Below are 273,315 nucleotides of genomic sequence, written 5' to 3'. Positions count from 1 at the left end.
AAAGCCCCTTTTGCTGCTTTATCCGCCTTCTCATTTCCATCGACTCCCAACATGGGCCGGGATCCACGGTGTAGCGTCTTTACGCATGCGCTCAGTTTAACCAATACAACTTCCTTTTCCGCCGATTGGGCATCTTTGTACTATTATTTTGTATATTTGCTGTCGCACTCATACAATACTTAAGAACTCATTCGCTTCCACAACTACATTATTCTTTCTTTTTTTTATAAAACAATTTGGTTGGATTGCATCAGACTGGTCACACAGTGGCGCTAAAGGTACGAGCAGTACCAACTCAATCACGGGCCAAAGACAGTCGACTAAGAAGATGATTCACTCTGGAGGGAAAACATTATGCTGTTTATCTAAAATGGTTGTTAAGTAGGCTATTCCATATAATGCAGTAAATCGCAACATAAAGTATGATACGGTACTGCTGTATGTTTCTTGTTTAAATTAACTAAGCATTTATTCGACAATATTTTTACCACTGCACAAATCATTGGAGTTTGGAAGGCTATATTGGAGAACAAGCAAGTTGGAGGACAAACCATGATATATTCAAGCAACTATATATATATATATATATATATATATATATATATATATAAACTTCTTATAATTAGATAATATAAGAGTGTGTTCACGTAATTCAAATTTTTCATATCATCACTTACTATACTACATTACATTACATTGCATGTCATTTAGCTGACGCTTTTATCCAAAGCGACTTACAATAAGTGCATTCAACCATGAGTCCAAACTCAGAACAACAAGAATCGAGAAAGTACAATTTCTTCAATAAAGTTAAACTACAAAGTGCTATCAGTGAGAGCAATTTAAGTGCTACTAAAGTGTTACTACGGCGCTACCTTCCCTTTTCAAGGTATAGTAAAAAAAGATGTGTTTTTTAGTTTGCGACGGAATGTGTAGAGACTTTCTGCTGTCCTGATGTCAATGGGGAGCTCGTTCCACCACTGAGGAGCCAGGACAGCAAACAGTTGTGATATATAGATAGCCTACTACATATAATCATTTATTTAAATGACATGTAATGTAATTTAATGCGACATACATACAATGAATTGTTAGTGTCAACCAATCACACCTAGAGGCCCATTACATCTCAAGACACACATGGCTTTGTCATCCAGAGCCCTATGGCACGCAACTCTGGATATTATGGTCTATGTCTTGTGTGGGTGTTGCCAGTTACATACAAGGCTTGCCTTAGATTATTTTATAATTCTCATTAAAATGCAAATGCATCCATTTTAAATGTAAACTATGGCTTTATTCTCTTATTGAGTTTCTTATACATTTTACGCCAAGAGGAGCTAGTGGCAGAACCCACATATCTTTTTAAAATTCCATCTGCCTATAATAAAGTATTATACTCATCATTAGTATAGTTAGCCAGTGAAGCTGTTGTGTAATGTCTATTGTGGCTAAACGTCTGAGAAAATACCATTTATTAGGGATGATCTAATGAAAATTGAGTAGTTTCTTGGGAAATTTCTTTAGGCCTATCAAGCGTTTTTTGGGGCTTGACTTAAGGACTACAAGTCAGAACATTTTAGCTGCATCAACTTCAACCATTTAAACCATTTTAATGTCTTTTAATCAGTCTCTCTCAACTATTGCAACTGAATGCAAGTGCAGTGACACAGCAATGGATTCGGCCTATCCCTTCAAATCTCTGGGTAAAAATGATGGAGCCTTGGGTTTTCACATGACCCAATTTCTCATGCAAGGCGACCAGTCTGGTTCAGACCTGAGACAAAATAGCCTAGATATGCTCTGTTTATAGGCTACACGTCAACATAAATCATCTCATGCAACAAGCCGCAGCTTCAACTGTCTGTGCTCCACCTGAAACTGAAATGTTTAATGGTTAAAAGTGACTCTTTTTTTCCCGTCCAGGCCAGTATAGTTGTGGTTGCGGGAATAAAAAGCAGAGTTGGAGCTCCTCTCCTTGGTCCTCGGCCCCTCTGGTCAGTGGTGCTGATGAGGGAGGCTTTGGAGCCGCTCCTTTACCACGCCCCGCCCCCACTGAGAGTCACTGGCATGACAGCGATGCATGGCATGCCTCTGAGCAGCCACTGCCGCCCGGACCAGCTTGGACTACACTCACCGTTTACAACTCTCCATCTGTTCTCCGCCACTCAACTGGACCCGAGTTGTGTTGAGGATATTTTAAACAGGAAACTCTCTCAAACGGATTCTTTCTTTACGTTTCTTTAATGAATTCGGCTTTAGTCTCCCCCAAAAAACTCGCAGTTCATTCATCTCCAAATGTTTCGCTTGCCGGTCTCGCTTTGCATGTGGGTATAGCCGGTGGTTTCAGCCTGCGTCCAGGTGGTTTACGGGAAAAGGTTGCACGGGGAATATTTGGTCTTTAATTTAAAATTCCTCGTTGTCTTTTGGAAGCGCGTCTACTATTTTTTTTCCCCCACTACGATGGCAGATGCTAACGCAGAATGCAATATCAAGGTTTTGTGTCGGTTTCGTCCTTTGAACAAGTCGGAAATTACCCGCAGAGATAAGTTCATCCCAATATTTCAAGGTGAAGACACTGTCGTCCTCGGGGTAAGTTATCTTTTAACGATCTCCTTCCTCGTTGTCGCCGCATGCAGTCGGCGTGCGCTAACGCTAGGGGTTACACTTCTCATCTCACACATCACATATTGACCAGACAACACTGAAGGCTCAGGCTTCGGAACGGGATCAAACTAAGTATAGCCCCTATCAATATTCTGATCAGCATCATGCATCATTCAGATGCAGTCCAGTGCAACAAGGTGGACTAAACCTTGCAGGAAATAAAGCTATAGATCAAATTGATGAATAGCCTCTTAAGTCATGTCCTCAGATGAGCTTCCCAAACCATCCCATTTCTTGTTGAAATAAAGCCAAGATAAATAAATGACACAAGCCTGAGCTTTACTAGCGTTGAGAAGATCTTAAAAACTCATCATTTTTTTGGCCCCACCTCTGTGATCCCACACTGTCTCATTATTTGCTTCTTTTGTGGCATTGATTTGCCGGATTCGGTGTGTTAATTTCCTGTATCAGAAGATTATAAAGGATGGGTTGATTGTTGTTGGTGTATCTTTGCAGTCAGCTTCAAAAGAATTGTTGCGGTATCAGGTACTGCAAATCTGATGACAATCGACCATAATTAGGCTCTGCAGGGTGTTTCTGTCCAGTCAATAGATTTAAATTGCTGCTGATGATTACTGTCACTGCCATTGTAGCAGCGTGTGAAGATGAACCGAGTTGTACCCGAGGCTGAGGTTCACAGCGGGAGATCAAGAGTGCTCTAAATGCAAATGTTCTCATTTTTTAGATGTAAAGTACATCAGGGCCCACACTAACAGACACACACACACACACACACACACACACACACACACACGTATGGCTTGAGAGTTGAGTTGATGAAGACAGCGGTAAATCCCTAGCAGCTTACAAATGTTGTCACATACACACGCACACACACACACACACACACACACTCACACACCTATTGTAATTCCAGACATGGTTTTTGTCTATGGTGTAAGGAGCACGATATCTTCCTCCAGCAGATTGAATGACCGAATTACATCATTCTGATGCTATTTGGGAGTGGCAGGTTGGCAATCCGACTTGAAATCATTCCCGCTTCAGTCTTGGAAACTGTATTTAAATATATTCTGTGTGCGTTTGAAGGCAGCAGATAATGGAAAATCCATACAGATGTTCTTTCTTGTATATTATGAGTTTATTTATAACTGTCAGTTTTAAATTCCAAAGAGTATCTTGAATCGTTGTCTTTCAGCCACGTGTTTGATGTCAGTGCTTCTGTTTCATTGAGGCTGCAGTGTTTTAGTGTGTACTAGTAGTCTGCAGATGATGACAGCTTAAAACAGTGTACAGGAATTGAAATCCTGTTAACCAATTAAGGGAACTGTGATCTGTCGTTATGCCAAGAAAACGTACACACTGCACGGCTGTTGTTGCCTACCAAGAAGTATGGCAGCAGGGGTCTTCAAAACTGATAATGTCTGAAAACAGAAGCTTGCAGCTCTCTTCTTATATTTCCAGTCACTGAAATTTCCTTCCACTCAGATGCCTATATATGATCACAGATGCATGCACAGTTTTCATATGTCTGAATGTAATTGTTTGGGAGGTGTAATGCGTAGGATTGTTAGTTGTGTAACTGCTATCAGAGTGAGTGTTTTCCTACTATAGCATCTCTCTAGAAGTTGTAGAAAAATATGTCTTCTGAGAGTTGAAATGCTTCGGCCGTCAGGTTGGATGACGATTTAAAATATTAGGCTGGGAGGCGAACAGGCATGCTGCAGGGATCCCGTAGTGACAACTAAGCGCTCGCATTCTGACGGTTGGTAAAAACAATTTGCATCTGGACAGCCGTGATGGCCCCACATTTGTCTGCCTGAGATGAAGGATCTTTCCAGAACTTGTTAACTGACAGAGCACATGATTTCAGGTCTTGAGTGATGGTTTGACGGCAACTGGGTGGCAGACAGGAAGGAGGAGACTTGGAAAGATTAAATATCTGGGAAGATGGCGTGGTGGTGTGCTCTGAATTGATGAAGGAACGTCTCTGGGGGCCTCAACACATTGGGGACGGGGGGGACGGGGGGGACGGGGAGTCTGACTGATGTGCAGCGATTTCATTGAAGAGTCAAAAAGCACACTGAAACAAGTTGGATATGAATTTTGAAAACTTGAACTCAGACTTGCACTACTCAAACAGGGATTACTTCAAGCAAGGTTACACAACTGTTAAATTGACAACACTGAAATCCCTGCATTTGCTCAAATTATTTTCAATTGCTGCCAAAAAAAACGTTGACATAGTTTATTTGGCTCAAATGCCTGTCACTCAAGGAGAGAAGTCGTAAAGATAGCAAAGAAATATTACTCACACAGCAATATCTATCTTTATATTTCTGACATAAGCCTCCATAAGCTGCTCATACCAGACAAAGTAGGCGCGCAGAAGCAAGAGTATAACAATTGACTAAGGATGCATTTTATTCAAGTTTACATTTCTTGGAGAAAGATTGTGTTTTTTCTCAAATCGAACATTTACACAACCTGGCTTAAAAAAAAGAGAAGATTTAGACTATATGTTGTTCTCCATTAACTCTTGAGTGAATTTCTGGCTCTTTAGCTACTAAACGCTGCCATATGTTCACCGGCTACACACCAAAGGTTGTCTGTCTAATGGTTGCTGCTGGGCAGGTGCAGTGAGTCTATACCAGTTATGATTAGAGCGGTGAGACGGAATCAAAAGTTCCAGACTTTAAATATTGAGCTGAAAGATGCTAAAACGCGCAATAGAGCTGACGATAACTTGAGAGTCTGGTGCCAGTTTGAGATGAGCAACCCCTGTCATACTATACAGTCAACTGATCCATTGTCAATGTAGACATATTATTTGTGTAGCTTTAGAGTATTAAAAACTCAACTCAGTTGGTCTAGACTCGACTCAGACGTCACCTCAGTGACTTGGACTTGAATTTCAACCTTACGGGCTTGAGACTTGACTTGAACTTCAGGTTTTGTTACTTCACTGCCATAGAACAAGAAGTACTATTCAGCATTCACTCGGCATCAGTGGTGAGGAATCAGTGCCGTTTCTCGGAGGTGCGGAGCATCAGTGCAACACGATGCAGCACGAACACAACTGAGCAGAATCACTCATTCAGGTCTGAAACAGCAGCGAATGTTGAATCTTCAGAGAAACACATCACATTTATAGAAGACATGTAAAACAGGTAAACTTGCATCCCTAAGTTAGACATTCAGGTTCCTGACGAGTTCCTTAGAAGCACTTTCAGACATTGCGACACCATTTTCCCCACAAGTCGTTTAAATGACTACGTCACCGACAACAATGAATGTGTTAATTCGTATTGGTTTGTTCCTTTCGTCTTTCTTCCTCTCGCATGCCACCTGTGGAGCCTCGCAGCGCTCACTGGCTGTGTGACAGTAATGACCGTACTCAGTCTGTACTGTCCAGACCTCGGCCTTTGTATTTGCTCCACAGTGGAGTGACACAGCTGTCTCTGCTTTTTCACTGTCTGGAACAATGTGGCGTCACAGGGGCCAGATTGTCCCTCCTAATCTCCTGGCAGGCGAAAACGACAACCACGATGAATTACCCTTTTGGATTCAGTTCTATGAATAATAAATAATCACGGTCGCCTCCGAAGCAGCAAGATATGGAATTTCCTTTGTCTTGCTCCGAGGCAGTGACATATAGATATCTCAAGCTCGAGCCATACGAGCGAGCTGTACACATGCTAGGCTTATTAAAGATACATTGTATGCATATATGCATCATACCAGTGGCAGTATATGATGCTAAGATATGAGTTAACAGTCTATGTGAAACAACTGCGCTATTCCCCCTGTGGTGGTTTGTTGTCATATCTCCTGAAGATGTGAGAGCTTATGGAGCCTCAGTAGTACTGAAGAGGGGAAACAGCATCGTTTCCATTCCTTTTGTCCAAAATGAAATAACGATATGGTTAATTTGGCTGTTGTTATTGTAAACCTTTGTGAATATTCTTAGCTGCACACTTAGTCTGAGTTTAGCTTCGGGGGGGTAACTTGTAAACACAGATTGTTAGATCCCTCTCCATATCTAACTATTTTAAATGAGCAAGAGGAAATGCTTAACAGTGGATTTTACTCTGCAGTGCCTCTTCAACTATAGGTCATTGTGTCTCTGAACCGAGAAGTCCCTTTAATCATGGACCATTACTTTCCAATATTAGAGGTACACATTTAATGAGCCTGCATCCTGGAGCAGTGCCAGACTGTTTACGTTTTGCACCAAAACACAAAACCAACAAGAAAAGCCTCCTTCCCCTTTGTGTTGGTTTCCAAAAACTGCCAGTCTCAGGATGATTCCTGTCAGACTCGACCTTGGGGCGTGAGCACGTTCCTCTGCATGTGTGTATGTTACTGTAGCTATAAATTAAAACTTTCATCAAGTCCTTAACCTTTACACCAACCTCATTGTCATTGTCTTCTGGAGCCGTTTGATCTTTTGTTTTTGTTGACCATGATAGATCTCGAGGTAGATGAACTTTGCGGTGAAATGAGTCCCTCCTCGCTCCACCTGTGTTAGCGAGTCAAATTGAAATGTGCACATTAAAGAACTATTGATTCTCTATTTTCTGCACCCCATTTATAATTCTATGGATTACCTCTCCTTGGTAGCTGTTCCCTTGCTTGCTTACAAGCCAACCATATAAACTCTCTGGTGTTAAAGGCTGCTGTATAAACTGCTGCAAAAAACACCTTTCTTACATTTTTAGGAAGAATAGAGGATTAAAAAAAATCTATTCAAAAAGGTTCACATGAGATGGAGTTTATTCTGCACCAGAGCTCACCCTTTTTATCCAGGCGTTGCTACTTCCTCACAAGAAAGCATTTATTTCCCTCTGAAAGATTGTTCGGAGATTTATAACAATGAGTTAGGATTTGTGCTACTGTTGCAGAAAATAATGTTGTATTTTTTTAAATGAAGCGATTATTCATGAGCGGCCAATCTAAGATGTTTGTCTGAATTGGGATGAAGCTGCGGCTCTTTCCCTGTCGGGCTCGTGGGGCTAATTCTCTTTTCTTCCCCTGCCCGTTTCTTGACGAGGCGCCAAGTGGGGAAAACAGCTGCGGTTGGAACAAACTGTTGATAGTGCATGCATGGCGGGCGCAGAGTAAAGTCATCTACCTGCCTCGTACCTTTGGTTATTTATAGAGCCACTCGAGCTGTTTTCTCCTCAAGGATATTTGTTTGCGGTGGCTTTAACTGCCTGCCGACCAAACAGTCACAAATTGAGGTCCAAAGGGCTCCCCTCATCCCCACCCTGCACCCTTTAGTGTTCTATTTCTATCAATGCAGTGCACACACCCTATCCAATTAGGCTGTGTAATGGGATTGCTGTGTAGGGTCAAGATCTGCACTCATTTCTCCCGTTGAATGGCGTCATCGCAACAGCGACCATCAGACCTCCGGGGAGTCAGACCTCCCTCTCTCGCTCTCTCTTCCTAAATACACACTTCACTGTATTTCTCTCTGTCTAGTTGTTTTTTTTATGGTATAATGATTCTGCGGCTCATTTTCCTCATGACTCAGCAGCAGTTTTGGGAAGAAGTGTGAGGAGAAGCTCAGCATCGTCTGTCATCTCATTAAGTTAGGCTGAGTTTAGTGGGTTTTTAATGGTGTCAATATGGACGCGCCTGTCAGTCCGGAGTCATTGGAATTTTAAAGGATCTTTGGTTCTTTGGTGAGGGTTATAGCACTCTAGTCGGTCCAGATATGTGAGAGTTTCCTAAATATACTCGCTGAGATTCATTTAACTGTATTTCAAGAGAAAAATCTATGTTCTAACCACCACTACTTTATGGCTACCGTGTACTACTTTGAACTGTAAAGTGCTTAATCTAGCCACAACCCATACTAACATGCAATGCCACCTCCCCCTTCTCATCTTTCCCCCAACATTAACATTATACTGACTCCAATTTAGTCATCAGCCACACTCAACTGCATATTAGCTGCCAGTTCCTTCAGCTCATCTTTATTTTTACTCAGTTTGGACACATGCCAGGGTTAGATAAGCTTGTGCCAGTTCATCAACGCGTTTCCTGCCCATCTCTCTCCCTTCATGACGGAAGTGGGCTGTGACTAGCAGGCTTGTCGCTCCGGGGAGCGTTAATGGAGCATCCTGTCCTCATTAACCACGGCCCTGCCCAGGATGCTGCCTGGTCGTCATGTCTGCCCTCGGCGTCTGTGGGCAGTACAGCGTAACCGGCTGCACACGTGTGTGCTCGCACACGTGTGTGTGCACGTGCCATGGCTCCATGGGCAGTTGGCGCTGTATTAGCCTGGAAGTAGATCAAGAAGGAAATCCCAAGGCGACGAGAGGAGCATCCCTGCACTTTGCATGCCCAGGACTATGTTTCCTTCAACTAATCACAGTTCAGTTTATCGATCTGACACTATAGCACATTGATATCTACCCTGGGTCACCGATTTGCTCCTTTCTCAGGGGAGCCATGCTTTAAAGAAGATTTGCCTTCATTGCTTTTAATCGTAAATCTAATTTGTGATTTTTATACTACAATACATGAACAGAGACTTGGAAAATCTTGGCAATCGTTTGAATTATTGCATGGCTCTCGATTTAAAAAAACACCTCTCTGGCATACAGTATCAGCTGTTTTCTTTGTGGCTCTAGGTAAGTACATATATAATCACGACATACTGATTATTTTTGCTCTTTTACGCTCCCTCTTCTATTTCCCTGTGTTTCTAATTAACGCCATTTTATGCAAACTCCCAATACCATTCAAATTTTTTTCTGGAGGCCTTTTATTATCCAAATTACCTCGGTGCACAGCTCGGTCGTTAGTTGTAACTGAACAAAATCCTCTTAACCGCGTTGTTGATTTTTACAGCAAATTCAAATCATTGCTCACTACTATTTCTTGGATCGCTTCGTTTTCCATTCAGCTGTTCCCCCAGTTCCACTAGCTTTAATAATTGCCCACAGCGTACACAAGATGATAGAAATGTGTGCTTATGTGCCATATTTTCACGTCTTCCATCCTACCCTAATTTATAATTCATTCAGTGCCACATGTAGTCATTAACCGGGCTCATTGTCGTCGATGGCATAGTTGGTGGATTACTGCCTGTGTCTTCCTCGGGCTGCTTCTGAGGATCAGTCACAGTGTCGAGGGTCTGGTTTCAGATTTAATTAGGACTGTGGACCAAGACAACAGAACACCTCTATTTCAATTTGGCACAGAGTGTAGAGATGTCTGCATTAAAAGTTGCCTGCATTATCATATTATTTTATTGGAGCATAACTTCTCGCCTAAATTCAGTTGTCTCGTGGGTATACTGTATGTACTAGTTTAATTACTGGTATAGAGGAATCAAGGGCTTCTTGAGAGGTTTAGTGAAGAGAGGGGCATTAGTTTTTGTTATTCCGTCTCACAAATGGTACAATAGGCCTCCTTTTTTTACAAGAACACATTGAGGTAAAATTATACTTGTGATAAATGAATGCAATGACTATTCCCGCAAGTGTTGATTAGATTATTTCACACATTCAGTGCTGCTTTAGCACTTGGGCATGATGCTTTAAGGTAAGCTTGCTGCCTGAAAAAAAAGATTTCCTCCGTATTAAATGCTAAATGTGTTTGGCTTTTTCTGTGTTGTGCCGAAGCAGCGCAGACAGAGACGAAGCTGCTGTCAGGATGTGTAAATTTATTTGGACTGGATTTGCTTATACGCAGGTGAAGCTCAATGCAGGTGGCTGCTGGCTGAAATAGAGGGAGTGACTTTGAGTCCACGAGACCTCAGATATTTTCTTTGACATTAAATATTCCCTTTAAGAGTTCACATAGCTCGAAACTCTTTGCTCCAGGCTGAGGTCGCTGATCCCAATTCATGTTAATCTACTTATCTCTATCACAAAGTTCTTTTCTATTTTCTGTACAATTTCTATAAATCTATAATGTTGAGAGGCCAAAGGCTGGAGGCCAAATCAAACGTGACATTGGAACGTGTCACCATGAGGCATCTTTTTCATCCCAGAAAAGTGTTTTCTGCTCTTCCTGCTCTTTCCTTTACTCTTTCACTCGTTCAATTATTTTGTTTTCTCAGTATCTGCAGTTTCTTCATTGAAAGTCTATTTGAACTCTGTATCATTTTCAGTGTGCTTTGCTTTTATAAGGTGTTCTGGGCTTTAGCTCTTTCCCACGCAATACACAGTAGGTAGAGCTGGGCAACAAAAATCTGAATACAATGTATGTAACTGCATTATGATCTCAAAATCATGCTATTGATATTATATCAATATATTGTCCAGTCCTAACAATAGTAATGCATCAATTTAAAAAAATTTAAAATTGTGGAACCCTCGTAGAGCGTAACAATTATATAATACCTGGTTTTCAAGTCTGATATGAGAAAATATTTTATTCGATGCCTTGCTTTGAGAAGTATAAACATGTATTTCTATAAAAGCCTCTCCTCTCTTTTTACAGTATTAGCCAGAGCTCTCAAATGTTACATGTTTTAAAACATAAACTGCTGTACAAGAACTTTGTCCAAGTAACACTGTTTAGTTGTTAAAATAATCTCACCTCTGAATCCATTTCGTAGATGCTTTTCTTATTACATGATCTTAATCTGCAGATAGAACTTGTTCAGTTATCATGGTATTGTAAATGCCTTTTTCTATTTATTAATACTTTGTCTTACATTCTGCCTCTATGTCCCTCAATCAGGCGATAGCCCTACTTCATCAATCCCATTCTTGCCATTCTCCACCTGTCCACAAGATGCCCCCTGTCTTAGTCACCTCCCTCCCACCTGAACTGTATCAGTCTGCCTACATTTGGCTCTTGATTAGTGGTTTTTGGTTAGTTTCAGCAATCCGGCTGCAACGTTACTGTTTTGGTTCACTCACACCACTGGTGTTGTTTCTCTTGAGATCTGTCCACACTAACAGACACATATAGTTAGCAACTAATTGTTTAGTCAAGCATTTAGCAGCTACAAAGACAGATATTTCACTCTAGTTATATTTGGTATAGAGTGTGAGATGTCTGCATGATAAGTTGCCTGCATTAGGATTTCATTGGAGTATCAATTCAAGCATAAATTCAGTCAATACAGGTGGCTCACAGATGTACTAATACACTTAGAGGTATAGAGGATTTGATGCCTCTGTTAAGACAAACAAACCAGTTTGCGATATCAACTTAGAGGTGATTATATGTCAGTGTTGTGTTCAATGAAAGGCTATTTCACGGGCCCTGAGGTGAGATTGTTTTGTCAATTCTTGTGTCAAAGGTCAAGAAACAAAATTTAAAACTCAACTGTCAACATTTGGATTTAATTTAGGAACTACCTGATTCAATACAAGTTAACAAGGTTATGAACAAGCCAGCTTTCAATACTTGACTGTCTCTGATACTCTGCAGACACTCTTCGGTGTGTACTGAAGATGCGTTGAGTCTTAATGTTCAGCCTTAACAGAGTGGCAGGTAGAGCTGCGATGGCACTTCTGGAGTGGATGTCATTTTCCAGACCTATTCAGAATGGAATAAAAGAATATTCATCAGCATGTTTATGGTCTTCTCTCTATCTTTGTCTGTCTTTTCTGTATTTTTCTGTCCGTCATCTCAGTTCATCTGTCGTTTGAATTATTTCACACTGGATGTTGATGTTTCTCACTCCACTAATGTCCCTAGGGAGATTGATGTTGCTCCTATTTTTCTGGTCTGAAACTCCGTGAACAAAGCCCAATCTTCCTCCACTCCTCTGTCTCCTGTTTCTCTCACTCATCCTGATAAATTATGCAGAGTTTGATGGAGGACTAATTGCTCCACTTGTGTGGATCGTTAATAAACAACTTGATGCAGGGAAGTTAATGTAATTATTAGAATGTTAATAATGTGATGTTGGATGGTACCGTTGTGTTCCCTAAGCTAAAGGTTGAGCAAAATGGCAAAAATAAAATTGCTTTGATGACTACAATATAGCTGCAAGACATCTCAAAAATAATACCACCAGCATCGCAACTCGGCAATCAGTCGACACCACTTTGCCCTCGAGGCAGTGTGTGCCAGTTGACTCTGCCTAGACTTGTCAGCAGAGTGAATTAGAAAATGCAGTTATGTTTGGTAATATTGTGTGACTGGAGCTTTTGCAGCTGAAAGGGGTTTTCTGTTGTCGAGAGAATCACTAATGATGCTGTTATCTGGGGCTTGAAGCCTGATTAGCTTGACGGATGGAGCAGACATTGGCAGCATGAACTCTGCTTGTATGTGCATTTATGTGTGAGGAGAGAGACGGGGAGTTGATGAGTTTGTAGGGGCAGGGGGGGAGACTGATACAAAGACACACACAGAGTCTGATGAGAAAAAATACGACCCCTCCTGCTTTTCCTCCTCTACCCTCAGTCGAGCTCACATGCCAACACCAAACCACTGCAAAGGAGCCATGGAGCAAAAAAGTGAACAGCCGTCGAAAGCCTGCCTGTCAGGCCCCCTATGTGTAGGAGGAGGAGGAACACATGCCTAATCTTCTTATCTCATCCAGCTCTGCATTTTAAAATATTGAGTTATATGTCTCTAGTTGGTGGGGGGGGAGGCTTTGGTGTGCAACAAGACTGAGGAAGAATATGACAAGAAGTAAACCTGTCTGAATGAGATAAAAAAGTATCGTTTCCTTGCCACAAGTATTGGCAGTCACCAATCATTCCCCATATGCAGGGGGAGTTGTTTTGTGCTTTTGCCTTTTCTTGTGTGTGTGTTACTACCTTGAAGCCTGTCCTCACCAGATGCATGAAGGCATTGGTCAATCAATCAACTTAAAATGAGCCAAGTTGACATTTTCCTGACAAGTGACCTTTTGTTCCCGTGTGAATAAAACCTTTTGTCTGTCAGAAGCAATGGTGAATGTAGCTTGAGGTCATTATAGTGCCACAAAACCTCAGGAGGTTGGCGTGGATGGTGGAAATAACGCGACAAAGTGTGACTTTATATCAGAGAGTGTTGTTTGCATCAAGGTTGATCTTGTAACCACGACTGATTTGTTTAACCGTTATGATGATTATGAGCTCTTTAAAAGTTGCCCTGTGGGGTTTTTACATGACATTACATTACATGTCATTTAGCTGACGCTTTTATCCAAAGCGACTTACAATAAGTAAGTTTTCTTGCAAAAAGTTAGGTTCACATTCACTCTTTCTCATCAAAACACATCAAATATATCCCTGTTGCCTAAAAAACCTGCATTGTTTACATCCATGTTTGCAATCTACTGTAGCAGTCTTCTTCTTTCTTACCTTTACTGGCGCAGTGCTGTGTTTCTTTGCACAATAGCGCCAACTGTCAATCGTTGAAACAGCATGAAACTGTCAGCAGTAATGTGTATCTTGTCACCCGGGCACAAGATAGAAACTAAATGCTTAACCGCACATCAAAACAATTTAATATTGCAGCAACTATTTGTTATGTAAAGATATATTGGAGTAATCAGCAGAGAATACAATTACTTTCCCACTGTGTGTGTGTTGTAATCCGAGCCTCCCTGTTCTTTGTTTTGGTAGCCAGCCTGGCCAGGCGTGCATGTTGGTGCATATGAGTCCCTCACTTTGAAACAGTTGGAGACTAAGAGTGTGACCTCCAAACACAGTAACGTAAAAGCGAGATGGCTGAGTGCGGTTTGAAGTGTTCAGCTGAAGGCGACGTGAGAGGGCTAGCATTACCAGGAGAGCTAGCAAGCTAATGATCACGCTGCATGGGTTTAATTCACTCAGCAGAGTGACCTAAATCCAAGAAAAAGCTCCTTACTAAGCTGAGTTATTAAAATAACTATACTGTAAAAATCAATATTCCAACCAACGAAAAAATTTCCAGGGGGGGGGGGGGAGGGGGATTTTGTTTCTGACTGCACTGACAAGCAAATTGTTTTGTTGTTCAGCTCATAAATACTACTTTTATGGCAAACCATTGTTTGCAGACATAAGTACACGATTTCGATGTGCACACGTTGTATGTTTCTATTAGAGGTCTATCCATGCCAAGCCCTCTGGTTAGAGAGGGGCCTTTGTGATCCAGAGGGTATTACGCCCTGTGTACCAGAGGACCTCTATCTAAATTCAACAGCTGTTCCTGAAACCTTTCATCCCTTTTTTTCTTCCTTTCTTTCACTGCCTTTTGTGAACTCATTTTCTTGCCTTCAGTCGGCATCCTCTCTTTCCTTTCTGTCAGCCTTGATCCTGATTGTATTTCATTCATATTATCTTTTTTTTGTTTCTGTTTATTCTGATTAATTCGTAGGCTTGTTTTTCACTGCCAATAATTCTCATAGTTTATGGTATTTTTAAATTCTCTCTCGGTTTCTCTGAGTATTTGTCTCTCTCTCTCGCTCTTTGCCTGCAACCCACCACCTCTTTTGTCTCCTGGCAGACAGCAACAAATTGCAGGCTGGACAGGGCATGTGGGTGTTTGACATCACACACAAAGCTTAGGGCCATGTACAATGTCTGCATATACAAGCATCATTTAATATATTATTTGCACATGTTCACAAACTCACACACACACACACACACACACACTAACATATGCACAAACAAAATGTGCTTCCTATTCCAGCTTTCGACATCAGCGTGCATGCAAATAATTGAAAAGACATCCGTTAAATTACATAATCAAACAAACAAGTGTTTGTTTGACAAGTGTTCCTATACCTGCTCAAACCGACAGGGCCGAGAGATGGACATGCATATAGAGAGCTTACATGTATGCTTTTATTATTTTCATGCAGCACAGGATCAGATTAGTGTTGTAACGGTGGAGCCAGAAGAAAAAATGATTGGCAAAGGGCTGTTTTTATCCAGCTTATATAACCGACTCATTTTATTCACCCAAATGAAGACCACGTCATGATTTCTTCCCCCTCGTTGTTGTTTGGTGTGGTTTGTACATACTGTGTTGCATTACAAATTAATCATTGGAAGCAGATTCAGCTCTAATCAGTTCTGATGAGAAGCTTGTTTGTCCCTGCTGTTGTGATCACAGCCCTTGAAAACAACAGCTAATCAGTTCAGTTTATTAAGAAATGGAAGAGAAATAATATATTAAAATGAAGCTTGGATTCTGCCAAAACTGTCCCCGCTGTCATAAACAAATTAGTGTATGCACTGTAGAGAGGGCTGCCCTTGTGGACATGTTCTCGAGCAATGTCTTATATTGCAGTATTACTGCCAGATATTTTAGCTACAGCTTTTGGGAGTGGCTCAAATTGCCTTTTCTCTTAAAATAGGTTGAACACATGGGATGTCTCATCTACTATATTAATATCAATATATCAACTTAATATATCTTTATCATAATATTTACTTTAGAAAGCGTGGAAAAAGGTTGAACTATTGACATTTTTTAAAATTTTTGTTATGTGTAATTTGAAAATATTAAACAGCAAAACAGAGGTAACACCAAACAGCGGGCTGGACTGTGGTTAGGTGAAGCTAACTGCAAAGAGAGCCACAGCTTGCCTTAGCCAAAGCAAATTGACCACTACCTTTGTACTTGTTCCATAATTTTAAATTAATTCCTCAGTAAATGAGGTTATTATACCACATTAATATATAATTAAAAATTAATAGCAGAAAAACAAGTCCCGATAACTAGCCTCAAATTGTTTAGCGGTCAACTGACAGTTGAATTAGCGTTCATTCATATTTTTGTATTTATTAATTTACTATACGTAACATTAGTTAATTTGTTAAAATAAACTCCACAGAACACAATTGGTTTTCAGAACGCTGTAAATATTAGCTGCAGGTTGAACTGTCGCCATGTTGAGAGCCGTGTGGCAGCAATTCCAGCCAACACTGACTGAATCATAGATATGCTCTGAATTCCATTTACATCTTATTTAATAGCGAAGATATTAAGTCTATAGATGGTAAAACTATTAATGCCACAATACCACTTAGTAAAAGTCCAGCATTCAAATTAGTATTTTCAAGTGGAGAGTCAAATAGAGGCGTTAACCACACAATGTAGTAAATTATTCGGTTACTGAGTGTCGTTTTAGGTGGAGCTTTCAATTCTAATATAATGCTGAATAGATTATTGAATAATAATACATTACATATTAATTGTTATATTTCGCAAATCAATCTGAATCTACAATGTACCAGTAACATTTATCTGTCAGTTAATTGTTGTAGGGGCACTCCCATGCTTTCTTGTAGAAGTACACACTAAGTAAATTTAGTGTACAATTAAGTTGCCAATTATTTAGGGGCTTGCCTTGGTACGTTTTTTTGAGGGGTAACATTACAAAGAGTTAGACTAGTAACATAATTCAATATTTTTCATGGAAACATCATAATAAATCTATAGCTGTTTGGGGCCCTTTTAGTTGGGTTAGTTGACTACTTTGACACTAAAGTCTGCCTGTGAGAATTTTCTTCCCGTGACCCACACTGTATTTCACAGGTGTATCTGAATGTGAGTAGCTACAACTTTGGTATGTGCAGCAACTATGTCATGACAGGTGCATTGACCAAAGGAAGCACAGTGTTGGGCGGGCAGTTGTTTCTAAGAGCTGCTCTTGAGAAGGCTGCTAGAATTGTACTAGTATAAATAATAAAACCTTTACTGTGACACATTATTACCCCCTAAAATGGTGACATCTTGTGCACAAATTAACAGGAAGCCTACAAAGCGTTAACATTTTATGTGACTAGAAAACCAGTGGATGCGCTGATGGAGTGCTAAAGGAACATAATAAACTGCGATGACAGAAGAATACATCCTTTAATACCAGACAGAGAGCTTATTATTCAAGCCACTGATATAGTTGTGTGCACTGGGATTTTGTGTCAAGCTTGTTGTTGAATGTGTCATTTAAAAGACTCAGCAGCCGGGCCCATATGTAATACTTGGAGGTGCAGGGGATTATGGATGTATTATTTCCCAGACCGCTGGTGCAAACATAATCACAGAGCATCCCCCGGAGTTGTATGGCTTTTCAGTAAAGGGCAGAATAATGTAATTTTCTTTATTGTAGATTATGTAACAGTGAAAAGCTTTTGCATGGACATTTGTGAGCATAGTAAGACCAATGAAAATATATAACGGGCAGCATTGTGCAGGACTCATGGAGCTTGTATGGATTTAATGACTTAATTATGTAACGTGATGCTCCCACTTTCTACTCACCATACAACCCTCTCAACAATAAGGATAGATAATAAAATTGTTGGTTTGTGGCCAATATAAATCCTGCCCAATACACAGTATATCCACGTTACATAAAAAAACCTTTATTGTCATTTCAAAAGGGAAGTACCATTTGAGAAGTCTGCAGCCTTTCTTTAGACGTGACGGAGACATAGCTGAGTCACTTTTATTTGGTTCATTATAGGTCAAGAGCAAAAATGAGCTCCAAGTCTGCTTGCGTTATGTGAAATGATGCAATTTGATGCAATACACATTCGTGATGATTAAGCAAATAAATCGGGGCGTCTGCATTGTTTACGCGGTTTTGACCGTCTCGGTTTGGCTGGGAACCTTTTGTTGCACGTCATTGACGGATCTCTCATGTTATTTTCTCTGTCTCTCTTGACTGTCATCTCAGTTAAATTCAGTTCACAGACTTGCATGTAAAAATAAAAAACGTGATGTTACATCATCAAAGTCAGCATATACCTACGAGTCAATATATACTCAAAGTGTTCGCAATGCAACCAATGCAACACAAAGAGCAGAGTGAACAACATGTAAAGGTTAGATAGCCTCCTCTACAGTTGATGTCTGCAGGGTTTGTGGGCGGTGCAGCTTCTGTGAATTCTATACACATACTGTATGCATCCCTCTAGAAGTCAGGCATGTTTTATTTAGGAGACTGCTCTCAGTCACTATATTCATCATCAGGTTTTGGCTGAGTGGTTGACTGAATATCTGAGTGAACTGTTTTTTGAGTGGAATGATGCATGCTGGTTAATTAATTGGTTGAGTGGAAACTCAAGTCTGTGTGGGTTTAATTAGTCTATCTCATTGGCTGTGTAACTTGTTTAATGGCTGATAGTCAGCTGGTTCGCAACTGTTGACTAACTGGCTGCATTGCTGTCTGACACAATGATAATCTGTCTTTGTGTGTTATTATTCTCTTTCTTTTTGACAGTATTGAGTAGGAACTTGTAAAAAAAAATATAAAAACTAAATCAAACTTATTTTTTTTGAGAGTATTGAGTAGAATATAAATTCTGAAAGGATAGGAAAGATTTCATGTTTTGCTATGTGAGAAAATATCTTTCACACATGCCATCGCTGGTTTCAGGTCATGTAGTTTCTTCTGCACTCTGCATTTCCACCCCTCTGCTCTCCTCCTCCACTCGACTGCATCACTTTACTCTTCAAGTCCTTGAACACTGCCTCTAATGGCTTCACCTCAGATGTGATCTCTTTCCTCTGTCTCTCTTGGGGTCGCACAGCCTTTTGCACGACGCTTCACGCTGCACTGCGCTCATTTAAAACACCCACTGTCTCTCAATACCACAAAATACACATAAATCGGACACAAAAACAGGAGAAGTTTCCACTCAAATAAGACGGATGGGCCTCTTAATGTGATATGCGCTGCTATTCAAGGCAAAGACACACAGATGGACACAGCGTCCATGAAATAAATATTGATGTGGCACTTTTTTATAGTGGCAATATAATGTTTTAGTGATAAGCATGATGTATGAAGACTCCTTTGCTCTCTCTAACACACCCATGCTTCACAAACTTCACAAGGGAGATTTAAAAGGGAGTCACAGGGGATGATGAGGTGTAAAACAGTCTCTAAACTGTCTGTGTTGTCGTGTAGCTGACTGCGTTTGTGTTGCTGTTCACAGGGGAAGTCCTTTGTGTTCGACCAGGTGTTCCCCACTAACACCACACAGATACAGGTCTACAACACCTGCGCCAAGCAGATTGTCAAAGGTGAGTTACATAAACGGGGTGAGTGACTTAAAAGCTGAAAGAGAAAGCCAATACACCTTGAATGAATATATCCTTGGGTTCCCCTACTTGCTTTGTCAGTTTACGCTCAATCCACTGACTGCATGCCTTAACAGCTTCTTACAAGAAGTGTGAAAAACAATTTCTATGACATGATGTGGTCACACGACCTACAGGTATGAGCATCGGCATGCACAGATTAACAACAGTAACAGCGGGACCAGCGTATCCAGAAGTCCCGAGATCAAAGGAAACCAAGCCAGAGTTGAATCTTATTTATTTCACCCTTCCCATCCGTCTACCTCTTTTCTACCCCTATTAAGATCTCGGTTTTGTGCCACCTTCAAAGCGAGTGTGGTATTTCATTCAACAACTCCAGATGGAGAATAAAAAACAAGATTGATTTGGTGGGAGAGATTACTTACAGACGGGGAGATTACCAAGTAGGCCAAGGAAAGACCAAATAAAAAGGCGAGATGAATCGCAGTGCATGGTTGAACGAATCCGAGGTTAGGGATGTAGCAAAATGAGGGAATGGGATTTGAAATGTGTCAGGGGAAAAGTGTAACAGAGCAAGGCCAGAGAAAGTTGGTTTGCAGACACATCAATGTTTACACTTTCTCTCCTTTGTGGTCTTTCTGGCTGTCAGTCTCTCTTCTCACCGTCTTCTTCTCGCACTCACGCTGTCTTTCCTCGCTTTCTCTTCTCTTCTTTTCTGGGGTTCCCTGTCTCTGATCTTATTTTTGGCTGTCTTTATTTCCAGACAGAATCTTAATTCTTTGTTATGTGTCACGCTTTGTTTCACTATGACCGCTGTGGACGCAGTGGAAGATATGTTGCTGAGCTGAGAGTTGTAGTAGAGAAGTGCTTTAAGTAGTAGTCTAGCGTAAAGGCAACACAGGACAGGGGGGAGGAGTGTGTTTTAGCTCAGCGCCTTTGTGATTAGTGTTTGGTCAGCTGACCTTTGGCAGCCAGACTTTCAGGGTGAAGTGTTTTTCTTTAATCCATGTTTGACTTTTACCTTAGGGGTTTTATTAGACTGTGTCAGCAATATCATGTATAGCAGTGAGCTCCTTTATAACCTCAACTTGTGGGTTGTCCTCTCAGATGAGTGGAGAGAGAAATAAATATCTCTGTATTTGATTGGTACATCACTGAGTGTCTCCTGGTGACTTTAACAGCAGCAGGTGTGATGTGTTTATACACAGAGACTAACCAAGCTTGAATACCATGTACCTCTTAGTGCCGAAACGCTTTATGTGGCACAGTCTGATCTGTCTTTAAAACAAAGGTCAAAGATATCTGTCTTTGTGTAGGTGCTTCTCTGCCTTCCTGTCTTACTGGTTTCATACCTGGCTGGCTGAAATTCTGTCAGATTTTCCTTTTCTTTTTTACTGCCTTATTTTAAATGTTCATATTGTTTTCTCATTTCTTTAAAATGCTCTTTGTGTTTTGCTTTTATTAATTATAGATGTACTGGGTGGATATAATGGGACTATCTTTGCCTATGGGCAGACTTCTTCTGGAAAAACGCACACCATGGAGGTACAATATCATTAAATTATTCGAAAGATATACCTCTTGCTGTGGTGCACACACACGACACACACACACATTCTTTAGGAGTATATCCTCATTTGCTCTCCTCTGACAGTACATCTCTCTCCATCACTGTCATCGCTCACTATCTCTCTTTCCAGCCTTTCGTGGGCACTAACCTCGTTTACAACTCTCTCTGGGAAACAACCCTGTTCCCTTTTAAGTCAAAAGTCTCTCTGCTCTCCTTTCTTTTACTATTCTCTGCACCTAATTCATCCCACACATGTTCTTATCTCCTCTCTTTCTTCTCCTAGGGGAACCTTCATGATCCCCAGGGAATGGGAATCATTCCCCGGATCGCAGAGGACATCTTTGAACATATATTTGCAATGGATGAGAACCTAGAATTCCACATAAAGGTTGGTTTGAATGTATATGTGTGCCTGGTAATGTATGCATTGGCATAACTTTTTACTGTATGATACATTCAGTGGGAATTTAACTTGGGCCTATGACGTAATCCTTACAAGGATGGGCTGAGTGGAAGCAGCCAAGCATCAATAAATCATGATGTATATATATAAATCATGATGTATATATATATATACATCATGATTTATAACAACTGTAGTAGGATTATCATGTATAACATATATATATATATATATATATATATATATATATATATATATATATATATATATATTTTATACATGATAATCCTACTACAGTTGTTGGGCTTTTTGCCTTTTACAGAGCATTCTTCTAATAGTGGATAATTTCTCACAGGATGACAGATTACTGCAACATAATTTTGCATATTTGCACAATGATCTCAATGATTTGTCACATGCCATGTTTTTTGGTTTTGCTGCAGGTCTCCTACTTTGAGATCTACATGGATAAAATCCGGGACCTGCTGGATGGTGTGTTAATGCGCTGAACACGTGGTTTTGAAACAGTGAAAACACAACTTACTTTTGTTAATACTGTACGTTTCCTTGAAAATTCAAACTCTACACCTAGATGCATATGGATAAACGGTAATGTTGTCATGAAGGGTGTCAAAATCATATTGTCCTCTTACTGTCTTGTTGCCAAAAACATTCTGAAAAAAGGCTGAAAAAACATTACCATGCTGTATTAAGTGATGGACTTCTTTTGCACTATATTTAGTCCCTTAGGTTACATACAGTCCTAACTTATTAATGGAGGGTGTTGGCGCTGTATGCAGCTTGAGAGGAAGACTGCAGACATAACTCAGGGCTGTACTTGAACATGGTCTGTGTGTTTTGGGGGTGAACACTTTTTCTTTTAATTTACAGCAAAAGTTATATTGTCCTTAAAATAGGCTAGAATTGAACATGAATTAAAAGTAAGTCAGTAAAGCTAAGCGGTCTGTGTACTCACCAAGCAGCTGTATTTCATTAACAATACTGAGTTTACATCTTATGGTTTTTATTATGGAAAGCACAATATTTATACTGCATGCGTTTTTTCTTCAGACCATAAAGCTTTGTGGTTTTAAGAGTTATACACCCAGAAGCACCACAACATTGTAGTTCATAGTCTTATCACTGAGATACATAACAGCTTTAAAATGATGGAGGGGCCCGGACAAGGAGCTGTAGGCAGCATCCTAGAGATTTCATCTTTAATCGAGCTAGAGACAGTGGTGAAAGTCCACATTTGTATGCAGGGGAGTCAAAGCTATCATCACAGAAAGAGTCAACGACATGCGCGATGGATCGAGGCACAGAGAACAACACCCTGTGGAGGTATTGCAAAGAGAAAAAGTGTCTGTAGGGTGATAAAACACACACACACGGACACTCAAAAGCCCTCCACAATACTGTAAAATGTAATCATCATCAACAAGACAGGACTTTCCAATGTGAAAAGGTGAATGCACAAATGTGGGTCAGTGAATGGCTCTGCAAAGAAAATAGTATTTTACTGACAGGCATCTGCTTAACCTCTCAGTGACTTTGGCAAAAACAGTTCAGGTTCATAAAAAAAAATACATTGATAGCTAGACATGCGTTTTTTTCACACCGCATTAGCAGATTCTGACTCACAAAGGTTGGATTGTAGTTGTGCCGAGAGTAAAAACACATATTCCCATGCAAATGCTCATTTGTGTGCACACAGAGATTATGCTTTGGGTAACACAATGACCTCTTTCCCTCACACCCTAGTGACAAAAACCAACCTGGCGGTGCATGAAGACAAATACAGAGTTCCTTATGTGAAGGTGAGTCATCAGCAGTTTGACGTGATTCAGTTTGGATGTATGTTGGCATAACGACAATATGAGAAATGTGCTTATTTTAATCTGTACATATTTCCAAAATAAGTGTTGTATAACTGACAGGATGAGCTTGATGTGGGAAGTCATTTGGGTTGCTGTATGACAGCAGTGTGATTGAATAATTTTTTTAGCATTTCTTTTCTGCATTGCACTCTTTAGACGGTCCCTGTGCAATTGTCTCACAGCCGGCTGCACATAAGAGACCATTTTTTTAATGTGTGTAGCTCGAGGAAGGCTCGTTTTGTAGTAGCTCGTCGTCTACTTTACTATGGTTAGAAAGAGCCGTCGTTTGTGTTTTAACAATATGCCGTCTATTTATTTATTGATCCAGGAAGTATACATCTGTGAATATCTTTACAACCCACTGCAAAATGGTGAACTATTTTTGTATAGAGTATAAATATAATCTGCTGCGAGGTTTAGAGTTTGAGGGTTCTGAAATGTCAAACTTGTGTCGCTTTTGTTAGACTTATGTGTCTTTTTTATTGCAGACGTAAACGTGGGCGTTTGTTTGTGCAGTATAAAATGGGTTTTGCATGTGGGATACAGTGTGTGTTTTTTTTGCATGTAGCGTATGTATAGATGGTTAATTTAGTTCTTCACAGCACAAGTGAATGTCTGTTCTTTCACTCAGGGCTGCACAGAGCGCTTCGTCACGAGTCCCGAGGAAGTGATGGATGTGATAGATGAAGGAAAGGCCAACCGACATGTTGCTGTCACCAGTGAGTCCCACTGTTGATCTTTGCTATGCTCGTGCACTCACTCTGTCAGACGTTTCATGTCGTACTTTTTTTTCCCACACAGTTTCAAAGGTGCAAAGGTGAGAAAGGTATAATCAGTTGCTAAGAGAACATCTATTAACAAGTCTGTCTCGGGGAAATAAGGAATCAAATGTCATTTTATACAAGGAGTCTGAATAAGAGTCTTCCTCCCGTCTCCTCACTTAATTCTTTAGACATGAATGAGCACAGTTCCCGCAGTCACAGTATCTTCCTGATAAACATCAAACAAGAAAATGTGGAGACGGAGCAGAAGCTGTGTGGGAAGTTGTACCTGGTCGACCTCGCTGGAAGTGAGAAGGTAGGACAACTGGGGAATTTTCTCTTAACACATTAAAGTACAACAGGGTTGTGCACTGCTATTAATTCTCAACATTCAGTCAGCAGTAGTTCTGTAACACTGGGACCAGACATATTTCTCTGTCTGTTTTCAGACATCAAAGAATCAGGTAATCAATGCAGTAAAGCTCTGAACTTAACCCTTAAAGCATTTTAATTAAAGCACTCACTTTATGGCATTGCACAGAATTTGTATTCAATTCTTCATGAAAGGATCTGTCTTAGAGGGTTTTGTCTGTCACTGATGCAATACCAGGGTTAGAGTTGGCTCACTTTGAGGAATCCAATTGGTTCTCCTGATGGAGACAAAAAATAGTTTTCTGAGTAATAAAGTATTTTCATCTGTAAATGGGGGTTTCAGCCGAGATAGAGGTCAAATTGAGGAGAGCCACAAACAACTGTCTCCTAGTTTCAAGGCCTTTTAGGTGAAACTCTGTGGTGAGTCAGCTCGCATCATCGCACCATCTATAAACCAAATGGATCTGCAGGTCTGCAGGTTTAATCATGCTCTAAAAGACAGAAGATAGAAAGGCAGAAAATACATGGAGAGACAGGGCTGAACATGCTCCTGGAGGTAGTCTATTTTTAATAGTATTGATACAAAATATAGAATACTGTGCGTTTATAGTAGTAGAAGGCCAAATTGTCAACATAGATGGGGAAGGCAGTCGTTTGTAGCTAATAAGTGCTGATGCTGCATCTGTAAGTTGTCTTGATCATCCCATGGGGTGAGAAACTTCTTGACTGAGACACAATATTATTGACTGAGCAGGACGCTGGTGTGTGCTCCACAGAACTCTCTCTCTCTCCTTTATGATTATTAAGGCCCTCATTATCTTGCTGTGAATAATTGTATCCCATGACAATTATGACAATTATTATGTGGTGTGACTTTCCTATTAAAGTATGTCTGGCATATGCCTCCTCAAACACCTTCTCATCTGTTTTTAAAATGGTCCACTACAATGCATAAATGGATTTTCTCTGTAATGACTTCTAATTTACATAGTTATTACCACGAACCGTCTTACGAATTCATAGTTACAAATCATTTGGTTTACAGAACCTGTAAAATATATTGTTGCAAACAATAAATGTGGTTTTCCCACTGACTTTTTTTTATGCTGATAATGTACTTTATAAACCAATTCCTCCTTTGTGTGTGTGTGTGTGTGTGTGTGTGTGTGTGTGTGTGTGTGTGTGTGTGTGTGTGTGTGTGTGTGCGTGTATCAGGTCAGTAAGACAGGTGCAGAGGGAGCAGTGCTGGATGAGGCCAAGAACATCAACAAGTCTCTGTCGGCTCTGGGAAACGTCATCTCAGCCTTGGCCGAAGGAACGGTACGTTGGAGAAATTATTTGCAGTCTTTCTTATCTGTCGGTCACATGCCTATACCTAAAAGGTATAGTGCGAATTCTTTTGGTTTGGTTTTATTTTCTTTCTTGCCGAGAGCTAGATGAGAAGATCGAAACTGCCTAATCTTCTCATCTAATGTCGACAAGTTCCTTTAACTATATTTTATTTGCAATAACAACAATCTTTTCATCACATTTGCACTATACTGCCATAGTTGCCATGCACATATATAATAGAAAGCTAACATTTTACAAAAGGTAAAAACAAGTTTGTTCCTAAACATGATTCTGGCTTTTGCAGAATCCTCCCATATTGTAATTATTGTCTTGCAGTTGGATTGGATAAAAGTTGCGTTGACATGTTAGGTATAGTCTGTCCCCCTCTTCCATAAACCATAATGCTGTTAACCTATTTCCATATTTCAACACATTTTAACCAGAAAATTCAACCACTCGATGCTCTCTGCCCACTCCATACTGCTTTAAAGCTCCATCATCATAATTAAAATACTCAGCATCCCTTATTATATAACTCGGAAGGCTTAGGGAATTCCTCATGAACCTAATGGAAAAGCTCACAGACTGTAAATGCCTCACAAATCTTTCATAAAGCAACCGGCATTCATTCTTTATTCATCGAGCACGGACAGACAGTCTTTTTGAAGGCATTCCAAAGGTTAAAACAGTAATACTGTGAATGATGCAGCAGATGGAGAAAAAAAACTCTTCTTTCTTTGTTCTGCTGATGCTCACAACACATATATTTAGCTTGTATAAAGAAAGGCATGTGGATGGTGATGTACAGTTATTCAGAAGTTCTATCAGTCTTTTTTATGCCTTTCTTCCTTCCCGTCTTTATGTCTTTGTAGAAATCTCACGTGCCGTACCGTGACAGCAAAATGACGCGCATCCTACAGGACTCACTGGGCGGGAACTGTCGCACCACCATGTTCATTTGTTGCTCCCCTTCCAGCTACAATGATGCAGAAACCAAATCCACCTTGATGTTTGGCCAACGGTAACATGCTTCCATGCTAAGTAGCCATGGGCTGCTGCACTGTGCATGTCTGTCTTGCTCAGCTGCAGCTGTTGGGGGATGTTTTTCTGCTGAAATGTGTATAACTCAGATATGCTGTTCACATGTTACCGCCTCCAACTTTGCTTTTTGGAGGAAGGGTTTGTGCGTGGTTCCTGATCGTGCTGGGAATGCTTAAAGAGTCTTTTTTTTCTTTTTTTTATCTTAAGGGTAAACTGCACTTGTAGAAGCAGAGATTTAATGTGCTTGCCAGCTATCGATAGAAAGATCCCCAAAAAGCCTCCTCATCCATCTCCAGCATTTTTCCTTCTCCAAATAAATTCTTTGAATAGTGACTGACACAAGGGTATTGTCGGTTAAAATAAATAATGCATGACCGAGCAAACAGAGTAACGGAATCCACAGCAGATATTTGACTTTAATGAAGAGACGGCTCGGTCTATTATCTTCCAGCCGCAGTAGCTATTTAACACCATGATTGATCTCTTTCCTACAATCAATATATTACAGATACTATAACAATTATATGAAAGAGCTATTTGACAATCTGTATCAAGGGACAATGTTTTTTTATAAAAAGGTCCACAGATGGACAGGTTTGTGTGGAATATGCAGGTCTATGGTCTGACTGTAAGTTTGGATATATAGTGTATAAATGTGCCATTACTGCTTTGTTCAACATTAACTTTATTGCCACCTGATGTTTGAGAATCAGTATTTCACTATCTAAGTAACTCAATTCTGATGTGATGAAACAACTTTAGGGCTGTTTGTTGCACTAATATAAAGGAATAAATTAACATGGACAAGAGTGTTTTCTCACTGGAGTGTGAAATTAAGTGATAGCCACTGATGTGAAATTCACAGCCGGAGCTGTAGCATCATGAATATTTTAACTCTGTGACGCCACTTATTTGTGTCATAATTGAGGAATGATTTATACTACCCATAGATGTTTAACTGTATCTGTGCTATATGTCGATGTGGTGAATATGTCTAAGCGGTCTGAAGGGTATTTTACATTTTTAATTCTTGCTTCAGTTTACCTTCCTCTTCCTACGTGCATCATTACACACAGTTGTCTGATACCCAATTTGCATACCAATTAATGAGACGCAAGCCCATTTTGATTGAGCAGCCACGGCTAGAATACATTTGTTGACAGTTCTTCTGTTCTCTGCCGTTCTCTCACACACTTTCTATTCCCCCCCCCCCCCCCCCCCCCCCCCCTCTTTTCTGTATCTTTTCCTCTTTCTCTGTTTCGTCCTGCATCTCTACAATTAGAGCCAAGACCATTAGAAATACCATATCGGTGAACCTAGAGCTCACAGCAGAGCAGTGGAAGAAGAAGTACGAAAAAGAGAAGGAGAAGAACAGGTCATTGAAGGAGACTGTTCAAAGACTGGATACTGAGCTGAATCGCTGGAGGAACGGTAATAAGCTTATTGATATTACGCTGGCAGCTCACAAAAACATGGAATATCTTAAGTCTTCTACCAGAGAAGAACTCGGAAACTTGTTGACCAGGCATTTACTACACATTATCTGTACCTTGTGTAAAGTTGACATTTTTAGCCACACAATCAGAGTGGTGGTTGGTTGGTCCACCACTTTGGTCCAGACTCAAATATCTCAACTACTGCCGTACAATTTGGTACAAATATTCATTTAACTCAAAGCAAATCTGGGCTTAAGTCCAGTTTCTCAGCTGCGAGAGTGACTGTGGTCTTAATCATAATTAAATAATAGTTAATAACACAAAAGGTAATTGATTTAATGTATGGTGAAAAAGATCAGCTTCCTGTATAGTGAAACGACAAAGTGTAGTAGTCCCCTACAGAAAGATATACACATACTTCTTGTCCCCTTTTCATCCATGGAAGAGCGCTCACTAAGGAATACAAAATTACCAGCCAGCTAGCCTGCAGACATAATTTTTCAGTCCATTATTTAATTTGATATAATCTGTGGATGGATGAATACATGGCAGTGGAACTATGGGAGGATAGCAGCCAAACAGACTTGCTGGATTTGTGCCCAAACACTTAAAAAATCCTTTTTGGCCACTTCGACTGGCTACTAATATTCAGACTTTTTCACTTTGTATAATTGGATTCCCCTCTCGTTGTGCCGAAGGCACGAAGTGCTGGAGGGTTTATTTTTTAGGAATCCTTAGGCAACAAGAGCTAATAACTTCTACAGAGAAGTCATAACTTCTTCCATGTCAGCACACATACCTGTGTAAGTTCACACACAAAAAAGCAACACACAAAGCACTCAACACAAACACATTCTCTTTAATTTCACACACACACACACACACACACGCACACACGCACACACTTCTAGGCATCCTTTCCTGCTGAGCTGTATGTCAATTCAAATATTAGTGCAATCAATGGTGTTGATTGGCTGACATTCAAGCCGAGTAATGAATCCTGTCCGATGCCTATTTTGGATAGCATTCTCCCGGAATTTTAAAAATGGCTATCAATGAAAATTATTCCTTTGTCTTCTTCATCCCTCTTAGTTACTCTCCTTCTCTCTCTCTCTCTCTCTCTCTCTCTCTCTCTCTCTCTCTCTCTCTCTCTCTATGTCTCTCTCTCACACACACACACACACACACACACACACACACACACACACACACACACACACACACGCACACACACAACCTCTCTCCATCCACTATCTTCTTTTAATTTCCTAATGTATCATTTTGACAACATCGTTGCCCCCATCCCCCCAGCTCTGCTCCCTAAATTGTTTCCCACCTCGCGCCAGGAACTCCAGGAGACGAACACTGTTGAACTCTTAAGTCAGGGATGAACTTGTGCACCATTAGCATACTGAATTTTCTCACTTTTTTCGCATTTGGCGGCCCCCTTCCATTTCTTCTGAGAAAAAGCCAGACACAAGACAACTTGTATTTTATTTTAATAAAGGTCTGGTATGTTATACTGCAGTTTAAAAGGAAGCTTCTTTATGGCACAGAAATATCTCAATACTGAGATACAAATGTATTAAGGACCTACGGTGAAGATAAATCCACTAATCCCTTTTTTATGCATTATTCAAAAGTGGAGGATTTACCAGAGATAAGAACATTGCATTTCCAAAATAAATCCAATATTGTGTCACTCATCTTTAGGTGAGGATGTTACTGTCTTAGAGCATCTGAGCACAGAATTGGAGGACGTCCCCCTGGTGCCTCCTGAATCTGAGGAGCTGCTTCTCAACATCTGCAGTCCCTGCAGCCCTTGCTCCATTGCCTCCTCGATTGTGGTTCACATCTCTGAGGAGGAGCGGCAGAAGTATGAGGAGGAGATCCGCAAACTTTACAAACAGCTGGACGATAAGGTGAATGAATGGATGCCGCATCAGGAGCCTTTCTGTTTATGAATGTAGAGCTGTTTACACGCAAATGATGTAATGGTATGCACACATGAACACAAAGAACATATCATACCATTATTGTTCATATTAATGAATTCAGGATCAGACACATAGTGATTAATGTTTTAACTCTTGGGAATAGAAGTCATTGGGGAAATAGTAATGTTCTTCACTGAATCGCATTTAAGCTTTGATTTATTTAACACATAATCTATGCACATGTATGCCGTGCTCCATGGTACTGCAGAGTGTAATTTTATTGCTTTTATGAACAGATATTCCATTTAATATGCAGAACCAGTGGTGTATCGATTCGTTTGTACTTCCTTTATGAGGGCTTTATGAGTCACATAAAAAGATTTGACATTTTCACTCATGGAGGTCAAGCCATTAGGATAGATACTTTTTTTTTTTTAGCGTTGTTTAACATATATAATAATAAACTATGCTTTTGTCTATGGTTCTACTCTACTCGTGTTTTTCCCCCTACTCCATATCTCCCATTTACGCAGTTAATGCAAGCTCAAAACGTATGGACAATTATTGGACATGGAAACCAAAATACACACAATGGCAATGTACAACGTATCTGTAATATACAAGTTTGTGTCATACGTAACACTTTAAATGTACTGTTTCTATTCTGTTTGCCTCTGAAGGATGATGAGATCAACCACCAGAGCCAGATGGTGGAAAAACTGAAGGAGCAGATGCTTGACCAGGAGGAGGTAAAAGACTTTGGTTTTACATCCGTTTCTCAGTGTGGTTAATCAGCTCACAGTTGGCTGCGTGAGGTAATCTAGACTACCCTTTGAATAGAAGTCAGCCGACAGAGGTTTATTCCTTCGCCCTTGAGACGGACGAGGAAAAACTTTTCAGGTGCCAGAAAGCACTTAAAGAAAAGAACGCATTATTGTGTAATTGTAAGTGTATTTGCATGTTAACAGCAGCTTAGAATAGAATGGGTTTGTCGAACCTCAGATTCAAGAGGAGCAGTGCGGATTCCGTCCCGGTTGTGGACCAGTGGACCAGCTCTTTACCCTCGCAAGACTACTGGAGGGGTCCTGGGAGTTCGGCCAACCAGTCTACATGTGCTTTGTGGACTTGGAGAAGGCTTTCAACCGGTTTCCTCTGTGGTTTTTGTGGGGGGTGCTGCAGGGGAGTCCTTTATCACCGGTCCTGTTTGGGACTTTCATAGACAGGATATCTAGGCGCAGCCGGGGGGGGTGGAGAACGTCAGGTTCGGGGGAACTCGTGATTGCTTCTCTGCTGTTCACAGAGGATTTGGTCCTGTTGGCCTCCTCGGAGCGTGACCTCCAGCATTCACTGGGGTGTTTTGCAGCCGAGTGTGAAGTGATGGGGATGAGAGTTAGCACCTCCAAATCTGAGGCCATGGTTTTCTGCCAAAAAACGGTGGATTGCTCCCCCCAGGTGGGGACGGAGTGCCTACCGCAAGGGAGTTCAAGTATCTCAGGGTCTTGTTCACGAGTGAGGGTATGATTGAGCGAGAGATAGATAGGCGGATTGTTGCGGCTACAGCAGTAAAACAGGCGCTGCAGTAGTCTACGTTCCGACCCTATGGTCATGAACTCTGGGTCGTAAGAACGAGGTCTCGGATACAAGCGGAGGAAATTAGTTTCCTCTGTAGGGTGGGTGGGCTCAGCCTTCGAGAGAGGGTAAGGAGTAGAGGCGCTACTCCTTTGTGTCGAAAAGAGTCAGCTGAGGTGGTTCGAGCATCTAATCAAGATGCCCGAACCACAAGGAGGGCTAGCACCGTGGTTCAGAGTTCAGTAAGGTGACAGCTGAGGGGAAGAAGCTGTTCCAGCCTGCTGGTCCTGGAACAGAGATATCTCCCAGCTGGCCTGGGAACACCTCGGGATCCCCCAGACTGAGCTGGAAAATGTTGCGAGTGAGAGGGAGGCCTGGGTCAGCCTGCTGGTCCTGCTGCCACTGCGACCCGACCCAGGATAAGCGGATGAAAATGGATGGATGGATGGTTTTAGACATGAATGAGTAGCGGAAAGGATAAGATACAAAGATTGATAACGGATTGAAGCATGACGTGCGTGAAGGGAAAGACCATTATTGTCTATTTTAGTCGGCATGGCTAAAAAGCTCTCTAATGAATGAATTAATATGTGATGTAGAATGCTGTGGATGAGCATGACTCCACCATCTTTGTGAATTTAGAGACCTTTTAATTAATAGAAAATGTGTTACAGCCATTTATAAAGCTACAGTAAAAAGGTTTGTCTATCTGTATATGCTTGTGGGAGGAACAGCAATTAAAGGACTCTATTAAAATGCAATTACGAACAGTATTTACAGTGGGGCTAAACGGCCTGAAACAAGCTTTGGCATATAGTGCACTGCCAAATAAAAGACTCCACATTTGCAAAATTGGTTCATTCATATCCCAAAATGAGCCTGCTGTGGGTTGAGCTGACATGATGGTAACTACCCAACCTTAACTTTGTGTGCAGTAATATGATTTTACATTTATTTGGCCAAACAGAAGCTGTATGCTACAGTTCAAACATACAGGCACCCTGGGAAGAGCAATATCTACATGTAATGACATCCATCAGTAAAATGGTCTACAGTGCTGCAGCAATGCACAAGCAAAAAAGCATCACAATGGCAAAATGATGTCAGCTCTTACAGTTGTGATTAAAATTAATATTTAAAATATTTACTTTTACTTTTTTAGTAACAGGGTGTTTACACAGGCGTATCTGTTATTACCAAGAGAACAAGATAAATTCCACAATTATGTTTTATTTAAACCCAGCATCCCTGCCTTGTGAATAATAAATGCTTTTGGAAAAAATCAAATCTTTCTTTATTTACTGTTTATATGAAGTTGTTAAACCTCTATGTCCCCCAGCTGCTTGCATCATCCAGGGGTGACAGCGAGAGGGTGCAGTCGGAGCTTGGCAGGCTGCAGAGAGAGAATGGATCTGCTAAGGCCGAGGTGAAGGAGGTCCTTCAGGCCCTGGAGGAGCTGGCAGTCAACTACGACCAGAAGAGTCTGGAGGCCGAGGAGAAGAGCGTGCAGAACAAACTGCTGGCTGAAGAGCTTGCAAGGAAAATGGTGGGTGTGGCTCTTTGGAGGCTCAGATTCTTGACATACAGGTGAAAAAAACATTTATGCTATTGTAAAAATGGCCGATCAGGGAAGAAGAGGAAGAATGACAAAGAGAAAAATAAAAGAGGCTGCGACAGAGAAGGATTAGGCTTGGAAATAATGTGCTGGGGTATATATGTATAGTCGGAAATCATTTTAGAAAAGAAAAGAAAAAGAAGCATTCAGGCATGACATAATCTATTCATCTATCCATTTAAGTCCCTGGTTTTCGAGAATATGTGGAACTATTGGCTCAAAATGCAATTTGAGAGATAATGAGAAATCAGAGCGCTGTGTGAAAGGAAAGATATGAGAGAAAATTCTGATTAATTGTGCAGCCAGCAGACATGAAAAGAGGCATCTAAGAAAAACTAAAAGCATTAGAAAGAAATATATCCGTATGTAAAGGGTGGAAAGAGGGAAACTCACTCCAGATATTAATCAACAACTTTACATAAATTCACCAATATTGTAAATTACAGCAAGCACTGGCATTTCTATAGCTCAATCCTGAATTTTCTCTCAAACTCAGTCAATTGTATAAGATGTGGCTGTTTGTTTCGCACTATGGCCATAAATAATCAGTTAAGAGTCTGACTTTTGAATTGATTACGGTCAGTTTTCAAAGCAATTTCATGAAGTTACTCTAAAGCCGGGATTTTCACTGAATAGCTTGTTCACAGTAGGACAGCATTCAATGTTGACAAAGAATATCTGACATTGTTTATCTGCAAAAGCCTGAAATCAGTCATTAATGATATTCCACTTTAATAAAGCAATCCTTTCAGTGACTAAAGAACCAGACATATTCATGTCAGTTTTTGAGGCTTTGAAAAGTCCTAAAAACTGAGTTTTAAATTATTGATGGTCCGAAGATTTTGAAGTGTAGAGAACTTAAATGGGCGGGACTCAGTTGTATGTACAGTACTTCGGTGCACCATTCAGAGTTCAGTACCATTTAAATCAAAGTCTGTTCAACTTCTTAAACTTTGAGTTTTGCTTACTTCGTCATGAATAGTACATGGTATTGAGAAAACCCAGTTTTTAGGGGCTTTAAAATGTGGAAAGAGTTCATCAGAGAAGCAGTTTTGAAATAGTACAAATCTACTTCCAGTGTTTTTTGATCATTTCAAAGGTTTGTATTCGACTGGACCGTTTGAATGTAAAAAATAAAAAGAGACTATAGTGTCAGAGCTGGCCAGTTGTTAATGAAGTCATTGTGACTAAGCCTTGTCCTCTGACTACTGGGGTCCCTCAGGGTTCAGTCCTTGGTCCTCTTCTCTTCTCTCTGTACACCAACTCTCTTGGCTCTGTCATTCGCTCGCATGGCTTCACCTACCACAGCTATGCTGACGACACCCAACTGATCCTCTCGTTTCCCCAATCCGAAACACAGGTAGCAGCACGAATCTCTGCCTGTCTGACCGACATCTCTCAGTGGATGTCCGCTCACCACCTGAAAATTAACCCGGACAAGACTGAACTTCTCCTCCTTCCAGGAAAAGGCTCTCCCACCCACGACCTAACTATTAACTTCAACAACTCAGTGCTGGCTCCGACTCTGACTGCCAGGAACCTCGGTGTGACACTCGACAGTCAACTCTCCCTGACTGCCAACATTACCGCAATAACACGCTCCTGTAGGTACATGCTGTACAACATCAGGAGAATACGACCCCTTCTCACTCAGAAGGCGGCACAGGTTCTGGTCCAGGCTCTGGTCATCTTACAGCTAGACTATTGCAACTCCCTCTTGGCAGGTCTACCTGCTAATGCCATTCGACCTCTACAGCTCATCCAGAATGCAGCTGCTCGACTGGTCTTCAACCTACCGAAATTTACCCACACTACTCCGCTCCTCCGCGACCTTCACTGGTTACCGGTGACCGCCCGCATCCGCTTCAAAACATTGGTACTTGCGTACCGTGCTGCGAACAGATCGGGTCCGGTCTACATCCAGGACATGGTCAAACCGTACACCCCAGCTCGTTCACTTCGCTCGGCTTGTGCCAATTGGCTTGTAGCTCCTTCACTTCGAGCTAAACACTCAACAAAATCACGACTGTTTGCTGTGCTGGCTCCTCATTGGTGGAATGAGCTCCCCATTGACATCAGGACAGCAGAAAGTCTCTACATCTTCCGTCGCAAAGTAAAAACACATCTTTTTCGACTATACCTTGAATAGGGAAGGTAGAGCCGTAGTAGCACTTAAATGTCCCTTACCAATAGCACTTTGTTGTTTAGCACTTTAGTAGCACTTAAATGGCACGTACGGATAGTACTCTGTAGTTTAACGTTATTGAAGAAATTGTACTTATTGTAAGTCGCTTTGGATAAAAGCGTCTGCTAAATTACATGTAATGTAATGTAATGTAATGTAATGACTGACTCAGTGGACAGAGAGGACCATAGTTCACCTTCTTGAGACATCTTCAATATTTCATGCACCATTTTACACGTCACAGTGTCCTCTTGTCTTCTCCTCCCTCTCTGTCTCTCTCTAAAGCTGGTCCAGAAATTGAAAAGGAGCTGACAGTGTAACTACTCACTGCCCAGTTTAGTCTGCTAAAGTTTAGTCTGAAACCTCCTTCTTTCTTCAGTCATATTACTTTGTACGCCTTCTCTATAGCTGTGTTAGTCTGTTCCTCTGACCTCACACGATGTTTTCTCAGAGACGCCGCCTGGCACTCTGACAAAATGTGAAACTGAATACAAGAAAGCATCCAGACTTCCCCTCATCCCAGCCTCACATGGCCTTTTCCAGCTCCATTCCCCCGGACTCTTTATTACAAATTCTCTATTTTCTGCATCCCAGCTGTTATGCTAATGTACAGCGTTGTCGATTAAAATTGTTGTACATATCTACAGTAGAGTTGGAGCGGCATTGACCTAGAAAAATGGTGCAATGGAGTAGATTCATCACTGTCTTTACCCCACTTTCTCCTCAGCTGCCTTCATCTTGCTTTCAGTGGAGGCTCCTCTCTTCTTCTGCAGGAGGCCATGCCATGCCATTCATTTGGTCCTTTTAAGCATCTTCTTTCATCCATCCGTCCACTTATCTTTCAACAAATCATCTCTTCCAAATCTCTTCATCAGTGTTTCTTCAACTAAAATGATACAGAAATTAAAAAAGGAATATCATCAGAAGGTAATGAAGTGATCGAAGTATTGACAGGTGCCTACAAACAAACCCCCTCAAAGTTGGTCTCCAAACTGAACAGTAGTTTACAAAAACGAATCAGAAGTAACACACTATATGTAAAACTGAAATGGGAAGTAGAACTGAACATTAAATTGTCGAATAGTGATTGGCATTCCATGTGTACAACGCAACAGACTTCCACTAGTTCTAGAAAATGGAGGGAATTTGGGTGGAAGAACCTAATCCGCTTTTTTATTACACCATACACAAAATATAAACAATTAGGTATAGAGCGACCATGTTGGAGAGAGTGTGGGCAGATGAATGCCAACCACTCACACATTTTTTGGTCATGCTCAAAACTCCAAACATACTGGGACCAAGTCATTCAGACTCTGGAGGAGATCTTAAGCTATAAGATCCCCAGGGACCCACGGATCGTTTATCTGCGACTAATACATGGTGATCTAATTCATAAGAAAGACAATTATCTATATAAAATCTTGATACTAGCAGCTAAAAAGGCCATCACAAGGAACTGGATTAAAAGTGACCCCCCAAGCCAAGGACAGTGGCTGGACATCGTGGAGGAAATACATTAAATGGAAAAAATTACTCATTTACTAAGGTTAAAATCAGGGACCCATGAGCAGCGCTGGGAGAAGTGGATAGCATTCAAGGTATTAAGTGACCAGAAATGAATGATCCCAAATAGTGTAAAGAGTGATTGTTGACCCCCTATTGTTTTTCATGTTCTTCTTTTTTCTATTTATTTATTTTAATCTTATTTTTTGTCATTTACAATGTTTTGTCGCGTTCTTTGTTACTCGAAAAAAAATCTCTAAATAAAAAGTTAAAAAAAAAAAAAAAAACACCTCGTTGGCTTTTACGTACTCATAAATGGATTGATTTCCGTTAATTACTTACTACCTTTTGGTCTGAGTTAATGTTTTGACATGGGAAGTGAACCGGAAAATAATCACATGGCTTGAAGTTAATGAGGGAGATGAAGATGGAGAGGCTAATGAAGGAGTTAATGTTACTGTATTTAGGAAGGTGGTAAATGGTTAACTATTCTTTCACTTTATTTTCAAATGTAAAGTTGTTGATTGAACTCGAATGGTTTCATCATGTTCGAGCCATTGGGCCTCCAATGGTACAGCTGCATGCTGCACAAAACGGAGCTCCATCATTCACTCTCCTAGATCCTTTCCTCCAGGGCCGATGCCATCAGCCCCTATCTCAGTAGTTTATTGATTTGTAATTTAGTGGCTGTTCGGTTTTTGCTACTCGGAATTCACAGATGAGAATAAGTTCAGGGGTTAAAGGGGGTCTCGCAGCTGTGTGTGTGTTTGCAGGTTTAAATACTCTCAAGGCCCCTTTGTCGCAATCTTCTCCTACAAAATGTTCTGCACTGTTTCATTAACTCCTCTCTCGTTGTTCACTCCCTCATTGCATTCCTCTCCTCCAACAGGCTCAGCTCAAGGCTTTAGAGGCGGAACTGTTTCGTATTAAGGAAGTGAGCAGCCACCAAAGGAAACGCATCTCTGAGATCCTTAGCAGTCTGATGAGGGACCTGAGTGAGTTCAGCACCATCATTGGAAACAGGGACATCAAGTTGGTGAGTGAGATGCAAAATGCGGACTTGGAGACATTGTATCCACTTCCCACAGATGTCTAAAAGGAAACAGATAAAGTCTGACAAAAGATGAGACATTTGAACAAGTGAATGTCATACTGTTTTAAACTTCTCTACCCAAACATTTGAATCCCAATCAACTAGAAAAGCAATCGCACCCTCCTCATCTTAGAGTACATATTTAGTGCATATATGTCATACACAGATTTTTTTAAATCATATTTAAAAAGGTGTTACTCATTCATCCAGATCCTATCACATTTACATACACAATATTTCCATGCCAAAGTATTATATTAGACTAAAAAGTGCAGCCCACAGCTAACTGACTGACTCCATAGAGGTCTTATCCGGACCTTGAGTCTGACATAAAGTTTGATTGATTTATTGTATTTAGTATAATTTAGTTTTGCAAAAAAACATATATTTTCAATTTGTCCGTAACCTCTCATTCTTTCTCGTAAAATGTGTACAAAACACCTTCCCAACCAAGGTGACTTGTACTCAGGAGGTTGGACAAATCACTTAAAACCAATTGAAAATGATTTTCTTTCAACATGTATAGGTCCACTCGCATATCAAATTATGAATAGCAATGTTAATTAAATATGTATATGGAATGTTTTATCAAACACGCTCTGTGTGAAACATTAAAACCTCAGACAGAATGGAACATTTTAAATGTCTCGTGCATAATTCTATACATGTTTCTCTCTAATTCAACATGTTAGGCATCTGTGGGAATTTGAGATCTTGATGAGCATTTAAAACCAATAGTTGCTGTGTGTGTTGCAGCTGCAGGCTCATGCATTATGCATTATAGTCAGTATTTGCATTTCCCTTGCCTATGAAGATGTTAATATTACACCTAGGGATAGGTAATGGGCATATCCACTGGTATATCTTTGCTGTTAATTTCAGAGCATCTGAGTCACGGTATCTGCTAAATGATACTATAAACCTAATGGATGTTCCCGGCAAATGTCAGAAAGAGTCTCTAAGACTCCCAGCTATCTTCCCAGATAGCTTCCCAGCCATCTTTAAATCGTCCTCGCGCAATCTTAACTGAAAGTCTCTCTATTAACGGTCTCTCCTCTCTCCCTCATTTGTCTGCAGTCCATGGAGATCACCGGTGCGATAGAGGAGGAGTTCACAGTGGCCCGCCTCTACATCAGTAAGATAAAGTCAGAGGTTAGGTCCATGGTGAAGCGCTGCCGCCACCTGGAGAACCTTCAGATGGAGTGTCACCGCAAGATGGAGGAGACGGGTAGAGAGCTGTCCTCGTGCCACCTCCTCGTTTCCCAGGTGAGGGTGAAGGAACTAGCTGAAAACATCTGGTCAAAGAAAAAAGTTGGTAAATCTGTCAATCCCGCAGGACATGTTGGTGTTGTTGTGGAACAATCTGAACACTATACACTGAAACTTCCCAGTAAAAAATATTTATTAAAATCACAAATGAGAGTTCCATTCACAAATTCCATTCATCATCAGACTAATTAACATCACATATACCTACATGGGCCTCTGTTTGATATGAATCACTCTGATGAAGTACAGTGTGCTTGAAATGACACTCAACTGCAGCACATCAGAACATTTTAGTGTACAAGCTGTCCTGATTCTTAAAGGATTGCATGTTTTGTATTCTTTTATTTTTTTGTGGCTGATTGAAAGCATCATGTTGTGAGTTTAACTATTATTAGCCGAGGATGAAATTAACACCTTCCAAATACAGGGTTCATGTTGGCAGGTAACAATTACAGTTCATCTTAAAAAAACATCTTAAGGAAGACCTATGTTAAAAATAGTTAAATATCAAGGTACATGATATATTTAATATTTCTACTGTCTTGCACCACGTACTCAGCCGAATATATTATGAAGGCCAGTATATATTAAATGTAGATTATATCCATTTCACAGTGAGTAAAATGTCAATTTCATCCTCGGTGTAAAGCGAGGTCCTTTGTACATCACCAGCATAACGAGACGCTGTCTTCTGACTTTCAGCACGAGGCAAAGATCCGCTCTCTCACGGACTACATGCAGAATGTGGAGCTGAAGAAGAGGAACCTTGAGGACAGCTACGACTCTCTGAACGAGGAGCTGGCCAAACTCCAAGCTCAAGGTAGACGAATGTTATATATATTATTATAGAAGGAAAAAAAAGAAAAAGAAATGTACACTTTTATTTATCCCCGTGGGGAAATTAATTTAGCACACGCTTTGAGTTGAATGCTGATTTGTAAGCATGCTGACATGCCTACAATGACAGTGCTAACATGCTGATGTTTAGCAGGTAAACCATGTTCACCATCCTAGACAGTCTGTTAGCATGCTAGCATTTGCTAATATTCAATAACCACACATTAGCCTATACCTGATGGTGATGGGGATGGCTACGCTGTTGGTTTTGCTGGTATTTGGTCACAAATTAAAGAACTGGACAAATTAAAATGTTGACCTGGTGGTGAAGCTAGACGCAAAGGGAAGGCATCTGGATTTACTCTGAGGGGAAATGGATGGCAATCCATCCAATATTTTGACATTTCATTTTGGACCAAAGCGATGGACTAAATAATTGACTCTGCAATCCACAGAGCCATGTCGCAAGTGTTACTAAAGTGGTTATTGATGTACTGTAAAAAATCTCAAAGTACTGAAATACTTAGAGATGTTAAAATACACAGGTTGGGGATGCAGCATATTTGTAAGAGAACATGAACCAAACGTTTGAGGTGAAATCTAACAATCCAGCCAAGCTTGGGGTTCAAGGATCAATATTGAATAAACACAGTCAGTGCAGCACAAATAAAATGTACGAGTACGGATTTGTTATAAAAATGTATTTGCCTCCAGGCTCATGTTGAGATGTTTTATCTACGTGATCGAAATAACAAACCATGAAATGTCAACTCCAAGGTGAAGTAGAAAAATATTAATATGGTCAGACAAGCAAAACAACAGATTTATGGTTGATAAATCAGGCATAGTGCGAGGTTCAAGGTGCAAATCCCCTCAAAACTGCTTAATACATCCCAAAATACTGCAGGTTTAAAGTAGAACATGTATCCCGTAGCTGCACAGGGTTTTAGATTGACATTGTTCTAAAGGGATTGAAGTGATAAATAATGAAGTGCTTCTTGCTCACAGCACAGTGAAAGACAATACGTAGATTGAGCTACATTGTTAATCTCGCTTAATTGCTAACTTGAGATGCCAAAGTCGAATAAAAGTGTAATGTTCTGAGACAAAATCATGTCTAGACAAAGTGAAACATGAAAAAGACAGCAGATGTGTCACTGCGTTTAGGCTCCACTGAACCAGTCCCTTGAGGAAGTGCTGATTAAAATAATTGTATTGGCTTCAGTGGAGAGTTTTGGCCTGTGCCAGGAGCCCTTTTGTCCTGTCAGGAAAAAAGCAAGAGTAAACACTGATGAACAGCTTCTGCTCCAACACCGTTCGTAGCACCAGCTCGAATAGATTAATCGTACATTTGGAATTTGTGCTAAATCCATCTAACTGCAGATATTCCCAGTACCCTGATGCGATTCACAAATCAGCCCAAAGGCAATGTAAGTCGTTGTTCTTGAGGAGTTGCTCGTGGATTTATTGGCAGGTAAATCAATTCTGGCCCTAATCCACGCTTGAGCCATGAGGTGTTTGAGTCACGGCAGAAGTAGATGAATACAAAGTGCTGCAGGTCGTGTTGATCACCCAGCTCGATGTGAAGTGTCATCACCAAAAACAGCAATGAGTTAGCATCCGATCATATTTCTATAATATATATATTATTACACACGTGAAGCAGCGGTGCTGCTGTGCTGTCACCTCGTTCATCTTCATCACTGTCTTTTATCTGCCTGCTTTTCTCTTCATTATATTTTCTATTTCTCTGTCTTGGTTTCTCTCACTGTCGTTCTCTTAAATGTGTTTCTTTTGTTGCAGAGAAAATGGCAAAGGTGACCAGCGGGGAGAATCAATCGTCTGCCCAGGATTCCTGTGATATAAAGGTAACCATGACGACAGTGAGAACAACGTGGTGTAATGACCTGTTCTCAGTACTCCGCTAACTGCAGATGTGATGCGTTTGTCTGCCTCCATGAGTACGCATGCGTGCGCATACTGTGTCTGTGCTGGGACATCAAATCATGAATGTATTATGAATTGATCCACTTTTCTTTTTTTTTTAAGAAATAGTTTAACAGTTTGGGAAATCATTTTATTTCGTCTTCTTCCTGACTACTATGCCCCATGTTTTTTTGTATGTAGGCATTTAAATGAAACACAACTTTATTTGGGAAAATGCACCATGTGAGCACAATATAATCTGAAATAATAATATGATTTGCGTTTACAGCTGCTGGACTTCATCTGTATGGTTGTCAGTATTTGTTTGGAATTATCTGCCTGTGCTGTATTTGTGCACATGTTCAAAAGTTTGTTTAAGCATATCAGAGAGAGAGAGAGAGAGAGAGAGAGAGTATGTGTGCGTGTGTGTGTGTGTGTGTGTGTGAGAGAGAGAGAGAGAGAGAGAGAGAGAGAGAGTGAGAGAGAGAGAGAGAAGGAGAGTAACTAAGAGGGATGAAGAAGTTAAAGGAATAATTTTCACTGATAGCAGTTCAATAAAGACGTGTGTGTGGAACACCTGTTTCATTAGCCTCGTCTCACTTCATACCATACACTGTATATAAAGATGGACAACACTGCTCTCCAAAAGTGAAGCCAAAACATCTTGACCGTCTCGGCTGGTTGCAGTAAAGGTCATAAATCCTGCCCCTCCATGTTAGCGGTCGGCACGAAGGGACAAACTAAATAAATTAAAGTACACATCCAATAGCTATTTCCAAAGATGGTTTCTGTCGTTTTAGGTAGTACTTATCATGCTGATGTATGTTCAAGTTCTCATTTTTCAGACAAGTTTGGCTTCAATTTAGTTATTTGATTCTATAAAAAAGGGGTTCACTTCATGATTGTCAGCCGTGATTCTCTCACTAACGAGCTGTGGCCGTGCTCGGCTTGCGGTTGGTTCGAGTGGATGTATGGGCGGGGCCTCGATACCACGGCTCCAACCCTCCAATCGCTGCGCAGACTCCAGTGGAATATTTCGGCTTCACCTCTGTTCAGTGGAAGGAAGTGGGGTAGCGTCGTCCATCTTCAGTCTATGCTTCAAACTCAGTGGCAGTGTGTGACACTAACGAGCGTGTGTGTGTGTGTGTGTATGTGTGTGTGTGAAATGCCCATGTGGCCTTTGTGTGTGTAATTCTATCCCCTCTTGTCATTTATTCATTGAGATTTCCATTGGTTCCCACCTCTACTCTCTCTACATGTATGTCTCTCACACACTCTTGTTGCCTGTACCTCAGAGGGCTCTGGAGCAGCAGATGGAGTCACACCGTGAGTCGCACAGCAAACAGCTTGGGCTCCTGCGAGACGAGATCAATGAGAAGCAGGAGATCATCGACGACTTAACTGAGTCAGTGCTTTGTGATTCTTCACCTTCTCTGATATACTAAAGCAGGCGTTCTCAATTAGGGATAAACTTTAGAAAAACCTTTTAGCCATATATGGGCATTTTTACTTACTTACTATCTTTGAGACCGGACTGTTTGGCTCTATATAATGCAGTTTGTATATGGTTCAGTTTGTATATGATTCCACAGACAGCTCACAAATCTGAAATTCAATTCTACCATTATAAGCAGGGTGAAAATGCCAAAAGTTGGGATACATGGTCTCAGTAGGCTCTACTTCTCTAAGCCCTACCCAGGCTGCAAGAGGGACTGCATTCAATATGTGTGGGTGGTCACATTAGGAAATTGCAGCTTGTGAGGACTTTAGAGTCAAGCTGCTGCAGAACCACAATGTCAGGAGCCACTAGGCTGTTTGGGCTCCTTGAAAACATGCCCTTTCCAGTGCCTCCTTGTGAAGATGTTCTGTACCAGGCGTGACCGTAAAGGAGCATCCTGCCGGGCAGACCCTCTTCTTAAAGGACTAAAGTATGTTTCCCAGCTGATCAGGGAGTGTCTGGTAACACCCAAGGAGTAGCCCCAAATGTTGTTTCTGAATGAAAAGACATTTGGGGCTACTCTGCTTGTCCTGCTACCATGGCCTGATTTGGATAAGCAGCTTGGAAAATGGATGGCTGGAGGGATGTCATTGGGTCAGTGGAGTTGGGCAGAAATCATCTGTAGCGGGAGCAGCGCCAGAAAAGCTGATGTACAATAAATGTTCTTCTAAGAGTCAAGAATCAGCAAAGAAGGGTAAAATCAAAAATGGTTCAAATTGATATGACATGCAGTGGCATGTATAGGTGTGTAAAGTCTTAAACGTCCTTCTAGTATAGTTATATTTTTAAACTATCCATTGAACTGAGTGAGCCATTATTTACCTTTTCAGTTGTAACCAGAAGCAACAGCTGGAGTTGGAGCAACTGCACTGTGACTTTGAACATCTCAGGAGCCAAGAGCATCACAAGAGCCGGCAGCTGGAGGAACTGACGTGAGTCTCTGCTTTACTGTCCTGGCCTGCTTTCAAACACTTCACCATATGGAGGCCCCAGGACGAGCTGCCTCTTTTGATTCACATCTTCATTTGTGTTCCCTGAGTCTGTTTATTTTCCTCTCACTCTGCAGCTCTGTCATTCTATTTTCAGTGTGCGTCTCTCCCTGTGGCGTTATACAGTCAATGGGTTTGTGGTTAAAATGATATGGAGGCTTACCCTTTTAACCCTCTCTTTGTCTCTTTCTGTCTTAGTTTCTGTCTTGCGTCAATCTCTTTGCATCTCCATTATGGAGTTTAAGGATAAGGTAGCAGCTGGTGGCTAATAGGCCTCTTTCTGCACTGACCTTTGCAGCATATTGCATCAGATGGCAGATGGGAAACCGCCCACGAGTGGGACAGACAGTCTATGATTAAGTTTTTTCTTTATTTATGAATTATTCTTGCAATAAAGTGGTAGTCATTTGAGATAAAGAAAAGTTAATTTCGAATTTTCTAAAACCCTTTCTATGCCTATTTCTGAAATGCATTATAAACAGCTAACATGTATTAAATCATTTTATAATGACTTATAAAGTTAAGTATCGTAATGTTTCATAATTGCTTGTCACTCACTGACAAATGTCTCTTTTTTTGCAGCGGTCATAGTGTATTATAATTCCCATAGTTTTAATACATTATAATCTTATTACGATGCATTATCATCACTGTTATATTGCATTATAATGTGGGTCCAAGATAAGTTCAAAGTAAAAATGATTTTTACAATGTTTCCTGTGAATGCTTTATAGACATTGGCATCATAGAAAGTGTTTTTGATCTGTTTGACCATAGATTTCTCAATGAGCGACATGTGCAGTCAAAGACGGACCTCAAAGGGCTGGAAGAGACTGTTGTAAGTCATTATTTACTGTCACAATTAACTTGGCTCCCTCAGTGGCCACTGAGCCACTAAATACTCTAACTGCTCTGACTGCACTATTTCCTTTCTCCCTTTATACTAAAGGCTCGTGAACTCTACACCCTGCACAACCTTCGCAAGCTTTTCGTTCAAGACCTCACGACTCGAGTGAGAAAAGTAAGCCAGACACTTAAACTTAAATGCATTTAAATGCACAACACACTTAAATATGTAGGCTACAGTTCATGTGGCTTCACATGGACTGAATGTAATTATTTTATTTTGGAACTATAGTATTTCCTATGGAGGTGTTTTTTCAAAGCTAAAAGATCTGTACTGTTTCTGTCGACAGAGTGCACAGATGGAGCTTGATGACAGTGGGGGTTATATCACCCAGAAACAGAAGATTTCCTTTCTTGAAAACAACCTCGACCAGCTTACAAAAGTTCACAAACAGGTAAACAATGAGCAGCTGATGTACAACTACAAGTGAAGAAATACAATTTTACCCGTCCACCAGTTCGACAGTTTTCCTCAGCCGGGAAGTCTGATTTTGACTGTGCCGTGACACAGCTGTGAGCCAGAAACGCCTTCTTTTATAAAATATGAGAGGAGGACAATATGAACCAGCCAAATTCAAATGCAGAGCAGTTAACGATGTGCGTCATCTCCTATGGGCAAAAATAGTGCGAGCTCCATCAATCATCTTATTCACATGAAAGTCTCCTTGAAAACCGAGCAGGGGGTGTTAAACCACACTGCCTTCGGGAAAAGGAAGCCACGCAGCATAAAGTAGTTACTCAGATTTGATAAACACCAATTAATTAATCATATTGGTGCACACAAACACGCTCAGTCTTCCTTCTATCTCTACGTGTTACGCACAAACTCTCAAAGGCAACCTTGTGCTCAAAATGATGAGACATAAACACAAACACTTCCCATCTTTCTTTAATATTACTAAATGGACTACAGCAATGGACTGAGTGTTAATGTGCAAAACGTTCCGCAGACTGGCACATCTATTCCTGCTGGCAGATTGGTGAGAGCTGCAGTGCAGCAGTGTCAGGCAGAAAACCAATCCTAAAGTGGCTGCTGGGAATCCCAGCCACCACCTGCGGATACTGTGGGAACAGAAGATGAAAGTCATGGTCATAAATCAGAGAAAACTCCCAGTGGGAAGTGATGAGACACTCAAAGACAGGCAGCGGAGTGTGCTGGAGCTATGGATGAGTTTCTCTGCCTGTCTATCTATCTGCAAATACTAACAACTGACATGATTTCGCTCATCACTTTCCTCCGGTAAAAATCTCGCCTCCATTTTTTTTTTGTTTTTTTTCCTTTTAGAATGACTCACCACCAAACGATAAACTAGTACCGCCAAACCTCCTGCTGTGCTATTGAACTGACAAATCTTTCGCCTGTTAGATAACTTCACCTGTTTGGTCTTGTCCTCAGTTTCTCTGAAGGATGCCCGATCACGTAGCAGCAGACTCTGTGTTTGAGGTGCTCAGTCAATGTTTTTTGTCCCCACTGCTGTGAGCAGCAATTGTAACATCAACAAATAAAATGATTTTGCTTCATGAATAAAACCATAAACCTAGAATCTAGAAGCAACCATGTTGTGCTTTACATCATGTGCCACAAGACCAATTGCATTTAAAGCATAGCCTACCTTTTACTCTTTTTTATTTTGCAGGAGTGTAGTCAGTTTAAAAAATCCAACTTTGTCTGTGGTTTGTTGGTGAAATTGTAATTTAAGAAACAATCAAGCATTACGTCTTATATACCAATACCAATAATGTCTTTTTTACTACTACATTGGTGTTTTTCTGTTAATTGACTGAAGTATATTAGCAGCCCTAATAATCTCTTATGGTTGAGCTCTGCTCGGCTGCAGTCAGACCCGTCTAGAAGGCAGTTTTTCCAGTGAGCCATAAATTTGAGATCGTCAACCTTTACCGAAAAGGCAGCCTAGTCTTTTTCATAGACAATTTCCCATAAGGTCACACTTGACAATCCTCTGTCTCACCCCGCTGCACCTATTTGGCTTTAACTGTCAAAACATTTCCGGTTCAAGGCTTCTGATCACTTTGCTACTTCCATTGTTGTGTTGCTATACTCATTGGCCACAGCTGTATCGTGCCTTTAAAGCAGTGTTCTCGGCACGACAGGTTGAATCCCTCACACAGCAAAACAGGAGGATGGAAGCGGTCAAACAATCAATATCAGATATATATCTTCCTCTTCAAAGCAACACAAGTTCTTCATGAATTGTATTAAACGAATTATAATCCCTGACAGAAAGAACATTCTTTTTAGAGAAAACATTACCAATATTGTATATCATTGATATATCTTTTTTATTTGAAGGGATATATTTCATGGTCACTGACATATACAGTTAATCCCTGTCTGTGTGTGTGTGTCAGCTGGTACGTGACAATGCAGATCTTCGCTGTGAGCTTCCAAAACTGGAGAAACGGCTTCGGTCTACAGCAGAGAGAGTTAAGGCACTGGAGGGTGCGCTGAAGGAGGCGAAGGAAGGAGCCATGAAGGACCGCCACCAGTACCAGCAGGAGGTGGAGCGTATCAAAGATGTGATGAGGACTCGCAATCCCTTCCGAAGACATCATGCTGCACACATAGGTAACACACCTCATTCACAGATTCATCAACGGCCATCGGCAGCGATCGACATACATTACATGTTGCTGCATTTGTTATTTCAGTAAAATGCAATCTGATGAAAGTATCCTATAATCTGTTGGTAGGTAGTGATCCATTGAATCACAGTATGAATGTTATTCTAATAGTAATGTTAAATGGAAAAAGTAAAATGGAGACAAATGTCTCTATAAACTGGTAGGATTAATTTAAATTACTATAGAAACTATTGCAGAAGTCAAACAAATGTCAAACCACTCCACCAACGTACTGCTGAGGTTGCACATGTCAACACTCTGACTGCATCACTTCATCTTATTCTTTAACTTTGTACTACACCTTGATAAAAAATCTTTCATGTCTCCGCTGCGTGATTTTCTCCACAGGCAACATTCATAGTTGGATTTGCATCATCTGTCATCTCTTTCCTTCCCCTCAACCAGAACGCCACATATTCACCTCCTCATGCATGAGCGAGATGTGGGATGAGTTTTCAGCACCAGTCATGTTCTATATTCAGGAACTGAAAGTACCAGAGACCACTGTGGAACACATTAATATGTTTGATAGCTAATGATTATATACCTAATGATTATATATTAAAATATTTGCAGTTATAGTTGTTATGGTTGGCTGGAATATGTTGCAGTATTTACGCAGTGAGCTCCTCTGAGAGAAAAATACAATTTATTAGAAAAGCAATGTAATCCATTTTAATCACGAAGACTTACTCCATCCAAATGCACTCATACGTTTGAATTCTGTGCGAAATAATTGAGAGACGACCGTGCTGCTGTGAGAAAATTAGCTATTGATTCGAGTGTTTTTAGAATAAGGATTTTTACTTGAGGACTAAAGCAACTGTGCATAACTGTGATATTACATTTTGCCATTTCTTTTTGTGAAATTATTCAGTTTTTTAATGTATTGTTCAGAGTTTTCTTCATTATTCAAAGGAAGAATTCAGCTGGTGAGGTGTGTCGGGTTTGATTGACAGCAGCTGGCAGGCTGCCAGAGTGCCGCTGTTAAATCGCAGTGAGCGAGAGACAATACACACACTTGTGCTGCAGCCTGCATGTCATGGACAGCGGGTCTTTAGTGGTGTAGGACAAGACGTGTGTTCATGTGTGACAGTTTTATCAGAGGGAGACTTGTGTTGATAGAAAGGGGACGTTACTGCTTTATGCAAGCTTTGATTGGCTGGATACCGGAATGCTATTCTCTCAAATCAATGGAAGACTAAACCCAAAAAATACAGAGCAAATATATATGCTGTAGCAGCAAAATAAAAGTTTTTAAAGTTTCACTTTGATATATTCTCGTGACATCAGTCACATTTATATGTATTATTTGTTTGCTACAGAGGACTGTGTAGCAATATTCCTTGTGGGCAGTATACCGACAAATATGATGTTTTTGTCTTTTCTGGATGAATGGATCAGTCATTAGATCAATTCTGTTTTATCGCTAACAGCCAAGCCTGTGCGTGCTGGCCACTACCCACCGTGCTCTCCCAACAACCCCTTCTTCGTCCGAGGCCACAGCGATCACCCCGTTGCCTTCTGCAAAGCTGATTTCCACAACATCAACAACCAACAAGCAGCTGCTCCTGCTGCTCCTGCAGCACCAGAGAGTGAGCCCAGGTTACCCGAGGCCAGCTCCAACCAGAACAGCCCCACCAAGCACCTTGACTCCCAAAACAATGATTCACAAGACAACGACGCTCAGGACAATATGTGAGTAAACTCATGGAGTAATACACAATCCTTGTACATAACGGTTTGGAAGACTAAACTTGAAGTCCACTTACTAGTTTTTCAGAAGTTTTAACATCAGCGGAGTTGTCATAACAACAATCCGCTGATGTGGACTGTGAAATGCAGTGAAGGCTCCAGTATAAAATGGAGTAAAGATTATTTTGTCAAATGTTTTTCAAGCCTTTGACATTCTGTCGTTTTACAGTTCGGTGTGTCTTTGTCTCTGTTTTGTCGTTGATTAATCATTTAGTGGCTGAGTGAACACTATATTTTACAGTTTGTATGACTATTTTATTTTATTTGTATCTAGAGATCAAGATTTGGATGCATAAATCCCACTGTTACATTAACATGAATGCCTCTTGCTCCTGTTTGTAGGCTTCGAGCTGAACCACCGAGCCAAGCAGACAAGAGCACCGCGGAGATGCTCGATTCAGAGAATGGTGAGCCCTGTTCAGATGATGGCAGTTAAAATAATGAGATGTTATATTTTTAGTGGTTGCCATTATGCCATCACACCAGCCTTCATGTTTGAATGTTGTTTTATACTCTTATAAAGTGGTGGCTGTTTACAGTAATTGCCTTGCTGCTATGATAACAATTCAGCCCGCTGTGTCTCTTTTTTCTTTCGGCTTTCATCTACTTGTAATGGGCGTGTGGGGGAAATGGATTTGGGATAGGTTAACTGTCTTTGGATAAAATGTCCAATCATTTTCAGGAATTCACTAAGGATAGGAGGATTCTGCTGCTGCCTCCTGAGGCTTTTCTGCACCCCCATGTTTTTGTGTGTGTGTGTGTGTGTGTGTGTGTGTGTGTGTGTGTGTGTGTGTGTGTGTGTGTGTGTGTGTGTGTGTGTGTGTGCTCTCATCAGAAGCAGACTCTTGAGGAGATAGATTAGGCTTGCAGTGTCATTACTCAGCCAGACAGATAGCCAGACAGGCTGAGTGCCCACCTCAGACTCTGACCCAGTGATGGCAGTTGTGGAGTTGTGTAACAACACCACGCCTTTTGGATTCTCAAGTAATATCAATACAAGTTGCAAACTGGGTCAGAGCCAATACATCGATCTGCTGCGATAGTACCGACCTCTTATTAAATAACAGTTATTAGAGATGTTATCCGGAGAACCCTTCAAGAATTTAATCAGGCTGGTTTTAGTTATTGCTTCCCATGATGCTGCTTCAGAGGGTTTTCATCGCTGCCAACAAGGACATGCTGAGAAAACACTAGACATTTGTCTCTTTTTGGCATAAAAATACTCAACACTGACAGCTGTTCAGAAGCTTTCTTTATTATTATTCTTTATTTTATTATGTTTATATTTCATTTTCAATGTTTTATTTAGTATTCTTAGCCATATTGGATATATGGCATTTTTTTTGGAAAGGATGTGCTTTAATGTATTTTGAAGGCAATTTCCTTCTGGTCCCTCACTGGTAATTTTCCCTCTGGGATATGATTCTACTCTGTGTTATGCATTTCAATAAGAGCTTATGAGAAAGTGTGACACTCCAAGCCAAATAGCTCTGCTAGGCATGTACCCCAAATGTCTTTTTCTGTATTTTGAGTCTGTTGAGGTGTCGCCTTGACAGTTCCTGTTAGGATAAGCTTTCTATTAGCCGAAGAGATTAAACTGAGCAGGCTTACAATCTAGTCATGCAAGGCTCCTTGATTATAGCCAGCTCATTAAAGTTATAGCACATACATTAAGTAAGCTTTCTCCCATGAATAACAATGAATTTCTGGAGATTGATCAACAGTTGAAACAGTTTGATACGTCATATATAAAAAGCCCAAGTGCATATTTTGTATCAGGGTAGTTTCGAGGAAAGCCAGTCCTCATAGAGTTGTAGTTCTACAGTAGCTGCACGAGGAGCAGGACTTTTGATATTGCACATCAAAACACCTTGAAAATGTATTCAGATAATCCACAGAATGTATGAAAGGGATCCATTGTTCTTTAATGCAACAAAGCTCTCTTGGTGGGAGGACTTCTTTAAAACTCGTTTACATTTTCCTGACAAGCAAGCTCTGGCAGTCAGGCAAATAAAAACCTCTCCAGAATAACAACAGCATTGTTCATTGGTTCAAACAGCATGAAATGATTGTTTACCTTTCAATGCATATGTTCTTATACCACTGAGTACACTTTCTGTTGCATCTTCTCTGAGCTGATTGAGTCAAAAGATCAGTATAATGCACTCTGTCTTTTTAAAATGACAGACAAACACTTTATTCAGTCATTTGTGTTTGAGGACTTCTCGTTTGGGAACCAACACAATCTGCAGCTGCTAGTTTCCAAGCCATCTATCTCCAATGGCGTTGGGCTGTTTCAGTGAAACCCACCTGTGTCTGTGATAAACACACTTCTTCCCTAAGTTACACACCACCGACCCTCTCACGAGCACCTGCCTGCCTCCTTATGCACCTCTTTCTGTCCGCAGGAAACACCACAGATATAAATGACAACAGGTAAGACTACTGCCCCCTCTTTGAGGAATGTAAAACACACACTGATGGTTGTTGTTGTCTTACTGCATGCTTCCATGTTGTCAGTCATGAGCAGAATGAACCTCTAAAATGTAACCTGTGTCGAATTTTGTATGTCATTTGGGACTCTTTGATGATGGGCTAACAACAGCTTGGCTTCAACTGAAGGTCCTGAAAAATGTACTTAAAATAGGAGATAATTCGCTGTCAATTTCAGAATGAATGGCAGAAATAGAGCTGGATGAATAAATAGAGCCAGATGAATAAATGTAATACTCTAGCATGTTTGATAAAAGTCAATTAAGGGCAAAGAACAGGTTTAAGTATGTCATTGCCACCCTCACATTGCATGCAGCGTTCCCCCCAGTATTTTAAGACTAATTACTGTAACATTACTGATTTGCTTCCCTCACTGCTGTGTCTCTCTGCTCCATCGCTGCCCCGTTGTCATCGCTCCTCCTGCTCCTGCTGCTCCTGCTGCTGCTGCTGCTGCTGTTGCTGCTGCTGCTGCTGCTGCTGCGGCTGCTGCGGCTGTATCTGGTGATGGTTCTGCGGCCGCCTTTGATTCTGGTGCGTTGAATAGCACGTGTCTGAATGTAAATTCTGTGTCCAGAACTGACGTCTGTGACAATCAGGACCCGGTCAAACTCTACAGCCTGCAGCCAGAGGCCTCAGCCAGCTAATTAATAGTCCTGGGCAGGTAAGAACACAGGAAAACAACTCTTCTATGTTTGTGTCACAGAACACAGGTTAACGAATCATGTGTCAAAGAGCAGTCCATTATAGCCGTGACATAACATCTGAAAAATCCACCTGATCTGTTCAATACATATTATACACTTAACATAAAGAATAGATGAGGTCTTGAAGGTACGACGTCAGTTTTCCTCCATCAATTGTTAGTTTTAATTGTTCTATTTGTACTGAAAGTAAGGACTCAAATAAATAACAACATTTTTTTTAAAAAACTGAAGGCTTTTGTAATATAGAGTAAACTTGTGCTCCTTACAACAAGGGTTTTTATGCTTTTTCAATTCAAATATCATACAGTATGCTTTTAAAGACGTGCTTCTATACTAAATTTGTACGCATATTTTGTCCGAAAAGCTCGCCTCAAATGGCAACATTAAATGTCAGTGATTGCATACATACATACTTTAAATTCATCTGAAGGTTTTTCTCGAGAAAGCACTGCTGTGAGTGTGAGGACAATTGTGGCTCGCAAACTGCAGTTACATTTGTGAGACCTACCGAGCTCTTGCATGCTCAATTGCAAGTATGACGTTTGTTTTGATTATTGAAACAATTAAACATGAACTGGAAAGGAAATAATCATGATGTTGCAACTTTTCCCTGCTGCTTATCAAACATTACCTGAATAAATGCCATTTGAAACAGAATATTTACATGGAATAATAGAGACGATAGATAGATAATAATAGGGATTTTCTTATCCAAACATATCCAGCAGTTAATTTATCTTAAGTATATTAAAACTCTATTACACTCTTGAATATATTGGTTTGGGAGCAGACCTTTTCTTATGAAACATCACGATGACTTTAAAGCTTTTTGGGTCTCAGCCCTCAGGTGCTGTGCAGAGATTACAACACTGCCAGCTGCCAGGGACAGCTTTGTTTCCTTATTTCCCAACACTAAAAATACCCGAACTCACAGAGTACACTGTGAAACACTTTGCACAGAAATATCCAACAAACGGCATCTGCTTCGGATCAGCGCCACACACTCTTTTAACTCACTCTCTCATAAATCCCAGTGAGGGTCAACGATTATACAATAGTATAACAAATATTCCTCTGGGAAATACATATAGGGAAAAGAGGAATTAAATGATCAGTGCCTCTGGGCTTTTACTTCATCCCACTAATTTTGCTGTCGCACGCTTCATTCAGTTGCCTTTTTCATGTATTCAAGTGAATATTATTCAGCACCACTTATCAAAGGGACCACAGTAAATTAATTTGGAAATCGTAGTCCTAAGTTTTGCACAGCACTGGTGGATTTGACACGCTATGTAGTATAAATGTATCTCTAGACTACTACATGCCATTCCAGCTCTGAGTGAAGACAGCAGAAATCAAATGATTTGAGACATGTTCCTTCTGGCAATGTTGCCATGACTCACTGGCTGCTCTTTCGTTCTCCGTTACTCACAAATGTATTTGACTGTTGCTTTCTCTCTCTCTCTCTCTCTCTCTCTCTCTCTCTCTCTCTCTCTCTCTCTCTCTCTCTCTCTCTCTCTCTCTCTCTCTCTCTCTCTCCCTCTGTCTCTCCAGGCAGAAGTTTTTTTCCTGAGGCCTCCTCTGTAAATCTGCATGCAGTTGATCACTGTCCTCCCTGCCTCTCCTTCCTCTCTCATCCTCTCTCATCCTCACCTGCTGTAAACAGACCCCGATCTCTCCAGTGTCCCCTTCCCTTCCCTGCTCGCTCCTCTTCAATCTTGTCTCCTTGCTTTACACTGATGTGGGGTGTATGTTGGTATCAGTAAGATCCATGGCATGCACTGCATCTCAAATGTCAGACTTGGCAGCTTACACCTGTATTGCTGCACACTCTCCCATGAAGGGGTGGAAGAGAAGGTACAGTGCTGAAGGTAACCACTAGGGTGTGCTGTTTGTCTCAGTGAGGGTGTCACAGTAAACAAAAACGCAACAGTACAATTAACAAATAAGTCTTAATCACTATTACTATCATTAAACATGCGTATGGATCTGAAAACTCAACAATGAACCTCAAGATCACTTAGCTAATATTTATACTTTATGACTGTGCATGTTCATTTTTAATGTTGGTCTTCAACACATACAATATTAAGGGATCAAGTGAGTCCAGATTACCATGAAATGTTTTAGTCTGAAATAAAAGTAAATGTAAATGGAGAATTCAGTCTTTAAATAATAGTTGTGTTTAATGGATAAGGCTGGTATTATTGTTATCTGTTTGTTGTCAACAAAACTCATGAAATACCAAAACTAATAAGGTATTACTGTGTCTCAGTACTTCCCCAGCCTGCCTGTGGTTCTCAGTCTCAAGCAAACTTAAAATGTAAAGGTTTAAAAACAGGCCTTGGATATATTGTTTATATTTTTACCAAACGGCTCTGTAATTTCCTTTAAAGAAATAAGGCTTTTCTTTTTCAAACAGGAGTAAATAGTGAATTTATTGGGGACCATTTTCAGCTGTGGATTAATACACATTTGGTGTTCTAGTGAGTTTTTACAGCAGCAGGATAGTGTAAGTGGGACTGTCTACAAATATACTGCAGTGCCATCAGGCTTATTACAATACTGTATGATGATTTTTTTTTTTTTTAGAAGCAGTGTCAGTAGTCATAGTAACAATATAGTCCATCATGTTTTTTCACATATAGACTACAGTTGCCACGCAGGTAGACCAACCCACAGAACACACACTAAACTAAAATACAGATACACACACCTGCCATAGTTGAAACTTGGCCGAACCTTAACGTAGACACGAGACAATTTCTCACATTTGACCTTTTCTTAAAATAAATAAATGAAATTAAGTTTATATATAGTATTCAGTAAAGTCTTTAACTCCTCAAGTCACATCAGTTTTGTATTTTGGTACCCTTTAAGGATATCTTTCAAATACATACATTAGATAAATAGTCACCCAATTAACTGTGATATCCATATATAGCCCAAGAAGTTATAGATCACACTTTTGGTAAAGACCGTGTCAATTTTAGACCTTCAGATGACTCCGATAATGGCACTTTCTCACCAAGCTCATGAGGAAACATTGTGCTAAGTTGATCAAAATATTGTTCACTCAAATATTCAGTCGCCTCTGTTTGTCTGACGGTTGGTCCACTGCACTGGTTACAACTAGTCTGAAAGGCAACTTCATCTGAACCACCAGGAGAGTCAAAAACACATGATTTTATTGTTTTTAAAAGACTGATTCTGTCGTAGTAGAGAGACTCTTAAACTGTAAATCATCCATACAAAAAACGGCCTGTCAGGGATCGTCTCTGAGATATTCAGTCTTTGTCATGACAACCAAAAGCATGGCAAAGTGGAAAAAAAGAATTGTGTAGCAACTATTTTTATACTGCTAGTTCTAGTTTAAAAGAAATATTCGCTATTTAAACTTTTTTTTTCATTTGCTATTGATCAATATAGCTATTCATAGTTTATAGCATTTGCTGAATGTGAAGCATTTGTTTTGATGTGTGCTTTGAATGCAGATGTCCAGTGTTTTTGTCATGAAAATGCATGTAGCTGTGCAGCTGCCATTTCAATATGTATGACAAATCCTACGGTTCTCCATGAATCACCTCAGATTGAAACCAAAGCCCTGATTGTCGTGATTCATACTCTACATATGCTCTGACAGAGACATAAACCAAAGGTTACTGTAGGTTATCAGCTGATGTAGCCCTGTCTTATTCCTCTGACTCACACACAGATCGCTTCATCAGACAATAAGGTGTTTGACCTTTGACCCCAAATTACAGCGGTGTCAGATAGGTAGGTACCGTGTTCCTGGGTGCATTCTAAGTTATCTGAGCAGATAAGTTCATTGACTGTCTGCACACACACGCCGATGGTCACGCCGCCCTTCAAACTCTCCCGTTGAGCTCCTGATCAGCCAGTCAGGATGAGAGAGTCAAGGGTGACGGACGGACGGTGTGTGTGTGTGTGTGTGTGTGTGTGTGTGTGTATTTTGGGAGACATGGAGCTGTATCTTCCTCGCAGAGTCTTTCACTCTTTGACTTCATGCGATTCTTTTAACAAAGCAAATCAGTAACGCTTTAGTTTACAGCTTGCAAAGTACAGTGTAGATATTTTGTGGTACTAATGGTGTACTTACTGGGGAAGCACAAGGGAAGAAGTACAAAAGAAAGTTATACATTTGTATTTCAGGGAGGGGAGCTAGTCATTAATCGTACTTAAAGTACTTCTTTAATTAACTAGAGACAGGGGACCAACAGACTTGAGGCCTTTAGACACCGGGAGCGTGCACACACTTGAAAAGAGGAAATAGCTTCACAACTGTGTCTGTTCTTCTTTAACATCAATTTTGATTTTCAGTTAGATTCAAAAACTATATTACTGTTCTTCAGTATCTTATCATAGTATTACAAATATATATATATATATATATATATATATATATATATATATATATATATATATATAGCTACAGCTGTAAAGGCTGTAAAGCCCAATGTTTTGTTTCTTAGAGATATTAAATGTACACCATATTAATCATTTATAAGTTCTCTGCATTTGAATTGTTCATTTGAATAATTCCCTCCCCAGATTTGTCCCGTGTACCTTTAGTGATACCGTTGACATACTAAATCATTACGTTATTTTACATTTGTGGGCTGTGCCACCTCTCCTTCTATTTATATTGAGGCTAATCAGACATGCATTATTTTCTTTATGCTTACTCTCTGTGTTCCTCTTCACAAGACTTTACACTGAGTGTTTTCAGCAGCTGTTAAGTTTGTCTTCAAAGGGTCAAAAAGGACATTGAGAAACGGTACACTATCATAAAAGCGTGTGTTTGCATAACCTAAAGAAACCTTTCGTTGAATGTGAACGGCCTTCTTTTTTTTTGTTATCAATTTGCTGTTAATGAATGAAAACCACAGAGAAAAACAACTATTCCTCTGACATGCCCTGTGGTTGTATACTGAGCTCTAAATGTGTGGGTGAGTGGAGAGTTTACTTTCAGTCATTGTAACCAAACTGAAAATGTTCTGGCAAGGTAAATAATATGTGAAACCGTAGCCGAAATATGCAGAAATATATGCCAAGAGTGGTAGGGTGGTAAAAAAAAAAAAACAGATGCAAAAATGTCTATGTTTGTTTGTACACGTGTGCGTGCGTTGGTTGGTTTGTTTATAGCGTGGGATTTAGTGCATGCAGTACTTCTGTAGCTGCTGAGAAACAGTACTGTTATCTCCTTTCAATAAAGATGATCCTATGTCATACCATTATTACACTGTCTTGTTCTTATTCTGCAACTTTAGTCATGTGAGGTGTTTACCCCAAAGCATTGAGCAGATGTAGACGATCCTATGTTCTGGAAAAATAAATGCAGGAATTATTATTTGCTTTTCTGGGAGACACCCCTGACAAAAACATTGCTTATCATGTGCTAATCAATTTTGAGAATTTACGCTATTTTGTGTTCATACCAAGTCTTCTTTGAGATTGGCAGAAAGAAAAGATACAAAATACACATTTAGGTTATTTTGCTACAGTTCTTCTGAATTCACCAATGTTTAGCATTAAATAGTGGCTCATTTGCATATTTAAATATGTTTCAGAAAACCTCCAATACGAAAAGGAATTTGAGGTAATAATGTAACTAATCATTTTGGAAAATTATATTCTCATGGTTCCCCTTTAGAGAAATACGAGTGTATGTATTTGCACCACTTTATGTAGCCATAAATATAAAGACTTAAGAAATTGGGAGTTACGGGATGGGTACTAGTTTCTTCAAGGTTGAGGGGAAGGTCCAATAAAAGAAGGTACATTATGTTTTCAATAAATCCAGATTCACGAACAGGTTGATCCAGAACCAGGAGAGTTAAAGCAGCTGTAAAACGGTTGCAACAGTCCAGAAACTGTTAAAAGTTAAGCATGTATTTTCTGTACGAGTATAGGCTAAGAAAAAAAAGACATTTTGTGCTAGAACTTTTTTTCCTTTTGTGTTCTTCAATGATGATATTAATTATATCATCATTATATCATTAGAATCATTGCCAGAATGAGAATAAAACAGGTATGCCAACAGTGAGTCAGTCACATTCAATCCCAAAACATCCACAGAGTACTCAGAGAGGGGGGTGCTGTCAGTCTGCACTCTGACATGTGAATTTGTTTATCTTTGTTACTTTGCTTATTACTATGGCTTTGATTTCATAAATCAGTCACATAATAGGTCTATAACACTTGATGTGATGGTGTATTTTCTGTGTGAGCCCACCCTCTCACTAAACCGATCATTTTCTTTCTTGTGTGCATGTAAGATGCTCATAAGTTAACCAGCTGTTCTCTTGAACACACCACTTATTGTAAAAATGAATACTTTCAACAGAAATTATTTTCGAAGCACTGTGTGAACTGCAATTTGGAAAACTATTAGCTTTTAGTTCGTTCCGAAAACTGTCCAAGTTAAACACATTGAGAAAGGACTTAATACAAACTTGTGCAGCCTGTTTGTTTGGGTCCAACTGCTACAAACAAACACACTTTTTTTAAGTTGTGTTGACACAGAACAGCTATGAACAAGTGCTTTATTTAACACTGTATTTTCTCCTGAAATTATACCACTAAGCTTTTGAGACATGTTTCCAACAAGAGGACAGTTTATGAATATGTGTATTCCCTCTGACCTTAATGATCCCTTATGCACATCTGTTAAGATATACGGAATAAAAATACTCTGTTTCAAATAATAATGTGTGTTAAACATTCTTACAATCACATATTTTCCTTCTTCCACATTTAATAATCCAGAATCTATGAGAAACACAAGATGTCTCTTCTCGCATCATCTCGTCTTAAATGGAAATTTAAGGTGAGCGCGGAAACAAGTTTCTCTTTCAGCAGATGAATTAGTCGTCTAACTCTGAGTGAATGTCAAATGTCCATGTAACAAAAATGCATATTTCAAGTGCTTCGTCAAAGCAGCTATTCCTTCAGTGCTTGTTGAAAACCTTTGACCTTTGTCGGAGAACCTTTACAGACATATTCAGCGATGGCAAGTAGAAAGGGCATAACATAAAAAAATGAAAAATCTATACTGCTCTGAATACATTTTGCAACAAGTCATTCTCTGTGAATAGACGACACTTCAGGACAAACTCCACTGCTCTACTGCATGACCACATATATTAAGTAGAGGAGAAGGTTTGGCCTGACCTGCCCGGGACCAAGAGCCAAAAGGGGCAAAGTGCAAAATAGCAGCCGAGGAAAGGAGAGGACACAGATCACAAGAACTGTGACACAGACGTACTTAAAAACACACTCTCTCAGCAGGGATCATCAATTGAAACGCTGCGTCTCAGCCGGTAGACCGCTGACTGAGCGCCCAGGCTGGAAGTCTGTGTGAGTACAACTCTGACACAATGACAACTGTTTCTCGTGGATGTTTGCCTGAGTTATGCATCTGTCATATGTCAGTTTTAGGGTTTTAATTCCACAGTTTCTTTGATCTACAATTGTGGAGAAGTCATTTTTTAAATGACAAAATACAGAATAGTGAGGACTCAGTGACTGCTGGACATTCTTAGTCGTTTACTCGTTGTTTGACGGTCGAATTTAGACGACCGTCAAATAAAAGTTCATCCATCAGCATTTAACGAAACATGATCATGAGCAGGTTTTTAGTTGACTTTTAAAGTATTTGTGAAGGACGTTATGATTGAATTAACTGTTTTTCAAACAATATACAATAATGCAAAACATAAATTTTACAGTCATTTAATTTCAGAGATTATAAACCACCCAACTAAAAGTAAAGCACCAGGGAGCAATTTGAAAGGTTTGTGTTTAAAATTTGACCTCAAATGTTTGTTTTTATTCCTTGTTTCAACAAACCTTGAGAATGTGTTTCACAGCCAATCCTCAGCTGAGCTCAAGATGACTCAATCCTTAATATGGCTCTGACATTTAATTAGCATAACATCAATAAATAACCTTTTCTATGATCATCTTACAGTTGGAAATCCCTCTGAAATAGTGATGATATTCATCATTAATTTATCAACCTTAATTTAACTGTGGTTATGGAGACACTAATTATGGCAAGTCAATGATCATCAGTGAAAACATAACGACATGTTTTAAGACTCCCTGAAGCTACCATACCCCTAATCCGTGCTATTACCACACTCGTCCTCCACTTTGTCTCACTCTGGACCTTCTTGCACTTTTATCTGCCAGTGGAGTTGAGCCATAAACTTAAATCCAGTTTCATCTGGATGATGACACCAGGTTTTTCTAAAATGTCCAATGAGATTTATTTAATAATATTAGAGACATTAACAACGTGTATTGAAAGGGCAATCTGGTGGAATTATTATTTGGAATCAGTGGATTTATATTTCCATTCATTCTCATCACAAACAGCAACTATGTGTAAATAAAAACTTTTATTTAATGATGACGTCAGTCATTCATTATCAACAAATGAGAGGAAAATAAAGCAGGCTGCAAGTGAGTAAGAAGAAAAGAGGACAAGCCAATGAATATGTTTGATTTCTTAAGCAAGATCCCCCGTCCTCCAAATGTATATTGATGGCATTAAGTCTGATCTGCTCAAAAACATGTTTATCTTCATCTCTTTCTCATCATCTACAGCCAAATAATGTATAATCTGTGTATCTGTGGAGAGCTTATCTGCTGTGTAGAGCTATCTCATAAGTATGATCAAATAGCTTGGATTATAAAATGAGGTCACTCTGTGTCGTTTACTTCTCTGTCATTCCTCTGTGTATCTTATCTATAGTGCGTGAACTTCCACTGGGGACATGTGGACCAGCTTTATCATTTGTTTACATTGTTTAACTTGAGCTCAAGGGACTCTTGCTATGGAGAAGCTGTGTAGGGTAACTACCGTTCAAAAACCTTTGACCCTGATATTTTTCGGCATTCAGATCAGGCACATTTTCAGTTTAGGATTCAAACGAGAAAGCTCACCTCTTCGTGACTGAGGCTCATCAGGAATATTAATGTGTTGTTTTTGCATGAGGCAACCGACCAGCAACGGGCCTGTGACCTCATTTAATCTCTCGATTCATAATTTAATATTCTCGACTTCACATCGACGAGCCTCGACAAAGGGTAAATTCACAGTGAATAACTTACTCCCCTGCCCTCCAGGAATTGAACGTTACAAGCATGTTACTCCTCTGTACTGTGATGTCACGGCTCTTTAGCGGGTGAAAACACCTGGTTTGACATCACTTACTGGGTAGCTCAGTCCACTGAGGGGAATGCTGTAATAACCAGGAACAGAGCAATGTGTGGATCAAAACTGTGATGAGAAAGGTCAAAGATATATTTAAATATATAAATAAACTTTACTTACTTACTATTTACTTACTTTGGGATATGCCACTGATTATTTCTGACAGGTTTACATTTGCCAAATATTTGTGTTGGTCCGATGAGGATTGGAGAACATACTGTATATAACGTCAGGTTTTTAAAAAAAAGAAATAAAGAGGAAATAGTACTCTTTGTACATTTGTTTTACTGACTATTCTCCAGAAATGTATACCAATAAAAGAACAATTCACAGGGGAAAGCTTGTGTTGACAGGCTACCAGGTGAGGAAATACGGAGTGGGGTAGTCAAAGAGGTGTGTGACCGTGTCAATTGTTCCTATCAAGGTGTCGTCTCAACATGTCTTATCCCGTCGCGTGGTATCCTGTGGTGTTCTGTAATCAAGCATGTAAGATTAATTTGATACAAGCATCATTAGGTGCAATAACCAGAACCTCTGTCTTATTATCATTCAGTTCTAAACAATGTACATTGTTTGATTTCCATCATTTATCTTCAGGGAAGCAAGACAATGTGTGTGAGACTAACCTAGAACTTGTATATGCACAGGATTATCCACCAGTGTCCCAGTAGACGAGTGTTGTGGTGTGGTCATTTGGTTACCATGACGACTGCAGAGCCACCTAACGGACTGTGTCACCGAAACATCAAGTCCCGTCAGCCAGATGAGATCTCTGGTCATGGTATGGCCAATACTATATTTTCATGCTCATCTATTTATAGAAAACATTATTAATTGGTTTTATTGGGTTGTATTGTGAAAATCATTGCATATCTGGTTGATCTGTTCAAAGCTAAAATAACACATTTTATGACACGTAGACTCAAAGTGCTTTACATTTAAAGATAAAATCTTTCTAGGCATGAGCATGAGAACAAAGGTAGCAGAAACAACATACACACACATATATATATATATATATATATATATATATATATATATATATACACTTAAGCATACATCAAACCACACAGCAATAATAACCCCATTTTTAATATTTAAACTAGTAATTATATTAGTTGGATTAATTCATTCAGGTCCAATATGTACAGTATATTGTGCCAGTTAATATTATTCAAGTTATGTTTTTCTCCCTGCAGTTGAAGACCATAATAATGTACAAGAGGAAGATCTAAGACGGTGGCAGAAACATGCACAGGTAACTTGCCCAACAGTCCCTCAATTGTGCTGTTTCTCTCTGTCAAAACTGATAGCTACCACTCACTCTGGTTTATTCAGCAACAAACCTGTACTCATGTGTAGCTTTTACATGTCATGTTTTTAACAGTTATATTAAAAAAATTGAAAAAGCTCTTTCTCCTGTGTGTCTTGTAGAAGGTGAAGGTGAAAGTCCTGCAGCAGGTCCAGGATCAGCTCAGTGATTTACTTGACAAAGCTCTGACTGAGTCCGTCCAGCCTTTAACCCAATTACAGCCAGCGATTAACGGAAAGACGTCCAAAAGATTCTCCTCCAGGTAAAGAGGAGGACGAGGCAACTTCTACTGGCGCACATTTTTCCTCATTGATGTGCGAGTTGTGTTTATCCTCGTTTTTGTTTAAGTTTTCAGAGAATGGATGACGGCAAAGTGTTTATGGACCGGCCTTCGCTGTTGGAGTAAGTGTGAAAGACAAGTCTTCTCCAATATACCATGACCACATATTGTTTTATTTATCAAGCTTTCATTGGAGTAGTATCTTTATAAAATCTGCAATATCTAAATGTAACTCCTATTGTAAGTTCTTATTTATTGTAATTCAGATATATTTTTTACAGTCATTAAACGACAGATAAAGAAACTGCAAACAACTTTATATACATACAGCACTACAGACATTCACATTAATACAACATCAAACTAATTTAACGACAGCACTCCTCCTCTTCATCAGTGAACTATTTGAGATCAACCACATCAGGACCATCTACCACATGTTCATCGCCGTACTCCTCATCTTCTGCCTGAGCACGCTGGCTGTCGACTACATCGACCAGGGCAGGTCAGTGTGACACAGTGTGTGTGTGTGTGTGTGTGTGTGTGTGTGTGTGCGTGTGTGTGTGTGTGTGTGTGTTTACGACAATGACATGTCTCCAGTCCTGTGACCCTGAACTAATAGAAACTCAATTACCCCAAAGCCTTTAAAAACGTATTATCCTTTTCCCTTGTTGCATCCCTTCCTCCCTCCTTCTCTCCCTGCCTGTCCGCTCATCTGGCAGCAGGAAGATAGAGCAATCAATCCCTCTGAGTATTTCTGCTGTTGCTTTGGGCAGCTCTGTAATGATTTGGTTGCTGTTGGCAGTCACGCAGGACTGTGAGCTTAATTCTTATGTTTCTCCAATTCGGGAAACTCGACTGTGTGCAAATTATTCGATACATCCACCCACAGTTGACAGAAAATTGATGATTGGTTGTATTGAATTACACAACCCCTTGGACATGCTGCAGTGAGTGGGTATATTAAATCTATTACTGTTATCACCAGAGGGGTCTCTTCAGATAAATGAATGGGTAAAACATTCAATGCATGTTGACTGGCATTTATTAAAGCCAGTCATGCTGTAATATGATTAAAATGGTTATTCAAAACCCTGTTCAAAGCTAAAACAGACCACAGTGGCAAATAGAGTGCATCCTCTAAATGTCCTTACTAAAGTTGAGTCTTTAAATCTCATTTTAATGCAAATGGGCCCATTGCCTTCCTGATTATAATGCATTTCTTTTATGCAATCTCAGGCTGGTCTTGGAGTTTGACCTGCTGTCCTTCGCCTTCGGGAGGCTGGGGACGGTCACCTGGGCCTGGGTTGTGATGTTTGTCTACACCCTGCTCGTCCCCTACTTCACTCTGGTGTTTTGGGGATCTTTGTACCACAGCTTTCCCTCTAAGCTGGGGCTGTCTCTCGGCACGGGCCTGGTCCTGTTTGCAGTGCAGACCTGTGTACTGGGACTGTTCCCCATCTACGTGGCTGTACACTACCAGCTCCCACCAGCCTCACGCTTAATTGTGATACTGGAGCAGGTGAGTGTTTGTTTGAGGAATACATGCTGTCACATTTGTTGGTTGCAAAGTTGCACAAGTCTTACTGAGTGGAAATGCCATCCACAATAAAGCCTTACTGATACATCAGCATGTATCACAGATGAAACATACTGTTTGCTGATTCGTAACTGCAGTACAGAAATGCCAACAAAATTGTAATGTATAAACCATGACTCTATTACTTTGGTCCATTAGCGTGCATTGAGCATTTTTTAACTGTCTCAATAACCTGCTGAAGACATGTCTTGGTCACAATATTTAATGACGAAATTAAAGAGATGTTTGTTTATGTTATGTGTGAATATTGTGTGATTGATCTAATTACTCCTGCTATTTAGTAGTTGTTTTTCTTAGTTCAGACTCAATTCCACACAGCTGGCAGCAAACAATTAACCAAGCAAAATGGAAAAAAAAAATCTTTAAATATCTACTTCTATTATAACAAAGATGTGATATGTTGTTTCGATGAATAATACAAATGGCTTTTATTGGGGCTATATTTAGCTTACATATTGGATGTAGCAAAGCTTATGAGCCAGTTCAGGCAGCTTCATTCACCTGGCACTCTTTTGCTCTGCTGCTACTGCTGCAGCCGTTACTTCTGTCCATAGGGGATTTCAAAAGCCCCGCCTCCACCTGCAGTCAATCTCTGAGTGTACCCCCTCCCATATAGCAATGAGGTCAGACTCTAGCTGTTGAATTGGAGAATTGACAAAGAATCAGAGCAGCATTGAGGATTCTTCTCGTATAACTAATCCCCCTTTTACACATACAGTAAAGGTACGGTAAGAGCCTTCTGGTGCACTAGTGTGAATGTGATTGGATGTTGCTGCCACCGAACAGCTGACATGAGCACTTCATTGTTGTTCAGTGATTTCAGATAACCAAGTCAGTTTTTATAATTCTAGCAGCTTTCTCCAAGAAAATGTAGGTTGTTACACAGTTTAAAGGTTGTTTAAAGCTAAACAAAGTGTCACATTTCTTTGACTAACACCTGCAGTGTGATTTAAATTTCAGGAACACCCTGTGAAAACACCCTGGCCTGTCGATAAATTATAGTCAATAGAAGTCCAAATTCCAAACACAGCCCTTTATTGTCAGCAACAAGAACATTTCGATAAGAAATGCTTGCTGGCCAGAGATGTGAGTCTTCCAGCTGGAAAGGCACCAAGCGAGAAAGTAGATCTCAGTGTAGCCCATGTTTGAACATCACAGATGTACACTGTAATACCTCCTCATCCTCTTTATCACACCAGCCTCGGTCTCCCAAACCCGTCTTAGTACTATGATCATTTTAGCTCCGTTGGATGAAGTAAGATAATCTTCATCTGAGCTCTCAGTCTAATTATACATTAGACATTTTTACAGTTCCCTGTTGTTGTACTTCCTCCTGATTAATTACAGAAGTGAGCTAAATAATGCATCATTTGGTCGATATACACAGAAACAGAAACATGAGAATGAGGCAACACAAGATGTGGGCTGTTCATTTCACTTTGTCAATTCATGCAATAAAGACAGACAATGAAATTGATACATTGTCTCTCTCCACTGATAACTGTATCACTTTTCCCCAGATTCGATTCCTGATGAAGAGCTACTCGTTTATGAGAGAAACCGCTCCTGTTATCATGAAGAATACACCAAAGGAAGGTACTGTGCTCAATTGTATTGATGTCAGGTGTATTTACTCCTCAGGCAGTATCATTACTCAAAGTGACACTCCCCGACACCAGAGAAAAATGACCTCAGCAGGTTACCTACTGCCTAATAATTCATTCTAAAGTAAAAACTAATAATGAATATACCCATGCAATCAATAACCTCAAGTGTATGCAGCCCCATGATATCCTATCCTCCATGAGAAAACTGTATAGTCATGATTTAAAATGGTAAAATCAGGCAGAGAATAGCTTCAAGTGGTTTTGGAAAGAGATTGAAAATACCTTCCTTTTTTAACACAGAATTTCACAAGCTCTGTTAAATACAATGTGTACTATTTTTAAATTCCATTAAGTAAAGTTGGAGCAAAAACGATTAGAAGCTTTATGACAGACAATTTCACATAATGGCTTAATGATTTTGTGATAAACCCACTATAAAGGCACACAAAATAGTTATTGTTCACAGATGGAGCTGTTAATTGCTGCTATTATGTCACATAATGAAACAAGAGAAATGTCTGAATCATAGACCTTAAATTATAACTATAACAACCAAAACCTTTGAAGAAAACTCTTTTTTTGTAATCATTCAAAGCAACATGAGACTGCTAAAAGATATTTAACTGCCAGCTTTGAGGACTAAAAACTGGACACTCCATTTGTTAGTCAAACTTACTGAATTGTCTTTGCTTTTCAGGAGAAAGTCCAAGATCCCCAACATTTTCCAGCTATCTGTACTTCCTCTTCTGTCCAACACTCATCTACAGGGAATCATATCCTAGGTAAGACATATTGTCCCTTTGACCTGGATTCATTTTGCTTATCTTTCATTATTTTATTTTAATTAGTGATAATACAGTCATGTTAGTGCAAATGATGTTGCCACACACTATCAGGCCTTTTTCAAGTAAGACATTTTGGCATGTCGCAGTTGAAAAAGCACAGATACGTAAAACAATAAAGGCGCTCAATGCAAAATTCAGATCTTATCTCACAGCTTTCAACATGGAGAGAAGCCTGAGCTACCAGCTTGCAGCTTACAGTGCTACTGCTAACACCATGAACAGTGCTAACACCATGTACAGTGCTAACACCATGTACAGTGCTAACACCATGAACAGTGCTAACACCATGAACAGTGCAAACACCTTGTAGCCTACAGTGCTAACACCATGAACAGTGCTAACACCATGTACAGTGCTAACACCATGAACAGTGCTAACACCATGAACAGTGCAAACACCATGTAGCCTACAGTGCTAACATGAGCTAGCCAGCGTGGCACGCTCACGTGCACTAACATTGACTTAACAAGATTTGGGCCAATCATAAGGACTAATAGGCTACCATATATAAGAAAAACAATACAGTAAATATGTGTGTAGTAGTGACTTCCTGTCTGCTTTCTGCAGGAATACCCACATACGATGGAAGTATGTTGCCGTCACACTTGGTATGGTAAGATGAAACTTTATTTGGGCTTTTGAGAGTTCAAGTCATTTTCCCACTTCGGCCTATCACTTTTCAGTCGGATTGTGTAAGAAAAGTTCTTTGTGGGGTCAATGACCTACAAAGGATCTGACCTAGAAGTGCTCAGAGCACTTGTGTATTGTGTGATAACCTGAAGCGATCATAAACTACAGGTGCTTCATAGCTTTAATCTCTTGTATATCAGATCAAACTACAATCTCCAGTTTGTTTGTGCTGATTCTCGAATGTGCTCTATATTTCATTTCCTTTTCCTTTCAACGCTGAATTTGCAGATCTTAGGATGCCTGTTTTACGCCTACTTCATCCTGGTCCGCCTCTGTGTGCCCCTCTTCGGACCTGAGACCAACCAGCCTTTTAGTAAACGAACCATGGTTCTGTCTGTGTTCAACTCAATATTACCAGGTACTGTTCTTTCTACTCTCCACCGATGAGGAACGGGTTCTGGAAGATTATAGGGAAGTCACATTTAAAATAAATGTAAATTAAAGTCATTTGTCAGTTCTGCTTATAACCTCTATTGTCTCTTATCTATGTGAGTCAGCACTGGTTAATATTTCACTTAATATGGAAATAGAGGAAACAAGTCTCTCGTGTTTTGAAGTCAGTGATAATTGATTAAAGATGCTATTATGCATTCAGATATAGGTCTTAAAGCATGGCATGTTTATCACTATAAGTGAATAGCTTTTTGAAGTGGTGACATAAGAGCAGTGTCATGTTACAATTCTTATGAGAAAGCTGGGAGCAGAATAAAAGTGATCCTCATGAACTTCCTCCCTCTCCCTCTCTCTCTCTCTCTCTTTCTCTCTCTCTCTCTCTCTCTCTCTCTCTCTCTGTCTCAGGTATAATGATCCTTCTGCTGTGTTTTTTTGCCTTCCTGCACTGCTGGCTCAACCTCTTTGGGGAGCTGCTGCGTTTTGCTGACAGAATGTTTTACAAGGTGTGTGTCATGGCAGATTTTATGTGGCATCATCTCTCCTGTGAAGACATTATTTTTCAGATGTGCTTGCTTTTCCAGATGGGGGAATTTTGATTGATAACGAGTGAGTTTGCTGCAGGGTGGCCCGATGGTCCCTAAACAGTTAACAACTGTAACTCTTCCATCATTATATTCTATTGAGACAGTTTGCTCCTGAACAAGCCCTGACTTAGTGTTGCGCTCATGTGCTTTGACTGATGTGTTGCTGCAAGTTGTGAATCCAACTGGAAGGTTGATTTATGTATAATAACAGTGAGGTGGAGACAGTGAAGCTCTTCTTTGCTGTATATATATAAATATTTGACGATAATATGGCCACATAGTTTCCTTGACATCTGCTGGCCTATCTCTATGATAGCGCTTTATTTAAATAATAATGATGTGCACCTGACACCACTTATCTGTTTAAATGAGGTTGGACTGTGACAATCACTTTAGATGGAGGATTTGTGTTTTTTACATTACAAACAAAAAACTATACAGCAAATGAGCTCTAGAAACTCTCAAACTCATGATGAGATTTATGCTCATATTAAAAAACAAAACAAACATCAGGCTTGGCTCTTACCAGTATAACTTAGAATTAACAGTATAGTTTGTTTGACAGCAGTCGTCTAAGTGTTTTTTAGACGCCAAAATTGAAGTGATCCATCTCTATTCTGTGTTTTACTTTGAACCACACACTCATTTTACTACCCTGTGTTGATTTTCCAGGACTGGTGGAACTCAACTTCTTTCGCCAACTATTACCGTACCTGGAATGTAGTGGTTCACGACTGGCTCTTTTACTACGGATACAGAGACTTCCTCTGGGTGAGCAGAGTGCCAAACACAGAAAAACTACGATTACATACAATCGATCAAATCGAACAAAACAATAATGTAATCATCAGCATGTCACACGATGAAGTGTGTATCGTAGTCCTGTAATTCCCCGCTGAACCCGCCTGACCTCTGAACTTTGAAACCCTTTCCTTTCTCTGATCACTGCAGCTTTCAAAAAAGAAATTCCGAACAGCTGCCATGCTCTCCGTGTTCATCGTCTCTGCTGTAGTCCATGAATACGCCTTGGGCATGGGATTTGGCTTCTTCTATCCCGTCATGTTCTGTCTCTTTGCCTGCTTTGGAGGTGAGAGTCACATTCATTATTCAGGGAAGAATCTTCACAACGATATCAACAAAAATGATTGGTATTCGGTGCTGCTGGGGGAAAGCTTTTGATCGCATGCATGCCTTTTAAATAAAGGAAGAAAATAAGATGGAGAGAGAAAAAGAGAACGATAAATGTTGCTTGTCTACCTGATTATCGTTGCTGAAATTATAATACTGTCTCTGAATACAATGGCTTGTTAACAATATTTAAATGTTGCCTTCTACATTCTGGACTTCACCTTCAAAGTAAAAACCAGGGATTATTTACTCCTGCACACAATTAATAGCTGTTCTATTACCTCTTCTTCTAGGTATCAATAAGTCGTCATCTGACAAAATTGCATTGCATGCTCGCACTATTTTTCCCAGTCCTTACAAGCATACATCTCAGGCAGATAAACTGTGGCTACAGATAGCCTTCACACAGACAAAACAATCATCAACAACAGCTTTCCTTATGTCGCCCTTTCACAGTGGTGTTTAACTTCACCATGAACGACAAGCGACAGAGCCCCGTGTTCAACGTCATCATGTGGGCGTGTCTTTTCCTGGGTCAAGGTGTTCAGGTGTGTCTGTACTGCCAGGAGTGGTACGCTCAGATACACTGCCCTCGGACAGGGGTATGTACTCCACCTACATGTATACTGCTGGTATAATATATATATATAAGCTTGTTTCATTCATTTGTTTTATATCTGGATGATGCTGATTCCACTCTTTAAGGATAGCTTTACGTTTTATGATACCAGACTTGCTTCTTTCAAATTCAAATCTGACAGGAAGTGCGATTTATGACCCTTTTTTCTGCAGAAGACATAAAGACATTATGTTACGATACTGTGAAATTCATCTGAGAGATGTATTATGTTGTTTGAAGGCTTGAACAACTATCCCTCTATTGAAACACATCAACATCCTTTAAATAAACAGAGCTGGAGATAAATAAACAGACACTGTGTGACAGCGTGAACGAGGATTGTAGCTGCACTACAATGATGTCATCAGACAGCACTTTGACCCCTGTTTCTGAGATACTTATATGGAAAGTAGGCCAGCATGGGAATGAACTTCAAATACAAATAAATAGACTAAAATACTTGGAAAAAAAAGTGACATGTGCTAAATGAAAAAACAAACATGCTATACATAAGTACATCACATGACTTTGTAATTGGACATCGGACAGATATCTGGTGAATCTGACTAACGCCATGCATGAGTATCTGTTACTAAGCCTACGTGTCCACACACATATAAAGTGCATAAACCTGACGACACACCCAACTTACACACATACTTACTGGAAAGACACACGTTGAGTAACAGTAGGTTTGTAAGACTCTGACACGTAAATAACGTTTGATGAAGTCACAGATGTGAAGGATTTGTCTGACAGATGGACACAGATGTACTTAACATACTTATTGCGCATCAATCAGGCATCCTCTAAAGCCAGTGGCGTCATTCACACACACACACACACACACAATGGTTTAATACACATAACTAAAAATAGAAATGACATCCGTTGAATGGGATTATTAAGTGATGATGAATGGATGTTTATGTTTAATCATGCAGATGAGATGTATGAAAGGATTATCGATGATTCCACCATACTTAGACCAATTCTTCGACTCCGTCTCAACAGAATAGCTTCTGGGAGTTGGTGACACCTCGATCCTGGTCCTGCAGCTACCGGAGTTGATGCTGCCTTTTTCCTGGGCTGGATGGATGAATGATGAAAATAATGGAGGTCTGAAAATCATGATGGACTGAACACAGGAGAGAGCAAGGAACTAGAAAGACTTGTAAATATACATTTTATGTATGATTTTCTGCTTTTATTGTGTAAAGATTTCTTTTTTTACTTTTATCTTTATGTTGTTTTTTTAGATGTGCCATGATCTGTATGTTGCTGATCACTCACCTCTGAATTCTTATATAATTTTTAAAACTTATGTTTTATTATTATAATATATTTGTAGTTATAGGTAATACATATTCAGAATGCTTTATAACAATAATCATATCAATAATTACAATAATAACATTTTATAATGACTTATACGGTCTTTATTTCATATTTGCTGGTCATATATAATGCATTTTGTTTCATAATGCCTTTTTAAGTCACTAAGTGATCATTGTTTGCTTTAAGTGAAGTAAAACATTATAATGAATCATTTGTGTGTTCTTGCATAGAATTAATGATATGTAATGCTTAAAGCAAAACATGACCACTTTGAGTAACTTATGACATTATATTGCATCATAACAGTGCTTAAAAGGCATTATAAAAATATTGTAATCTATTAAAACTATGGGAATTATAATACTATAATACTATTATACTTGCAAAACAAATGAAGTAATTATGACAATTGATCTTGTTCATTGTTGTGATTATTTTCATAAAGCATTATTAATATTCATGAGTGACTATATAAATTACTATATTTCTAGAGTGCTATAATAAGTATTTTCTTTATGCATGAGTATTAAAGAAAGGGTTGCCAAACTTTCTTTAAAAGGTATTAAAGGAATATACTGATTTATTTGTATTTGTATCAAGTGTTCATAGAACATCACACTGTAAGCAAACTGTTGCACATTAATTAAAAAGTAGCTTGTTTATTAACAAAGTTTAGAGAACTTGTGTAAATGTTCTGTGTACGGGTTAAACAAGCCGGCTACAACATGTACAAGAGTGAGCTTTAGAAGAGCTTGTTGACCGGTTCAGTCAGACGAGCTGTTCCCCGTTACCAGTCGTAATTTTAAGCTTGGCTAATTGCCTCCCAGCTCAATCTTCATAATTAATACACATGTACAACATGTCATATACACAATAATTAACAGGGGGATAATGGTTACTGTGTATTTTTTAAGTTATAAGCTATCTTAGTTTCTTAACCTTCCTGGATCCAATTATTTGAATGAGTAAATGTATCTAAATGGCATTGATAAGCCCTCAGAACCTCTAACTTGTATTCCCACTATATTTATAATAAATCTGGACATGATTGTGGAAAACGTTTCACAGAAGAATGGTGAGATCAGTGACAACTTTGAACAGGCTCTGCAACAGAGAGCGCACTCAGCCTGCAGTGCGCTGCATGTTTAATCCGGGCCTTGGTTGACATTCAGATGGCAGGGATTGGTTGGGAGAGCAGGTGTAGTAACCAACCAACCACAGGCAGTGCAGCGTCTTATCAGTCTGCCACAAAGCCTCTGTTTGTCTGCCTGCCACATCCCTCTGAAGTCATACAGGAAGAAGAGGATTACCATTGGTACAGTGTTTGCATTAGTGATGTAATGCGCTGTAAACTCATACACTTTAATACCATGGCAGCTCAGAGAGGAACAGCAGGACAGGTGGTTTTGAGAAGCAGTGGCAATAGTAGAACTGAATAGATTTGTGTCTACGTTTGACTTAATTCATCAAATGTTATACTTGGAAAAAAATAAATCATCTAGGTGTTATTTTCTTTTTAATTTGACATTTTGTTTGACATCTTTTTTTATCACTGGCCTTCTTTTAACGTTTACATGAAAGGGACTGTCACACATTTGATCTGTCTTGTCTTCAGTGTGTCAGCCATCAATGAGCCACCATCCTGGTTCAATTTGAAATGTTCTCTTTTTGCTGCATGAATACAATGGGGGAGAAATATTTGCAGAAATAAAAATGTGCCTTACTGTCCATGATTACAGCCGAATTTGGCCACTTTAGTGGGTGAAAGGTCAACAATGAAAAATCAACACACAATGAAGTTGTTTTAGAAAACGTTTGTCTTTTTAAACCTCCAGCAGAAATTAAACCACATTATAAATCATTTAGAGTTGTGTTTCTGACCATCTGACAAACAAAGTATTCACTCATCTTTTAGTGCTGGTCTGAAATATTTAGCTTTTTAGCTGCCAAATGCTTTGTTATCAGCAGCTAGCTGTTTGGTGAGGGGCAGGAAGCACACAACTGCCTCTTTGCTGAAAACAGCTGTTACTGTACAGACCCTTAAACCCAAACAATGAGCTTGTAACACGCTAAATCACTGTAGAGCTAAGAAACTGCAGTCAGGTGATAATTATCTGTGGTATATCTGTTGCCACTAAGAGTCATGCCTGTCATTTGATACATTGTGAAATTGAAAATATGCATTGTTGCAGCGTTAATTTAGCTTTGCAAATGGAATTGAATCTTACAGGAACATATTTAAAAATGTTTAGTCAGCATACGGATGGTAGAGAGGGAGATATTTTCATTTGTTAGCTGTGATGCACTCTAAAATCTAAATGACCTGATAAATGGTTAAATTACACAATACATTTTTTGAAATTAAAGCTGTTATGAGATATTGAGCATGTAATGCAGCCAGTACAAAGGTTCAACAATCAGGCTTTTACAGCTTATTCTTTCCCAGTCTACAATTTTCAATTCAATTCAGTTTATTTTATATAGCCCAATATCACAAATTAGCCTCAGAGGGCTTTACAATCTGTACACATACGACATCCCTGTCCCAGGACCTCACATCGGATCAGGAAAAACTTCCAAGAAACAGAAAAAAACATTTCACGGGGAAAAAAGGGAAGAAACCTTCAAGAGAGCAACAGAGGAGGATCCCTCTCCCCGGATGGACAGACGCAATATATGTCATGTGTACAGAATGAACAGCATTTAAAAAGTTATATAAACACATTCAATGAATATGACAATGTATGAATGGACCTTCACAATCCAGAAGGAGGTAGAGAGGAGGGGGGTCAGGAGGCATCAGACACAGCCTGGTCCAATGGACCCTATGAGACGTGAAGTCACAAAGACTCCAAGGCTGCATCTGAGTGAAAGACCAGTGGTTTTGTCTGGGATGAGACGTTCTTTTTGTGTTTTATTTCATCAGGAATCTATCAACCTAGCAAGAGCAAGAACCCAAAATTAAAGACTAAGTAATTCCATTCAATTCAATAACTGTGCTATTATTTGGATTGCCTGAGCAAATCTTATTCTGTCACAATATAAGACAAATGTTCTGCCCAATTACCTCTAAAGACTTGAACTGAAATTCAAACCTCTGCTTGGCTGGTCTGAACATGGAAACTACAGCAACCGCAAGATATGTTTTGTATTTTTCCTACCGAATAGATGGAAAGTATGCTTAAAGCACACAAACACTTTTTGTTTTCAGACAGATTGTAATATTTCCTTGCAGGCAGAATATGAAGTAGGAAATAAAGAAATAAAACCAAAGAGATGTTATAAATACAGAGTGGTTTTATTGGTTTTACAACTGGCAGGTTCGCCAAAGCACCATAAGAAACTGTGTATAGTTCAATGGCAGCAAGATGCATTCAGGAACAGTGGTCTTAAAGCACGAGTAAACGGTCCAAACAAAACATGACCCCTTCATGAAAGGGTTTTATACATCCTCAAACAAAAGCACAACTTAGACAGCCGCTTTGCACGCTATGTGCTACACTTTCTACAGCCGGCTGTATTTCTCAGGAAATAGAGATTGAAATGAATCAAAATGAGTGCCAAATTGACTCTGTAACACAGAAAGAGAGAGCGAGGGGGAGGGCAGCAGGACAAAAACTGCAGCCATAAATAGAGATTAGAGATGAACACGCAGTTACTCACTATCTTGCATCTGAAATGCCAGCCATAAATACTGCTGCTGCCGCTGCTGTGTGCGTGCTGGTGCATCTGTCCGTGTATGTGTGCAACTATGTTATCATGTGTGGGCAATATGTGGGGGAACAAATCAGCTTTAAGGAGTAGATCTGAAAAAAAAAAAAAAAAATGGAAAAAAAAGTACTGTGATTTTATTCCCTAATGTTCGTGAACAACATTTATAATCAGGGGTTTATGGCGCACAGGTTAAAGAGGACAGGCAGATTTAGAGGGACTCTCACATTGACCATCCACCAGGAGACAGACTGAGACAGCAAAGTATAGCCAAGTGGAAACTAATTACTAAAAATGAACTGCCCACAAGCTGGTTCACGACATATTTTACTTTCTTCCTCCTTTCATCAACCATGTATCTAACTTTAAGTGGTCAAAGAACTTTTAAGTGTTACTTTGGACAGGAAGAGGAGGATGGATTTCCCTCATAAGTGTGCAGACACAGTGAATCTGTCCAACAGATTTCTGGAGACTAGCAGTCATAAGTTGGCTGCATAAATGTGTGGCCTAAACCCCATGACGACTATGATGACGACGATAGCGAGACTCCACTGAACGATCAGGCCATATGACTGAGCTGCTAAGGAGATGTTAACCTTGGGGACAAGTTAGCTAATCAGTGTGAAACAACACCGGTTCTGTTTGTCGGTGTCGTGAATAGGACTCTTTTCTGTTTGTACTGTTTTCCTGTCTCAGTCACAAGAGCACAGGAACCAATTAATTGCACACACAAAAAAAGAAAAGAAAAACACTCAAAAGTATTCACTCAAATAGAGCAAAGAAGTGACTTTTCAGCTGGAAGAAAACCAAGTGAAAGAAGCACACCGAGGGGCTTTGGTCCCATTCCCATATGTGTCCAAGTGCTTCACAGGAGCAGACTACTGCAGAATGTTAAACACAGGTGCTTTGTCAAAGACAGCACAGTCTTACTCACATTGTGAAAAATAAAACAGCTAAACTCCATACAATATTTACATATTTTAGCTCAGTGCATAATGGATCTCTCTTCCATTTCTCTTTGTCAAATCTATACAAGTCCTTATAGAAAACTCACTTCAGCATGAAGTGTCACAGGCGAAGAATGCTTGCGTTTAGAATTGATACTCAAATGGTCTTGGCATCAGAAAGGCCCCAGCCAGCGCCTTCCTTATATGAGTAACAGACGAAGACCTTGTTTACATGCAGAGTGCTGCTGGGCTGCAGGCGGTGGAAGGTCTCTGCTCATTTTAAGTTTGTGGAGGCTGAACTGCTCACATCAGCATTCATGTGACTGTCAGTGCTAGAGGCCTAACCATACGCAGACATTTTTTTGAAAAAGAAAAATAGATGCAGTTTGAGGGAAGGAACAACTGGAACAGAATCAACCCTTTGTAAAAACAATGAATATTCTTTATGTGAAAATAGAGCCATTACAGGCGGAAAACCGTTTGGTCTCTTTATACTGTAACAATCGAACTATGACAGCTGAGAGGGCCGTTTGCTTGGCTTTTTCTGTAGACAAAATTCACATTGTACATCATCTACGAGGTACCTGACATATGAGAGACTCAAAATAAACCTGCTGTACTTATATATACTTTTGAGCTTGGGTATTTGTACCCTTTTCCATTTTAAACAATGCTAAGCTTGGACAAAGGAATCATCAAAAAGGTGGGTTAAGCTAACATAAAGAAAAAGTATTTACACCATAGGATGGTGGCTTCAAAAATCTATATTAATACTCCTACTGGTGTGAGACGCAGCAAAAACTAAAACACGCTCAGATATAAAAATACAAGAGAATATAAAACACAATATTTTGGCATTCATTATTAAACAGCTTGGTCAAAACAAAAGAAATAATACATCAAACAGGGCGAGTCACTTTTCATTTTAGTTTTATCCTGAAAGTGGTTTCTTTGCCGATTCATTCATTATGTTCAGTGCATCACCTCTTTTGTGCCTCTTTGCGAACATTCAGATTTCAGACAGGCGGAGACTGGACATCTATTTTTGAGCGGGCTGCCTGGCTAGTCGCTTCATGAAGCAGCAGGTTACCGTTGCGATGATGACGATGCCCACGAACAAGGCAGAGGACACTCCGATAACCAAGGGGATGAGGACGAGGTCAGCCGCTGCAATGTAATAGAAGGGAGAAGGATCCTGTGATGTCAATTACATTATTTACATTATATCCATCCACTTTCAGATGGGAAAATGTAATAAATAAAATGCTTTTGACTTTCAGGCAGCACACATATTAAAGTATTTAAAAGTAAAGCATAATTCTCTCTGCTGATTCAGTCATCTAGTGCTCGATGACTGAATCTGAAAAGATCATCATGTTGCTTCTGAGAAATAGTATGCACCAATTTTAGATTAATTACATTATGGATATTTTTGACTGAAACTGGATGTGATAAAAAAAATTTAAAAAAAGCATAAAGATACAAATCTACCATACAAAAAATACGTAAAAATGGTCCTCTTGGTCCGTGAGTTCAAAGTCCCACTGTATTAAATTACAGGAATGTGCTTATGTGACATAAAGTGCATATATACATATTTATGATGTAAATACAGGGGAACCTTGTCCCGTTATCTGCTACTTAAAATGTACAGACACTTATCAAGGTCAAGAATACACATTTGAAATTTACACTAGAGGTTTACACTTAAACTACCGAAGGTCAGTGGTAGAATAAACGGTGTGTGTGTGTGTGTGTGTGTGTGTGTGTGTGTGTGTGTGTGTGTGTGTGTGTGTGTGTGTGTGTGTGTGTGTGTGTGTGTGTGTGTGTGTGTGTGTGTGTCTGTTTCTCTGGCAGAATGATGTCAGAAAACAACTTACAAAATAATTTTTAAAAAACTGCATCTGCTTGTAACTCGTTACATGTACCCACGATCACTTGGATTATTAATTTTTGTTAAATCCTGGGAGACTCTTACCTCTGGCATACAGGTAAACAGTCACTGCATTTGACTCGGCTTCGGCCCCCGTGTTGTACCAGCCTCCATGCGGGTCCTGACACCACGCCTGGGCATGACACGCATACATGCCCTGATCCTCCATTGTTGCCGTGTGGACCCTCAGTCTGTAACTGCCAGCTGACAGGCGGTCGACGCTAACCTCACTACCGTTGACATAGATCTTTGAAACGCCGTCGTACATGATGGCAGCTACCAGTCTGGGATTAGTCTCCACAGCGGGGTCTGGTACAGTAACATCAGACACTGGGCTCTGCACCTTCTTGATAACTCGTTCAGGGATCGGCCACCGCAGCCACTGCACCTGTGCCTGGGCGGGACCTGTGGTCGTCACGGTGGCGTTGCAGATCAGGGTGATGGTGCTGCCTCTTTTTAAAAGAGGGCCGCGACGGAGCTGAGCCACAGCTGCAACAAGCACATCTGTGGAGGGACAAAGTTTGACAAAAAGGACAGTTTAGCTAACCATTAAGCATCAGAATGCTACACTAACTTATTGTATTTCCCTGATTTTAAAATAAAACAAATGCAGAGGTCCTCGACCAAAAATGTAATCAACAGTGGAAAGAAATGGGAATCCCTGTTATAGATGGAGCCTGTGTGCCACTGGGAATGGGAGGAGCAGCTCTCACCTTTGCTCTTGAGGTTGACGGTGACTCCCTCAGACCTCTGGGTAAGTGTTGCAGGAGTTGACACGCTGGGGTTTCTTCTTCCAGCAAACACACTCACCACACACCGATACACCCCAGAGTCTAAGGGCTGGGCTGAGAACAGTTTCAGAGAGTACCTCCCCTCTGCCACTTTCTCCATAGAGCCCCCGCTAGCTCGGCTGAGGTCGTCCCCCCAGCTCACAACACCGCCTGAGCTCATCCGGGCCACCTCCACCTCCTCCTTAATAACGTAAAATACAATGGATTAAAAACTGAAATGTTATTTATTGGAGACTATGTACTTGAAGCAGTGAATACTGGATGATGTCGATCAAATGCTTAAATCATGAAAAACACGTCAACTTGTGAGTGCCGCTGCTGTCTGAAAGACAACTCTCAAGTGTCACTTATCAAAAATGTTGCCTCAATCACTTGAATGCACCACACCTGAAAATATTTAAAAATCTAGAAAAAAGTTCAAACATGCGTGGGACAAAGTACATTCTTTGCTTATTGTTGTAAACGTGGCATGATATTACTATCTTGAATGTTTCATCTTGCCGTTTGTTCAAGAACTCATGCATTCGCTTAAGAATAAGGTAGAATACTGATATCCCAGTAATACACGGCAACTTGCTCGACTATATGCAATCGCACACACCGAGCAATAAACTATCGTACAAACGAGTCAGCAGAATGAGAATCAGTACCTCGACTCCACCGCTCCCAGATACATCGCGGCTCACTGATCCCTTCATCCACTGAACCAGCAGGCCCGAGTTTACTTCAGCTGGCAGCCCCAACACCTCACAGGTCAGAATGAGAGGGGAACCGACCTGCAGGGTCACCTCCCCCTTGGGCGAGGACGTTATACTCAGAGACTCCGCTGGGGAATGGAAGAGGTAGAGTGAGACAGCTTAGTAATAATGAATGTACAGGAAACCCTCCTCGGTGGAAAACCTCAAACAAGCACTCAGACTGACAGTAAAAACCTTCACAGGAAGCGACATACTGTGGGTTTCATTTCTGTGGGGAAGTTAGAGTGGCCACTCTAGTATGTAATGGCCAGGATAACATGAATAACCATTTTTTAATTTTCTATCATTGCTGAATAAAAGAAAACTTGAGCATGTTAACAAAATGACTGCGTTGTATTCTGAGATGCATTTTAAAGCACTACAGTAGAAGACGCAGCACAAATGAGAAGAGCAACTTTGTTTAATGAATTGAAAATGTTACCAATGGCCTGGTATAAATGGAAGATATCAACACTGATCCATTGTATGAGCGAAGCCTCATTTAACCACAACACAGATCTGCTCAATAATAGGCACATTTATGGAAACAAAAGGAGACGCATCGGACTATTGTATTAGTCAGACAGCAGGGGCCAGAAAATACAGAGCTCGTCAGAAAAACAATGGCCGCATTGATTAGATTAAATGCTTCAACTTCGGCTCCAATTTTAGAGCCGAAGAAAAAAGATTTGACCTAAATAACCTTTAGCTCCAATAAGTGGTGACTAAGTACTAAGAAGCTGTGTGCGCCTCTCATCAGCAACACAAGTTAATCAAAAGAACATTTATAGAAATGTGGTTAGACTAATTCAATATTAAACTTAAAATGCATTTTAATAGAAGCAAACATAAAGACTATAGACTATGTAACCGTATGTTAACTAACCTATCTAAAATATTAAAGAAGTTTTAAGAAGGACAGAGCTGTTCTCTGACAGTAATGCACACATCAGTCTGACAGAGAGATAGTCATCTTCTTTGTGGGCCACGGTGGTAATAAAGATTGCTTAATCCTTCAGACCTACACAGGCTCTTTCAAATTTAAATTGAGCCGAGCAGCGAGGCAGCAGGCAGTTATTCTGCTGCTCTGCCAGCCAACTATCGACCCATCAGATCCAGATGGATAATCATTGAGAGCGGAGCATAAAGTTCAACAGTCAGACAGTTTGACAGCTCACACATTGTAAGTCGAATGTATCTGCTGCTTGTTGTAGCCTGACATTAAAGTGAATAGTAAAGTAGAGTATAACAAGACATTTGATACAACTCAGAGTCTTAAGTTATTGTGATGGGCATCGATCACGAGAATAATAAGATATAGTAGTACAATAGTAAGATGTCCATCCATCCACCCAGTAAGGAAGGAAAAACCCAGCCATCCAGGCAATTAATCAGATGGCTCAATAAGTGTTGAGCTAACAAGCTGATTACAGATGTGTATCCAGCGACATGTTTAATCAGCCTCCCAATCTATCTAGTCAGTAAAATGCTCAGTCGGCCAGCCAGCAAGCTAGACATTCAGTTAAGCTGTAAGTAACACAAACATCCAGCCTGAAACCTGGAAAGAGTCCAATGTACTCAACAGCACAAAGTCCATGCCGACTGACGCCAGGAGAAAGAAGAACTGACTGGTAGAAACCCAACTTCAGCTGTTTTGCTTTTATTGTCTCGGGTTTTTTTGTAACTGGAGCAGCGAAGTGTAGTTTATGATTGTATTTTCTCAGTGTTTTGTAAGATTGCATTACCAACTCCATTAAATGTTATTTGACCGACGATCAGCAAACTAAATAATTGCGCCATAGCTTGTTGCAGTATGATCATGGCACTCGCCACAAGTGGTCATCGCTTTAGCAAATGTCAGCACAAACACTGGCCCAGTTTCCCAGTTACACTGACCCAGTTTCCCAGTTACACTGACCCAGTTTCCCAGTTACACTGACCCAGTTGCTGAACGGTCAAGTTGCCAATATGCAGCATCCTTTGTGCTATCTTCTGCCACGATCGATCCGGGTCTCGAATCCACTGGGAGGCCTCACAGAAGTACGAGCCGGAGTCTTGTGGCTGCAGCGCTCTCATCTTCATCACGTACACGTCCACTCCGGCCTCCCCGTTCCTCTTCTCCAGCGTGATCTCTCCATCGTCGTAGCGCTCCTTGTACAAATGTCCGGGGACAACCCCCAGCAGCTTGTCGATGGAGATAATCTCTGTAACGGTGCCGACCTCTCCTCCTGCTTCGCTCTCCAAACCCTCTCCGGCACGACGCTTCCCAAACATGATGGACAGATGGGTGAGCTGCTCCGATTGGATGCCGGCTGAGCATGTCAGCGTTAATTCGGCCCCCTCTGGCACGGGCTGGCCGGTGAGTGAGCGGGAAAAACTGATCTGCAGTGTGTCAGGGATCACTGCAGGTGTATAAAGAGACATACAGATAATTACATTACATCAACAGGAGCCAGGTGGGAGGGCAAAACAAATGTACTTTCTATTGCCATTTGGGGTTACTAAGAGTGACTGCAAGCCCTTTACCAAACTTCAGCTTTGGGCACAAGCTTTGCCAAAGCAAGATTAGCTGGCTATTATGAAGATAAAACACTTAGTTGCAAAACAAACAACCAGCATCCTACGAACATAAACTGAGCGGTGCACAAAGAATAGAAACCGGATTGGTAACCATGTCCATGGTCTAAAGTCGCCAAAATATTGTGGCTAGCTTGAGCAGATGGATCTTTGTCAAAAGAAAGGCAAACTCCAGATGGCAAGTGTAAATAGGAGCTTAGACATGGGGAATGTCATCGAGCACCACGTAAGACACATAGTATGATTAATAAATGTCATCCATCTGGCTGATGGAGAGCAGAGATGCAATAACCCCCGTGACAAAAATACAGCGTGCTGGTTTCCTCTAAACTATGATTGTCATCGTGTTGGGACTGGGAATGGGTATCGCTTGAAGTTGGTGATACAATTCAAGGATTTTGGTAACAATTGTTCAATGTTTTACTGAAAGAAATATTTACATGTTTTCTAAGAAGAAAGTAAGAAAAGAAGCCAGTGTTCTCAGACGTTGTCATCAAGCACAAGTTGCTGAAAGAACAAAACAGGAAGAAGCTGGAGGCTGACCTAGCTGTGGTTTAGATCATTTTGTTGCACTCATCAGGTTTATGTTTTATTCATCCATTTTACTAATTTAGTTCATGGATTGTAATATGTTTATTGCACCTCTGTTTTCCTATTTTTCTGATGGCTACAAGTAATGTGTTAATATTCTATAAAAGGTACTTCATCCCTCTGATCTCATCTGTAATATTGATCCCTGATTACTTTTGTTATCGGTTTTATGTTCCCAGACCAGTGATATTCTCCAAATCGCATGAAAGTACCAAAACCCAAAATAAATAGATTTTACAAAATAGTATGATGCATTGTATTACTCTGCACTATTGAACTCCATTGTTCTTCCAGAAACCAATAAGATATTTCTTACCTTTAACCGGCACTGTGGCGCTGTAGTTCCCCTGGTAGGTGGTGTCCGTGCTGGGCGTGTAGCATTCATACTTCCCCTGATCGTCAGCTCGCAGCCTCTGGATCACCAGCCGGACTTTGTCCCCCATGTCCCTCTCCACCCTCACCTCCCCATTCCTCACCCGGGTCTTGAAAGGGGTGTAAGGGAAGCCCTGGTCCCTGGTGGACACTACTCCCATCTGTCTCCCACCAGCATCGTCCCTGATCAGGAACCACTCAAAGTCCTGCGTACGTGAGCCTTCGTATCCTGATACAGAGCATGGCAGGGAGAGGGGGAACCCTGCCACACGGTAGAGGGTCCCAGGAGGAAGAAATACTTCGCGACACACAGCGTACTGGAGCCCTGTGAAAGAATAAGGGAGAGAGAGCAAAGAGTGAGAAGGACGGAGACAAAACGGGCAGGACAGGGTGGAAATGGTAACTATGTCAACTTCTGTGGGCCGCAGCTTCGCCTCGCAGCCTGTTTGCAACGTGGACTCACAGATCAATATCCTGAGCTGATGACTGGCTACCGGGATCGATACATTAAATAGCGTAGGAGAAAAAAAGACTCGGGCTGGGGCAGGGCAATGACAGATTTAATAAATAAATACAATACTTGATGTCCCTTTGCTCATATTGGAGCTGCACAATTTAATCAAGATTATATTAAAATCTCTTCAATTTGCCAATCTCAGGAGGCGCATTATTTGATAAAAGAGTAATGAGTGTCAAAATACCATTTTGAATTAAATATTGACCTGGCCCACCCATCATATTCTACAAACATAAGAAAACATCTTTGTTTGGTACATATCCCCACATAAATGCCACCATAACGTTTTTCTATAAAAATGAGAATAGTGATGTTGTGATAATTCCCTCTAATATCGCAAATCACACCTCGCGATTGCAATATCAGTCAAAATAATCGCAATTAGATCTTTTTTTCTAAATTGTCCAACCCTAGCTCATATCTTGGGTATTTTTTTAATTAATTTAATTTAATTAAAGTAGTTTGTTCTCACATAGCACTACAGTGAGCTAGTTTCAGTAAGATTAGATTAAACTGGTTCTCCAACACAGTGTTCCAGAAAAGTGGCATTCAAAAAGTTCAATGCTTTGAACTCAGCAGAAACTGGTGGTTATTGAGAACAATGTTTTGGAAGGAGCTCAACATGAAACAAAAAATCCCACAGAAAAGGGAAAGAAATTAATTAACTCTCTCCCGCATGTCTTTACTTGTTTAATAGAAACCATTTTATGAGTATGAATATTCAGAGCGAGTGCCTCTGGGGTTTTCAAGCTTCCAGGTTCAATGATATTTCTTATCTTATTGTCTTGGCTGGTGGCTTCATAACCAACTTCCCCAGAAACCCTTCTGAAATAGTCTAAAGGCTCGACCGAGCTATTTATAAATACTAAAACCCTCTTTTGAAACTTCTCACTCTATTGCTATTCTCTCATGATAAGGGTACATATGCAAAGTAATGATTTCCTCTTTTAAAAGAAGGAAACAGACATTATGAAGCACGTTTTTGGAGCGATTTGTATTATGTTTTATTACACAAATTAGTTTCAATTAGATGACAATGTAATTTAACAAGAAAGTATAACAAACTATAAGTATAACAAACTATAAAATTTGTATACAGTAAAACCTAGCAATACAATTCAGATGCTTAATCTCAGGTTGTTTGCCAAAACCAAGTAGTGCTGTCTTTTTCCCCAAAGCTGAGAAATAAAATAAACAATGCTAATAAGATGTGATCATCCCAACATAAGTCAATAACTGACACTGAACAAAGGATCAGGATCAACACACACACACACACACACACACACACGACAAAACTACCTGAACAACTAGAAATACTAGATTGGCACACCCTGCACACCTCTCTGTGTGTGCGTCAGACCTAAAACAACTAGAGTTTTCTCACAGGCGAGCCACGGCCCGACAACAACACGCCCCTCCATAATGACATGGAGACGAGTGGGAGGCTTAAGCGGATCAAGTCCTAATTAACGTTGGGCTAGGACTGATAGGCTGGGGGACAACACAGCTCATGACAATGCTCGATACTGTCTGGAGTTGATCCTGTGCGACACGGAGGAGCGGGGCCCCAACTGCCATACTAAGAACCCACAAAGAGATGCATGTTGGACCACAGGACTGATACAAGGAGCCCTGTCTACTTGGTTATTAGATAAGATTATGTGATTATTAATACCGTGAGCAGGGCGATTAAAAGAATTATAAAACATTTGATTCAATCTGATATGTTCTACTTATGGTCATACTGTAAGGTCAAACATGAAGAAATATCTTAGACGTGAGGTACAAAGTTAAAAACAGAAAACATATTAATGCATTCGGCTTTATCTGCTCTGCGTGTTTGGGTTGTGTGCCCTATTCTCAATCCAATATAAACTCTGAAGCACTTTTGATTGACTTGTTGATGTCAGCTGATTCTCCATCTGCAAAAGGGAAGTAACAAACACACCGAGGAGATAAAACAGGTGATGAAAGCATACAATGACTGTAGTCAAACAATAAACCCCTGAATAGTAGGGTTGTTATCACTACCTTAGAACGACTGTGATATTTACCATTACATAAAAAACTATTAAGACCGTTATATTGATCTGGATACTTTTGCTGGAGACTTCTTGGAGCCCTTTTTTGTTTGTCCAAAAACACCAAGTTTCCCTAACACAACCATCACACTGTGGTCCTGAGAGATGTGCGTCTGATGGTGCACTGTCCTATCTGCCACTTCTGCATTTGGATTGTAGGCAATACACTTCAGACCACAGGAATGTGATCAAGTGCACTACAGAAGCGTTAACAGGCAAACAAAAAAGAGGGTTAGGGTAAGAAAAGGGGCCAAATAAATCTAAATGGATAGTGGGATTGGTCGGCATGAAGAAACAATCATGCAAATGCATTTCCATGTGACAGATGGCTGTTTGCTATTGTGTGCAGATCAAACAGGTCCAGCGCAGACCGCACGGCTGGCTTTACTCACCCCAGAGTAGAAGTGCGAATAATGTTGTTTTCAGCGAAGCCATCGCGGTCCTCATCTTCCCCACAAATGTTCAGAAGGATTATTAATGACTCAGATTTCTCTCTGCGCGTTTATCGTCGCGCGTACTTCATTCATCCCGACGCGGAGGCGAAAACTGTATCAAGAAAAGGAAACGAAAGACACGATTATTTTTCCACCCCGATGAAATGAACGCTAACATTAGTTTAATGTGCAACCATATCAATGCGCGGACTGCGGAGGATAGTTCCGAGTTAGCGCAAATAAAGCTAACTGCAAGGCGGCGGATCAATATGCAATACGTTAGAGGTGTAAACGTGCAACGCTGCAAGTTCAATTACCTTTTTCATGCACCTCCGTCAACACGTCGTCTGCTCCATTATAGATTCCCCGGTCTGGTTTTTAGATTATATCGCCTCGGCAGACATGCCGCTGTCCAGCAATGGAGGGGTTGGCATCCCAGGAGGGTTAGTGTGTGTGCGCGTGTGTGTGTGTGTGTGTGTGTGTGTGTGTGTGTGTGTGTGTGTGTGTGTGTGTGTGTGTGTGTGTGCGTGTGGTGGAGCGGTTGGAGGGAGGAGCACGGATACAAAAAAAAGACACCGAGAAGAAGTCAGACTGGTGCCATTGGTGAAGAAACGACGGTGACATTTTGAACCAATGATAACAGAGTTGTAAAGAGGTTGAAACAGCGACGTCAGACCGCAAGGGGGAGCCACCTAAACACACACGTGTATGTGTGTGTGTATATATATATATATATATATATATATATATATATATATATATATATATATATATATATATATATATATATATATATATATATATACACATATATATATATACATACACACACACACACACACACACAGTATGTATATAAACATATGATATTACAGTATGCCATAGAAGGGTTTCCTAAAGTATTGTCATAGTGTATGCCAAATACATGTCCAAAAGAATAATAGTGTACTTTGCCATAAAAAAAGTAATACAATGTCACACAATAGTATGAGGTCCTTAATATACCAGCAACAAAAAGTATTTCAACTGTTAAACACTACTGGAGAACTTTAAACAATATATTAAAACCAACACAGCATTACAAATGTTACCAAGCTAAAATAAATTAGAGACAGACACTTTCCAAAAGTAATACAATGTGATAAATAACAAAGGACAGTAATTAAAATGGGAGGATTTTATTCCAAACTTTTCTATTTTGATTTACTTAAATGCCACAAAATCAAAAGATGCTATTAATTTGCATATTTTCTACCTAATACAGATTTACAATCTATATGACTTACAAATACATTAAAGTCTAGAAGAGGGACAATCCAGAATCAATAAACTGGGAAATAAATATGCAGACATTCTGCCAAAAAAAAAAAATGGTGAGTATGGACAAGACCAAAATAGATGACAAAAACATTATGGAATTAGATGACATCATGTCCTTTTATATCTTTGTAGAAAAACCTTGTAGAGATAAAAAGGCATTCATAATCCTGCTTAAAAGCACAGTAATATTATCATCAAATATACTAACAATACATTATAATATGAATATCAATATACATAATTAAGTAATTTTTTCTGCAAAAAAAGAGGCAACTAGAATCAGCTCGTATTAATTTGCTGTTTTTTGGCACTTCTCTTTGCTCCAGATAATGAAAAACAAAAGCTCGAAGCTGCAACCTTTTATTCAGCATTTAAATAAAAACTAACACATTCAAGTTTCTTTTTCATGTTTAAAAATGCATCATTGCTGCCCAAATGGAAGATGTAAATAGAGCCTATTCGAATTAGACAATAGAGGTCTCCGAGGTCCATTCCATAATTGCAATGGGAAATTGAGTTGCATTTTCAAATTGGCAGATAATAATAACCAACCTAAAAATTGTAAACTTAGCTTTTTCTATTTTAATGATAATGATTTTAGCATATTGTAAAAAAAAAAAATTGTTCAAGAGATGCAAGATGATGCAGACTTTATGGAACATTCATTTGGCAGAAGTGAAAGGATCTAATTGATCCATGATCATGGTTGCTACTGTCAACATGTGAGACATGCCTGTGAAACCAGCAGTGTTTTATTTCTAGAATTAAGAAAATATTCAAGCTTTTTAGCACATGCTTGGCCTTACTGAGTGTGTGTTACACATGTATATGTGTTTGCATGTGTGTGCATTTATGCTTGCATATTAGGTCTTTTTCGCTGAAGACATTTTGATATACAGTTAAAAGCACAGGTGTTGATAATAAAATGAATGATGGCTGAATTCCATTGAGATGCTGAAGTGGTATGATTCATGCTGGTTTACTGTCACACTCTACTGGTTTACTGGAGCACTTCTAACAAAGCCATCGTTAATGTCAATAGTAACAAATGTGCTTCAGTCAAAATGTCTGCAGAGAAGAATACCTTCCAGTATTTCCCACATTTAGCTCTATGTGTTCGTGCAGATATGTATTATTGTTCTATGGTTAATATTATTTCAGGTTTTTTTGTGTGTATATGCCATGCAAATTCTCAAGTGTGCATTTGTATATATTTCTTCTATTTGTGAGCATTATTCACATGCCTTATGTGTCGTCATGTATTTGAATGAGTTTGTGTAAGAAATTGACATAAATATATTAGCTTTATTCAGCCACAAGATGGCGACAAACCATTGCCATACTGAGAGTTCAAACCATCTGCATCAAGGGCATATACTGTGTATCAATTAATGAAGATGCAAATATATACAAAGAGTCAGAGATTTGTTGTCTTGCAGTGTTACTATTAGAATGTTAACATATACATATGCTGATACTTCCTTTTGTGAAGGTATATGCTCCCATATATTGATTTCCAATTTCCATTATGTGTAGTTCTTAGTCCCTAAACTCTGAATCTTCCGTATGTGAGGTTTTTTCAACAACAATGTTCACGAGCTGACAGTGATGTAAAACAGCGATAAAACCCAACTAACATTTCTGTGGCCTGCAAAGGCAGCGCTGCTTCAATCCCGCCTTCTCTGTATTACCCTGAAAGGAAAGGCAATAAATGAGTCTAATCAGTTATTTAACTATTTTTCCATTATTGAAGTAGAGCCTGGAGAAATATTAAAGCTTAGAGTAAAAAAAAAAAAAAAAGGAGCAACATTGAGTGGTGCAGGATATGCGCCTAAATGTGGTCATGAGTAGATTATAATATACGTTCATTGGGGGATAACCTCTCAGATTGTGCTTACTCTAAAGAGGATTTATGCCATCAGAGCACACCTCATTAGTGGTACCAGTTGTCCTCCATCCCGTCTAGTTTCCTTTCCTCTCCTCTTCTCACTTTAGGCTACATGGAAACATGGATGACTTCACAGTGTGGCTCGGCAGCGAGAGGGGGAAGTCATTAGGGTATTCTGGGTTAACAAGGCGGCGAGGGGGATATGCAGACTTCAGCAGGAGCCTACACCAGCAATGAGGGATGGCTCTCATGCAGAGTAAACTTCCTCAGTCTCTCTGGCTTCCAAAGCATCGTACTTTTTTTAACCGAGTTGGACAGTTGGAGCATGATGCAGTCAGATCCACTTCCAGGGAAATAAACCTCTCAAAGCTCCACTCTGTTTCTTGTGCACATGTCTGTGTATTACTTATGACAGGCAATCTTAAAATCCAAGAATCTTCGCTGTTAAAGTTTATATTCTCTGGTTGTTTAAATTTAAACATTAACTTATTTGAATGCTCATCGAATATCAAGAAAGTAAATACTGTAACGTTATACCATACTTAAGAACAATTTTGAGGTTTGTGTTCTTTACTCTAGTATTTTCTTTTTCTGCTACTTCATACTTCTTCTCCCCCGAGTATTGTTATTTAAAATTGTACTTTTAACGCCACATTTACTTGGCAGTTATAGTTAATAATTACTTTACAGATGGCAGTTTTTAAAACCTTCTGTTTGTGTGTAAAATATGATGCATTTCTCCGGTATATTTGATACTTTTACTTTGTAGTATCAATAGTTTTACTCAAGGCTGTTATATTTGATTTTCAGCGACTTGAGGGCAGCAGCAGCACCTAAAATCACAATATTTGACATGTTACCACCATATGACAAACATTCGATCAAATAATTGACCCTTCGCTACTTTATTTATCAGCTTTCTTTTGCTGAAAACAGGAAATGAAGTTGAGTTGTGCAGAATTGAGAAACTGTAAAGTCAGTAACTCTCATTAGGTTCTCACAATGTATCAAGTAATTTTCTCCATTGTTTATGGACATATATTAATTAGTGCAGCTTAAAAAGAAAGAAAGTTAATTCCACCATTGAATCAAGAACACAGTGTTGCACTATATAATGAATGAACTTGTATTACATCTTCCTTCCAGTTTACATGCTTGTTATTCTTGCTCACCTTCTTCGTGCGCTACTCCCACTCTTTTAAGGCCACTACAGACTAAACTGTGACCTATACTGGAGACAGTCTCTAATTACTCTGTACTATAGTCACTAGTCAGGCAAGCGCCCCTGTCATCGGTGGGACCTCCCCATGACTGTCAAGAAGATCCCTTCACTGTGTGTGGCATCGGTTGATGTTGTAGGTACAGACACAGATTGGCACCTTTTGTTCATTCATCTTGCTCTGAAATTATTTTCATTGGCTCATGTCAGCCATGGTTTTTGAGAAAGACTTGGTCTGAATGCTTTTTGGTTTATTTCCCCTCACATGTAGATACAGTACATTCAAACAAATCCTGGTACAGACTATAGCTCATCCTTCCACAAGTCAAACACATGTACTCACTCTATTTGAGCTCCATTTGTTGTATCGCCATGCTTCAGGGGACACACACTCAGCCAGTGGTGCTGATGGAAGGATGACTGCTAGACAAAACAAAGAGAAGGAGCAGGGACATGTACACGTACGGCTAATTTACTGCTGGCATTATATTAATAACTTTCTCTCAGAGGGCCTTTGGTTTTGTAGGTTTCCTCTCTTTATTACAGAATGCAACAACGATGTTTAGCTAAGCACTTGACCGCAACGTTTTACTTCTTTTTGTCACTGTCTGGGACTGGAAATGTGTGAGGTTGATCAGTCACTTTTTATGGGAAGAGAGGACTTTTCCCTTTAAAACAATGTTTCAAAAGCAATGAGAACATATTTAGAACATACTGTATATGAGGGTAAAACCAGATGTCATGTCTACCCTCAAGAACTATGTTTTAACAGTTTTATGTTCAGCACATGATGAACACAAAACCGGACAGATGAGGTTTAGCTTTAGCTTTATTGTCCAAGAATGTAAATGACTTCTGTCCAAATCAACTATAGTCATTTACATGTATTCCTTAAACATAACCAAACATAGAAAAAAAACATGTCTGGTAAATAGATACTATCTATATGTGGGTGCCACAAAAATGCAAAAGCAATGTATGATCACAATAAACACTTTCTTTGTGTGTGTGCGTGTGTAAGTCTAATGGGAAATTTGGTGGACATGGAGAGGGGAGGGGGGGGGGGGAGAATTGGAAACATATGTAGTAGTCTGACTGCTGGTCTTCCTCCCTCCGTCTCATGCAGACAACCACACACAACAAAGACAGGCGATGGGCCAGAAATGGTGTGAGGTTGAGTGCAAAGGTGATGATACATGAGCAGAGTTTTGAAGCAGACTGGCAGTATTTTATGGAAGAAAGATGCAACTAGCAATCGCTAAACTAATGCAGATGACAGAATGGACCATAAGTATTATATGAAAGTAATTACCTGGGGTTTCGTATTGCGTATTGTATAGACTTCAAGTGTGGTATGCATGTATTGTTTAGTGACAGAATGGAACAAAACTAAATAACAATCAGATGGGGGAGAAAAAGGGTTGATGGCAATTGCTGTACAAAAACCGGGAGTCCGAACGTATATGTAACAACTGTTCATGTAGTAACTACACCTCTACGGTTTAATGTGCATTTCCATATAAGCAACTAATTAATTTTTTTTAACCAATTAAAATTCTGACTGGCTGTCACTTGAGTAAACATTCACGGTGGGTCTTATCCAATTAGCAAAATCCTTTGTCTTGTTTGTGTCTGCTTTTGCTGTTTTGTAACAAGGTAGGAACTATAAACCAAACTGTTCCAAAACCCCAGGCCGGAGTTGATGGCCAGAAAACAACAAAAAACATTATGGGAAAAGAAATAACAAAAGAAAAGGAAGTTATTTATATATATATATATATATATATATATATATATATATATATATATATATATATATATATACATACATACATACACACACAATAATTTGTAGCCCTGTTAGAAAGCAACTATTATAATATAAATCTGAAATCTTTATTATAAACAACAAAATATATTTTTAACAAAGTGTCACGATTACTTGAGCAAGGATTGAACCCAAACACACACGTCTAAGGCAGCAGCATTCATTCAGTGGTTTATTTAGGTACTTACAGGCTGCAAGAGTCCAAATAGGCAGCAGGAAACAGCAATGTAACTACAATCTGACGAGGAACAAAAGGAAGGTGAACTGGAGTGGTTGTCGAGGGAATGAGATGCACGTGAGGGTGTGAGCAGAGAAGGCCAGACAGAGCTGATGAGGGAAATGGAAACAGGTGTGTAGTGGGAGGGGCTGTCAGGTGAGGAGGGCCGAGTCTGAGGGCATCTGGTGGCCGGTTAGAGGATGGCAGGTCCGGGGAGTAAGAGGAGGATTTGTCTTTGTCTCCAAACATCTTGGAAGCTTGAAATCTACATATTTGTGAACTATAATATTTACTGATGCAAAAAAAAAAATATAGATTTCATTGTAAGAGCAATTTGGAGATAAATGTAAACATGTCACAGTTGTGTATTGTTGTATTTTCTTAAGCAATTATCTTAAAGTTTTATTATATATTATGAGCAGTTGTGGTAGCTCTTCTAATATCGTTCGGATTGTGTGTCAACGTCTTGCATATAAAGCTGGGATTTACACAAACAGTGAAAAACCATGAATGTATTTGATCTTGGAAACTGTAGTTGACTCGTTAACTAGCTTTAAATAACTCGCTCACTGTGACATGTTATATAGTTAAATATTCATGCAGCACAACTGTGTGGCTCATTACAGTAATTAAAAAGCTTGCTGGGCTAAATTATTCCTCTGAATTATAATATTTTGCATCATGTTTGATGCTTGATCTCTTTATGCTCAAACATTATCTCTTATTATTCACTAATAAAGGTTGTCCTACTTCTCCACCAGAATGTGTAATAATGTCATATTTTGTCAATATGGACCATCTTTACCAACCCAGTCACCATCTGGAATAGAATTTTAAAGTGGTTACTTTGTACCACTGACTTACTGCATTCATGTACATTATTGTGGCCTTTTTCTTGATTCACAACAGTAAAACAGAACTAAAGGCGGAAATTATAAATTATTCATGTATGCTTAAGCAAAATGATGCCAGCGTGCGTTTACAAACCATGTGTGCGTAAATGTAGCAGCTTGCAAGTTGCCCACCTGTGTAAAGCTTTCGCGTATGCGTGTGCACACTGTGCACTTGCACAAGTGTGCGGCTGGAGTGCGTGCAATGATTAAAGGCACGTCTGCAGCGGGAGAGTGAGAGAGAATATGTATCATCAGTGCGGTGATGGTGGTGGTGGTTAGAGGAGGAGGAGGAGGGGGAGGAGGAGGAGGAGGAGGGGATCGGACACAGCGAGACAGACGCCAGCCTTGGTTTGGAGCTGTGCCTGAGGGACTGTGGCTGATGGAGAGTGCAGGGACAGGGGAACGAGGGAGAGAGGGAGAAGAGGAAAGGCGGAGAAAATTTGGGGACTGAAATGCTGAAACACAGATGAATGATGAGAGGAAACGGTATTAGCGATGAATGAGATGAAAGAGTGGAGAGAGGCAGCAGCAAAGACGAGCCATGTGAAAAAACTGAAGTGTGGAGAGGCTGAGGGTGAGGAGGAAAGAAAGAAAGAAAGAAAGAAAGAAGGGGGGAGGATGTGTCGTATGAGCTTTCCGCTGGAGGGATGCCGGGGCTGGGGGAGTGAGGAAGAAGAGGAGGAAGGAGGGAGAGGGGGCTCATTAACCAGTGCGAGATTGGAGCCTCAGTGGCTTGCTCGCATTCAACCACACTCTGCCTTTGATGAGGGCTAGATCCTCAAGCTCAATCAGTCCCACATGAGTCCAACTGAGAGGGAGAGGGAGACAGCGGCCAGAAAGACTGGGAGAGGGAGACAGAGGGGGGAGATAGAGAGACTGAAGGAGGGATGGATGACAGGAAAGGAGTATAGAGACAGGAAACGGTAGATGGTATAGAACAGGAGGAGCTGAGGGGGAGTGACAGCCCAAGGGGAAGAAAAGAGCAATAAAAGAAGCAAACGTCAGGATATGGCTAAACGGGTGCTCACAAAGAGCCACAGAGAACTGGTTTGGGGACTTTTCCTTTTGAAAAACAAACTACTGTCCGGAATAAAATTGTTTTCATAATGCAAAAATATTGTAGTGGAAAGGAAAACATTGAGAAGTGTGGGACTGTGCATATATTTGCATCACTCAGAACAGCATTTTGTGTCTTTTCCTGCGAGTTCAACGCAGTAAAAGTTCAACTCTTTTATTTGATCGAATCTGTGTATGGAAAATCTTCCTTGAGTCTGTCTCTTGTTGTGTTTTAGTGTGCATTAATGCGCAGAAATACATGTGTATTGAGACAGCTCAATGCGCAGCCACTTAAGAAAACAAGGTGAACAACAGTTACAACACAAACCATGTTGACAACACATGTATGTGTTGTCAACATGGTAGAAAATACAGAAACGTTGCCGTCTTACACAAACAATTAGAACAGATGACCAAATAACTAGCCCATATCTCAACAAGTCGTCCACATTAAACTACCAAGTACGACATTTAGAACGACACAAGTGCTTTCTGATCTGAAGATACCATCTCCATGACAACATAATAAAACATACATCAAGTCAAAGTTGTAAAACATATCTGTTTAATGATGTGACACAATGGTTAAGGTTTGGTTCGGTTCAGGCAGAAAAACAAATTGTTATTTAAGGGGAACAATTAATGTTTTGGGTTAAAGGAGACATATAATGTTAATTTTCAGTTTCATACATTCATTTTCAGTTTCATACTTCATAATTTTCAGTTTCTACTATCAAAAACACTTCAAGAAACCTTCCCAAAAAGAGCCCAGTCTGCAGTCTGCCGTGTTTTATTGACCCATCCATCGACCCTGATCTCCTCCCTACGAGGACTCCGTCACTGTATGATAACACCGCCTTCCCTATTTGCTCCAATCATTATTATTACAGTGACGTGGTAATTATGAATTATGATTAGTCTCCTCTGGTGCTGAACACCATGTGATACGGTTGACAAAGTAAGTGGACCTTGCGTAGAGATTCTTTTGTAAAACGTCTATTGTTTTGTAAATGTTTTTATATTTGCCTGCTAACATTTTATTTGTTCAAATGGGGAACATGTTTTATTTATTTTCTTGTCTATTAATTGAGCTCTTTCAGCCATCATGGGTGTTTATAGGCTACTGTGCACGCTTTATAGAAGGAGAAAGAGAGAGATTGTGTGTGTGTGCGTGTGTGTGAGTATGCGTGTGTGAGTGTGTGCGTGTGTGAGTGTGTGCGTGTGTGCGTGTGTGCGTGTGTGCGTGGCTGATGGTGGGGCTGGCGTGTGGCATGGCGTCACTGCCGTGGATGAATGTGGCAGCATTTAGTGGTTCTCCTGAAGCTCAGGTCTCTCTCTCTTTTCCTTTCTCCTTTGCTCTCTCAACACCACATCAGCACCAGAGGGCCACAGAATCATTACCCAATTACTGTGTCTCTTCCAGAGGCCGGATTAAACTTACTGCCTCATCTGCCTCCTTCCCTCTCCTCTCTTATACACAGCGTTCCGCAGGAACCAATTTATTGCAGCTGCCATGAGGGTCACAATTAGTAAGTGTTTAACTAAATCAAAACATGTTCCTCTCCCTGATCCACTGTTAGTTAGCTGGATGTAAACATTGACTTACCTAATGAAAGGCTATTATAGCTCTCTAAATTATATTGTCTTGCTGAGAAACACTGATATAATATATCAACATGGAACAAGCTCATCCCAAGTGGTAAGTGACCCATTTTATGCAATATCCTGCTTCTGTAATGGCAGAGGCAAGAGGGACGTATACAACTGGATGATGTTATCTGGATGATAACCTAAAGGCTGGATGCAACTCTATACTCTCCAGTTGAATCCCCTCTACCACTTGGCAGACTTATGGAACTGAGGTTACTTTATTGGTTTCCCTAATTGGTGCCAGTTTCCATTTTCATTTCCAAAAATTACAGTGGTATAGCATTCTGTTCATTCTGAGTGCATCCATGCTGTGTGTGTGTGCGCGTGTGTGTGTATGTGTGTGTGTGTGTGTGTGTGTTTGAGAGAGACAGAGAGAGAGAAATATAAAGAGAAAGAGAAATAAAGACGGGGCGGGGGGTTATGGGGAGCAAAAAACACTGCAGTGCTGCATTTGTAAACGTTTGCAGTAATTCTGTGATGACTGTTTGTGCTTTGTTCTGTTTATGTGTGTATAATGAGTCATCAGTGATTGGCCAAGTAGATGTGGTCAGCGATGGAGGCAGAGGGAACACTTTACAGTAAGTGCATCAATGGAAAAGATCCTCTCTGGGAGGGGAGAGGGAGGGGGGAGGCCGGGCAGAGCACAAGAGCACATCATTCGTCCAATTGTAGGAGTACATTACACAAAAATACACAAAACTCACCACAGCTGAGCACAAAAAGCCACCGTGACGGAGGAGCAGAAAAAAGAGAATACTTTAGATTTGGATAAACACACGTGCAGGGGCTGCCGGAAAAGTAAACAAGGCAAAGACATTTTTGGCTGGGACTAATGCATCGCTGGAGACGGTCGAGGTAAAAAAAAACTGTGTTGAACTATGTTTTGTGATCCACAAGGTCACAGAATCAATATGTGATTTGGTTTTCGTGCAACGTGTAATTCCTGCTCGCTAATCAAAAGTTAGCTCATTGTGTGATTTGATATCTTAGCCCTGACTGTTGATCAAATGTCCCCAGGTTTGTCTCTCTCTCTCTCTCGCACACACACACACACCTACACACACACACACACACACACTGGGAGGGGCCGATCAGGGAGGATACACTGCCCTTCTGCTGCACCCACTGTGACCCACTATTCAGCAGCTCTTCCCTGTAAATGTGATAATTATATGCTTGCCCATTCAGAGTACAGACCAAATATACAAACCATTCTGCTTCTGTTTATTCTCCCTGTAATTCCTCTTTTATTTCCTCCAACACAGAGTTAATTCATTTTAAACCAACATTGTTACACCGTTAAGCTCTTTCCTATGTGCACTATTATACGGTGGCTTGTGAGCGAGAACTACTTCTACTTTTTTTCAAAAAGCAAAAGACAGGAGATTAAAGAATGTAATTAAAAAATGTGAATTTTAACAAAAACACTTAGTTTGGGTACACATGTATGTGCATCTGGTTTTGCGTCCGATCGTATTCAAGTACGCATGGCGCGCTTGTGTGAGTGTGTAGGTACGTCCATGTGTGTCTCAATGTGTGTGTTTGTGTGTGTGTGTGCTGGCAAGCCAACGCACCATTGTGCAGCGGCAACCACAGGGCCTCCTTCTCCCCCAAGCCGCCACAACAAAGAGCAATTAAACGCCGCTGCCTTGCCAGCTGAGGAGCTGACCGCCAGCCACACTTCCACAAACAGGCAGATCTGTTTAAAACCAAAGGAGAGAAGCAATAAAAGCCAACCTACCGAGAGCAACCCCCTCCGATCCCCTTCCCACTGATTCAAACCAGAAGGTGACTGGCTGGCTTCACCCTATCACTCACTATCACAGTTCAGGCAGCATTACCATCAGATGTGCAGTTTTACATGCAAAACTCGACCCGCGCAATGATGTATTACACATGGTTAGTGCATATCAACTGTACAGGCCAGGGCGTTAAAAATCAACATAAGCGGCATCTGAGAAACATGTGATGTGTTAAAACAAAGTAAGAAAGGCCGAAGCTTCATTCATAACTTGACTTTTCTTCATATTACAGGGCTTTAGGATGTGAAAAAGGAGCTGATGGACCGTGTATGTTTCTTTCAATGACAGGCTACTGCTCTACAGGATGCATACATGGAATTGCACTGTGTTTGTTTGACCTGCCAGAGATCCTTTTAAGGATTAAAGCCTTTTCTTCACCACATTAAAACAGTGGAAATGGTAGCACATAGCGTACCAGCTCATTTCATGCTCTCATTTTTTGGCGTCAGTCTTTGCTGGGCACCTACTACTGACTGCACATACTGTCTGTGTTTGTTTTTACTTTAAACGTTGCATTGGCTGAAGAAGTATTCAGATATTGTTGCTAAAAGTAGCGACACCACACTGTAAAAATAATCAAATAAGTAAAAGTCCTGCTTCCAGTCCAAAAAAAAGAGGGTTTTACTCTGGTAAAAGTATGATCAGAAAAATGCAGTGTTGATAATAAAGGGTTTCGTTATACTATATTAGACTATCATTACTGATACATGTGTAAACAGTTTTTTAATGTTGGCAGTGTTTGAGCTAATTCATTTACTGTCAATTTAAACTCTAGCAATTCATGATATTATACATACACCAATCAAATGTGTTGTATGTAAGTAACTGGTAAAATGATAAAATGGAAATACTCAAGTAAAGTAAAAGTACCTCAAAATTATACTTAGTATACACCACTACAGGAGAAATGTAGTTAGTAACATTTCACTACATTGCAATTGTACAATCAACTGGCATCAATAAGGTTTCACAACAAGTAAAACCTTTAAAAAAATGTATGAAGTATTACAATGCTTTTAATTTTGTACATCCTTATTCCTTTTTCATCTTTATGGAGATAAGAACATCACTATTTCATGAATATGAATAAATATAAATAGATAAATACTACAAACACACAAGACGCACGCGGCTGTGTTTGTCAGGTTTTCGTAAAGCTTCAGTCAATCAGAAATACAAATGTTTTTGGGCTATTCTCGTTTTGTCCGCATTCTCTCTCTTGATGTCTTATTTCTCTGTGACCCCAGCAGAGGGCAGGAGTGCAGGAACCTGCCGTGAAGCAGCTGTGGAGCTTGTCCTGGCCCTGGCCTGGCCCTGCCCATCCTAGCCCGGCTCGGCCTGGGTTCAGCGTGGGCCGCATCGCGGTGTCTCTGGTCAGGCAGCCTGGAGCCCTTGGGCGCTGGCAAGGGGTGCGGGCGTTCGGGAGGGGCCCCCTCAAAAGCCATCCATGAGGGGCCACACCCACACGGCCATTACGGTGGAGGCTGTTCTGGGCTTCTCCCGAGGCCGCCCGCCTGCCATTTTTAGAGCAGCAACAGAGTAGACCACATGCTGTGGCTTCAAGCTAGTGGGGGGAAGGAAGGTTTCTTCTTTATTTTCAGTCAAAGCACCATGGGCTTTGGAAGAATTCCTACATTTGTACTCCAGTAGACTCAGTTGGGGTGAAGGAATTGTTCATCTCTTCAATTGAATATCCCATCTTGCTTCCTGATTAAAGTGTTGCCCTTGAACTTTTTGTTCAGGACACTTCTCATTCAAGAGAAGTAAAGTTACACAACCCCAGTACCTTTAATCCATCTGTTTTTAGTTGTGTGGTTTGGTCTCCCGAGCATGAAAGAATAGATGAACTGAAAAATTAAACGTAGTTCCAAGACCTTGTGAAATATGTGAAGTTTGGTAGATTTAGTCCTGCACAGTCTCACTGTGTTTTTCAGGAGTGTGTGTGGGTGAAGCGCTGGGTGGTCTAAAGGAGAGAAGACATGAGCTTCCTCTTGCACACATATGGTGCGGCTTGGCCTTTTTGTTTTGATTTTAGGGGTTTTAGGTTATAAGTAATAAAGTCCCCTTTAGGTACGGCCTGCTTATTTTACCTACCTATAATGTCCTTCTATTTCGGTATTGCACGCCCTGCCCACTCCTCTCACCGTTTCTATGAGTTCTTACAGCCTTTTTCCAGCTCCAGCCTGCTGCATCCACTCTGAACCTTTTGCATCTATCAAGCACCACTTTTAAACCGTTTTGAACCCTGCTTTAATCGACAAGCCCTCTGTTTCTAACCCTGTTTTGATCCCCCTCTCTTCTTGATCAGCATCACCAGGAAGTCCCCACATCAGTCTCCTCTCCAGAGGAGGAAACACAAATCAAGAACACTTCACTTCTGTTCCACACAATCACTCAATAGACGGGGACATCCGATACTCTTGGTCACCCGTCTCGAACATAGAGACGAACGCACTCCTTTGACCCACTTGAAGATATTATCCCTTTTGCAGTGCAAAATGTCTCTCATAAATAAACAGTCCTCCAGACCACATCGTTATGACACTAAGTCGTCAAATGTATAGCTTTGAACGATTCCCTGTTAGAAGTAAAAAGGATGGAAAGATGGAGTCTTTGTCTTGTAAGTCGCAGACAATGGAATCATAGTTGTGCCATATATCCTCACAGTATTTGAACTTGGTACGATTCCTTAAGTAAAAGTATGAGCTGTGGTAGAGGATCCTTTACTTTATTCAATAATCTGAATTATCAATTAAAAGTCAAAGTCCTGCATTTAAATACCACATAAATAAAAGTACATACATGTTACAAAATGTACACAAAAAGTGTCCCCTATGACTGCTCTATTATAATATATAATAGTCAATTGTTAATACTGATGCAACAAGCAGCATTATACTGTTGGAGATGATTGATGTGAAGCTGTTTTAACTACTCAACATACAGTTCGGTAGTTTGTTTTTCAAATTGTTTCAAATAAATAAATATAAATAAAAAAAAGTTAATTAAGAGGGAAAATGTCACTTTGGTGGAACTGCTAACAAACTATAAATATCTGAAACAGCCCAATTCTTTTGTAAGGGTTAAAAAGTTTAAATTATCTGTTTAATCTGTTTTTTATGTACAACGTTTTCCTTCGAAAAGCAATTAGTAATTGTAAAATACACATTTTATAGAATAAAAAGTACAATATTGCCTCTGAAATGTCATGAAGTAGGAGTACAAAGTAGCAAAATATGAACATAATCAAGTAAAGTTTAAGTACCTCACAAGTATACTTAAGTGCAGTGAATCAGCAAATATTAGAGTATGGATTATTATTCGATTTAAGTTATATTAAAGTTTTATATAAGACTATTGGCTGACATAATTGTAGTAAATCATAAACAATTTCTCCATAAAACTAAAGAAATTGTAATGTCTGAGGTTGTTAAGCCTCAGTAGACTGTCAATAGAAAGAAATCGGAATAGGAAATACTGGGTAATTTCATTGAAATAAGCACATCTAAGAGGGGAGTTCATTAAACCTAGGAAGTTAGACGGAAGTTATTTCCAGGGCGAGGAGAGATGATGACTGCTGGTGGCACACACACGACACATGGAACAGATCACACGACGCATGGATGGAGTCGGATTTGCCCGTACGAAATAAAGTAACCCAAAAAAAAGAAAACCTCAATTTACTCCCTTTAAAAAGAAAAACCCTCCCCTCCTTTTGGCAGGGCTCCACCAAGGAGTAATGAGCTCCCACCCAAACCTCAGCACCAGCTGCTGTCAGGGTCTGGGGGCAATGACTAAATATGTATAAACCAGTGGGGGGAGAGGGGGAGATGGTGGGCTGCAGCTCTGTACCTTCCGATACAACAGCGTTCAAAGAAATCCATCAGAATTAACATGTGATGGCAAAGAGCCGCTAATTGATTAATCACAACAAGGAAACAGGCTTAACTGCACATGTGACGCAACATGTGAAAGCTTATGTATATTAACATTGACTTTTAACTCACATACAAGTTATTTATGCATCCCTATCAACCACACACAACTACAATGAGTATTTGGTGTTTGTATCTTATGTGACTTGGTTTGCCTATGTAGCCCACCATGCTGAATAATCTTTACAAGGGGTTGTGATCATTTTGTTCATCTTAAATGTAGGCACCGCTTAAAGCATTCAGATAAAGTCTCAAGTCAAGTGGCCGTCTGAAATTCTTCAGTCTTTATATGTGTTCCAAATATTCACACTTTAAGTAGGGACTTAAACATTTCTGCCAGGAGTTAAACGCCATTTGTCTGTCTTCTTTATTCCTTTAAAAAACAAATGATGTAAATGTAGATCACGGAGAAACTCCTGACACAACCTAAATAAACAAATATCCATTTCATTAGCTTCTTCGTCTTCTTGGCAAACCAGATAGAGGTGCATACTCTACCAACTGGAGTGGAGTGTGGAATGAAACGGGAGTAGCACGCTTGCTATATGTGTAAAGTCCACGTGGTTACAAATGCTGGGCTGCACATAATCCACTAGAGTCCACCCGGATACTCGCAGACATGGGCAGATGCAACATTTATGTCACACAGAGGACCCCTCATATGACACAGTTACAAACAGAAAGGTAATGTAAACATGTTATTTCTCTATAATGTTGCCAGACACTTAAAATAACAAGCCAGTCAGAGGCAAAAACATCTTTAGTGGACGTAAATTGAAAATTGTCCGATGTGATTCCAGTACAGTCTGTTGAGTGGGCTTCCTGCTGTAGTGTACTCCCTCAATACTGGACCAATTAAAAAAATGTTAGGCATTTAGGCACAAAACAATTGGAAAACACGGTCAAAAATGACTAAAATTAGCATTTAAGTCTGAGTTTGAGTGTCATGTCTACAGCCCTGCCATAAAATACTTTATTTCACATTTTCCACACGTCAATCAACAATCTGTTTAATAGAAATCCAAGTGTGGATAGTGCGTAAAAGGGGTTTTCTAAGGTGCTGTATAGATATTAAGGATCAATGTCCAACCATGAAACACTATATGTATGTTTCTCCCCAGACAACCTGCAGTGTCCAGTAAAAAGGGTAGTACTCCTCTAAGTCCCTCTCATTTCACAAAGTATGTATAAAGAGATATTGAAAGAGACTGTCATTGCACCATCCTGAGCAATTGTGTGCATGACGCCCGTTGGGGTCATTAGGTGGCCACAGGTCTCCTCGACAGACGAGGAGATTACAGGCCAGATGTCGGCTTGTATACAGCAAGAAGGCGGTGGACTGGGATTTGTTTGGGAGTCGATGGACTTCTGTGTTTCTAGAGCTGATACTTGCATGTAATACTCTGTACAGCAACATTTGTAATTCCAAAGTGGGATGATAACTCTGTCATTCTGCGAACAGTGAAAAATATCTGTCTCCCCAGTATCATGTGGGATTATTTCTGACGTGTTGTCACTGAGACATCGCAGCGAGGCGGGAATGTATTTTGCTGGGGGTGGAAATGATGTAGCTCTTTCAAAACAATATTCAAAGTACTAGCAGCAGTACTTTTATGTTTGCATTGATATCGGGATAGGATTACTTTCTCCTCATTGCTACATGTGATTACCATCATGTCTGCTGACTGAATATGTTCGGTCCACTGGTTGAAATGCAGCCTGTTGGTCGTTGAATTACTCAAAACCACCAACATGCCCCAAAGTAGAGTCAGACCACTCCAGCCGGGCAGGTCATTTTTATTAAAAGCATGTTGTCGCTTCGTATGTCTGCCTCAAAAAGGCATAAGTGACATAATCAGAAGCATCAACAGCAGCGCAAATGAACAGGATATTCACTGACAGTGTTGTATAACCCACCACCCTGTCCCCCCGCCCCATCTCTCCCAGTCTTTCTGTCTATACGTCTCCCTCTTTCTCTCCTCTCCCCCACTTCTTTTGCTCTCTCATTTTCCGTTGACAAGCTCTCTGAATCTTTGACCACACAGCCTGGAAAAATAGCACAGAGTCATGCTGCAAGGCAAGTCTATCCCTGACCCTGATTCCCTTTCACCACATTTCCATCAGCATCGAAGTAAAACACATCTAATCATTTCAATTTTCCCCCTCCGTCGCAGTATTATTAACATTGTTAATTTTCTGAGGGTTGCAGCCCAGAGGGGAATGAAAAGGGAAATGCATTATGGCGAGATATTCCATTGATCCACCATTATACACACTTACTGGGTTGCTGTAATGGCCTAATGATACTGAGAGGCCAATTTAATACCAATGTAGAAAACAGAAGGCTATTCACCCCCAAAAGAAGGATGCCTTAAAAAACAAGCATGTGAAGTCGATGTAAAGACGCAGCCTAACATCTAGGGAGTCACACCTTTGTGTGTTACCTCCGAGACAAACTAGCATAGCAAACCTCTCAGTACTATTTCAAAAAAAGGGTCCTGCTGAATGAACTTGCATGTACTGAAGCATGAAGAAGCTGAAGAAGACGACTGTAATTTCCTCAAGGTAGTAGTCTGATATTTAATTTACTTTATAAGTCGAAAACAGAGTAGTCATAATTTTGACCTTTATTTAACCAGGTAAAATCAATTGAGAACCAATTCTCATTTTCAATATAATCTTCACCAGCATATGAGTAGATATCTAAAATAACTCTAACACACCACGACACCATGATTTGGGAGGTTGAGAGGAAAGGGTTCCAACTAATGTGTTACGTGAGACCATCTGAAATTTAAAAACACTAACACTAAAATTATACTTTTTTTAAAGAACAATTTGAAGATTCTAAATATGTTCTATTTCTACTTTAATTTAACCAAATACGTAACAACTACTTAAAAGCAGCAGTGTTTAATGTTGTCTGAACACAAAGCAGCCTCTCAGTAATTAATGTAATCAGGCTGTTCTCATACACTGTTTGTACCAATAGCTCCGGAGAGTAGAGCACATTTGTGTATAACTCATGTATTCCTGAGCCAAGACAGGTACCTCTACAAAGGAAGGAGGTCGAGGTAGATGGGTGAGACAAACAAACACAGGACCTTCACCCAGAAGACTGTTGTTTGTCTCGAGTGACATCCTGTGTCAAATATAACTTGTTTGATACATAACTAAAGTAAGGCCACATTACCCATTTAAACCCAAACCACGATCTTTCCCGAAATCTAACCAAGTAGTTTTGTTGCCTGAACACCGCAAGGGCTTGCAATAGAAATAACAAAATATGTTTAGTAAGATCATACGAACCACCGTATGATGGCACGTTGATTTAAAGTAGCAACATTTATCAGGAAATGTCTGATGAAAGTGCAACTTAACAAGACCAATCCTTCATCACCAGGGTTGGTATCAGACAGTTATCAATACCAGGTTCTACAGACTCATTTAGTGTGTAACTCAAAAGTTAAATACGATTCGATATCCAGCCCTAAGAGTGTTAGGCTTCATCACCTCTGTCTTCGTATTCACACACTTGAGGGTCATTGGCACGAAAGACAAACAACTTATGCCATTTAAACTCACCACCAAGTCTTTATTTCTCGTGGTGCCAACAGCAAAAGGTAAACTGACATGGAGTAGAAGTCTATCTTCTCTGTGGGAAAAAACAAACTGCGCTCTCACATCACTTCAATCAAACATGCAACTGGGAGTGGTTTCATTTTCTATAGAGCTGAGCAACCAAAAGAGGATTTTTTGCCAGCGTGAAACGGCTCGACCAGAAGGTTTGCATGGAAATGTTGACCACTGGTGAACATAGTGGAGACAGTCTTATTGCGTCCTGCTCTTTACCGAAGTGAAATCTTTTTTGAACACAAAAAAAAGGCAAAAAATTTGCTTTCGAATACTTTATCATTTATATCCAACAACCATAAAATACAGCAATTAGAAAACTATGTCTGTTCTTGATGGTTGTGAAACATTTTGACAGTCTGGTATATGGAAGTCAGCCTACACGCAGCAAAATGACTACAACTTTGGTAAAGGAGGGATTATTGTTTTAAGATTTGCTTATTCATATTGCTAATGGTGAATGGAGGTTTATACTTTTGAATCCAGGCTTCTGGAAAAGTGGTGTCGGGTCTAACCAAGGGTAAAAGATCCCATATCAGAGACATTTTTGGTAAATGTGCAGTCATTGAAGATTATTCAGAAGCTGAATGCAACAATACAAGTTTGATGTTATCCATCAAGATCACTCACTAACTATCAAGCACTAAAACTCTGAGGTATTTACCCGGAATCCTTTGCGGGCATCTAGCAACATGAAAGAAAAAAGGTCCAACATGCTTCCTTGGGTTATATGTATGTCATCAATTGCCGAGATGGACCAGAATTAAATAGAAAGCTTAGAAAACCACTAAGAAGTTGAACAAATATATATTTTTGTTAAGTCAACAATCATATGCCACTTGTTGCTCAAACTGGCTCGGGCTAATGAGCTAGAAGCAACTCTACAAAAACCTGGAGCTTCTAATACAACTGATAGCTGTCATATGGACAATAACTACAAAACATATAATCAGGCCCGGGGAACATAATGGTGCCCACCCAACGCCCTGGGGTTCATCAAGCCTGCAGTGCCTACTGTAGGTAAACAACATATCTAAACCACACAGAGCAGAAAATAGAGAATAGAGCAGAGAAAGCTTTTTGAAGAGGCTGTTAAGAGCTTAACGCATTCTCTAATTATAGATCTCACTTGCTCTCTTTTGAAGAGAACTGTAAATGGGAACACGCCAAAGTTTTAGATTACTACAAGTCTTATAAAAATGAGGAAAAGTGGTCCATTGCGGCCCACTTTTGAGGCAGTATAGTAGCTTTTATTCCTCCTCTCTCATTTCACTTAAGTGTAAAACATAAAGCATTAATGAACGCTAAGAAGAAAAGGAACACTTCACTTAAAGATTTACACCAGTAACACACCATGTGTGAAATGAGAGGGCAGGGAAATGCCTAAAAAAGTGTGAAAAGACTGCCACGTATAGAACACACGTATCTGGATGGAGACCGATAGATAGACAGACAGGAAAGATAGACAGACAGATGAAATAGATAGCAGGTGTTGTAATATTTGACCTTGTGTGACACTTTTCCTTCATTTTGAGGCGAGGTTTATAGGTGTATATGACTGCAAACACAATCCTGTCAGTGTGTGACATTGTATACTGCTGCATGTAGCAGCCTTTGTTCTTCTACTCACACCACTTCTGGAATAAGAAAATAAAGGGATGAAGGTCAGTCGGAGAGCAGACTGCCAAATATAGCTGCTGTGTTCATGTGAGGGCCAGACTCTCCAGAACGACAAGCCCAGCTCTGACCATGCCCTGTAATTGAGGGGAAAATAAGGACAGAAATTATATGTTTATTTTTGACAACAATTTTAATCTTCTGTGCTCTCCTTCAGAAAACTAGACGCCCACAAAAAAAGGCGCTGAGAATCTGTCTCACCCGAGACTGAGAGTTGACTTTTTGACTTTTTCAACCAATACATGAAATTTTAAAAACTGACAGACTAAATATATTTTATCTGTTGAAATATAGTGTATCTTCAGTTCATAAACATCACACCGTTTAATAATAGCATATTAAACAAGATAAATAAGATAACTTTTTAACTTTAAGAGCATATTTTTACTCAGTACTTACAGATATATTTTCTTTTTTAAATAATATTATTTCTGTCAAAATATTGTTTTACTCTACTTTGTTTGTTCATTGTGACAAAGATGTTATACTACATAGAAATAAAGTTGTTTTAGATGAATGCATTTAATGACTACATTTTACACATGTTTGCTTGTTTCTACTGTGTATGAATATTTGATATATGTACATTTATGCAACAGCAAAATGTGTTTAAAAAGGCTTTGTGTAAATATTTTCCTCTAAAACATTTCTAAACAAGACTTGAAAATGGATGAAATTATTTGGATAATAAAACGGTACCTCTTGCAGCTGTCTTGGCTAGATGTTTTATTTTTTTACATTTTTCAACTATGTCAGCTTTCCTTTTTTTCTTCATCTTTTCATCAAACGTCTAACTGGAGAAAACAATCTTTTCCCTCCTCTTAATTTTGCCTTTGAATTCATTTTATTTGACGTGATAATCTCTTCTTTATTTTATGTAATGACTTGATCCTTTCCTGCTTTGCTTGTCTATGTAGTTCAGTCTAACCCTAACCATTACAGTTAATGTCTATAAAGGCAGTTAACTGCGCTCAAGAATATTGGAAACAGAGGGAGAGTTGAAGCCAGAATAATAAAATCTCAGATGGAAACCACAGACTCGGTCAGCTTAATTTTTATATTTTTGTGGCACAGGCTGAGGCTACTTGTTCTTTTGTTATTCTTCCTATCGCAGGAGGACAACAGAAGAGACCTTTGGTCTTTCACTTCTTATTTGCAGTGCTCCTGAAATAATGTGTCTAGCAGCATGGACACAATTTACAGCATGTCTAAATCTGTCATCCGGCAATATAATTCTCTGTGAGATGATGTTAAACTGGACTCTTTCCCCTCAGACTCCACTGGACTAATCCCAGTGGAAAAAATGAAATAATGTCCAAATGGTGATTGATGAGTAAACCCATTCATGCATTTATCTTGAAAAATGATTTGACACTCTCTGTTTGGGGAGGTGGGCTGTCCTCTTTCTATCCACCAATCTCCTTCCAGCTTCCGCTATCTCTGGGTTTGTATTGCCTCTTAGCGGTCTTCAAAGAGCCCAGAGCCTATAATTAGGGGGCGGGCTTCCCGGGCCTCAAAACACTTCCCCGCGTGAGTGCCCAACTTCTTCCAAACTGTCCTGGGACTCCGAGCAGTGCTTCACTCCCCTCAGCTTCCTTAGGATTTTGTTTCTCAGGGATGGCTGCATCTATTCTGGAGGTAGGGAATGCAATTGTAAGTAGATCTTTTTTCCTTCTTTATTCCTTAAATACAAACTCAACTTTTATGCTGTTGAAATTCCAGCTAGACTTTATATTAAAGTCTGTAAGTTGAAGTGAGGAAAACCTTTAGGTTTGGTTTAGTTTGAAGGTATTTAACGTCTGAAGAATAATATATCACTGCTAATTAATATGTGACATAACAAGATAATGAACATCCTAATGTGCATTAATGAAGAAAGCTCTTAGGTCTTAATGTGTGATTTAAAGCACTTTAAAAGGAGAGATGCTCACAGAGTTTGATTACCATGAAACTTTACAACTCACATTTAACTATAATTATCTTTGCATCAGCCTGGGGATTTACATTTCCTCTGGGCATATGGTTCCTATATCCATGAGCAAATAGAAAAGTACAAAGATTGACTATTTAAGAGTAATCTCACATGGCAAATGAGAAGTGCAAATGTCAGTGGATGGAGCAAGAAGTTAAGAGAACCGCAGGGATTGTAGGAGCAGTAAAAGACCTACAAGTCTGTGATGAAACATGATCAACCTGAAAGCTAGGCTGACCCTAGGGCTGTTTGGAAGAGAAGGAGATGACCACTAATCACCTCTGGATCAAGAGAGTCTGTATAGAAAGACCGTGATTGTGTCTTAAAAACATGATAATATTCTATTCACACTTAATTAAAGTTATAGACTAGGAGTAAAAAGAGATGTAGTGCGCCTGAACTGAAAACAACAATAGTACAACCTATTTATTCCACATAGGAATAACAGTCTATATATTCATACCGCAGCTGGAAACATGTCATTTAAAGTACATTAACATCAGTAAACTAACCATTACAAAATGAAGTTCTATTGAAATATAAGCTATATCCTCGTGTGCACAGTGTGTGGTAGCAAGGACAGACACAGCGCCTCTGATATATTGTGCTATGGTGTTTAGTTACCTGCACATGGAAAAAGAAAATACAAAAAAAATAAGTATGCAAAGTGAAATTCCTATGTTAGTGAAAAGTGGAAAATGATTTGATACATACACTGCTATAAATTGCTCTGACCACTTTGAAAACGTAGCGAGCAGGAAAAATCCAGCGGTGGCCGTCTGATATAGGTTTTTTATTAGAGTTGACACTGACAGAAGCGGAACCAGCATGCAGCCATTTCCTGTCTCATTTTCTCCCTTGTCTCCTCCTCTGCAGGAAGACACACGCTATGGCTCCAGTCCTCTGGCTATGTTAACTGCTACCTGTAACAAGTTTGGCAGCACAAGCCCCATCAGGGATTCGGCTACACCCGGTAAGATTGGCAGCGCTATTCCAGTAAAGAAGCTCTACACCATGACCTCTGACCTTCAGACAGCTAAGAACGGACGGACCGCAGACGGCAGTGGCCTGGCAGACTCCTACACTGGCTCCTTCACCACAGCTGGAGGAGGAGGAGGTGGCGGGCTGCTTACCCCCAATGGAAGCCCCCCTCCTTCAGCCGGAGGCTACACCACAGAATATAACCCTTTCTCCCACTCCTTCCAAACCTCTATCTCCCAGGACCCATCTCTTTTAGTGTCCAAGGCCCATGCTACAGCTGACTGCCTCACCAGTGTCTACACCTCGCTGGATATGACACACCCCTATGGCTCCTGGTATAAAGCCGGTATCCACCCTGGCATTACTGCTGCCCCGGCTAATGCCACATCCTCCTGGTGGGATGTCCACCCCAACTCAAACTGGCTGTCATCAACCCAGCCCCAGGCGGACGGAGGTCTCCAAGCCTCCCTGCAGCCGGTGGCACCACAGGCCTCCCTGAGCCCACAGTTGCCATACAGCACCGACTTTACACCACTCAACACGGCTCCTTACCCTTCTGTGGGGCTGGGCTCCTCCTCACACCTCCTCCAGCCCTCTCAGCACATGCTGCCCCAGGACATGTACAAGCCCAAGCCAAATGCAGGGCTGATTGAGAGTCCCATGGGCCTCAAGCCTGCTCGGGGATCAGGGGGCTACAGCGGAGGGGGTGCGCCCACCAGGTCCTCATGTGACTGCCCCAACTGCCAGGAGCTGGAGAGGCTGGGGGCCTCGGCTGCATCCCTGAGGAAGAAGCCAGTCCACAGCTGCCACATCCCAGGCTGTGGGAAAGTCTACGGCAAGGCCTCCCACCTCAAAGCCCACCTGCGCTGGCACACTGGCGAGCGACCCTTTGTTTGCAACTGGCTGTTCTGCGGGAAGCGTTTCACCCGCTCGGACGAACTGGAGAGGCACGTGCGCACCCACACGCGGGAGAAGAAGTTCACCTGTCTACTGTGCAACAAGCGTTTCACACGCAGCGACCACCTCTCCAAGCACCAGAAGACCCACGCAGATTCTGCAATGCAGGGCAAAGCTGTAGCTGTGGAGGGAGAGACAGATCCTCGGAGTGAGGAGAACACAGAGCTCAACGTCAGCGCTGTACCCACCAATCCTGTCGCTGACCAAATCACCAACGGAGATGAGAAGACTGGCGCACCTAATGGAGTGGAGAACAGCAGTGGGCTGTTGGAGATCTGACTTCAATAAGTCTTCTGTCTAGTACCTTTTGAGACATGATGGGTTTGTTTTTTATGGTGGAAAAAGAATTCACCTTTACAATAAAAAAAAAAAAGACCGTTTTAAGTTTCAAGACATACAAAGGATATCAGCTCATGTTTGAAAAGACTTGATATGATAAATGACTGAGCATGTTGCAGGTAGCGATCACTTCATTCTCTCTGGACCACACACACAAATATGAACCAATGCACAAATGTATGCAGGCAGACACAAATACACACATACATATGAAAACAAATATAACACGCATATATGCAAATACAAAAGCACAGATATAATATGTGCAAATTTGTAAGCATATATAATGCATATATACATACATACATACATATATACATATACACACACACACCCAAACACACATCCATACAAATAAACACAGTCATGCAAACATTTTCGGCCTTTAAAATGAGGCAAACCACTGGGGAAATTTAATCTGCAAAAGCAGAAGGAAAAGAGCTCTGAAGCCGCAAAAGGAAAGTAGTTCTAGAAGGAGACTTATGGTTTGGATGATGGAGTTGATGGAGCATTGCATGCCTAAAGAAAAATCAGATTTACAGCCGTACTTTGATACTTATGCATTATTCTTGAAACAATTAAAAAGGACAGTCTTACTTACTGCTTCTTGTTTCCAAAGACTTTTTGATGTAAAGGGTTTTGCATTTCACTTTTGTTTGCTGTTTGCTTCTTACGATGTCTAATTTAATTTCATATTTACATAAATAATCTAATTTATGTCTTAAATTATACACATGGGAGATTATTTTGCACCCTGCAGGAAATATAATGCCTGAATAAACGCAAGATGGTTAAAGTTGGCCAACAAGAAAGTAAAATGCATTAAATTAAGACTTTTTTCTTATTTATTAGTTATAACGTGGAGTTTGGGACTATGTTTTTAAAGATTTATTTATAGATCTTGACGTTAGATGTGCGTCTTAACTATTTCTATATAATCTTTTAATTGTGAAATCTTCCACACCTTGCGAAATAATGATTAATAAGGGCTTCTCCTTGTTTGTACATACTATATATTTTCAATATATAGATATTGTAAGGTGTGTTATTTTTCTACTTTTTATCATGTATTTTCTATATTTTATGTAACTTTCCACAATGAAAAAGATCACTATGTTGCATCAGTATAAAGAAACATAAGGGCATACATTGTTGTTCATAATTGTGCTCATAGAAATTCAACTATCACTGTTTGCTGACTTGTTGTGAATTGAGTGTATAAGATACTGTAAATAATGATAACGCATTACACCTCATAAAGGTAAACATGTTGTAAAAGTTGTGGTGTGAAATCATGACAATGTTGGTGCTTTCAAAAGTAAAGACATTTCAAAAGCATGATCTCCACTGGTGTTATTCATATTTGTAAAGGTGTTTTAAAAAGGCATAAAATGAGAAGCTCTCTGAGAATAAAGCTCACCCCTCCACGCCTCATCCTCTCCCCACTCACTGTCGTTCTTTTCATATCTTACTATATTTCCAACTCACCATGGCCAACCAAATACTTGCATTATCTTTTGCAGCACAAACAAAGCCGTCCACTGAAGTGAAGTCTTAACTCCACACAATGACCCCCTTTCAGAGAGCCACTGTAGTTACACTCAAGACAATTACTCCACTCTCAAGCTCGAGAGAGGTAATTACTGAGAGCGATGCTCCGGCAGAGTCAGGGGAGAGGAGAAGGGGATTAGGACAGGGGAGTTGTGGTTGTATTGTTTATTGAGGGAGGCGGTTAAACAAAGGACCCCAATTAAGGCAGGATGCAGGACGAAAGACGTGATGTGGAGATACAAATGCACAGGAGAAGCTGAGCTGACCATTAAGTACACTTTAGTCCGTCAAAAATCTACACTTTGAGGCTGTGCTACCACTGTAGCTAACAAGTTAAAGTCCCGACAAGTGAAACGCATGTGTCTTTATGTCCAGTCAGGTTATATTGTGAAATAATAAAAATGCTTGAGCTGGGTGGACTACCCACTCTGCATTAAAAGAGCGGTAGCCTCAGGAAAAGACTAAATGAAGTCGACAACACATATGCTAGCACCAGATAAAGAATTACTCAAAGAGGGATTATTTATTATATGTTAATCGCAGACGGACAGGGGATGGTTGAAATAAATGATTAGCAGGTAAAACAATTTCAGCAATATGTCAACATCCTTCGATGATTTTTACTAGTTCTTAAAAAAATGAAGAAAAAACTAACAAGATAACATTTATTCCTCAATATAAAAGTAAAGCGTTGTTACATCATATGAGTGAGGACCTGTACAGCTGGAACCCCCCTGAAGCTACTGACTCTCCTGATGTAACATTTACACTTCCCAAGCTGCATGGTTCCAATTTAGGGCTTCTAATGAGCTGTAGTTGAGGTCAATTGATATAAAAGGTCCCGGGGCCGACTCTGTCATCAGGGACCGACATGTTTATGGTGGTCTGAAGTGGGCGCACGGTCGAGTCCACAACATAAAAGGCAAACAGGGGGAATGGGGTATGAGTAGGGTGTGTCAGGCCTGCAACTGAGGGTGGGGAGGGGGGGGGGGGGTTAAGAAGATGGTCAGTGGCTTTTAAAACCTCTGCTGCTACTGGTATTTTCTGCCTTTTTTAAAATACCCTCTTAGCAGTGGTGGTGGTGGCAAACTGTAGCCGTAACTTTATTTTTACTTCTTTTATTTAGAAAGCCAGGAAACATTAAGTGTCGCTTCAAATAAGGCCATAAAAAGAAAAATATACATGCAGTGACACATAGCGGCAAAAGAAGAAGAAGCTGGACAATCTGTTCCATATGGTTTGCCCACTCGTGCCCCTGTACTCATTTTACAAAAATCACTGCAATACACAGACTTGTTGGGACTAAAAAGATTATTCCAGAGGATCCCAGACGCACAAGTTAAATCCATCACACAGACCATTTCCGACCTAACAAAGCAATTTTAAAACATTCACTCAAGCAATGTTTAGTTTTGCCATAAGACTTAACGAGGGCCATAAACTTGCGCTTAATGAATTACTCCAGTTTCAACTCTGAGGTTGCAGCTGTTTTAAATGAGAGCACAACTCATCATGACGTGTTGAAGAAAATGCTAATGAATCTCCTTTTCCTGTTATTATCTGGTCTTAAATGAATAGTCAAGTGAAACAATGGGACTGCTCTGAAATGGCCACAGGCGCGGGGAGTGCAGGGCGGGGATTTGTGGGAGGCATGAGGCAGGACAAAAGCACAGGTGTCTACAGGTGTGACTGGGACTCTGTGGCAGAGCGGGGGAAGAAATGGAAAAGAATGTCAGCCCGCCCAGAGGCTCCACAGTCAGCCCATGAGTAAAAACAAGATAAGGCTTTTTTTGCAAAGGGGAAAGGTAAACTGACCTGAGTGAACCACAACGTGACCTAAAGAGAAGGAGAGGTCGGGCTAAATAAAACTGAACAATTAAGAGAGGGCAAGAGGTAAAAAGGTCAGGCTTTGATGCAAATTATGTATTGTATTTGTAAGGAAACAGCACCGTGTCACAGAAAAAAAATTCAACAGATGTGCCTCGCTGATTAAATGATTAGATTTTCTTCATATATGCAGTGAACTCAGTCGATATTGTGACCCAGCTGATGCAACTATCTTGTATCTTGCAGCACTGCTTCCTATCTCTGGTCGCTGAGTCATTATTACATCGGGGATGGAGGTTAGACCGCCCGCTCACTTTTGACGGAACATACAGAAGTCTGTGTGGCTTGCATCATCAAACTTGGAGTGCTTTTCATATTTCCCACTTTAATCATACAATGTCGCATCCCTTTCCAGCCCAGAACTGCCTTTAAAGTTTAAAGGGAGTCCTCCCTCACTGCCCAGTGCTCCCAATGCAGCACTAAACAAGGCCATTTTGTTTATAGGAACTGTGGGAGGGTTGTGGGCAACTCTGTGCCCCTTAAAAAAGATAATATGCTTCCCATTTAATGGCCTCCGGATGACAAATTGCTTCCAGGGGAAAATTAAGTTAAGAAAATTGCATGTGTGACACGTAAAGACATTGCCACTCTACTCAAGATGTTTGACATCCATAATTCAATTACACAGCAGTCGGTGCAGTTTTTTGATAACCACATGTGCCCATAAGGCATGAATAAAGTGCAGGCTCAGGCTCTTTATCAGGGATATTTATCATCATGTAAGAGTAGTGTACTTTTACTAATCGTTACAAATTATTTATTTTTCACATTATTTACAGTTGGCACAGCTTGCATTGTTCACCTTCATTTTGACCACAATGGAAGGTTTTCCTGTTTTCATTGAGAACAACAATAGCCTTATACCTCTTGGAGATGGTTGGAGACATACTTGATGGCCAATTATAGCCTAATACCCTTATACATATCTAGAGCACCCGTAAACTGCTCTTTCCTTTTGAAAATGCTTACTATCTTGATGGTATTCTGACATGCAGCCCAAACCATTCCTGTTTGCGTTTTTCAACCCACTAAATACTTCCATGGAACATTTTTAAGTGAAGGGATTTAAGAGAGACAATGCAGAAAGGGGCTGGAGGATTTGTGAAAACACACAACACTCAGAAGAAAAGGTAGAGAAAACACAATCAGATAGACCCGCCACTTATAATGCAGCTGGAAGTGAGAAAAGAGGACGCGGCCGAATAGCAAATTAATCTGGATTTGGATCAACTGAATGAGGAAACTGAAGAAGGAAAAAGAGTCAGGGAGGAAGGAGGGGAAAGAGCGAGAGAGAGAGACAGACAGACAGAGAGAGAGAGTCAAAATGCAAAAAGAGAACTGAGTGATTTGGGTTGGAAGCCGGAGCAGGGAGCCTGGGTTGGCAGGGTTTTGGTGGAGGAGTGTGGTGGTTCAGAAGTCCTCCAGCGCGAGGCGCCAGTGTGTCCGGCGGGGGCCCTGACCATGAGCTGCCTCACCCCCCCAGAGCCACGGCCACAAACCCCTTCTCCCCCTTCACCACCAGCACCGCCACCCATCCAACCCAAAGCCCACTGGCAGGCAGCGCTTCACTGAAGCTGCTGCTGCATGTTTATTTAATATTCTGAAGAAATTGAAATATCTTTGTGGGTTAACACACATACATACGCAATTACACATCACTCACCCGCGCACACATGCACGCACGCATATATTACCACCACGATATATAAATAAAAAATGTCAAGCAATAACGTTCTCTTGATCTGTGGCCAATAACAGAGTTGGAGAAAATCTTTTTCAAATGGTGTTTTCAGAAGCGGAGCGGGAGGAGCGTGGATGTCTGACACTGCATGATGCCTAAGCAGGCGGCATGTCTCGGACTGACTCCCACAGAGAAGAGAGAGCGTTGCCAAAGGGGTTGACAAACAAGAAAGAGTTCCCATGTGACAGGAACTGGGTAACTGTGACCAATAAATAAGGCCAAACATTGAAATGTGCTGGTAAATTCAAAGGCCGGCTCCATCAAACATGGATTTTTTTTTTTTAAACTAAGCATTTCCTATGTTAAGCAGTTTAGCAACAATGACTGTGTGGTCTGTAAATGAGAACACGTATATGAGGTGCTTGTGAAGTGCTAAATGAACAAATGTGCATTACAGTCTTTTTCTGTGTGCGTGTATTCAGGGGTGCACACACACACAAATCCATAATGAGTTTCTGATCATTACAAAACAATTCCTTCAGACAAAAATCCCTTAAACAGCCTTGGGTTTTAGGCCTCATGCTATCCCCCTCCTGTCTCAACAGCCACCAACCACTGCTACTGCCAAAAATAACACAGGAGCGCCACTCGAACCCGCGCCTCACCACAGCACAGCTTGGTTGCAAAAGAAGGATCAAAACACACACAAAAAAGGAAACACATCATATTGTGGAAGGAGGGAAAAAGAGCATTCATACAGCTCCATGCTTCAAGATATCTACTGATGATTTTGGCAACCAAAGAACCACACATACTAATGCACGAGGCCAAGACAGGGAAAAGGAAAGTGTGTTTGTGAATGTGTGTGTGTGTGTGTGTGTGTGTGTGTGTGTGTGTGTCAATATGTGCATACATTTTGGATGTGCTGCTAAAATGGTATTAATTTCTGATCTCATTCAGTCAGTGATTCAACCACAAGCTCAATAAAAAAACACTTTAAGACCCGCCGAACAAGAGTTTAACGCTGAAAGAATGAATAATGAATACGAGGGGTACATTCTGGTCACGGCTAAATCATGTTTGTTTTTTATTGTAGTTTTGAGAGTTCAATTGGGAGACAACTTTACTCATTGTCAGGGCCAGTTCACTTTGTGTTGCACTTGGCACAATGTGCTTATCCACACTGACACACTGATGCCAGTGGATGAAGCCATCAGGATCCAAGCTCTATTTCAACGGTGCCAGCAAGGGTTTACGAGCAAACCATCATGGGATTAATTGTCGAGCCACGGATATATAAAGGAAGTGACGGAAAGGTGGAAAATTTACTGAAATGTGTTATGGAAGTGCTGCTGTATTAGTTAGGAAGGAGTTTCTGAACTTGTGGATCCAACAGAGTTTAAGGGTCTGTACGACTGCTCGGAGTATTCACCAAGGCACCAAACTAAGACACTCCACCAAAATGAAAGTTGTCAGCCCTTAATCTTTTTTTATTTATACTATAAAAAATTGCAACATTACAACCAATCCACACACACAACACACACAAAAGGGTCACTTTTGGTCATGCCACATAGACTATAGAGGGCTGTTGTCTTCTCAGCTGATTCTTAGTTGTATATTATTTCATTGTGTTTTTTATTTAGTTTTTACACAGCTGATTGTTGATTAGACCTGCAGCTTTCTATTTGATTTATTGATTTGCCTGATTTTATTTGCATAATCTTAATCTTGATTATGTCCCCTAATGTAAAACGTTGTACCTTTGTTTTGAAAGGTGCCGTATACATTAAGTGTGTTGTTAATATAAAGATGATACTCTTTGTACGTTTTTTTGAGTAGACACACACCAGTTAGTCTGGGTCCAAAACCCTCGTTTCAAGCTTCGGCACGATCAGTCTATCAAAACCAGTGTAACTTCCCGTGTTTCCCTGTTGGCCCATGGTGGAGATGACAGGTGGCAGGCAACCCTGGAGCCCCCGTTAAAGAGGCTGGTCAGAGGGGTAGTTCAGTGACTGACTGTCGCCCTCTTCTGGTTCCTTTCAGTCACAACACGTGAGTGCACCGAGAGCCAGGAATGCGACAGAAGTTGCAACAATTGCTCGCTCATTGCTGTCGCGTCTAATTAAGAGAACCGTCCAGTTCAACTCGCTGTTCACGCAGACAACATGACGCATTCCAGGAGGATGACTTGCTCACGCGCAGATCAAAGCGACGCAGAAACAACTAACATTTACCACGGTACGGTTGACACTTACTTGAATACTTCCATTTCCTGGTACTTTTCCATCCGAATGCAGTCGTATTGACCGCTACATTAGCTACGTCCATAAAGTGTTTACGTTAATTTAGCGATTCCTGTGATGTATGAAACCGTATGATTTGCCAAAATAAGTTTCCATATAGTAAGTTAGTGCCTTTTGGGTTAATTAAATTAATTAGTTACGTGCATTAAACCATTACGTAGTTCTACTTTATGCACACTTTAAAATGGACGACTTTCATGTTTGATTAAATGTTTTAGATGTGTTTCTACACCTGCATGTGAATGTGATGAACCCTGGATATTGTACTTTTCGCCCTCGTGCCTCGCACGCTGTCGGTGAGAGACTCGTTACCACAACCTTGTACGGATGTTTGCAACAATGTCGGCGTTTCCCGGTGTGTAAAACGAACCAACCTAAAACGCCCACGGACCAATTAGAAGGCGAGTACGGCGGAACTCCGTCACACGTCATATCTGTGCTCCAACAACAGGACCCCGCTGCATCCTGTCGGCGCGGAGTGGTCGTCTGCTCTTCACATGTCGTTTGCTGGTTATCTGTTCGGGAAACTACCGTCTAATGAAAACGAGTGCCTGTTTTGGGTGGGGAGGGGGGGATCAAGCATCCGATACCGATCGGCTCTGTCTGCGTGAAATAGGGAATGAACGACGAGACAGCATCGGACAGCTGGAAGAGAAACTCCGGGTGCTCCAGGTGTGAAGCCTCACAGAAGCTAAGCTAGTCTAGCACATTGGCTAGCGAAGGGGACAGGCTGATGAGTCACAACAAACTTTACTTAGCTTATCTTGATAATAAGGTGCCAGATGTGGGTTTACAAGAGATCCGGTGTCATTGATTCCTCTTCAATCGAGACATGAATGGCCTATGTGTGGTCTTTAAATCACTGTTGATATATGGGTACTACTGATTTGCTGGTTAAATCCAGAAACCGTGCATGCATCCCAAGTGACAGCAACCAGAATACACTTTATTGACACTATACAACACTGTAAATAGTGTGCACAGTCCCCTCGAGAACGAGCACAACCTTTTTAAGTAGTAAGCTGTCCTGATTAGTATTTATTTGGTTCACCTAGCTAAAGCTTCTGTTATTTACCCTACCTTCGTTGATAAAACTAATAGAAACATATGCAGCATCACAAACTGCAGCCTCTAAAATGACTGTACAGTTAAATCAACACTTCCCAGGTTCAACAAAAACTGAACATTGTAACCTTTTTGAAGGTAATAATTATGGCAGGACTGCCCATTTTGTTCTAATATGATTGTTTTCCCTATATGTTCTTATTTACTTAAGCTTTTTGTATAAATGATATAATCATGCATGAAAAATTATAATTAGTGTGATATCACCTAAAATCTGTACTCATTTATTTGCCTAAGATTTTGGAGTTGAGCTGCTGAGATTTCCGTTGCCACAATATGAAGGAGGTAAAGGACATTTTTAGTTCATGGTTTAGTTTATGTAATGGTTACTTTCTAAATTAGTTTTATAGATTTGAATAAGCTGGACATTGTTTCTGGATAGACTGTTAATGCATTTGGAAATGCGATTGTCTTATATTGGGCTGGTGTATTAGATCTCAAAACCTTTTGTAATGTTGGTGAAGGGATTTTTAGTTAGACTAGCCTCAGTTCGGTGCACTAATGAAAGTATTCAATAGACACTGTAAAAAAAAAAAATCCCCTTGTAAATGAGTTGGCAGTTCTTCTAATGCTGGGTCTTTTCTTTTCATTTAGTATTGAGCAAATGCTGGCTGTGAGTCCCGGAAAGACGCCCATCAGTCTGCTGCAGGAGTATGGAACGCGGATAGGCAAGACCCCAGTGTATGACCTGCTGAAGGCCGAGGGACAGGCCCACCAGCCCAACTTCACGTTCCGCGTCTCCGTCGGAGAGATCAGCTGCACCGGCCAAGGGCCCAGCAAGAAGGCAGCCAAGCACAAAGCAGCCGAGGCTGCTCTGAAGATGCTCAAGGAAGGTCTCGGAGGTCCTGTTGGAGTTGGTGTTGGAGTAGACGGGTTTATTGGGGTCGACGTGTCTACTGATGGGGACAGGTCAGTTTTTCTTTAGTTTCTTTTTCTTCATGTCTCAAAAGCTAAAATTATACATAGACAACTACATTGGGGAAAGATTGTGGTAACATCAGCCAATATAACATCTCCGTATTCAATGTACATCTAAGCACTAAATACATGTGAGATAAGAGGTCTGTGTGGTTTCATTTCCTCCTCTGAGTTTGCTCTTTCTCATCTTCTATACAGCTCCCAGTCAGAGATGAAGACCTCAGGCAGTTCTCAGCAGTCCGAATGTAACCCTGTTGGGGCTCTGCAGGTGAATATACAAGATAACGCATGTCATTTAAGGCTTTATTTTGCTGCTTGAAAATCTGCCTGGTTTATAGTTGTATGCCTTTTTACAAGTTGCTGTAAGTATTTGTCTGCGTACTTCTCCTAGGAATTGGTGGTGCAGAAAGGATGGCGTTTGCCAGAGTACACAGTCACCCAGGAGTCTGGTCCAGCACACCGCAAGGAGTTCACCATGACCTGCAGAGTGGAGAGATTTGTGGAAATCGGTAAATGCATAATGTTTAATTCTTTGAGATTGTTCTTTGTGTATTTAAAAGTGTTGTCATAGATCAAATCTACTTTCTGCAATATTTAGATTTTTGTAAACATGCCACACCTACTCTGTCCTAATAAATACCTTAACGTTTGGTCGTTGGTGATTGAACATTTAGGCACTAAAGAAATAAAGCCGATAGAAATCAGCTGAAATTGAAGAAAATCATATATGCTGTCTTTTATGGGGGTGCAGAGTAATTGCTGACCTTTAGTGACATTTACTCGCAACACATGAATTACAAAAGCATTGACTGGTCTCTGATGCCGCTTTCAGCTGCTTCTAAAATGGAAATTAAAGAGCAAGACATAGATTGGACGAGCTAAAATGGAGCCGATATCAGCGGACTCTGTGGTTGCTTAGCTTATCACTTTCTAACTGAATGAATATCAGTCTCATCAACAATCAACGCTCATAACTTTAGCAACATAACTCGACATTTCTCAACCTGTTCTTCTCCAGGAAGCGGAACCTCTAAGAAGCTAGCCAAGAGAAACGCAGCAGCTAAGATGTTATCGCGTATACACGATGTCCCAGTCGACCTGAGGACCAACAACGACGTTGACGTGGAAGAAGACACGTTCAACATGGTGAGAAACATGCGGAAATAAACTCACTCTGTGCACAAAGCTGATAAAGATCCTGCATGTTGCGTTACTCGACACATCACAGGAAAGGATGCACAGCACTGAATAACCTGCAGGTTTGGTTTCTGCATTGCATAGTGCTTAATAATGTCTGACAATGTTCTTCAAATGTCATCCAGAATACCATAAGCTATACACGGACTCTCCCCTATTCTTACTCATCAATTTTAATAGTGTTTATTAACTGCTATGAACTTCACCTTGCCTGCACACACAGCACATGGGGAGCAAAGCTGAGACAGGCAAAAGTAAAGGCTTCAGTTGCACCTGGGACTCACTGCGTAACTCTGCTGGAGAGAAGATCCTGCAGCTCCGCAGCCACCCTCTGGGCATGCCCACGGACTCCAACTGCTCTTTGCTGAATGACCTGTCCACCGAGCAGCGCTTTGACGTCAGTTACCTGGATCTGGGTGAGTTCACACTCACAAACAGTAGCTTTAGAATAAATTACAATTGCATTCCCTTCTGCTGAGCATCAAAGTGGGACTACGGTGGAGTTTAAAACTGCTAAATGAAAAAGGGCATAAAACACATGATGTGTCTTTACTATTACTGGCATCAGATATGAGGAAGTAGCCCGCAGCTGCATGTTGTCACAGACAAACTATTTAATCTGTGGACGGCACATCACAGAATGATGAGAATATTATTGTTGTTTTTGCTGGATTTAGTTAACAAGCCAGCAGTCAGTGAATTTTAGATTAACACACTTGTGTTCATATAATTTGTCAAACAAACATGGATCAATACATTCTTATTGTACTGAGTGGTACTACCAAACATTCACTAGTTTTTCTTAGTTTTATAGCATTAAAACGTGTAATGGGTAACTCATTAAACTACCATACCTTCTACAGAGAATATAATGTTTTATTTTATAGCTGGTATCTAAGTTACATTACAATTATATCATAAATGTAGTCACTGACACATTTATGGCAAGTGGAAGTATAAAAAAGGACTCATAACTGGGAAATCCCTAATCAAATTTGTTTTGGTTATAAAGCTGTCGGGCTGTCCTCGATAGAAGAGACTCTTACATCTAGAGATGACAGATCTGTAAAATTAGTTTCTCCACAAAGAATCACCAAAAAGCACCAATCATGCGTTTACCATGATACGTTTATACGTTTCCTGGAAATAAGTCTTCAGCATGAAAACAGCATAAAGACGACTAATTGACGAAGGTGATCTCAGTGGGCTAAGTGGGGCAGCCCTATACAAATCTGCTGTAGTGCTCTTGCAGAGCATGAAAATGGTGTCTTATAACTTCCAGAGACATTTCCAAAGCAGCAATGATGGTGGAAATATAGTTCCAAAATCCATGTTAAAAAAAGACTCTTCTTTTTGTTTCAGAGGAGCGCAGTCTGAGTGGCCTGTGCCAGTGTCTAGTGGAGCTGTCCACACAGCCAATCACAGTGTGCCATGGCTTTGCTCCGAACATAGACGCCGCTCGAGCCAATGCAGCCCACAATGCACTGCAGTACCTCAAAATCATGGCTGGGGGGAAGTGATGTAATCTTCCTCCTTGTCAGGATAAGAGGTCCTCTTCGGACAATGGAGGCACTTTTTTTGATGAGTTCAAATAACGCAAATTACCTCAAATGTGGAAATAGAGACTTTTTCTGTCCCCAAATTGAACCCCGGAGCCACTTGGATTTTTTATTGATGCCAATGAAGATTTAGTTGCCCAGAAACTCATGAACCCCTCCTTCTTGGCATTTTGCATTTTTGTCACAAATTATTTTTATTTGTTTGCTAGGAACCCAATACGCAGCACTGTATTTTTCTCAAAAATCTCAATTCTTTATTTCAAATGCTGACAAATTGTGATGCAACAAAAGGTCAAAGGAGTTTGTAGGAATTGGGCTATGGAATCGACAATTATTGGTGCTTTGTTTAATCCCAGATCGATGAAGGATGAAGGGAAGAAAAAAGTTCCAGCCATGTGCAACAACATGGAGAGAAAAGGACTCTGCTGAATAGATATCAGAGGATAATTATTTTAAAGACTACCATGTTTTCAGATGAACTTGTATGAGAAAATGTGGCTTTTGTTGTATATTAATCTGGACCCTAAACAATTTGGGAATAAAGTAAGTAATAAACATGTTACTCTTTGGTGTTCCCAATGTAGAAATATAAAGGATAAGTAGACTCAGATGACTGCACATTATTGTTTGATGAATTGTGTGCAATTTTCCCCTTTTTATAAACTTCTTTGTTAGAGTTGGGCTCATGTTGATTGCTTACAAACCAGTAATAGAGAACATGCTCACACTGCGTGTCTTTTTAATTGTGAGGATAGTTACAAAATACTCCACAACATTACAATTCAATTAAAAATCCCAATTACTCTGGAATTTGCAAAAAATAAATTAGCAGTTTCAAAAACTCTGCTTTTAGCACAGTTTTTGCACAAAGTAAATTAATTTCAGTGTAAGACAAAGATAAGTTAACAATTAGGGTGAAAGGGGAAGAAAGAGTACTGTGAATCTGCATATTTTGTTACTTTTGACCAAACAAAGAACCTACCACATATTATTATGTGGAGTTAAATGTGTTTTGTGTCCATTGTTTCATTTATAATCTAAACCCTTGTGAATTTTTTTTCTGTCAATGTGTCTATGATTCCTGTAATTAAATTTGATGATGGTGAATTTACAGATTATTTTCTCCAACTACTTGCTGTGTCTTGGTGTAAGGATTAATTTCCCGCCCACCTTGCACTCAGCTGGAATATGTATTGAAAATAGACAGTTTGCACTACTTGAAAAGATAAGTTTGCAACATGCAGGCTGACCAAGTTGTTGTACATCTCTCACCGGTGTGTTTGATGTTGACCTCATTCTCTGAAAAGGCAGATCTGCTTTTTGTTTTTCGAATCAGGTGTTGTTTTAGTTGCTGACACCATTGACGTCTATGCTGACATCAATACATTTGAGATAGACTTCTTTGTTGTCGTAATATAAACTGTTTTTAGAGAACGGATGAACTCAAATGTGAGCTCTTGAATTTGTTTCCAATAAAACATTTTTGTACATTTTACTGCTGTTGTAATAACTTGAACGTGTTTGACTCACCAATTGAATTTCCATTTAAATAAAATATGGTCCACACAGTATTTCATCAAGACATTTTAACAGTTTTACTATATTATTACTCATTTACAATGTTCTATATTCAGTATGAACGCTCGGGGTACCACTGCTTTTTAATGTTTACATGGTTTTCAGTCATCTACTGTTCAGTGAGGAGCTGACTTCTTCGTCTGCGTAGCCGCTGCTGTCTGACTGCATGCTGTCGCCCCGGACAACCTCACCTACACAAGGACACAAACAGTCAGGCAACAACTCCATGCACTGTAAACACGTGCTCACGCATTCATCCTATGACGAGTAAACGTGCTCACGCACATCCTATGACGAGTAAACACGTGCTCACGCATTCATCCTATGACGAGTAAACACGTGCTCACGCATTCATCCTATGACGAGTAAACACATGCTCACGCATTTATTTAATGTTGTGTAAACGGGTGCTCACACGCACATCCTACGACGAGTAAACACGTGCTCATGCATTCATCCTATGACACGTAAACACGTGCTCATGCATTCATCCTATGACGAGTAAACACGTGCTCATGCATTCATCCTATGACGAGTAAACACGTGTTCACGCATTCATCCTATGACGAGTAAACACGTGCTCACGCACATCCTATGACGAGTAAACACGTGCTCATGCACATCCTATGATGCGTAAACACGTGCTCATGCATTCATCCTATGACACGTAAACACGTGCTCATGCATTCATCCTATGACACGTAAACACGTGCTCATGCATTCATCCTATGACGAGTAAACACGTGCTCATGCATTCATCCTATGACGAGTAAACACGTGCTCATGCATTCATCCTATGACGAGTAAACACGTGCTCACGCACATCCTATGACGAGTAAACACGTGCTCATGCATTCATCCTATGACACGTAAACACGTGCTCATGCATTCATCCTATGACACGTAAACACGTGCTCATGCATTCATCCTATGACGAGTAAACACGTGCTCATGCATTCATCCTATGACGAGTAAACACGTGCTCATGCATTCATCCTATGACGCGTAAACACGTGCTCACGCACATCCTATGACGAGTAAACACGTGCTCATGCACATCCTATGATGCGTAAACACGTGCTCATGCATTCATCCTATGACACGTAAACACGTGCTCATGCATTCATCCTATGACGAGTAAACACGTGCTCACGCATTCATCCTATGACGAGTAAACACGTGCTCATGCATTCATCCTATGACGAGTAAACACGTGCTCATGCATTCATCCTATGACGAGTAAACACAGTGCTCATGCATTCATCCTATGACGAGTAAACACGTGTTCACGCATTCATCCTATGACGAGTAAACATGTGCTCACGCATTCATCCTATGACACGTAAACACGTGCTCACGCATTTATTTCATTTTGTGTAAAATAAACATACATCCTATGATGTGTACACAGGTGCTCACGCATGCATCCTTTTCTATATACATTTGTCTAAACTATTTAGGTCCACACATCATTTCTGACCTGGTTACGAGAGCTACAGTGGGCCTGAATTAAAATACTCAAGTTTAACAATACATTTTGTATACAAATTTCTGCAAACATCCGTGTATAAACTGTTAACGGTGTTGACTGTTAACACCCTTTTCTTCACACATTTAGAACTTTGTGAATGCTGTTTTTGTTGTGACTAGGGCTGTCATGAGATCACATTTCCACCACACGATTAAAAGATTACACAATAACAATATTAACGCGCCATCTATGACAAATTAGAGAAAAATAATGCTATTAGTCAAATTCATCTTTAACTTTGTCCCTTGTATGTTTACACAGCTGATTCTAATTCTGGTCTGATTCTAAAAACTGTATGACTCGTCTAAAAAGACGAGTCATACAGTTGTAACTATCATATATGACCTGTGATCATATAACATTGAATTCACAGAAATAATAATAAAATATAAATGTACCTTTATATTGATGTTCTTTGGACAACTGGCAGGTTGTTGTTTTTATAGTCTCTAATTGTCCAAAATCGTCCTCACCTGCACTGTGCACCTGTATAGACAACAGATATGGATATATTATATAACCTTTGTACACCATCAAAAATGGTGAACTATAAGGGCTGAACAATGTTTGTAAGTATTGTTTCATCATTCAAATCACAATGTATGCTTTTAAACATTTACATTTTCGGATAGAATACCAGTGATTCAGTTGTTCTTTTTTCCCCTTTTTGTCCGTTTTTTTGGAAAATTCTTTCTAAGCTTGTAATTAGTGATGTTCGTGGAGTTTAACCTGGACTGATAGGTGAGTATTTCATTAAATTAACACCAGAAAATGTTTGTCCTATTTTCTGCTAAATCAACCTATTCATGGCTTGCCTGATGAATTATCCTCAAAGGGAACAACAGAGGTAAAATACTACTTTATCTGGATAAATACTTTCTCTAATATTGCATTGTATTCTGTAAAAAAGTATATAAAATACAATTACTGCATTACCTCCTCCAGCTCAAAGGAGTTAACCTGTTGCAGGTTCTTTGAGTTGTGCCCGAGGCCCTGGTGCGTCTGTGGATTCAGGTACCGGCTTTTCCCCCCGTTGAACGACTGGACAGGTGGGACAGTAGAAGAGACGTCGTCCCCTTCCCAACCAGTCACAGTGATGCAGCACCGGGCATTGCTACCATTGAATGCCAGGACAGGAAGTGACCTGGATCCACCCAGCTGTCTGGCATCAGACTCAGAGAAAGCGGTTTGTACATCGGGTTTATGTGATCCAAGACATGATCTATCGATGCTCCAAGTCTCAGAGGAGATAGGAGGTGAGGTGTTTGTTTTGGCACCATGTGTGTCTCGACAGCAGAAAAGCGCTTGGTGTACACGCTCCACTATCTGCGGGCAGATTAGATCATACGTAAGCTTGGCAACTGGTTTCAGATCAGCAGTCATTGTGTCACTTTGAGTTGAAATGAACTGATGATCTGTTTCTATCACAGTTTCTCCTGACAATGATGACGCTAGAGATGTTCCTTCACGCCGAGTCCTTCTGGCAAGCTCTCCTGGTTTGACGCCATTTTCATCGCCATCAGCTTTATCTGTTTGTTTAGTGCCCTGCATCTCCTTATGAAGGATCGTATTTCCATTTTGAAGAAGGTCTGTGTCCGCCGCGGTCCGCTGTGTTTGCTCCTCTTTACCACTGTGCCAAGATTCATCATCATCCGTGACCAGCCTCACATCCACAGCTGATTTACTATCATTTACCCCTAAATCCAGTTTCTTGGTGGCCCCAGTCTTGACTTTCTCCAGGACTATAGACACAACATCAGGGAGGCTGGGCCTTTTTCCGGGCGAGGGCTGTGGAGAGGTGGAGTCTGACCCCCGAAGAGAACCCGTGTAGAGACACATCTTGGAGACAGTGTCCTTCAGCCTCTCCACAGGAGAACGTGGCTCGCTGCGGATGTTGCTCCTGAAGCGTTCGATCCTCTCCACGGAAGACGAGGAGAAGGTACACTCTGGTGGGGCCAGTTTCTGAAGAGGAGTGCGGGACACATGAGAGTAGAGGGAGTAGAAAGCGTTGGCCATTGCTGTGAGCACTTGCACTTGTCTAAAACGACCTGTGGAAAGAATACAATGTAAATTAGATCAAGTAATATAGATCTCATAAGCAACATCCAAGCAACACCCACCAGACAATAATGTGTAATTAAAAAAACATCTCCTTACTAGCAAGAGTGAGGCTGTGGTCTTCCTCTCGTATCCGCCGTAGCTGTGAGTCAAGGAAGAGGCGGAAGTTGATGCCCTGAGACAAAGACGGGAAGGTGAAGAAGCGCGGCGGGATGCGAACGGTGACCTGCGGCTCATCACGGCCGAAACCCAGCTCGTACAGCGTCTCCTCAGCATCCTCCGAGCACAACTGCAGGATCTCCGATACACTAGTATGCATGTGGGGGGGAGAAAGGAAGATATGGTATATTTTTGGAAAGCCTTGTTTTATAAATACAATGCTTATTAAGACAGTTGCAAAGTGCTTTACAAAATAATCAAAACAATAAATGAAGAAGGAAAAAAAGGATGGAAGAATTTCAAATATAAATAATATATAAATATATATTATTCAGGTATAAAGTAAGAACAAAAGATAAAAGGAGGAAACTGAAACCTGTACATCGTCAAGCCGGTCCTTCAAGATCAAAGAGCCTTGTTCCAAAATAATAAAGATGTCGAAAGTTTTGAAGCTTTACCTTGATGTACTTGTACTGGTGGAGGAGGAGAGGCAGCTGGAGGCCATGCTATGGCCCAAGTTCAGCGATGGTGGACATAGTTGCTGACGAGGGGTACTGTGAACAAGACAGGTGAGAAGTTGAAGAAACATACAGTGATCTCAAGTTCCTCTTAGGTAACATAATAATAATGCAAACCTATAGTTTAGTTAGAGTGGTTCATTTCCTGAAGTGAAACGTGTTGTTTTGTTGTTTCTTCTATTGTATTTCTTTGAGCTGAGGGAAAAGAAGTTGTCCGCTGACCTGGTGAGTCTGCTGGGACCTTTTTTGGGGGAAGGATGCTGTCCGATGCTTCATGAGAAGAAGAAAAAACAGAACAGCCCATTCTTTAGTATTGATTTAGTAAAGTCAGAAACTCACATCCTCAAATAGTCTTTCAAATAAATAAAGACTATGTTATTTTGCGTAACAAAGGAAATTGAGTTAAAAACACAGTCAATGGTAAAAAAAAAAGTGACATGGATTCATATGAACTAATATTCACTAATTCAATAGAAGGACATGCCTTGTTTCCCGTTGTTTTATTTTTAATGCAACTATAGGAGTGCAGTTGCTACTCACCGAGCTTCAGATGTACTCTCTCCAACGTTTATCAAAGTAGCTGAAACAAGAAAGAAATGATTCCCGAATAAAAAGCAAGTTGATGTGCAGCCGAATGTGATTTCATCAGTTATTTGCAATGTGTCGGTTGGGTGAGTTACGGCCAGCAGGTTGAAACACAAAGGTAACAATGTTGACCACTGCACCACGGTGACGCCCACACACACTGTAGGGCGCCACATTACGTTAATGTGTTTGAAAAGGCATTATGGAATTCTTTACCCTGCTTTTATTTGATACGTCTAGATATTAGACGTACTACTTAACTTGTGAAATGATATGATGTGTTGACCTTGAAATACTAATTATATACCGGTATATATATGTTCTAATGTAAATACTGTACAGTATGTGTATATATAAGTGTGTTTACATTTCATATAACTGTGTGTGCGTGTGTGTGTGTGTGTGTGCGTGTGTGTGTGTGTGTGTGTGTGTGTTTGTGTGTGTGTGTGTGTGCATGTGGATATGTACTTACCATCAGCACCAAGACTGAGCTCATCGTCAAAGTTGCTGGGTTTCACAGACTCTGCAGGAAGAATTCACATTGAAGTAATTTCACACATGGTTCCGCATTATCCTAATTTTCTAAACTGAAGAACGGACAAATTCCTATTTTGAAATCTTACGTGTACTGTCTGTGTCATTAGTGGAAAAGTACGTATTTACTGAAGTATTAATTTGAGGTATTTCCATTTCATGCTACTTTATTCTACTCTAAAACAATTCACAGGAAATGTTGTACTTTTTACCCCACTATAGTTATATGACAGCTTAATTTACAGATTAAGATTGAATTTACAATGAGTTTATTGAATATGACGCACTGTTATAAGTACTCAACAGTATACAAATAAATGTGCTCCATCTTGACTAGCTACCACAGTAAAATGCTACTCCAATGATACAATGTACAATAGCATAACAATAACAATATTGTATTTTTACTTTTGATACTTTAAGTACACTGCTGATAATACTTACATACTTTTACGTAAGTGACATTTTTTTTATTCAGGACTTTTACTTTGATACAAACATGCAACACTAAGTTTGGATTCATGCGTCACATATTTGGTACAGTCATGACTTTGTTTCAGTACATACTCACCAAAACTCAGCTGACCGTTCTTCTTTGACCTGTAAGATATATGACAACATTTAATGCATGAATACACACACACACACACACACACACACACAGTGTTATTTTGCATGCTTCTTCTGTCAAATAACCAAGTCATTTCGTTTGCATTAGCCTCATATGATAGCATGGCTACAAAGCAAGCTTGTGAGATCGACTCCCTAATCAGCTCTCAACGGGATGTGGATGTTTGTCTACTTCCTCTTGTGTAAATGTGCATTTGTTAAGAAACATCAAGGTCAACACCCCCAAACCCATCTGGTCATTTTCATGTTGAGTTCTCAGAATGCATAAACCATCACGCCACTCATTAGATGCTGACACTCAGTATTTAGCACATCACTGACTATCAGTCTCCTTCTCAGTGACTGAAATAAGAGACATTAAACTATCCGTTTCATAACAGGAACTGTTATTTCCTTCTAGTTACATAGTAATATTCACTCTAAAACACAGGGTCATATAAAATGAAAAGTCTTAAGTTGTTTGCTTAAGTCTCGAGATTAAAGAATTTGTTTGAAATGTCTGCGTATATCTTGACCTTCTTTTTTTTTAACCAGTCAACATTGCCTTGAAATGTTGTCCTCGAAAGACATCTGACTTGTCATTTAACACTGGCTGGTCTCACTTCAGAGCACTTTTAACATTATGGTTTTAAAGAACTAAAATACGCTTGTTTTTTCCAAACTTAACTTTAAAAATACCTCATCTAACCTCATTGTGGTGAAAACAATACTGTTGCAATCTTAATGCGCCATCTTCCTGGAACACCTGACCTCAGAGTTTCCACTGTTCTACTTGTTTGTTAAACCTGTTTCCAACAACTGACACCTTTTATCAAAAAAAGTATCATCTTACAGAAAAGGAAAAAGTAGTAAAGCGATTTGACTCACCCACAACCCAGGAGCCAGTTCTCAATCTTTCCTGTGAAGCATCCTGTGGAAATCACACGTAAAAACACGTTACACGTAATCCTCATTGAATAAACAACTCTTTAAGTTAGTTTACTCTGTTTCACATTTGCCTTCCTTTAAAAACAAACAAACATGTAAATAGTAACTTTGGACATGTTCTGTTATGAAGAAGTAGAACCGGTGATTGCATTGCATTAATATTGTATCTATTTCTAAAAGAAGAAGTAATCCATGTTTGATAGATGTACCACTTTTCAGTAACATCACCCACTATACTTCCCCTTCAAATTTATGCTTGATCATGGGCATCTTTAAGATCAATTCACCTGTTGTTACATCAACGGTGGACGCTGGATGGATCCCTCACAATCTCCTAAATTTGGACCTACCGTCAGAAAAGACATCGTCGTCTGCTATCGAGGCCGAGGGGAGGTTGCAGAGCGGTCCGTCAGGGTCCAACTCCTCCAGAGTGGTCTGCTGTCGGCTGCTGTTGATCCAGGCTCGCCGCCTCACTGTGGACGACGGGCTCTCCATCTCCTCAGTTCACAGACAGCCTGGTGGGGTTGAAGCTACAGAGGCACAAGGACAGGACAATATAATTATTGTATTGTATTTCTTTTACTGATATTTGGTTTGAAAGGCTGAACACATTTTTACAATGAAGTCTGTCATATTCACTGTTTTGTGCTGGAATCCTTTATCGGTAAAGTTGAACTTATCAACAGGATGCTGTCTCATAACATGTATTCTATGGCACGTTGGACAAGCCTCTGATACAGCCGACTCTGGTGTCACACGAACACTCTGACAGATTAATATATATTATTTCACATGGATTAGTAGCCACCACCACTATGGTTGAAGAATTACCCCATTACTGCTTTTAAATGAATATACACATGAAAACACATTACTAAACTATTAATCAGATTAAGGTTCAAAGTCAAGTTTTAGTTTTAAGAAATAGGTCAAATCCATTTATATCAACATTTGCAACGGATAAAAATTAAATAATTTCAAATCCAATAATAAGCTCAACCAGCCAGTTAGTTTCATATGGTGAATAGATCAAAACTATGAGACATGGATATTATTTTTTTACACAGATACATGTTTGAAAATAGGGATGTTTCACACTTTGTGGTGATCATAAGAGTTTTTTTTATTGGCCTTACTGTCATCAACGGAATGATATTTTGCTCCATAACCAGCGAGGTAAATGTGGCTGGTTATTAGTTGAACTGAAAAGTCCTGCTAAGAGTTTTCCAAACACACATTTTAAACAAAACAGCGAGTGAACTTGAGAGAAGAAGCGCAGCTTTACCTTCATGGACGCAGGTTTCAGTTCAGTCAGCGTCGCCCTTTCTCTCGTTTCCTGTTGTCGAAGGCTGAGATCTCTGAAAGTGATCTGCAATCTTTAGCAAACTCTCAAACTGCATCCATCCTGTTGTAGTTTCCACTGATTGCCTTGCGGGGACGAGCATCTGGTCGCTTCTTCGGAGTCGTGTCAGCTGTCCTGCACGCGCGGTGCGGATCATTACAGGCTGATGGAGTCTGAGTCTGAGCAGGCTGACTGGAGGAAGTGATCGGGTTCATCAGCGCGGGACGCAGCTGCAGCAACAAAAAAGCAGACACACTAGGTTTTTGGAAATGCCAGAGGTGCATAACACTACATCATTAATCATAATCATTATTAATCTTTAATATTATAATCTCGAGACATTATTATTCATTTGTTAAGTTTGTATCTGATATCATGTGTTGGACACAGTCTCGTCTATTTGCTTTATTTATGTTAATCTTTTAATGAAAGGTATTATGCAAATAGAAGATGGATGAAGAATGTAGACTTCCTACTGGCCCAAAGGAATTTACAGGAGAAAAGTAGAGGAATACATTAAACGACAGCGGTGGGAATCAACGATGCGTTTACTCAAGTACAGTAGCTTATTTTGGTAAAATTGTGAGGTACTTTTATTTACTTTACTTGTTTTATTTCTATTCCATGATACTTTATACTTCTACTTCCCTATTAGACTTTTTATGCCACCATTTATTTGACAGTTGAGCTTACTCGGATACAGGGTTTTAGACATTTTGACATGTCATAGTTGCCTCAGTTTCAGGGTCCTGGTATATTGTGCATGCTGCCTCACTGTCATGACATATTGGGGCCTTTTAATACAACACATGTTAATGTTATTAACACCTGTGCTTCCAAATATCTGCTGTTAAAAAGCTTTGCTGTACATACAAAACTATGATAAGTACCCTACAAGAGTATGCTGGTGTCATCAGTAATAATGAATATATAACGCAGTGTGCATTCTTACTGACTCTCTGCATTATCACATTTAATTAATTTATGATTTTAAATAATAAATGTTCTTATTTATCTGTACTTATTTCTGTCTGTGGCAACACACACTTCTGATACTTAAATTACGCTGATAATAACATACTTAAATGTCAGTAAAGTTTGCACAGTTTCCCTGCAGGGAAGTATTTAAATTGTGATATTCCTATTCTTATTTTTCCTTAAGTGGCTAAAACTCTTCCACTGCTGAAGAGTATTAATGGATAGTGCACTGCAGCCAGATGTTGTAGGCCATTTTGTGTGCGCGTGTTTGTCTGTGTGTGTGTGTGTGTGTGTGTGTGTGTGTGTGTGTGTGTGTGTGTGTGCGCGTGTGTGTGTGAGTGTGCGCGCGCGTATTGGAAACTAGTGTTGGACATAAATAATAGAGAAATATACATATCTATGATTAACTGTAATAACACCAAGCCTGGCCTGCGGATGGACTCCACCCTCTGTCCTGTTTACATGGGCACATGTGCTGCTTCACTGACAGCCCACTCGCACATCCCAATAATAAAAACCCTCCTCCAAGCGAGCCATTCTCCACCCAGCGCGGTTACAGCCAGTGTTTGCGTGTGATAGGGTCTCTGCTCCTCCACCCTGGCGGACTCCTCCCGCCTCCTTGCTGTTTCCCAGCCCACAGGGCGCCACCAGGGAGTGGCCAGTGGCCACGGAGGCAAGACTTAAATACCCAATCGGCCTTCCTCCTTCCCCACCTCCGTGTTCAAAGCAAGACATGAGCCATTACATCTTTACACTGTGGTATGATGAGACAATATCACAGAATGCGTAAAGAGAAATACCAACAAATACCAGAATATGATTACTCATGGCGCCATTTAAGCGGAAAACAGATAACCCAACGTCAATCATACTCAGGGAGCCAACCTACCATGCTTGGTCCCACCCAATTCTCCGCCTTTGAGCCAATTACATTGGCTCGTTGATGCCCGTTGGCAGAAATGACCTTCTCCATTGGACGAAAGCAGCGATCCTTCGCAAGTAGGTCCCAGAAGGGTGCGCTTCTTTTGTGTAAAGGGACAGTGCGATAGTACAGTAAACAGGTGCCAAAATACATTTATATTGAGTCTTTTTACATTATTACTAAATAATAAGGTTTGGACATGTGGTTTGCTATTATGACAAGCATTTGTTGCTATTGTTGTCCGTCATTAGCTCGTTATCTACTGGAAATAGGTATAACAAAAATAATCGTTAGGACAGCAAATAATGTTGAATGTGGACATTTTTAAATGCGATTTTACTTTATAGACTCAACAGAAGTTAGCGCGTCTTAGCATTTGGGGCTTAATACTTTGTGCCAATTGTTGGTTTTAACTCCAGTTGGAAATTACCTTGAATCACGCTAAATTAAGTGCTACATCTAAGCCACATGACGCGATGCTGATGAATTTGCGCTGACGTAGTCACTGTTAGAGGCCTAATAACAAACTACAGTCATTGATGAGGAGTGTGTGATGTGGTTGAAAGCTCGGAAAATCTAGTCAATGGACCGTGGGTCCATATTATTTTGTAAAACTATAACACCAATGTTTAAAATAAGCGTAAAAGCTATATTTTTGCTGGTCAATGTTCGAAGGAGCCAGGCTACAATGGTTCATAAATCGAGCGCACCTGTCTGTCTCCTTCATAGGGGGAAGCCTGTCAAGTTTGTGTGAAGTTGTGAAAAGTTGTCAACCCGAAAAAAGAGCAGAGAAACTCCTCCCGTCTTCAAATTATGAGCAGTAAGTGAACTTTTCCAACTCACTGGCATGTTGCGAACGAAGCATTAGGTTCACAATAACAAGTATAATTAAAGTACGTATTATAAGTGTGTTCACCGACGTAAGTATGACATCGGAGTATTTTCTCGCTCGCGCCTCGAGCAGTTTAAATGTGACCAACTCGCGTTACTTAACTGCTAATTGTCGATACTCGGCTAACAATATCTAGCCAACTAAGTTAAGTAGAGCTAGCCTGCTGTGCAACAGCAACGTAAGTTCTGCTCTTAATTGAAACTACATGCTTACACAATGATGTAACTTCAGTAATTCACTTGTGCTCGCTAAGTTGTATTTTGTAGCCCAGTTGAAACCATGAATGTCTCTTTAATACGTAACGTGAGCAGTTTTACTGGACATTTCTTGTTGTGTAGAGTTCATGATAGCTTAGCTGAAAAGCTAGCTGGCCCTTGCGATCACTTGTGGCAGGGATTTTCCTGCTTTTCTGTATTTGTTTTACGTTGGACTCTTCATTAAAGTTTCATTTTTTTTCTCTTGAGTTCGACCATTCGTACAACGTCGGTGTGTTTTCTCCTCTTCGTTGAACGCAGCGTTAATAGTTTGATCAACTCGTTTCAAATGTTGCAACTTTTAATAGAAGTGATCTTACAAACTCGTCTTCCGCAGATCAGCAGCAGGGTGAAATGGCCGCTGTGGAGAGCGGCGGAGGCTACAGTCAAAAGCGAAACACGAATTCACAAGTAGGTTTACCCAGACGTTCACTGTGAGCCGAATCCGATGATTTGTCAACGGATACAGATTAAGTATACTCCCCTACTCATACACACTGTCCGTGTTGTTTATGTCATATTGACGTTGATTCTGTCATTCATCTCTGTCGGAACTACGGGTTGTTGATTTTCTCTCTCGAGCACATGTCACTGGGGTGGGGAATGGGCAGGTAAATTTCGCCCACACGGGGTGTTCCCGTCAAACCCCGGCACTTGATGTGCATTTCGCTCGGCCCATTTGGCTGGCCTTGGAGGGGGTGGCTAGAGGAGTGTGTCAGTTTATAGGGCAAAATATAGTGTGGGAGGGAGATGGGTGGGTTTGGGGGAAGGGGAAGCCGAGCCCGCCACTGCTCTGGAAAACATGTGGTCCCTCCCATACTCTCCCCACCCTGCTTCCCCTCGGACTTCTTGCTACAGCCCCTCTCTGTGTGAACTGTAATGTTATGAATGGCGTTTGGTGTGTGTGTGTGTGTGTGTGGCACTATAGCATGATTAGATTGGTATTTACAGAGCCGAGCACATGATTTGTATTTGTTGTATTTCCAATTTATATCTAAACTACATCATTTGTAAGAAATTGAATTAAATGTTAATTTTAAATCTAAATTGTCCTGTGGTCATTAAAGTTTAGGCCCAACAATCCTAATGTTTTAAATTAATTGTGGAATCATCCTGCTTGGTCTTTTCTAGTTTAACGTTGTTTATAAAAGTGCTCTAAAAATATTGTTAGCGTGACTATATTGGTATTAATGTTTCCTTTTAATATACTAATTTGAACTGCGTCATTGAGTGAGCCTTTTTACACCCATGTATATACTTTGTCTCACTGCTGCAGCATTAACATGTTTGAGATATTAAGGTGTATTTATACTCTCATGTATTCTCTTTTCAGGACTCACAGCAGCCATCTCCGCTTGCCTTGTTGGCAGCCACATGTAGTCGAATTGACACCCCAGGAGAGAACGATTCACCTGCAGACCAACAACAACAAAACCAGCAGCAACAGCTGGACCTAAACCAGGGTGTTTTCACCTCCAGTGCCAACAGCTGGCAGGTTATCCCTCTTAGTGTTCAAGCAACCTCAGGCACTAACACCATCACCACCGACTCCTTAGGGGTGATGACAGCAGACATGGGCAAGAGCAGACAGGTGCTGTCATCTTCAGCAGCTGTTGTGAATACTCAGGGACAGCAGCAGCCACAGCAATACGTAGTAGCTCAGGCTCCATCGATGCAGGGTCAGCAGATGCTTACCACCATATCAGGTATGATGCCCAACATTCAGTACCAGGTTATTCCCCAGTTTCAGACGGTAGATGGCCAGCCACTGCAGTTGGCACATACTCAGCAGGATTCTGCAGGAGCAGGCCAGCAGTTTCAGCTAGTGTCATCTGCGAATGGCCAGCAGATCATAGCTGCAACCAACAGAGCTGGTGCTGGAGGAAACATCATAACGATGCCCAGTCTCCTTCAGGGAGCCATCCCCATACAAAATATAAGCTTAGGCAATGGCATGTTACAAAACCAGCCCCAGTTCCTGGCAAATATGCCTGTGTCACTAAATGGAAACATCACGTTTTTGCCCGTCAGCACTGGAACAAGCGGAGGGGGGGATCCAAATGGTGGAGGGGATACAGGGGGAAACCAACTTATACAGCAACATCCAGTGTCCAGTGGGGCAGGTTACATGACAACTGCGTCCACTGTCACTACACAGGCCGCCTCTGTATATGGAATGACTCAAACTCATAACAGCAATGGAGTGGTGACAGGGACATTCCAGCAGAACACAGCATCTTCTCTGGGTGTCCCGATACAGCCAGACAACAGAGACGGGCAGCAGCCACAACAAATCCTTATCCAGCCTCAGCAGATTATCCAAGGTGGAACATCCCTCCAGACCATCCAGGCTGGTACTGTTTCAACCGCTGGGGGTCAGGTATTTGCAACTCCGACACTCAGCCAGGAAGGGCTTCAAAATCTTCAAATTATGCCGAATACAGGCCCCATCCTCCTACGCACTGTAGGCCCCAATGGCCAGGTGAGCTGGCAGACCATTCAGATCCAGAGTCCGGCAGGACCACAGATCACGCTGGCCCAAATGCAATCACTTCCCCAACTTGGCCAGAGTGCTGCTGCAGCCGGAGGAGTATCTGTCAACACAGTGCAGATCCCAGGCATCCAGACCATAAATCTTAACACACTCGGAGGCTCTGGGCTGCAGATGCACCAGCTGCAGACTGTTCCAATCACCATTGCTAGCTCGACAGGTCAGTGAGTAGTTTGTTTTCTCGGAATAATTGATGTTCAGTGTAAAATAATGTATAAATACTATTTTGACAACTTTTGCATTTATATTTTGAAAAAGTGTCCTTTATTTATAGTAGGACTGTGTAATAAACTATGCAATCCTCTTGCATGACTACACATGTTTCTAAATCAAATCGGTCTATGTTATTTTGACTTTTTCCTCATTTATTTGAATCAAAATAACATAGCTTTTTAATTATGTCTGCTATTATTCTTATTATTCTTATTTTATTATAGTTATTTTTGGCAAAACTAATAACCAACAACTATTATAATGCACAAAAATGGTTCACCTTTACACTAACTCAGAGTTGAGTAAATATATTAAATGGTCTTGAAAATGTTTCTTTATGAACCTTGTTTCCCCAGGACTAAAATGCAAAGTATCTATCACTGGATGTTATCTCTTTTGTGTGTGCGCACTATACTGGTATTACCAGTTCAGCTGGCCCAGTGTTTTTCCAAGCTCTTTGCTGCACTGAATGAGTTTGTGTTCTTGACACTGCATCTCCCCAGAACATGGCCACATTACAGTGGCTATGGGCTACAATTTCTGTGACATGGTAAGGGTGTAACTTGACCCCTCCCATCTTGTAGCAACCGTTATCATGTCTATATCCTTCTCTATTTGGTTATTGGCCCCTCGCATTATCTTCATTTGTTTGCTAGTCTACATTTGTGCTGTTTTTGAGGAATCCTTTGGTCTGTTTTTAGTGAATGTGATTTGCTCTATTATCCTTATTATGAAATTATTTCCACCAGCTTCATACTGAAAGGTGGATATAACTTCACATCAGTGTCTGTGATGACATTACAAACATTTAATTATATAATCGTTATGGCCTGAAGGGTTTAAGCTATTTGTTGTTTGACTATTTAATCTAAAGCTACTCATATTAGTAGTCATATTCATATAGTATGTCTTACTACTACTTGCACTGCTAGAACAAACATTTATTTATTTACACCCATGGTTCAGTATTGTTCTTTGGTTCTTCAACAATGTTGAATATAGCCATTGTAAATGCCCAACTCTTCTAGAGCGGTGTCAAGCGCCGGTGCTTGCACCCTGCTCCACACAGTTACGTGCAACATTTCAATTACCGTAACTCCTCGACCTTTTGCGCTATCAGCGTAATTCATTACGGTAATGTTAAAAACCAGTGGCGCGATTGCCTCTGGGGGAGGAGTGGAAGTGAGGAGAGCAGGGGAGCAGCAGGCGAGAGTGTTTGAGTGGCATTTTATTTGTAGATAATACTTTTGATGTTGTAAATAATAGTATTAGTATTGTTTCATTCTCAATGGCCGGGACAGGAACTGCTTCAGGGAGCTAAACAAATCTCAAATGCCTGGACATGGACAAATATAACAACCTGTAACATGGACACTGAAAGCTCTAGGCAAAAATAACTGTTTGAGAAGATGTAAAATAGGTTAAATTTAATTCATTTTGTGTTATTACACACTGTTAATAATGACAAATACTTGCCATATTTGGAAAGATACAGCTTCTCCTTAAAAAAAGAGCAAAACAATGTACACAAAGGGCATTTCCTGACACATTTACTGATTTTTTAAAAAAGAGAAAAAGAACAATGTGCCCTGTCACAATTACAGCTCTAAAAGTAAATATCCAAAATTCTTGACTGTCATTGAAAATTACTGGCAGTAGATCTTATCAGAAAATACATAGATCTCTTAGTTGAAGCCAGCAAGCACACATTTTAAGATGCATATATTTATCTGGTTTACTCTTGGTGCACCTGGCATTTAAAAAGAAAAAGAAAAAAAAAAGCGGTAACATTAATGCATGGTAGCTTTAATCTCTTAAATGGAATAGATTGTTTTGCAAGAAAGAAACGCTTGATGTCTGGTAAGATAGTTGTTTTTTTCTTAACTTGATTAGTGAAATGTCTCATACCCTTGTTATAAATGATCTCACGTGAGTTTGTTTCTATTCCATCACTACATCACTACAGGAGATCAGGCGTTGCATACAGGCGGAGAAAGTTTGGATGACGGCACAACTATGGATGATGGAGATATTAGCCCACCACCTCAAGGACGACGTAACCGCAGGGAAGCCTGTACCTGCCCCTTCTGCAAGGATGGAGAGGGACGGTATGTCTAATGTAATCCAATACAACAGCTGTAAAGTATACTCCTATGATCCATAATATGTCCAGATTTTGTAACCATGACTTTTGTTTTAATTAAAATTATAACGTTTTAATTTAGTTAGTGAATTGCATTTCTGGATTGCATTAGATTTAGGTTTGTATAATATAATAATATATTAGGCTGGCAGAGAGAAATTAAGCTGATCATACTGGGACACAGGATAACAGGATAGTAATATGAAAAACAAAGAAGCAGAAACACTAGGAATATCTATTGAGTTGGACTTCCAAGGGTAGCTAACACTAAGGTTGAAACAACAATCTGGCAAGAAATGGTTGAAGAGCCAGGGGAGATATACTTTAAGCTTATGAGCTGATTACAGACAGGTGTGCATGAGGAGCAGAGTTCGGAGCAGACCACAATAAAGCCATTAGACAGACAAAACAAACATATTATTGATATTATTATTATTAATATGACTGTCATTTGTAACTCGTTGGTGCAAGTTTACTTTGTCATTAAAGGGATTTGTGATTCAATGTTAAGAAAACTACAGTATATCAGAACTGTAATTGTAATAAAACATCGGTTTTCTAAAGAGTATCTCAGAGAAACAGTTATTATTCATCTTATTGTACTTCACCTTCTAACTCTGATTCTTTTCTTTTTCTTTTTGCATCAAACAGGGACCCAACTAAAAAGAAGCAGCACATTTGTCACATCTCTGGCTGTGGGAAGATCTACGGCAAGACATCCCACCTGAGGGCCCACTTGCGTTGGCACACAGGAGAACGACCCTTCGTCTGCGGCTGGTCCTTTTGTGGGAAACGATTTACCCGTTCAGATGAGCTTCAGCGCCATAAGAGGACGCACACAGGTGAGGATTTAGTTTAGTTATTTTGACATTAATGGAAGGATAATACATCTCACACAACTATAAAACTTAAAATATGGTAAAGTCCAAAGGCGTGCTTCTTTGATGTAGAAATGGTAAAGGATTTCCTGGAAAACTATGTTTTCCAGGAAATCCCTTTTTTGTCCAAGGATTAAATACTTTATCAACAGAAAGCTAATCTTTCTTGATAGTCGATTTTATTTTTTTAGGTTAAATGTTTGATGCTTTTTGTTTTGTCTTTAATCATATTAAATAAATGGCTTTGTGTTTGAATATGTCTATTTAGGGCTTCAGGAAATTGCTATTTTCTGAAATTTTCTGGGCCAAATGATTGATCAAGATAAGAATCGACAGATTAATTGATAATAAAAATTGTCTTTGCCGCTATAGGATTACTTATCCAATTGAATCTCCCATATGATCTATAATTTCCCCCCGAAATATAAAAGAAATATTCTACAGTGCATTAAATCTTCATACATGTCATCAAAACCAGGTGCAGCTGTTTTTTATAGTTTCTTTTTAATTTCCCCCTCCTTTTCAGGTGAAAAAAGATTTGTTTGCCCCGAGTGCCCTAAACGCTTCATGCGCAGCGATCACCTCTCCAAGCACATCAAAACCCACTTGAACAAGAAAGCAGTTGCCACCAGCAGCATCGCAGTCTCAACTGACCCTGCCTCCCCAACAGCAGGAACAAAAGTCGGCACAGCCAGTGACCAGCACACCATTGTCACCATGGAAACCTTATCTCCAGAGAGCATAGCTCGGTTAGCCAACAGTGGGATCAACATGATGCAAGTGGACCTTCACCAAATTAACGGTAACAGCTACTAAGGGCGGTGGAGGATCAGGGAGACGGGCTTTGGTGGTTGTCGCTTTCGGACACTTGGGGTTAAAAAGGGCACCGACTGCAGACACAGAACCTCGCAAAAGCTTCAGACAGGAGGGACGCTCGCAGATGCAACACAACGGACACTATTGTATTTAAGAACTGAGGCAGCAATATGGATCTCCAACTTATATTTAGATATCTGTGGTGTTGAACGGTCAGAGTTGGAGGAAAATGTTGGACGAGGGACATCATCATGAAATCTAATTTCCTCTGAATGGAAATGTCACAGCACCAACATCTGTCCCATACAGAGACTCAATCTTCCCTGATGGTGCGTTTGAAATAACACACCCACAGACCACCCACACCGTCTATGCTGAATTGGTAACTAGTAATATCCTGTATACAAGCTTCTTTAGTAAAGAGATGACACTAAGTCAGACTCACCCTTCTTCCCAAGGCTGTTCGCTCCTTGTCCTTCTTCACCTCCAGGTATTTCTGGCCTTCCTAGACTGGGCTGCTGTATCAGCCTTGCCCCTCAGGCTAAGTTGCCTATAATGCTAAATTCACCCCTAAAATAAAAAGTATAACAATCTTGTGCAGAAAATATTTTGTATCCTTTCTCACATTTCAGTCTAACAATCCCAGTATCATAGGAATAATATGAAGTGTTTTAGGGTGAACCGTTTCAAGGAGGGCAGGAATACAAAAGGTCACGACCGGGTTAGAGCCAAAAGCACTAATCAGCGTGAGGATGTAGGTGTGTCAGGGCACTGAAATCCTGAGAATAACTCTTTAACCTCTTAAGTAGGTACACACACTCAAGCCATCATGCTTTGATACGTTTATCATAGCAGAATATTTAGATTTTTTTTTTTTTTTGTGTATATATATATATATTGTTTTTTTTTTGGTAAAGGCTACATCAATTCTTAGCTTAGGCAGGAGCATCTTACACGATTGCAAGAGATTGCCTTTCAGTTGTATGAACCTCTCATGCACAATCAATCTTAATCTTATGTTATTACTTTTATATATATACATATATATATGTAGATTAAAGGTTTACATTTAAGAGCCTTTCTGTTATAGAATAATGTATTCTATACAGTCCAGATCTTCCCAGTAACCCCCCCCCCCAATACTTATATTTGCCTTTTCAGTTACCGTTCTCTTTTGGTGGAACCTTTTTTTTTTTTTCTCAGTTAAATCGGGTCAGACAAGTATCTTGTAATATGTCCAGACAGCATAAATATGCAAGCTCAAAACCAAATGTTCATATTCCATTTTATAAGAAAAACTAGGAAGTCTTTCTTTGGTCCATGAACTTTCTATTAATTTTTACTTGTATAATGCATATGTTAAAAGTTCTAACTGGAAACGATCCAGCTTGAGGCAAGCACCGGACACACATCCCTTTGTTGTCCAAATAAATAAGTTGCTAAATGTATTGGTCAATGTTTTTTTCTGAAAGACTCTTCTCAATGTTGAAATGTTTCTTTGCTTCAGAATTCTACTTTCTAACTTGTGTGACAGAAATGTATGTTTAAAAGATCTCCTTTTGAAAATCTATCGGCTAAGTTCATCAGACAACAAGTGCTCTTATTTTTTTCTGCCCCATTTTAAATAAGGGATTTTATAGTGTGTGTGTGTGTGTGTATATATATATATATATATATATATACACACACACACACACAACTACTGCAAATGCCAACAGCTGGATTAAAATTCTGAATATACTTGTCTCTTGTAATTTGTCTCAATCTCACAAAACCATCAGATTTTTGGAAAATACTTTATTCAGATAAAAACCACAGGTTGTGGATGTTTTATTAAAAAAAACTCAAAACAATTGCTGCACAGTGTTAATATCACATCCCTACATTGTTGTCCTCACTTTTCAGTTTGTTGCGGAGGCTGTAAGGAGGAGAAAAATAAATAAAAAATAATCTCAGATGTTTTGTTAGTCCCAACACTTACATTCACATGAGAACACCATTTTATGGCATTAAATCAGGCGATGTAGTTCCCCACCTGCTGAGGTAGGAGTGGACGTCAGAGAAGCCGTGGTACTGAGCGAGAGGGAACAGGATGCCAGTCGGGCAACGGCCTTCACGCTGGCGGCAGAAGCTGCAGTTGCAAATACCACGACAGGAAGGACACTTCCACTCCTGAGGAGACAACCAAAAGATTAAACACAAACGACTTGGATCAGAGACAAAATTACACAAGCAAAACATTTAACTACATTGAGATTTATGACTGGCGGGTTTCTTTTTCAAAGATAAAAACGTAAAACGGCACCGAGAGAAGATAATGTGCAAAGTTGTAGCCAAGTTAATCAAGCAACCAATGAAAGATGATTTAGAGGGAAAGCATGAACAAGTTATGCTTCCACTGATGAAAATAAATAAAATGACAGGAAATGCATTTCTAGGAGATATATATATATATTGTAGTGTCACGGGCTGTCGCTAGGACAGGCTAGCCTGGGGCGGTGCCAAGAGAGAGATGAACACAGGCACGTCCGAGGGTATTTAACAAAAGTCCAGGTTTATTTCCCATCCCACCAGCAAGGTAACATTCAAAAACAACAAAGTATCAAAAAAAAAGGTCCAGTTAGATAACGCAAAACATCCCGGAGGAGAAAGTGGTTAATTAACCAAACAAAAACTCAATCCTGGTGAATCCAGGCTACGAGGTCCTCTCCCTTTTTGTCCTCTTCCAGGTGCTCGTGGGTTCACCTTCCGCTCTCCCTTCTCCTTCCCAGGTGCTCTCCCTTAAGTCTCCCAGCCCTGCCTCAATCAGGTGCCTTAAGCAGCTGCAGCTGGGTGAGCGGTGAGGCAGGCTGGGAGATGTAGTTTTTGCACTGGTGGCCACTCTGTAGCGCCCATCCACTACCTGTCCCCTTGTGATGCCACAATATATATATATATATATACACACATTATATAGTTGTGACCCATCTCTGAACATCCACTGACAGTAAATAGTGACACAACGTGTGCAAAGTGTATATTTGTGCATCTACACAGGTGTAGTGTCAGCAGTCTGACCGGATCAAGCAGCGCCTTCTTGACATCCTCTCCATATCGGTTCCTCAAACACGGCCCACAGAACTGACCCATAATCCCCCGACAGTCCTCACTGCGGCAGCACGTCTTTGTGTCGACCGTTTTCTGACGGCACTGATGGCATGTGGAGCCCTAAAAAGTACAAAAAGAAACCTCAACAACAGATGGTGGACGGGCACACTATCATTGTATGACTTTTCATATTCTGTCATGCAGAGGTTGAGGACCATCTATTCGCTTCAGTGATGGAGAGACTGCCACCTGGTCATGACCCCATAGCGTCATTGGTTTTTCCCACAAATTTTCAGAACTGGCTACAAAACTAACCAGATGTTGGCCCACATCTTTCAATATTTAGCATCCTTCACATATATATCTCACTGAAAAAAAAAAAAAGAATTGCAGGTGAAAGTCCAGCTGAGAACTCACTGTAAGGCTGTTATAGACTTTCTCCGTCATGTTGTCTGCCACCAGCTGAATCTCATCCTCTGTGATGTCCTCCACGGGACGGACACAATGAGGTTTGCACAGCTTGGGCCGCGGGGTGCCACGGCGCTGTGGGGATCTGCGTACCTGGAGCACAAAGACAACACTGATGAGAATATAAAATAGACTCATCATTCATCCCACTCAGTATTTGAAAATGCTTGAATACTGTTCCTCAGGGACAATACGACAGCCAGAGAGTAGTCACAATCCGACTGCATGTTAGACACAGAATGCTTTTCTAAACATTTTTAACTAGTCCTTAAGTAACACAGCCGACCTCCAGCAGTTCCTCGAAGTTGAGCTCCAGTTCTTCCTCCTTTGGGGCTGAGGGACCACCTCCTCCCCCCATTGAGCGGGTTTGTCTGCGAGACGCCCTTTCCGGGTTCTTCCTGGACTCTCCTTCGGCTGCACCAGAGCGGGGTGGACGCTGCATGCAATGTGGGATAAAAATCACCTCAGTTCATGCGCCTATTTAGAAATACTATTCGTCAGAACTCAACTGAATATAGACGATAGGGTGGTAGTCCCTCGACTTCTTCGTAAAGTGTTGGGATCTCCATATATGTCCACCATCCCTCATATTGAATATTAACAACTGCAACATCTCACGTGTGTGTGAGAGACTTTGATCATTTTCAAACTCACAGAACTTCTGTCTTTTGTCTTCTCTTTGCCTGCTTGTTTTTTCCAAATCCCTGCACCTCCTGGCATTTTCTGCAGGTCTGCCATTAACTGAGCCAACTGTTAATCAGGGAGGATAAAAAAGGATTAGAGACACGGCAAATGACTTGAAACTAAAAGCATTTTTGCATTACAACAATATCACAAAGTCCAATCTTAAGTTATGTGTCCGGCACCAACATCCCTGACTGTGAATCGCCACTATATACGAAAAAGGAGTATACGTAGAATAGATTTGTTATAATATTAACTATGGCTTTCTCTCTGGGGTTACATGCAATTAATATAAAAGGGTGTGAACTTTAATTTGTGTCAGGCACACTGGGTATTCTTAGGCACCGTTTTGGGAGCCACAACTTTAAATACATTCTCACGTCTGTCAGTTTCCAAATAGTACACTACTGTAAATGGTTCTGTGTTTCCTACCATCGCTTTGTTGGCCTTGATGTTCCGTTCTCTCTTCACCTGAAAAGAAACAGAAACATCTTCTGCTGAATCGGATCCACACTCTTTGGAAGGAGATGGCCGGGCCACTGCCATCTCTTCATCTTCAGATTTAACACGTCTCTTCTTCTTTGCCTGACTGGTCTTTCCTGCCCACTTCACGACTCTCTTGTTCCTCCTCTTTTCTTCTTCTTCCTCCTGCTCCTCATCAGAAGACTTCTGGGTAGAGGGAGTGGAGCGGAGAACCACCCTCAGCCTAAAGGTTGTGGCACTGGAAGATAGTTTAGACGTTGCTTCCGGCTCCCTGGTACAAAGGTCGTGCTGCATGGCTTCATCTTCATCTTCATCTTTTTCTTCTAAATTTGAATTCTGATTAACACAAGAACGTGATTTCTCGTTCTTACACATTAGTTTCCAAAGTACAGTCAAATCTATCCATTTTAGTAAATAAAATAAAATTATTATAGCAAAATATGACAAGCACAAGTCAGCTGCATTCAAGTATGACACATCAGTAGGCTACAGGGCAAAACAACCCAAACAAGTGCTTCATCCACATCGTAGGTTTATGTTTATTTTTCCAATCCGAGGCTGGATCTGGACAAAAAACAGGCCTGCATTCAAACCAAATCACTCACCTTATCGCAGTGGTCGCTGATCTCACTGTCAGAAAAGCCATAAAATGTGCGCTCGTTTTCAGAGTCATCCACAAAAACATCGGCTAACGTTAGCCTTGTTGCGACGGCGTCCATTCCTAAAACCCCTGCCTAAAAGAGAGCCACAACGACACGCTTATCCTAAAAAATATTTTTTTTAAATCATGTGTTGGACGCTTTGAACGTGATTATTGCGTGTTGTTATTTTGTACCATTTTATTCTTGGTGACAGGGACACACTAGCTAGACCCCTCCGCGCGGAGGAAACGTTACCTGTCCAATTAATCTGATTGAAAATTCAGTGTGTGTGTTTTGTAGTTCAGGGCAGCACGAGTGCACAGAACGAGCCTCGAACCATGTTAAGTATAAACTCCGCCCTCAAGGGGTTTGCTGGATGACAAAAACATGCAGCCTTTCAAGACACAAAAATAGTCCCACAGTTATCGGTCACTTTTAAATGTAGTTTAACGTGAGCTTTAACTTTCACCATTTTAGTGTCGTGCGTCAAGATGGCGCTCTCCAAGCACCTTTAGGGCTAATATGAAGCAATGTTGCATTAGCCTACAACGTTACTTAACGTTTCTCTTGAAGTCTGGAAATAATTATTTGGGAAGTAAATCATTATTTGGGAAGTGAATGAAGGATTTGTTTTCCGAGACGGCTGGAAGAGTCTACATTAATGTCTAAATACTTTTCCTACACATCAGCAGTGAACCAAAGTATTGTACATTAAAAAAAAGATTGACTGTACAATTTTGACAGTTACTTTTTATTGGACAAAGTCACATCTGATGTCTCATAATTTTGATTATATAAAAATCGATATTTTGGCATATAATGTCTTTTCTTTTTTCCCCTTCTTTTTACACACAGTGAGTATTGCTATTATTGTCTTCCTAATATTCAAGTTATCCAGTTCTATTTCACTTTATAACTGGGTACATATTTTTTGGGCGCCATAAAAAAGTAACAACACAATCACCGGCTGGTGTTACCAAGTTAAAGTGCCTCCTTCTGTGGCCACTGTGGATTTGTGGGACACAGAACTGAGGGGGCTGAAGGACAACACCCCACTGGAGAGAGCAGGTGATATTTTTTTAACAATGGGAGATAATCATGTTGACAATTGTCCTGTATTTCCACAGCCCCATTGTATGGCAGGCTCATTGTACATGCATATGTGTGGCAGTGGGAGTGATGTGGGAAACTCCTCACATTCCCAGGACTGATAAATACTTCCTCCCTGCTTGGCCGGTCCTGGCTCAAAGTGACGATGATCATGCAGCAGAGGTGGCTGACTTTGGCTGTGGGTGAGTAAACTTGCGATGAATAAAGCAGAGAAATTGTATTTCTGAATGTTTACCTCTTTTGAGTCTTGTTTTTGCCTATACTCAATGCTGCAGATGCCCAAACAGGCTCCACGTGTATGCCTTGTAACACAGTGCAGATAAAATGATCCTAGAAAAAGCTTCTCTTTCGTGGGTCATATCACCTGCATCAAATACCATTTAGGATACGCTTAAGGAGAATGGATGATGTGATCAGCAGCTATTTTTTATTTCTTTCTCCTCCCAGCATGCATCTGTATTTGCATCTCCGACCAGTCTTTTCCTCAGAAGAGACGATGTGCATTCCAAGTGACTGCCCAGAACCAAGAATACACAGCTGTTGGTAATGTGAGTGGGTCGGTGCAGCTATGTGAGAAAACCCAATGCTGCGTGGGCTATTTTCTAAATGTTGATGGCCGGCCGGTGGTGGACGTTCTCGGTAAGAAACCATGGCAAAACGCAAGATATCTGGACCAGTACCTTTGCACTAGTCTGCATGGTCTAGACTCTGGTCTGTACTATTATGAGAGTCATGCACATTTTTGCTCTGAAAAGTAATGTTGACTAGTTATTTGCTGTAATGTATATATGTCTGATGGCTTAGTTTGGTTTTCATGTATTTTTAGTTCTATTTTTCTGTTGCAGCTTGTGATATAGCTGAAAAGTCTTGCCCAGATGCCACCTGCAAGACACAAACACGCTTCAATGGTCAGGTCCTTGTGTGTGTGTGCAACACAGACCTCTGCAATAGCAATAGCAACATCACTTGGACCCTAGAGTTGGAAGATCCTCAACCCTCGTATTTTGTAGGTATGACCATGATAAGATAACTAATCCTTGAATATCATTTGCAACCAACATAGTGATAAAACTATATCCTGACGTGATGACAGAGTGAGGTATTATTTTATTTTCCTTACAGGAAATGTTATAAATGATTCAAAACACACTCTACTCTCCTTTAATTAGAAATTAGACATTTTGGAAAATTGCTTCAGTTAATATCTTGTGTTTTTCAAATTTTTTCATTATGTTATATTCACTTAATAATGGAACATGTTGAGTAATAAATACAATTGATTGATTAAAAAGTCATGTTGTCATTATTCACAGATAACATTAACAATGTTCTCTTTCATTTTTCTTTTTAGATCAAAAGAAAGCTACTGCAATAAGTCTGGCTTTACTAGTCCTGAGCATCCTGCTGATCATTGCAGCCAAATGGAGATGCCTATTTAAGAAGAAAAGTAAGATCCTTTTTAGTTTCAACATCAAGATAGAAATGCGAAAATGTGTTGTTGTTTTGATTTAATAAACAGAAAGTGGCAGAAAGTGGTAGTTAAACTACAGTAACCCAAATGCCTTTAGAGTGAATTATCTGTTGATGTTTGCAGGTGTCGACTAAGCGCATACACACAAGAGGAGTGTATTGTCTTGATCCATCAGATTTAGATAAACTTCAGTTCATTTTAAATCGCACACATTACATTACAGCTCATTATTATTAAAGATTACAGCTCCTGAATTATCACTTTCTGTGGCTTAGAATGTTGACATCAAGGTAAAACGTGTTGTTTCTATGTCAAGTACCCTCTCTGCTTCTCATAGGATTAGAGAAAACATTCTTGAGCCATGTTTCCACTAAACTCGGATTCAGTTCTCATGATGTCTTTGTTTGACCTTGTAACTGTTTCATTCTCTCTGCTAGTCTGACCTTGGTGTTTATCTCTGCTCTAACACTCCCTTTTACCTCTGTCCTTTTGTTTGTCACTATTCAGTCAGATTTCTGTGGCTATTCAGTCAGGCTAGTTAAAAATGAATTCTGACTTTATTGTTAGATTACCATCAATGACTATGTGTTAATTACATGACCTGTCAACTTTCATTATTTTAGAGGATAAACCTAAACTGTGTTCCTGCCAAACAACTGAACCCTCTGAGTTTCACATTGATGACATTGAACTACAGCAGGTAAGCCAAGCTATCACATGGATTTACAATATATGGTGAGCAGTGTTCAAAATCCAGTTATAATGATAACTTTTCTAGTCACTCAAAGACGCTTTACATAAGGCATAGACAAACAGAACACAACTAAATAGAAAGACAAGGAGCAAACAAAACAAACAAACAGAACATTTCAGGTAAAAAGGGAAAAAAACTGGAGGAGCTATGTGGAATGAGACGTGTAGTAGAGGGTAGGGAGCAGCGGTTAGTAGGAGAAGGCGAGTTTGAAGAGGTGGGCTTTGAGGGCTTGCTTGAATGATGATAGGGTGGGAGCCTGACGGATGGGGATGGGGAGGGCATTCCAGAGGAGGGGTGCAGCAGCTGAGAAGGCCCCGTCACCCCAGGTCCGGCACTTGGTCCTGATGGTCTTCAGAGTGTTTGCACTGGCGGACCTGAGGCAACGGGTTGGGGCTTGGAGGGTGAGGAGGTCTGAAAGGTATAGGGCCAGGTTGTTTAGGTCTTTGTAGGTGGTGAGTAAAATCTTAAAGTCCATCCTGAATTTGACCGGGAGCCAGTGAAGGTTGCGTAGGACCGGGGTGATGTGTTCATAGTGGCGGGTGGAGGTGAGCAGTCAAGCTGTTTATTGAGGATTTTGTTGGGAGAGCCATAAAAAATGCTGTTGCAGTAGTCAAGGCTGGAGGTCATGAGGGCATGGATGAGAATTTCAGTGGTGGCAGAGGACAGGGAGGGCCGGAGGTGTGCAATGTTCCTGAGGTGAAAGAAGGCGGAGGTGATGTGCCGTGGGGTAGGAAAGAGAGGGTGGGGTCGAGGATGATACAGAGGTTGCAGACCTGTGTGGAGGGGGTGACGATGGAGCCATCAATATTGAAAGAGAAGGTATGGGCTGAGCGGGTGAGGGAGTTAGGGCCAATGATGAGTATGTCAGATTTATTGCACTTGAGTTTGAGAAAGTTCTGTTGCATCTATGATTTTATATCAGTGAGACAGGTGGTGAGAGTGGAGTAGGTGACTGAGGTGATGGTCCTGGAGGAGAAGTAGTTGGGTGTCGTCAGCGTAGCAGTGTTAAGTCGAGACCATGACGACGAATGATTTGTCCAAGGGTAAGAATGTAAATGATGAAGAGGAGGGGACCAAGCACAGAACCTTGGGGGACACCGTGGGTGACTGGAGAGGTTGAGGAGTTACAGTTGTTTATGGCAATGAATTGATGTTGGTCTGAGAGATATGAGGTGGTCCAGGAAAGGGCAGTGCCAGTTATGCCAAGGGAGTACTGGAGACGTGAGAGGAGGATGGAGTGGTTGATAGTGTCGAAGGCGGCACTGAGGTCAAGGAGGATGAGGATGGTGAGGAAGCCAGAGTCAGCAGCGAGAAGTATGTCATTTGTGATTTTCAGTAGGGCGGTTTCTGTTTTGAACGGAAGCCGGATTGGAAGGGTTCGTAGAGATTATGGAGATTGAGGTGGGACTTGAGTTGTGATGCAACCGCTCTCTCAAGGACTTTGGGCAGGAAGGGGAGGTTGGAGATGGGCCGGTAGTTGTTGGGGATGTCAGGGTCAAGACCAGGTTTTTTCAGCACGGGGGTGACAGCAGCGAGCTTGAATGGGTGGGTATGAGACCAGAGGACAGTGTGGAGTTAATGATGTTTGTGATGAGAGGGGAGAGTGAGGTGAGGCAGGCCTTGACTAAGGAAGAGGGGAGGGGGTCAAGGGCACAGGTGGAGATCTTCATGCTGGAGACTATGGAGGAGAGGTCCGTTTCAGCGATAGAAAACATAAATGATATATTTGACCATGTCCCGGTAATTTACCTGTATGTTCTTATCATTGCAGATTGTGGGCCATGGGCATTTTGCAACTGTTTGGCAGGGGAAATACAAAGGATCCACTGTGGCAGTCAAAGTTTTCCCTGTAGGCTGGAAACAGAAATTTACTGCAGAGAAGGAGGTCTATGAGCTACCACTGATGAATCATGCTGGGATTGTCCGCTTTCTGGGCTCTGGGAGTAAACCGGATGGACGCAGTTGCCTCATTGTCCTGCAATTTGCTGAATGTGTGAGTGGCAATCAGTCATTTTAATTTAGAAATAATGTGTGCATTTCTACATTTTCTCAGAGATCAAAAGTTACTTGAGGAAAAAGAACAAGCAACAGAAGAAATAATCAGGGGAGGGAAGCAAAGAAAGGCATTATGATTTCATTCCTATAAGCAACTGAATTATGACTATGGAACCACGACTGAATCCCTAAAATGGCTATAATCAATATTTTTATTTAACAATGAAATCATAGGTGAAGACAATGTGAAAGTGGTCGGTCGTATTGATGAACCTCCAGAGACTTAGCACCTGAATCTGCAGCTCCCCTAAGCAGGCAGTTGTTTTCAGTGAAACAGCTCTAAGGAATCCACTGTACACGCTCAGCATCAAACAGCAGACACACACAATTGGTAAACCAGCTGGTAAAAATAGTGGAGCATTGAGTTGCTAAAGAGCCAAACATTCCCCTCAGAAGTCGGGTGAATATTGGACTTCCATTCATCAGGTGGATACAAACACAGCGCCAAATTACATTACATGTCATTTAGCTGACGCTTTTATCCAAAGCGACTTACAATTATGTTATATTCATACACTGTAGACACAGCTACAGGGAGCAATTCAGGGTTAAGTGTCTTGCTCAAGGACACATCGACTAGGGCGGGGATTGAACCGCCAACCCCCTGATTGAAAGGCAGAGCAGCTAACCACTGACCCACAGTCGCCTCAAATGAATAATAATGTTGCTTAAGTTTGTCATATCAACCGAAAAGATGAGATGAGGATGATATATGATCAGACTCATATCTTTATTTTACACAATGTGGCCAAATGCTTTAAACTCTTAAATGTTCACATTCTTTGACATAAATAGCTGGTGTCCCTTTGATTTCAGGGTTCTCTCCACTCCTATCTGTGTAAACACACCACCAACTGGATGTTGACACTAAAGTTGTGTCAGTCTTTATCACAGGGACTCTCCTATCTGCACTCTGACCTTAAAAAACATGGTATTGGTCCGAATATTACTGTGAACAAATCATGATCTTTAAAGTCCACTGCAGTTAAATATCCAAACCAATCAGAATCTTATTTTCCTTGCAGGTGTGCATAAACCTCCTGTGGCCCACAGAGATTTCAGCAGCTCCAACGTGCTTGTGAGAGCCGATGGTACCTGTGTGCTGTGTGATTTTGGATGCTCAACCATCCTGCGTTCGTGTTCGGGAAATCACAGCTGGCAGAGCCACATAACAAACATGGAGGTGAGACTCAGGCGGACCCACAACTTACTATTCTCAATTCACAGTACATTGAAATCATAAGAAAAGTGAACGGTCATTTTGGTGTTCTCGAAGAAGGAAATGAATACATGCAGAGCGGCGGCATCTAAATAAAAACAACCTATTCACATTACCGTTCCTCTGCAGGGTCATGCTCAGTTGGGCACACTGCGCTACATGCCCCCTGAGATCCTGGAAGGCTCTGTAAACCTGAGCAGCAGCAGGTGTCTCATGCAGGGAGACATCTATGCTCTGGGACTGCTGCTGTGGGAGATCTGGATGCGCTGCTCTGATTTATTTGAAGGTAAACTTCCTTGATCTAAAAATCTGTCTGTAATTGAGTTGGGAGTCCAATTCTCTCCACCCTTAAAATTGTACTCATTGTACTTTTGAGAGAGCGATATTGAATGAGTTTTATTTTTCAGCTGAAGAAGGCCACCCATCATCATGATGAATCAAAACTAGTAAATGTTGCATCAACCAATATTGTCAGAGTGTCCCAATTTTTGCTTTTACTTCCCTTTTGAGGTCGATCTGTGTATTCAACTTGATCTGTGTGCTCTGCTTAAATAATCTATGTTGTGGTCCTGAATGGATGTTCAAATTCATGCAAATGTCTCCATCTGCAGGCGGTGTTGCTCCACAACATCTGTTGCCTTATGAATCTGAGCTGGGAGCCAATGCAACACGGGACAGCCTCATCCAGTACGTGTTTCAGTTGGAAAAGAGACCCGCCATACCTAAACACTGGGAACTGCTCCCACAGGTATTCTTGCTCAGGTGCTTCTTGCATGAACCTATTTTTTTTTTTATTGGCTAGGCAGCAATTAAGATAAACGTACTGGATAGCTCAGGAAAATATTCATGATATTTAATTAAGTTTGTCAATGTATAGTCAATTGTCACATCTCAACTTTCAGGGATCTGTGCTGCAGGAGCTCCTGACAGATTGTTGGGACTGTGATGCGGATGCTCGACTGACTGTTGAGTGTGCTGTGGACAGATTATTGTCTTTTCAGTCTTGTTACTTTCCATAACATTTATTTCCTTTAGAGGGGGGGACTGGTAATCTACATATCAAATAGTTGCACTATTCTCTTTGTGTCACCACTGTTTAGCTTTTCAGTATATTTTCATACATTTTAAAATAGCCCCATTAAAGAATGCCTGCCTCTTCTTCTTCTTCATATTCTTGATTTGGACGTGTTCCCATTACTCTTTCTTTCTATTAGATCCTTTTAAAATGATGATGATATGGAAATTTTGTTTTTTAAATGATAAAAAAATAAATGTTGTTCCTGTAATCTCAGCAATAGGTTAGTTTGTTTGGCTAATTAGTAATAGTAGTAGTAGTTATGTAACTATGATATATATAATCTCAGGTGTAGCTAATACTGTACATTTAAGTACACCAGTATATAGGCCCTTTCTTTTTTTTACTGAAAACGTTGTTGAAAAAAAAAATCTAATTAATGAGTGCTTAATTCCTTTTAGCTGTTTAGATTTCCTGGTATTGTCCATGCTGCCTCACTGTCACACTGACATGGGATAGTTGAATTGAACAGAACCATTGGAGTTATTAGAAATACTTTTATTAAATTAAAATGGTCTGTTGTGAAAAAGGCCTTTACCTCGACCCCTGAAGTGAATCTAAATCGAACATAGCCGTTATTGTTGTTATTTATTGCAGCTTGGTTTTCCTGCCATGACATGTCAAAATACCTGCTGTCAAAAGTCTGTTGGTAGGCTACTTGTAAAAAACAAGTTGCACATTGATTTCTTTGGTTGGGGAGATGAGCCACAGGGAGAGTTATGTCATATATGTCATATGTCAATATCTTTGTTTTGGTTTTTTTACAATCGGATTCGTTCAAATTAAACTTGTTATAGCTGTAGAAAGCCCTGTGTTGTATGTAGCTGCTGTGGTGTGTGTGTGTGTGCGCGTGTGCATACGTGTGTGTCATGACCAAACCCAAGTCTGGCTCCTCCCTCCTCCCTATGGAATATATCACTCACAATGGGAGGACACTATAATCAGGTATCTTTTGTATCACAGAAACACGTAGATCAACCTCTTTTTTTCTTTGCCGTGACGTAAATAACAATGGGCGTGGCTTCCTGGTGCATTTGTATTCCTGCCTCCGTGCAGCTCAATGCGGAAGACAAACAGGGAACAAGATTTCTGATAAACTGAGATACCAGACGTGAAGAAAGTTTCCAAGGTAAATCCATGACATTCTTGATTATAAATAGCATGTATAGAAGAAAACAACCAGAAACTACAGAAATCGGTTCAGGAAGAGCATTATAATTTATGTCATGTCACACATGTAATCTTGAGTTAAATGAAGAAAGTCTAACGTAGTTGTCGAGGCATTAATAAGACCACACTGGCCAATGTTTTACACGGCATGAGTTGTTGATGGGTTAATAATGTAATGTGTCTGAAAAATAATGACATCATCTGTACACCGGGTATAGTTTATTGCTCAAGTATTTTGTTAGTTGTTGTAATAAAGTTTTCAAACAAAACTCAGCTCCCATGAAGGTAACGTTCATCGCGTGACTTGTATTGACTGCTTTAGTTTTCCCATTTCCAGGAAATCTAAAACGCATGGCACAATAGAAAAGTTGAAAATTCATCAGCTGATTGACTTACAATATTTATGTTGAAAATCCATCAGGTGTTTGCTGCTCGATTTGAACTCTTTGTAGAACAAAACAAGAAATACGAGGGTTTCTGCTTGGCAAGTGATACTGTAAGATACAGTACAGAAGTACATTACACTAAGTATAGAATATGTACATCCATGTGCACATACGGTATTGGAAACACTTTCAAACTGATTTAAATATTTTGAGTTGCTTTAAAAAAAATGTATACAGCATGGAAAGCAGATCTATCAACCAGATGTGGTGACAGATACAAATTATATCATCTCAGATCAGAAACTACATTGTTTCGTAAAGAATTTGTGGAGACTTATTTGATTTGGATTGAATCAACACCTATACTAAATGATATGATAATGTAGTTTCACTTGCAATAATAGTTGCTTTTTGCTTGTAATGTAATTTTACATAATCGAATATTCATTGGATTTACTTTCTCATTGTTCCTTAGGAGTTTGATTGAGCCCTGAAGTGTTTGACTTGTCAAGTCAAAAATCCTAACCATGTGGCCAAATCAAGGTGGGATATCATATTATACATAACCAGCATATCATTATTTCGTCTTAAGCCTTTTGATCTAGGTGCTCGGAAAAATAATGTGTCTATGTGTGTTTTTATCTTTATCAGGTCCTGCCCCTCCAATTGGCCAACCAAACCCTGCCTACCCTCCTGGCTACAACCCTGCATATCATGTTGCACCTCCATCAGGACTCTTCCCCCAACCTCCACATGGGCAATACCCGGCTGGGCAATACCCGGCGGGGCAATACCCCGCTGGACAACACCCCTCTGGGCAATACCCTGCTGGGCAATACCCCACTGGCATGAACCCAGCCATGGGACCACATGTTCCTCCAGGGGCCATGCCTTATAGTGCTTCGGGACCTCATCCTTATCCTATGGCTCCAGGTGGATATCCACTAGTCCCTTCTGCCGGTGCTCACCCAGGTCCATACCCACACTCTCCAAAAGGGTGTCACCAAAAAGGCCATAAAGACTACAAGGGCCATAAAGACCACAAGGGCCACAAAGGGCACCACAAAGATCATCATCATGGAGGGTTAAATCCCATGGCTGGTGCATGCGCCGGAGGATTGGCTGGAATAGGAATGGGGTTGGTTGGACATAAAGCCCACAAAAAGATGAAAAAGGTGAAAAAGATGAAAGCGCACAAGGGAAACAAACATGGCAAGGTGAGATACGGTTTAAAGATACGCCACGTTGTTTTAAATGTAAGGTGAAATGTATGCTGATACTAAATAACAAGATGAAACATTAACCTGCCTACGCCCCTCAATCCAACTTCATGTGTTGCAAACATAAATATAAATGCACTCATAACTCAAGTGCAAAGTGCAGCACAGCGGCAGAGATATGGTTTGGTACTTAAAGAGGAATATAGATAAATTATCATTAAGATTGTCATGGCACACAAAACAAACAATAACCACTAGTCACTAGATTGTATTATGAAAGATGTTAATAATAATAATAATAATAATAATAATAATGCATTTAATTTATATAGCGCTTTTCATAATACTCAAAGACACTTCACATAATTAAAACATCCTAAAAGCTAAAAATAAATAAATAAGATATGTTGCTGGCTTGTATGAGCACAGACAAAACACTCAATTATAATTATGGAAAGTAAAGCTATATGTTCTCTACAAAATGTGTGGTAAATAATCTGCAACTGCAGATTCATTTTATTGTTGTTTAATCTGTGGACAAGTTTGTTAAATATTCAATTAATTGTTAGAAAATACTTTTAAAATGCCCATCACAGGTTCAATTTGCCAACATCTTGAAAATGCTTCTTCAACAATTGCTGTTTGTGTTTTAAACTACATTAATGTGTATAATATAAACTATTTCTCTTTTTCTTCACAGTCCTCCAGCAGCAGTAGCAGCAGCAGCAGCAGCAGCAGCAGCAGCAGTGACTGAGACGAAGGCCACCAGGCTTTTTCAGAAATGTTGCATTACAAAAGTGCAACCTTACTAATAAAAATAAACACACTAAAGTCATACTTATCACTTTAAACCGGACATAAGAATTGAAAATTAAATTAAATAAAGGTAGAAAAAACGTTTCTATCATATCTCGCTAGAAATGCATGCATACGGTGCTGTAAACATTTTCACAGCATTTTGCTGTTTGCATTCCATCATGTCTGCAGTTTGTTGTGTTTTTGAAAAATGTTCACCTTCAAGTACATTAGTGTCCAAACCTATTGAAATTATTTGAAGAGGGGCTGCAGCATTGATTTATGAGAATATCTAATATTGTGATTTAGTAAAAGAAAATATGTATATTTTGCTTTTTAACCTTGAGATGAAGAATGCTACAGATATTGAGTGTCTTTATTTAGGCCAACTTTATGCTAAATTGTGTTCACTGCTACACATGACTGCATTATTCAGCATTGCTTTGTATTTGCATTAATTCTTATTACATATAGAGGGTCTTAAATTAAACATTTAAGAAATAAATAAAAAGACTAACACAATTGGTTCTTGCCAGGAAGGTGAATATTTGAGTTGCAATACACTTTACGCCCACCAGTGTGCCGATTATTAAGTATATTATTGAAGTTTGTTAATATGAACATATTAGAAACATCCGTAAATCATTCACCTATTTGTTAATTACTTTTTTAATACATAAAAAAACACGTGGGCCATCAGTTATTTTGAACAACAGGGCTCCCTGTTGTGACAGTTCAAACAAATAGAACAATGTTTATTATTCGCGTAAAACTTTTTTAATGAAATTCTATCATTTTACTTTCATGTTGTTGCATAACGTCCCAAAACAAGTCTGCAACTATAACTTATTTTTATAGACGAGATTTTTGGGCATCTGTGGGTCAAACCAAAACTCAGGATGGGGGGTTCGGTTTGGGTGAAAGGCAAAAGTTCAGAGGTTATAATTGTGTTGTCTTTGTGTAAAGGAGTGGAGCTCGATCTCACATCACTCTTCCCTCTTCCCCGAGTCCTTTCTCAACTCTCCCCCGGGTTTCTACCCTCCCGAACCTCTCCTCTCCCCTTCTACCCTTACAACCCCAACCCTCCCCCCGATCTCTTACCAGCACACTAATCAGGTGAGTTGTATTCTGATATATGGTGTTTTTTGTATATATATATATATATATATATGATTTGTTATGATCAGAAGTAGCGGAAAGAAAACGCGCCCAGCAGCTAGCGGCTTGTCGTCCAGCATGCTAACAGGCCGCACGATGATGAGCACGCAGTCTCTAGCTTTGCTGAGCGAGAAGTTTGATTTCAATGTGGCTTTAAAACACGGCAGTCTACTGTGTGCCGCCTGGGTTTTATCAAACCAGGACTAACATACACGGCTGTGAAAGCTGTCGATATTCGGTCGGCTGTTAATAACGTTGACTAATTAAGCTAACTAGCTAGCTTAGCTAAGTAGCGCATGCTCCATTCATTTTTCCGGCACGGTGAGCGACCAACGTGCTAAGCGGCTAACAGACTTACAAAAAGCGTGAATAGTTAATGGTCTTACTTTGAACTGACCCACGCGCGCAAAGTACGCATTTAAATGTCCACATTTCGTTTTGCACATACATTTGTATGTATTCTAGGAAATGTGCGGCCGATAATTGGGGAGTAATAGCCCGTACATGTGTTGATAAGCTTGATTTATCGCTATGTCTTTCAGTTAGCATGGATTCAATGCTGGTTTTCTTGTTTGGAGTCGGATAACTTGGGTCAGGTGTTTGAAAATAAATGCACCAAACTAGCGCCGTGTTGTTGTCAAAGCTATTCCTTAGGATTCATCATCATTTTTCATAATCAATAACGTTAGCATGAGCTGTGACACGGTTTTATCATGTTCTCTTTTGAATAGGTTCATCAAGACATTTGTCTAATGGAAAACCAGGTATTACCATCATATATTTGCAACATTACACGTTTAGCTAAAGTATGTTACATGGTTTGGTGTGATTTAACTGAATGTTTGAACAAAATAAGGTAACTGCTAAACTATGAACGGGCCTTTTATATACTTTATGTATGCTGCCATTTAAACATGTGGCCATATAGTAACGCAAAACCTATATGCAGCTGAGGACAGATGTCTTTCAGATCTAAATGCAATTCCTAAGCATTGTGAAATCTAAATAGGTCAAATATTTGTGTATTGTCTAGTGCTAGAATGTAAACACTAGTGTACTTCTAACTCACTGTAGGTGGGATTGTTCCTGTAATTTTACTCTAAAGAGAGATTTTGTATTTGCCACATGTAAATCAGTGTTAGCAGGCCACTTGTTATACATTGAATAAAAAGCACACCACATGTCTGTCTTTTGTTAAACCTAAACTACATCCATGCTGTGTTTTTTTTTCTATTCTCTTTACTGAGTTGCAGTCCCATGACATCCTCATCCTTGGTGTATCATTTCTCTTCTGCTATGTCCTTTTAGAGCCATCTCGGTGACCAAAGACCCCAGTTCTGTACTGACGCCCAGGTTGCAGTTATGGACTCCGGTGTGATTGAAGGAGGGCTCAATGTCACCCTTACCATTAGGCTGCTCATGCATGGCAAGGTGAGGTCACCCATAAGCTGCATGTGTCGACACTAATAGTCTATGATATTATATACATGGAAATTAAGCTCCTCAAGGATGTATAAAGGGCAGGAAAATTGATATGTTGAGTAAGGTGACGGGATCCTATATGACTAAGAAAAGTGGAGTGGTGTTTTGGCAAGTTACTCTGTTTGTGTTTTTACATTGCCCTTGTTTGCCTCATCAAATAGTTGGACTCACTTTGCTTGAGTTTGGTCCTCTTTGCTATCTTGTTATTTCAGAAATAATGGACCCATTTTAGTTAAATTTAGAACCCTCTCAGGTCACCCTCCCCTGCATCCCTCTCTGCATGATCACTGAGCACCTTGAAAGATTACATGGTATTATCATCGGACACTTGGTAAAAATGTACAACTAGGAGGCATGACGTGGCATTGGTCGTTGTCACAAATCAATCTGGCCTTCACAGCAGCATAGCCACACACTTGTTGTGTCTGGGTTTCAAATGGCAAAAAGTGGCTGTTCAAAATCTGACAAACCACACTGTGATGCATCCAAATAAAAATGATCCTCTAAAAGCTCTGCTAGCTCAGCATCCCAAATATGGCCCCCAGCACTAGCTAGGCATTAGCAGCCTACAAATACTGTGTGCTTACTGCATGCTGGATCTCAGTGGCCAACAACAGCATCTTGAGTCTGTGAATTTAGACAGGAAAAAAACTGCAGGTGCTAGAGAGCCAGGTACTTGATTATTAATGAGGTTGTTTTAGTGTTTACAGTGAAAACTGTTCTTGTTCAAGTGTTGGGAGTTTTTTTTCGTTACCTGATAAACCATCCAATTTGTAGCTAAAGAGGTTAGACATGTCCAACTCGAGTAGTAAACAATGACTTTTGTAAAAAGATGATTAATGAAACGTTATCTCTTCCTATTTAGGAAGTCGGAAGTATAATTGGAAAGGTACGCTGCTATTTAATATAACTGATATTTTGAGTGTCTATCATTGTTTGAAGATCTGTGTTTTTAAGTGATGAGTCTGACTTTTTGATTCTCCACTAATAGAAAGGTGAATCTGTGAAGAAGATGAGAGAAGAGGTGAGGTCTTTTTCTCTTTTATTTATTATAGTAATGGTAAAGTACAAACGCATATAATGTTGCAATTACTGAGAGGCCGGCTTTTATTTTTTTACTATAAGCAGCCACAGATTTGTCCTTACTGTGGGAAGTTCTTCCAAATTTCTTCTTTTAATTCTTTGCTTCTCTCTCGGCCTGTAGAGCGGGGCTCGCATCAACATCTCTGAGGGCAATTGTCCAGAGAGGATAATTACTTTGGCAGGTCCAACCACCGCCATCTTTAAAGCATTCTCCATGATCATTGAAAAGCTTGAAGAGGTAGGTCACAATTTATGCTGACTTATGAATTCACTGGTCAGCAGCAACCAGCCACAACACAAACTAGATTGACCTTTTGTCTTTATGCATTTCTTTTAGGACATAAGCAGCTCAATGACAAACAGCACAGCAACCAGCAAGCCCCCAGTGACCCTACGCATTGTGGTGCCTGCCAGCCAGTGTGGCTCCCTCATCGGGAAAGGTGGCTGCAAGATCAAAGAAATTCGAGAAGTATGCATCGAGAAGAGAATTAAATACAAAACCATGCAAGCCCGAATCCTTTCAGCACTAGCTGTCTCGTCACTTTTCTACCTGTGGAATTTAGTACATAAACCACTGATACACATTAGGTCTTGAATTCTCATCTCATTTTACTCCGTTTGTGTGTTCCAGTCAACTGGTGCTCAGGTACAAGTGGCAGGCGACATGCTCCCCAACTCCACAGAGCGAGCAATCACCATTGCTGGTACCCCCCAGTCGATAATTGAGTGTGTGAAGCAGATCTGTGTGGTCATGCTTGAGGTAAGTCGACTCATGAAAGCTCTGAAGCAAATTAAGTGGCAGCTGTTGACCTTTTTTAATTAATTATGTGAAATTATGTGATTGCTGGGGTTTTGGCTGCTGTGCTTTAAGTTTGTACCAGAGATATTTTGATCCGATCCCCAGGATTAAAACGGTACACTTATTGTTAAATCACTACAGGGCATTATTCAAAATATTATAGTAACCATTGAAGGATGACTATATTGTTGGCTATATATTCAAAATCCAAAGCTAATGAGCTGTCATATTTATTTAGATAGCTTCACTAATTTTATAGTTGTACTTATAGCAGTATTGGAAATGAAGCCATATAGCCTAAAATGTTGGATCAGGGCGAATGTGAGTCTATGCACCTACAGAATATCACTTCATCATGTGTTTATCATACATCCTGCCTGATTGGTACTGCACATGTGCCAACTGCAGTACTACACACCTGTGGTTAAACACTTGTGCACCCTAATTTTCCCCTGTCAGTGCAACATTGTGAACAACAAATATGGTTTAATTTGACAGGAGAGCTAGTTAACTTTGGTAGTTAGTAGCCAGGACAGTCCTCCTTAACTAAATAATGCAGCTAACGTATGGAGGTTGCATTGAGTAACATGAGTTCAAGCTCTATTCAGTTATAATGAATCATGATGTGTTCAAATGTTATCTAAAAGTGCCCACATTAGGACCTGTTTAACTTTTTTGTTTTTAACACACATTGGTATTGAAACAGTAGTTGGTATTAGCACATATGCAAGTTTAGGTATCGGGAAGGGAAAAATGCTCTCTAAACTAATATTCCGTTGAATCCCAAAACATTTTTTGTCATGTCTTTAACTGCGCATGTCACGAAACTGCAACGTCCCCGGTTTGATTCCAACTGTGGGACCTTTTTATTGCATGCAATACCTTTTTCTCTCTCTCGGCTTCCAGTCTGCCACTACACTCTTCATTCGTGGCAAAAACAAATGCTTTTTTAAAGTGAAATGCAGCTCTATCCCGTAGCAAAATATAAACCTCAGATTCAAATTTCGTATTGGCAGACACTCAAAGTGGTTATGATTGGGTCAGACAAAACCCAAAACTAAATCGAGACATTCCTAGTATAGAGCTGTGGCCTTTTAACGATTTCACTCATGCTGATATGCACAAGCACTGGTCAACTACATTTGTAATATTTAAAACACTTCTACAGTAGATCTTGCTACAATTGTATGATTACATGTATAGCAATGTAATAACACATCCACCTTCTTTGTTTCCTCTGCAGTCTCCCCCTAAGGGGGTCACTATTCCCTACCGACCCAAGCCTTCAGGATCCCCTGTCATCTTCGCAGGAGGACAGGTACATGCAACACAAGTTAACCGCTTTTTATTCCTCATGTTTTCAGTGTGATTTTGGCTTATATCCGTGTGGGATGCATATTAATGCAGAATATTCTATACTTGGAAATAATGATGTTCGATGAAAGGCTCAGAAACATCTTTAATGATAATTCCAGTTTTGACATGTGTGATTGGGTAAGACCACAATAGTTATGAGTAACTGCAGGGTATTTAAGTTTGGAAAACTGTTTCAACCAAAGCTTTTTTTTCGAAGTTTGACGAGATGGCTTTAGTAATCTGATGACCATAACATATTTTCCCTAGAGACAGTTTGTTATAGGACCATCTCATTGTTTGTTTTTAATGTTAAAGTGTGGCGGTCGTTTTCTCATTGTTGGTTTGAAAAAACATGCTTTTTGCTCAAATATTACACCGTCTTTAATCATACGAAATACCTTTTTGTAAAAACTTTCCTTAATTCCTCTATAAAGTTTCAAAGATCTTTTCTCTGTAATGTAGAAAATTTGGATAAGACGTGTTGATATTCCTAAACTATATTAGTTCAGAATAAGCTTTGATGTGTCTTCAAGAGATGTATATCTCTGGAGAGGTAACTTGACCCAAATCAGATGTGGAGCTTATGAAACCTTTGTTTTTATTTGTTTCAGGCATATGCCGTACAAGGACAGCACGCGATTCCACAGCCAGATGTAAGTGCAGTAGACATATTTACATGACCCCATCACTCCCACCCATAATTACAACTGTCCTTTTTCAAAATGTGCAACCGCCATCTCACCTACACATGCCTCATTTTACAGCCTATAACTGTAGCTCAACATGCCTCTAATTTTATTTTTGCCCTACTATTATCCTATTTTGTAACATTTCATAATTTAGAAAGCAGCACTGTTAGTACTTCATAATTTAACTGGCAGTAAGTTGTTAATTATACCGACATTTTGTGTGTTTTCAGACTCTCCAATGTTCCATGAATAATAATCTGTTCCTGCTGCTCACTCTTTTCTGTGTTTTCCTTTATTGTTCTGTCTTGTTTAACGTGCCTCATTCATTAGTCTGTCCCAGATAAATATTTTGCCCCCTCCGCCTTCATTAACCCTTCATTATTAAGTTGTGCTCTGCCAATTTGTCGCTATGCTAAATTAATCCTTCGTTCTCTTTTTAATGAGCTTTAGATGTTCTATCAGGAACTTTAGATGTGATAGACTGTTTGTTATTAGTCACACATGCCAGTCAGATTAATAGCTAAAATACGGTTGTGTGTGTCGGATAAATAAATAATCTGACTGGTACCGCTATGTTCTGTTTACACTACCATGTTTATACATAAGCTAAGTGTGATTATGTAATCAGTGCGTCACTGGCGACAGCAGTTTTTGTTTGTTAAAACTAGAATCTGAACACCGAAACCTTTCATCTCTTCCTTAACGCAACCCTTCCAGATTCAGTGGGGATAAGTGTGATGCTAAATTGAGATTTGTTGGATAGTTCATGTTTGGGTCTTGTATTGGTGATGATTAGGAAATCACCTCCATATTGAGCGTGACTTTGCCTTGACCCTGAAGACCTCATTACCAAGAGATGCAGCCTGCATTTTGGAGGAATACCTATGGGGTACCCCACATAGACAAGCCATAAAACACAATGATTTTCAGACACCTGAGTAGAGTTTTGTGAAAGGATAAGATAAATACACGCCACAGTATTTTCTGCGGAGGTTCTTTGTGTCGCTGTCTGTACTGACTGATTTTGTTTTTGTTCTGTTTTTCCCTCTTCCTGTGTTTTTCATTTCATCCATTTCTCTCCTGGCCCTCTCTGTCACTCTCACAGTCTTCCTCTGCTGCTATCTCTCCACAGCTCACCAAGCTTCACCAGCTGGCCATGCAGCAGAGCCCCTTCCCCATTGCACCAAGCAACCAGGGATTCACTGGTATGCAGCACAACAAGGCCCGCAGGCTTTCAATGTAACATGCTGTCAACCCCAAAAGCTAGACTTTGTTGGACAAAGGCAAAATAATTATGTTTTTCATCCTCAAACACATTTTGACTAACTTAAAGGCACAGTTCACCCCTCTTAAACATATAGAATTGTGCTCTTACCTGTACTGCTATTTATTGGTTGAAAACCATTTGGAACAAATATCGTCTTATAACGACCGGTAGCCAAGCAATCGGCGCAACTGTAACGATGACTTGATCAAAATGTGGCAATAAACTTCAGCAAAGTCAACAGAAAATGAAAAGCAAGATATTTCTGCACCTCCACTAAATGGACAGCGCTTGGAAATCCATCGCCAAAGATCAATGAGTCAATGGAGTGCCGAGCTAAAAGGAAAACGCGTCTTTTTTTTGCGTCATTTTGTGTTTTCCTTAAAAATAAACTGACTAGTTAATTGATTTCAGGCTATTGAAAAGACAGACACAAACATACCTAATTAAAGGTGTTGCTAATATTTTGTCCATTTCATTGTACTTTCATGTAATTACTTTAATTTCATGTAATACAATTTTATGTAATCGGTATACAAACTACACCATCTCTAGTGATGTGATTAATATGGAATTAGTCCTTCTCGGTTACTAATGACATTCGATGAAGTTATACACATCTTTTTTTTTTGTCTGGTTTTTTAAATTTTTTATTTTCAGGGATGGATGCTTCTGCTCAAACCAGTTCTCATGAGATGACCATTCCAAATGATGTAAGTGCTTCAAATTATGCTTTTATCACTGTTAAAGTTGGTGCATTTCTTTCTCATCCACAATTCTGCAGTCTATTGGTAACTGCTGTTTGACTGGGATTAAAACCACAAAAAGTCAAACGAATGCTTTATTCAAGCTTGTTGCCTCCCAAGTCGTTAACTTTACCAGAGGCATGTGTTATTTGGGTAATCGGGGGGTCTATTAAGCATTCCTTTCTTGTCCATTCTTCTCCTCTACAGCTTATTGGGTGCATCATCGGCCGCCAGGGAGCCAAGATCAACGAGATCAGGCAAATGTCGGGCGCCCAGATCAAGATTGCGAATCCAGTTGATGGATCGACTGACCGCCAGGTCACCATCACTGGCTCGCCTGCCAGCATCAGTCTGGCGGAGTACCTCATCAATGCCAGGTGAGATAATTGGTTATGTACTTTGGCAGATCCGAACTGGTGATTCATTCAGTCGCGTTAAAAATCAAAACGGTGACTGTGTTGTGTTACGTCCACTTTTTCAAAATGTAGTCTATACATTTTAAAGGAACACTTATGTTTCTTTGGCCTAGCATCTCCCGTCACAATACTACAGTAATCCAATTTTATGTACCCTATATCATATACAAATATACTGCCTACCTGCCGCATTGTAGATTTGGTTTATGGTATTTTTTGGCTACTGTTAATTATCACTTTGGTGTTGCTCATTCTCCCTTAGTCTACGTTTTCATTTATTCTGCTTAGCTTCACATCGATCAATTAGTGGAGATGTCATTTTGTTTTTGTATTTTTAGTTTTTGTTTGAAATTGACATTTGTTTCTAATGAAGCTTTTTGTCTTGTTTTGATCACATCCCTGAGTGATTCCCCCCCACACCACACACCTCCCTCACCCCCCTTCCTACCACTACCCCCTGTCCCACCCATTGCTCACCAGCCTGCCCTGTGACCCATCCCGACTGTGTTGTCCCTCTCTCCTTGTCTCTCTTTCTACAGTGTAGAGTCCTCTAAACCTCCTCCCTCCTCCTCCTTGAACCCTGAACAGACCAGCCTGTGCTCTCCCTCCACCTCTTCTACTGCTACTACCACCACTACTGCTACTACCACCACCTCTGCTGCTATCTCTTCTTCCTCCTCCTCCTCTTCCTCCTGTGTGGTGCCCCCCTCAGCCTCCATCCCTCTGTCCTTGTTGGCTCCAGTGCCGCCTCCTCCCTCCTCTTCCTCCTCCTCTTCTTCCTCCACTGATTCCTTGCACCCCAGCTCTCCTGCCTGTGTGTCAAGTCTCCTCAGTCTCAAGCCCCTCCCTCTCCTGGCCCTCCATGTTGTCAGCGGGGCCAGTAACCCCGCACACCCAATACCCACTGAGCCCAAAATCGCCCCAGAGCTGAGCTCCAAGTCTAAAAGGCGAAGGCTTTCCCCTTACTAACAAAGGAAACATAAGTCCTCTACTAAAGTACTGACAATGCTCTGTTGTCTGTACCTGCACTTGCTTTTGTATCTGACTGTGCCATGCCACGCTTACTACAGAAAACAAATGCACAGTGTTAAACAGCCAGCCAGATGGCTGCTGCCATATTTATAAAATAGGTATCTGTAGTTTTGATTTGGCCTGTCTCTTAAGGATATGACATGTTGAGTGCATTATATTTTTAAATGACTTTGAATCTAGCATGGCCAGTGAATTCATTCACTGATTTTCCTGAAGCATTTCCCTTTGTGTAAGCTCTGCTCAGGTAGCGGCTCTCTTTAAGATGTCACATTGTATTTATGGGAATAGTTTTCTTGTAGTGAATTTTAAGTGACTTGTTGGCTGTTGTAATGGAGAGTGTGTATCATGATGGTTTTCTTTTCTTTTTGCCTATATAAGAAGCAATTGTAATTTCAATTCCTAGTAAATCTGCCCTCAGGTATCAATGGCGTCAAACCACCCTTTAGATGATTGTGTTTGTGAAAAATACTGAAACATCCACCCAGTTAAGCTTAGTTTTAAAGGAATAGTTTGACTAGAGTACTTATTTGCATCTTATGTTGAGTTGGATGGGAAAATAAATATCACTCATGTCTGATGTTAAATATGTAGCAAATGGCCAGCTGAACACAAGACTGGAAGCAAGTAGCCTGGCCCTGTCCAAAGTTAAATTAAGAGCAACATATAAATTGGAACACATTGGGGTTTTACTTGGGTTATGCGTCTGACTATTTCATGGCCAGAGGCAGTGACTTCCTGAATTCTTAGCTAGTTGCCTGGCAACTTTTACAGTGAAGAGGTGTTGTTCTTGTGTGCAAACAAACTAGATTAAATGTGAGATTTTAGAGGGGCTTGTAGTCAATTTATGTTATCTTTGGACATAATTAACTACCTGTTTCCAGTTCTTTATGCTAAGTTAACTGGTTACTATCAATCCTAATTATCTCTGAATGTGAGTAAGGATATTTCTCAGATGTTAAAACGACTTTAATAAATCACAACCATGAAGTAAGAGAACTGACTTAACAGCTATTGAAAAGAGGAGCAGCCAAATTAAGTTGTCTTTTTTTTTTTTTATATATATATATATCGGCGCATTCATTTTCTCAAATCAATGTATTGATGAACCTTATCTTCCATTTTATTCTAATAATGTACTGTAAATGACATTTATCTTGCCTGTCTGATTGCATGCCTTATTCTCTCTCCCTCCCTGGTCTCCGGGTGTCTCTCTCTCTGTCTCTCCAGGCTTTCCTCTGAGGCCACAGGACTGGCAGCCAACTGATAGACACTGCATCTGCACTAAATCTCACTTTTATATCATCGGCCACCATAAAGCAGTCAATGCAACTATCCAACTTAAGAGTTTATATATTATGCTGCCTCTTCCTCATTTGAAATCATGTCAACCACCACTGATTTGATCTGCTGAGTTCATTATTTATTTCATTTGTTTTGGTTTTAGTCAAAATAAGCAAACAATTAGGTTTTTAATTCCCATTTTGAGTATAGTTGGAGGTTTTAATGATTTATTACTTTTTTATTTTTTTTCAATGGTTTCCCTCTATCTTTTTTTTTTCTTCTTCACCATCACAGAGGAGTAGAGTTTGAAAACTCTGAATAGGCATATAGATTTAGTTCTGTACAGTCATTTCTTTTCTTTAAAAGGAAAAAGACAAAAAAGGATAAAATAAAAAAATTATCAAAAATGAGAATAGAGTGACTTTTATTCTGTTTATTTGGGTTTACTGGGTAAGAAAACCCTATATATATATATATATATATATATATATATATATATATATATATATATATATATATATATATATATATATATATATATATATATATATATATATATATATACATACATACATACATACACACACACACACCTCCCTTTTCTTACCCAGTTCCACAAAGTTGGCAATTTTATGTCCATACACTCTTGCTTTAAATATGCACATCATTCTCCCCCTTTGTCACTTTTTCAATTTAAAGTGCTTGTAACTTTGATTACACTCATGTCACTGAGAATACTTAGCTGTACAATGCACTGTCACTGATTTATATTTGGTTATAACAACAAATGTTTTAACACTCATGATTGAATTTATCCAGATTTCAAATGTGTATTACTACGCATGTCACTATTCCTGTTTTTCTCCTCTCCTAGTCCTCAGATCATGCGTTGATATTTTGCTGGGATGGGAGGTTTTTGGGGGATTTGGGCTTGGCTCTAGGAATTTGAAGCAGAGGGTTCTCCTCACTTTTTTTGTAAAGACTGATATATACTATAAAAAAAATTTAAAAAAAAGTCGCAATATTTGTTTTAAATGGAGGAACTATTTTTTTTTAAACTACCAAAGGGGGATTAACTCCTGGAAAATGAGTGATCTGTCTTATTGGATGTGATGAGGCTCTGGAACTAGACAAAGAAAGGGTTGTGTATTAACACTAGTTTCCTGCTCTTTGCTTTGCTCAGAAAATGATTTTATTTTTTATTTGCAGGAAAGAAAAACTTTTGTGCACATTTTGAGACTGTAGACCTGGGTGCCACAACATTGTTTAAAAAAAAAAAAAAAAACTGAAATAAAGATGTGAAATGCTCAAACCACAACTTGTCTTGAGGATTTTGTCACTGGCTAAAGTATACTCGACACACAAGTGGAGATTTTATAGGTTGGATTTTATTTTAAATTGTTTCTTAAATATATTTATTGTACAGTTACAATAATAGAAAAAGCAAACGTTTCAATTCATACAGGGTTTTTTCAATCAGCATCATCGGAAACACGTACCTCCACAATCGAGACACTAGAGGGCAGTAGTTTTGCTTTTTGGCAACATTGTATCCTGCAGGACGATTCCGAGCTTTAAATCTTGGGGGTACAATCTGTTTAAAATATTCTACAAATTTAAAATGTTTAAAACTTAACACCAGATAAAAAAACTAAACCAAGCTGCCTTTTCTAGCTTATTGAGTGGGACCTGATGCAGTTGTGCAGTCGGGTTGAACCACATGCACACAAGAAGGCTTGTCAAGGGACACAAGTACATCAAAACCAGAGTGTTATGTATCACACTGTCTTATGACGGAGCCCTTGCACAGTTGTAAAATAATTACTGTTGATTGGTGAGGAGTCGGGCAATGTCAGTGACCTTTCTGTAAAATGATGAGCCATATTCTGGACTTGTAAAGCATCAACATCTAAATTTGGATAAAAGCGTCAGCTAAATGACATTTAATGTAAATTATTCTGCTATGTTAGGGCAAGGGGGCATTAAGTAAAAGTGGTTAAATCATATCACAGGCCTCATTTTTAGACACGTTTTTATTTTTTGAGTGGACAGGAAAAACTGCTAAATTGTGTTCCACATTTTTCAGCATTACTGATTAAACTTAAGGTAAATGTCATATTCTGCCACAGATAAGCCTGTTATAGCTTTGTCTTCTACTAAACTTAACATTCACATGTCACAAAAACTGATTTATTATGAAAAATGCAAATCAACATCTCTTCTGTGCTGGTACACTGCAAACGTGTGGCCGCAAGTCTGGCAAAGTCAGACCTGAGTGAAAGCAGAAAACCATGAAAGTAATGTCATATTTTGCCGTTGTTCTATTTTGTTGTTTTGTGTCCCTGTCATTCATATGCCTTCAGTCATTAAGTCAGCAGTCTTTAGTTGCTGGATGGATGTATCTAATATTCTAGTCACCAATAAGCCACCCATACTGTATCACAAGCATGCTTCTCTGATGCTATATACACCCCGAGATGTTCAAAAAGGGGTTCAGACTGGTATTGCGTTTTAATACAGTAGACACTGCAATACTAATTTTAAAAAAAGCCCATCTGCCCTGAATGAAGTCAGCTGTGGTTCTTTTGTCCTGTGACATGACAGGAGCAGACATATTGCTTTTTCTTTGTTCACATGTTCCTCTTTTATCTGTGTTTTGATGCTCGGACATGAACAGCAGCTACAGTACATTCTACTACCATAAGCTTTTTGAGGTTCAAATAGATTAGCGCCACCTAATTAGAAACATCAGCACCTTTAAATGATACAATCTCACATTTTTAAAAATTTAAAAATTTTACAACATCACATATTTACATAGATATTAAAACACAGGTGTAGAAAATGGAAACATAATCCATGACACAAATATACATAAAACATGTAAACAATACAAATGAAAATTGTAAACTTTTTTTTTTACGAATGTCATTAATAATAATAAATTAGTCAGTGCATAACGTTTTTGAGAGAAAATGCAATATGGCACTATGATCATGAGGAAATCAGTACATTTCATGAATTAAGTGCAAGCAACAACATCAGCGGATGTCCCAGTGACGTTGACAACAGAAACATTAGACTTTAATGACACCCTGATAAGATCTTATAATCATGTTCTCATATGACATGATGTGAAATAATATGACACATTTTTATAATGGAGATAAAAAACACAAATTGACATGGAAGATGAAAGGAGACGTTCATAGACAGTTGTGTGGATGGCCACTTTGACTGAGGCCTCGGTTGTTGAGGTGTTTTTGTAAAGCTGATTTTGGGCCAGTTGCTATGACAGCTGCTGCTCTGTCAGCTCGGCTAGTGCCCCAATTCAGTTTCACTGTGACCAATTTATCTCTAATGAAACGGGAATTTCTGTCTCTCCACCCCCCCACCCCCCCACCCCCCTGCCCGATATCAGTTTTTTGAGAACACTCACCAAGGGTTTGTTTTGTCTTCTTGCTCGCGATGGCAGAGAAACGCCTCATTTCCTCCTTCTCTGCAATGTCCCTGATCATGTCTCTGTGTATTCGAAGGTCTATTTCGATTAAACGAGGCATTCACAGGTCAGATCTGCAGGAGTTTGAGTGGGTTGAGGTGTCAGATTTTCACCAGCTGGCTGGTGGTTGGCTGGGCTCTGCACTGCCTGAATGGTCCAGCTCTGCACTGTCACAGTCAGAGTCATCATACCGGCCCTGTTGGGAAGGACAAACATGAATTATGTGAGTTTGAGCAGCAACAGACTGCAATGTTGACAGATTCTGCCCTATTATCTGCATTTTAGTATCTATATACAATATATATCAGTCAATATTCTCCTTTGATTCACTCTCTTCTGCCCACCTCATAAGTATGATCATTACTCGCGAGCTGGGTCTTGACTTGTCGGAGAATAGCTTCCTTCTCAGACAACCCGTCAGAGCCCAGCTGGGTTGAGTCGGAGGGGTCAGCGGGAATCTCCGAGCCCTGAGACAGCAGGTCGTCGCTCTTGTCGTCAAGACGATCGTCGGTGTTGGTGCTGACCACGTCCGGGGTGCCGCTGTGGGAGTGGTCGGTGGTGTTTCCCTCCTCGCCGTCCGACACCGACAAGTTCTCTGAGCTGAAGGTGGACAGGGACTGGCACTTGCTCATGCTCACAGGACGCCTGCGTGAGAAAGAGTACACATACAATGAGTACTTTACAGCAGAGAGAAATGAAGGATCACACTTACATAATTTATTTGTTGCTAATATTCACATACACTGTATGGATGTACAAAGGGAAATATAAATAGAGTAGACCTTCAATAACTATATTAAAGAGTTCAACAACTCGTACCGTCTCCTTGGCAACTCCACTTCACTGTCCACCTCTCCTTCCTCTTCCTCTGACGACACTCCACGTCTCTGCAGGGAAATTAGTATGCATGAAAACCCAATGATTCCATGTCTCATTTCACTCTATTCACCCTGATTCCTTTCCAAGACCCCTGAGCCGTCTGGTTAGATATGACCTCGATGGCACCCTGGGTTCAAACTGTTCACGGTGTCACTTCCAGAAAGCCAAAGGGACTGAGATTTTGGGATGACTGAATCATCAATGCTTTTTGCTAATTATACATATTTTGATACTTATACATATTCATCAGTCATTTCTAACTTGTGGCCCATACAAATCATGTTAAACAGAAATTTGAAGTTGCAACTACCACGACAAATGCACAGGTAGCAGTAATTAACCACTTGGAAACTCTGTGGTTTCCGTGTGTTATCATTTTTTGTAGCATGGCATCTATAAAACAAAAATAAAATCAAGATATTATATTATTATATTCAACAGATTAGAGTCAAGTTTTGACTATCGGGACTTTAGTGTCAATTATTACAGCAAAACAATTCAATCTGCATAGCATGACAGCACTTAAAAACACTTAATCACTTCATTCAATTCAACCTGTGCAATATTAATATTAATTCTGCCTGTGTGCACATATTATTGTATATTGTATATATTATTCAGCTACCGTAGACTGTTTACTGTTTTATTTACTGTTGTTATATTTGATCCTACTATGTCTTGTGTGCACTTTACCCCTTTGCTACTGTAATCCTGTCAATTTCCCCACTGCGGGACTAATAAAGGATTATCTTATCTTATTTTATTTTTCTGTTGTTTGACACAGATGCTGATTCGTTAATGCCGATAGCGCATGTTGGACATTATTGAGATGTTCCGGACATTTGCATGAGGCCATTCTCTCTGACTGGACCTTGTTGAGTTTGAACTGAATACTTCTGGTCTAGACAGTTGTTACTATAAGTAAATACACCTCGGTTTGAGTCAAGACAGACACAGTGATAAAGGCAGGAAAATGTGTTGCTTAACTGGCAACACATTCAAATCAAAATGGTTGTATTTCCCCGAAGCCCTTCCCTGCTAATTATTCTTTTGCACCCTTGGAAGAAGTGAAAATTAGTTGGGGAAACTGGGCCACAATTAGACAATGCGTTGTCTAACTAGACTAAACAATGCTTTTGAAGAAGCTCACCTGACTGCGTGTGACTGCTGCCCTGTAGAGCAGTGCAGCAGGAGTGAGGCGTTGACTTCTGGGCGAACGTGTGTTCACCACCCCGTCCTTCTCCTCGCCCTCGTGGGAAGCACGGGGGTTTCCGAGCACTGACGGCCTGCCTGCAGCGGCTCCCCTGCCGCATGGGGAGTCGGGGCTACTGGAGAACGGGATAGAAGCTGCATCCTCGCTGGGCGTGTCACTGCGTGGAGGTGTTTCAGCCAGGTCATCTGTCCCTACATTCACATCTGGTCCCTCCTCGGGTCCTCCAGTACTTCTACTCTCCCCCAGCCCGGCTGATGCGCTCTGGCTGCCCGCTCTGTCCAGCCCCGGCCTGACCTGCCCCTTCCTCCGGCCTTCCGCCTCCAAGGTGGTTGAAATGAGATCCGGGCTTGAGGAGTACATCTTCTTGAGCAGCAGATCGTGCTGCAGGCCTCTGAGGGCTGCACTTGGGTCTAAATGCTGCTTGCTGCTGGGAACAGATGAGGTGGAGTTGACCATGGCTAATGAAGAGGAGAGAGTGGCTTTCAGCTGAGCCAAGTCCCCACTGCTGCCTTTACCAGCCTTCCTGTAGCGGGGTTTCCCTCTGCGTGAGCGGCCAGGTGAGGTAGAGCCCTTGTTGGGGATTGTGACCTGGGTCATGGAAGAGTCCAGTTTGGGGAGGATGACCTCGGACTTTAGTAAGTCTGGCCTGGAAAGGGCAGAGACAGAATTAATAAAAAAAAACATGGGGAAAGAATAAACTTTTAAATTCATTCATTGCTTGATAGGTGCAAGGTTATTGTGCACATTCTTCCCCATACACATTGAAGGACGAGGCTGGACATATTCTATATTTCTGTTATTGTCAACAAATTCCTGAAACTAGTACTGTCCAACTCACCAGACTTATCTTTTAACATGACATGATATTTATGAGAAACTTGATCAAACCAGCCACAAATAAATGCTGCAAACTTAAATGACTCCTCGCTGTCCCACCTCTTGCTGTATGAAGGCAGCTTCTGAGGTATGTTGCGTTTCTTCATGAGCTTCTCCATCGAGTTGGAGGAGGCCGACTGTCTGGAGCTGTGGTGCTTGACGCAGCCCGGGTACTTCTTGTCCAGTGAATGCTCCCTCCTGATGTTTAAACACAAAGCCAATACTTGTTTATGGATGTCAATGGATGCTCAGCATGGAATAAGAGAGCACTTTGTTACAAGCAGTGGCCCTGAGTGACTGGCCCATCACTTTGCATTACGGATTCCCTTTAATGTGTTTTTTTCCTTTTTTTTTAAACACTGCTTAACCACTGTTGATGGATAAAGCTATTAGTTCAAAGTATCTGAACAATTACAACCCTAGTTTTCCAACTGTTACAGTGCATTAAAAAAAAGACTATACCATCCTAGTCTACTTGATTTCTAACGATTAATTTGGCAGGACTTGATAAATGCTTTTCACTCACATTCTCAGTGCAACCTCACAGAACTCTGGACATAAGATGTGCAAAGCTGATATGAGACAAAGCTGTTTATGCTGCCAAATGGGCATCTACTAAACATAGACGTATGCAAACGTATAAAAAGTATTTTACGTTTTCAATTCATTTAGAGCCCTGAGCCTTTGTAGAGACCTGCTTTTACTTTGACGATAAACAGACGTTGTTAATCAACTGCAAAAGCCACAACAGACTTCCTTTGATTCAATGTCAAAAACATGGAAACTTCCAATGGAGGTGAGTAAAAAATAGATAAAAAAAAAAAAAAGGTACTGTTAATCAATGGCACGTTTCATACTTGTGAAGTTCTTTCTCTTTGATCTCCAGCTGTAGCATGATGGCATTGAGTTCCATGTAGAGATTGTTGGCTCTCTCCAGTTTCCTCTCGTAGTGCTCCCGGATGTCCAGTGCATGTCTGTGTGGAGAGATAGATAGGAGAATGACCTAAATACATTTATATCTAATTGTATGTGTTTTTAAATGGTTGGCTTATCCATATGTCTTTGTTCGTGGTTACTATCTATATATAGGAAGTTCATCCTCTTTGTGTGTGCATGTTACACTTTCTTTACTAACCTGAGTTCTTCTCTGCGTCTTTTGAGCAGCTCCTCGTCCAGCCTGTGAATACACGTCCCCTCAGACTTGAGCTTCTCAAAGTGGTGCCTCACCTCATCCCTCCACTCCACCTGGTGAAACACATAAAACACATCCATCAGAGCAGGTAATAATGAGTTACAGTTACTGAAGGTTCCACCATTTTACAGGTACAAGAATAACGAAAAGGGTATAAGGAGATCATTTTGGTGTCTTCTTCATCTTCTAATATTACTACTACTATCAATACTATGATCAATGCTTTTACTCTGAGTAGTGTAAATACTTTCTCTGTAGCTCGGGATACAACAGAAGATCAATCAGGTACCTGCTCCATCATATATTCAGTTATATTTCGGTAGTTTGTTCTTTCCATCTGCAACACTATGTAAGCACCTGTTTTGTATTTCTGTGTTTTATTATTATGATTTGCACACATTCCTATGTTTTTAATTGGAATAATAAAGTATGACTCAATTTAATTCGAGTAATAATATACTATCAGGCTATATCAATATTGAGAATAAACTTCATTGCACCTTGATCTGGTAAAAAAGCTCTCAATTTGCAGAGCGACCGAGGGTTCCCGTTTATCATTGAAACAAAACCCATTAAGCTGTCAGATGATAATCGATACACAGAGAGCAAAACTGAACATGAACTGACATGACATAAGCACAAAAGAAAAGATGCAGCGTGAGCCTTTTCTTGCACACAGTGGAGCGTGACAGCTGTTATCTGATACCTGTCATATAAAAGGACAAAGGAAGTCTGATATACAAGTGTGCACGTACACGCATGTGCGTGCACCATGTGTGTGTATTTCTCCCTGCGCATGAGTGATGCTCTTCTTATTAAGCTAATGGACTCTTGTGCACACTCTTCTATATCTCCAGTCCCCTCTCTCTCCTCTCTCTTTACTCTCTGCTCCCTACCATTAAAGCGATCAATACACTCCAGCAGCAAATACTTATTTCTAACGTCACAAGAAAAATCCATTATGGGGCACAGAGGAGAGAAACTGGGGAGGGTTGCAGCGGGGGAAGGGGAACAGGGAGAAATAAAGGATCAAGGATAAGTGGAGAGAGTGAAAGAGGTTTGTATTTTGCATCAGGAGACATAAAAGAAGGAGGACGCAGTGTGTTGCTGCGAGGAGGAAATTAAATCTTGTGAATTGTGTGTGTTTGTGTGCATGAGTGTGTCTTACGATTATACATGCTTGAGTTATAAATGGATCTGTGGTTCTGCATGGCTGAGTAAAGACATATCTTCCTCCACATAATTATACTTTTCTGTCTCCTGCCCTTCATCTGTTTGGGTTCGCAGTGGTCTAACATGGCCTCCCCATCCCCCACCCTTTCACAGACACACCCTCTACCTCACATAGACCTTTCACCATTTTGCTTGGATATGATGGGAGGCTGAAATCTGTGGCAAGGAACAAAGACCAAGGAACCAACAATAATATTTTGTGATTGAAAAGACAGGTATTATTAGTTGGGGGTCCCCGAGGGGCTTGGGGGCCTCAGTGCAGCTGCACTGCTTGTAGTTACTGCAGCAGACTGGAAACAAATGAGAGTGAGTTGACAGCAAAATTACTATTAGAGATACTGACTGCTGTTGACAGGAGGTTTTCTATTAAGAGAAATATATAGCTTATGCGTACCTCATCTGATCTGTCTATTCATTTTTATATATTTGACAAGGGAGACTGAGACGTGATGCTTCTCAAATGTATTTTCCCCTAATTACGCATATAGTGTCTGAACAAGATGGTGAATTGAGTACCGTTTGACTTTATTACCCCCTTTTCTGTATACTTTCTACATTATCTTTAAACTATACTGAAAAAAGTCGAAACATGCCCTTAAATCAAATTGTTCTCGGCATTTGATTTTCAAAGTTAGGCCGTTGGCAGAGATAAGGGAAACTCACCTGAGTCTGAAAGTAGGTTTCTTGTGGAGTCGATAGTATATCTGCTGAGGCGATGTCAAGATGCAGGAGAATCTGTCGGAAGGAAGGCCTGTTTCTTGGCTTGCAGTTCCTGGCCAGTTTAAACAAATATGTTGTCAGAAATGCAAGAAACATGGAAATAAAAAACTTATTATTTCAGATCTCTTTTTTTAAATGTTGTTTTTATGTCTCTCAGCCTTCCTAAAGCTTCTAACTTCTTTATATTCTCCTAGTGCTGATGCCTCAACATCATTCTTCGTCCATCCATCTCTGTCTGCTTCCTTCCTCCTCCTCCCTTCCACTCACCAACATTGCCTCAGGAGCAGTTTGAAGCTGTCGGGGCAGCTATCAGGTACAGGCAGATGGAGACTGTTGTTGCCCACTCCCCAGATGATCGCGGAGGAGTCCACATCCTTATAGGGCACCTCTCCTGTCAGCATCTCCCACAGCACCACACCGAATGACCTGAGAGATGTGGAGTTTTTACTTTCAGACACATTGATAAAGATGTGAAGTGGACTGATGAAAGGGAGCGTGACTGAAATGTCACACTTTTAACTTTGCGGAAATAAATCTTGAGATTTAGATTACAGATGTTACGTCTGATGGATTCGTTGTCACTGTAAAAAAGCCTTTGATGCTAATGCCTTGTGGCTAGTCTTTGGTAGCTTATTATCAAGGTTTAATCAGTTTGGTATGACAACTTTTATCACTGCTAACAATTTTCTATCGTTAGAATCATGTAAATGAATGTTTAACAGTTATAGTTAAGCCTAATCAGTATATTGTGGATTCCCTTTTATGTCAATCTAGGTTTTTACCAAAAATACAGCAAATTGGTGACAAATTCATCAGATCTTTTAGGTTTTACCACAACACAAAGGTTTATTTCCCCACAGCTCAGCATTTCATTGACAAGCTCCATCTTTGTGTGGTGAGAGAGAGCAAGAGAGCAGGCCCACAGGAAAAGGTAACTAAGGAAAGTCTGTTGTGGGTTTGTGACTCCTAGAGTTGCCCCGGTGACCATTTACAGTATCCAAGGTGCCAATAGCATCACACAGCATTGAGGAGGTGTGCAGTGTTGTGTTTACATGTGTATTGTTAGTCTCCTCCATCTACTCGTTTGTTATTCATGATATACATGCACAAGAAAAGATAGTTGATTGGTTAAACCAAGTTAAATATTAGCTGTTAGTTATTGGTTTATTTCTATACAAGTAATGCAATGAATGGTCCATTTATCAATTCAGTGACACTTATCTTAAAGTAGAACAAGAAAAAATGGAAATATGTGCCATTACGAATAAAAGTGATGCAGTGCACTTAACCGAAAATCACCACTTTTTGTTGTTGTTGTTGTTGTTTCTGTCTTGCAATACAATTTATTTTGTTTGATCATTTTATCCAGCAGCTCACTAACCAAGTGAAACACATTTTTGCTGTTTTACATTTATTTTACATAATGCAATGCAGCATCAATATATAGGCCCTGGAGTCAGTCACATTTCCTTATCTTGTTTTGTGATTGTTTAATATCTTTTGTGATTAATAGTATGTATTCTTCTCCTAATTATTGTGTTTAATTTGTTCACCTTGTGACTCGCTGCTGCCCTTTCAACAGCAGACATGTTTGCATTGATTTTAGGTAAAGTTAAGAAATGTTACGTTTTGTTTAATTAATGTATTATGTAAAATCTAGCTCTGGCTTTCTTATAAAAGATCAGACAGGAACATGAGTTGTACCAGATGTATGTCAGCACAACACACAACTGAATACATCACAATATAATACTGACTCTTTTCGTGATATGAACTGCGACATAGTTGACATACACTTAAGCAAAACTGGACGGTATACACCCATGCTTTGCTTTCTTTCAACATGAAAAGCTTTTTAATCCTATTTTCACTTCTCTGCTAATGCACTGCTGGCCCTGTGCCAAACCATCCGCAGGCTCGGAAGGTTATTCCAGCCTCTCCTGAGCACTGCAGCATCTGGCAAATCAATTATTAAATTAGCCAGCGTTCCTTTCAGGACGGAGAGGAAGAGTGATGGAAGGATGTAGGATGGGAGAGAGAGAGAGAAAGGGGGGAAATGTATTGGGGGAGATCAGGGCTTAACATAGGGCAACCCATCAGATTTGGCCGAGGCCCTATAGAATTTCATGTAATGAGATATTGTACATAATACTCAATAGATTTTCTGGAAATAGGATCCTGCGCTCTATACTGTAGTAGACTGTAACTAATGAGATTTTATGTTGATTCAATGACAGATAAGACAAATCACAAGGGGAAATTGCAGACGTTCAACAGTGCAAAAGAACAGTGTAAAAGGGTTATGACACCTACCAAATATCCACTTTCTCTGAGACGGGTTCGTTGCGTATCACTTCAGGAGCCATCCAGGCCACCGTACCAGCAAAGGACATCTTGGTGCTCTTGTCACTGAGCTCCTTGGACGTGCCAAAATCAGAAATCTTGACTGCGTCGTCGTAAGTGATCAGCATGCTGGAATGAAACAGTGGACGCAGAGTTTATATTTGAGTCTGTGTGCTGTGTACGGCAGAATTAGAAATTTGCCCAATCTCAGCATCTACAATTGTCCAATCAATGTATCTTTGTAAAGTAGTGCTTCCCAAGCTGAAGGCCACCCGATAAAACGGATGGTTTACAAGATGATTGTAAGGAGGAAGGAGAAAAACTTTTTCCTGGATAATCTAATCTATTCAGAAAAAAATAACTGAACTATCTAAATTGGACCTACGCTTTAATTGTAACTATTTAGTGACTTCTTTGCTTTAACATTATTGTTTACATTTGGGTTTTCAGTTAACCACACAATTCATTTTTCAACAGGTCTACAAAACTCACTTTGGTGACTTGAGGTCTCTGTGGATGATTTTGTGGAGGTGAAGATAGTTCATGCCCCCAGCGATGCCCATGGCCCAGTCCATAAGCAGGGATGGATGTATCTGCCTGCCTGCTCTCAGCACCTCATACAGCTGTCCCTGGGCACAGTACTCCATGATGATACAGTAGCACGGAGCCTGGGTACAAATACCTCTGTGGAGTGTAGAGATATCAAGACAGAACATATTCGAGTTGATACAATGCCAGGAATGAATAGAAAATATGAACGTTTATAGGCATTTCACTTTCTTTTCGTGGAAAATTCTGCACACTTATTGATCTAATAAGTCAACTGATTGTTCCCACTAACTTGAAAGTGATGATGTTGGGGTGTTTGAGCTTGCGCAGGTGCTTGATGTCTGTCTCTTTGATGTTTCGCACTTTCTTAACAGCCACTTCCTGTCCGTGCAGCTTGCCCAGAAAGACGGCACCCTGCGCTCCGCTGCCCACCCACTGCAGGTCAGATATCTCTTCGAATGGGATCTCCCAAGCCTCTGAGGTTGGGGGAAAAAAGATGGAGGCAAAGTAGTCGTTTATCGGTGTAGTAACAGATTAACTATGGCTACAGAGCAGATTAATGATTACCATATTAACCTGTACTTATTTCAGGTTATGTTGGCCCGCAAACTCATATTCTTAAGGGTGATGAGGCTGATGTTCATAACATAACCAAACACCATCAAGTTATTAACCACTGCACCTTGGATGAGTAATAGAGATATCATTTACGTTGAGGTATGAAGTTTATTTTTTACACATTGTTTAATCATTTTCAACAGTTGTTGCATACATAAAATAAATCAAGACAGAAAAAGACACTTCATACGGAAAAGCCTGGATGTTAAACTAAAGCTAGTAGCAGCAAGCATACGGCAACACAACGAACTGTGCTATTTTACAAATATAGGTTGGACCTGTCAAACTGAAACTTGTAATAAGCCCTGGCTCTTACAGTCAACGCAGAGCCCAAGTTGAACTATTTTTCGGTTGCTGAACCTCACCTTAACCTAAGACTAAGGGTGTGCAGGCAGATAGACAGGAAGCTCTAATCTCTTGTGGGTAATTCTCCCTCAGCCTCCTAAATCCTGCTTAGTGCCATTGTGGGGCTGATGCAAAACAGGGGTCCAATGCTCAGGAGGATATTGTGGGGGGGATTTGAGAGCCTAATGTGGATGTACGTTGAATAGGGAGGTGGAGGGGGATGACAGTCGTGGTCTTGGTAGATCTATTTGTGTGTGCGTGTAAAGAGACAAGAATGGGAGGGGGGGGGATTCCCCTTGGGTCGGCAGGGGTCCATGTGGCTGAAGACAGATTATTAATACAGAGAATATTTACAGCCTCTTTTGCTGCTGTTCTTAACTAGCTGAAAGAAGATTTAGACACATTTATCATATTAATAAGGACTATATGAATGATTAATGATCTCCTGATAGATTGAGGACACTGTCTCTAATGAGCCCCTCAAATGTCCCACAGTAAAGACATATGGCCACATCTGACACACCAGAATATTGCCAGGTCTGCTGTGTTTGATCTGAAGAATTGAGGAAATCTAAAGCATCACCAAGCACTCCATAGTCCTTCACAATCAATAAAGGACAGCCAATTTCCAAGCTTTCTTTTGTGCTACATTGTGCCTTCCCATCAAAGCTTAAGAATAGAGCATTTGTGATATGGTAGATAGACATTCACTGGCAGTGCCCCTATTTATGTCACTCTTATATTACCCGTTTTGCTCTTGTGAGTGTGTGTGACTTTATATGAGGCTGCACGGAGGAGGGGTGCAGCGAGGTGCAGATGGGCTGGGAGTGATAACAGCACAGGATGAAAAGGAGACAATGAGAGATGGAAGGAGGAGGGGAGCGGAGGGGAGATGTGGAAGTCAAACGGGTGATAAAATATCAGAAGGCTATAAAGACAAGGAGACTTATACATCTGCCATTTTCAGGCCTGATGCGCGATGCTGTATTTATTCTATGAAGTTGTTTTTTGGCATCTTATCTTACTTTATGTGTTTGTGTCAGTGCTAGATATTAAGTATTTTTTTATTTTGTGGATGTGTTTATATGTGTGTGTGCTGCCATCCTCGGGCTCCTATATGTGAGAGTCAGGTTTGCGTTAATAGAGATGAGAGGCGCAGGGTCGGAGCGTGGCCATGCATAATTCATGGAGCAGATTTGGCAGAGGAGTCCCGGGGGAGTTCTGCGCTATTGTAGTGGCTGCAGACATAAACAACACAGCGTCACAGGGAGCTAGTTTCATTGGGGGGGTACTAAGGAGAAGGTGCGGTGGGCACAAGCAGGCGTGGATTGGGGGAAAATATCAGCGGAAAATAAGCCCTTTGCAGCTTTGATAGAGTCTTTCTCTGGCTGCCGCTCTTTCACATCAAAAGTGTTGGTTTATAACATGGCCTTTGTGGCAGTCATTTTTCTATCAACTGTTTAATATAACTAAAATGGAGGATAATATCATTTAATTAGCACATCAAAGCTTCACACTGGAATTAAATGTGAGCTGGTGCTTGCTTCATTGAAAAGTTAGAACTATGTGTATGTAGATGTGTTTGTGTGTTTCCAGTGAAATGGATTTGACTGCTACACTTACCGTCCAGGCCGTGTTTGTGCTCTGTGGAGTAAGCTTTGCCAATCATAGTCCAGACAGGTCGCAGACACCCAAACAACCCTTCCAGAAACCCTCCTCCCCCTCCGGTAGACTGGCACTGTAGCCTGGCGGCATCCGCCTGGCTCCTGACGCAGCTGCCATCCATCTCCTGCCCCTCTCCCTCCGTCCTTCCATCATGCTCATGAAGCTTCAGGACACTGTTGGCAAAGTGCTCCTGTTGTTCCTCGCTTGGTGTCTGGTTGTGTGCGGCCGTGTGCCCCTCTCCTCCTCCACCCCCGGGCTCGACAGAACCTCCGGTGTCTATGGAGAGGACGTTGCGAAGGACGCACTGGGTCGGGGTAAGGTCCATTTCTGGGGTGCAGGGCGTTTCGGCATCGAGGCGGCGGAAGGATGGAGGATCAGAGAGTGGACTGTTGAAGCCGGAAAGAGATGGCGAGGGGGCACGTGATTCATGAATAAGCGCCATGAGGGCCTTTGGTTATCAGAAAAACTAGAGAACTATCAAACATAGTGAGAGAGGAAGAGAGAAAAAAGGAGGGAAATTGTTATAAATCAAATCAAAGTTAGAATGATTCTCTGGGAGCAATGATGGCTGATTCAGCTGAATATTGAGTTTGTAGGAGAGTGCACCTCTGGAAGATATGTATTAAAGTCTCCTATAGTAGGTCATTGAGCTATGAGTTATTGTAAGTGGCAGAGGAACTCAGTGGAGTGACTGCTCTGTCTGAACTATCAGCAAATGCAGGCTGACAAGAAGGCACACCTCCCTAAAGCTGTGATCAATATCAAATAAATGCACATTCGTAGTTTCTATGTTGTATCGCCCAGTGCTTTGCAGCTTTCTCTATAGGTGTCTATGTTGAGAGTACACAACAACAGTGAAGAACGTGCAATTACAATAAATTGTTCATCATCAGCATAGAAGAGTTATACCAACACCTCAGAAACAATTTTTTTCTTGCCATTTGAAAAGGTAAATACATATGAGAGTACAGTGGTCGGCACTGCATGTGCTATTGATGAGAGCAATGACATTAACTTATGAGTCATGATGTCTGATATCTGAAGATATGAAATCAATACTAGAATGTGAAACATGATTCAGGACGTGTGGACAAAGGACAAACGAGAAGCCTGTCTGGACCATAAATCAGAGAAAGCCTCAGTTCAGGATTACCCTTGATGAAGTACTGCAGCAAAAACATGTCAGACCACCTCTCTAAGGCTGCCTTGGCAACCTTAGAGAGGTACCACAGCATCACAGTACCTCAATTAAGTAATGTCCTTACATCTTACAGCTTGTCCTCACAGAATATTATATTGAATTGCTTTTTGGTTTATGGTTCATATGTTCATGAATAACAAAACCAATGAAGGCAGAATGGTGCCACAGCTGGTTATTTACATCCTACTGGAGCAACATCACTGGCATATTAGAATGGAGAAGATCAAATGATGCCTGTATAATAACGAGAGAATTCTGCAAGCCTCTTCAAAGCTTGTCATTTCTCCAAGGAAAACAGCATATTCACGCTCAGCGGAGAATGAAAACGCACGATTTCTTGTCGGGGGCCTTTTTAAGTCATCCAGTTCTCCTCTGCTATCTCTGGCAAGCACGACGTAGAGGTGACAGGGTTTACCTGCTTTGTAAAATAATGATACATATCAATACCCAGCATCATTGTGTTGTTGTACAAAAAACACAAACACAAAACAAAGGTGTTTTCCTCTCGAAAATCGCAAACATGCAGGATCAGTTTGCAGGTTATCATAATCATTGTGAGGGGGGCTTCGTGCACATATCCCATGTCAATTTGAGTAGAATTACTAAGCCTAAATGTATTAACATGCTATTAAGGCTATTCCTTAATGTGACAATTAATATCATCACAAGTAATGTGCCTTGGATCAAATATATTATCTATCAGCCCCCACGACCTATAGCTATATATGACCATCCATAATTCATAAAATATGAAGAGAGAAAACATGAAGATAGTCCAAAACAACACGGAGCCTGAAGGACGCATCCAAAAAGCCAGAACCTTGAAGCTCAAAGTCATTATAATCGTCTGCGCGGAGAGAAACCAAACCCCTGAGACACATCTGGTGTGTGAAATCTGGAATAATCATTCACATCTGACTGATCGTGCCTCCTAATAGTCCTGCTCCGGCTCTCACTTGATTTATTTCGAGGTATCAGCTGCGGGAGCTGCAGGAGCAGGCTGCGCTCGGTTACAGGCCAGTGCATTGTGGATGTGTCGGAGGGGGTTCTCGCGCGCATCATCGCGTCTCCTCGCACCTCCTGCTGCGGTTACGATTCCCGGTGCATCAGTGGAGCATCACTGACAACACTGATGTTACAGTCAACACACACTATTGCGGTTCATATGTGAATAATAAAAAAAGGACACGACGTGCCTTTTATTGATAAAAATCAAACCAATGTAAAAAAAAGCAACGTTTCCTACCTCAGTGCCGACAGCTGTCCATCGCTGGTGACCGCAAACGCTTATTCCACTTCGTGGTTTAGGATTATAATAACAACCGCCTGACAATTCTCCCTGGCTGTGTTTTTGTCGGTATATTCTGCATCCACGCTCACTCCTCCTCTTCCTCTTCGATGCATCCACCGAGGTTTCTCCGCCCTGGATGACTGGAAGTCTGCGTCTTCTCTTGCGTTTATCCCAGCGAGCAGTAAACACAGCTCCAGCTCTCCGCTCCCTCGGTTCGCTTGTTTTCCTGCTCCTCCTGCACCGCCTCCTCCTTTTTTTCCCAGTCTCCTCTGAGGATGCGATCTGCGCACACTCAGGAATGTATACGGCCTATCTCACCTATACTCGTAAACACGACGGTGGAGGAGAGGAGGGCGGGGAGGGATGCAGTGCCGGTGTCCTCCTATCAGAGGACAAATGTGCTGGGACGAGCTCAGTCCGGTGAGACCGGACGGGACAACGGCAGGTAAACGGCTTTATGAGCGAGTGGGGCGACTCTTAGGGGGGTCAGCCGGTGTGTGAGGTGATCACAAATGATGTCATCTCCAAAGCATGCAGCATTTGACTGGTCAGCGCCGTGTAAATCCCTTCAAACCCTATTAACGCCGTCTGTATCGAGTGTAATTGGCGCATAATCTGTGAGCACAATCCAGTCTGCCACAGAGGAGACATGAAGATCGGTCGTTTATTATTATTATTATTATCTCCTCCAATCTCTACTGACCCATTTCTCTGCGATAGGGAGAGTGGGACAGCACGGGACCGACATGGGACTTTCCCCAGGCGTGATTTGTTTCCCTCAGCGACTTTAATTAACCTGAATGAAATAAAATATCACACTCATTTAAACAACTATCATCTTTCATCACAAATCTCATTTCGTGTTTGCAAATTCCACCAGGTTCTCACCGTCAAGGGTACCCTCATTAATCAAGATGTCATTTCCAAGGCCTGGCATTCCTGCCATCATACATGGATGAATGACATCTTTAATATTGTGTTGTAAAACTATGCATACAGAGGCTTACAAGAGACCGCACCAGGTTCAGAATGTGGCTTGAACTGTATATTTTCATACATAACGTACCCATAAAAAGCCGCACAATTTAGAACAAATTCACAATTAGATTTTCAGACCTTCATGTAATTAAATAAACAATTGTTGCCTTTTGTTCCCAGCTTTTAAGACACAAATTGTGTCCTTAAACACATCAAACTGAACAACCGGTTGTACATAATAATACTAATAAATCAGAGAAATTCCTGCTTGAATGGATGCCAGTGTAACTCTATAGGCCAACTAGGAGATCATGAGATCACTGTAAACACAGGAGAATCTTCCAAGAGTCAAACTATTTGGCAGACACAGAGGAAGATGTGAACAGCTGGGGATCCCATGTCTGAGCTTGTGGACTTACTGAGGCAGTCTGTGGTTGTAGCTACATGACCCTTTTTGAGTGCTAAATCCAAATCCAGCCCTTATCTCCCAGATTAAGCTCGCGTTGGGCTTAAACCCTAACAATGACCTCATCGTGTTACTTGTTGACAGCGGGGGGAACCCTGGCTCGTGCACAGACCTGGCCGACCATGTGAGACTGACAAACCTAGCACAATATTTGAAGCCTCCACCTCTTCTTTTCTCTGCAGAGCTTTATTAAATCATGATAATAATAACAAATCACAGCACTGGCTGAGTTTGACACCTCCACTGAAATTACAGTTAAGAAAATTGTTTTTATTTGTTCATCTTTGAGTGACAAGATTTTTTTTTCATCACTTTACAATTTCATAACCAACAAGGGCAAACAAAAAGCAAGGCACAATAATAATGGGCCTGTTTTATGAAAGTGATTAAATGTTTAACTACTTATTTTCTTTACAAGAAATATTCTAGAAACCATCTTAGCGGGACACTGTCAGAGAATTGTTGCATTTCTAAAAAAAAAAACATTTGACAGCAGACTTGATCTAATAAAACATTATCTTCAAGTTCCCAAATGAATATTCAAGGAACCCCTGCCAATACTGTGGTATATGAATGTTTAACGTTGGTTTTAATATCACATGAAATAGAGTGGGCAAAAATCTGCTTTAATCATTCTTGCTATTTTATGCCATCCAGAATTCTGTCTTGAGGCAGTCTGAATGGAGAAGCACATCCTCTGTTCTATTTCTTTTCCTTAAAACTTTCTTCATGATTTATTTATCAGTGCTTGTAGTTGTTGGACGGCTCCTCGTCGGGGAGGTTCGGTCCTCTGAGGGTCTGTGCTGCTGCCTCTGATGTCCACTAAACCCAGCTTCTGCTTCTGTTGTGGTAACAACATGCACAGACTGAATGCTGCAGGGTATCACTCCTTGTCAGATAAAAACCTCAAACCTAAAAAGTGACAGTTTAATTATTTTTAAATATATATACACTCATTCAGTGGGACTCTCATTGCTTTTCAAAGACTGCACAGCAGATTCTGAAAGAGCTATGTGCGTTCTCCCGTATGTTACATACCTGCAAAGCACATCTAAGAGAAAATGTGCACACAACAAAGCTTCAATCGGACTACTGAAGGAATGACTGTAACAACATGGTACCCAACCAAATGGCTGATGTAAAACGCTGCATTGTTTGGCAACATGCCTCATAATCTGTAGGAGGGAATTAACAGAAGCCTGCATTGGAGGATGTCAAGGGGAATGCCATGTGTGTGCACACAAGCCTTTAACTGTGAGTGTACATACAGTATGTTGTGAAAGGCCCGGCGTCAAATGGTCACAGATTATCAGTTAAGGGGGAAGGTAGAGGCGTGTGTATGTGTGAGTGTGTGGTTGGGTGTAGGGAATGAGGTGGAGGGCAGCTTCTGCCTCTGTGGAGAGCCTATTTATGGATCCTCATCGAGAGCCCCTCGTGTTAGTCATTGTCACTTTCACTCACACACTGCTCAATAGGTGGTCAATCATTCAAATCCACTCAACTCTGGTCCTACAGGGAACGTGAACAAAAAGTGCTCCGACAACATATTGACTGAAAACTAACAGCAGAATATCAGAGACATTCGTTCAGATTTGCGATGAAAGACGACAGCAGAAGTGTGCGTCTATATTTTTGTGTGCTTACGTATGTCTGTGGGAACATACACAATGGAGTGATCCATTCCTGTCTGTTGGGGAAGCTGATATTGGACGGTAGCGTCATCAATCAGGCTGCCACTGCTTTGTGTTTCACCCACTGATGGGATTCATTAAGATTGGCGCCAACCAGTATTGGTGGGCGGGAGGAAGAGGTTGGCGGGTGGGGGATTCTCCATTTCAACAAGATGATCTCACCTCCTGTCTGCAGCTCAGCTTCATTCATAAAGTTTGTCCATTCACACACACACGCACATACACAACCAACATATTTCCCAACGGGATGCTGAGGAAACAATTGAGCCGATGAAGCAATATTCAGGTGAGGTCACTGTTGGATGCCAATGTTCCTCTTTCTGTTTCAAAACTCTATCACGGATGTCTGATGCTGTTAATCATTCGACCTTGCAGCACCACCTACTCAGGAGCGGAAAGAGGTCATCAAGGTATAAAAAAAAACTGCCAAAGATGTATTGGATAAGAGGTTACATTTAGAATTTACAATTACAAAACACTGTGAACATCGGCTTTTAAGATGATATGGGGAACATATTTGCTATCTAAAATATTCACTCCCATTTTAGCTCTGTTTTGGTCTCCACCTTATCTTGCATGGCAGGTGGATTCTCACAACGTCACAAAATCACACGAGCATTGCGGATTCACAGATCACACAGAAATCCACCTTGTCAGACTTCAAGCCTGAGCACAGACCAATCAGCGTCCTGTGAGGAGCTACTGACGGTTACGGTCGTGGTTGAGGTGTGTGCGAGACAACAATAGTGGCTCCTGAAGAGGTTCGCGTAGATGAATCAGAATTGGAGAATTTCTTTTCATTGAAAGAAAAGCAAAGAATGGCACAGAAGGCTTTTCTCAATGGAAAATATATTTTTGCTTCGGCAAGAGTTTGATTGATCAGTGGTTCACCTAATCACCTGTGATCACCTGCTAAATATTTTTCAAAATGGACTGCCCTTTTTGAAACAGTTTCTAATGATGGCTTCTCAGATGGTTCTGTGCAAACAAACCATCTAGTGAGGAAATTTAGTCTCCACCAACTCCTAAGGTAAATATCTCTGCGAAATGCTCCACTATGTTCACCAATTAGTCACTAACTGTGTCTATCCTGCTGTTTGATAATAAGATAAAGTGGGCACAATGGGGTTTTAGAGCTTTTCCATTTAAAGCAACTGCATGCTGCGGCTGAAATTATGACATCGAGGAGAGTTGTGAAAGTGAACCAAACTGGTACATTTGTGGACAATAAGCTTAAAGTAAATGTAAAACTCGTCAGAATTGTTGGTTTATCACTATGAGCAACAAAAACCTTTCACATACAAAGAGTCATGTGACCCATTGTTAATGGACCGCCTATTGCGGCTTTCCAATCTCTTTCTGACAGTTACAAGATGTGTCCAAGACAACTGGAGAACCATATTGACTCATTTGGGCGTTCACTAAAATATGCAAATCCAACATTTAGATCAAGCAGTGCTTTGATCTTCCAGTGAGATTAGCAAAGCGTCTGATTCCCCTTTGAAACCTCTGAGAGGCGAGCAGCCAGCCAGGCAGCCTGCTGTGGAGAGCCTCTGGCAGCCGTCCGGTCAGGAGAGGGTTAATAACAATAAAGAGGAGGTTGGAGAAGCCTTCCTGAAAGTCACGTGGTCTGTGCCGGGAAGCGGGGGTGGAGGAGCAGAGGGAGGTGGAGCCGGAGGAGGGGTCTGTAGCGTGTTGCCGTAGAAACAGAATTCTCAGTTGGCCGATGTGAAGTCAGAGGCGTAATATTAGGCGGTGACTGCAGTGAGATGCTGCTGGTGGTGTGAGGTGGGTGGATGGGTGGGGAAGGGGAAGGGTACGGGGAGGGGGTGACTCACACAGGAGGACGCACTCTGCATTCTAATGGATGGACCCACACTTGGACACGCACACACACACACACACACACACACACACACACACACAAACACGCACCTTCATTGGCTACATCGCCTACCGTCTCTTTCTTATGTTAGATCTCCCATTTTTCTACGCTACATATCGACTATTGTATAACATGGTCCGGCATTATCCTGCACCACTCTACCTAAACTTATAATTATTTAATTATTTCAATGATAGATCCATTAGTGTTTGCCTTGATGGCTTCACTTGCAAGCGTTGAGGGCATCTATTAGAGGGAACCAAATGCTTAGACAGGCCAGTAAACTATAGCCATGTAATTGGTGACGGCATAATTGCACAGCACACGTAGCAATTAAAGTGATAATATGTGTAAACCATGCTCAAGATTATCATTGGATTAACTACACTTCTCAAATGCCCTTGAGTGTAGAGAATCACCAGCTGTTTCAGGGGAAGTGTTAATAATTATGCAGACGATTCTTTAGGCTGTTGTTTAAGGGGTCTATCCTTTTGGCCGCAGGGAGATCAGTTTGTTTCTCATTAGATCTGTTGTGAGGAAGTAGTCTGTGCTAATGAACTTTTTCTCTCAGGGTGTGGGACAAGAAAGCAGAAGCACTGAGAAGATCTTTTTCTCAAGCACACACATATGGATCCAGAAAAGAAATTGCGATGCCTCAGGGGTTGATGAAGGCAATTCATTACAACAGCCAGCGCTCATGGCGGTTTGAATGAGACAACCATCCATCCATCCATTTTCAATACCGCTTATCCTCATTAGGGTCGCGGGGGCGCTGGAGCCTATCCCAGCTGACATAGGGCGAAGGCAGGGGACACCCTGGACAGGCCGCCAGTCCATCGAGGGCACATGTAGGGACATACAACCATTCACTCTCACATTCACACCTATGGGCAATTTAGAGATCAATTAACCTGCAGCATGTCTTTGGACTGTGGGAGGAAGCCGGAGAGCCCGGAGAGAACCCACGCTGCCACGGGGAGAACATGCAAACTCCACACAGAAGGACCGCTCCGACCCGGGAATTGAACCCGCGGCCCTCTTGCTGTGAGGCGACAGTGCTAGCCACTACACCACCGTGCAGCCCAATGAGACAACCAAAATGTGTAAAATCCCTAATTATGTTTATGGGTTCTATTAATTCATTGGATGCATACATCATGTATTTGATCTAATACTTTATAACAAGTAGAGAAGAAAGGGAAGTGATGAAGTGAACAGAGGCTGGAAGTATTGTGTTCATTTTATGGTCATAAATCATTAATGCCATTATGTTTACGCCATTGGGAAGCATATAACTTTAGATCTTCCCATTTCTAGATACATTTGATTTATTTTTACTTCAGGGGAGACTTGGTTGTGTCAACTGATTTAACTTTTATTTTTAAAAAAGACATACGATTTCGATATTTTTCTCATCATTAACATAATTAATGTCCAGTGATGAAAAATGTATGAGAAATCATGAGAAGCTTTGAACATTTTTCTGTCCATGTTTCCTCGCAAAAAACACAATTGTCATATTTTAGTTTTCCAGTTTACTATTTTACATTCACAACGGAGACAACATATATTCTGCAGTTCGAAGTGGCCCCTGTAGTGTTATAACTAGATTGAATGGCTTTCCTTTTAAGGAAAGCCAGGGCAAGTTCATTTCCCATCATCGGTGCATGTAGAACAGGAAGCAGCAGGGAAGATCAGCGTCAGTGTGACGTTTTCATAGTCCCCACCCACAGCAATATCTCATGGTTTGGAGTAGCCAATGGGGTGAGGAGCAAGCTGCCTGTCTGTGCTGGCTGGTCAGGATCAACATTATCTTCAGTCTTGTTTATTTCAGTTTGCCTGTGACGATGACTCATTCAATTTTTGGGAAAAAGGGGCAGCTACAGCACCATACCCCTCGAGGAAAAACCAAAAGAAACCGGATATCTCTGGATTGTACCTTTGTTTAAGTAATCTAAATTGCACTTCATTCCTGCACAGTGCCATAATTCTGCTATGATTGTATTTTTGTTTGTACTCCAAACCATGGAATCATGAGTTTGTGAGTCAATGTTATTTTTTTTTCTTGAGAACCCTCACATGTATCTATTATTCGTGTGGAAAGATCTGTTTCACACTTTTTCTTCTGTCTTTGAACATGTCTTATCTGGTACGCAGCTGTAGATGTCCAGTAATATTCTATCAACACACATTTCTAGTTAAATATGAGAGGATCTTTTTCTCATTTGCCTAATATATTCAGAATAATAAGAGATAGTGGCATCGTTTCCTAAATTTGTATTCGAGGAAAACCAGTCACCAGTTATACAGTTATGTTAATTATCCACTAGACCTGATCACATATCACCTGTATTAAGAGGCATTAGTTCATCTGTAGTAAAGAAGGTAATTATCATTTGTTACAATACTGTGATGGGAGTGATGAAGCATTTAGCAATAAGTTCTATGACATGTGTAAAAAAAAGTAGCCAACATCAAACAAACATCCATAGTGCAAAATCACCAGGCGAGTTTAGCCTGTTGTTTCATCAAGTGCGCTGTCCATGGTGCTGATCAGGCTATAAGGCCCTAATGGCCAATGCAAAAACTGACACATTTACTAATTTAACCGGCGACAATGGTGGGAGGTTGCAATACGATATTTCACCTTATCTTGTTTTTAGTTCATCTGTATTAATCTCACAATCTAATTAGTATGAAACGAATAAAACAATCGGTATTTCTTTCTGAACTAAATTAACTGTTTAAGAACACACTGCACACAATGTGATAAGTATCTCGATTGAGTTATTTCACGATTCAAACAACGTTTTGTTTTTTCAGCATGTGAAACTGTAACTGAAACACTGGACCGTCTTTTCAAGAGAAACCCTACAACCTCCCCCTCTGAAGTAAATGGAAGCCTTCCCCAAATCAATGACGATTTAATCGATTTAATTAAGCTAAAATAAAGAGTTGTCAACGTGCCCGAAGAGCTGATAATATGCGACCAAGGCCAAGCATCTCAGCAGAACGATTGACCTATAGCGCCACCTTGCTGTTGTAAATGTAACCAACTGTACTGCTTGACTATATTAAAATCGTGTGGTTTTGTCAGACTGCCCATTGTTACAAAATACAGAAATTGCATCTCTAAAACTCTAAAATAGCATCTGTATGTGCATTATTGCTGGTGCAATGTGTGCACACCGCTTTAGATTAGTAGTGCATTCAAACTGAACAGCATTTCCAGCATCGCAGAGATAATTCATGCACTGCAGGAAACAGATTGTGCAATAAAAAAAACTACCTTTAACAGGATCGGCAGCCACGCAGCCAACTGGTTTTCACTCTTCGTTCAATTGTCCACACGAGAAAACCGTGAGAGCCGTGGTGCCTCTTCAGGGTGAATACAACAGTGGTCCCATCTGGTTAATTACCTTGTCAATAAACCTTGAAGGTAATACCGCGAGAACTAGAGTTGGGGATGAGAGTTGAGTCTGACCCTCTTTAATAATCCCAACCTAATTCCAAAGTTGCAGCGCATATGTGCCTGTATTTGCATTACCTACAATCCCTTGTACCAATATAATTAAATGCACTCTTTCGGCAATACTAATAATACTAATAATACTACTACTACTACTACTACTACTACTACTACTACTACTACTACTACTACTAATAATAATATAGGTTGAAAAAAATGTCTGACCTGCCTGTAGGCCTTAATAATTGCAGTGTCTATTCTGGGTTGGAGTGTATGGGGCATATTATCATCCAAAGATGTAAATCTTAAAACAAACTAGTTACAGTGAACCTCAGGATTTTTAGATCCCGTAGGGTCTGTGACCCCGAGACAGTTACCTAATTTGCTTGGTTAGTAATGCTGAGCAAAGATTATCTTTTTGTATAATTTTTTTAAAATGATACAGCCCAACTAAACAAATTACATCAGGACTCTATTTAGTTTAGTTTAGTAATTATATCTTCTTTTCTTTTTTTACAATATATACATTTGTCTTCAAGGCGTTCAAAGTTGTTTACCGTATATTAGAATATTAAAATACTGAACTAGAGAAATGTAAAAATATGTAACAACTGCAATGCAATAACTCTCCATGTATGAAGATTTGAGAGGTTTGTTTCACTCAGCACAGCGCCCCCTGCAGTCAGAATACAAGCACATTCTGATAAACGAATACATTATTCTACTTCGCAATGAAATCTCTTTAGTAGTTAGATAACACGTTGTGCTTTAGCTCACTTCAATTATGCTACAATTATCACGGATGATTATATTTATATAGATTACAAAAACATTTAAAAACAATAACAAACAAACAAATCACATCCCCGGGTTTCTCCGGTTCAGACGCACCATATCCGGTCCGGCTGCCAAATCCGTCCGTCACCAACGCGTCTCGTGTAAAAGACTCGTTTGAATGTTGCGTGCACGCTTGATAGCACTTCATTTAACAAAAATCGCATCTCACGTGGACTTTGGCAAAACGGCGAGTGTTTTACAGCCTTTGAGTTCACAAGCTCACTCCCGCTGTCTACTCTCTGTGGACGTTACTCGCACAGCACCGCGACACATGTCAAGTCACCCGAAGAGAGTCTGCACTGAAAACATGAGCGCCATAAAGATCGGAACGCACAACGGCACCTTTCACTGCGATGAAGTTCTCGCCTGCTTCTTCCTCCAGCAGCTACCTGAGTACAAGGTAGGTTCAGTACGCTGTAGTAGACCGTAGAGGGATGGAGGGTGCTGTATTGTTCCTGTGACTGCTGCTGTTTAAGTAACGTTACGGGCTGATGCGATGCTACTTCAGTTTAGAGCATGTTTATGCTCTTTAAATCTGTTTATTTAGTCATTGGCTGAGTTGTTTTTAATGTTTCTGTCACAGATCCCGTGTAGTTGTCTAACTCTCCACGTGGGGGCGCTACTGCACAGATAAATGGAGCTCGCAGAAAGATGACATACCTATAATAATTCTAATATCACCACAGTTGACATTTTATGAGAAAATGCCGGTCAAATAAACTAGGCAACACCTTGAAGCCACTATAAACATGTTTCCACATGTATTTATGAACCAATTAATACAATGTCGCAGTATTTATCAATGGCACAATACCTGTTCCAACAAACCATGTTTCAGCGCAGCCACTAAACTTAAATTGAATTAATAAAATAAAAACAAATAATATCCTCTGTCACAGATTATATAATCTAATCTAATGATATTTATATATACAGTATGTTGATACAATTTTTACACTGATTGTGTACATGACAAATCAAGGTAATTCATTTTTTTGGTGTAAAAATCATAACATTATTGTCATAAAGCAGTCTGGCAGTGATTTGCAACACAGCCCCTACACACAATTTCTCGGACTATTCATGTTCATTCATGATCAGGTGAGAAGCAAACATTGTGCTTATTCATCCAAAAAAAAGTATTTATTTACATATTTGATTTTTCATGCAATGTACACTCGTTCAAAAGTTTAAAATCACCTGTTATTTATGTGTTTCTTCTTTTTTCCCCAATAAGGGATATTTTAACATACAGTAGACAAAACAGTATAAGATTAGACACCACATGTATTATATTTTTTATTGTTTTGGCTCCAAAAGAAAAATAATGAAATTAATAACATTTTTGGTCCACACAGTGTTTCATGAAAGATGAGAATATTGCTGTAACCATTTCTTCCTCTCCATACCTTTCCATTTCAAGTTAGTTTTCCAGTCCAGAAAAACGTTGGGGACCCTCGATCATTATTGAACAGCAAATGTGCAATTGGGCTTTAAAATTGCTCCCGTTGGGCAGATTAGTGCTTTGTATTGCAGCCATGGGAGTGTGAATGTGTGTGCGAATAGATGAATTAGAGCCAAATGTCAAGTGCTTAGTCTGGTAAGGTAGATGGTCACTATATAAATGCAGACCATTTATCATTTAAATATTTTGGTTATCTATTTGCCATATCTGTGGTACTCCAGTTATTAGATTTAATAGGTTTTAACCACGAGCTGTCAGTCCATAGTATGTTCAGCTGACGGGCCTTTATCCAATTCTAATGGTAAGAGCCTGAGGCTCACCGTACATTTTTATTGGGCTGTTTTTAAGAATAATTTTGCTAAAGCAACGTGTGTGTGTGTGTGTGTGTGTGTGTGTGTGTGTGTGTGTGTGTGTGTGTGTGTGTGTGTGTGTGTGTGTGTGTGTGTGTGTGTGTGTGTGTGTGTGTGTGTGTGTGTGTGTGTGTGTGTGTGTGTGTGTGTGTGTGTGTGTGTGTGTGTGTGTGTGTGTGTGTGTGTGTGTGTGTGTGTGTGTGTGTGTGTGTGTGTGTGTGTGTGTGTGTGTGTGTGTGTGTGTGTGTGTGTGTGTGTGTGTGTGTGTGTGTGTGTGTGTGTGTGTGTGTGTGTGTGTGTGTGTGTGTGTGTGTGTGTGTGTGTGTGTGTGTGTGTGTGTGTGTGTGTGTGTGTGTGTGTGTGTGTGTGTGTGTGTGTGTGTGTGTGTGTGTGTGTGTGTGTGTGTGTGTGTGTGTGTGTGTGTGTGTGTGAAAATTCACTTGAATACATTTGGCTCATGGATTGAAAGGGTAGAAAAAACTCAATGCAGCCTTTACTTGAAATCCACAATCCAATGTACAAGATGCTTGTTAACAGATGATGGCAGGTCTAAAAATCTTTCTATTCATTGCACAGGATGCCAAGATCATTCGGACCAGGGACCCGACAAAGCTGGCAGAGTGCGACATCCTTGTAGACGTTGGAGGAGAGTTTGACCCAAAGAGGCATCGCTATGACCACCACCAGAGGTACAACTTTGTAAGCTGCGGCTGAGAGATTAAGTTCAATATGTTTTTGTTTTTTTACTTTGGTTTATTTGACAAGGGACAGTGCACATTAATAAAAACATTCCTTTGAATGTGCCAGTTAGCCAAGAGGCTATTTTTCATCTGTAGTCCCGAGAGGCAGATGTCACAAAACAAACCTAAAAACAGAGATAAGATTACATATACAAGGTTTATACAATATTTACACTTTACAATGGGTGCACAAACACTGAATAGAGTGAGAATATTAATATACATAGTATCATCATTCAGAGACTCTTAGACATTGTCAACTACTAACAAGACATGCAACACGGAGGCTCACAAATTCAAAACACACAAAGCAAAATAAAAGGGAGAACTATGTTAAAATGGAATAGGCTTTAAAGAAAAAAAAGATTATGCTGCATTCTTAGACACACAAAAAAAAAGATCCATCTCAGAGGCACAGAACATAAAAGCAAAGTCAAGACATACAGACAGCCGACAACAGACAGACAAAGACCTGACAGACAGATAGTCGACAACAGACAGACAGAGGGAAAGTTCAGCATTGACAGATTTAAGGACAGTAAGGAGCAGTTAGGCTCTAGTGCTGACAGAGCTGGGTACTAACTAACCATTTCTTTAATTGAGCTTTAAATGAACTGTATGTTTGTAGTTCTCTGTTGGACCATGGGATGGAGTTCCAGTCAATTGCAGCTTGTACAGAAAAAGCAGACTGACTGAAAGCACTTTTCCTGAGCGGGACACTACACTAGTGCTGCACCTCTTGTGAGTTTGTGTGAGAGGTCAAGCCATTTTATTTCAACATAGGTGTTTGGAATACGACCAGGGATATATGAAAATGTTATTGTTCATCACCTATCCTGGTGATCACCTTGTGGGTAATTTTAATGTGGCGAATCATGATTCATTTTTTTACAGTAAAATGTGTACTAACTTAATACTGTTTAGAAATGAATTACTAAAATTTCTCTCAGTAATTTTGAGAATTTTAAAGATTTTTAAGAGGGCATGTAGTCCTTTTGGGCAAAGAACATGATGATGTATTCTTTACATTAACAGATATTCTATGATCTTATTTTTTTTGAATGACTGAAAAATTACTTTTTTAGGGATGCAAACACTGTAAATCTTTCATGCGAGCTATTTAGACATGTAACACCTCAATTCACAGGGACAACTAACAGTGTTGTTAATTGATCGTTCCATTTAGTTTTGTCAGTAAGCTGATGCCAACGGAACATACATTAATATTAAATTAGTCCCGGATTTCATGCTCTCTGCGATTTAACACATTTTTAGTAATCAAGGAGTTCAGTGTCTTAGAATCATATACCCATTACAGTATCTGGCCTCCAAAGAGGAGAGAGTATGTCTCGCCGTGACTTCTCTTCAGACGTCCTTGAAGCACCCCAATCGCATGGATCGCAAAGGAAGACGCTCTATGCTCTCTACTAAATTTCCTGCCAAAGTTCCTGAAGAGTGATTGCATTCACTCAAAGTCTCATCATGTTGAGTAATCAGCCTATTCCAGTTGTCTTGTCAGCTTAATGTCCTGATGATATACAGAGATAGCTTTTATGACCACGGTGATGAAGATATGCCAGGGCTCTCTTCCTGGCAGGTGGTTAGTGATAATTAACGCTCTTGCAATTGAACGCCCCCCTGCTGTTGGTTCACGAGGCACAGGCACTGTCAGGGGCCGCAGGAGAATTCGGCTGTCACTCACATGCGCCTATGGGGGGCAAGACGGTTGTGATGGCAGGGGTGGATGTAAGTGGGCTAGGGTGCTGGAGGAGGTTGCCGAGGGAGATGACGAGAACAGTTAGAGTTCTCATTTCCTTTTTAAAAACAGTGACGGTGCACAGATGAAGTTGACAGCGATACACACTAAGAATAGCAAGAGCCTGAAATTAAACCATTATAGGAGGAGAAAGCAAATAAGCATATTTCCTCAAATGCTTCAACATTTGAGGAAATACGCTTATTTAGAGCATTAAATGAGAAGATTTATGCTATTCCTATACTCGTTAGCTTAGCTTAGCATGCCCACTGGAAATGGGGAAGCAGTTCTTGTCACAAAGGAAACTAATTCTGCCTACCAGCACCTCTAAAGCTCACTTTTAACACGTTGTATCTTGTTAATTCTCGACAAAAACTAAAGTGTAAAAACAAAACAATTCACCATTATTAATACTTGGCCGGAAAAAGCTATTTCCTAGAGTCTTGTCACCTTGAGATGGTTGCCAGGTGACTCCAGGAAACCAGACAGAACCAGGTCAGCAGTCAGACAAAAAGAACAATTAGTCTTTTTAATTTTATTCTCATGTGAGAAACTACTGCAGATATGAAACACTTTTATCATTTGAAGTTTTAAGATTTTCTTTAGCAGGAAAGTATATGTGTGTTGGAGGCACGAGACACTGACTGAAGGTTAATAAAGCACAGCAGATTAGATCTGTCAGGGATTACGTTTGTGGTTGCTCACTCTAGAAATGTACTCGCTGCTTCCACTCGGCAAAGAAATATAGTTTTGCACCAGTGGGCACAATTATGAATTTTGCTGTACCTCCATCAGGAGAGAAATATAATAGATCAATTGCTTTTATGCTGCTTTTTGTGTTTTGACATTGTTTTAGTGGCTTCCACAAACAAGGATTCATGGACACAGCAGACTTCCCCTGCATTCACCAAAAACCTAGTCCGTCAACTAATTTGGCTAATTCAGATTCTGTGATCAGCACATACTCTACGTCTCATTTGCAACAACAATTAATATCCTGCATGTAGTACAACTCAACATGTCTACACAGTAAAAATGAATGCAGGCATTCTCTTAAAAATGTTTAATGCCATCCCTAATCTTAAATAGTTCTTAACTCTTGTTGTCCCTGAAAGGAAGGGGTTAAACCAGCAATGAGCCAGAGATCATAACATTTAAATGAATTAAAAAAAAGAACAAACCCCGACATCTCCCTTTCAAAATACAACATGAGCAGTCCGATTGGCATTTCTCAATTGTTTTTAGCGATGTAATATATTTCTTTAGTCTGAACGATTTCTTTCACATACAGGAAAGCAAATGGAGTTGAGAGATGAGTCTATGATTGGCAGGATGCAGTACAAAAGGTCAAGAACGGTTGAACCTTTGCTTGTTTACAACGAGAGGGAAAACCCAAGTAGTCCGAGAAGCATAGTTGGTGGTTAAGATAAAAATGTAAATAATGAAATGCATGAATACCAATCGAGGTCATTTTGACAGGAGCAGTGAATTGAAGTTGAAGCCTTTTCCGTGACATTATTTAGAATCATAAAAGCCCACAGCGCGCTTAGGCCTCTACGCTCCCAAGCTACGACTCAGGCCTGCAACAGGGGTTTGTTTATTGTGTGTGCGTGTGTTCACCGTGTATTAATTTTCACATGTTAAAGATGCTATTCAATTATGACATTAGAGCCTAAGTAAAGGTAACTAATTCAAATGTGCAAAAGACTTGAAGTTCCAAAGAGGAATTCCTAATTATTTTTGGGGTTTGATGATATTGCGTAGTATCTCTATTGATATGTCTTTTATTGTCATTTTGTTTGTTGTATATGTGCTAATAAATACCAAACTGTGTTTTAAGGCAGTTAAAGTATTTTTAGTGTGTCAAAGTTCACCACAGATAGGCAACTTCCAGTTTTTGGTAAGAACTGTTTAAAAATAATTAAAATACAATTAATACCTAAGATAAAAGGACTGAATAAGTAATTTGAAATGCTTAATTCTATTGGACAGTTATTTAAACTTTCAGAATAAGAGAGCAACACTTGTAAGAATCATTATATAAATTCACAAGAACAGGTAATGGCGCCATTATGTTTATAACAGGACCCTTCCTGTTATACGACTACACCTAGAAAATTCACATAATACGATATATAGCTACATGGGACGGGTGTTTCAATAGTCATTTTTTGATCTCCACATGCAACAAATTGGGGAAGTTTGTGCTCATGGCCGACATGTTAACCTCCGTTATACCGTTTTCTTATCTGACTGTCAGACCGAGAAACACAACAACGTTCATACTCTTACACATTTGTAGGCGTCGCAGCAGTCTTCGTTGTGCATCCTGACGCTCAAACTCTATTCTAAACATTTTCGGCCTCAGCCCCAACAAATTAGACGTGCAGACGTTTGTTTGCTGGGGAACATGGAGAGTGCATGAGGACACCGACTACAGGAGATATTATGAATAAATATGCAGATCAGGATGCAGCATACTAGAAAAAAAAGACCTATTTTTTTTAAACTAATTTTTGCTAGCTTGTTAATATTTAGAGTAACGTATCACGTGACTGATGTGTCAAGAGAAGGGTGTATCTGGTCATTTTTCCAAATAAAACATTTCAGACCTTGATAATCGATCAAATATTTTTTTCATTCATTCTTTCTGTGTGGCCTGGTACCAAAGGACCCGGTGGTTGGGGATGCATTGCACTCTTTCTCTTTAAGGATCAGCTGCTCCTAACAATCTCCTGTGCTATGGAATTGTGCATTCGGGGCTAAACTCTCCTGCAACAACTTTGCCTCCTTTCACCACAATAAACCTCCTGGTAACCACATGATCCCACATAGAGAAATGACAGCGTGCTGATTGCAGATAGCGGCCAAGCGCCTGTCAACTCAGAATAATTCAGATTCACTAACGTACGTACGGTCGTAAAAACCTATGTGACATGAATCCAACTGTAATGTTGCGTGCACAAGTTTTAATACAGTGTCTGTCCTTTCTGCATCATTTTAAGGGAGCACTGGGCTCAGAGTGATGGGAAATTACTGGCCAGTGATTTTCTTTTCATAAAGTGCTTGAGTTTTTTGACTCACTGTTTCTATAGTGACACTCTTGAGTAGGGGATAGATTTCTGAAGCATCACTTTGCCCACAGTAAATAGTTTGCAATGAAGCCCTTCTGTCTAATGACATAGTGATTAGCATAAGGAAGAGGTGCAGCTGGTGCAATATGGGAAACATAGTCAAATATATGTTAAGTAATACTTAATTCTTGCCAAACTAGTTCCAACTCTTAGTGTTTTCTTGACTCGCCTACCTTGTATTAGTTCTGTGTGGTAAATGCTGGTTTGATGACTTCTGTTTGGGAAGCTGGTTATCTTTTTCAACCATTTTCCATTTCACCCTGTCATTTTCCTCCTCGCTCATCTCCTGATAATCAGCATAGAAATGCCTCAGCTTGGCCAATTAGTCATTTTAATGGCCGTGATTACCCCCTGGTTCCCTAGCATGTCACTCATTCATTTGACGATCTGTTTTCCGCTGTGCTGCAGCCCAATCAGCCTAATTAAATGACCAGCAGTGGCTGGGTGCTGGAGCCCACCCATCTCAGCACGTGGCTGAGGAAAGACCTCCGGTGGCTTCCATTCATGTGTGCTCAAGCTTACAAACACGCCTGAGCATGCGTTCTCTTTCTCCGGTCAATGCAAACTGCCTCGGCAGATGTGCAGAATGTTGCAAGGGCCTTTTGTAATGTGTTAATGAGCAGAACGCTAACGTTTAATCTCCCAAGCCTTGGCTTTAGTATTGAGTTTAATCTGCCGATGGACCAAGTGTTTTTTTTATTTTTGCTTTAATATAAGCTTTACATTTCTTTATATGTTCGAGACGTGGCTGCAATACAGGAGTACGCCTATGACATCTGTCGGCAAACAAGTTGCTCACTTCAGCTCATACTTTGACTTTATTCATTTTTTTTTACTTAAGCAAAGCAACCATCAGTAATTTATCTTCATTAATGATTTTGTAATGGAGAGAATAGGTTTTTGGTTATTTACATAATCGATTCAACGTTGGGTCAATCACAGTTTTCCTAAAGCCCAGGCTGATGTTTTCAAATGGCTTGATTAATCGGACCAAGAGTCCATAGCCAGATATTCCGTTTACATGATCTAAAACATGGCATTTTAAATACCAAATGATTAATGGATCAATAAAAATAAATAAAATACATAATTGTTATTACAGCCCTTATTTAGCAGTTCATTCTGATAAACCACTTCTATATTGACCCATTCCATACAGTATGGGCTGAAACTAGCATCTGTTTCAAAACATCGTACACAAGCAGTAGACCTTTGTCACTCACTGTCAATAGAATATTGTCTTGGCGTTAAAAGTCCATTTCTATTTCTGTCGCTGTCCGCTAACACAATGTCTTCTCTCTCTTCAGGACCTTTGCGGAGACCTTCCACAGTCTGTGTCCAGAGAAGCCATGGGTGACCAAGCTCAGCTCTGCAGGCCTGGTCTACCTCCACTTTGGTCGTCAGCTGCTGGTCCAGCTGACGCAGCTGAAGGAGGGCGACAGGCAGCTGGAGGGGCTCTTTGACAAGGTGAGAGGAGGAAGACGATGGATTCAGAGCAGACAGTGGATCAGCATCCATTGTGTTTTATTCATAGCACAAACACTCCTTGGAAACAGATGTTTCCTCTCGACTCACTCGTATCAAACATTGCCTCGGCTGATGAATTGAACCTCAACACTGATTTCATTGATAAGTCTATTAAGGTGTGAAGAGAAAAGCTAGCTCGTCAGTTAATTTGGCAAAATAAATCACAACGGGCACGTATCCCTCTGCATTTTGTCCATGGTGGTTATTTATTGCAGTCGGAGTCTGTAGAAAATGCAGAATACTCTATTCTGATTGGTCAATTAATGCACGCTACGGTCTGTTTTTAATAATTTAAAGATCGATATTTTATTTAAATTATTGATTTATTTAATAAGAGTCCATGTAATAAGCGGGCTAATGTACAGCGAGCGGGTCATTACTGTCCAATGTACATCACCTTACTTAGTTTATGACATTTTGCCTTCATCAGACAGTTGGCAGAGAGAGATTATGAATAAAAATACTTCGACGGGATGTGGCAAAGTTCACTGGCCACCGCAGTTATATTTAATGTATTTTAGACAGCCAGTAGGAGGCCTCAGCACACAGAACATTTTGACGGCTAGGCTCATTAAGCCAGCCAAATTATAGTTCAACCATAAATATTAGCACTTAACTCATATTATCATTGGCCTTTTGATGTGTCAGTTTGTTTTAAGCCCCAAATAATCCTTTTATCCACAGCTGGAGCTTTATTTATTTTTAGGAAACTGTGTTTCTCGTCCTCAGCCAGTTCAGAGAAACTGACTCTGTTTTTCCTCTAAAACTTAGTTCCACTTTTAAAATGTCATCCGTTTGCTGGTTGACCTTCCGATGTACCGAGTAGTTGACTTTTCAGCGCTAAACATGTCTCCACTTCTCTGCTCCTCTGCTCCTCTTCCACTTTCTACAGATTTGCCATTGAATTGTAAAATGGCATAAAATGTGTGTTTCCTTTTGCTTTAATGATCTAGCCGTGCACTTTAGCCATCACACTGTGACCAAATAAATCAGAATAATGTAATCCCAGTACATTGCTCTCTCCTGAAAAGTACTGTCTTTCTTAATTTCTTTGGCTTGAAAAAAGGGATTTACTGCCAATTCTTCCTTTTGCATAAACATAAAACAGCCGACTGTGGTGTCATTGCAGGTCCCTAACCTCTCCTGTCATGTGTCTCTTTCGATTCCTTGTAGCTGTATGAGAACTTTGTGGAGGAAGTCGATGCTGTAGACAACGGCATTTCACAGTGTGACGGAGAGGCCCGCTATTCTGTCTCCACCACTCTGAGCACACGTGTCGGCCACCTGAACCCACGCTGGAACAGCAAGAGTCAGGACACTGAGGTGATTACGTGAGTGTGAGTGTATACTCGCACTCAGCACACAGGCCGGTCTGATGCAGCACTTTTATTATGTGTCTTTTGAACGAAAGGTCACAGACATGTGATCTGTGTGGGTCTGTATCTGTGATATACAATTATATAAGAATATATAAGAGTCTCTGAGTCTTGTAGTTTCAATTGAAAGAAGTTACTTCACAAAGAGTATAACAGCAGGAAAACCCCTGCAAATATTTTTAAGATTTCTGGATTGGTGGTTGGGTTTAGTTGAGAGGGTTAATGTAAAGATATAACAGATTATTGACTATTATTACTTACTACAAAATGGAAATAGAAATTTGTCAAACAGCTGCTTCACAGCAGCAGGTTTTATGACTATTACAGTCTGTGCTCTGTGGATATTGTAAATATGTGTTTTGTAATTGCTGAGATGTCTCCAATATGACTCATAGACACTCATGGGTATTGCTGTGTGTAAATTGCTGAAGGGAAAAAAAAACAGTCCAAGTACCCCAAGAAATTTAGTTACTATTGCATAAGACAAAAAAGAGCAACAAATCCTCAGATTGTAGAGGTTAGAACTGGGTATATTTGGCATTTTTGCTTGAAAAATTACAATTAATTGATTGATCAGTATATTTTTAACTATAGCCGTTGATTTATTTGTCATTATTTTTTTTTCTTATTGTTTGAGCCCTACTTATATCCAACATGATCCCAGACAGATATGATAAAACATGAACTCAAACAACCCAAATGTTTTTAAAACCTAAATTGTGTAAGCGCAAGCCAATCAAAATATTCAAATGCAACAGAAAGACAACCTCTCTAGTGGATGACTGCGATTTAACAGAAGGAACCTAAAAAGGCTTTTACCTTTTTAGGTTCTTTTAGGTTTTTCTAAAAAAAAACATACACGCATAAGAAACGTGCAGTAAAATACAAATTCAAATAGGTCAAGAGTGTTGTGGTAAACAGATTGAGTGCAATTCACTGCAATTTGTGTTCAGAGGTTGTTTTTAGAGACCTGTTCTGGCTCTCATTAGTGCACGAGGGGATGCCTGCAGGGAAACGGCACCTGTTCCTCTGCATGATAATACCTGCAGCCTGGCTTTGTATATATGTTTCCATTGTCGTGGCTGTCTCAGTGGAATAGCAGGCCTATTATTATTATTATTTTTCCGCATTTCAGTTCACATGATTATGACCCTTGTGACTTGACTTTCCTTTCAATTTCAGCTTTAAGAGATCTCAAAAAGGGAGAAATGTTGAAAACTGTTTGACAGTTGACTTGATGGTAGACTGAGCTGGTGAACTCTCATCAGTGGCTGTGATCATTAAAAACCATACGCTGACGTTTAAAAAATTCCCATAATTGGATGCATGCTGATTAGACCTGTCAAGCTCTGTGCGTTTCAGATGGCACGTTTTTGTGTCTGTCTTTCTGTCTCATGCTCTCTCGGGTTTCTCATGAGGAAGTGAGCTCAGATGAGGGTTTGTGAAGGACGTAACGGGAAGCTGCTGAAGCAGGGCTGCAAGGATTAGTGTGGCGGTGGTTTATCTGGCACGTAGTCTCACTTAAAGTATTTGACATCGAACTGAATTGGAATTCAGAGGTGCTGTAGGAGTGACGAAAGGATCATGAACCATGAGCAGTTCTTATTTAATGTTTTCATCAAAATGGCATCGGTTTCCAAAAAACTCTTTCTTCATAATCTGATGTTACTCTCACATGCTTCCAGTGTATTTGATGTATGTATGTGTCCATATGTTTTTACCAGGAGGGTTTCAGAAAGGCTATGAAGATTGTTGGGGAGGAGTTCCTGGACCGTCTGGAGTACTACCAGTCTGCCTGGCTGCCGGCTCGTGCGGTGGTGGAGGAGGCCGTGAAGGGAAGGCATCAGGTACAAGACGGTCCGATCTAATGTGTGCACGTTTTGGTTTTATATTTTGTCATTGTAATTTGGGTCCTGAACAACTTTCTGAAGCTGCCATGATTGATTGTACATCACTTTTGTCACCTTATTTTGAAAGAAATGCTGCAAGAAACTAAACAATTAATAGTCCATAATTCATCAACAGCAATGGGTTTCATGCTTTCCTTGTATGAGTATATGTTAAATTATATTTAAGTATACATTTTAAAATTTTTATTTTGCAGCATTGGTGATACAAATAATACCAAATGTACCAATCACCAAATGATTATTGATCCATTATCTATAGATCGCAGATGCGAGATTGCTACAAACCTCTTACTCTGAAATTATAATAATCTGAAATTATATTTTAAGTATTGAGCCAGAAAAGTGTCTTTTAGTTTTAGGCATTGAAAAACTTGTATTGGCTCTTAAAAATATTATATTAAAAAATGTTCCATTAGAAAAGATCACACGCAGACGTAAAAGAAGAGTAACTTTTAATAATTTGAAACATCTTTACAGCGAAAAAACGGGATTTCTTTTCACCGTTTTGTGTCAACTTTAAACATACAAGTTTTTTAATGCCTGTGTTTGCACTTCAATGGGGAATTGTGTCTTCGATGCCCCAAACCTCAAGTTAGAACCTATATTATACTTTTATGTATAACGATGTTGAGAAACTTGATTTTAAATCTGTAAAGTTCGAGCAAATTATGTTCTTCTCTTCCAAGGAATCCCCAATTACACAGAAAACTGCTGCTGCCTTTCTATCGTGCACATCAGTAACACACAATGTATGGTTCTCTTCTCGTTCCCAGGTGGATCCCAGTGGGGAGCTGGTGTTGTTCTCCCAGGGCGGGTGTCCCTGGAAGGAGCATCTGTTTTCCTTGGAGAAGGAGCTCAAGGTGGAGTCGCCCATCAAGTTTGTCCTTTACCCCGACCAGAATGGACAGTGGAGGGTCCAGTGTGTCCCCGCTGGGCTCAACACCTTCCAGAACAGGTGATTATTTCATATATTATACATACAAGAGCTACAAGAGAGACTGCTACTATTTTTGGTTCGATTTTTATTAAAGGTTATTTAAACTCCATTTTATGGCTCACAAGATGTGGCTTGTGATCTCATACGTGGAAGGAGCACCTTGCACCAGCTACCCTGGCAGAAAAATCAGAACTCGTAAGGATGTTGTGACACTTTTTTACAGCTCCAGAGGCTCTCAGACGTGTTGAAACACATTGAGCTCTGGTGATTGAGGCGAATCATGATGTATGATTTAAATTTCATGCTTGTCCGACCATTTGACAACTTCTCACGGAGTCATCCGATGAGAGACAAACTCCTGCTTGAAAAAAAATACTTGTTTTGTAGGATGGCGATGACTCTTTAGTTAAAACGCAGAGGTTTTGTTCTCACATTTCTCTCTAAGGAGTTGAAAGGATGTAAGAAGCGCACCTAATACTTAGACAGAGACACCTGAGCCCTTTCTCCCACTCGGGTGTTTTTCTTTTCCTAATGTGAAGCACACCCTCTGCTCCAGATACAGCAAGCTGGCAGATATACAGTACGTGCTGGTTGGGCAATTTGACAGGTGCTTTTATTTACAGCTAATTACTTAAAGGAACAGTGTGTAGCATTTAGGGCGATCTATTGGTCGAAATGCTTTCTTAATAATCATCTGGAAATAAGAATCATTGTGTTTTTGTTACCTTAAAATGAGCCAACTCTTAACGCCATTACTTGAATCAACATTTTTAGCTATTAATTTCCAAAACTTTTTTTTTTTATTCTCTTGTCTGTCACTCTTGTGTATTTACCATCTTTTAATGATATGCTTTTTCTTTTACATATTTAATGCACTGTAAATCGCGTTGCTTTACGTTTGTGCCCTTGCCTTACTTTTCCTTGTACACCAGTCAATGCTTCTGTTGTTATGGAGGCTTCCTGCATCTTTTAGCAATAATGAGGTCCCTCAAACCCTCAAACTCCACACCTTAAGGGAAAGATGCCTCACCCATGCTCATTAAATCATATTGGCATTATTGCCTTGCCGCTCTTTAGATAATGACAGTGATGACAAGACAGTCACCTTCTGTGTGAATTCACACCTCTGAAGTCTGTTGTTTGTTACCACTGGAGGGGAATTGTGTACCTGAGGAGCCTCTTGAGCTCCCACCCACAACGCTGCTCTAATAACGTCATCAGCATCCCCGCGGGGACCTTGAAGTTGGTGTGGTGTTTGACTGCATCCCTGCACACAGCACACAATATGAATATGGCCAAGAAAACCTGCTCCCTGCTTCTCCCGTATATTATGTGGAGGTACTCGTCTAGCTGCTTGCTTTACAGCGTTTAACCTCTTCTAACACATTTTCAGTTACATTTTGCACCATATACTGACTGAACATGACTTGTGTGCGTGTGTGTAAAATGCTTTGTTTTGCATTTTGAGTGTCACTTTCATCTATTTTCTCTAGCCTCCTCCACTCTTGCGCACAAATTATGTCCGTCATATCTAGAACCTGTACCGTTTAGTGGCAGCACTTTTACAGTTTTTAACCTTCATCTTGGTGTGAGAGACTGAGACATTTTAAACTACATTATCTCATAAGCATGCACCATTTTACAAACCGGATTAAGGAACATTTGACCACTAAATGTCCTGGCATTGAATGACAATACTTTGGTTAATGCACTTGATGTTTCTTTCATGTGTTTAATTTTTTATATTTTTTAATTGTTAGGTTGTCTTTGACTTTTTGCTCTTATCTTTTAAGTCTGTTATTTTAGTTTTAAGTGGTGCTTGTGTTAAACGCTTTACATCTTTTCCAGGATCCTCTTAAAAAAGAGATTCAAAATCTCAAGGGGATTATCCTGGGTAAAGAAAGAAAACACAAATGAACTACACAAAAGATTAAAACTAGTAGTCAGATAATACTTTAGAGAATGAGGAAGGAAGATACTGCTAAAGCAAATGTACCTTTTTATTGCCTGGATCATTGGTCGCACTGACCTCGCGTTGACCTCTCAATCCACTTCTTGATGATACAAGTCGGCACACTTTTTTTTAATTCAGTATGTTCGGGGTCATTTAGGGGCAGTCAGTTCTGTAGGAATTTATAAATTGGCCTTTAAACTAAATATAAAACAAAATCCAAATTTATTGGCTGACATTATCCCTCTTATTTGTTATTTACCCCGGAGCACGAATCATGCAGCTTTATGTAACATATATGTTTGGTTATTATCGAGACTTCTATTTGATCTTTATTTATCCCAAGCCCCACATCTAGATAAGGGAACAATTTTAATTCACGTTGAATGCAAACGATCCCAAGGGAAAATGTAGTAGATGTAAATGTAATGTTTCAATAAAAGACAGCTTCTTAAAAATGTGTCAAAGAGAAGATAATTGTGTTTTTAAAGTTGTGACATTTTCTATATAATTTCCTCTTCCTGGATTCAAGGCTCTGAGCAAACCCATCCATTATGCAATGTAATTGAATCAATCAAATTTACCGAACCTATATCCTAAACGTATGCGCTTAAACTCTTTTAAACGTAAAAGCTTTACAGAATTAGGCATTAGGCATTAGCAGTTACTTAATACAGCTCTGATACATTAAACAGTTATCCGGCTGATATCAGTAAGATCAAATTAAAAACATTAAAGTAAGAATCTCATGCATGTTTTGTTTCCTGTAAATCTTTTGTGCAATTTCAATCCTACACAAGAATGGCAGACTTTGCCACTTACAATGAAAACTGCTAGAGATGTATTGAATGTCTTTTACCAAAAACTTTAATTTTATGAACATGTAAGGGTTATAGCTCTAATATGCTAATTCTTATGATCCACACAGCAACTCTATTCTCACGACTTCTGTCTGCTTTATCATGTGTTGAATGTCTTTCTATCTCTTCCACGATGCTCTTCCTGAGGGTTTTTTTTTCATTTGAAAGTTGCTTCATTTTTGTGGAACAGTCGTTATTTGAATCGAGGGTCGAAAGGTTATCATATTACAGATTGTAAAGCCCTCCGAGATAAATACGGGATTTTGGTCTTTAAAAGTCCAATTCACTTTCCAGATGTGATCTCTCAGATTACTTCATGCTCGGCTTGAGCCCTCACTATCACAGCAGATGGGCTCTAAGCCACTAGTCCACCTGACCACCATGTTCTTAAGGTGCCTTGTAACCTCCAACACTATGTGCTCTTATGCGTTTCTCCTTGTTGGACTCGTCTCATTATTGACACACTGTGGGTTGCCCAAAGACACGGGGAGAGGGTGGAATAGTGTTTTGATTCGGTCCTAGTGTGACCAATCGCTTCCTCTTTTCATCTCTTCCCATGAGGTCCCCTTGCTGTTGGCTCTCCCAGTAGTGTTTCTTTTCTGCCTTTCTCACTGTCTCCCTTTTTGTAGAGTATTTCTGTCACTGTCCCATAATCACCCTCTTCCATTTTCCTATCCGTCTTGTGCTCTTCCCATTAATCCTATATCTCCCCCCTTTATCTCCCCTTACCCCCTATCTCGCTGCCTCACCTTTCACACCTTCTGCCCATCCCTCAACGCTTCTTAGACTTTCTTTTCCACTCTGCTTCAGAATGTCATCAGTCGGCAGCTCTTTGGATTGAAAAGACAGGCACGTGTTTATGGTGCAGAAGCTGATGATTTAATTTAATTCAAACATGGCGGATGGTTCCGGAGATGCATGAGAACGGTGACTTGTGAGATGGATAAAACAACATGGCTCCAGATGGCGCTTTCTCTAGGTGGCCTGTTTCCTCCCAGCAGGCATGTGCCGACTCTGCGAAAGGGGTGTTGTTATCACCTGTGTCCCTGCTACTGCACCGGGGGGGGGGGGGGGGGGGGAAAAGGTCTATTTTTATCTACATCACATTGCTAAGGAAATGTGAGCTGGGAGTGGAAGCAGTTCTTACTCTGAGATGTACTATACATGAGAATACTGTAGGTTGACAGCAATATGAGCTGAGCCAGAACATATTACTTTATTTCTGGAAAAATCCCACTGGCTGCTGTCACACTTATCTTTTGTGCCTCTGTATTAGGGCTTCAGCTAATGGTTGTTTTGTTATCCTTTTTATTAATTGTTTGGCCAATAAAATGTCTGATAATAGTGAAAAATGACCATCACTATTTCTTAAAGCCCCTAGGTGACGTCTTTAAATGTCTGACAAAAAGTCCTAACGCTAAAGATATTTCATCAGATATTCCTTCAACTCAATTCAATCACATGAGTGAAAGAAAAGGAGAACATCTTCACAAATAAGAAGCTGGAATGAGAACAATTTCTGAAATGTTGTCATTTTGTCCTGGAAAATCTATTAAAAGAATAGTTATAAAATGATTATTTGCGCTATACAAGTTTATTTTTTCCTTAATCAATATAGAATCTCTTATATATGACATTCCTTATTAAAGGTGGATTAAAAAAAAAACATTGTATTTGTGGCTTAAAATAATTAAATTGAAGTGGATGAAATTGAAATTATTTCCCTCTAAAAGAAGCAGCATTATGCACGGTTTTCCCCCCTCTTTAGCCCTGTAGTGTGTGAGTTGGTTTAATCCCAGGTATTTGTTGGTCCATGTTAAGGAGGAAATGTGTGTGTAAAAAAAAAAAGACGGTGTTCATGAATTGAACGCCTCTGTGTCTCTTGTTATTGTCCACGAGGGGAAGACTGTACAACCACTAAAACACAGGCTTAATATTTTATGTTTTAATGACCTTTTATCTCCAGTATGTGAAATGTTTTATTCTATCGAAGCACTAATTCCCAGTATCTTGTTGTGGTATGGTTGGGGAGATCTTGAGAAGTTAATTAGCTAATTGTGGTCTTATTTTTAGACCGGTCATCTTGAGAATCAGAGCTTCCGGGCCTGTCGTAACAAGTCATCCCCCTCCTACTCTTATTACCAGCCCTGTTGACTTTTCCTCTTGAGCTCATTTCCCAGCCATACTGTGGAGCTATCGATTGGTTGTTTCATTTTACAGAGATTAGGGGTTTGCCGGGTTTTCTCCCCAGGTGTGCTTCAAAATCGAGAAGAGGAGAAAAACTCTTTTCAAAGTGCCGCTGTGGTCGACAACCGTGTCACTTTATTTCTGACAAGTTAGACTGTACAGTTCCATAATTCATCAAGCGTGGGACAGAGTGGCCTGATGTCGGCATGACTTTTTTGACAAATTAAATCTGATGCTTTTGGCACAATTTAGTCTGTTCCTTTAAGGCTTTCAAAGGCTTTTTTTTAAAGAAGCGGTGGATTAACGATGAAGTTATGAATCTGAATATAATTACAATCATTGCTAATTATGTCAATACCTTTAAGCACTGTAGTAATGGAGATGATAACCCCATTGAGGCAAGAATGACGCACACTCACAAAAGAGAGCTGGTAATGTTTTTTAAATGGTGTGCCAGGCTGTAGACAGAGGTGGATGCCACACGCAGTGGGTGGTAAATGAGCTGCTCCACATTACAGAATTACATTTATGAATTCTCAGCCTCCGTACATTGCATCCAGAGACATGTTGTTGAGGCCAGCTTGTAAACCCTTGCAAAGGCAATCTTTTGCTGTAAGATTGCCTGTTGACTCCGCTGCCATAGCATGGCTTTCATGAGCCCATCTGGGATTTTCCACATTTCGGGAGAAGAATCAAGCAGATTTGTATTGCTCTATTAGCTGGGCCAGCTTGTCGTGGGCCTTTATGTGACGGGTCACTGCAGTTGACCTCAGGTCAGGAAATCAGCATTTACCAGAGTAATGTCTTTGTGCCAAATCATCATTTAAGAAAATAAAACTGACTTGTTGCAGCTTTATTTTAGTTATACTACTTTTATTTATATTTTGTTGACATTCATCCATCCATAATATATTTTTTTAATGGCAGTGTAGAAATGCACAGTGTGCTTTACCAAAGTGTCGACAGGAAGTGAGCAGCCATCTGTAAGCCAACTTGTCCTTCTGTCTTCCTGGCCCAGGCTGTCCTTGCTAGAAGAGTGGCGTGGTGTTCGCGATGAAGCGCTGTCTGAGCTCAGCGGGATCAAGGGCTGCATCTTCGTCCATGCTGGAGGCTTTATTGGTGGGAACAAGAACCAGGAAGGAGCCCTGGAGATGGCCCGGAGGACCCTGCAGGCCGCCGCCCAGTCCCCTGCGAACGGAAGCAGCTGAAGGTTCAGAGAGGATAGCCGACAGCACATTTTGTTCTTTGGGTCAGTCTTTAGAGAGGATTAAAACGTTAATTTGCTATCTCGCAGCTTGTTTGTCCCAGCTTTTCAGGGCTAATGTTGTTTTGTTGCCAGGACAGGGATGGTATGGAAATGGCAGCCAAATAACCTTGGACCACTTCCCAAAATACCTACAGTATATTCCAACACAGGCTTTCTCTGAATCATAATATTGACTCATATTTTTCCTTTTTCCCTGTTCTTATGAATGTGGGAATGTTTTGTTGTTTTTTTTGCAATAAAGGACTATTTGGATTACACTCTGTTTTTTTGTAATCATTTGATTATTAGGTTACATCCTGAATTAAAGTGATTGTTTTCCCTGCTCTGCTCACGACTCTTCTGTCACCATCAAGGAAATGGGATGTGGGCAGACTGGTCGACTAACGCCAACATCTTCAAAGCCTTGAATACCACGGCCTTACCTTTCAAGGGTCGATTCATATAGACGCACAAACAGTGGTTCACCCTTTCATTTCCAGCATCCTGACATTAACTGTAGCACCACAAAGAGACACAGAGGCTATTTCTGCTCGCTGCCAGATCAAAGCGTTATTAATAAGGCCTGATTAATTCTGAGAAATTGCATTTCCAAACCCCACAAAGCGGTGCTTCTTATGGCAGCTGGTGTCGTGACAAGGTTACCGGCAGTGGGACGAGCCGTGCAGTCGATTTCCCTGTAATAAAGTTTGGGATATGCCTTAAATTTCTCATTAATACTCAAGATTCCCCCTGCCCCCCTTATCTCTACATGTTACTCACAGCTTATTGCATTCTCCACAAGGCTGTCCTTCTGCTGCTCTTGCCTTATGGAACATTTTGCTGTAAAATGTCATTACTGTGCATTTTATTTCCATCAATGGCGACGAGCAAAATGCCACAGAAGTGAACAACTTACAGTTGTTAATATTGCTCTGCATCTTTTCCTCTTTGTCATTCAGTCTGTTGTGCAGACTGTTCATTCTTCATTGATGAGGCCCTGATATTGTCTTTCTTTGTCACTCTCAGTTTAAACAGAAGTATTTTATGCTCTAAGTGGATCCCGCTCAGGTCCCCCCCCCTCCCCCCCCCCCCCCACACACACACACGCATGCATTTTAGTGTTATTACTCTGTGCGCTATTGTCCTGGACCTGAGCCACGGTCTCAATCTAATCTATACACATTTGTGACAGCCTTTTACAGTCACGTCGTTCATATTGTTATCTCTGCCATCTCTAGTTTTGTTTGGGACAGAAAATAGTCATTTTCCAAAGCTTGCACCTCACTAAGACAGCGCGAAGGTATATTCACTGCAGTAGTGTAATTGCAACCACTTTGAGAGAAACATGCAACACAAAAATATGACAAAAACTGTATTGATTTGCATTTCCAGCCACCACGTTACTCTTGAATCCACAATTGCAGGCTTATTTATGACGTATAGTGCACTTGCCTGATTGTTGACGCAAGATACTCTGACTGTATTTCATAATCCAAAGCCTCCTCAAAAGACTTTCTAGTTTTAGCCTATGCTCTGGTTTTCTCCCTTTGAACAGGAAAACTGCCAGCATTAAGTCCTTTCCTGTCTACGAAATGACATACAAAGCGAACATTTAAAAATATTTTGTAATTTCAGCAGGGGATATTTTCCGTCTGCGTGGTGGTTTCTAACAACACAGCAACAAACCAATTGTTTGTGTTGGTCCTCAGTCGTAAGCAGTTTTAGACTACTCCAGCCATGGCAAGTCCCAGTTGGCCACGCTGTGGAAAAATGGCTACTGAGAGCCTCAGCAGAGCACCTGCCCCCAGCCTGACCTGTTGATGGGGGATTCATTCCCACCGCATTAATCTTTTTTTTTTAAATCTCTCTCCCACTCCATCAGGCGTACCAGACAAACAGTGGTTTTCACAAAACAGATAATAGATGAAATTATAACCACTCTCTGTGTCTTGCAGGAATATATTCCTGCCACATGCTGTCATATCTTTTCATTTCCCTCTATCTGTTGACAAATTTGTGCAAGGATCATTCACTTTCCCCCCTGAGGATTACAGCCAAACTGCACAATTGCACAAACTATTTCAAGTCAGGTTTTCCAGTAGATTTAACATCACCATCAAGAAACAGCTCCTATGCTTGTACATCTTTTCAAACTGCTCCTGAGAAAATACCAAATAGACAGTATATAAATGTTTTTCCTGCTGCTGTTTGAACTTCTCATCCCATCATCATGTAATTCCCTCTCAGGGACCTGAACACAGTGTGTGTAATACTGATTTCTGTCTGTCATCATGCGCTTTATCTCTTGTTTTGTATCTGAAAAAAAAGCCCAAAACTCACCTTGTCCGCAGCCCTGTCTCTGGCAACCAGGGAGACAATTGCCCGTCAAGGGCAAAACATTCACACAAATGCAGCTTGAAGTTATATTTGCAGCGTTCTCACTCTGTACCCGCTGACCTTTTCCTCCTCCTCCTCCTCGTCAACATCATAATCTCCCCTGTCAGTGTTCATTCTGGTTGTGAGTGTCTGACAGTCATATTTTTTTGACAAAGAAATCGCAGAAATGCACCTGTAAATTAAACTTGCAGTTTTCTTTATTGTGTTTATATGGAGTGGAAATGTCATAGTTTTGAGATGGTATGATAGGAGCAGGACTGGCTGGGAGGAGGACTATACAAGGTACCATCATGGCTGTCATTTCCATCCGTTCCCCCCCGAGGGCTCTTCTGTAGATGGGCAGATATTCCCTGCTGCCTATAATAAAAAGAGAGAGAGAGACCAGGGCACTCGTCCTGGTCTTGTAAACCACCATGAATAACATTTTTCAAAATACAATCATTTGCATCACTGTGTGTATATGTTAATTATATGGAAATGTATGACCCTGGTATGATTGAGTTGGTCTCAAGGTTATCTTGTAGGTCCAACCTCTCCTGTGTTCATACGTGCATGCATTGAAGAGCCTTTACATGTTGGAAGTCTGTGTGGTGATGGATTACGTTTCTTTCTATATGTGACCTTCAATACCAAGCCTGGAAAAATAAGAGTTGAGTGCATCTTCCCTTTGATGTTGTTAGGTTTAGCTTAATTAAGTTAATATCGCATATGGACGTATAACCAATGTCTTCTCCGAAATCCAGGAGACTGATGCCATCTATAGTGAGGAAGGACTTGTGGTGAGAGCCCTCACGTTTGTCTTTGTATCACACACACAAACACACGCGCACACACACACGCACACACACACACACACACACACACACACGCACACACACACTGCGAGAGAGAGCGAGAGCGAGAGTTGGCCCCACATCTTTGTTGCTATAACTCCCCTCTGTTACAACAGGCAGCGATGAAGCCGTCTGCAGGAGACAGACCACGGATCCACTACTGATGCTCTTCACACGTTTCCCCTCAAAACACATTTAGGAGCATGGGGAGATGAGGTCAAATCTGCTGTCGGGAGAAATCCAGCGAAAAGCTGCAAAGGGGGTCTAAAAAAATAATAATAATCGTTTTCCGTTTTCTGGATCTCAAACTTCACAAGAAACCGCAGGTAAGTTTTCGGAAATCTATGTTTTGCCCGCACATAGAACCAGTAAATATTGTATTGTTGTTACAATGCGTCTGTAGGAATGGCGTGATCATATCGTCGATGCAGTCGTTTATTTAATTTTTTTCATCGACTTTTTAACAGCAGCCTGACGAGACGAACATCGTTCTTTAAACTTAATTAATATGCTTCAAAAGTTTTATTTGCCATGGGTTATTTGCTTGCATAAAGCGATAAGAGCTGCTCATTACCTTCCGATAGTCCAGCTGTTTACCCCAGATTAGTGTTACTAATAGTTTAAATACAATGTTGTCGTCAATGCAGGTTAATATCATAAATTACTGATGATGAACTCAGCGAGTGTCCGCATAATTACATTTAAATGACCTTTACTTTAGAAGGAGGAATATTAAAATAATCGGACACAGCTACCATCAGATGTAACTACAGTGCCTTCTATATTTGCTTTGGGAGTCCTCCTATTCCCATGTTTTTCAACCTTTCTCATTCCCAATCATAATTGTGCGGCCAATGATTATTTTTTTCTTAATTGGGGATTTGCATGTAGCTGCATTCAGCATGTTAATAACGGAGCGGTTAATGATTGGCCAACTAAATCCTCACCTCTGCTGTGAGACACAGTTGATGGACAGACAATCAGTCACTTCTATCGACCAAATCAAGGCCATTGTTAGTGTCTGCTGTCTGTGCAGGAGAGCTGAGGCACATGGAGGTTTTGATACTATTATAAAGACATGGGAGAGAGCAGAAAGTGCTTGACATTTGAGGAGGATTGTCTTTTAATCAAATTCAAAGAGTGTATTGTGATCAAGGACAATCACAGGGCTGTACTTGTCTCAACAAAACAAAACATGTCCAAGAAACATCTGATTGGATTGTCTGGACTAAATACAGTAGATCAACAAAAAGAAGAAGACAAACTCAGACAGATGATTCCCGGCGGCTCTAAAACTAATAACACCTGTAATGTGCTGTAATGTGGAGATTATAGTCTACCTTTGCGTCCTCATTGCAGGAGTACTGAGCAAATGCTAACACCCAGATCATTGCTGGCTTGTTTTTTTGTGTCTCTTATTGACACTGTGGGACACAAGCATGATTGATGTTCTTGTTGTTAATAGTGTGGCAGGCAATACTTGGGCTATCGATCCCACTCCCTTTCTATCCCCGAGCCCTACAGTCCGCTCTATCTCCAGCCATGGAATCAACACGGGCTGATGGAATATGATTAAGGAGCTATGCATGACAGGAAAATAAATAGAGGGATAAATGAGAAGAACATGTATTGCTTTTCCTTTGGTTTTGAATTGAAGATGCACAAAAAAACAGCAGAATGGTAATAATGATGAAAATTATAATGTATATCCTTTTGATGCAGAAATACAAGATTAGTTTCACTCCTATCAGATGACTTCAACTATCATTACTGCTGTGGATAACTAGGGATTGTTTTGTTGTTCAAAAATGGTTCTCCTCTTACATGCTTTCATATGACAATATCTTTCCATGCAGGAGCGTATGCATCAGATAAACTGGCTTAAGCTTATTCCATTGACTATCTCTTTACCCAATGACCTTTTTCCTTTTCCTTCTCCTCCTCCTCAACATGATAATCTCTCCTGTCAGTATTCATATCTGGTTGCATGTGTTTGTAAAGAGAGACACGCAGAGAGTCATCTTTGACCCTTTTTTCTCTCTCAATCTTTCAGATCCTCCTGGTGCGAGTCAGTGTGTGTGAGATTGGGACCTGGTGTGTGTCAGGGGGCTATGGTGAGGCGATGTGTACAGGCTGGTGTGAGGAGAGATGTACCAGCGTCAGTGGAAGAAGACGGAGAGGTAAAGGACTGGATCTTCATTCATGGCTGCGCGTCTCGCTCTTATTCTCAGCCCTGTGGGGCCAAGTGTCCCCCCAATGCCCGGACAGCTGCCACTGCGCCTGGGACACGGCCACGGTGCTGTGTTCAGACGCAGGGCTGCGGGAGATCCCAGAGGGGATCCCACCGGAAACTGTCTCCCTCCACCTGGAACGCAACTACATCCGACACATCCCCGAGAGTGCCTTCAGCGACCTGGTCCACCTGCGGGATCTGTACCTGTCCCACAACCGAATTGACTCGCTCACCTCGGGGGCCCTGCGGCATCTGGGCCCTGAGCTACGCCTGCTGGACCTCTCGCACAACCAGCTGAGGCAGGCCAGCAGGGTGGAGTTTGGCTCTACTCGTGCAAAGACGCGCCTCTACCACAACCCGTGGCACTGTGACTGCGCCCTTCAGGAGTTGATGGAGACTCTGAACCTGGAGCCGGAGACAGTAAATGGGATTGTGTGTGAGAGCTCTGTGAGGGGGGTGGGCGAGGGTAGCAGGTGGGAGGACCCGGGGTCGCAGGGCGAGAACGCTGGTCAACCGATGGTCAAACTGTTGGATTCTGGGGTGAATTTCTGCAGCTTGCAGAGGAAGACCACAGATGTAGCAATGCTGGTGACAATGTTTGTATGGTTCTTCATGGTCATAGTGTATGTAGTGTACTATGTGAGGCAGAACCAAGCCGAGGCCCGCAGGCATTTGGAATACCTGAAGAGTTTGCCCAGCCCCCGCAAGACCCCCACAGAGACAGATACTCTGAGCACTGGTTTCTGAACTCCAAAATGGAACAATGGGGAAAATGGATTTTTCAAGAAGAACTACTACTGAAGTTTTGGAAGATGCTGATCCAGAGGAAACTAAACTTTTACAGCTGTGCTTTGTTTCTCTATTTGTGTTACAACTGAGCCCCTCTACCACACTTGTCCTAATAGTTATGTACCTGTTGCATTTTTCTCAATTTAATGAAACATATATGCGTATGTTCCACCATGTGCACTGAGAGACCCATACCGTGGTCTTTTGTCTTTCATTAAGCTCTAATTAAAGAGTCTTTGACTGGCCCTTAATGAAGACTTGAAAGCCACTAATCAGCTGGAGTGTGTACCAGGTCAAAAAAGAAGAGTGTGTGAACTCAAATGTGTGACCCCATCTACCTGCCTATTCATTTGTGCTTTGTAGTTTTCGTGCCTTGTAACAGGCCATTTTCCCTTGGATAAAATTGATTTTGCACAGATGCTATTAAAGCCTATCCCAACACAAGACAACAAAGCCAGTGGTTTCTGTGCCAGTGGAGGACTGCTGATCTAAATGTACTGTGACGAAACCATGAGAGCTGGAGGTGAACTCTTTTGTCTGCAAGCTGCAGCAATTAGCTCTAAAAATATCTGGGTGGCCAAGTGTACACACAGCTTGTCCACTGATTGGTAAAAAGAAATCCCAGCGAGATCTATAAATGGATCATTGTCATAAAGTAGATTAGGGTAGCCATTTTTTTCCTGAGAGAAGCTGTTAGTTTAGCTTTAATTAATCTCTCGAGTCCTGCTTTTCCGTTTTCTATGCACTGATTGCTGTATACAAATTGTTCTGTCTCCCATTTATAGAGTAGGCTTCATTATAATTGATTTTTTTTTTTCAAGCCACTGTAAAAATAAGTAAAACACTTTGATAATAAATAGAATTTTTTTTTTTCAGTTCGTAACATTTAATGCATGCAATATTAAGATTAATACCATGCCTGAAATTTATACTGAACATGCACTTAATATGGAACAAAACCTTACTGGATTAACTACTAATTTCACTTTCGTTCATATTTACTGTGGCAAAATGTGGACCATTATTTTCTGTGGATTCTGTGGTGAATGTATTCACTGATACATATGGAAACTAAAAGACCTTTCTAAAGCCAGCAACATCTAATGGGTGTTTATGAGAATGGTTACCAACAATAGCTCGCTAATTCAACCTGAGAGTAAGCAGAAAGAATGATTAGATAATGTTAGGCACTTCTATACTTTATTTTCTATTATTTTCAAAAACACAAATACAAAAGGAAACAAGGCGATGGGATCTCTCCAGCCGCGGTGCCAAATCGCTCCTGGGATGAGCAGATATTGGCTCTGTAACAGACTGTAGGGGGGTTTGAAGCTGCCATTGTTTGTTTAAGGTGTTACAAGCCAAATAGGTTTGGAACCTCTTGTGTAAGAGTTCGCTTCATTTTTCAGGTCAAAATTTGTATTTGTCCAGTACTTTGGTTTGTGACCAAAGCCAATAACATTCCCATCGCCTCAACTGTAGTAGGCTACTTTGTGTTTTGTGCTAGCAAATGTTAGCATGCTTACTCGTACACTAAGGTGGTTAACGGCAGTGAGGTTACCGATCATGGTGAACTTTATACCTGCTAAACACCAGTCTATTGTCATTATGAGCATGTTAGCATGCTGGCGTTAGCATTTTGCTCAAAACACCACTGTGCCTAAGTGCAGCCTCACAGGTTCTTATTATGTGTCTTTCAATCTGTTACAGATTTATGTGTACAAATTACGACCTTCTAAGTGTTCATAGATGTAATAAAACATTACTGTGCACCATTTAATCGAACAATTGGGTTGGACACATGGTAAGAGCTGGGGCAAAACCTTGAATAAGACAACTTTCTGTGTACTGTAATGTGCTAAATGTGGAGGTTTGTGTTGATGTTCATGTTGAAGAAATACTGTGAATTAGAGCTAGAATCAGTAAACTTTGAATTGAAAGATATGGATGTTGTTATGATAACTGGTCCATCTTAAAACCCAGTCTTGGGTAGACCACAGGCTGAAAGATTAGAATAAGAAGTTTGATATTAGTTCTGTCTGTGCATAAACTGACAGACTGTGAAGCACTGTGGTGTATCTTTCTTTTTCCTTCAGTTTCCCCAAATGTATCTCTAATCACGGTCTTAGACAAACTTTGGCTCATTCAGGTGAATCAATGCAGATAACCCTCTGTGAAGTTTTTTTCTGAAAGTACTTTTTTTTATTGGTGATGTATTTCTGTCACAGTGATTCTTTTTTACTCCTGTTTGTTTGCCAATAATGATTCAAACAATGATAACAACTTTAATTGAATAATAAGTGATCTATCAAAAAGTGATTTTAAGAAGAAAACAAAAATAAAAGAAATATTGCTCTACTTTGTTCAAAAAGATGCGTCTACCTTTTATTGCTACTGTAGGTTAAAAAAAGGCAAGAAGATAAAGAGATTCATAAGATAAACAGGAAGACGTACATTCACAGAATTAACTGTTGGCAGTGTTTCCTATTTCTACCATGCCTTATAACTATAGGAAATTATAGCAAAACTATTTGACATATATGAAATTACAATTTTCACCATGCACCGCCACCTTCAACCTTTCTGTTTTTGGTTTCCACACATTTTCATCAACAAAAAGAAAATGTCCGCCGCATTTATTCTTCCCCCCTCTGCCTTTTGTTGAAATCTAAGGTGTTTCTACCCCTGGAAATAAATCTGGACACCAGAGGAGTGAAATGTTTAGGTGTGACTTAGTTTTCTTTGGGGGAGAGTCAAAACCATACCCCAGATTAGGGAGAACAAAACAGGATACAAATAAAAAGCAACTTCAGCCTGTTACTTGGTTTTGTCTTTTATTTCCAATTTACATTAATTAAAACGTAACAAAAACAAGTCATGATCATAATAATAATATAATAATGCTATTATTATTAATAATAATACTATTATTAATAATAAGAAATATACACAACCTCACACAAACGAGCCCTCTGCTCTGGCGGTAGAACTGGAGCAACAATGTCAAACACACCCTGAATCTCTTGAATCATGTGTGTGTGAGTGTGTGTGTGTGGTTACGCTGAGTCAGAGGGCACTCCCTGTGTGAGGGGACTGATGGGAGGAAGTAGAGAGGGATGGGGGTCAAAGTCACAACAAATTGGGGGGTAGCAGACTGGGCTTCTATGACCAAGCTTCTTTTGGTCATATTGATATAAAATTCTAGGGTTTTGTATACAAAGCTTCAGGGGGAGAACGCCTTTGATTTGAGATATGTTTTTTTTGTTTTTTTGTGTGAGGTAGCTTTAAAATATCTAAACTAAACTAAATAGAAAAGAACATGTAATTAAGTATTGACTGCAAATTGGACGTGTGTTTATTGTCAATTGTCATCAAGGACCTGTTTGTTTACATATAAGGGTTGGAGCAGGCGGGTGGGGTGAGGCAGGGACATTTTTCACCATGAAATCCAAAATCCCAGTGGAAGCTGCTCTCTCAGATAATTTGTATATATGTATACACACATATACATATATATACATATATACAAGTCACTACATATGAGTATCTGGTCGTTTAAAAAATACAGACTGTTTTACAACAATAGCACCATTGACTTTTATTATAATACACAGTAACTTTTTGATACACACTGTGGTGGTAGAAATAGGAACAACTGCAGTTTCTATGTAGCTAGATTTTTGGTTTCAAAGAGATATGTGTGCTTTAGTGGATATGGTACAGGGGTGATGGGGTGATTAGAAAAGAGGAGGAAGTAGGAGAGGAAGTTGGTGGATATGGTTTTTTTTTTTTTATATTTGTAAGTGGGCTTTTTATTTCTTAGCAACAAACTCAGTCCTACCACACCTGGGACTCAAACCTAAACAATAAATAAATAACACCAACACATTTTTCTCTCTCATGTTCCCTGGTATGTTCCCGTACTCTCCTCATACTTCCTCCATCTTGTTCATGAGGTGGGGCAGGTGGTGGTTGGGGGTTGCTGTCCACCCAGGGTGAAGTGGGGGCTTTTGGGGAGGCCTGGGCGTCTGATGGGGGAGGGGTGGTGACAATGCTGGATGAATCACAGATGACAGTTGCTGGTGCCATTCAGTGCAGATATCCTACGGAGTTCGACTTGGAAAAAGCACTTTTTACTTAGAAAAAAAGTCCCATTTAAAAAAGTGTCTTGATTTTTCTTTTTCTCTCCTTCTTTATCTGAAGTGTGCTCCTCTTTCATTTAATTTCTTTCAAATTCCCACTTCTCTTTCTTCTTTTTGATCGCTCGTTCTTTACAAGAAGCAGACTGCCCCGACTTCGACTCCGAACTCCTGGTCTGTTCCTCCAATATCCATGGGGGCAATGTCTACAATGGGCAGACGAGAGGTCTTCTGCGATCTGTATTCCATCACTGTCTTGCCCCACTGTCCCGTGTGTTTCTGTGCAGAGGGAAAAATCACAACGGCTGTTAAATAACCTTATGACATTTTTCAAAATTGAAGACAGTAAGATTGGCTAGGTGAGGTAAATGAACACCAGAGAGTAAGAAAGACAGTGCATAATGTCTATCATGAAGGGAAAGTCAATCGTGACCAATTTTAATATCCATTTCATTATATTATGTTCTGATTCAGTTCATTAAATATTGTGTCTACTGTGCATTTGTGTTTCATCTGTCCAGTCTTACCGTGCAGCCGTCCTCCATCACGCTGTAAGTAAAGCGGCTGTTGCCCTCGGCTCTGATCTCCACGTCGTTGGAGCCCTGCAGCAGAACGGCCTTCTTCAGGTTGCCCGTTGAGGCGTCCATGTAGGCCACGCTGTTCTTACAGTGGTAAGTGAGGTTTTGAGAAGCCTCGGTGGACAGCAGTCTCAGGAAAGTCATCTGAATGGCAGCAGTGTTGACTGCCAGGCTGTCATCACCATAGCTGAACTGCATTGGGCCGCAGGTAAGGAAGAGGAAGTGTTAAATAACAGTGAACGTCTCTGTTACTATGGCTGTTGCAAGTTTTTGGGGATTATTTTAACTGCTCCTCAAGACGAGTAAGGATTGTGTTGTTGTTAATTTGTCTTTATGAAAAAGACTTAAACCACATTTCCCAAACATGTTGATGTCTGATTTCATTACATTACTAATAATAGAGGCTCAACTTATGTTTAGAGAGATACAAAAAACATGGGGCCACTTACGTGGAAGCCTCCATTCATTGTCTCTCCGAACCAGACATGTTTGCGGTCCTTGCTCTTGCTGGACCACCAGTTCTTGCGAGGGATACTGGCAGGCTTGGATTTGACGCAGGACTCTCCTGTCTCCATGTTGCAGAAGACCTTAATTGCATCGATGGTGCAGCCCTGATTGGGATCAATCCAGTAGTCTCCTGCAGGAAAAAAAACCACATCAGATTCCCATTATGCTTGTCTTTGGCTGCATAAAAAGCTGATACTTGTTGAAATTCTATTGCATAATGTTAGGAATATTGTGACATTTTCATCAACAGACTCTGAATTAGCCACATCCATCAGGGGCCATTGGAAAGTTCGGGAAGACTCCCAAACGGACAAATCATTCCTGGCCGAACCGGCCAATGCTCATATGTTTTTTGGATGTCAATAGTTAAATCATCATCATCATCATCATCATCATTGGTGACATGGGCCAGCCGGGCCATCGAAGCTGCAGACCAGACTATAATAATAATATTTAACTGACATTTTGACACAAAACTTGAGCTGCCAACGTAAAATGTCAATTAGCTGATGCCTACTTCATCTCCCCCTAATTTGACCAATTTCTCTGGGAGTCACTCACCGCTCTTCCAGTCAGGATGGCAGAGCTTGAGGTCTCTGCAGGTGCGAGCCGGGTTCTTCCTGGATCCCTCCGGGCTGCGGATGTTCTCTATCTGGTTGTTGAGAGATTTGAGCGTGGCGTCGACCTCAGCATCGTGCTGACGGAGGTTTCCTGAAGCCTGGTCGGCCCTCATGTACCTGAGAGGATCAGGGGACTTTTCAGTCTGACCCAGACCAGCAAAGGCGGACATGTCAATGCCAGGGCCAGGGGGACCAGGGAGACCGGGGGGTCCAGGGTTTCCAGAGGGACCCTGAGGAGAAAAGGAGAAAGACAGAAGGGTTACATTTTGGCACTACATACAGTACCATATCTTTTTTGTCTAGTCATTACTCCACTTCTTTAGTCTCATTGCTTGCTCACGTATGTTGCATTATTGTTCCTTATTCAGTTAGACTACAAAAGTACCCCCTTGTTTCCCACATTGGGTTCAGGAAACACTGCAGTCTGTTCTGCAACCTAATTTCTAGCCTAGGACTTTTTATTTATTTTGCTATTTTACAAATTCTCAAAATAATCATTTCCCATTCTGAGGGCCTTATGAATTCCTGAATAAATGTTCACTTGCATGTGACATATGTGTGAGATATTGTTCACAATATGCACAACACATTTTCAGAGGAAGATAAATGTAACAGTTCTCGTGGGGTACTCACAGAGGGACCGGTCTCTCCACCGCGACCACGAGGTCCGGGTGGTCCAATGGGTCCTGGCAGACCGTTTCCACCATCCTTTCCACTAGGGCCAACAGGTCCAGGTGGTCCCTATATACACAAGCGGAGATGTTGAGGTTAAGGACTAAAGACACTGCATGTGAAGAAATGTACTTTATTTTGGCAGCTTTATTACTCACTCTTTGTCCAGAAGGTCCAGAGGGTCCAGTAGCACCCTGGTCTCCAGCTTGACCCTTATTAGATAATGATTACATTCATACATCAGGGTTTCTGCAGCATTCAACAAGTTTAAGATTTTTTGATTCCACTTTCTAACAATAATTGTTAATTATAACAATGTCTAATGATTATAATGAGTTTTTACCGGAGGTCCGGGCAGACCCTGCAGACCAGTGAAGCCTCTGTGTCCCTTCTGCCCTCTCTCGCCAGACTCTCCACCCTCTCCCTTGTCACCGCGGGGTCCTTGTGGTCCCTGAAAAAAAGACGACAATAACTTAATGAGTGAATATGTTGGGTTTTCTATTGCATTATAAGCAATAGTGTAATTTTTCTCTAGGAAAGACATTCAAGGCTCAATTTCACTTTTGCAGTTGATACACTCATTTTGTTTGTTTGAGAGATACATACAGGCATTCCTCTGGCTCCAGCAGGTCCTGAAGGTCCAGAAGGTCCTTGTGCACCCTGTGAAAGAAAAACAAAAGAATGACATCTTGTTATAGTTCTAACATAAATTACTAGAGCACTGCTTTGATCAGACAGATCCCATTTATTGTCATATTATTTGTGAACATTAACATTAATGTTAACATTATTGTAAATATGTGTGGATTGTTAGCATCTTTTCTTTTTTTGTCTGGGAAAGAATACTGTAACTTTGTTGTGTTCATTAACATGTATTATATTTTAATGATGCCATCAGAAATATCACTTAGTCTGTAATTTAAGAACAGTGTGCAACTTTCCAAAAGCTTTCAGGTTTACTATTACACAAAGGTCAAATATGCCCTCTTGGATAAGATTAAGATCATTTTGTAAAAAATATGTATTTAAGGACCAACTAATTTCATAGTAATAGAAAATCTGGAAATACACTAAATGAGAAAAATAAAACATTGAGGTTATTTTTTCACCTTGACCACAACAGGTCCACCTCTGTACAACTTTCAGATTTCTAGCAGTCAAATGTACACCTTTTATAAATGATGCTGCTCTTCACTTAACAGTGAGAAACAAACATTGCACCTAAAAAGAGACATTGTCACTGTTTAAAAAAAAAGAAAAGACAATGTCACTCGTGTTGGAGTCATTACTCACAGACTCTCCTCTGTCTCCCTGTTTGCCGGTAGGACCAACTGGGCCGGAAGCACCAGGAGCGCCTGAAGCACCAGGAGCACCAGCAGGACCAGTGTTACCACGATCACCCTGCAGCAGAAAGGTCAGCATGTGAGAAAAGATACAGCAGCACACACTGCACAGACGATGCTGTCTACCTTTAGTCTTGGCTGTATTTAGAAAGGTTAAGATAATAATAAACTATTACTACTAATAACAGAATTATTATTAATAATAATAGTTGATATTATTATTATTAATATTATTATAACAATCATCAAATAATCATATAAATAACCATGACAATCATAATAATATTGTGGATTTAATTTCCTCTGGTCACATATACTGTTTACTGAGATTATTAAGATTTTGATTGAGTGTTTGAATACAAATGTTTTTGCAATACTAAGTCACATGTTTTACAGGAAGTTCCAGATAAACATGATGAATTAAACATGAATACCTGATTTGAATGAGATGATGCCAAGCGGGGTGCAAATGTATTCCTGTCGCTAATGCAATTCCAATTTCACCACATTTGCGACACATTACGAATAGAAGCATATCCCAAACCTGAGTCATAGCATATTTGAAAACTGAAAACACAGTACAGGTACAGGATCCTACAACACAGAGGTTTTGACTTACGCATCTTATGTAGCGTTTTTTCTCACCTTGATTCCAGTAGCACCATCTCTACCAGGAGGTCCATCAGATCCAGCGTTGCCCTGACAGAGGACAGTATTAATTGTTAATAGCTTCCATCTCCACCAAGCCAGATGTCCTATTGAATACTGATCAGCTGCATAATGAACCCTGCTCCAACAAAACATGTTGCTGTTCCAGAGGATACACAATACGAATATATACGTGATGCAAATAGCAGTTAATGTTAATCGACTTGGCCTCCACTCACAGGACATGAATAGACTAAATGCAATGTGGCAGACATGAATCCACACACACACACATGCTGTGTGTTGACCACTCTCTCACCTCTCTACCAAGCTCTCCTGAAGGTCCAGTGAGTCCAGGTGGCCCAACAGGCCCAGGGGGTCCGCGGTCTCCACTGCCACCAGGAGCTCCCTGCTTTCCGGGCTCACCCTGAGAGGAGAGACGAGGACTCATTACCACACGTACAACTCGTCGTGCAATTTCTTCCACTGGTACGTTCACTGACACGTCTGTCATTATATATTCAGTGAATCTCTGTTTTTTGAAACAACTCAATAATGATCAACTGAGGTTAAATCCCACATCACATCACAATGATGTCTCAGGCTAATCGTGGCCTTGAAGTTTAAATCTGATATTCTGAGTCCTCAGCTGGAAATCAGGACACACTTTTATTTACACATTTTGGTTTGTTGTGTTCTATAAAATCATCAATGACTATTGTAAAGATCTGCTAAATTATTAACAGAACAGGACAGCTTTAAACATTACATTAGCATCAATTCAGATGTACAGTTTACATCTTAAACTGAAAAAAAACAATTAGACTAGAAACAAAACTAGGCGAACAGGGTGTTCCAGATATTTAAATGCAGCATCTTTTTGCAACTTGATTTAGAGACTGGTTTAGGTAAATATTTATTAAATAATATTTAGGTAAAGATTAACAGCTGACTCCAAACCGCATTTACACCACACACTTATTAACCAATATGCTGCTATATGGTGGTATAAAATGCAAATAATATATATATTTTTTCAAATGCACCATTATTTGGGATTTGCTTGGGATATTAATCTCCCCATTTATTTAAAAAAACGTATTTCGGTCAAATTGGAGATAAAGTCCAATCGCAGCTCTGGGTAGGGTGTGTTTGTCCAGTCAGGTATTGGAAAGGTTCATGTTGATATCTCATACAGCCCATTTGAAATGCTAATCTAGCCATAACCAAGCCAGATGACAATCAGTGACCTGGAAACAGATTGCAACACCAATTTACCGTAAACCGAATGGATGTGTTTTGAATGACTATTATAAAATGTAAAAGATTATGAACATGGCACAAAACATTAACTCGATCCAGAAATGCAGGTATCAGTACAGGCTCAAAATACGCAACGTCACATAAACAGTTCAAACCTCACTCACTATTAAAGGCATACTCTATGCTTGAAACATTTCTGGGTGAGTTTTGGCACCACGGCTTCCTTCTTGGCATTCCTTTCATGCGCACTGATGAATAATTAAGGGTGAGGACATGCACCACTGAGGGACTGTAAGTCGGGGACGTGTCTCATGTCACATATCAAATAGTGTGAGATGTAAGCAGGAGACCCTTCTTGTCACATGTCATACATCAAATAGAATCAGTTCATCAGGAGAAAAGTCCTGGCTGTTCTCATGTGAGACGTGATGTGACCTTGATCCAATCAGGCCACAGCAGACTGTCCAGAGTCTATCTGTGTCTTCTTTTTCTTGTTCTGAGTGACAAAGCATTAGGCAATTTGCTCTTAGAAAGGATTCCTAAGTGTATGTTTAGCGAACGCCTCTTTTTTCTATTTAAGGTGAGCAGTTGGCAGTATGTCACGTGCAGCAGTGAAAGAGAAACACTTCATGTTGGACAAAACTCTGCGGTGACGATCCAATGTTTTAATAAGCCTCCCTTCAGACAAAACACATTGCAGTGGGAATCATACTACTGAAGGGATTAATCGATTATCAGAATAATTGCTTTAATATTCTATCAGTTGGATAGCTTGGGTTAAAATTGTATTGATGAATTTTTTCAGCTCTATTATTGTGAACTGAATATGTTATGTATTTCGACAGAACAAGCAATTTGAAGCTGCCACCTTGGGCTCTGGGATTTTTTTACAGGCATTACTCACTATTTTTTTATTTTTATGTATAGATTGAATAAATGCTCAATTAATTGTGGAAAAAAAGCGATATTGAAAATAAATTGCAGCCCTAAGACAGTTAATGAAATGATTTGATAAAGCAAACAGTATGTAACTTACAGAAGGTCCAGGCAGACCAGGGAAGCCTCTCTCACCACGCTGTCCGGGCAAACCGACGATACCGCGCTGACCAGCCAAACCCTGAGGACCTGAAGGACCGAGGGGTCCCTGAGAGAGGAGAGAAGAGAATTAATGTGAGGTCAATGTTTCAGCAGTCAAATCATGGAATTATGATCGTCTTTTGTTTTATTCGAACACATTATATATAATAATCTTTTAATTACTGTTTTTCAGGCCAATTCTGAGACATTCAAACTAATTGTAGTTCTCTCTGCTGGACTGGATAACTAATTAAATAACTAGACACTAACGTATAATAAACTAGCAATATACATTTATTAAGATGGTTATTTAAAAGTGTTACCCAAAAAGAAAGCAAATACAAGTAAATTACACTCCAATTCAGCAGCACAGATCCAAATCTATCTCTCCATCGCCTCTCTGGTCGGCCTCAATTGACCACCACAGTCCTCATGTCCTCATGCTCTCAATAAACTCTCAGTGACACCCAAGACCGGATCGTCAGCCAACACAGACTCTGATGTGTTGATGCGCCGATCAAGATTTCATATGTAATCTATAGATGGAATGAGTATTTTCATGTTTGAGTTTGCAGTCATCTGTGATGTGTCATTTTCTTGACAGGGCTTGCCATGTGTTTATGATGTGTGTGTGTGTGTGAGTGTGTGTGCGCAAGGTAAAAGCCTGGGGTCCTGTCATTAGTCTGTCACTGGGCTTGTGCCCTGTGCTGTCATTTTCCTTGGTTTTCAATTGCAGTCAGTGATGGACACTGACAGCTCTGCGTATTAATGGAGAGTGTGCTCTGCTGCTGTCCATTACTGATGAAATTGGCTCTTTGAGCTGAGCTACGTAAAAATCAACAGAAATGTAGAAAACAAACATATTTAACAATTTCCTCATATAATGGACAGCTGCGTTCACCTTGACAGTGTTCAAGGAGATGTGCAGTCTGGAGAGAAGAGTTATAGTGGCTAACTATGTGATTGCTGGAGGGATTGGAGTGGTATTTCAAACGCTACAAGGTCAAGTAGGTAAAGATTATCTAAAAGCCCAGAAGAGTCTTGAGTTTTACGCGGAGGAGTACGATTAAAAGTATGACAAACTCACAGAGGGACCATCCTCTCCAGCATCTCCCTTCTCTCCAGAAGCCCCAGCTGGACCACGGAGCCCAGCGTCACCCTGTCGGCCTGGGGGTCCACCATCTCCCCTCACACCCTTGGGTCCATCTTTACCAGAGGGGCCGGCAGGACCAGCAGGTCCAGGATTTCCCTACAACAAGGGAGGAGGATAACTTAACACACACACAATGAAATGGCACCATTACATTGTAATACATGTAATATAAATGTACGCATTTTGTTTACAGAGTCTGCAGATTTCTATATTGCGGACTATTCTACAAACAAACAAACAAACTACAACAACTCCCACTGTGTCAGGCATACTGTTTTGGTAGCGTGAATGTTTGTTGTAAATGCTTTACAGGTGCAAATTAAAAAGGTGTTGTAGGTGACAATAAGTCAGGTGGCATTTAGAAAACATTTTCGTATCTGTTCTGCTGCACCTTGCTTCTTCTTCTTCTTTCTCCAATTTAATTTGGTGACTGAAAATCGACTTTCTCCACAGTAAATAATAAAGGTTGAATGTGGTTCATATATTCTAGAAGTCTGTGTAAGTAAATGGTATGATGCAAAATGAATAGTCAAACTATTTGAACATTAGTGACAATATGAGTGTCCTATATATATGTATCTATTATATAGTTATGGACCCAGCCATGTGTTTGAAGGCAGTTGGGTGTAGTAGCGAACTTACATTGGGACCAGGGGGTCCAACTCGGCCAGCAGCTCCAGGGAAACCAGTAGCACCCTGAAAGAGAAAGATTAAGTTAGACAAAGCCTGAAATACTCTGACATAACTGCTAATGATAAAGAAGATATTTTCAAAACTTCACTCACGGGAGGTCCCTGAGCACCACGAGCACCTTTAGGTCCAAAAACACCGGTAGGACCCTGGAAGAGAAAATATACTTTACTGTCTGAAATTTATTTTATGGTTTATAAATCAAGGTATACATATAAATAAATATTCCATTTCAGTTGCTTTGAAAGGCTGTGATTTAGGTTTAAACTCTCATTATTTAGGCAAAGTCCAGAAAAACACCCACTGCAGGTCCAGGGGCACCAGATGGTCCTTGGGGTCCAGGGGCCCCAGCATCACCCTTCTGTCCAGATTCTCCCTGCTCTCCTTTGATTCCTGGCTGACCGTCAGAACCCTGAAATAAAAAGTTGAATGAAGGAAATATGCCGTTTGAGGTTTATGCTTCTGGATTTCCTAAAACATATTTGGTTAGGGACACTCTGTTAGGCACAGTTTTAGTCTGCCTTTGAAAACCATTACATTATGTCTTCTATGGCTCCGTAAAGATGCTATTGAGTGGCATTGCGGGAAATGTAGGATCCGATGTCCTTGGAGCTTGACCTGTACTAAGAACTACAAATCAGTTTTTCCTTTGCTGCTTTTGCAATTGTTTTAATGGGCTTCTTAAATGCCTCTCAACTTTGTGGAACTACAATATGAAATCGCTGGAGTAGCCTTTTAAAGGCCTTTACACCACCGGGGCTTAATGAACAAAAATACATACTAGCCTGAGAATATTTTGCATTTCGACTATTCATACCGGCAGCGATGTGAATTTGCAACAGTTGCAGCATTTTTTCAAGAAAAGCTTTGAATAGATTGGCGCAGACAGAGAACCAACTACTGGGAACCATTGACAGCGTCTGGTAGGCTGTCCGAGGTAAATTGTTGTATAGCCTAGAGTGGACCTGGTATACGCTTGCCTTGTCAAGCAGTAATTAAGTTTGCTGTCTCAGTTTGTACAACAGAGCTTCTGTGATGTTCCCCATATTGTGACTGGTAGATGCCTCGATTCATGATGCGATAGCTCCAAAAAAAGAAACCTCACTTTGGAAAAAAAATTATGTTGTAAAGAATTGCGTTATGTGTGAAAGTCTTCATTGGAAAATCAACAGTTTGAAATTTTTTTTTTTTTTACATGCAAATTAATTATACGAAAAAACAAAACAAAAAAGGTTTAAATGTATTCATCTACACTGAAGATTTTAATTATCAGATATATACAAATATGGAACCTTTAAAGTGAGACTGGGACTTTTGAAAGAAGAATTTAAAATGTTTTCCCTTGTAAATAAAAAGTTACGTTCATGAGATATTTTGTCTGATGTGACCAGTAGCTTAATTTGAGCAGTACTATTACTGGGTCAGTTCGCTAACGTTATGAGTCTTCTTTACTAGTGCTACATTATCTAATATTATTGTGTAAGTGCCATTTGTGGCCACAGTGGCTGATGTCCAGTTTTCAGTCTTTTTGGTGAGGAGTTGTGACGTTACAGTCTGTGAGCTGTTAACCTAAAATGATTTAGACACCTAATAATTAATCAAAAAAAGAGTATGATGAATTGTGTTGCCACAAAAATATTGACAATTAATTTGGAAGAATGCGGCTAATTAAAAACATGTATCTGATGTCTGCCTGGAGTCTTTGTGAGGAACTAAATGGATAAGTGATACAAAGACTTCCAACTGTCTCTCCACACTAATTTCTCTCCACAGAATAACACACTGAGGTAGACAATTGGCAAGATACCAAATGAGACCCAGAGGCTTAAAACCGAGGCAAAGACAATTTTGTCTTTATTATTATTATGTGAGTGTTTCCATAAAATATATTATTAAATGAGAGGCTTGAAATAGGAAAAGCTGTGTTGATGTCGGTCATCTCTCGCTCATGACACTTTTTGCTGGCTCATTTTCCAGATAACAAAACATGAGGTGAGTTTTTTAGTCTAGGGAATAAAATCAAATAATTTAATTTGTTAATAAATCAGATCCTTTAATTATATCCTTTTTAAATTAAATATTGGAGGAGTTGATAATGACTGCACTTAATATTTTACTAACTAACTTTGTGTAATTAGTGTAATTAGTTTATTGTTTAGTGTTATTTAACCATATTTAAGAAGCCAAGTGGTTGGTTTGATGCCATTTCTTAATTTCTATCCTTTACATAGTTTCATTTAAATGTCACAAAAGGTCAAGTGGTTGACTCTTTATGCCCTTTAATGTATGTTTTAAATTAATTTAACTTTAAATATTCATGACTGAATATAAAGAAACAAAGAGAGCTAAAGCATAATTATTTTTTTTTCAAATTAAGATTTCAATCTATATTGCTGTAACTTTTTTAACCTTGCCAGCATGTCCTGGAATAAAACTACAAGGTCGTAGACTAAATGACTCTGGAGACATGCTCTTGAGACCTCTGCAGAGCTAAGTGTTGGCCAGTGTTGCTATTGTTACTTACAGGAGGTCCAGCAAATCCAGCAGGCCCAGGAGGTCCAGTCTCCCCCCTGTCCCCCTGAAAGAGGAAAGAAGAGCGGAAACACACACAGAGGTTAGTTCAGGCTGCAATGCTAGCTGAAGGTTAGATAAATCTGTTATTAAATGTAACATAGACAGCAACATTTGTATAACTATCATCTTATATCTTACACAAACTACTATTCAATGATGTTTCTGTGACACTTACAGGAGCACCGCGGGTACCAGGAGCTCCAGAAGGACCAGCAGGACCAGATTCACCCTAAGTAAGAAAACACAGTAGTATCAGCAACACACACTGATTTATTCATTTACAATGATGTACAGACAGGCATTTAAATACAACCCAACACCATGTTTCGTAAAAACCTCTCTGAGAAAATATTATATTGATATCCAGCCAATAACTATGCGTTAATTAAAATGAGATAACAAGCACCTTCTCGCCGTTGGGACCACCGGGACCAGGAGGACCAATGGGACCAGTGAGACCCTGTGAAAGGAAACAGCAGAAGGTTAAAGACACAATTTGGCATGAGACTGAACATTTTGTTTTGATATCAGCTCTCAAAAACTCCCCGTTCCCGTTTGTGAGAACAAAAGATTAAAAGCAAATTCAGATTTAACGAACTGGACATTTATTATTTAAGTCATGAGTGAGCAACTGCCACACTGACAAACTATCAATGATCACAATGACAGTCACTCACTCTGCCACCATCTTTGCCAGGAGCACCTTCAGGTCCTTTCTCTCCGAGGTCACCCTATGGAAATATAAATACAAGTCAGTCACCTGACAGGAGTACAGGCAAAACGGAAAAACTCGACATTCTAAATTCTACACATTTAATGAATATATATATAATATTAATATATTTATTGTATTATTAATTAATTACTCTTTTAATAAATAACATTTATATAAATATGAATACAAAATATATTGAATCATTAACACTTTCTTTCCATCATGGCTTACTCTGTCTCCTTTGGGTCCAGGAATGCCAGCACCTCCTCTCTCTCCGGGCATACCCTGCAGGCCAGGGGGTCCCTGAGCTCCACCACCACCAGCAGGTCCAATGGCTCCCTATCGTGAGGCAGAAATAGATGAAGAGGATGGACAGAACAAGGTACTTCAGGGTCTAAATAACTTTGTGTAGCACCTACTATAGATGTATGATGGTGCCATAATGTTTTCAGACTGTGTTTGTCATTACATGAGTCAGACACACAACAACGGTGCTGTTGCAAAGTGAGACGGCTTCTACTTGGCATTATCTTTTCAAGGTTACCAGAGGAACTCAATTACCAAATGTTCCTTTTGATTTGACATCTGGAGATCAGACACACAAACACTAACTCTGCTGCCTTACTCCAGTCATTAAGTTGTCACCACAGGGCTCACACGGCCTCCATGTTGTCTGTGAATACATTCAAACTGGATTTGTATTGAAGGGGGCAAATGTACAATTTGTTTCTTGCTTGTTTAATGCTTCACATATTTTCTGGTCGTCCATCCCCCATCGCCATCATCCCATGAGCTTTATAATCCTAATCCTCTCTATCCGCTACTGTGTGACCTAAAGGAAATAAAACCTATGAACTGGGATTAAAATCTGACCAGATAAGAAACCATCAGGAAGAATTGCAGCCACTGTGAGCTCTTCCCCTATACTCACAGGGCAGTTGTGACGACTTACTGCAGTGACTGGAATTTGTTGACGGCTGATAAGAAGTCTTTCTTGGTTGGAAATACGCTGAGCAGCCGGTTGTTTCCCAATGTAGAAAATATCTAGTTTCTCTCTACACTATTCACCTTTTAAAATTCATTAAATGTAATAATTGAATGCATTTAAGGAGTCTTGAATCACGCAGATCCTTATTACAATAACATTACAGTAATAATATACAAAAACACAACCGATCTTCAAATGTTTTTTTGTTGTTGTCTGTTTTATGTAAATGTGCGCTATCCAGCTGATAGTCATAATGTTAAAAAAAAAAAAAAGTATTAGAATCGTACATGCATGTACAGGTACATTAATATATGACCTCTGCATTGAACCCATTTTCCATATCAGAAGAAGAGGTAAAGCTGTAAAGCACCAAGGGACACACTTGATGTTCTGTGTCTTGCTCAAGGACACTTCAGCACTCTGAATAGACACAACATTCAGAGGGTCTCTGAATATACATATCTTGGTATCTGGCTCGATCACAAAGTTTCATTTAAATTTCACATTGACCCACTTGTCAGCAAAGTCCGACAAAAGTTATTGAGGCCGTCTTCTTGTCTGACTTGGATTATGTTATAGTGATGTTATATATAGACATGCCTCTTTCTCCATTCTTAAACCCTTCGATTCAGTTTATCCCCCTGCCCTACATTGAATCGACAGCTACTCTACTCACCATAGTTCCTTGTATGGAACGGTTTGGTCGGCATCTCTAACAGAGGCTGTTATGAGTACTTTGCCAGGTGTTTATATTTCTGTCTGTGGATATATTTTATTCACAAAACAATACAGGTGTGTCGCTGAGATCAAAACAAAGGTTGAGATTGAAGAATGCCGTGGTTTCTTTTTCAGGTCCGAGCAAGGGCCTGCTTTATGCGCCTGGCCTGATTTGCCGTCGCAGCTGTGTGTGTGATCCAATCGCAAGATGGCCTCAATGTTTTTGTGTATTTATTCTGTTTACATTATACCCTCGATATCGTTAAAATGAGGGCAATGATTCCTCGAGATTTAAGCTGCATGTGATAAGTAAGTACTGGCAGTAGTACCACAGGACACTGTTTGCCAGTGGTGTGAGTTCACCTCAGGCGCTAACGATTGAAAATCTGTCTCCTCCTGGTTTTAAGCCGAACGCTGGACTCACCTTGGGTCCGTCAGTTCCAGGAGTTCCAGGCAGACCTCGAGGTCCCTGCAGACCCTGAGAGCCGGCAGCTCCTCTCTCTCCGGGGAAACCACGCTCACCCTGAACGGCAATACAAGGACAATCAGCGGCATGTCTGACAATCAGTAAGTCAAATAGGAGCAAAGTTAAATACGGACTGTCAACTTACTCTGGGTCCAGTAGCACCAGCAGCACCACCCTCTCCAGGAACACCCTTCCAGGAGAAAAGGAGGAGGTCAAAGAAAAGATATACAGGATCAGTTTATGACAAGTCAAGCAATGCATGCTTGAAAAGAGGAACTGCTTCCATTAAGAAGTATGACAACTATTAACTCAAAATTAAAAGGGAGAGCTAGATGTTTAAAGGATGTATTAGAAATAAAAACACATATTAAAGAGAACATGGACCTAGTTATCAACATCTCAATGATACATTTTTCCATTATGGAAATGATCTGAATGGTAAGATGCCTATGAAAATAAACTATTTAATAGCTAAATGCTTTTACAGTACACTGACACATCAACGCTGGAACAAAATGTTCAACATCACTGAAATGGTGGAGCAAGGAATAACTCTATTCATTTTTATTTAACCTTTAATCATACAGGGTAAGTTCACTGAGCATACCTGTTCTTTCACAGCAACGCCCCATTAACAGTTCAGTAGAAAACTACTGCTGGGACTAAAGGAGCCGCCGCATTGTGAAGTCATTTAGATAACAGCATCTACCAAATTACTTTTAGGATCTCTGCTCTTTAAGCATATGACAGAACAATTCTAGTATTTCCTAAAGGAGCTATATTTCAGGAGAAAAGGGGCACTCACCTGGTCTCCAGGCTTTCCTCCCTCACCAGGTGGGCCAGGAGGTCCAGGCAGACCCTGAGCACACGAGAGAAACCAAAAAGATGTAAGCAATAACCAACAATCAGTCAGAAATTAATCAGAAATGAATACAAATCATAACTATTTCATGTACAGCAATAGATCAGAACATGTTGGTGGGACGGAATATTTATTTTCGTAGTCATAATTAGAGAAACAGCTGATAGTCTCACCTGGAAACCTGAGGGACCAGGCTGTCCTTGTTCTCCTCTCTCTCCAGCAGGTCCCTAAACAGATAATCCATAATCACAATTAACTTCTGTCATAAACCACATTCAACTTTGATGTTTAAAATTGTGGGAACATTTAGCTAAATGTGTCATTTATGTATCTCTTACACCACAAAGGGATAATTTCGTTTTTTTACATGTTACATTAAACATGTTTTCTTTTATTAAGCGCACTGAAACACAAACGTCAGAACAAGCTGAAAGTCTGTGTTTCAGTGATGCCGCCTCACAATGTCCAAAATGAGTCAAGGACTTGTTTCCACCGTATAGACAGAGCTCTCGCCGTCAAGGCAGTCTGGGAAATGGAGATATCGAAGGTTTCTTTTAAGTGCAGACGGGGAAAAGGGGAAAGATAATATCAGTGTTGAAGCTATATGGAGTGGGAGATAGAGATACGTACAGAAGGGCCGCCGGGTCCAGAAGGGCCGGTTTCTCCATCTTTGCCAGGCAGACCCTGAGGAGTGGAAGGGAGAGAGGGAGAAGGGAGGAGAGAGGGGGAGATGCAGGGATGGGGTGGTCAAATAGATAGATATTAACAGTTGCTATTAACTAGAAAGACTTCTGACCCACTGAAAATGTTTTCAATTGAATCTGTTTAGTCATTTAAATATTAAAATAATTATGAAAACACGATCTGCGCTATTTCAGCTCATACTTGTATTTTTTTCAATTTTTTAAATAGTTTGCTTTCAGTTATGGTTATGAATATTTTCACATCAGCTGAATGTTTCTTTTTTTATCTTTTGAAATAACAGTACTTATGAGATCCATTTGGAAGCAGACAAGGTGAATGACTTACTCTCAGACCAGGAGCTCCACCCAGTCCTTTCTCTCCAGACTTGCCAGGTTCACCCTAATCACAACAGAAAAACAAAATGCAGCAGTTAGTCTCAGATATTTGCTGCATTCTGCATCTATTTTGAGAGCAAATTAGGTAAAATGGCATAAAGCCGTTCAGCAGCACTCCAGGTGTTGTTGAACATGTGGAGTTTCTATTCTTGATTCAGGGACTCTTTTTTACAGAGGACAGATAAAATAAATTAACCAAGACAACAAAACATGTTCTATTGGCCCAACATATTTTATATTGAAACAGGTGAGCATTTGCGATATGAATTACACCTTTATCTTGTTTACACATTCAGAAATTTATAAAATCACTCACAGTTGCTCCCTTGGGTCCGGGGAATCCCATGACACCCGGCTGTCCACGGGCTCCTTGTGGGCCGGGGGGTCCTGGACGACCGTCCTCACCAGAAGCGCCCTGGTCAAGTAAATTCACGTTATTATTTATTTACGGAGCACATTTAAGAACTACAAATGATAACCAAAATGTTTAAAAGAGAAATCAAATTAAATAATCAAGTACTATATAGTAAAAAGCAATCATGTGGTCATGATAACATTTGTGAAGAGTAAAAAGCAATCAGAAAAAGATGAGTCTGATAGCGAGAGGTAAGGGCCAGCTGAGGAAAATCCAATCACACTTGGATTTAGACTGGAGATGTGGAATGGGGAGGAGTAATTGGGTGTGGGGGTCTAGCATGGCCCCAGGATATGCAAAGGTTACTAAATGTATTGACTTTTTCATTGCTCCTAAAGTTTTTTTTAAAATAGACCCCCACAGGGGGTAAACTAGGAAAGCCAGGAAGAAAAGAAAAAAAGGGTAAAATAATCCCTCAATCATAATCAGTCTGACCATATGCCAGACCCTCAGTCAGGCACACGATGAAACTACTGCTTAATCTGTCAATAAGCCATACTGTTTTAAATTAAAAGTAGTTACAGCAAAGATGAAAATAATGTTTGTTTAGACACATCACAAATATGAAAAAATGCAGCTCTACCTTTTCAAAGTGTTTTAAGTTTACCACAAAATGTGGGGTTGCACTATAGGATGTATGAACAGCATCAGCTACACAGACAACATGAGGAGCCAATCGATTGAAAACAATTCAGTTTCTGGCTGTTCAGTTAAGAACATTTTTGTAGGACTTAAGAAATATATATATTTTTTTACAATCTGCAATCAATATAAAGTGTGTACAAATTTGTACCGTTGAACTTATTAGAAACACTAGCACCGCTGGAGATAATCTTGGTTGATAATGGGTGGATACGTCTCCTGCAAGCCAATTTGATGAAACCACTTATGAGTCATCATGTAAGGAGAGCAAATGTTGTCAAATTAGAAGTCTCTCCCTGATTGTTCTGAATGAGATATATATATATAGAAACCACACACAGCCTGTAATGCTGAGTGAGGGTGAGGTGTGATTATTCCTATTGATTTACAAAGACACAACAACAATGAAAGTGGACTTACAGAAGGTCCAACTTTGCCTTGAGGACCAGCGTCACCTGGGCGTCCAGTCAGGCCCTGTCAGAGAAAGAGAATAGACACACAGACAGAATCCGCATGACTCATCAGACCCTTTTATGCAGGCACATGCTAAAGAAAGGTGGGAACATATGGCATTGTGGGAAACTGAATTTACACCTCTGACTGGCTCTGTGTGCATCAAGCAACGCCTACTGATGGTTGAAAAAATATGAATGAGAGTGTATTTAAGGTAACTGCCATTAATGGCCTCGGTTCCCTACATTTTTTCAAACTTCCTCTGCGGTGATAATTCTTAATATAATGTTAACAACCACTTTTGCTGCTGTTGGGTAATGTAATCCCTCCAGGGGGAAGCACAAATGCTGCATTCATGGGTTATCTCAGCTAGGGTTGAGATCATTTGTTAAAGGGGAACTCTTATTTTTAAACATCAAAGTCTGTTCACGGGTCTTGGAGAGCTACTGCATATGTACAAAGTCGTATGAAGTATTGTGTGGCTCCAAAGGGAGCTGTGCAAAGTCTGATAAATTGGCTCATGTGTGAGAACAATTATGAGGTGTGGGGTTAGAATGACGTGAGCTTATCAGACCTGTATAGCCCGCTCCTCATCTCTGCTTAAGGTTAGCGGCTCAAGGTTCCATTAGCTGCTACTAACATAACACACCTGAATCTCAAACTGAATTGTCGATGGTTGTGTTGCATTGTGGGAAATGAAGGCGCCAGGTGTGAAAGAAAAAAAGATGATATCTCAGCATCATCGCTTTTTTACATATTTCTTTTTTTGTGCATAGTGAGTTTTACAATGTTATGGTGGGTGCAACTCTAAATCCTTTTAACAGAGAGTCAGGGCTGCACACTGGAATTTGAAAGATGAGGGCGTTCATCAGGCAGGTACAATATAATGGGAACATGCAGTCGGTTGCATTGTAGGTTCCAGCGTGTTTGGGGACAAGGTTTGCTGATTCAATTCTGACTCTTTGAATTTGACTATTTTTGACCACTTTAAGGAGGTGCAATACTTAATCACTGAAAGACCTATTCAAAGGTGCACATTTCTGCAGATCATCAATATCCATATCTATGGTACTATGAATGAGGGAAGTGCTTACTCTGGCACCGGGCAGACCAGACTCTCCTGGACGGCCGGGGTCACCGTTGGCACCCTTGGGACCACTAGCACCAGAGGGTCCACGCTCACCAGGGGCTCCCTGTGATGGGAGAGAGAGAGAGAGAGAGAGAGAGAATACAAGAAGAGTTGGTCATTCAATCAATCACTTCAATTCTCAAAGCCCAGCGTAAAGTTTCCCTTTTAAAAGTGTGAAGGAGTTTCATTGACCTGCTGGAGATGAGAAGTTTAAATAATCCATTTAATTTATATAGCGCTTTTTAAGATGCTCAAAGACACTTTACACCGTAGACACAGCTACAGGGAGCAATGCAGTGGTCTTGCTCAAGGACACATCGACTAGGCCGGGGATTGAACTGCCAACCCCCTGATTGAAAGACAGACATTCTTACCACTGACCCAGAGTTGCCCCGAAAGTCTGACAGATTAATGTTGGTATAAATGAAAACTGTGCGAGGAAGTTAAAGTTAAATGAGATGCTGTCTTTGGCGATTTGGGACATGTAGGTCACCGGTGCATGACATGGTTCAGGTTATGCTGCCATCTTGTGACCAAAGGGGAAGTTATGTGTATAACTGCTGCCTGTATGTGAGCTTCAGATGTACTGATGAAGAAATGCTCGAGTGCTGATCAATTTCACTCCTATGATTTATCATGTAACTCGCTGAATTGGGTGCCGATCGCAGTTCAGTATGAACCTTGAAGAGGAAGCTCTCTTATTATACACTTCATCAAACACAATATGTTTTGTTTGATTTAAGCGTTAACGTGGTGAAGGATTATCTTCCAGAGATCCGCAGGGACAAATGAGTCAATACAATTCTAAATAATGTTTTTGATGCATCTGAAAGCTATTTTTTCTTAACTTCTCGGGGGATATTTTTCATTTTTAACAAAACACGAGTGAAATATAATGTTGGGAAAATTAACATTTATCTGCTGTTTCTCATTCATGAAGAAATTGTTGTCTCTTGACAACTAATACCAGATATTTATTAAATTAATATGATTTTTACTGTTTGTTTGTTATTGCCACTAATGCTTGTAAAGATGCCGAAAGGTGGAAATATTTAGTTTTTGAGAGATTTAAATTTGTTTTAAATTGGTGGGTTGGTCACATGCACAGGATCAACTGCATTAGACCCTATTCTGCAGAGGTTTAACCACCCACAGAGTCTTAAAGTTGTGTGGAAGTGGATCAATGTTCTGGGAAGTGGGAGAACCTGCAGTAATGTTTACAGGCCAGTTTGAAGCTGAATGAGTGCTGACTCTGCTCCCTTAAAAATGCTGCAGCAGAATAATGTCAATTCTTAAACCCTGCAAAGACTTACAATCTAGGACTTATTTCTAAGTGTTGATGACACTACAGTACTCTACACAGGACTAGAATATTGAAAGCATAATATTCTCCATGGTTGGATTTGAAGGTTACTGAGAGAAATTTAATTACAGTTTATGGTAATGTGATATTTAAGTAGTATGAGTGCCATAATATGGCTCAATATTCAGTTGATTCAGACATTTTATTTTCTCACCACAGTTGTCAAATATATCTATACAACCCAATGAGAATATTGGACATATAAATAGTCAACAGATGCAAAGGCAATATGCAATATGCAGATTGTATGTTAACTATCAGTTTTCACAGATTTGCATCCTCTTCTGCCAGGTCTGTTTCCTCTAAATGCATCCATGTTCATTTTCTCTGAGCAGATTATCTGTTCCAACTGCAATAATAACAAGATATCTCAGGAACAAGTATAACTGTGGCGACGCTCACCTTGGGACCAGCCAGACCGTCTTGACCAGGGAAACCACGGTTACCGGGGGATCCCTAGACAGAAAACACAACACGAGAGTCAGTGTTATAATTATGAAAACAATATCTAAGTCACTGAATCTTATTGTGGTCCTTAAACAGGTTCCTAGATGGTGAGCCAACAATGGTACAACACTTTATCAAATGGAGCCATAATGTGTAAAGTGTTAAGATATCTGTAACTATTTGACAATCTTTGATCTACAAATCTACACAGGAGGAAACATGTCGTTCTCTTATTGATTGAGTGTAGCCAAGCAGCATACAGTTAGTTAAGTTTTAACCACTTATAAGGTACTCACTCTCTCTCCAGGAGGTCCAAGTGGTCCAGCAGAACCAGCCTCACCCCTGGGTCCTCTCTTGCCTTCTTCTCCTTGTGGGCCAATAGATCCCTGCAGACCAACCGGTCCCTGAAAAAAGCACCCGCAACAGACCATGTTATTACAGGCGGAAAGAAAGACTTAATGTGAGGAAACACATTTCAGCAGCAATCACTTTTTGTTTATAATGTTTTCTATTTCTCAGAGAAACCCTCAGAAGTACTCAATTAAAGTACCTATAATCTGCTTATTTCAAATGCTTGACATTAAAAGTTTATCATCCACACTTTGGAATACAGTACAGGCATGGAATACAGGAACAAGTAAAAGAAAAGAAAACTCACAAATTCTCCTTTGGGTCCAGACTCTCCCTTGAAGCCTGGGATACCTGGGTCTCCCTAAACAAGAATGGACAGCCAGACAGTTAGATAGGCAGAGAGAAACAAATAATACAGAGAGGAAGAGAAAGCTGCAGGTTGTCACTTTTTTTTTCTGTGCCATGTTATTATTTGGTATATAAAATGAACAGCAAATAGAAATCGCAAACTGTGCCAATGGTTAGCGAATGATTCACTGAGTACATACAGATGTTCCTTTGGGCCCGAGTGGTCCAGTTGCTCCCTGAGGCCCGGGAGGTCCACGAGGTCCAGGGAAACCAGGAGCACCAGCAATACCAGGAGAACCCTACAGAGTGAGAGACATGATGTCAGTCAACCATCCACCTGAATGGACGTAGTCCACAATAAATGACCACTCATTTTACTGTAAGTGAATAACATGAAGGCGGAGTGTAACTTTCATGGTACATTCTCCTTTGCTCAATGTAAATAAGAAAACTCTGGACCAATGTTTGTAAATTGGTTACAAATATGGAGTGCGATGTTTAACTCAAACTCACTCAGTTACGCATGGAAGAGTCTCATATTAATTTTTCCTGATGCGGCAGAAAAACAAAACGGGAATTCACCTCTGATTTTGGCTACTCAGTTTTTTCATAATCAGTATTTTATTACATGAAGTTATATATATATACATATATATATATATGTATATATATATCATATTTAAGTTTTTGTCCTATTTACTGGAATAGGGATGGTATTTCTTCCTTTATTTTATTTATGGCATGTGTACAGCTTTTGATTTGGGTTACAAAGTGCATGGAAATATAAACAAATAGTCTTGAGTTTTTTCTTTGTCAAGTGGCCACGCTATAAGCGGTTTAATACCCTTTGAGGTGACCATAATCAGTTACGATGCAACAGTCCTGGCATTCTGTCTTTTAAGATCAAATGTGTCAGATATGTTCTGAAATTCATTGTATGAGAAAACATCACCAGCGCTTAAAAGTTACATATTAAAATGCCCAGTTAGTGGTGGTTGATTGAAATAGGTCAACAGTGTTACTTACAGAAGATCCTTTGGATCCAGGGATTCCATCAGTACCAGGATTTCCCTGTGGATTTAAAGAGAGAAAGCAAGTGAATGCAATGCAATAATCATAACTGGCCCTGATTCAGTTATTGTTCTGCGAGTGATTAGTCTGATCTTAATAGCCATACAGCTCAGATCTACACGCTATCCATCACCTGTAAACAAACTAACCTCAAAATACATCATGAAATGTAGATGAAAACAGGTATTTAATTTTTAGTAATGCTTTGCTATAGTTGATATAATACGTTTTTCGTCTCACATATCTATACTTATAGCATTACTTACAGAAGCTCCAGAAGGTCCGGATGATCCGGGTGTTCCAGAGTCTCCACGGGGTCCCTGAGCACCCTCAGGACCACGAGCACCAGTAGGACCAGCTTCTCCCTGGTGAGCAAGAGAGGAAAGAGGAAACACAATATGTCATTGAATGAATATGTAAGCAGGGATCTTTGGAAGTTTGAGTACATATAATAATTGTCGATCAGATAAAATAGATCCCACAGAATCCCACAGAAAAAAAGCTAGAAATTTCAAATGAAAAAAAGGAAGGCTGTTAAGGAATATAAATACAACCCTAAAAGTAGAAATACACTGAGGTATTGCAAATGTGTATTTCAAGTGAAACAAACAAAAGAATACATATACATATGTGAAATGTGAAAGTGTAACTCATCCAATAAGGTTGATTAATTTAAAAAGAGAACGTTTTAAAGAGTGTTCAGTGTCAGAGCGTAACATATGAAAATGCTTTCTTGGTCCAGAATTGACCTTTTAATAGTCAAATGCTTTAACTGTGACACAACATACATAACAACAGAGTACATAAGTACATTTTTGAAGTACTTGTACTTTACTTGAATAGGCTTTTTTAGTTGTATGCCATTGCATACTCACACTGCACTACATTCATCTGACAGCTGAACTAAACTGCGAGCTTAACTGAGGGGAAAACGTTCTCCACTCTCCATCTGCTATCGACCTGAAAGGCGGCTTCAGGCAGATTAAAGGAAGGGGACACCCATATCGTCAGGGTAACACACTTCAACACTTGAGTTACCTGTCATTGAGTTTCTCTGTTGCCTCTATTTTGCTGTATTCTGTTCGGTTATGGCTGCAGATTGTACTTCAGAGGGATATTTTCTGCTCCTGGCTGCTAATGTCTCATTGGCTGTCATATACCCATATCAAGTATTTGCTGAGCTATTTTGTTTCTTTTAGTTTCAGCTGTGTTGTTGTTTAATATCCTTCATTGTAGCTGTTGTTTTGGGGCCTTTAACTTCACAGCCCATTTATTCACAGGATTATTTCTCAGTCACAGTGGCTTGACACACACTTCATATTCAGTGTAGCAGAGACTTATTTCACCCGTAATGTAATGTAGTGTTTTATGTGACATCTTGCTTTGTTATTGTTCATACACATGTTTTAACTAATGGTACATCTACATTGTGCTGTTCTATGGTATATGCATTGTATCATTGCAAACCTTTAACTTATACGTATAGTTATCTGCTGCTTTTCATGATAAGAAATGGCCTGGTATTTAAACGTGTATGTGAGTATTAATTTCCCTCTTAGCCTGTTGCTAGATTTAGGTCCATCTCCATCTTCTGAGTAAGTAATGTTCTGATGAGGCCAGAGCAACGACACCAAATATATCAACTCTGTACACACACTATTCACATAATAATTATGTAAATGGGATGTTTAATATTGATTAATACATTGCATATTAATTTGAGAAAAATAGAAGCAAACTGTTGTTCAGTAACACATGTTTGTAATGCTTATGAATTAGTAGCTTTTCTTTATGCTGTCTTTATAATGCTCTTAAAAAGTGTGCTATCCAAAAGCCAGGTGCAAACTGTTTTGCAGACCTTATGGTTCAGTATGAAAATAAGATGAACCGGACCTGGACACACAGCTGGTTTGCAGCTTTTTCATCTTGTTGGTGAATTGAATTCCCACGCTACTGCTGCAGCTTTGTAGACTTTGCAGACTCAATAGTATGACATAATACAGTGTTTGGGAAAAACTTATTTTTTCCCAAAATCCGCTGTCAAGGCCAATATTTTACTGGCTCAGAAACTAAGGTGAAAAAGAGGACAAAGGAAGGAAGTCTGCCAGTTTAATGGAAAGGTGGAGGAAAAAAGTCTCAGCCATTTAGAGGCGATAGCTTGGCTTTCATAAATAAATCAATCAGAAACTCAACTGGGTAAAAGTTGTCTTGGTTAGATCTTTTCAGTTTAGCAGCATGGTTCAGTTAACGTTGTTTTCGTCTTGCTAGCTTTTTATGGTGTTAGTCTTGGGACCTTTTTAAATGCAAAGCCTTTCTTATGATACTCGGAGAGGAAAAGACAAAACCGAGGCTGCTTTTCATGAGCTCTCAGGATCCTGAAGGTACGGCATCAGAGCGTAATGTGAGATTGTTAACATTCCTCATTGTGGGACACTTCCTAGAATACTATAAATTCAGACAGACACACATTCACTCACAGGTTTACAGATTCTCCTGCAGACAAACAAAGTGTTTATGGATGTAAGTTGACGCGTCACACAGACACACATTTTGAGCCTAGCCTGCCTTGATTACTTCGAGGGGAACTCCTGGACTTTGTAAAGAGATACTTTTTTTGTAATTCCTAAATGAATTCCCAAACTATCAAGGGGCTTGAAGAAAGCAAATCCCCAGCCCTAGGCCCTCGAGCGCAGAGCTGAGCCGGCCTGCCGTGTAGAGGAGGGATAAATCAGACGCAAAGCAGAGAGAGAAAATAAGAACTAGACAGTAAGAGGGAGTGAGAAGGGAGAATAACACTTTAAAAAAAAATCCTCCCTAATTTTCCACATGGATGGAGGCTTAAAGTACTTTTCAATGCAGAGCAGCTGTCTCAGATTTCACTTAAGCATTTCAACACAAAATCCTCCCTGAGCTGTGTCCTGCCATTTTCTAAGATATTAACTTTGATTCAAGAAAGTCTTTTATTCTAACACAGAATACACAAAACCCATTTTTTTTTGCATCTGCTACACAAACAAATCCAAAGTAAGAGGTTACAAGTTGAGTTATGCTGGTTAGTTTCTTTTTCATACAGAGGAAGGTATAGATACAGTAACTTGCTCTCACTGGCAGAATAACAAAGGTGAAAATGAGGAGGATATTAGGGTACTTGTTAGGTAACTTCTTTTTGTCTTACCTTTGAACCAGGAGAGCCAGGGAAGCCTGGAGCTCCAGAGGGGCCGACGGGGCCCTACAGAGAGGGGAAGACAGTCTGTCAGCTCAGCTATTAATAACTGACACATCCAGGTGTAGAGCTGTAGAGACTGATGTGAAGCTTGTGTGTAGAGAGGTGGGGATGGAGTTCATACACAGTATTTCTTAGTAAATCTCAAATGAAATGATGCAAGTGAATTAAATGAGACTAAGAATGACACTTACTGGGGGTCCAGCAGGACCCGACAAGCCATCATTTCCACGTGCTCCCTGAAATAAACAATATATTATCAGTATATGGTATCAACACTTTTCTTTTATTCATTCATTTTACACAAACTATTTAAATCAGGAAACTGGTACAGGGGAGTAAAAGATTACGACGTTGAGCTTAACTAAGAATATGCTGCATAACTCTGCAGTAGACACTAATAAAGCAAAGTGAAGCATCTAATCCATCTGGTTTTATAGATAAAAACACGACACTCACAGCAACTCCACTGGGTCCAGGACGACCTCTCTCACCAGGCAAACCACGAGGTCCCTGTGTAGGTGAGGGCAGAAGATAACTTGTATCAGTTCACCATTATAACAGAGACTGGATTTGCACATATTTGTGATGTCCAGAATTACACACCATCGGTCCATTAGCGCCATTATCTCCGGGAGCACCGGACTCTCCCTAAAGAGAGGAAGAGATGCTTGGTTGTGAGTAAGGCAGGGCAACCTTAAATAAAGGCAGTCTATTAGTCATCTTAGCAACAACTACTTTTCCTGTAATCTTCCTGAAATCAATACAAAATGATCCCATACTGTTCATCTACTTTACTCTGGTCAACACATATAAACATACAGAGAAGCTGTGGCTTAATTAACTGGAAAACATGCAAATATTAAAATCTCACCTTGGACCCAAGAGCTCCAGTCTCTCCCTTTGAACCATCAAGACCTAGATAACCCTAAAAGAAAGAGCAGAGAGACGGTTAAGGAAACGAGAAACAACCACCTTAGTGTCCTTGAAATCATGAATAGTCGACCAACACACTCACTCTGTGTCCCTTGATGCCGGGCAGGCCAGGAGTTCCTGGGAATCCACGAGCTCCCTACGATGCAAGAGGAGAGATGATGCAGGAGATTAACAAACAGATTTGTTATTTTACACTTTTGAGTTGAAATCATTAACTTTTCCAACTTCCCACCAAACTTGTTCATCAGCAACTAACATAAAAAAATCTGCGAAGAAGTCAACAAGTACTAGCCAATCAGAGGCAGAGTAGGGCAGGTCTTCATGTTATAAGGGTGGCCGGAAAAATCAATACAAATATGGTAAACAACAGGCCACCCTATAGGTTATGAATGCCAGCTTAAGGTTGCCTACTCCTGCAGTAGAGGGGAAAAAGATGAAGCTTAAAGTATAAAATAATGTTGCTAACAAGATTTGTCTACAAAAATGTATAATCAATGTAAAGTGACTATAAGTACATCATTTGTTTAAGTTGAATATGTTGTTCTGAAGTAACAGTGTCACTATAACATATGCTATTAGAGTAAAAATAAATGTTCAGCTAAAAGTTTAGCAGTTTCCCCAAATCAGGCTGGTTGTAGATCACAGAGAGACAAACAATAAGACCTTAAAGTAAGTGAGACTCGTCCTTACCAACATGCTCAGTGCTTTAAAAGCAGTCAGTATGAATCAACAGGCTGAGAAATCTCACCTGAGGTCCAGCAGGTCCACGGTCACCTGATTTGCCAGACTTGCCAGCCTCACCCTAAAACAGAGGAAAAATTTATTGTGAACATTTTAATTTTAAAATGTGAATGTATATTCATGAGTTTCATACAAGTGTTTCTTTTAGAGATGCAATAAGGTACTGTATATTTAATGTAGTTGATGTGATGGAGAGAGTGAGTGCTCCTAGTGGACGCAATGTGACATGTCATGTCTGCTGCTACCATGTGGCTAAATGTAGGAATTACATATATGATGTCTATGATCCCTGTGTCAGGTAATCTGTCAATTAGATGTTGAACAAATGAAGAAATGAAAAAAAGGATAAGCTGTTCTGATAATGGAATGGAACATAAGCTTCAATAAAAGATCCGTCCATTGTTTCTTTGTCTGACTGATACAGTCTGGTTATCAACATAATAATTCAATGAATATGGTAAAGGATTAAATGTATGACATTGGAGATTATGTCTCATCGTTCCTATATTAGTTTAACAGAATTGAAAAGTCAATGGACCGGTAATAAAGTGATTCAACAATATATACAGTACAATGTAAAGTACATTTAATCCTGTATTTTCTATGTTGAAAATAACAGTTAGATACAAAATCAGTAAGATCATATTATTTAGTTGTAACAATACAACATGAAGGACTAAAAGAGACCAAGAACATACATTCATAATGGAGACACTGTTATTTGTACTCTATGCCAGTATCCTTAAAAACGAATGAATACAAATATGTTTTCATATATATATTATGGGTCAAAGGTCAGGTATGAGAAATTAATACTAATTCAACTACAGTATATAAACATGACAGTATTTCTGTAGCGGGAGTCAGAAAAGGCCACAAGACCATTTATGTCTCCATCTTTTTGGTCAAATTTGAGGACTTTCAGCAGAAACATTGATATTTTACAGAATACAACCACAGCAGATGATATGAGGAGTCATTAAATAAACGTCACTATGTATCAGCTTGGTCAGAGTTCCTGTTTGTTGGTAATATATTAACAGTTTTATAAAGTTGTGACAGACACACTCACATCATCTCCAGGTTTTCCAGAAGGTCCGGTGGGGCCACGGGGACCCATGGGGCCCTATTAGGTAAGAGAAGACAAGCAGAGGTGAGACACAAGTTCCCATTCATAACCAACAGAGGGCAACATCACATAGTTCAGACTCATAATTCTTAGCATGTGGGGAAAACACATGCTCTCTCTTTACAAACAGCCCTGAGTTACACTCATTGACACTAGCTGACAATAATACTATTTATCATAAACAGCAGTTTTGTCTGACATTAATTTAAATTATATTATCTGGCTGATGTGAATTACAATGACATTTGTGATTCTGATTAATGTGAGCCTGTGTTCGTATAAAAGCATATCAAACTAATGATATTCAGAGACAATAATGACAATATAAAGATTTTTAATGAAATCAGAATCAGCAGGAGTTATAGGCAAGATTAAGCCAAAAGATTGGAACAAATACTTTCATATCCTCATATCCTCGGCCAAAATCCTTAGTACATCGTTCAGATGTGTGTCTATTTCCATCTAAATCACTTTTCTCTCTCTGTTTCTTTGTGCAAAATATCATTTTTTTTTAAGCACTAATGTTGAATAACACACTGGCCTGCGACAGCATAAATGAGGTTACAACCAGATTCAGCTAATTCAAAACATCTTGTTACTAATTTTCCGCTCTTGTGATTTCCCAAAAGCCAAAATGATTCCTGGTCTTCACAAACACGTGTGTGACCCATCTGCAACTGTCAAGTTATTTTCTGGAAGGAAGCATGATTTTAATCACAGATAATGATCATAATACAGAGGCTGCATATCTGAACCCCACAGGAGCAGATTAACACAGCAGTGGGGAGACTCCGTCTGTATTGTCTAATAACTGAGGAAACGGGTCGGACAGGGGAGAGGGTACAGTAGGATTTCTAGGGGGGATATGGGTCCAGAAAACTAAAAGTAGGACTTGTAAGAAGAACAGAAAAGGCAAACTAAATATAAGGCGATTGGTCTTCTGTGTTAGAGTTATTTGAGGGGTAAGGCATTATCTGAAAGAGCAGGAGAGGTGCAACACACCCTGGAAGCTGTCAGTGAGAAGATGGAGAATCATGGGAAATCTGCAGATCTGCTGAGGGCCAGAGAGCTAGTTAAGGCGTCACGCATGAGCATTGCAAGCATTGACTGAAGAGAGTTGTAAATGTTGAAATTGAAGGAGCTGGCTGGTCAAATAGAGGAGGATGTAGAAGTAAGTGGTGAGCAGTGAAAGGTTAGAACGTGTTTGAAGACTTTATGGAAATGTTATTTAGCTGTAGTGAGGTAGCAGCGACTGAAGTTTCCACGTGAAGAACAAAAGAAAAGACGAAGATAAAAAAAGGAGAGGAGGTTTGTAAGTTTTATAGAACAAGTATTTATAATAAACCATGTAGTGAGGACTGGGAGGACTCGGTACTCTGTAGGATACTTACGGACTGTCCGGGCTCTCCAGCCTCTCCTGGGTTGCCTTGGAAACCTTGTGGGCCCTGGGATGTAGAAAGAAGAGAGAGGCTGTTTGATGAGAGTGAAACTTTTACATGCAGTGTCTGAGAGGAACAACATTATTACTGTGAATGCACTAGAATCTATTTATCAGTTAGCAGATAGACAGAACATTGTTCACCAACTATTCTGACCATTTAAACACCATTTGAAGTAGCTTTTAAATTAGAAATATCAAAGAATTCATTCCAGCTTTTAAAAAAAGATTTTCTGCTGGTTTAATTCATCGTCTGTAATAGTCAATTGAATATGTTTTGACTTTCCTACTGTACTTTGGAATTACCCAAGTTTTTGAAGACTAAGCGATCAATTGATGATCAATAAAAAAGCCTAAAGAAAATCTGATAATGTTAAGAGTTAGTAGCGGCAATAAATGATACTTGAAATGACAACAGGTATATAAAGTATATAATACATATTGGTTACTGTATGTGGTAAATCTGTTTAATTTGTTGCGCATCTTAATTTACAGCCTAAAATGAGAAGTTTGTGAAATTGCAAAACAAATGCATTCAACAATATCGAGTTAATATGCAGAGTAAAAACGACATCAACAATTATCAATCTGCAGCTTCACTAAATTATACTACATCCGTACAAATGTCACGGCATCTCTTTTTGAGAAAGTCTAAAAGCAGTCAAGTGTCCAAAGAGAAAATCTCTCTCTCCAGATGTGGGTTCAGGGGGATGAAACCATCAAGTTGTGGCACGTCAGATGGCATTGCCTACAACTTAATAGCTTTACTCAGGAGGGCTGGGAGGGCTACAGCTAGATTTCGGTGCAGGCAAGAGCAGAAGAAGGCAAGGTGTAAGCCCAGTAGGCTCTGTGAAATGTAAATTGTCAGGTGTCGAGGAAAAAGCCCCCCAGTCTGCAGCTGTGAGACTTAAGTATTCTCGCTGGGTGTGAACATTTTTCTCTAACAGCCTGTGGTATGCACAACCTTGTCGGAGTGTGCAAAGGGACTGGTCATTTTGGGGTCATTATTGCTGTTGAAGACACTCGGGGGAAGTAGACAATGTGGCTTTTGTACGCGGCAGCAAGCACATTACTATTATGAGATTCAGCCTGGCCTGTCTGTGGTTGTACACAGGATCTAGTCTGCAGGTGCCTGCGGCTTGTGTGCTGTCTGGGGCGTACAGGAGGTACTTACAGGTGATCCGCTGGGGCCAGGTGGTCCTCTGGGACCCATCGGGCCCTGAGGGAGAGAAAAGAGACAAAGGACACAACGTCAGGCTCACGACATTCAATCACATCCTTCAGAAATACTGTTTGACTACACAAAGACATACAACACCAGTGCCAATTCTGAGAACTTGAATTCTGTCAAAAGCTATAAAAACAATATGACCTGCTTTGCCCGGAAGCTACACAAAAATGTAACGGCTCCACTTGTCAAATCCATAAATCGTTTGAAATTCCTCAGCTGCATTTAGACTTTCTCTCACTCTCCATCTCTTTCTTTTTTCTGTCAACGGCCCCTTCTTCTTCTCTCAGCTCTTTTTCCCACCTGTTGCGTGTATCTATAGTTCAAAGGTCACCAGTGCTGGTGCTCTACAGGAGGATTTGAACTCTATATGACTTCTTACACTTTGACATTGAATGTAAAACAACATCAAACGGAACTGTTGCATCAATGTTTCATGTGTAAATGTTAGATTTCAAGCATTAAAAAGGAGATGAGATCTCTTTAACTAACTTCTCTCTGAATGAACCTAATCTCACACACGCTAAAGTAATTTATATTTCAACTTCATGCATCGCTGCCCAACAAGAGAAAATCACATTCTGTGGAGGTGATGAGCCAGATATCCATAGCTTCTTCTTCCCCGTCTGCCTTAAGTAATAGAATAGATCAGATTGTAGGAGTTGGTGTCAATAAAGATTCACAACATTTTAAGTTTCTCAGTGAAAAAACAGCTTGAGATTGCTTGTGACAGCTTTTCCTCTTGGATAAAAACATATTCCTTTCAATAGGCTTGCTTTTATGAACCCACAATTTAGCATCATAGTTTTACTGAACAAATCAAGGATGGCAGCCAAATCAAATGTCACGGCACGGCTCAGTGGTCCCCAGAAACTAATGAAAGTCGCCTTATAGTGGGTGTGGGAAGCCTTTAACCAGCGAGTAGAAACTTATAAATGGGGCTCTATATCTTCTGGACTTTTTGAATGTGTGTTTAAGAGACACAATTATTTGTGTGTGTGCATACATTTCAGTTGGTGCGTTGTTGGGGTGTTGGAGTTGATATGAGGAGGTGTGTAAGGGGTTATAAGCCTGACTGGTTCTAAGCCAAAGTATACATGAGCTGGCTTCAAAAGGACCAAGTATTGTGGAGAGCTCTCAGACAGTCCGTAGGAGTGAAGCCACAAAAACTGCTGCTAGCTGTTGGGATCTGATCAATCCCTCCTCTCTCTCTTGGCTTCTCAAACCTCTGCTGGGCTGAGACTCTGCCCAGCTGCTCTGCGGCTCTCTAAACCCAAATAGCTTCCAGTGTGCTCCTCGCTCCATCTCGGGCAAGCTGCCATGCCAAACAGCAGGGATTTTTCATGGGCTTGAAATATAATGATGCTTAATGGCTGTTTCCTCAATTTATAGAATGACTCTTCTGTACTCCATGTGAGGTGTTTCTTTTCCTTCAGGACCCAGATCTCGGTGTTGTCTTCTCTCCAACACTGTGGAGCTTAATCATTAACAAAGGAGGGGAAAAAACATGGCCGATGCTACAAATCGCTGTGGTTTATCTTGGAACGGCTTCCTCTCATCCTTAATGATTTTAAATCCTCCATGAGTATCTCCTCTCCGGGAGAAGAGAACGATGATGACGATGATGATGATGTCCATTTAGTAGTTTTCATATTTTATAACCATGCGAAGATTCTCTGGTTCATGTAAGGAAGTTGTTTGGGTTCCTCCAGAAAGGTATAAGCGCGGGAGTTTCCATCAAAGATGCTTGCCAGTACAGATCTTCACCTGGGATTTTCAGGTGGAAAGTCTCCTTGCTCCTAACACCTCCAAGATTGTAGCATCCAGGCAGATACATAAGCAGCCGACTGTAAAAACTCTACAATAACATGGAAGTGGCAGCAGGTCTCATCATCGCTCTCTCACCATTGGTCCTTGCATCACACCCATCTGTGCGCCGCCAGATTTCTCGTCAAAACCACCAGCCATCTGAGCAGCAAAGTTCTGGAAAAGGCAAAATAAAAGACAGGTTGTTCATGTGCCTTTTATATATATTCATGACATCTCAGTGAAGTTAAGACTTTAAGGTCACACTGACTGCAGGGTAAAGCAGCCAGTTGGAATATATGGAAGGCCAAGACAAAATGAAGAAGGATGCTGTGTCATGTTGGCAGGAGAGCGTCTAATATAACGTGAGCAGCAGAGCTTATTATGTGAATCCTGAGGAGAGACAGAGGGCATGTGAACAGTAGTCATCTCTCTCTCTTTCACAAAGAGTCTCCTTGTTTCCCTCCCCCCAAAAAGCTCCTTCCCCTCCCCTCCCCTCCCAAAGTCTACCATACTGCCTCCTGCCCTTCTACCTCCCCTCCCCTCAATCCACCTCCTCCCCATTTTTCTCCTACAAAGAATGAGAGGCATTCGATCTAGTCTCTCTCTCTCTGCATCTACTCGCTGTTGTCTTTCTGCCTCTTCCCAATGTCAGAAATGTCCCACATCTTTTGTGCTCTTGGATTCTTTCCTTGCTGCACGTTCCCATTCTCTCTGCTTTTTCCACCCAGTTCAAATGAACCCGTTCTTGGCCTTGGATCAGTGTTCAACCTGTCAGCTCCCATGTATGCAGTGTATGCTAACCCACCCCTATTTGTCATGGGATACTCACTCCACCAAGGCCAGGGGGTCCATTAGGTCCTGGAGGTCCGGGGGGGCCGGGGTTTCCGGGGGTGCCAGGCTCACCATCTCTGCCACGAGGACCAAGGCTTCCCTGAAAAAGATAGATACTATTAAAATAAATCCATGACTCTTGCCAAATGATCAATCTGATGTATGGTGGTTTTACTTTAAAAGATTATCAAAATAGCTGTTGATTCATTTTCTGTCAAGTCATTTACTGATTAATCTACAATCTAGCACTTGAATGGCTCTTACTGATAGCACTTTGTAGTTTAACTTTATTGAAGAAATTGTACTTGCTTGATTCTTGTTGTTCTGAGTTTGGACTCATGGTTTAATGCACTTATTGTAAGTCGCTTTGGATAAAAGTGTCAGCTAAATGACATGTAATGTAATATTTTTCTATGTGCAATGTGATTTTTGACAATTAAGAACACACATTTGATATGAAATGCAGATGAAAGTCATATCATTGAGTAAACATTCATCCAGTTTAGTTGTAAACTCATTATTATATTTACTTTAAACACACAAAGTAAAATACCACTAACTTTCTAAGCATTCATGAGTGCAGGAAAGTGTTAAATAATAATCGGTACAAGTAACCATTGATTAATTTCAGGCCTTTGTGCCAATATTTGAACTGACTAGCACTTTCATTACACAGTTTCTGTTTCTGGCAGACAACACACGACTCGACTACTTTTTTCAGAAGCTTAATGCTCAGTTGAACCTTCTCCAAACGGCACTGCTGGTGTGGCCAACAGAGAGTTCTGCTTTTTGAACTGAACCAAACCAGATATTTAAAGGTAAAACAAAGAGCTTTAATACTCACACCATCAAGATACAAAGGTTACATGTCGAGCATGCTGATGATTTATCAGACCAAATCAGACTACCTGGCATACCTCTGAGCATGTTTTGACAAATGCAAGCGGATCCCGAGCAAAGAATGTGCTAAAAGGCTGCTTAACCTCTGCTAACCAAAGAGTCAACTCGCTTTGTGCTTAAATCAAAAAGATGAGTACAAGAGATAAACTCCTCTCCTGCAGCCATTATTACATCCAAGTGTTGTTACGTTAATGCAATGATCAAAGCCTGGCGTTGTGCGGCCGGAGACCTCAGAGAGAAGCAGTGATTTACATTATGAGTCTCTGACAGTCCCACATTTGTTAAACAACCCAGACGTCAGTAGACCGCCCCGCCTAATGGAAACGACACATGACTAGTTAGACTGAGCGTCTCAATGAAAGGCTACCATTCTGCAGACCTGCAAGCTGTAGCAGAGACCCCATCCACCCTCCTTACCCCCTAAAGACCTTAAGCTATCAGATTCAATAGGACCTACTGTACTTCTGAAAAGAGCAGCTTGTGGGTCTACTTTTTGGTGTAAAAATGACATGACGGGGGTGTGAATTTTTTTTCCCTTTTCAAACTGACCGTCTCTCCCTTGTCTCCTCTCGATCCACGGGGTCCTTGCTCTCCTGGTGGGCCCTGGTGAACGGGAGACAGTCTGTAACTTCAGACGTTATCTCATGTACATCTGAGGTGCAGAATCAGCTGTGAACTCTGCTGCTGTTATGTCAGATCAGAGTCCCTGTCATTGCAACTGGCAAATAAATACAATTCCAATATGGATACTTTCAATACAGTATGTTTTAAATGATCTCTACAAATTGTAAAAGCTTGGTGTATAAATGCAGAACTTGGTGGATACCATTGGGCCACCTGGTCCTCTTGGTCCCACAACCTGGTCAAGCAAAGGATAGAAAAAAGAGAAGAGAAAACTGTCAGAAAATCCTTGAGGTCATGTAATTGTAGCATATGAAGACTTGTTGCAGTGCACTATATTAGGCCCACCTCTAAAGCTTACATTCACCAGATGTATTTGCACATGTGACGTTTAGATCACTTTAGATGTATTTGCACACGTGACGTTTAGATCACTTTGCACACGGAGGGGAAACATTATCTTTCTTCCATCAGAGCAAGCTGGTTAATTGCTAATCTCTTCGGGCAAAGCATTATAAGAAACATACAATAAACAATGCCTTGTATTCCCTCTGGAGGGCTAAAGCCTTTCCAGGTGCAGCACTGCAGCCGCAGGGAGTTTACTTTTTTTCTCCGCTGGCCTTTGGGGTTCTTTATGGAGGATCGTATGGAGGCCTTATTGTGCTTGGCTGTCTTCCTGACGACTGGGCAACAGACCTCCCTCATCTCTCTTTTATTCAACCTAGTTATACTTTCTATTCCCTTCATTTGACAGCTTTCAGAACAAATTACTTTGCAGATTCTAATTGAGCAAATCATTATTTATAAAATATGATGCACTGGTGTAGATTAAACTGCCATACAGAACTTGAAATAGTTAAAATTCACAGTAAGATTTAATACATACATGAACGGATTAGTATTCTAGCATTATATTGCTACTTTTTACCTAAGTAAAGGATCTGAATACTTCCTCCACCAGTGATTACCAATAAGGGGTTGTGTCATGAAAGTAATCTCTATTTCAGACATGAAACTCCGAACAATTCAACAATTCACAAAAGAACATTCTTAGGTGAGAATGGTGAGTTGTATTATATAGTGTTGTGTGGTGTCAACTTACATCGGTAATGTCTCCGGGTTCACCTTTCTGACCCTGATGTTGAACAGATAAATCATAAAAACAGCAATTAGGATTAGAATTACAAAACGATTTCTTCCACATATTTTATAACCGTGGCCACAAGAAACTATTTAAAAAGCACATCTGAAATTTTAAGGAAACTGGTCAATGGAAAAATGTTGATAATAAGTATCCCCGACAGTATCCTTAGATACATAAATATGGCACACGGTGTTGAGGAGGAAATAACTATTATCCATCTGTCAAAGCTCTTCCACATCAAAGTCTCATGTAAATCCATAAACTACAGGGAAGTCCTGCAGCACTGATGTGAGTCTGGGAGAGATACACATTTAATTGCAGGTGCTGGCAAGCTTCCTTTTGCACACACACACACACACACACACACACACACACACACACACACACAAACACACACGCATACACACACACACCAGACACACATACACACATATATAGCATCATGATCACACAGACATATCTACACGCACACACACAGCATCTTAATATCCTTTAGGGTCTCACCTTGCCTCCAGGTGCTCCTGTTAAGTGGTCAAGTGGGTCAGAGGGAAAAAAGCAGATCACAGTTAGCTAATGGATTACACAATCCATGAAGGTCACACAAAACCCAGGAAGTCTACAAGCGCTGATAACCAATGTACTTTCTTAAATTAAACTACATAATGACCACCACCAAATCATATTTGTGGCACCCGAAGAGCCCATCAGGATTGAAAAAGTGTTGGTTGAATGACCATCTTAAGAGCTTGAAGCAGAAGCAAAACAGAAAAAGGGAAAGGTAGGAAGCAAAATAATTGTAATGCCAATTTTAGATAATTCAATCTGATGGAGGCCATCACTGATTTTTTGTTTTCATATTTCAAAGCATTCTAATAAGCATTGTTAAGTAGCAATATAGATAAATCATGAAAATAGTTTTCGACAAAACTCTATTTTCATTTTTTTTATCAAAAGAATCAAACTTCTCAAAAGTTAATTCAAGTGGCCGTATAGGATATTTGCCTCCATAAATTAAACTATAATCTAGTCTAATCTAAAATGTAATGTATATCCAAAACTATCAAGTCACAAAATAAGTAAGCAAGATTGTGAATCTGACAGATGTGATTCCACAGATGTGACAGTGATTCCACTGATGATGTTTTGATCATCAGTGGAATCAACACATTTTGGTCAATACAAAAAAAGTATTGAGGTTCAATAGCCAGCCCTATTTTAAGGTAGTTAACTTATAATTATGCTGTACATGTTACACACTTCTTACTAATCACTTAATGTTGCCTTTAATGAAAGATAAGTATTTTATAAAGCATTTTAATCAACAAGCATGCATTGCAGACAGTGACACTTCTGATTTCACGTATGCTCCCCAACTGGCTGTGTTTGTATGTCCAAAGCTGACCTCTCAGGAGAAAATGGCCGTTTTAAATGTGGTGAATAGCTCCTTCCAAAAGTCTCAGTAGAGTGTCACAGTTTTTCTTGCCATTGGATCTGTAGACATCCTCAGAAAGGATATAGAGAAGAAATGTGAGGCCGCGTCTGCTTGACTGAGGTATTTCCTTAATGACTCCCACATGTTTTCATAATATTCATGGAGAGAGTATTCAAAGAAGATGGAGCCAAGGTGAGCTGGCTATGGAAAAACGTTGAGGTAGCATTTCACTGAAATCTGGTCAGATGTGTCACTGTTGTCTTTTATTTCTCATCATTTGTTTGCTTTGGGGATAGAAAACTGTATTAAAATCAAAGGTTTAAATATAGTATTGGTCCTAATCCAGTAAGTTAATGGTCAACCTTTGATTAATACCAAATACCCCATGTTTCATTTTCTCCCCAGAATAAACAACATGATCTTGTCGAGTAATTTATTTATGAGAGGTGTAAGATAAATAAATTACGACCAATGGGTGGAGCGTGGTCAGCTGCGCAGACAGGGCAACACTCTCCAAATGGGATTTCAGGTTTGGGGCAGTCTTTTAGCTCCTCGCAGACAATTTCATCACACAGGACGGTTCCAGTGTCACACACGCAGATGCGACAAGGCTCTGGTTTCCACACGTCCTTGTCGCTATAGCGCTGTCCATCTTGTAAACAGCGACTAACATCCTCCTCTGTGCGTGAGGTCATAGAGAGGGACACACAGAGGCCAGGGCAGGTAGATGGTGGGAGGAAAAAGGATATTATGCATCAGGTATGAAATGCAGTCACTGCAATGTGTTACTCATAAACAACAACTAGCATATTTACTGTTACTCATAAAATGTTGTAAAGATATAAAGCAAAGTAAATTCTGTTTTGTTTAGGTGGTAAACACATGCACTGCATCCACAGGTACCTCAAAGTGTGAATATAAGAAGAAAATAAATAATGAATCAAAAAACATATTCTTCTTGAAAATAATGACATTTTACATTTCATTGAGCTTGATCTGTGATCATTTACTTTGATCATGTATGGCACAACTATTAATGACTAAATTCAAAAAATTAACAACATTTTTACACTTAAACAAATATTCTGGGGTGTCACAGTCTCCATTAGGGCTTCAACTAAGAAAGATTTCTGCCAATTGTATTGATATCGATTAATCGACAAATCATTTTGTCTATAAAATGTCAGAGTATATTGTGAAAAATGCCTTTTAAAAATCTCATAGCTCAAGATATATTTAAGTTGTTTAGCAGTCCAAATCCCAAAGATATTTAGTTTATAAGCATCATATCGTCACATTTCATTTATAAGCAAAAGCTTTTGCTTATATATGACTTAATACTTAATACTTTTTAAAAATAGTTTCTGAATTCTTATTCGTCGAAAGACTAATAGATTAATTGACTAATCGTTGCATCTCTTGTCATCATAAACCGCAACTTCCCCGGTTCAAGTCCAGCTGTTAACCCCTTGTTACATGTCACCCCCTCTCTTCCTGGTCTACTACACACTACTACTATTGGTTAAAGGCAAAACTAAAAATCATCCCAAAAGCCATCTTAAAGAAGCAATAATCTCTTGTCCCGTCATTCCATTCATCAATAACCAATACGGAGACAAGTTATTGAATCCACAAACAAGTAACCTCTCAAACAGTCACTGGGTGGCAGTGTAACATCACAGAATCACATCTGAGTAAGACCTGCAGGAAACCTCCAGTAACTTCACTGGAGCTGAAGACCATGTGCCTGAATTCCTCCACAAGTTAAATATTGGGCGAGTTTACATCGCGGGAGACACCCTAAACAGACTTTTCATTCAGTAAATAAATCATGTTTAGATTATTCAGACCACAGCTTGGCAAAGAGAACACAGCTGAATTTGATAGAGGCTGGGCATGTTTCAATACAGGTACTGTACTTGCTCTAAATGACACCACTCATGAAAATGTTAGAATGGATTCAGTAATTAGCCATATCCCAGTTCATTTTTCCAGTCTGACAGCTTCCTAAAAAGTCAACAGAAGGCCAAATAGTTGCTCAAAGAAATGCTCTGATTGTAGCCTCTGAACCTGCACTGAGGGGTGAAAGTGGTCGACCCACCAAAAGAAAAGCCTCAAGGTTCGGACTGCCGTGTGAGAGGAGAAGGAGCAAGTACAGTAGCTATATTTACCTTTGAGGTAACCTGATGGACCTCAGCAGCAATGAATGAGGTCTTTCTGGAAAGGGACAGGGTGGGCAATTCACAAACTATTGCCTTGTATAAACACGGGGCACACTTTAAACCCCATCTGGAAGCCAAAGCTGTGTCAGATGCCAATTCAAACACACCAGAGAAAAAAAAAGAAGGTCATCCTGCATGCACATACCTTGCAGGTTTGACATCAACAGGCCCGGATGCACTGTCAAAAGACTGCACCTGTCCTTTCATTGGCTCACAAATATGAAAGATTCTCCTGATATTTGGGGACAAGGGCTCCTCTGTATACTGCAGAGTTGAGAGAAAGCTGGCTTTTCGTCACTGAGGATAATTTGTAAGTCTCCTCTCCCATGTGTTGGCAGCCATACTGTTTTCCAGGGGAGTAAAATGAACAATGAAAATAGTAAAGTGAACCCAGGTGTACTTCGAGGACAGTAGAGTCCACTGTGTTTTCACTGTATTTAGTAATGTTCAGGCCCTCGACCTCTTCTCCTCTCACCTGATTAGCTTCATGTGCTCCTCGCCTCCATGAGGGACTCAGTCAGTAGCCACGAAACTGATGGTTAAAGAACCCCGGTCCCCTCTGAGTGACTTGGGGCCATTGAGCCTGCTGTGCTCAGGTCACAATCAGACCTCTTTACCACTTCAGTTACATTTCTGTCTCCAGTTGACACAGAGGAAAGAATGACATTATATCTAGGGGACTATACCTCTGAAAGGGTAACCTGAGACTTGCAATTGCTTTGAGTATTTTCCCCCTTTTCTTCTTGGAAAATACACCTTTGCATTTTTTTAAAAGTCCTTTTTTTCCCCAATCACCTATCTCTTGCACCATGGCTCTGATTCTCCCTGGGCTGACTGTCACAGTTTATGGGTAATCTTTTATGCAGATGGCAATCCTGAAATCACATGGAACATTATTTCTGGCTCCCATCTGCTGGCATACCTTTGAGCTCAAATGTCCCTTGAGGATGCTGAAATCAATACTGATGAGGAATTATCCCATTTCAGTTGTATTCAAATAACTGCAGAGACAGTAGAACGTCTGCAGGTATGAAGACTGCTATATGGGTTACTGGATTCTGAATAGAGAAAATATTTAAGTAATTGCTTATAAAAAAACCTTTTTAGGGAAATGTGGGTTATTAGTCTACCTTTCCGCCCCAACAAGCCAGGATTCGCCTGGATACCCTCTGACAGCAATGGAATGTGAACACTTTTCTCACCAAAGGCCCTTGAGCCTGACCACCTTTCACTTTTTGCCCACCCCCTCCCCTCCTCGCCCTCTAAATTAAGTGAATCTGCAGCTAAAACGAGAGCCCGTCAAGGCCTCTAAAGCACCCACAGGTGTCTGGCAGCTTAACCTGAGAAAGGAGGGGGAGGTAGGATAAGTAATTTGGCTCCACTGTAGGGGATTCAAATCGGAATATTTATGATTTGAAGTCTAACCTTCAACAATAATGAATAACTACTGTAACAACGAATTAACGTTAATACAAAATGACTCCAAAGAAATAAGAAAACTAACGTCTCCTGCCCAGTGCGCGTTATTTTGCGTAAACTTGCCACATCTCTCCATCCATTACATAACTTACTTAACTACGCACGTCCACAACTCATCTATTTTAAGTGGAGTCGCACCTGCAGCTACAATAAGATCAGCACACGTAGTAGACAGAAAGTCCACAACTATCAGCAATCAAAATACTTTGCAACAGAGTCTCCAAACAATCAGAAACCTTTGTGCGTAAAAGGTGCGAGGGAAACGCCAAATCTCTCAACAAGCAGCAACACAAGCACTGCACTATTAAAAGCGCAGGTGCTGCACTTAAAGATGAACCTGTTGTAAAAGAAAATGCACTTTATGACAACTTGAGCTTTTCTTCATAGCTGTTTGAGAGAAATAAAACGATCACTTACGGTCGTCCTCTTGACATCTTACAACGGCTAATAGACACACTTGGGTTGCTACAAGTAGCAGTACAGTCCTCGAATCCATAAAGCTGAACATGTCTAAATATTAGACATGCAGTGCCCACGAGGGAGAAAGGAAAGTGCCAAGATATCGGAGTTCTTCTCGCAGTATTTAGTGTATGTGTCCCCAGTTACAAAACCGAAACATTCGACATTGACAGTTCCCAAAAACCAATGAGGGAATCCAGCGGCAGGACCTGGACCTGCAGAAGAAATTCAGCACCGACCGCTTCGGGCCAGACGCTGTAGTTTTATGTCCCCGTTGCCTTCAATGAATCTTCGTATATTCCCAAATATCAGTCCAGCCCCTTACCCCCTGTCGGGCTGAAACCTGAGCGCCGTTTCCCTCCCATTCTGTCTCCCAGGTTGCATTATTCCAGTCTCAGACCACTCCTTTCTCCACGTGCTGCTACTGAACCCCAAAAAAGTCTGAAACTTTCCCCGTAACCTTGGTGCCGCCCCCCTTTCTCCACTGCCTTGTTCATCCAAAGCAGGTCAGACTCTCTTCGTTACGCTAATTGATGGCGCTTCTTAATTTTGCTATGTAGATCTCTGACCTTTGTTCAATAAATAGACAGTTGTAAAGGAAAATATGATATTTTGTGTGGGAAAGATAAGTGCCAGAAAAATACTAGACAGTGCAATATTTGACAAGGGTACTTTGAGGAGATGGTTGTATGCATCGGATGCATGTGAATATTTAATAAAGTGCAACACTGAACATAAAGTCACCATTTATAAGCCATAAAATATCAAAGACAAACAATAATGTTAAAATGATTATGGGGGAAGATTCAATCAACAAGATAAGATAGATTATACCATATACATTCAAGTTTAAATAATGTAATGTACACATAATGCATAGTTTGCTGCATGCATAATGCAAAATGTGTATAAAAAGCCCCACGACCCAACATTAATACATGTTGAAGGCATTATTAGTCCATGTGGTTACTACACACTTAATGTTATGATAGTTCTGCAATCAGCCTAACAATAAGACTGGATACGCTCTAGTTGCTCATTCTCTAATATTGAACCATGAGCCACAAGAGTTCATGACACCCGGCATGGTGGAGTTCAGAGCTACAGCGAGTCGTTTAATCCATCACAAGAATCAAATCTGCAACTTTTATAATTGAAAAATGTTTCAGTAATTAAATAAATAAATAAAAAAGCCCAAAATGTGTTGGTTCCAACTCTTTCAATGTAAGAATTTGCGGCTACCTTTTTCACAATAGTCAATTAAATATTTTGGGGGTTTTGGACTATTGGACAAAACAAGTAAATTTGTGTTCTGAGGAACTGGACTTTTTTGACTGCTTGTTGCATAAATTAATAAACAAATTGGCGGATATGACAATATTGTAAAAAAAGAAAAGGCATGAGTTGCTGCCCTGATGGAAAACTGAAGAAGCACAGGTTGGGTCAGGTGTCTCACCGAGTTTGTCCACTGGGCTGTCACTCGTTTGGATGTAATAAACAGTCCTGGCCTCTGTGTATAAATCTCAGATTAGACTGAATAGTTGGAATATGATCTAATAGGGGGTGCAGTAAGGGGACTGTGGGGAAAAAAAGAGATGACCGTGGTTGAGGTATAACAGCTGGAGTAATGTTGAGGTTTTCCTTTTCAGGACTCTCATCCACTTCATGCGAGAGCTTTTCTATGTGACCTTCTAGGACTGTCTCCCACACAGTGGATGCGACTACAACAAGGAATAGTCAGTTTCTCTGTGTCATATTGGTTTGAACTATTAGAAGTAACGCTGCCTGTGTGTCTTATTGTCTGTATTTTACCTGTTACCAGGGTTACGTTATGGCTCTGATGTGCGATCAGATATGTCTTTCAGAACCCTCAAGTGCTATCTGCAGATAGCTCACTTGCTCGCTCAGCTATCTTCGATCAAATAGATGCTTTCAACAGTTTCATTAATGTTTCACATGCACTAACACTGTCTGTGTCTCACCAGTTGATTATGGGAGGGGAACAATAGATTTGAGAGGTTATTTCACAAAATGTTGGAACTCTGCTTCTCACTTTATGTCAAGTTCACTTACCAATTGCATGATACTGTGACCATGAGTCAAACAAACA

The 273,315-nt window shown here is 40.4% G+C and overlaps 15 protein-coding genes across 32 annotated transcripts; 10 read left to right on the top strand and 5 right to left on the bottom strand.

Annotated features, from left to right (window-relative positions):
- Positions 1-2,463: 2,463 nt before the first annotated feature.
- On the top strand, positions 2,464-53,570 carry kif5ab (kinesin family member 5A, b). 2 transcript variants are annotated; one of them, XM_034533115.1, is made up of 28 exons: positions 2,464-2,592; positions 19,479-19,566; positions 21,056-21,129; positions 21,438-21,542; positions 22,001-22,049; positions 23,322-23,377; positions 24,069-24,156; positions 24,390-24,514; positions 25,786-25,890; positions 26,775-26,923; positions 28,226-28,374; positions 30,093-30,301; positions 30,997-31,065; positions 33,225-33,431; positions 38,081-38,227; positions 39,362-39,550; positions 40,256-40,373; positions 42,194-42,258; positions 43,612-43,721; positions 44,645-44,746; positions 45,581-45,641; positions 45,753-45,824; positions 46,000-46,104; positions 48,080-48,296; positions 49,789-50,050; positions 50,450-50,514; positions 52,516-52,543; positions 53,197-53,570. In XM_034533115.1, exons 1-28 carry the CDS (start codon positions 2,464-2,466, stop codon positions 53,246-53,248), a joined length of 3,195 nt encoding a protein of 1,064 aa, XP_034389006.1. In that variant the 3' UTR covers positions 53,249-53,570. The 2 variants fall into 2 exon arrangements, with proteins under 2 accessions (XP_034389006.1, XP_034389007.1); XM_034533116.1 differs by lacking the exons at positions 50,450-50,514; positions 52,516-52,543; positions 53,197-53,570 and having other exon boundaries at positions 49,789-50,054.
- Positions 53,571-63,250: 9,680 nt separating this feature from the next.
- Positions 63,251-72,677, top strand: soat2 (sterol O-acyltransferase 2). Its single transcript, XM_034532239.1, has 15 exons — positions 63,251-63,329; positions 63,748-63,806; positions 63,983-64,122; positions 64,209-64,262; positions 64,538-64,645; positions 65,380-65,662; positions 67,261-67,336; positions 68,045-68,129; positions 68,760-68,805; positions 69,111-69,240; positions 69,681-69,778; positions 70,532-70,630; positions 70,811-70,946; positions 71,444-71,589; positions 72,621-72,677. Exons 1-15 carry the CDS (start codon positions 63,251-63,253, stop codon positions 72,675-72,677), a joined length of 1,596 nt encoding a protein of 531 aa, XP_034388130.1.
- A 3,544-nt stretch (positions 72,678-76,221) lies between these two features.
- Positions 76,222-88,120, bottom strand: igsf8 (immunoglobulin superfamily, member 8). The gene is made up of 8 exons (XM_034533117.1): positions 87,956-88,120; positions 87,597-87,750; positions 84,548-84,928; positions 83,004-83,465; positions 80,977-81,152; positions 80,249-80,507; positions 79,581-80,039; positions 76,222-78,769 (listed from the first exon to the last, which is right to left on the bottom strand). Exons 2-8 carry the CDS (start codon positions 87,649-87,651, stop codon positions 78,642-78,644), a joined length of 1,920 nt encoding a protein of 639 aa, XP_034389008.1. The 5' UTR covers positions 87,652-87,750; positions 87,956-88,120; the 3' UTR covers positions 76,222-78,641.
- A 22,206-nt stretch (positions 88,121-110,326) lies between these two features.
- sp7 (Sp7 transcription factor) lies at positions 110,327-112,945 on the top strand. Of its 2 annotated transcripts, none has more exons than XM_034533671.1 (2): positions 110,327-110,409; positions 111,605-112,945. In XM_034533671.1, the coding sequence occupies exons 1-2, from the start codon at positions 110,374-110,376 to the stop codon at positions 112,943-112,945; spliced, it is 1,377 nt and encodes a 458-aa protein (XP_034389562.1). In that variant the 5' UTR covers positions 110,327-110,373. The 2 variants fall into 2 exon arrangements, with proteins under 2 accessions (XP_034389562.1, XP_034389563.1); XM_034533672.1 differs by having other exon boundaries at positions 110,374-110,394.
- Positions 112,946-120,177: 7,232 nt separating this feature from the next.
- On the top strand, positions 120,178-126,724 carry tarbp2 (TAR (HIV) RNA binding protein 2). Of its 4 annotated transcripts, none has more exons than XM_034533681.1 (8): positions 120,377-121,102; positions 121,793-121,840; positions 122,150-122,464; positions 122,672-122,741; positions 122,865-122,982; positions 123,492-123,619; positions 123,894-124,086; positions 125,033-126,724. In XM_034533681.1, the coding sequence occupies exons 3-8, from the start codon at positions 122,160-122,162 to the stop codon at positions 125,188-125,190; spliced, it is 972 nt and encodes a 323-aa protein (XP_034389572.1). In that variant the 5' UTR covers positions 120,377-121,102; positions 121,793-121,840; positions 122,150-122,159; the 3' UTR covers positions 125,191-126,724. The 4 variants fall into 4 exon arrangements, with proteins under 4 accessions (XP_034389570.1, XP_034389572.1, XP_034389569.1 ...); XM_034533682.1 differs by lacking the exon at positions 120,377-121,102 and adding an exon at positions 121,528-121,633; XM_034533679.1 differs by lacking the exons at positions 120,377-121,102; positions 121,793-121,840 and adding an exon at positions 120,178-120,365.
- Positions 126,725-126,800: 76 nt separating this feature from the next.
- tespa1 (thymocyte expressed, positive selection associated 1) lies at positions 126,801-137,066 on the bottom strand. Of its 2 annotated transcripts, none has more exons than XM_034533668.1 (13): positions 136,959-137,065; positions 135,035-135,321; positions 134,100-134,279; positions 133,690-133,732; positions 132,764-132,792; positions 132,131-132,181; positions 131,614-131,653; positions 131,296-131,343; positions 131,014-131,109; positions 130,496-130,704; positions 129,275-130,386; positions 128,737-128,824; positions 126,801-126,998 (listed from the first exon to the last, which is right to left on the bottom strand). In XM_034533668.1, the coding sequence occupies exons 3-13, from the start codon at positions 134,242-134,244 to the stop codon at positions 126,913-126,915; spliced, it is 1,947 nt and encodes a 648-aa protein (XP_034389559.1). In that variant the 5' UTR covers positions 134,245-134,279; positions 135,035-135,321; positions 136,959-137,065; the 3' UTR covers positions 126,801-126,912. The 2 variants fall into 2 exon arrangements, with proteins under 2 accessions (XP_034389559.1, XP_034389560.1); XM_034533669.1 differs by lacking the exon at positions 126,801-126,998 and adding an exon at positions 127,018-128,633 and having other exon boundaries at positions 128,679-128,824; positions 136,959-137,066.
- Positions 136,814-146,184, top strand: sp1 (sp1 transcription factor). Of its 5 annotated transcripts, none has more exons than XM_034533664.1 (7): positions 136,814-137,068; positions 137,721-137,811; positions 138,475-138,548; positions 139,471-140,848; positions 142,868-143,009; positions 143,696-143,886; positions 144,449-146,184. In XM_034533664.1, exons 2-7 carry the CDS (start codon positions 137,805-137,807, stop codon positions 144,736-144,738), a joined length of 2,082 nt encoding a protein of 693 aa, XP_034389555.1. In that variant the 5' UTR covers positions 136,814-137,068; positions 137,721-137,804; the 3' UTR covers positions 144,739-146,184. The 5 variants fall into 5 exon arrangements, with proteins under 5 accessions (XP_034389555.1, XP_034389558.1, XP_034389554.1 ...); XM_034533667.1 differs by lacking the exon at positions 136,814-137,068 and adding an exon at positions 137,094-137,130 and having other exon boundaries at positions 143,696-143,890; positions 144,452-144,600; XM_034533663.1 differs by lacking the exon at positions 136,814-137,068 and adding an exon at positions 137,097-137,130.
- A 347-nt stretch (positions 146,185-146,531) lies between these two features.
- Positions 146,532-150,376, bottom strand: LOC117731363 (cell division cycle-associated protein 7-like). Of its 5 annotated transcripts, none has more exons than XM_034533673.1 (9): positions 150,296-150,376; positions 150,066-150,194; positions 149,410-149,796; positions 148,948-149,043; positions 148,580-148,729; positions 148,243-148,386; positions 147,796-147,945; positions 146,774-146,910; positions 146,532-146,656 (listed from the first exon to the last, which is right to left on the bottom strand). In XM_034533673.1, exons 1-9 carry the CDS (start codon positions 150,296-150,298, stop codon positions 146,611-146,613), a joined length of 1,242 nt encoding a protein of 413 aa, XP_034389564.1. In that variant the 5' UTR covers positions 150,299-150,376; the 3' UTR covers positions 146,532-146,610. The 5 variants fall into 5 exon arrangements, with proteins under 5 accessions (XP_034389564.1, XP_034389567.1, XP_034389566.1 ...); XM_034533676.1 differs by having other exon boundaries at positions 149,410-149,783; XM_034533675.1 differs by having other exon boundaries at positions 149,410-149,698.
- Positions 150,377-151,356: 980 nt separating this feature from the next.
- Positions 151,357-157,729, top strand: LOC117731431 (bone morphogenetic protein receptor type-2-like). Its single transcript, XM_034533795.1, has 10 exons — positions 151,357-151,393; positions 151,659-151,850; positions 152,057-152,221; positions 152,563-152,658; positions 153,306-153,382; positions 155,208-155,436; positions 156,517-156,674; positions 156,840-156,996; positions 157,322-157,458; positions 157,613-157,729. The coding sequence occupies exons 1-10, from the start codon at positions 151,357-151,359 to the stop codon at positions 157,727-157,729; spliced, it is 1,365 nt and encodes a 454-aa protein (XP_034389686.1).
- Positions 157,730-158,781: 1,052 nt separating this feature from the next.
- prr13 (proline rich 13) lies at positions 158,782-161,880 on the top strand. The gene is made up of 4 exons (XM_034533794.1): positions 158,782-158,914; positions 159,817-159,884; positions 159,993-160,558; positions 161,262-161,880. The coding sequence occupies exons 2-4, from the start codon at positions 159,869-159,871 to the stop codon at positions 161,313-161,315; spliced, it is 636 nt and encodes a 211-aa protein (XP_034389685.1). The 5' UTR covers positions 158,782-158,914; positions 159,817-159,868; the 3' UTR covers positions 161,316-161,880.
- Positions 161,881-162,291: 411 nt separating this feature from the next.
- On the top strand, positions 162,292-173,072 carry LOC117730579 (poly(rC)-binding protein 2-like). 3 transcript variants are annotated; one of them, XM_034532367.1, is made up of 14 exons: positions 162,292-162,472; positions 163,246-163,278; positions 163,823-163,945; positions 164,862-164,885; positions 164,988-165,020; positions 165,201-165,317; positions 165,417-165,548; positions 165,711-165,839; positions 167,122-167,196; positions 167,846-167,887; positions 169,056-169,128; positions 169,848-169,900; positions 170,141-170,310; positions 172,609-173,072. In XM_034532367.1, the coding sequence occupies exons 2-14, from the start codon at positions 163,267-163,269 to the stop codon at positions 172,643-172,645; spliced, it is 1,020 nt and encodes a 339-aa protein (XP_034388258.1). In that variant the 5' UTR covers positions 162,292-162,472; positions 163,246-163,266; the 3' UTR covers positions 172,646-173,072. The 3 variants fall into 3 exon arrangements, with proteins under 3 accessions (XP_034388258.1, XP_034388257.1, XP_034388259.1); XM_034532366.1 differs by having other exon boundaries at positions 162,307-162,472; positions 169,029-169,128; XM_034532368.1 differs by lacking the exon at positions 163,246-163,278 and having other exon boundaries at positions 162,307-162,472; positions 169,029-169,128.
- Positions 173,073-176,270: 3,198 nt separating this feature from the next.
- LOC117730577 (mitogen-activated protein kinase kinase kinase 12-like) lies at positions 176,271-188,236 on the bottom strand. The gene is made up of 13 exons (XM_034532365.1): positions 187,753-188,236; positions 185,459-185,642; positions 185,110-185,301; positions 184,588-184,746; positions 182,542-182,700; positions 182,218-182,326; positions 180,265-180,374; positions 179,987-180,103; positions 179,190-179,327; positions 178,191-178,899; positions 176,981-177,048; positions 176,506-176,806; positions 176,271-176,357 (listed from the first exon to the last, which is right to left on the bottom strand). Exons 1-13 carry the CDS (start codon positions 188,234-188,236, stop codon positions 176,271-176,273), a joined length of 2,817 nt encoding a protein of 938 aa, XP_034388256.1.
- An 11,433-nt stretch (positions 188,237-199,669) lies between these two features.
- On the top strand, positions 199,670-219,329 carry myg1 (myg1 exonuclease). The gene is made up of 7 exons (XM_034533905.1): positions 199,670-200,012; positions 202,004-202,116; positions 208,365-208,524; positions 209,758-209,907; positions 211,685-211,807; positions 212,644-212,825; positions 218,824-219,329. The coding sequence occupies exons 1-7, from the start codon at positions 199,731-199,733 to the stop codon at positions 219,011-219,013; spliced, it is 1,200 nt and encodes a 399-aa protein (XP_034389796.1). The 5' UTR covers positions 199,670-199,730; the 3' UTR covers positions 219,014-219,329.
- A 5,074-nt stretch (positions 219,330-224,403) lies between these two features.
- LOC117731235 (leucine-rich repeat-containing protein 3-like) lies at positions 224,404-225,261 on the top strand. The gene has a single exon (XM_034533447.1). The coding sequence runs from the start codon at positions 224,404-224,406 to the stop codon at positions 225,259-225,261; it is 858 nt and encodes a 285-aa protein (XP_034389338.1).
- A 3,614-nt stretch (positions 225,262-228,875) lies between these two features.
- On the bottom strand, positions 228,876-271,438 carry col2a1b (collagen, type II, alpha 1b). 2 transcript variants are annotated; one of them, XM_034533805.1, is made up of 54 exons: positions 271,164-271,438; positions 267,515-267,724; positions 266,118-266,134; positions 265,572-265,604; positions 264,675-264,707; positions 264,398-264,451; positions 262,947-263,048; positions 262,214-262,291; positions 260,255-260,299; positions 259,034-259,087; positions 257,586-257,639; positions 256,521-256,574; positions 255,855-255,908; positions 255,711-255,764; positions 255,443-255,487; positions 255,296-255,349; positions 255,031-255,075; positions 254,789-254,842; positions 251,880-251,978; positions 251,569-251,613; positions 250,743-250,841; positions 250,502-250,555; positions 250,140-250,247; positions 249,799-249,852; positions 247,999-248,097; positions 246,872-246,925; positions 245,711-245,809; positions 245,345-245,398; positions 244,946-244,999; positions 244,489-244,542; positions 244,259-244,312; positions 243,599-243,643; positions 243,412-243,510; positions 241,514-241,621; positions 241,245-241,298; positions 240,974-241,027; positions 240,743-240,796; positions 240,518-240,571; positions 238,298-238,405; positions 238,089-238,142; positions 237,946-237,999; positions 237,238-237,399; positions 236,110-236,217; positions 234,130-234,237; positions 233,808-233,861; positions 233,113-233,220; positions 232,426-232,479; positions 232,163-232,270; positions 231,978-232,031; positions 231,781-231,888; positions 231,089-231,377; positions 230,470-230,657; positions 229,970-230,212; positions 228,876-229,721 (listed from the first exon to the last, which is right to left on the bottom strand). In XM_034533805.1, exons 1-54 carry the CDS (start codon positions 271,252-271,254, stop codon positions 229,575-229,577), a joined length of 4,473 nt encoding a protein of 1,490 aa, XP_034389696.1. In that variant the 5' UTR covers positions 271,255-271,438; the 3' UTR covers positions 228,876-229,574. The 2 variants fall into 2 exon arrangements, with proteins under 2 accessions (XP_034389696.1, XP_034389697.1); XM_034533806.1 differs by lacking the exon at positions 267,515-267,724.
- Positions 271,439-273,315: the final 1,877 nt, after the last annotated feature.

This window comes from Cyclopterus lumpus, chromosome 5 (genome assembly GCF_009769545.1).
Source record: "Cyclopterus lumpus isolate fCycLum1 chromosome 5, fCycLum1.pri, whole genome shotgun sequence".
In the NCBI taxonomy this organism is placed as follows: Eukaryota; Metazoa; Chordata; class Actinopteri; order Perciformes; family Cyclopteridae; genus Cyclopterus; species Cyclopterus lumpus.
Note: the sequence above shows the minus strand (reverse complement) of the source record. Positions and strands in the feature narration are given on the sequence as shown.

Bases quoted from the DNA above. Each gene is read 5' to 3' on its own strand.
- kif5ab (XM_034533115.1), top strand. From the start codon at position 2,464: ATGGCAGATGCTAACGCAGAATGCAATATCAAGGTTTTGTGTCGGTTT. The intron at 23,378-24,068 runs GTGAGTCATCAG...TCTTTCACTCAG, and splicing joins ACAGAGTTCCTTATGTGAAG to GGCTGCACAGAGCGCTTCGT. The intron at 42,259-43,611 runs GTAACCATGACG...CCTGTACCTCAG, and splicing joins AGGATTCCTGTGATATAAAG to AGGGCTCTGGAGCAGCAGAT.
- soat2 (XM_034532239.1), top strand. From the start codon at position 63,251: ATGACGACTGCAGAGCCACCTAACGGACTGTGTCACCGAAACATCAAG. The intron at 67,337-68,044 runs GTACTGTGCTCA...TTTGCTTTTCAG, and splicing joins GAAGAATACACCAAAGGAAG to GAGAAAGTCCAAGATCCCCA. The intron at 71,590-72,620 runs GTATGTACTCCA...CCGTCTCAACAG, and splicing joins TACACTGCCCTCGGACAGGG to AATAGCTTCTGGGAGTTGGT.
- igsf8 (XM_034533117.1), bottom strand. From the start codon at position 87,651: ATGAGGACCGCGATGGCTTCGCTGAAAACAACATTATTCGCACTTCTA. The intron at 84,929-87,596 runs GTGAGTAAAGCC...ATTCTTTCACAG, and splicing joins ATTCGCACTTCTACTCTGGG to GGCTCCAGTACGCTGTGTGT. The intron at 80,508-80,976 runs GTACTGATTCTC...TACGTTATTAAG, and splicing joins CTGGGAGCGGTGGAGTCGAG to GAGGAGGTGGAGGTGGCCCG.
- sp7 (XM_034533671.1), top strand. From the start codon at position 110,374: ATGGCTGCATCTATTCTGGAGGTAGGGAATGCAATT. The intron at 110,410-111,604 runs GTAAGTAGATCT...CCTCCTCTGCAG, and splicing joins TGGAGGTAGGGAATGCAATT to GAAGACACACGCTATGGCTC.
- tarbp2 (XM_034533678.1), top strand. From the start codon at position 121,050: ATGAACGACGAGACAGCATCGGACAGCTGGAAGAGAAACTCCGGGTGC. The intron at 121,103-122,149 runs GTGTGAAGCCTC...CTTTTCATTTAG, and splicing joins AGAAACTCCGGGTGCTCCAG to TATTGAGCAAATGCTGGCTG. The intron at 122,465-122,671 runs GTCAGTTTTTCT...TCTTCTATACAG, and splicing joins GTGTCTACTGATGGGGACAG to CTCCCAGTCAGAGATGAAGA.
- tespa1 (XM_034533668.1), bottom strand. From the start codon at position 134,244: ATGGAGAGCCCGTCGTCCACAGTGAGGCGGCGAGCCTGGATCAACAGC. The intron at 133,733-134,099 runs GTAGGTCCAAAT...TGATTTCCACAG, and splicing joins CGACGATGTCTTTTCTGACG to GATGCTTCACAGGAAAGATT. The intron at 131,110-131,295 runs GTCAGCGGACAA...TCTTGTTCACAG, and splicing joins GGTCCCAGCAGACTCACCAG to TACCCCTCGTCAGCAACTAT.
- sp1 (XM_034533664.1), top strand. The intron at 143,010-143,695 runs GTATGTCTAATG...TGCATCAAACAG, and splicing joins TGCAAGGATGGAGAGGGACG to GGACCCAACTAAAAAGAAGC. The intron at 143,887-144,448 runs GTGAGGATTTAG...CCTCCTTTTCAG, and splicing joins CCATAAGAGGACGCACACAG to GTGAAAAAAGATTTGTTTGC.
- LOC117731363 (XM_034533673.1), bottom strand. The intron at 149,797-150,065 runs GTGAGTGATTTG...TGTGTTAATCAG, and splicing joins TCAGCGACCACTGCGATAAG to AATTCAAATTTAGAAGAAAA. The intron at 148,730-148,947 runs GTGAGTTTGAAA...CATTGCATGCAG, and splicing joins AGACAAAAGACAGAAGTTCT to CGTCCACCCCGCTCTGGTGC.
- LOC117731431 (XM_034533795.1), top strand. From the start codon at position 151,357: ATGATCATGCAGCAGAGGTGGCTGACTTTGGCTGTGG. The intron at 151,394-151,658 runs GTGAGTAAACTT...TTCTCCTCCCAG, and splicing joins GTGGCTGACTTTGGCTGTGG to CATGCATCTGTATTTGCATC. The intron at 152,659-153,305 runs GTAAGATCCTTT...TCATTATTTTAG, and splicing joins ATGCCTATTTAAGAAGAAAA to AGGATAAACCTAAACTGTGT.
- prr13 (XM_034533794.1), top strand. The intron at 160,559-161,261 runs GTGAGATACGGT...TTTTCTTCACAG, and splicing joins AGGGAAACAAACATGGCAAG to TCCTCCAGCAGCAGTAGCAG.
- LOC117730579 (XM_034532366.1), top strand. The intron at 163,946-164,861 runs GTGAGGTCACCC...CTTCCTATTTAG, and splicing joins GGCTGCTCATGCATGGCAAG to GAAGTCGGAAGTATAATTGG. The intron at 164,886-164,987 runs GTACGCTGCTAT...CTCCACTAATAG, and splicing joins TCGGAAGTATAATTGGAAAG to AAAGGTGAATCTGTGAAGAA.
- LOC117730577 (XM_034532365.1), bottom strand. From the start codon at position 188,236: ATGGCGCTTATTCATGAATCACGTGCCCCCTCGCCATCTCTTTCCGGC. The intron at 185,302-185,458 runs GTTAGTGGGAAC...TACACTCCACAG, and splicing joins CCCAACATCATCACTTTCAA to AGGTATTTGTACCCAGGCTC. The intron at 177,049-178,190 runs GTGAGCTTCTTC...ATTTCCCTGCAG, and splicing joins CAGCAGTCACACGCAGTCAG to AGACGTGGAGTGTCGTCAGA.
- myg1 (XM_034533905.1), top strand. From the start codon at position 199,731: ATGTTGCGTGCACGCTTGATAGCACTTCATTTAACAAAAATCGCATCT. The intron at 208,525-209,757 runs GTGAGAGGAGGA...GATTCCTTGTAG, and splicing joins TGGAGGGGCTCTTTGACAAG to CTGTATGAGAACTTTGTGGA. The intron at 212,826-218,823 runs GTGATTATTTCA...TTCCTGGCCCAG, and splicing joins CTCAACACCTTCCAGAACAG to GCTGTCCTTGCTAGAAGAGT.
- LOC117731235 (XM_034533447.1), top strand. From the start codon at position 224,404: ATGTGTACAGGCTGGTGTGAGGAGAGATGTACCAGCGTCAGTGGAAGA.
- col2a1b (XM_034533805.1), bottom strand. From the start codon at position 271,254: ATGTTCAGCTTTATGGATTCGAGGACTGTACTGCTACTTGTAGCAACC. The intron at 244,313-244,488 runs GTGAGACTATCA...TCGTGTGCTCAG, and splicing joins CTGGTCCCTCAGGTTTCCAG to GGTCTGCCTGGACCTCCTGG. The intron at 240,572-240,742 runs GTAAGTGTCACA...TTCCTCTTTCAG, and splicing joins CTGGTACCCGCGGTGCTCCT to GGGGACAGGGGGGAGACTGG.